At 41.7% G+C, this 288,358-nt stretch overlaps 2 protein-coding genes and 2 pseudogenes across 4 annotated transcripts; 2 read left to right on the top strand and 2 right to left on the bottom strand.

Moving 5' to 3' along the window:
* Positions 1-97,376: 97,376 nt before the first annotated feature.
* On the bottom strand, positions 97,377-117,108 carry LOC124719037 (guanine nucleotide-binding protein G(q) subunit alpha-like). The gene is made up of 3 exons (XM_047244705.1): positions 117,060-117,108; positions 111,263-111,447; positions 97,377-97,532 (listed from the first exon to the last, which is right to left on the bottom strand). Exons 1-3 carry the CDS (start codon positions 117,106-117,108, stop codon positions 97,377-97,379), a joined length of 390 nt encoding a protein of 129 aa, XP_047100661.1.
* A 38,903-nt stretch (positions 117,109-156,011) lies between these two features.
* LOC124719094 (guanine nucleotide-binding protein subunit alpha-11-like) lies at positions 156,012-266,676 on the bottom strand. Of its 3 annotated transcripts, XM_047244785.1 has the most exons (8): positions 266,544-266,676; positions 213,652-213,836; positions 203,799-203,953; positions 195,285-195,419; positions 188,686-188,809; positions 175,841-175,994; positions 165,419-165,538; positions 156,012-156,230 (listed from the first exon to the last, which is right to left on the bottom strand). In XM_047244785.1, the coding sequence occupies exons 1-8, from the start codon at positions 266,671-266,673 to the stop codon at positions 156,148-156,150; spliced, it is 1,086 nt and encodes a 361-aa protein (XP_047100741.1). In that variant the 5' UTR covers positions 266,674-266,676; the 3' UTR covers positions 156,012-156,147. The 3 variants fall into 3 exon arrangements, with proteins under 3 accessions (XP_047100741.1, XP_047100742.1, XP_047100743.1); XM_047244786.1 differs by lacking the exon at positions 195,285-195,419; XM_047244787.1 differs by lacking the exon at positions 175,841-175,994 and having other exon boundaries at positions 156,092-156,230.
* LOC124719214 lies at positions 157,874-157,991 on the top strand (annotated as a pseudogene).
* On the top strand, positions 225,960-226,077 carry LOC124719306 (annotated as a pseudogene).
* Positions 266,677-288,358: the final 21,682 nt, after the last annotated feature.

Genomic DNA, 288,358 nt, shown 5'->3' with positions numbered 1-288,358 from the left:
ACAGCAAGTACTTAGGTGTAGATCTTCTGGAAGCAATGATATCAAAGAATGTATTAGTCATACCCAGTGTTATAATGGAATGTAGGGAGAGATGCCATAGCCTCTTAATCTGTGGATGTAAAAGAATTCAGGGGCAGTTAAAATTTAATGGCCCTCTGCTAGAACATTTATCTATATTATCTCAAATAAGATCTTTCACTAGTACAGAGACAGGAGTTATACCGAGTTTAGCAACACTGGCAAATCTTGTATCATGAGTTAAATCATTTGAAATGCAAAAATTGGATGATGAATGGCACTCTTTACTCATGGATGTGCGCCTGTTAGATTTTTCTTCAGAATCTAAACCTGATACATTGAGATGTAAGGTATGTTTAGTTTTCCATTATTGCCAAAAACTTGTAAGCTATTTGGTTTTTACTGTTTGCATCCTTATTGGCAACTAGTAAGATTATTTAATGTACTAAAAAAAGTGAGAGATGAGATATCCCAGTTTCAAAAATTGCAGTATTATTTTTTTAAATTAATTTCTTTTTGAATTTTTGGTTTCAGTAAGATATTCAGGATGAAAACAAAGTCAATAAATCAGTTATCTAGGTCAACAATGAATGGAAGTCTCCTGCCATCACACAGCATCAAATGGTCCAGCTACTGCTGCATTACATTCCAGCCGACCAAGTCTATAATTGAAAGAATGACCACTGCTCATCTTTGCCACTGAAGGATATAGATGAAGTTGATGAGTTTCCATCTGTATCAGCCAATTATATTAAGGTCGGTGACAGTGAACAGATTCGCCCAGGCAACAAACAGTTCTAGCAGTGACATTGTTTATTTCTATTTTATTTTTAAATAGTTTTTATATATTTTTTATAATCATGGGCCTATTAATACTATCAGCCTAGGCTGAGATGGTAGTAGGTGGGCAGAGATTAAAAAATAAAATGTATATTTTCATTTGTAATATGATGTTTTTATAGTGAGTTGCTTACACTTTTTGTTTGCGTCTAATAATATTTTTCTACCATGAATCATTTAACACACTCACAGCTAAAATGCACCCTTAAATTGTGGTGTGAGAGACATTTGCCCAGGGAGAAATTCCCCTACAGCAGGCACCGTTAGCAGAGCCTCCTAATTCCATGAAATCTCATCGCTCCGGGCTGCTAATTACTGAAGGACATCTAGTGTTGCCAGGAAGTGTCATTCGAAGTTCTGCCTCTAACAAAAGTCGATCCCCATGATGAAATCTATCACCCCAAGGCATCTGATACAAAAACTTTGAAACACTCTGCATATAAAGGACCTACCACACCACATTAATTGTAACCTCAGACTTTGTTTTGGCTGATGCAGTTATATTATAGTAAAGTACTCTCTGAAAAAAGCTGCAGTCAGGTGTGAATAAGATGTCAAAGTGGTGCAAAGATTTGCTTTAAATGTTCAGAAATATAAAACAGTGTATTGCACAAAATGTATCCTGTGAGAAAAATATCTGTGAGTCACAATTTTAATCAGTCAACTCATGCACATACCTATGTGTACCAGTTTGCAGAGATATGAAAGAGAATATGGGATCCATTGTAAGAAAATCAGATGGCAGGCTTCAGTCCATTTGTGGAATATTAGGGAAATAATGCAATCGCCCTATAATGGCGACTGTTTATGGATCACTCACTGGAGATGCTGAAAAAGCTCTAGAGGCAAGTGGCTGAAGACAGATGCAAACCATCCTGAGATGGCCTACTTACCTCATTTCTAGTGCGAACTTTATATGAAGAATCTAGGGATATACTATGAACCCATGCATACAGTTGCTGTATGGATCACAAAGACATTGTCAAACTAATTACAGTATGCACAGGGTCACTTAAGCAAACATTCTACCTGCACACTGTGCACGATGGAATGGGATAAAGGCCTAATAACTCTTACAATGGGAAGTACTCTCTGCCATGCACTTCACAGCACTTCTTGCAGAGTATGGACTCCTGGCTAGCACATCACCACCATCATTATCATCATCTTAAAAAATTTTATATATTACAACATTCTCTTCAACACTCAACTTTATTTTAAGAGGATAAAAACGATATAATGTCCTTTCATAATTTTAATTACACCTGCATTTTGGCTGTGCTTCTCAAATATTTATTACAGACATCCCCAAAAATTGGATCCTACTCATGTTAAACATAAGCTTAAGACTAATATTCAAAGATGAGACACAGACTTTCATCACATCATGTTGAACAATAGAGAGAAAAAGAAAAAAACTTTAAGTCTCTAGTTTATATAGTAAAAACAAGAGATAATATTTACTACTTGTTCTATCTAGTGGATGACTATCTGCATGCACAGGGAACATTTCACAGGTCATACAAAATTTCATTATGTGCAAATTTTCTCCAGCTTGCACTTATTGGCAACAAATATAAATTGAATGGGACTTGTACGTGTCACAGATAAATCGCTGTTAACAGAGTCTGCAATTCAGCACATCTGCTACTTGCCAGTTGGCAGTTCCTTTACTATCATTCATTGTTTGATAGATTGCTTCTTGTCCAGTTCCACTTTGAAAACCCATATTGTAGGCTAAACGAGAAAACTTCTCAGTATTCACATTACAGAAAAAATGAAAGAAACCAAATATCCAGTCAAAGTTTCTGTTTCTATCAGATCTGCCCAAACTATGATGTAAAACTGCTTCTCCTCTAATAGCTTGGGCAACTGGAGGCAGCGCAAGACTTGAATACAATCTGCGAATTCACAAACTAAAAGGACCAGCTATATTTTGATAACATTTTTGGAAATGTGGACTCAGTTTCTATATTTCAATATTATTTTTTGTTTATTCTTCTTTGTCATTAGTGGTAAAACAAAGTTCTGTTACATGTCTTGTAGTTCCATATTCAGTTTCCATTTTAATATTAGGCGCACCTGCATACTACATGCACTGCATAAATGTGCGCTTTGTTAGCATGTACTATCCTATTACCTATGTTGTTTTTCCAGCTGTATACCATAATGTGTTGAGAAATTTAGAAAAAAAAACAGTGACAATATTGACCATGAGTAAAGAATTTGACTACAAATAACACACACCTTCAGGGGTGCACAATCGAGTGCTTCTTCATGTCGAGGGTAGTTCGATTACATTAAAACATGAAACAAAAATAGCACATAATGGTAACAAGATGTATAAGCACAGAGTGACACATGTGTGTCAGTTGAACTAAGGCTGATTCTTTGTCATAATCTTTTTTGGCAGAGAATTAACTGCAGTAGAAAAGACATAATGAGACTTGCTGGAAAATTGTGATAAAAGGAGTTATGATGGTGGGACGTATCAAGTTGGAACTAATCCATATCTTATGATTTTAAATCATGATAATAATTTTTTTTCTTCTTTGCTCATTTTTCAGCTTTCATAAAGTAGTGTACATGTGGTAGGTATCCAAATACACTGGTGTCGAAAATTAAAGAAACAAACTGCTATTTCCCAACCTGTGTCTAATTCACGATACAATCAGGCAAACTGTCCATAGATGTCCATAAGGCCATGTTCTGCACGGAAGATGGCACTGCAGTCAACGGAAAACCACGCCAACAATGATGTCAGAGCACCTATTGAATGGACTTGTGTTTGCTGGGTCGCCCCACTCCACAATTGCTGTTTACACAGTTATAGATGGTACAGTATGGCCCAGAGAAGACACCTACCAGAGTCTCTGCAGTGAAGAACCATAGTAAGAATGGAAACAGGACAGCCGCAAACTCGTATAGCCTGATGACTTAACAGGAATCGTTGTTTCTCGAATGTGGCAACAGTTTAGAGAGACCAAAATCATATCCTGAAGAGCACGGCACGGCTAATCACATGTAACATCAGAAAGAGAGGACTGTTATTTGGCTGTAAGGACACGACGGAACCACCTTAGTACTATGCAACAACTGGTACCTGACACTGCAGCATCCACCGGATATGTTGTATCAAGGGAAACAGTATGGAGAAGGTTTCAACAGAGTGGCCTTTATTGTCAGACACCCCCTGCATGTGTGCCTCTGATGCGTCTTGATGGAAGGGACTGTGTAGAGTGGAGTCATCAACATGCCATCACGACAGTTGAAGAGATGAGTCCTCATTTGGTCTAGAAAGTGGTTATTGATGGGTTCGCATCTGAAGGGAATGCAGAACACGATTTCGAGACTCTAATATTGTGGAAAGAGACCAATATCAGGGAGGATTGCTAACGGTGTGGACAGGGATTATGTTGGCAGTTGAACACCTCTTTGTGAACTTTTACAGATGAATCAGAAAGGTTTAACTGCTGTCAGGCATTGTGATACGATCTTGGGACCTAGAGTGCAGTTGTTGTGGGATGCTGTGGGCTCAGACTTCATACTGCTTCACCTCATACAGCACAAGTGGTTGACATTTTCTTGGAAGATACTGCATGCATGGCGTCGCCTACTTGTTCTATGTATGCTAATCCCACACAGCATGTCTACGATGCACTAGGGATACACTTTCCATCTCTTCAATATCCATCAACCACTCTCCAAAACTTGTGAGCAACTTTGCAGAAAGAATGGGCGTCATTGCCTCAGTATGACATTGATGACGCTATTTACAGTGTGCTCTGTCGTCATCAAGCCTGTCCTACTACCAGAGGTGGTCACATCCCATAGTGAGCACATAGGTCAGTTGTCAGAATTTGTGTGCAAATCTGTTAAGTTGGAAAAAACAAAGAACATTTTCATCTACTGTTATGCATGTTTCAGTTGTTTGAATTCTGTATTTTTTACATTGTTTCTACTCTGCTATCATTTGTTTGTACTGTTTTTCAGCAAAATAAATGCAACCTTGCAAAATTTCTGTTTGTTGCTTTAATTTTGGACACCAGTGTATCTCCAAACACGAATTAAGCTTTTCCCACTTACATTCATTACATAGGGTGATATTTTCAATCTGCCAATTCTAATGCTGTATACAGTTTTACTGGAAAGTCCATTAGTTAGAAGATTAGACTAAATGGAAACAATACTACAGTTCATCATGAGAAAATTCTAGTGAGGTAATCCACATATCATATTTAGATAAAATAACATATACCATTAGAAACAATGACATTCCAGCTTTTCAGTAATGCATTCCAATTTTCGTAAAATGAATTAACTTATGAGATAGCTAATGACAAAATTCCAAACCATGATAATTTTTCATTGCACATTTTGCATCTGTGCTTGTTAAATTCGACCGTCGTCCCCATCTATGTACATACTCTGGAAGCCACCACACAGCGCATGATGGTTGATTCCCTGTACCACTACTAGTCATTTGCTTTCCTGTTCCACTCACAAATAGAGCAAATAGAGAATGACTGTCTATGTGCCTCCATACCAGCCCTAATTTCTGTTCCTGTATTTTTGTGGTCCTTACATAAATTATACGATAGCAACAGCAGAATCATTCAGCTTTCAGCTTCAAATGACAGTTCTCTAAATTTTCTCAATAGTTAACAGTTTTTGATGTTGCTGAGCAACAGTCATACAATATTTTTTAATTCCTCAATGGTCTTTGAAAAGAATGTCACATTCCAATGAGGAATTCCCATTTGAACTTACCAGCAGCAAATCTAGCAGCCTTGTTTCTGAATTGCTTTGATTTCTTCCTTTAATCTGACCTATTGCGGATCCCAAACACCCAAGTAGTACTTAAGAATGGGTTGCACTCGTGTCCTATATGTCATCTCCTTTACAGATGCACTGCACTGTCCTACAAGCATCTCAATAAACCAAAGTTGACCATTTGATTTCCCTACTACCAACCTGGTGCGCTCATTCCATTTCATATCAGTTTGTAGCATTACGCATAGATATCTAATCAATGAGACTGTGTCAAGCAGCAAACTACTAATGATATTTGAACATAAAGGTTTGCTTTTCCTATGCATCTGAAATAACTTTCATTTTTCTGCATTTAGCACTAGCTGCCATTCATCATACTGACTAGAAATTTTGTCTAAGTCAGCTTGTATCCTCCTACAGTCACTCAATGATGACACCTTCCCGCATACATCAGTATCAGCAGCATTATACTTTTGTTACTCTAATTTTTATGAACCAGATGACACTATTAGTAATTGATTACACTATTAATTAACATTGCTGCATAATTTACCCTGATTTTCCGTGAGACACTGTCCTCAATGCAGATGCACAAAATGGTTTCATAAACATTTTTAAACCCACATGCTATTGCTTTAACATACAGTCCATTTCAATCAGAAAAATCTAGCCTAGACATTTTTCAAATGACTTTTTAGTTTCCAAAATAGTTTGCTCACATACCAATCTTTAAATAAGCTGATGCCACCCAAAATCGACAGTCTGCACCTCGATATCACGAGTGACAACTATGTCAGTCTGCATGCATCAAGTCTTGAACACATTAGCAACATCTGTGTTACAAGTATGCATAACATCCATTTGCCAACGCCACTTATTCACAAACGTATGTGTCCAGTTAGCTACTATTTAACATCTGGATTTGTGCAGTGATTGATTTAACAGTTGATTCTTTCACTGATGTGACATTATGGAAAACATTATTGTGTGCACTGTTCTTTTCATGTTGCTACCACTGTGTCAAGCCATTATTGTTTTCATCGATTATTGTACGACATTGTTCACTGAGATGGTGTTATTAAGGTTATGTCTGGAGATAAAAGCGTGGAGGTCTCTCCCTATATAAAGCACATGAATGTGAAACTGGGCTAGGTCATTGCATTGTTTACAGAGCTAATAAATGTGGAAAGAACCACTTAACTGTCACAATTATGTAGAGTATATATTGTACCACATAAAAATACACTTGTTGGTACACCATTGGGTTCTTCAGTTTGCTTTTGGGGGAGACTGAGTGAATACTACAACACGTACATTATTAGTTCACTTTATTACTAAATAGATAAGAAGAATTACTTTACTTTGTACAATCCATTTCCACAGGAATGTCTCGAGTGTTAAAAACTGTCTCTGAAAATTAAAAATTGCTTGATACAGACAAAAACAGACGCTAAATAACGAAAAGTGTGAGGTGATCCACATGAGTTCCAAAAGAAATCCGTTGGAATTCGATTACTCGATAAATAGTACAATTCTCAAGGCTGTCAATTCAACTAAGTACCTGGGTGTTAAAATTACGAACAACTTCAGTTGGAAAGACCACATAGATAATATTGTGGGGAAGGCGAGCCAAAGGTTGCGTTTCATTGGCAGGACACTTAGAAGATGCAGCAAGTTTACTAAAGAGACAGCTTACACTACACTCATTCGTAGGGCAGCTCATTTTGTATTATCACATAATAGGGGAGAGATTGTGGCAGATATGATACGTGAATTGGGATGGAAGTCATTAAAGCAAAGGCGTTATTCGTCGCGGCGAGATCTATTTATGAAATTTCAGTCACCAACTTTGTCTTCTGAATGCGAAAATATTTTGTTGAGCCCAACCTACATAGGTAGGAATGATCATCAAAATAAAATAAGAGAAATCAGAGCTTGAACAGAAAGGTTTAGGTGTTCGTTTTTCCCGCACGCTGTTCGGGATTGGAATGGTAGAGAGACAGTATGATTGTGGTTCGATGAACCCTCTGCCAAGCACTTAAATGTGAATTGCAGAGTAGTCATGTAGATGTAGATGTAGAAACACAGGTGTCTCACACTCTGTACATCTAAAAACGACCTCAACAATACCTTGTGCACACAGCTGCCTACTAGAAGACGATGCTGTCATCTTTCTTGACGATTGCAGCCTGGGGCTGAGCAGTATTGTACTCAGCTGTGAGTGAAAGAGCTGATGCAGCAGTGTAGTGAAACCTTTCTGGATGTGGCTACAATGGTGTCACTCATTTATCAATGGGGCTTGCAGTGGCTATCTTTTATTGGGATTGTGCTGTGAAGTACCATCCAACTTAAGCACTTCAGTCAACAAGCGATACCACCGTATGTCATTTATGAGGTTCAGCTATTTCACTGAGACATCAAGCTATGATACTGGACTGGTATTGCAGGTTGGGTACCACTCCAATTGGAGGCTATATGTAAATAGTAGTAGGTGCAGGAACTGGATGCATCACCAGGAACATTGTAATACATGTTTGTAGTTGGTAAATTACAATAATGTTATTCTAAAAGATATTTAAAAGATGAAATGGATTTTGATTCTAGCTAAGAATGTGATCAGGTTTATTAGGTGGATGGAAATTAGTTTAATAAAGGTCATTAAAGGATTAGTGCAAATACTGGTAGACGGTTAATTATTTTGTACTGAATGTATTTAGCACAGAAGAAAATAAGAATCCATAGACTAGTTAACTTACTTACCTGGTTGAAGCTCCAGCAATCAAACTGCAGCACTTCTGTAGCATGAAGTCGTTTATTTTGGATGATTTGAGTAAATGATTTTCTTATCTGTGAGATCATTTATAGGAAATAGTCTCTTAATGAAAAGACTGCTCACTCTGGAAGAGTGATGTGTAATCCTACTTTTGCCTTTCTGATGAATGATACTCGTGATTGATGAAATGGTGTAACGAATTATTATATAAGGAATCACAACTGCTGTGTGAACATTTTATTTATTTTAATGTGGTGAGCCACGTGGAGGAATGATGCACACCTTAAAGATGGGGAGGCAGTCACAGTAGCTTTGTGAGAGGAAGTACCTGTGCAGGCACAATATTGACGTTTAGTATAGTGGTTGGCCTACGTCAGAGGAACAGGTTTTCCTAATAGTAAATGCCAAAACTGAACAGTGGCTGTATAGATGTTAGAAGACAGAGGAATATTGTAATGTAGGTATTGTAGTAGTATTCCGAGCTGTCAGTCAGATTTGTCAAGTAGCGATTCACATTCACATATTGAATTACAAAGTTATGGGTAATGTTATTGAAAAAACAAGTACAAGATGTAATAAGATTATTGTACCAAATATAAAGAATATGTGGCACATGTATCTTAGAAACATGATCATATTTATTTTGAGAAAATAGATATTGTCTTCCTGCACACACTGTATGATTCAGTGAAGAAATGTGCAATTGAAACCTCCATGGGCAACAAGATGCAACTAGAATAGTATTCAACATTCACTGCTTGACACAGATCTAAACTTTGAGAATAATCAATGAGAACTGTACAGTATATCATAGTATGGGAAAATCTCCTCTGTTGAAACCCAAATAACAAATTGGTGGCACTGTTTGATGATTATATAAGTGGAGTTATAGTTAATGTTTTAAATGTTTTACAATATTTTTGGGGGCAGGGAGATGTTAAGGTACAAACTCTTGTCTTGTGGTTTGTAGGCTAAATGAAAAAAATTGTACTTTCTGTAATAATTACAAACTGCTGATGGATTTTTAATGTCTAACTAAGGTGCCTCTAGCAACATGCACCACAGCAGCACCTTCAGGAAGTCTTTTAAATGTCATCCGATCACTTTCCCTGCTCTGGAGCCACAACGAATGGCAACAGAGAAAACTGTAAGGGCAAAGAATGTTTATTAGTAAAACAATGGAAGTTTGAGTGTGCTGGTTGTAAACCTCATGTGGATTTGATACAAACTGCTGTTTGTCCCTCTTATCTCAAGGTGAAATAATACACTGTTACATAAACTGTACAGTTATTCTGGTTATGTTGGAACAACTTAAATGAGTATGTGCTTTTTTTCTTTTTTTTTTCTTTTAATGTGAGAAGCAGTGTGTGATCCACTGGAGATGCTCAGTGCTATGACAATAAAAAGGAAACACTGGCCAAAGCAAGCAGTGTGCTGTCCAGTCATATTGGTGTGAAGTTACTGCACACTCAGATATACACACAGCAAAAAAAGTTTTGCATCACCTTAGTTCCAAGAATTCTGTACAGAAAATTGAAGAGAGATCAACATAAACATCATTGCTGCCCTTTTATTGCTTATGAAAACCACACATTGCATGTTGTACCACCATACAGCGAGACATTCAGAGGTGGTGATCCAGATTTCTGTACACACCGGTACCTCTAATACCCAGTACCTCATCCTCTTGTGCTGATGCATGCCTTATTCGTTGTGGCATACTATATACAAGTTCATCAAGGCACTGTTATTGTCCCACTCCTCAACGGCAATTTGGCGTAGACCCCTCAGAGTGGTTGGTGGGTCATGTCGTCTATAAATAGCCCTTTTCAATCTATCCCAGGCATGTTCGAGAGGGTTCATGTCTGGAGAACATGCTGGCCACTCTAGTCGGGCAATGTCGTTATCCTGAAGGAAGTCATTCACAAGATGTGCATGATGGGGGTGCAAATTGTCGTCCATGGAGACAAATGCTTGCCAATATGGTTACACTATCAGTCGGAGGGTGGCAGCCAAGTATTGTACAGCCATTATGGCACTTTCCATGACCACCAGCGGCGTACGTTAGCCCCACATAATGCCACCTCAAAACAGCAGGAAACCTCCACCTTACTGCACTCACTGGACAGTGTGTCTAAGGCATTCAGCCTGCCCGGGTTGCCCCCAAACACGTCTCCGATGATTGTCTGGTTGAAGGCACATGCGACAGTCGTCAGTGAAGAGAATGTGATGCCAATCCTGAGTGGTCCATTCGCCATATTGTTGGGCCCATCTGTACCGCGCTGCATGGTGTCGTGGTTGCAAAGATGGACCTCGCCATGGATGAGAGAAGTGAAGTTGCATATCGTGCAGCCTATTGCGCACAGTTTGAGTTGTAACACGACATCCTGTGGTGGCACAAAAAGCATTACTCAACATGTTGACATTGCTGTCAGAGTTCCTCCACGTCATAATCTGTAGGTAGCGGTCATCTACTGCAGTAGCAGCCCTCGGGTGGCCTAAGCAAGGCATGTCATCGACAGTTCCTGTCTCTCTGTATCTCTTCCATATCCAAACAACATCACTTTGGTTCACTCCAAGGTGCCCGGACACTTCCTTTATTGAGAGCCCTTCCTGGCACAGGGTAACAATGCGGATGTGATCGAACCGCGATATTGACCATCTAGGCACGGTTGAACTACAGACAACATGAGCCATATACTTCCTTCCAGGTGGAATGACTGGAACTGATCGGCTGTCGGACCCCCTATGTTTAGTAGGTGCTCCACATGCATGGTTGTTTACATCTTAGTGACAAGTCTAAAGAGTCAAAGGGACTGTGTCTGTGATATAATATCCACAGTCAATGTCTATCTTCAAGAGTTCTGGGAACCGGGGTGATGCAAAACTTTTTTTGATTTTTGTACTAGCAATTAGTATTCCAGTGCAGCCACATAACTGGTTCAGGTTAGCTTCACATACATTCTATAGGGTGTCCCATGAGAAATAGTCAATATTCAGGTATATGACAGGAATGATCAATGGAAGCAAGAAAGTCTAGTAGACTCAAGCTCTCTTAAGAGCTGTGATCACTCTCCCTCTTTGACACTGTGAGACACCTCTTCTACTGCAAGTCCTTTGTTCTTCATATTTTGGGAGGAGGTAGTATGGACCAGAAAAAGAAAAAGTAGTCTAACATGGGCTCTGAAATGCGTACCTTAAGAGATACAAGTGCTTGTTCTGCAGAAGAGATGAGCTTCACAGTAGTGAATAGGAACAGTTCTTCCTGGAACACCTCATATGTATTTGAGGAAAGAATGCACCATGGGTTTCTCATTCAGAAATCACATGTAAATGTCGCTTGCTTGTAATGTCACGCCTTCTGTAAGGAGAAATGAGCAATGTCTACCAGCACACGTGTTCACATCTGTCAGCAGATAAGGAATCGACAGGTTCAGCAGGACAGTATTCGTCGCCACGTAGGATATCGTCGCTACAACGTGACTAGCACCTGATGCGACAGCTATTGTATGGCGTGTCACGTACCTTGAGTCGGGAAATGGGCCTGTTAGCAGCAAGACGAGTGTCTACACAGAAGTGTGACAATACCCACACCACCACCAACTGTCAGCATGGCAGCTGTTGTTGTGGCTTTCCCTAATTGACAGCAGAGAGGGCCACACTGACAAGTTGTTTGTTCAGTGACCACACTGGACACAGGAGTGGCACCATCTTTTTAAAATAAGTCCCTCTTTGATATGTGACAAAAAAAGGAACAAAAATGTTTGTTTTTCTTAAAGAACCTTTATTTTTCATTAACATCAACTTTGTCCCCCTTCAAAGTAATCCAGCTTCAGATATAATACACTTGTGCCAGCACTTTTTCCAGTCCTTGAAGCACTTCTGGAACTCACATTTCATTATGGTGTTCAGCTCCTTTAGCAATTATATTTTTATCTCATCAGTGGAGCCAAAACGACATCCTTTCACAGTTCTCAGCTGCCTCGGGAATAGAGAGAAGTAGCAGGGAGCCACATCTGGCAAAATACGGTGGCTGAGAGAACATAATGGTTTTGGTTTTTGCCAAACACTCATGAACAAGCTTTTGAGGTGTGAGTGGGAGCACTATTGTGATGCAATTTTCACAAGTGGTTTTGCCACAATTCTGGTCATTTTCTTTGGCTTGCTTCACGTAAACGACACATAACTTCCCGATTGTATTCCTTATTGACTGTACAATAATAAGACAGGAACTCAAGATGCATATCTCAATAAAATCTAGGAGAACAGTGAGAAGAATCTTCACATGTGATCGAACTTTTTGAATTGTTTTTTGTCTTGGCTGTTCACACAGTTTCCTTTGGGATGATTGGATCTTTGTTTCAGTGTCATACCCGTATACCAATGTTTCATCACCTATTATAATCTTCTTTAGAAGTTGTGGATCACTGTCAACTTCATTCAGCAATTCTTGAGCAATGTCTGTGTGATGCCACTTTTGGTCAAAATTCACATTTCTTGCCTGAAATGTCAGAAAACAATTGCTTAACATGAACCAAAGGATATGCCAACATCACCAGCAATCTCCCTGATGGTAATCTGGCAATTTTCCAGAACCATTTTCCTTACTTCTTCCACATTGTCGTCAATAATGATGTGCTAGAGCATACAAGGCAGTAGTCATCTTCAACGCCTTCTCGACCCTCTTTGAAATGTTTATGCCACTTGTAAATCCTTGTCTCACTCATTGTAGCTTTGTCAAAAGCCATAGTAAACCATTTGAATGTCATGCTCCACTTTATTTCACTTTTCAAAGATTTAATACAAATTCTTTGAACCAATTTCCCCCCCCCCCCCCCCCCTTGACTGTCGACAAACTAGATATTCAAAATTGCTGAAAATGCTAACATACATGAGGAAAATGTGTACAAAAAATAAATAAATTATATATATATGAAAATTTTATCTATAAAGCCAATGAAATTAAAAAGTTCCCATTATTTTTTTGATCACTCCTTATATCGGGAAATGGTTATACGTCCTATCCCCCTCTCCTACCCTCTCTGTATCCATTCGCCCCCCTCTCCTCCCTCCATGTCCCCCACGCCGCCCCCCCCCCCCCCCATTCAACCCATCATCATCATGTTCTTCCTCTTCTTCTTTCTCCTCCTCCTCCTCCTCCTATCTATTTCTATCTATTTCCCTGTCTCTATATCCCACCTATGTTTCCATATCCTCTTCCCCTCTCTCTCTGACCTTGAGCCTTGTTTATTGTTATTACCAATTCAGATTCCGTAACAGTATTCTAATCATCAGCCAAGAATATGTAAGTGCAATTTCCCTGTTTTCTGTGAAGACTGACTGTGAGGAAGAAAACAAAACAGCACATTGTTGTGCATACAGTTTTCGTTTAAAAATGTATCTCATGAGAAAGAATATATAAGGGAGAAACATTTGTCTAATGGTTTAAATGCCCTTATATTATAGTTAAAATTGACTGCAAGAAAGAAACAGACACAATATTTTTCCTCACAGAACAACACAGCATTTTTTCCTTACAGCCAATTTTATCAGAAAACCTGTACATTCTTGTTTATTAAAATATATAGCCTCTACAAGCCTGAATGTTTATTAGAGTATCATGTAAAATTATGAAGTAAATCAGCCAAGCACAATGAAATTTTTCAGGGGCTTGAAAATTATTTATTTGCATGTGATGTAGCATTTTTTCCTTACAGCCAATTTTATCAGAAAACCTGTACATTCCTGTTTATTAAAATGTATAACCTCTACAAGCCTGAATGTTTATTAGAGTATCATGTAAAATTATGAAGTAAATCAGCCAAGCACAATGAAATTTTTCAGGGGCTTGAAAATTATTTATTTGCATGTGATGTACATGCTGCCATGCAAAGCAGATCAATAAAGCAGGTCGTTACTACTACTACTGCTACTACTACAGGCCTGTCATGCAGGGCAGCCTACTTCATGGGGGCCGGCAAATTGTTTCTTGCCTCTGACATATAGGATATCCTGTAGAGCAGGGTGATTTGGCCGGCTGATGCTATTCCCACACAACATGCCTGATGTGCAGGCAGCCTATACACTGGGGGCAGAAAAAACACTTTCTTTCCCATGTCTCTGCTCCTATTGAAGCTATGGGACGATAAACATCACATTGCTGATACTTGTGTAGCAAATTGGGTTGAAATCGATCATGTGGTTTGGGAGCAGATCCCGACACACACATAATACACTGTGCTTTATATATACATTGTGAGTCACGTAAGACGTCACACCCCCTTTATTCCGGGAGCGATTGCATGTATCGACAAGCGGTGTTCGGCAAATCAAAGCCGACTATGGGGCACATACTTTGGTACATGCACAATAATCACAACGTTTACATTGACTGAGAAAATGAGGCAAGTTCATGTTTTTTAAATGGCACGCTATACTTTTCTTACCATCATTCGAACACTCTTGAAAAGATGCGTATAGTGATGTAACACATGTTGCTATTGTGATTCCAACTTTGCTTAAAAGGCACTGGGAAATGAGGATTTACCTACATAGCACAGGCCATGCAAGATGCATAGAGTGCGGCAACTCGGGCTGCGTGTCGTGCGAAGCGTGTTTACAGTCTGCAGCCTCTTCCGACTGCCTCAACCTTCAATCATACAATATTTCCCAGTGTCTTTTAATCAAAGTTTGAATCACAATAGCAACATGCGTTACATCACTATATGCGTCTTTTCCAGAGCGTTTGAATGATGGTAAAGAAAAGTATAGCATTCCATTTAAAAAAACATGAACTTGCTTCATTATCTCAGTCAATATAAACGTTGTGATTATTTTGCATGTACCAATGTATGTGCCCCATAGTCCGCTATGATTCACCAAAAACCGCTTGCCAATACGTGCAATTGCCCCCGGAATAAAGGGGGGTGTTACGACATACGCGACTCACCCTGTATATATAAAACGGGTGGCACACAGATTAAAAACTCTTACGCCCGTCCCAATGTTTATTACAGTGTCACGTAAGAATCTGAAACAAATTTGTCACGTAATTTTGAAGATTTTTGGTAACAATGTTAAACAATGACTTGTCTTTGTACTCTTATAGCAGTATAGATAACTATGGATGTATTAGTGTGTGAAAGTTCACATTATCCTTTTTTATGCTGACAGGAGTGTTTTTCTGGTGGTTTAAATTCCTAGGTGACGAGGATGTACAGGGTGGGGAATTTAGCACAAAGAGCAACAATGGCTCTAACCCAGATTGGCACATAGCTAAACTGAACTTAAGACAACAGATGTGGGTACATAATTACCTGCTACTACAACCCCACGCCAGATATTATCAGTTGTTGTGTCTGAACCTCTCTCTTGGTAACCCATGATCAGATGTTTGCAGTGGGCAAGAAGTGTGGAGAAAGTGGTGGCCAGGGCAATAGTCCAACACTCTCTGTATGAAGGTATGTCTGGATGATGTGGGTAGTGTGTGGTCTTGTGTTATCTTGTCAAAAGATAACATCACGATGACTACAAAGAAAGGACACAGGGCTCTAGCGCATCAGAAATGTAACAGCTGCTGTCCATATTAACTGAAATGCAAACAAAGAATTTTGTTGCGTATCCAGTAGTAGCCCATAAGGCAATGACAAATTTGCAGTTGGCATTGTTCATTCTCCCCGGAACTTCCAATTAGAGACAGTGCATCAAAGTTTTATTGGTGGAAAAATTCTGACTAAAAATATAATTTGGTGTCTCAGAATCCTATAACCCTTGTCCTGCACCCACTATGCTAGTTAGAACTACAATTATGGCTGGGACCAGATGTTATGTGCACATTTTATGTGCTTAAGTATGGTAAATTTGAACCTCTGCTTCTTGGTGATGAATAATGATAATGAAAAAAGGTTCAAAGTTCCCTGAGAATACCATTTTAAGAATGTATGGTGAAGATTCTGACAGTCAGCCATGAACAGAAATTATAGAAGTGCCCATCCTCACTTTTCGTGCCCTAAAATCATGCATTTTTCAGCGTTTTCTCAGAAAATGTTGATGAACCAATGGTGCTTTTATAAGCTGCCCAAGGTCTACACCTAATGTAGAACAAACTAACAGATTTGCTCATTTTGCCTGGGCTGGAAGAAGTGTGTAATGTTTATATTTTGATCCTGGTCCACTAGAGCACGCCCTTTCTTCTGGTAGGTATAAAATGGTTGCTAGACCAAAGGCTATCAGAAACACTTGCCCCCCTTATCTCTGTGATCAGTATAATCTGAGATACAATATTCAGTATAATCTGAGATACAATACCCTGAGAAATTGCACTTTCACATGTCTTTTTTTTTTTTTTAACATATTGGTACTGTGAATTGTTGTGCATGGACTGATTCTGTATCCTCACCAATGTACTGCGTAATGGCGATAAGTAAAATTTTGGTATTTGTTATCCCGCTGCTTGTTTAGTTTTAATGGTCAGCAACATTTGTTCTATTAGTAGAAATTTATGAACAATGCCTTTTCAATAAATAATTTTGTGTTGTTGTTGTTGTGGTCTTCAGTCCTGAGACTGGTTTGATGCAGCTCTCCATGCTACTCTATCCTGTGCAAGCTTCTTCATCTCCCAGTACTTACTGCAACCTATATCCTTCTGAATCTGCTTAGTGTATTCATCTCTACGATTTTTACCCTCCATGCTGCCCTCCAATGCTAAATTGGTGATCCCTTGATGCCTCAAAACATGTCCTACCAACCGATCCCTTCTTCTAGTCAAGTTGCGACACAAACTTCTCTTCTCCCCAATCCTATTCAATACCTCCTCATTAGTTACGTGATCTACCCACCTTATCTTCAGCATTCTTCTGTAGCACCACATTTCAAAAGCTTCTATTCTCTTCTTGTCCAAACTATTTATCGTCCATGTTTCACTTCCATACATGGCTACACTCCATACAAATACTTTCAGAAACGACTTCCTGACACTTAAATCTATACTTGATGTTAACGAATTTCTCTTCTTCAGAAACGCTTTCCTTGCCATTGCCAGTCCACATTTTACATCCTCTCTACTTCGACCATCATCAGTTATTTTACTCCCTAAATAGCAAAACGCCTTTACTACTTTAAGTGTCTCATTTCCTAATCTAATTCCCTCAGCATCACCCGATTTAATTTGACTACATTCCATAATCCTCATTTTGCTTTTGTTGATGTTCATCTTATATCCTCCTTTCAAGACACTGTCCATTCCGTTCAACTGCTCTTCCAAGTCCTTTGCTGTCTCTGACAGAATTACAATGTCATCGGCAAACCTCAAAGTTTTTACTTCTTCTACATGAATTTTAATACCTACTCCGAATTTTTCTTTTGTTTCCTTTACTGCTTCCTCAATATACAGATTGAATAACATCGAGGAGAGGCTACAACACTGTCTCACTCCTTTCCCAACCACTGCTTCCCTTTCAAGCCCCTCGACTCTTATAATTGCCATCTGGTTTCTGTACAAATTGTAAATAGCCTTTCGCTCCCTGTATTTTACCCCTGCCACCTTCAGAATTTGAAAGAGAGTATTCCAGTCAACATTGTCAAAAGCTTTCTCTAAGTCTACAAATGCTAGAAATGTAGGTTTGCCGTTTCTTAATCTTTCTTCTAAGATAAGTCGTAAGGTTAGTATTGCCTCACGTGTTCCAATATTTCTACAGAATCCAAACTGATCTTCCCTGAGGTCCGCTTCTACCAGTTTTTCCATTCGTCTGTAAAGAATTCACGTTAGTATTTTGCAGCTGTGACTTATTAAACTGATAGTTCAGTAATTTTCACATCTGTCAACACCTGCTTTCTTTGGGATTGGAATTATTATATTCTTCTTGAAGTCTGAGGCTATTTCGCCTGTCTCATACATCTTGCTCACCAGATGGTAGAGTTTGTCATGACTGGCTCTCCCAAGGCCACCAGTAGTTCTAATGGAATGTTGTCTACTCCCGGGGCCTTGTTTCGACTCAGGTCTTTCAGTGCCCTGTCAAACTCTTCACGCAGTATCTTATCTCCCATTTCATCTTCATCTACATCCTCTTCCATTTCTATAATTTTGTCCTCAAGTACATCGCCCTTGTATAAACCCTCTATATACTCCTTCCACCTTTCTGCCTTCCCTTCTTTGTTTAGAACTGGGTTGCCATCTGAGCTCTTGATATTCATTCAAGTGGTTCTCTTCTCTCCAAAGGTCCTCTAGCCATCCCTGCTTAGCCATTTTGCACTTCCTGTCGATCTAATTTTTGAGACGTTTGTATTCCTTTTTGCCTGCTTCATTCACTGCATTTTTATATTTTCTCCTTTCATCAATTAAATTCAATATTTCTTCTGTTACCCAAGGATTTCTATTAGCCCTCGTCTTTTTACCTACTTGATCGTCTGCTGCCTTCACTACTTCATCCCTCAGAGCTACCCATTCTTCTTCTACTGTATTTCTTTCCCCCATTCCTGTCAATTGTTTCCTTATGCTCTCCCTGAAACTCTGTACAACCTCTGGTTCTTTCAGTTTATCCAGGTCCCATCTCCTTAAATTCCCACCTTTTTTCAGTTTCTTCAGTTTCAATCTGCAGTTCATAACCAATAGATTGTGGTCAGAATCCACATCTGCCCCTGGAAATAATTTTGTATCAATTCATATTAATTCTGTCCAAGTCATATATTACAGATCCTTCCCAGGAGGAGGTCGTAGTGACAAGCACATGGCAGAGTGTGCAACTCGTTGCACTGATGCCACATTCACAATACGTCCTACTGGCTGAGGATGAAGCTGATTAATAACAGTGTGTTTTAAATGAAACATTTACAATTTTTTCCTTTTAGGCACTATTGGAAAGTGACACTGCAGTTGCTTCAAGAAATATCTGTCATTCGCTATTGTCAAAACAATGGCAGCTCAGAATTAACTTTAGCAGTTTGTCTACAGTGTGTGTTTGAAGAAGCAATGTTATAAAACTGGAAATTTAATATGAACATTTTCGTAGTATGACTTTTTACAATTTTCATAAAGTTCTCACTCCATGAAAATGCCTTTGATTGACATGTTCAACATGCAATAATCAATAACCTTTGGAAAAGTCTGTTTAGAATCCTTTCGTAGAAAATTACAATCTCTCTTCTGTCAGTGATGATTTTCATGTAGGCGGATGATGAACCATTTTTGCACATTGAAGGCTGCTGTCTATACAATTTTCCATGAACATTTAATTGTAAAAAAGATCTCAAAAACAGGTTCTCTTCAATTGGTGTAAGGAAATGCTAAAATAATTTGACTCAGGAGATAAAGAATCTCTATACAACATTGGAACACAAGACAAAACTTGGATATATTTGTGCATGATGGAAACTGTGCAGCAGTCAACTCTCTGGGCATTCCAAGAAACTGGAAATTTAAGTTGTTTGTTCCTGAGACACTTCTAAGAAAACTACGGCTTGTTACTTTTGTTACACTGGAGATGATGTGACCTTTGTTTCTGGTGATATAAAGACAGTCACTGCCAAATGGTGTAAAACAATTTGACTGCCACAAGTCAATGATGAAAATAGAAAAAGCAACCAGGACCATCACAAAATTCTTAATCATGATGTCACCACATCCAAAAGTTGATATATTTGATTGGTTTTCCTCTAAATACTGTCTTATCACCTGTAGTCACTTGAGTTACCACAATTTGACTTCTTTTTGTCCCTTTAAGTAAAAAAAGAACAGCTTCGTAAGTATTTACATCACCTCAAGATGCTGAGTCCTTCCAAAGTCATGTTTTTGTGGTTCCAACTTTATAAGAGAAAAAAAAGTTTCCAGAACATGTTCTAGTGATGACCAAAGTGTATAAATTTCAAAGACAAATATTTTGAGAAACAATGAAATAGTTTGCACAAAAAAAGTTGACATTATTTTTGTAAAAAACCTAAAAGGCTGCCCTCAAATTTTGCTGACAGCTTGTATTGCTGTCTCCCATGATCATTACTGTGGAGTAATGTAAACATTAATTTAAATGTAAAAGGCGCTACCATAATCAGTCTATATATGGTTTCAAAAGGAAGGAGTTAAAAGTACTATTACTCTAGAAAGTATAATGTCCAAAGTAACAGATGTAATGGGTTATGGAAACAGAGAGAACATATTTAAATACACAGAGTACCACTTGTTTCTGAACTGTTCTTTAATCTCCTTCATTGCAACCATACTGAATACAACAACAGCATTTAATTTGTGTTCTTTATGCAATGTTCCACAGAAAGCCCTGTCATCCAAAAAGCAAACAAACATTGACACACATTCCTCCACATAGACAGTGCAATTAAACTTAGGACGACTACATGAGAGTGGATGCTATAAATTAAGTACTACAGATTTCTAGTATGCTGTAAAAAGGCTCAGTATCAAAAAGTGTAAAGAACATTTAAAAAATAAAGATATATTCTAGTCTTTTTTTCCGGGTGACTTGTGCAAACATTGTTTTAAAAAGCTAAGCACTCTCAAAAATATGACTACACACATACTCTCAGTAACAAAACAAACATTACCAAAATATTAAACTTTGGTGTGTGAAGAAACTACCCGATTCAGACACTTTGGTTAAACATTGTAAGCATCTGGATCACAAAAGGCAGCAATGAATGAATAAATTTGTAGATAGAAGAAACAAATTGACACTCTTGTGCCCCATTGTTCCCTGGTATGTTGTAATGCAACCAAATAGTCCAGCACAATATGATTTAACATTTCTGATATCAGTCAACAACTAACAATGAACAGTAAATAGTTCCTCTTAAGTAACAATGTCAAACAATCACTTCCATTAGTATTTCATTCCCCTAGTCAGCATATTTCAATCTGCAACAACCATGCACAAAAACTGCAACCAACATTCACACACTCCACATGTCATACCAGCCCTTTTCCAAAAAATAAAATAAACACATTGCACATTGTTGCATAAACATTTGCCAAAAGGCAGCTAAACACTACCAGAGCCAAAATAAGTGACCTCATTAACACATTTCAGACATTTCCTAAAAAGCTGGAATACTTTTCAGAGAAAATTTAAGCATAATTGCTTTGTTAAGTTTGCATTTGTACTATTAATATAAAGCAAAAGGAACAGTGGCCGAGACACGGCAATTCTTGCTCGTATTCCCTCGTAACGTGAGCAGCGACAAGACGACGTTGCAGCCTTTAGCCCACCCGAGATTATTTTCACTTCTTTATCATTTCCATCATTTTATTAAACAGCCACTAAAAATAGAAATACTGAATGACTAATTACAATACAGTAAGTCTAATACAGTTACAATATTTATTAATACATGAAACAAAGTCTTAAGGAATTAAAGTTGTTCAGTCTCTGAAAATTTTAGAAACCAATCTTCTACAGAAATCTAAAAAACTGACTGATACAATTACAGTGATGCAACAGTTTAAGAGACAACAAATAAACAAAAACATGGCTACAAACTATATGCAAGAAGAGAAAGTACCAATAAGAATTCTAAAATGTTGAAGATGACAAAGTTTTAGGTGCCTACATTGTGGAGTTTCTTTGTCAGCCACCGCTGTACACTGGCAAGAACCAGGAACCCTGATATTGGGCAGGTTAAAAGCATATTTACACCAGGATGCAGGTTAAAATGTGTGTTTTTTAAGCAAGTACTGTTTCTAAACATGGCCACTGCAAAGCTTCAGACAACGATGCAAACTGAGTGCTTGCAAGTGTTAGCTATCCTCCTACACCATTCGGCAGATATTTCTCCGAGTATGGTGAAATGTGTGGAGAAAATGATACATGTAATCAAATGCGGTGGTGTGTCATTTCCTCCAAAAGCCCAGTTGATGGGCAAATAAAAATTGCAGTATCGTAATGCGATCACCCTGCTGTGAGAAAACAAAGATTTACTGCACATTGGAAATAAAATGGTACGTTCTTATGTGAACTTGAATGAACACTCTTTAAAATACTATAAAGCCTGAGTACATACCAATAGAATAACAACTTGTCCTCTTCCCCTTCTTCTTCCCCCCCCCCCCCCTCCCCCCGTGGACATCATGCTGCTGGTGTTGTGTCATATCCACCAAAAGCCCAATTGAGGGGCAAATTAAAATTGCAGCCTTGTAATGCGAACGCCCTGCCGTGAGAAAACAAGGAAATGGCTTAAGGTGTTCAAATGTTTACGATGAAGTGCAACATGGGCTACAATCTGTCATCACTGATGGTTCGGTGCAGAAAGTTCATGAAAAAGTTTGAGAAAACAGACTCTTTATGATTCTGTCCTTATCTAAAGAATTTCCTCAAACTCGAGAATTTTTCTTTACAAAATTCTTACAGAACACTTGAACTACCAGAAGTTGTATACATACTGTTTCAAAAATGCTGGGTGAGGAACACAAAAGTGATCAAGTAGCCAATACTCTGAATTTCCTTGAGCAGTATAGTAATAAAGGTGTTGAATGTTTAAATCCAGTTTTAGCTACAGATGAAATATGGATGGCTCATATTAAACCAGAATCCAGACAATAACTCATGGAATGAAGGATTTCAAGATCACCAATAAAAGTGGCTTTCAATTTAACAACTGGAGTGCAAAAAAATTATGTATGCACACACTGCTTTGTGATGGGATATTGTTGCTTATGGGTATTTTTCGCCACAGGGTAACATAATTAATTCAATATTGTATGACATTATGTAATTTGTATGGAGCATTCAAAACACTTGATGTGGAAAGCTCAATAGGGAGATTTATTTTGCTTCACGACACTGCCATACAGCTGAACAGACACAAGACCTCATTACTTATACTGCTTGGAACAACTTGATAAACCTACAACCTCATCTGGTGCCTAGTGGTTACCACTAGTTCATGCAAAAAATAAATAAATAAATAAATCCAGGACCAGTTTCCATGACAATGACATTTAGCAATACTTGCCAAACCAGATGCTGGATTTTTATGATAATGGAATTCAGGAGTTAGTTATTCAGTATGATAAACACACTGAACAAACAAAAGTAGTCACCCCCACATGTATCACATTATCATTGTGTAACACCATCTACAGACCCCATAATGTCCGCAGTTGGAAGTAAGAGCATTTGCAAGTTGCTTTAAGGCATGCCAAATACAGGGTTTCCACAAATACTTTTACTAACTTTTAAAAAAAGAAAGAAAGAAAAAAGTAAGTAAGTAAGTAAGTTCATACAAATATGTAGGATGTATGACGATTAACAGTATAAACGGATAAAGTTGAAAGTACACAATCCTAGAAGCACTGAAGCCTCAGTAAACATAGGTCTGCAAAACTGAAGCATTTGCAATATAATTGCGACTTTGTTATTACCAGTCACTAGTGTCATCATTCTGTGTAAACATCACATGCTGGTCTGTGGTGTGGTCTTTGTTTATATACTTGAGATGTGGAACTGTAAACAGAATGGATTGACAGTACAGTACACAGTCAGAGTGGCACTCACAACAGCTGTCTACCGAGCGACAGTTGCATCCTACGTGTTGCTGGTAACGTGGAAAATTATACTAATGAGGAATATATAGACATGCATTTCCCATATGGTAGGGCTAACAGCAGAGCACAGGAGGCTGCATGCTTGCACCGAGACACATATTCTGCTCTAAAGCACTCCAAGAGTCAAACGTTTACGTGGGTGCATCAACATCTCCGAGAAACTGTTAGCTTCGCACATGCAGTGGGAGTGGGTAGGTCCGCACACATTACATCTGTGCTTGTAAACAGCTGGAAACAGCACCACATTCTACGGGAGTCCCGACAAGAAGGCTTTACCGTCCTGTCAGTGGATGCAACAACATTCTGTATGCAATCCTACATTTGACAAAAACATTTTATTTACAGCTGAAGTAGGATGTGCTCATGATAGTGTGTTCCATTATCACAACTTCAAGTTTGGAGTCATCTGGTCTCCAACCCCGTGCACGACTCTCGGGCCATGAATGTTACCAAACAATCTCAATGCATAGAATTACTTTCAATTTCTGTGGTGTCATCTTGCAGAAGTATTTGAGGATGTTTCCTTAGAGCGACGTAAGATGATGTGGTACATGTATAATGGCGCACCAGCACGTTTTGCTGCTACGGTGACATGACTAATGCACTGATATGGCCAAAGATGTGACTGGGTGAGGAGAACCTGTACTGTGGTCTCTAAGATCACCTTCTGTGAACCCCTCAAATTTCTGTGTTTGGAGCCACCTTAAGGGTACAGCCACTCGGTTAACACAGTTGAAGTATTGGAGTAGATAGTTGTTAATGCTTGTCAAGAATTTCAAAGTGATCCAGATGCGTTTGAAAGGACTTTAAATTCTTTGTGGGGATGGGTACCGGCCTGCATCCGGGCAGAAGGACAACACTGAACACCACCTTTAACTACGAGTAGTCGTGTTCATTCAACACACTTATACTTCAACTAAACTGTCTCTAATAACTTTTCTTCATGTTGTACAGTATTCTTACCTTTTCATAACCTGGATGATGATTACACAGAATCAAGTTAGTGGTACCTAGTGGCCACAAAGTCACAATTATCTTGCAAATGGGTTGTTTGCAGACCTATATGCTTAAGATTCTTTGCTAATAGTATCACATACCTTCAACTGCATGTGTTTACACCATTAATTATGATACATCCTTTACGTCTGAAAATCCTTCATTTTTGAGTTATTAATCAATGTACACAATTCAGGTGACTGGAGCTCGTCAACATATCAGCTAATAATAAATGCTCGATATGTCCACCTTTTGCTTTTAAAAATACATGCACTCATTGCATTGGCTGTTAGACCTTATCAAACAATCGCTGACCGTTTTAAATGCTTTCACAGGTTTCTACAAGATGCCAATGAAGAGTTTCTGCATCTAGATGCTCTACTGCACAGACCAATTCTTTAAGGTGCTGCCAGAGATAATAATCCACTGGATTGAGGTCAGGGGAATATACAGGCCACAGAACTGGTACTCCTCTACCTATTAATCTGTTGTCATCGACAGAACCTTTACAGCAGAGCAGTACGTCGACAATATTCTATGCCCAGTTTTGTTGCCCTTAGTGATGAGCCATCCCGGGCTCACATTTCTTCAAAATAATGCCAACCCACACACAGCGAGAGTTTCTACTGTTTGTTTTTGTGCTTGTTATATCCTACCCTAGCCAGCAAGGTCATCGGATTCTCCCTCCCAACTGAGAACGTTTGGAGCATTATGGGCAGGGACCTTCAACCAGCTAAGGATTTTGATGACCTAATGCATCAGTTGGACAGATTTTGGTATGATATCCCGCAGGAGGGTATCTAACAACACTACCAATCAAATGTTCAAATGTGTGTAAAAAAAAAATAAAAAATAAAAAAAAATCCAGATTCGAGAACTGATAAAGTACTTAGTAAAGAAAGGAATGAAAGCAAAGGACATTCATGCTGATTTCCACAATACACTGGGGGTCTCTGCTCCTTCATATTCAACTGTTGTCAAGGGGACACATGAATTTACATTTCGTCGGGATAGCTACTCCAGAAATCACTGCAAAAGTGCACAAAATGGTCACGGATGTTCGCCAATTCAAAGTGCATAAAATTGCTCGTGCTTGCCAGATGTAATCCAGAATGGTTTATCACATTTTAACTGTGGTGTACGTACTGTAAGACATTCACTACACACACCATCAGATCATTTGACTCGTCGCTATAACGAAGTAGGCAAGTGTCAGCAATATGTCTTCTGGACTTATCGTGGCATTTTTATCTTCTGCCATTAGGTCAGACGATAGAAATGCCACTTGCACGCTTAGAGTAGCAGACTGATGGTGACCAACTTTAAACAAAACTTGATTAATTTTCACACACATTTATTAAAATAATAACAAGCGTAAAAATACTTAACTTGGTTCTGGATGCTATTTACAATTGACAATCTGAAGTTCCTTTGGTATTGGTATGTTAACCTCATACTCACATATATCTCTGACACTTGACAAAAGTGTCTATACATTTATCTTCAGGGCTAAGTACAGGAATATGGTAATCTTATTACTTGCGGACTGAAACCTGACTATAGACTGGTACAGACAAATGTAGAATTCATACAGACTGGTACAGACTAATGCAGACTGGTACAGACTGGTGCCGACAAATGCAGACGGAATAATCGGAGCTCTGTACACTCATTATAATACCTCGCCCGTTCGTGTATCATCGCATGAGTGTGATCCGCAAGGAGAACAGATTCAATGGAAGTAAAACACTACATTCTTATACGAACTTGAAGAAACAATCATTAAAACATTATAAAGCCTGAGTACATATCAATAGAAAGAAAACTTGTCCGATTCCCCCCCCCCCCCCCCCCCCTCATGGACAACAAACTGCTGGTGGTGTGTGATTTCCAACAAAAGCCCAGTTGATGGGCAAATGAAAATTGCAGCCTTGTAATGCGAACACCCTGCTGAGAGCAAAAAAAGGAAATATAATGCTACGTTATTATAGGAATTTGAACAAACACTCTTTAAAACACTATAAAGCCTGAGTACATACCAATTGAATAACAACTTGTCCTCTTCCGCTCCCCCCACCCCTCCCATGGACTTCATGCTGGTGGTGGTCTGTCATTTCCAACAAAAGCCCAGTTGATGGGCAAATAAAAACTGCAGCCTTGTAATGCGATCACCCTGCTGTGAGAAAACGAAGATTTACTACACCTTGGAAATAAAATGCTACGTTCTAATATGAACTTGAACGAACAATCTTTATAACACTATAAAGCCTGAGTACATAGCAATAGAATAACAACTTGTCCTCTTCCGCTCCCCCCACCCCTCTCATGGACATCATGCTGGTGGTGGTGTGTCATTTCGACCAAAAGCCCACTTGATGGGCAGATGAAAATTGCAGCCTTGTAACGTGATCACCCTGCTGTTGGAAAACATAGATTTACCACACATTGGAAATAAAATGCTACCTACATTCTTATATGAACTTGAACGAACAATCTTTAAAACACTATAGAGCCTGAGTACATACCAATAGAATACAAACTTGTCCTCTTCCACTCCCCCCCACGCTCTCCTGGGCATCATGCTGGTGGTGGTGTGTCATTTCCACCAAAAGCCCAGTTGATGGGCAAATCAAAATTGATGACCTGTATTGCGATCACCTTTCTGTGAGAAAACAAAGATTTACTACACCATGGTAATAATAATTCTACGTTCTAGTATGAACTTGAATGAACAATCTTTAAAATACTGTAAAGCCTGAGTACATACCAATAGAATAACAACTTGTCCTCTTCCGCTCCCCCCTCCCCGCACTCGTGGACATCATGCTGATGGTGGTGTGTCATTTCCACCAAAAGCCCAGTTGATGGGCAAATAAAAATTGCAGCCTTGTAATGCGATCACCCTGCTGTGAGAAAGCAAAGATTTACTACACCTTGGAAGTAAAATGCTACGTTCTCATATGAACTTGACTGAACAATCTTTAAAACACTATAAAGCCTGAGTACATACCAATTGAATAACAACTTGTCCTCTTCCGCTCCCCCCACCCCTCCCATGGACTTCATGCTGGTGGTGGTCTGTCATTTCCAACAAAAGCCCAGTTGATGGGCAAATAAAAATTGCAGCATTGTAATGCGATCACCCTGCTTGTGAGGAAACTAAGATTTACTACACATCGGAAATAAAATGCTACGTTCTTATATGAAATTGAACAAACAATTTTTAAAATAATATAAAGCCTGAGTACATACCACTAGAATAACAACTTGTCCTCTTACACTTTGCCCTCACGCCACTCCGATGGACATCATCCTAGTGGTGGTGTGTCATTCCCACCAAAATCCCTGTTAATGGGCAAATAAAAATTGCAGCCTTGTAATGCGATCACCCTGCTGTGAGAAAGCTAAGATTTACTTCCCCTTGGAAATAAAATGCTACATTCATTTATGAACTCAGATGAACAATCTTTAAAATACTATAATCCTGAGTAAATCCAATAGAATAACAGCTTGTCCTCTTCCCCTTCCCCTTATCGCCCCCCCTCTCATGGACATCATGCTGGTGGTCATGCGTCATTTCCACCAAAAGCCCAGTCGATGGGCAAATAAAAATTGCAGCCTTGTAATGCGATCACCCTGCTTTGAGGGAACAAAGATTTACTACACCTTGGAAATAAAATGCTACGTTCTTATATGAACTTGAACGAACAATCTTGAAAACACAATAAAACGTGAGTACATACCAATAGAATACAAACTTGTCCTCTTCCACTCCCCCCCACGCTATCATGGGCATCATGCTGGTGGTGGTGTGACATTTCCACCAGAAGCCCAGTTGATGGGCAAATAAAAATTGCAGCCTTGTAATGCGATCACCCTGCTGTGAGAAAGCAAAGATTTACTACACCTCGGAAATAAAATGCTACGTTGTTATATGAACTTGAACGAACAATCTTTAAAACACTATAAAGCCTGAGTACATACCAATAGAATAACAACTTGACCTCTTCCGCTCCCCCCACCACTCTCGTGGGCATCATGCTGGTGGTGGTGTGTCATTTCCACCAAAAGCCCAGTTGATGGGCAAATAAAAATTGCAGCCTTGTAATGCGATCACCCTGCTGTGAGAAAACAAAGATTTTCTACACCTTGGAAGTAAAATGCTACGTTCTCATATGAACTCGAACGAACTATCCTTAAAATATTATAAAGCCTGAGGACATACCACAGTTGATGGGCAGATAAAAATTGCAGCCTTGTAATGCGATCACCCTGCTGTGAGAAAACAAAGATTTACTACATGTTGGAATTAAAATGCTATGTTCTTATATGAACTTGAACGAACAATCTTTAAATCACTATAAAGCCTGAGTACATACCACAGTTGATGGGCAAATAAAAATTGCAGCCTTGTATTGCGATCACCCTGCTGTGATAAAACAAAGATTTACTACACCTTGGAAATAAAATGCTACGTTCTTATATGAACTTGAACGAGCAATCTTTAAAACACTATAAAGGCTGAGTACATACCAATAGAACAGATACTCGTCCGCTTCCGCTCACCCCACCCCTCTCATAAACATCATGCTGATGGTGGTGTGTCATTTCCACCAAAAGACCAGTTGTTGGGCAAGTAAAAATTGCAGCCCTGTATTGCGATCACCCTGCTGTGAGAAAACAAAGATTTAACACACCTTGGAAATAAAATGCTACGTTCTTATAAGAACTTGAACAAACAATCTTTAAAACACTATAAAGCCTGAGTACATACCAATTGAATAACAACTTGTCCTCTTCCACTCCTTCCTGCCCCCTCTCGTGGACATCATGGTGGTGGTGGTGTGTCATTTCCACGAAAAGCCCAGTAGATAGGCAAATAAAAATTGCAGCCTTGTAATGCGATCACCCTGCTGTGAGAAAACTAAGATTTTCTACACGTTGGAAGTAAAATGCTACGTTGTTATATGAACTTGAACGAACAATCTTTAAAACACTACAAAGCCTGAGTACATACCAAGGTTGATGGACAAATAAAAATTGCAGCCATGTGATACTATCACCCTGTTGTGAGAAAACAAAGATTTACTACATGTTGGAAATAAAATGCTACATTCTTATATGCACTTGAAGAAACAACCTTTAAAACACTTTAAAGCCTGAGTACATACCAATAGAATAACAACTTGTCCTCTTCTGCTCCCCCCCAACCCTCTCCTGGACATCATGATGGTGGTGGTGTGTCATTTGCACCAAAAGCACAGTTGATGGCAAATAAAAATTGCAGCCTTGTAATGCGATCACCCTGCTGTTGGAAAACAAAGATTTACCACACCTTGGAAATAAAATTCTATATTCTTATATGAACTTGAACGAACAATCTTTAAAACACTATAAAGCCTGAGTACATACGTATAGAATAACAACTTGTCCTCTTCCACTCCCACCCACCCTCTCCTGGACAACTTGCTGGTGGTGTTGTGTCATTTCCACCAAAAGAACAGTTGATGGGTAAATAGAAATTGCAGCCTTGTAATGCGATCACCCTGCTGTGAGAAAACGAAGATATACTACAACTTGGAAATAAAATGCTGCGTTCTTATATGAACTTGAACGAGCAATCTTTAAAACACTATAAAGCCTGAGTACATACAATTAGAATAACAACTTGTCCAATTCCCACCCCCTCCCCCCCCCCTCTCGTGGACATCGTGCTCTTGGTGGTGTGTCAATTCAACCAAAACCCCAGGTGATGGGCAAATAAAAATTGCAGCCTTGTAATGCTATCACCCTGCTGTGAGAAAACAAAGATTTACTACACCTTGGAAATAAAATGCTACTTTCTTATACGAAATTGAACGAACAATCTTTAAAACACTATAAAGCCTGAGTACGTACCAATAGAATAACAACTGGTCCTCTTCCGCTCCACCCCACCCCTCTCGTTGGCATCATACTGGTGGTGGTGAGTCATTTCTACCAAAAGCCCAGTTGATGGGCACATAAATATTGCAGCCTTGTAATGCGATCACCCTGCTGTGAGAAAATAAGATTTACTACACCTTGGAACTAAAATGCTACGTTCTTATATGAACTTGAACGAACAATCTTTAAAACACTTTAAAGCCTGAGTACTTACCAATAGAATAACAACTTCTCCTCTTTCCCCCACCCCCCGCCCCCCCCCCCTCCAACACCACTCCTGGACATCATGCTGGTGGTGGTGTGACATCTCCACCAAAAGCCCAGTTGATAGGTAAATAAAAATTGCAACCTTGTAATGCGATCCCACTGCTGTGAGAAATCAAAGATTTACTACACTTCGGAAATAAAATGCTACATAATTACATGTACTTGCACGAACAATATATAAAACACTATAAACCCTGAGTACATACCAGTAGATAAACAACTTGTATTTTTCCACATCCCCCCTGCCCCTCTAAAGGACATCATGCTGCTAGATGTGTGTAATTTCCACCAAAAGCCCAGTTGATGGGCAACTAAAAATTGCAGCCTTGTAATGCGATCACCCTGCAGTGAGGAAACAAACATTTAACACATTGCAAATAAAATGCTACGTTCTTATAAGAACTTGAACGAACAATCCTTAAAACACTATAAAGCCTGAGTACATACCGGTAGAATGACAACTTGTCCTCGTCCACTCCCCCCCCCCCCCCCACTCGTAATATCATGCTGCTTGTTGTGTGTGATTTCCACCAAAAGCCCACTTGATGGGAAAATAAAACTTGCAGCCTTGTAATGCGATCAACCTGCCGTGAGAAAACAAAGATTTCCGACACATTGGAAATAAAATGCCTCATTCTTATGTGAACTTGAAAGAACAATCTTTAAAACACTATAAAGCCTGAATACATTCCAGCAGAATAACAACTTGTCCTCTTCCACTTCACCCCCCCCCCCCCTCCCAACCCACACATCGACATCATGCTGATGGTGGTGTGTAATTTCCACCAAAAGCCCACTTGATGGGCAAATAAAAATTGCAGCCTTGTAATGCGATCACCCTGCCGTGAGAAAACAATAATTTAATACACCTTGGAAATAAAATGCCTCATTCTTATATGAACTTGAACAAACAATCTTTAAAACACTATAAAGCCTGGGTACATACCAATAGAATAACAACTTGTCCTCTTCCACTCCCCCTCACGCTCTCCTGGACAACATGCTGCTGGTTGTGTGCCATTTCCACCAAAAGCCCACTTGAGGAGCAATTAAAAATTGCAGCCTGGTAAAGCGATCACCCTGCTGTGAGGAAACAAAGATTTAACACATCGGAAATAAAATGCTATGTTCTTATATGAACTTGAATGAACGATCTTTAAAACACTATAAAGCCTGAATACATACGGGTAGAATAACAAGTTGTCCTCTTCCACTTCACCCCCCCCCCCCCCCTCCGCGACCACACATGGACATCATGCTGATGGTGGTGTGTGATTTCCACCAAAAGCCCACTTGATGGGCAAATAAAAATTGCAGCCTTGTAATGCGATCACCCTGCCGTGAGAAAACAAAGATTTACTACACCTTGGAAATAAAATGCTACATTCTTATATGAACTTGAACGAACTGTCTTTAAAACACTATAAAGCCTGAGTACATACCACTCGAATAACAACTCGTGCTCTTCCACTCCCCCCCTCTCCCCCGCCCCCCCCTCGTGGACATCATTCTGCTGGTGGTGTGTCATTTCCACCAAAAGCCCACTTGATGGGCAATTAGAATTTGCAGCCTTATAAAGTGATCACCCTGCCGTGAGAATCAAAGATTTGCTTCACCTTGGAAATAAAACACTACGTTCTTATACGAACTTGAACGAACAATCTTTAAAACACTATAAAGCCTGAGTACATACGGGTAGAATAACAACTTATCCTCTTCCACTCCCCCCCCCCCCCCCCCCCTCAAGGACTTCATGCTGCTGGTGGTGTATAATTTCCACCAAAAGCCCACTTGATGGGCAAATAAAAATTGCAGCATTGTAATGCGATTGCCCTGCTGTGAGAAATCAAAGATATAACACATTGGAAAATTAATGCTACGTTCTTATATGACCTTGAATGAACAATCTTTAAAACACTATAAAGCCTGAGTACATACCAGTAGAATAACAACTTGTCCTCATCCACCTTCCATCCCCCCCTCTTATGGACACCATGCTGCTGGTGGTGTGTCACTTCCACCAAAAGCCCTCTTGATGGACAAATAAAAATTGCAGCCTTGTAGTGCGATCACCCTGCCGTGAGAAAACAAAGATTTACTACACCTTGGAAATTAAATGCTACGTTCTTATATGAACTTGAACGAACAATCTTTAAAACACTATAAAGCCTGAGTACATACCAATAGAATAACAACTTGTCCTCTTCCACTTCCTTCCCCCCCTCCCCCTCCCCCCCCTCCCCCCTCTGAAGGACATCATTCTGCTGGTGGTGTGTCATTTCCACCAAAAGCCCACTTGATGGGCAAATAGAAATTGCAGCCTTATAAAGTGATCACCCTGCCGTGAGAAACAAAGATTTGCTACACCTTGGAAACTAAACGCTATGTTCTTATATGAACTTGAACGAACAATCTTTAGAACACTATTAAGCCGGAGTACATACCAGTAGAATAACAACTTGTCCTCTTCCACATCCCATCCCCCCCTCTTATGGACACCATGCTGCTGGTTGTGTGTCACTTCCACCAAAAGCCCTCTTGATGGACAAATAAAAATTGCAGCCTTGTAATGCGATCACCCTGCCGTGAGAAAACAAAGATTTACTACACCTTGGAAATAAAACGCTATGTTCTTATATGAACTTGAGCGAACAATCTTTAGAACACTACTAAGCCTGAGTACATACCAGTAGAATAACAACTAGTCCTCTTCCACTCCACCCCCCCCCCCCCCCTCTCCTCTTATGGACATCATTCTGCTGGTGGTGTATCATTTCCACCAAAAACCCACTTGATGGGCAAATAGAAATTGCAGCCTTATAAAGTGATCACCCTGCCATGGGAAACAAAGATTTGCTACACCTAGGAATGAAAATGATACGTTCTTCTATGAACTTGAACGAACAACCTCTAAAACACTATAAAGATTGAGTACATACCAGTAGAATAACTACTTGTCCCCTTCCACTCCCTCCCCCTACCTCTGATGGACATCATGCTGCTGGTGGAGTGTCATTTCCACCAAAAGCCCACTTGGTGGGCAAATAAAAATTGCAGCCTTGTAATGCTTGTAATGCGATCACCCTGCCATGAGAAAACAAAGATTTACTACACCTTGGAAATAAAGTGATACGTTCTTATATGAACTTGAACAAACAGTCTTTATAACACTATAAAGCCTGAGTACATACCAGTAGATTAACAACTTGTCCTCTTCCACTGCCCCCCCCCCCCCCCTCTCTCATGGACATCATGCTGCTGGTGGTGTGTGATTTCCATTAAACACCCACTTTTTAACAGAACGTAAGATCGTGTTTGTCAGTAATTTTCATGTATGTCAGTAATTTCTTTACGTGTAATGTTTTATGTAAATATAGCCTTTGACTGCGAGTTTAACAACTAAGAGACAGTTATCTTTGGACATGCGGAAAGGAGGTCGATCTTTGGGAGAGGTGGTGAAAGGGGCTTTGGAGAGAAAGCCTAGGGCTAGAGGAGGTGAGAATACAGATGTGGTGTAAAACAATGTCTTATTGCATATCATTGTAGAAGTGTTAAATGTGAATAAATGAATTAAATAGTGATTTGTAAAACTAATGTAACGTTTGCTCTCTAAAAATCAAAATACCACATCGCCCTACAAACCAGTTAGTCTCATCCAAACACAAAGAAAACCGCGGGAACATCACAGTGGAATCACCTCTAGACTTCATGAAGACAACAACGCAGCCATCGATATAAGTACCAAACTGTTCGTACTTGTTAACGACCTCAGACTATAAATTTGAATCTCCTGTAGTGCCTGAAGTCACCATGTGGACAAAGGAGTAGGACAACTCAAAGAACTGTGGAAATCTTAGGAAGAGGTCTGTTAAACTTGGGGGCTCAGCCGGGATATTACAGTTAAATGCGATGGGACTAATTGCGCTTCGTTTGCGGAACATTACAAACTTTATAATTTGTAAAACGTGAATAGCATTGTACACGTTTCCTGGACCAGAAAAAGTAGTGTGAGAACCAACAAAGTGCTGGCTTATCGGAGAGGTGGACCTGTGATCGTCATAGTGGTGTGAAAAGTTAAGTACAATTCTGCTTTGTTTTAAACTTTTCGTCAAAACTGTATCCAAACATGCGGTGTCATCATGACGCTATCAGAAGAAGTTAAAAAGGAAGTTGGAGAAATGTTAGACTCGAACGTGTGTGGTGTAAGTGACCATCCAGATGACTCACAAACCGAAAGAAAACCAGATCAACAGGACTGGGTAAGTTTACTCTTTGCCAGAATGGGACAAATGCAGTCCAAATTAACAAGGGCAATGAACTCAAATAGTGAATTCCTAGAATCGAAAATAAATGCATCCAGTGAATCGCTGGAAGCAAAAATGAAAAGCAACGGGGATGTACTGAAAGAAGAGATCTCAAATTTAAAACTTCAATTAGGAGAAAGTTTGAAGGGCGTGAACTCCAAAATTGAAGCTATAGAGAATAAGTTTGTGACCTTAGAAAATAAGTTAGCCACAGTTAGCTCAAGTCAAGGGAAAGAGATTGAAAGGTTAACTGCAGCTCAAAGAAGTGTGGAGGAGAGGGTAGACAAATTAAGTCTAGATACAGAATCAAAAGTTAACTCCTTAGATGCTAAATTAAATAAGATACAAGAGTCTGTAACATGTAATTTAAGTGTAATAGACAAGAGATTCACTGAAATGCAAGATAATTTTGTGTCTAGAAATTTATGTATGAATGGTGGAAGTGTGTGGAGTAATTCACCTGTAAAAAGTTTTCCTTGTGATAATTTACACCCTGTAGATTTTTTGCAACACTGCTCTGACAACCTTGTTACTGGCATGTCTGATAATCTAAAGATTAAATTTGTTAAAAAAATTTCTTGAGGGAGAAGCTTTGTCTTGGGCAAACCAACATTTTGATGAGTGGAAAACGTTTGATGATTTGAAGAAGAGTTTCTTAAATAAGTTTTGGTCTGGGACTGAACAGGGTAGAATGAAAAGTGAATTTTTAAATGGGCCTATCTTCAGGGGCAGGAACCACTCAATGAAAGACTTTTGCAGGGATCAACTTAGGAAATTGGTGCATCTAGATAAACCCTTCGACGAAATGACGCAAATTGATGCCCTTAAAAGGAGGTTACCTGAAAGAATACAGTGGGAATTAGTGCATGGACCTGACGACTGTTTAGACCAGTTTCTAAAATATATAGACAAATTAGACAGGGCAATGGAGAGAAATGTGCAACAGTTTAGTAACGGAAACCATTACAGTGGGAGGTGGAATTCTGATTACCGTGGAGAGAACCCTAGAAGGGACGATAGAGATTTTCGGAATGAACACCAATATGATAGAACAAGAGAGTACAATGCTAATTGGAGAGGGAGTAACTGGGAAAGCAATGGTGTAACTAGGAACAACAGATGGGAAGGTAACAACAGAATGAATACAAATTGGAGGAGTGACAATACAGGTAGACATCCGGAAAACTCCGGACCGCCTCAATGAGGGTCCACAGCTTTGGGGCGAACAGATTTAAACATAATAGGACCACTAACTTTCAAACAAAACCCAATACTGTAAATAACTGTACCATTAACAAACAGGTTAAAAACCAGGAATACCAAGTGAATTATATAAATTTTGATAAAAAATTTTGGGATGCTATGTGGCACAGTAGACCACCACAAAATAAACATAGGAGAGACCAAAGTTCTGACTCAATTCTGGATGAGGGGATGTTAAATGATTTTTACAGGTGGGCAAAAAGGGGAGAGCAAGCTAATAATGAAGAGAGTAACAAATGTTTTAGTTCAGAATTGGGGGGGTTGTTCACACAAGAAGGTAATAGTGAATCAGCTGATGATAAACCTAAGCAACAGGAAAAAGAATCAACTATAGAAAGTGAAAAACAGAGAGAAATAGATGAAACTGGCAGTAAAGTATACCATAGTAGTGATGATGTTAGTATTTTTGATGTGAAAAGTATGGTAAGCAAACCAGTAAGTGAGTACAATGTTTTTATTGAAATAAATAATGAAGTGTTGGAACTTGATGATAGTTGTGGTGATGAAGCACAGGAATATGATAGGAATAATGAAGTGACAGCTGAAGATCAGTTGCTACATGTCTTTCCTGATGAGCTCATGGTTAATCAAAGTGGTGATAACAAAAGTGAAAATATTGTGAAAGAATTAGATTTGCGTGATGATATTGAAAGTAAAGGAAGGCAATTCTTAGAAATCCTGTGGAACCAGTATAATGAGAGTTGTAGTAGCAAAGTGTTTTGGTATTGTCTAAGTATAATTAGTAGAGTTTTATGCCCACGCTGGTGGGAGAGTAAAAGAAAGAGTCTGAGTGAAAGGTACATAAACAGTAGGGAGATATTTTGTGTGCAGCCAAAGTGTAAACTTGACACTAGTAACTTAGAATCTGAAAATCAGGTAAACCTGATGAAGACTGAAAGGGAGGAAGTAGATGGAAATTATAAAGAAATTGAAAAAGATTTATTATATGAAGTCCCTGAGGGGAAGGCAGATGAAAAGGAATTAGGCTGTCCATACATTAAAATAAGAGTAAATCAGTGGGAAGGCCACTGTCTTATTGATACAGGAAGCCCCATATGCGCAATTTCAGAAAAATTTAGAGATAAAATTAGAGATGGTAAGAACTTTGTAGAAATGCCGGTTGTAGGGGTAAAAATCAGAGGTGCCACTGGTAGGCAAAGTAAGGTAGTTAAGAGTCAAGTATTGTTAACGTTTCAAATTGAAAATGTGGAGTTTGAGCAGGGTTGCCTTGTGGTCCCAAGGTTAGAAGAAAATATCCTTTTTGGCATGGATTGGGTCTTAAAAGTGGGTGTAAGCTTCTCTTGGGAAGATAAGACTGTTATAATTACTGAACCTGAGAAAAATAGTATTCTGAAAACAGAAATGTACATCCTTAACTGTAGTAATTCTTGCAACCATATCAAAGCTGTTGTAAGCAAGGTAGATAATCAAGCCATAAGTGATAACACATCCTTTGATCTTATAAATGAACAAAATTTCGAAGAATTAGTCGAAGTAAAATTGAAGGAAGCTGTAAATCTAAGTGAAAGTCAGAAAAATCAGTTAAGAGAAGTGTTATGCGAATTTCAGGATACATTCAGTGAGAGACCAGGGAAGGTAAAAGACTATCAGTGCAGACTTCAACTCAGAGATCATCATCCTTTCTTCCTAAAACCATATGGCATTCCATTCTCCAGGAAAAAAGATGTAGAAAGGGAAATCCAAAAAATGGAAACTTGGGGGATTATAGAAAGGAGTAGAAGTGCTTACAACAACCCATTAGTAGTTGTGTCTAAGAGAAATGGTGGGGTTGGACTTGTACTTGACTCTAGGCACCTTAATAAGTTTTTGATTAGAGAAAATGACCATCCTGACAATATGGATGAACTCCTGCACAAATTTGATAATGTAAAATTTATGAGTAGCCTAGACTTGACATCTGGTTTTCACCAAATACCACTTGAACTTCATTCTAGGAAGTATACTGCCTTTTTATATGGTGGCAAAAGTTACCAATATTGTGTTGTCCCTTTTGGATTGAATGTATTGGTGGCTGAATTTATCAGAGCACTGGATTTTGTATTAGGTGATGAATTGTCTTCAAAATTAATAGTATATGTAGATGACATTCTTGTAACTGGAAAAACCTGGGAAGATCATCTAAACCTTATGAGACAAGTCTGTTCAAAATTGAGGGAAGGGAGAATGACCGTAAAATTGGAAAAATGTTGTTTTGGAGTTAATGAACTGAAATTTTTGGGGCATAATATTTCAGAAAAGGGAATCTTACCTGATAAGGATAAACTTGAGGCCATTGTAAACTTCCCTACTCCCAAGAACAGAAAACAACTCAAGTCCTTTTTTGGTCTCACTGGATTCTATAGAAAATTTCTTAGTACCCAAGCTTTAAATGCAAACTGCTTATGTAACTTACTAAAAAAGAATACTGTTTGGGATTGGACACAAGAATGTCAGGATGTGTTCGTGGAAATAAAACAACAACTGTCCCAAAGTCAAATGTTGTATAGACCTGTTATGTCGATACCATTCTGTATAATGACAGATAGTAGTGAGACAGGTTTAGGGGCACACTTGTTTCAAAACATAGAAGTAGAAGGAAAATTAGAACACCATTCTATTGCTTTTACTAGCCGGGTTTTACAAAAGTATGAAAAATCATATACAGTCACAGAGAAGGAACTACTTGCCATCCACTGGGCATTTAATAAGTTTAAAAGTTATCTTTTAGGGCACAAGGTAATTGTTTTCTCTGACCATATAGCTCTATCGTACATTCAGGAGTGCAGACTCTATCATGACCGTATAACAAGGTGGGTTTTATTCCTTCAACAGTTTGACTATGAGATCAAATTTATACAGGGTAAACATAATGTCATTGCAGATGCCCTTTCCAGACTACCAGTAGGTGCAGATGTTGAAAATACTTATGGAAAAGAGGAGAAAGAGTTCAAACTTATGTACTTAAAGGGTGTAGAAGATGAAGCTGAAATACTGAAAATCTGTAATGATATTCGTAGAAACCAAAACCATGATGAAAATTGGAAGTTGGTTAAAAGTTATATAGGGAAAAAGGGAGGAGAAAAGGTAGATCAGTATTATAAAGTACAAAAAGGGATTTTGTTTAGGAGACCTAGACCTGACTTAGACAATTGGAAACTATGTTGGCCTGAGCAATCTATTGACACGTTAATCAGTTACATACACGAAAGCTTCGGACACTGCGGGGCAACAAAATGTATACAGAAGATACAGGAAAATGTATACTTCTATAATATCAGTAGGAGAGTGAAGAAAAAACTTGAAACCTGTGATCGTTGTCAGAGAGTAAAAGTGAGCAACCAAACATCTAAAGGATTGATGCAAAACATTTTACCAAATAAAAACCTTGAATTAACAGCTATTGATCTATATGGACCACTACCAAGGTCAAGGGGAGGGTATAGTTACATCTTCGTTATAGTTGACGTTTTCTCTAAATTTATAAAATTGTATACATTAAAGAGAGCAACCAGTAAACAAATTATCATCAAGCTGACGAATCATTATTTCAAAAATGTTGGTATTCCCCAGGCCATCATGTCTGATAATGGGTCACAGTTTACATCTAAATTATGGAAAAATTTTATTGAAGATACAGGAATAAAACATATCTTGATTTCGGTTTGTCACCCATCAAGTAACCCAGCAGTAAGGTACATGAGGGAAATTGGAAGGCTCTGCAGAACATACTGTAGTAAAAATCATGTTAATTGGATTGAAAATGTTACTGACTTTGAGGATATAATGAACAGCCTACAGCATTCATCCACTGGTTTTTCACCTTACGAAGTAATGTTTAATAGACGACCTGCAAATCTGATTTCTGAGAATGTTGATTTCCCACCTTGTCAAACTATGACACCCCAGGAAAGAGAGACAGCTGTTAGGAACACTATGAAAAGACAAGGAGAGGTAAGAAAGCGGAGACATGATGCAAGAAGTAAAGGAGTACAGTTCAGGACAGGAGATCTGGTTTTAGTAAAAACACAGGAAAAATCTAGATTGATGAGTTCTGAAATAAAGAAATTTTTTGACATCTACACTCCTGGAAATGAAAAAAAGAACACATTGACACCGGTGTGTCAGACCCACCATACTTGCTCCAGACACTGCGAGAGGGCTGTACAAGCAACGATCACACGCACGGCACAGCGGACACACCAGGAACCGCGGTGTTGGCCGTCGAATGGCGCTAGCTGCGCAGCATTTGTGCACCGCCGCCGTCAGTGTCAGCCAGTTTGCTGTGGCATACGGAGCTCCATCGCAGTCTTTAACACTGGTAGCATGCCGCGACAGCATGGACGTGAACCGTATGTGCAGTTGACGGACTTTGAGCGAGGGCGTATAGTGGGCATGCGGGAGGCCGGGTGGACGTACCGCCGAATTGCTCAACACGTGGGGCATGAGGTCTCCACAGTACATCGATGTTGTCGCCAGTGGTCGGCGGAAGGTGCACGTGCCCGTCGACCTGGGACCGGACTGCAGCGACGCACGGATGCACGCCAAGACCGTAGGATCCTACGCAGTGCCGTAGGGGACCGCACCGCCACTTCCCAGCAAATTAGGGACACTGTTGCTCCTGGGGTATCGGCGAGGACCATTCGCAACCGTCTCCATGAAGCTGGGCTACGGTCCCGCACACCATTAGGCCGTCTTCCGCTCACGCCCCAACATCGTGCAGCCCGCCTCCAGTGGTGTTGCGACAGGCGTGAATGGAGGGACGAATGGAGACGTGTCATCATCAGCGATGAGAGTCGCTTCTGCCTTGGTGCCAATGATGGTCGTATGCGTGTTTGGCGCCGTGCAGGTGAGCGCAACAATCAGGACTGCATACGACCGAGGCACACAGGGCCAACACCCGGCATCATGGTGTGGGGAGCGATCTCCTACACTGGCCGTACACCACTGGTGATCGTCGAGGGGACACTGAATAGTGCACGGTACATCCAAACCATCATTGAACCCATCGTTCTACCATTCCTAGACCAGCAAGGGAACTTGCTGTTCCAACAGGACAATGCACGTCCGTATGTATCCCGTGCCACCCAACGTGCTCTAGAAGGTGTAAGTCAACTACCCTGGCCAGCAAGATCTCCGGATCTGTCCCCCATTGAGCATGTTTGGGACTGGATGAAGCGTCGTCTCACGTGGTCTGCACGTCCAGCACGAACGCTGGTCCAACTGAGGCGCCAGGTGGAAATGGCATGGCAAGCCGTTCCACAGGACCACATCCAGCATCTCTACGATCGTCTCCATGGGAGAATAGCAGCCTGCATTGCTGCGAAAGGTGGATATACACTGTACTAGTGCCGACATTGTGCATGCTCTGTTGCCTGTGTCTATGTGCCTGTGGTTCTGTCAGTGTGATCATGTGATGTATCTGACCCCAGGAATGTGTCAATAAAGTTTCCCCTTCCTGGGACAATGAATTCACAGTGTTCTTATTTCAATTTCCAGGAGTGTATATAGGCCCCTTTGAAATCAAGGAAAACCCACACCCTAATGCCTATAGGCTAATCTACCCAAAATCCAAGAAGTTATTTGGACTGCGCAATGTTACAGAGTTAAAACTCTACAAACATGACCCATAAAATAGTCTTTAATAAGTAAAATGCTGCTCGGAAAGAACTAGTTGACTGGCCCAACTACATCACTTTATTGTTTTATCATTCAAGGAAAACTTCATGTCAAAGTGTGGGACTATGTCAGCTAAAAGTATGAAGTAGATTTTGTGTTAATGTGAATTATGTCTGTACTAATTTCTCTTTGTTCTCTAGTATACCCATTCATTAAATTTGGTACGAGATCAGTGTGTCTGGCTATGAACCATTCTACAGTGTCATAGTAATGTCTCTTAACAGAAACCAAAGTTAATGATGTGGACACTTTTAAAGTAATAAGATATGAATAGTGATTGTGTGTAAGAAGACAAAACCTTGTCATTTGTAAGCTATGTCAGATGGAACGTTATTTAATGGATAAAGCAAACTGGAGGTACTTGTCAGATTATGAGAGTGTACTTTGAAAGACCAGGTATGTTATAGTGTGTTAAAAATATAGTGGGTAGTCATGAAATTTAATCATGCAAATTAAGAATGTATTGAGGTTTAGAGCATTATGGAAACAGATGTTGGTGTATTACTTTTGAAACACTTGTGATGGATTGAAGGTTATGTGACACTAATTTTGAAGTTTATGTTGTGGGAGAATATTTTGTAATAGTTTAGATAATTTAATGTTAAAGTGAATGAAGAGCTGTTAGGAATTTATCCCATACCCTGTTACACAATTTGGAATAATTTCTGTTCATGGCAATATGCTATTTGAGCACAGGAGAGTAAATAAAAATGAAACACTGCTTAATAATGATGTAAAGTTAAGGTAAAATACTAACAATCTTACACAATTTAAGTGTAGAGTTTGTCATAATAATGACCTATAAAGCTGAAATAGATGTACAGTGTGAGGATACTGCAATTATAGTCGCAATCATATGGAACGTCTCAGCTATCTCATTATAAAGGAAACATTAAATCATAAATATGTAAACCAATCTGACTCTGAAAATACAGTGCTGATCACACATAATTGAATTTGCACTGGATTCACCATGTGATTCCATTCATCACGTATACATGAATTTTCCCTAAGAGACAACCATTTAACATTGTGTATAAGTATTACAATATTTTGAACTATGTCTATTTTATGTATGTGGTTAAAAGAACCTGTTTATTTTAGAATAATGATTTCTTTAGATTTAATGGTTGTTTTGAGCACAAGCCATGCCCTAAGGTATTTTATTGAAACACTTATATTAAAAGATTGTGAGAGATGCCTGCATTACACAGTTCACTTAATATATTCTAAAGAAACCACTGTCAATCAGAAGAATGAGGTTAACTAAGATGCATTAAGTCAGTATTGAAGTAAACTTGAGTTTATGCATATACTATATAATTATGTACCCATCTTAACACGGCTCTGCAGCTACCATGATCAATTAAATATAAGGTGCCATATTTTATTGTTAGTTATAAGCTCATTACACTTATTGCTCAATACAGCCAATGTAACTTTCAAATTGTATATCATGGAAAGTGTATATATATAACTAAGATCACTTGGGAAACCAATTTTATTACTAACTTTCGGAACTGGAAATTTTATTATGATGTGTGCATTAGACATATTTTATTCCATAGTGACACACAATCCCATGCATGCCATGCACGGACTTGTGTGTGTGGGGGGGGGGTATTGTAACAGAACGTAAAATCGTGTATGTCAGTAATTTTCGTGTATGTCAGTAATTTCTTTACGTGTAATGTTTTATGTAAATATAGCCTTTGACTGCGAGTTTTACAACTAAGAGACAGTTATCTTTGGACATGCGGAAAGGAGGTCGATCTTTGGGAGAGGTGGTTAAAGGGGCTTTGGAGAGAAAGCCTAGGGCTAGAGGAGGTGGGAATACAGATGTGGTGTAAAACAATGTCTTATTGCATATCATTGTAGAAGTGTTAAATATGATAAATGAATTAAATAGTGATTTGCAAAACTAATGTAACGTTTGCTCTCTAAAAATCAAAATACCACATCGCCCTACAAACCAGTTAGTCTCATTCAAACACAAAGAAAACCGCGGGAACATCACAGTGGAATCACCTCTAGACTTCACGAAGACAACAACACAGCCATCGATATAAGTACCAAACTGTTCGTACTTGTTAACGACCTCAGACTATAAATTTGAATCTCCTGTAGTGCCTGAAGTCACCATGTGGACAAAGGAGTAGGACAACTCAAAGAACTATGGAAATCTTAGGAAGAGGTCTGTTAAAACTTGATGGGCAAATAAATATTCCAGCCTTGTAAAGCGATCACCATGCCGTGAGAAAACAGATATACTACACCTTGCAAATAAAATGCTACGTTCTTATACGAACTTGAACGAACAATCTTTAGAACACTATAAAGCCTGAGTACATGCCACTCGAATAACATATTGTCCTCTTCCATTTCCCCCACTCTTATGAACATCATGCAGGTGGTGGTGTGTCATTTCCACCAAAAGCCCACTTGATTAGCAATTAGAAACTGCAGCCTTGTAATGCGATCACCCTGATGTGAGAAAACAAAGATTTAACACATTGGGAATAAAATGCTACGTTCTTATACGAACTTGAACGAACAATCTTTGAAACACTATAAAGCCTGAGTACATGCCACTCGAATAACAACTTGTCCTCTTCCACTTCCACCCCCATCCCCTCGTGGACATTATGCTGCTGATGGTGTGTCATTTCCACCAAATGCCCACTTCATGGGCAAATAGTGATTGCAGCCTTATAAAGTGATCACCCTGCCGTGAGAAACAAAGATTTGCTACACGTAGGAAAGAAAATGCTATGTTCTTATATGAACTTGAACGAACAATCTTTAAAACACTATAAAGCCTGGGTACATACCACTCGAATAACAAATTGTCCTCTACCACTTCCCCCCCTCTTATGAACATCATGCTGCTGGTGGTGTGTCATTTCCATCAAAAGCCCACTTGATTAGCAATTAGAAATTGCAGCCTTGTAAAGCGATGACCCTGATGTGAGGAAACAAAGATTTAACACATTGGGAATAAAATGCTACGTTCTTATACGAACTTGAACGAACAATCTTTAAAACACTATAAAGCCTGAGTACATACCACTCGAATAACAACTTGTCCTCTTCCACTTCCCCCCCCCCCCCCCCCCCCCTCTTATGGACGTCATTCTGCTGGTGGTGTGTCATTTCCAACAAAAGCCCACTTGATGGGCAAATAAAAATTGCAGCCTTGTAATGCGATCACTCTGCTGTGAGAAAACAAAGATTTAACAGATTGGAAATAAAATGCTACCTTCTTATATGAACTTGAACGAACAATCTTTAAGACACAATATAGCCTGAGTACATACCAGTAGAATAACAACTTGTCATCTTCCATTCCCGTCCCCCCCCCTCTTATGGACGTCATGCTGCTGGTGGTTTGTCATTTCCACCAAAAGCCCACTTGATGGGCAAATAAAAATTGCAACGTTGTAATGTGATCACCCTGCCGTGAGGAAACAAAGATTTACTACATCTTGGAAATAAAAAGCTACATCCTTATATGAACTTGATCGAACAATCATTAAAAAACTATAAAGCCGGAGTACATACCAGTAGAATAACTACTTGCCCCCTTCCACTCCCTGCCCCCTCCTCTCGTAGACCTCATGCTGCTGGTGGTGTGTGTTTTCCAACAAAAGCCCACTTGATGGGCAAATAAAAATTGCAGCCTTGTAAAGCGATCACCATGCCGTGAGAAAACAATGATTTAACACATTGGAAATAAAGCGCTACTTTCTTATATGAACTTGAACGAACAGTCTTTAACCCACTATAGAGCCTGAGTACATACCAGTAGAATAACAACTTGTCCTCTCCCACTCCCCCCCCCCCCCTCTTTCGGACATCATGCTGGTGCTGGTGTGTCATTTCCACCAAAAGCCCACTTGATGGGCAAATAAAATTTGCAGCCTTGTAATGAGAACGCCCTGCCGTGAGAAAACTAAGATTTAGTACCCCTTGGAAATAAAATGCTACATTTTTATGTGAACTTGAAAGAACTATCTTTAAAACACTAAAAAGCCTGAGTACATACCAGTAGAATAACTACTTGTCCCCTTCCACTCCCTCCCCACACCTCTCGTAAACATCGTGCCGCTGGCACTGTGTCATTTCCACCTAAAGCCCACTTGATGGGCAAATAAAAATTGCAGCCTTGTAATGCGATCGCCCTGCCGTGAGAAAACAAAAATTTACTACACCTTGGAAATAAAATGCTACATTCTTACATGAACTTGAACGAACAATCTTTAAAACACTATAAAGCCAGAGTACATACCAGTAGAATAACAACTTGTCCTCTTCCACTCCCCCCCACCCTTTCGTGGACATCATGCTGCTGGTGGAGTCTCATTTCCACCAAAAGCCCACTTGATGGGCAAATAGAAATTGGAGCCTTGCAATGTGATCACCCTGCCGTAAGAAAGCAAAGATTTACTACAGCTTGGAAATAAAATGCTACGTTCTTATATGAACTTGAACGAACAATCTTTAAAACACTATAAAGCCTGAGTACATACCAGTAGAATAACTAGTTGTCCTCTTCCACTTCCCGCCCCCCCTCTTATTGACATCATGCTGCTGGGAGTGTGTCTTTGCCACCAAAAGCCCACATGATGGGCAAATAAAAATTGCAGCCTTGTAATGCGATCGCCCTGCCGTGAGAAAACAAAGATTTACTACACCTTGGAAATAAAATGCTACGTTCTTATATGAACTTGAACGAACAATCTTTAAAACATTATAAAGCCTGGGTGCATAGCAGTAGGATAACATCTTGTCCTCTTCCACTCCCCCCCCCCCCCCACCCCTCCCCCCCCAAACTCTAGTGGACATCATGCTGATAGTGGTGTATCATTTGCACCAAAAGCCAACTTGATGAGCAAATAAAAAATTGCAGCCTTGTTATGAAATAAAAATGCAGTGAGAAAACAAAGATTTACTACACCTTGGAAATAGAATGATACATTCTTATATGAACTTGAACGAACAATCTTTAAATCACTATTAAGACTGATTGCTTACCAGTAGGAAAACAACATGTCCTCTTCCACTTCCCCCCCCCCCCCCTCTTATGGGCATCATGCTGCTTGTGGTGTGCCATTTCCAACAAATTCCCACTTGATGGGCAAATACAAATTGCAGCCTTGTAATGCGTTCACTCTGCCGTGAGAAAACAAAGATTTACTACACTTTGAAAATAAAATGCTATGTTCTTATTTGAACTTGAACGAACAATCTTTAAAACACTATTAAGCCTGAGTACATACCAGTAGAACAACAAATTGTCCTCTTCCACTTCCCCCCCACCCCTTTTCGTGGACATCATGCTGCTGGTGGTGTTTCATTTCGAACAAAAGCCCACTTGAAGGGCCAATAAAAATTGCAGCCTTGTAATGCGATCACCCTGCCGTGAGAATACAAAAATTTCCTACACCTTGGAAATCAAATGCTACGTTCCTATATAAACTTGAACGAACAATCTTTAAAACACTATTAAGCCTGAGTACATACCAGTAGAATAACAACTTGTTCTCTTCCGCACCCCCCCACCCCTCTCGTGGGCATCATGCTGGTGGTGGTGTGTCATTTCCACCAAACGCCCTGATGATGGGCAAATAAAAATTGCGGCCTTGTAATGCGATCACCATGCTGTGAGAAAAGAAAGATATACTACACCTTGGAAATAAAATCCTATGTTCTTATATGAACTTCAACGAGCAATCTTTAAAACACTATAAATTCTGAGCACATACCAATAGAACAGCTACTTGTCCTCTTCTGCTCACCTCACCCCTCTCATGGACATCATGCTGGGGGTGGTGTGTCATTTCCACCAAAAGACCAGTTGTTGAGCAAGTAAAAATTGCAGCCTTGTATTGCAATCACCCTGCAGTGAGGAAACAAAGATTTAACACATTGGAAATAAAATGCTACGTTCTTATATGAACTTGAACAAACAATCTTTAAAATACTATAAAGCCTGAGTACATACCAGTAGAATAAGAATTTGTCCTCTTCCACTTCACCCTTCCCCTCCCCACCCTCACATGGACATCATGCTGATGGTGGTGTGTGATTTCCACCAAAAGCGCACTTGATGGGCAAATAAAAATTGCAGCCCAGTAATGCGATTACCCTGCTATGAGAAAACAATGATTTACTACACCTTGGAAATAAAATGCTACATTCTCATATGAACTTAAACAAACTGTCGTTTAAACACTATAAAGCCTGAGTACATACCATTCGAATAACAACTTGTCTTCTTCCACCCACCCCCCCACCCCACCCCCCCCCCTTCACCCTTATGGACATCATGCTGCTGGTAGTGTGTCATATCCACCAAAAGCCCTCTAGATGGACAAATAAAAATTGCAGCTTTGTAATGCGATCACCTTGCCCTGAGAAAACAAAGAATTACTACACGTTGGAAATGAAATGCCACGTTCTTATATGAACTTGAACGAACAATCTTTAAAACACTATAAAACCTGAATACATTCAAGCAGAATAACAACTTGTCCTCTTCCACTTCCCATCCCCCCCTCTTATGGACATCATGCTGCTGGTGGTGTGTGATTTCCACCAAACGCCCACTTGATGGGCAAATAAAAATTCCATCCTTGTAATGTGATCACCCTGCCGTGAGGAAACAAAGATTTACTACATCTTGGAAATAAAATGCTGTGTTCTTATATGAACTTGAACGAACAGTCTTTAAATCACCATAAAGCCTGAGTACATACCACTCAAATAATAACTTGTCCCTTTCCACATCCCCACCCACCCCCCTTGTGGACATCATGCTGCTGATGGTGTGTCATTTCCACAAAAAGCCCACTTGATGAGCAATTAACAATTGCAGCCTTGTAATGCGATCATCCTGCTGTGAGAAAACATATATTTAACACACTGGAAATAAAATGCTACATTCTTATATGAACTTGAACGAACAATCTTTAAAACACTATTAAGCCTGAGTACATACCAGTAGAACAACAACTTGTCCTCTTCCACTTCCCCACAGCCTTTTCGTGGACATCATGCTGCTGGTGGTGTGTCATTTCCACCAAAAGCCCACTTGAAGGGCCAATAAAAATTGCAGCCTTGTAATGCGATCACCCTACCGTGAGATAACAAAGATTTACTACACCTTGAAAATAAAATGCTACGTTCTTATATAAACTTGAACGAACAATCCTTAAACCACTATTAAGCCTGAGTACATACCATTAGAATAACAACCTGTCCACTTCCACTGCCCCCCCCCCCCCCCCTCTCGTGGACGTCATGCTACTGGTTGTGTGTCATTTCCATCAAAAGCCAACTTGATGGGCAAATAACAATTGCAGCCTTGTAATGCGATCACCCTGCCGTGAGAAATCATAGATTCACTACACCTTGGAAATAAAATGCTATATTATTATATGGACTTGAACGAACAATCTTTAAAACACTATAAAGCCTGAGTACATACCAGTAGAATAACAACTTTTCCTCTTCCACTTCCTCCCCCCCCCCCCCCACCTCATATGGACATCATGCTGCTGGTGGTGTGTCATTGCCACAGAGAGCGCACTTGTTAGGCAAATAAAAATTGCAGCCTCGTAATGCGATCACCCTGCCATGAGCAAACAAAGAATTACTACACCTTGGAAATAAAATGCTACGTTCTTATGTCACATTGAATGAACAATCTTTAAAACACTATAAAGCCAGAGTGCATACCAGTGGAATAACAAGTTGTCCTCTACCACTCACCCCCCCCCCCCCCCCCCTCTTATGGACATCATACTGGTGGTGGTGTGCCATTTCCACCAAAAGTCCACTTGATGGGCAATTAAAAATTGCAGACTTGTAATGCGATCACCCTGCCGTGAGAAAACAAAGATTTACTACAGCTTGGAAATTAAATGCTACGTTCTTGTATGAACTTGAACGAACAATCTTTAACACGTTATAAAACCTGAGGACATACCAGTAGAATAACAACTTGTCCTCTTCCACTCCAACCCCCCCCCCCCCCCTCTTATGGACACCATGCTGCTGGTGGTGTGTCATTTCCACCAAAAGCCCACTTGATGGGCAAATAAAAATTGCAGCCTTCTAATGCGATCACCCCACCGTGAAATAACAAAGATTTACTACACCTTGGAAATAAAATGCTACATTCTTATATGAGCTTGAACGAACAATCTTTAAAACAGTATAAAGCCTGAGTACACAACCAATAGAATAACAACTTGTCCCCTTCCATTCCACCCCCCCCCCCCCCCCCCCAAACACTGTCGTGGACATCATGCTGCTGATGGTGCGTCATTTCCACCAAAAGCCCACCTGATGGGCTAATAAAAATTGCAGCCTTGTAATGTGAGGAAACAAAGATTTACTACACTTAAGAAAACAAATGCTACGTTCTTATATGAACTTGAATGAACAATCTTCTAAACACTATAAAGCCTGAGTAGATACCAGTAGAATAACAACTTGCCCCCTTCCCCTCCCCCCACCCAACACTCTCGTGGATATCATGCTGCTGGTGGTGTGTCATTTCCACCAAAAGCCCACTTGATGGGCAAATAAAAATTGCAGCCTTGTAATGCGATCACCCTGCCGTGAGAAAAGAAAGATTAACTACACCTTGGAAATATAATGCTAAGTTCTTATATGAACTTGAATGAACAATCTTTAAAACACTATAAAGCCTGAGTACATACCAGTAGAATAACAGCTTGTCCTCTTCCACTTACCCCCCCCCCCCCCCTCTCATCGACATCATGCTGCTGGTGGTGTGTCATTCCCACCAAATGCCCTGTTGATGGGCAAATAAAACTTGCAGCCTTACAACAAGAATCCCTGTTGTGACGTAACCAAGATTTACTACATTTTGGAAATAAAATACCACATTCTTATATGAACTTGATGAAACAATCTTTAACACACTATAAAGCCTGAGTACATACCAATAGAACATCTACTTGTCCTCTTTCCCGCCCCCCATTGTAGACATCATGCTGCTGGTGGTGTGTCATTTCCACCAAATTCCGAGTTGATGGGCAAATAAAAATTGCAGCCTTTCAACGCATACACCGTGCTGTGAGGAAGCAAAAATTTTCGACATTCTGGAAATAAAGTACTATGTTCTTATATGAACTTGAATGAACACACTTTTTAATACTCTAAAGCCTTAGTAGATAACAATAGAAAAAAGTCATGTCCGATTTCACTCTGTTGTGAACATCAAGCTGCTGGTGGTGTGTCATTTCCTCCAAAATCGCAGTCGATGGGCTAAGAAACATTGCAGCCTTGTATCCATGACACTCTGCTGTGAGGAAATAAAATTTTACTAGATTTTGATATCAAATACTTATTACTTATATGAAGTTGATGTAGCTAACTTTTAAAAATTATGATTGTTGAGTACTTACCATACATTCATTAGTTACTCATGTGACACCTAATGATTAGTCAACAATGTTAGTCATGAATTTTTTTTGAGACTCAATGTAGTTACTGATTCCTTACTGACAACATAATGCTCTCAGGCTTCTTTCAAATTGGTTGCTCCACTTCTTGTAACATCTTTTGTTTAATGTGTGATGACAGTTTGGTTACCAGATGCTCCAGACAAGGTCATCGATACAGGTGTACTCTATATTATACACTGAAGATGCTCAGAATGTTGGACACCTGCCGAACATTGTGTAGAGCACGCGCGAGCATGCAGATGTGTCGCAATGTGACGTGGCGTGGATTTGTCTAATTTCTTTTATGTTGAGCATGCAGTAAAGGAAACAAAAGAAAAATTTGGAGTAGGTATTAAAATCCATGGAGAAGAAATAAAAAGTTTGAGGTTCGCCGATGACATTGTAATTCTGTCAGAGACAGCAAAGGACTTGGAAGAGCAGTTGAACGGAACGGACAGTGTCTCAAAAGGAGGATATAAGATGAACATCAACAAAAGCAAAACGAAGATAATGGAATGTAGTCGAATTAAGTCCGGTGATGCTGAGGGAATTAGATTAGGAAATAAGACGCTTAAAGTAGTAAAGGAGTATTGCTATTTGGGGAGCAAACTAGCTGATGATGGTCGAAGTAGAGAGGATATAAAATGTAGACTGGCAATGGCAAAGAAAGCGTTTCTAAAGAAGATAAATTCGTTAACATTGAGTATAGATTTAAATGTCAGCAAGTCGTTTCTGAAAGTATTTGTATGGAGTGTAGCCATGTATGGAAGTGAAACGTGGACGATAAATAGTTTGGACAAGAAGAGAATAGAAGCTTTCGAAATGTGGTGCTACAGAAGAATGCTGAAGATTAAATGGATAGATCACATAACTAATGAGGAGGTATTGAATAGAATTGGGGAGAAGAAGAGTTTGTGGCACAACTTGACAAGAAGAAGGGACCGGTTGGTAGGACACGTTCTGAGGCATCAATGGATTACAAATTTAGCATTGGAGGGCAGTGTGGAGGGTAAAAATCGTAGAGGGAGACCAAGAGATGAATACTCTAAGCAGATTCAGAAGAAAGTAGGTTGCAGTAAGTACTGGGAGATGAAGAAGCTTGCACAGGATAGAGTAGCATGGAGAGCTGCATCAAACCAGTCTCATGACTGAAGACCACAACAACAACAACGGGAAACGTAAAAATGACGAACACAAATAATCTGATCACAACGCGCGCCTCAGGTATCCCATGATCGATTTACAATCGCACGTTCGATATGTATTGTTTCGACCCAGTGACTTCGATAGGCAATCATTCTTGGAAATTACCCTATTGGCAGATAATGCCGTTGTCCATACCAAAGCAGCAACGCCAGATAGTAATTAGAATTTGCAGGACGACCTGCAGAGAATTGATGAATGATGCAGGTCCTGGCAGTTGACCCTGAGCGTAAATAAATGTCACATATTGCGCATCCATAGGAAAAGAAATCCACTACAGTACAGTTGCACTATTGAGACAAACAGCTGGAGACCGCGTCTGCCATGAAATACCTAGGCGTAACTATCCAGTGAATACCTAGGCGTAACTATCCAGAGCGACCTTAAGTGGAATGATCATATAAAACAGATAGTGGGGAAAGTAGACAGCAGACTCAGATTCATCGGAAGAATCTTAAGGAAATGTAACTCATCTGCGAAGGAAGTGGTTCATAAGGCGTTTGTTCACCCGATTCTTGAGTATTGTTCATCCATTTATCCATCTGGGATCCCTGTCAGGTAGGACCGACAGAGGAGATAGAGAAGATCCAATGAAGAGCGGCGCGTTTCGTCACGGCATCGTTTAGTTGGGGAGAGAGTGTTACGGAGATACAAAACAAACTCATATTGAAATTTAGGGACAGCACTATTCAGGAGGAGTCTGACAACTTATTACTTCCTCCCACATAAGACCACGAGGGAATTCGCGAAATTAGAGTCAATACAGAGGCTTACCGACAATCATTCTTCCCACGCACTATCCGCGATTGGATCGGGATTGGAGGGACCAGATGGTGGTGCCGAAAGTAGCCTCCGCCACACACCATTAGGTGGGTTGCGGAGTATGATGTAGATGTTGATGTAGATGAACTGTTAGGAACCTGCGTCATATTTGTGAATTGAAAGTTGTAACACAGGAATCCGATTTTTTTATTTAAACACCGTTGGATTCGAAGCTAATCTTAGACCGTGAAGATGGGGGATTTAGATCCCGAGAAAAAAAAACACACACACGCAGTATACACTGTCAAAAATGAACACATGAAACTTTTACGCAACCTGCTAACAAATAGTTTACATTTATTGCACATAGTGACAGCATTGACTAACGCATTCCAGAAAACTATTGCACCAGTTGTGTGGTACTAAACGTAGAAGGCAGTCAGTGCCATCAACAGAATGTTTACAAGTTACGATCATTATCTAGTGAAGCAATAGATTATGAACGTAAAATCAACCAGAAACATACTGTGGCGCGGCTACATTAAAGACGCACTCTGCTAGTTTGTTGTCTGTTCCAAGCCACTGACAACCAAAAGAAAAACCATTTCGTGTACCGTAGGTATTTTGACTACGGGTGATTGTGAAGGAAATGACTGATGCAGAAACTGCAAAACACGAGAAACTGGGAGCAGTTCATATATGCTGACTTGTCTAATAAAAACGGAAGAACCTTAACATCCTCGAAGAACGCAAACATCACTACCTATGAGCACAATCGCTACTGATCACGAATCAGTCCCATTCTGCGTTACAGAAGTTGAGTATCTCTTACCTTTTCGCCGAGAAAATTTTTCGCTGGACGCTCGAAACCCAAAATAAAAGCTTCTCTTGTAGAACTCTTCTATATAATACTGGAAGCTTCAAATTCGCCTCGTATGTAACTGTCGAAGACAGAGCAAACACCAAAAGTTTCGCGAAAGCACAGCTGCTCGTATACATACGCCGTTCAAAGAACAATTATTCGTCGCGGGCAAACTCTCAGAGAGTAAATAATACGTGGCGGGAAAAACAATCTCGTAGCGAACGCGACTGAAAGTTGCGCATCAGGCGTACAGAATTTTGACATAAACTAAAAACAAAATTTATTAACTGGAGTAATGTATTGTTTCGTAAATCGCAACGTCGAGTGCCCTAACCCTCTGTCAACCTGTATCTTTACAGAAATAATTCCCGCAAATTTTTCAAACCAATGATTTGATACTATTTATAAAGGTCAAAGATTCGAGATTCGAACTTGCGGGACTCAGCGCTGCAGCCTGAAGTTTTTCGCAGACAGTTTGTCATACAGATAGCCAAACATGCTGGCTAAAGAATAGTGAATATTACCTCTTCTTTCTACGTTACAGATCTGCGTATAAAAGAAATAAACTTCTGCTTTTTTATTCGCATAAAAAACAATATTTACACGTGGTTCGTGTGGATCTGGAATATTCATGATTTATTCCTATTGGGTTGTTGTTGTGGTCTTCATCCTGAGACTGGTTTGATGCAGCTCTCAATGCTACTCTATCCTGTGCAAGCTTCTCCACCTCCCAGTACTTACTGCAACCTACATAATTCAGAACCTGCTTAGTGTATTCATCTCCCTCTACGAATTTTACGCTCCACGCTGCCCTCCATTACTAAATTGGTGATCCCTTGATGCCTCAGAACATGTCTTACCAATCGGTCCCTTCTTCTTGTCAAGTTGTGCCCGGAACTCCTCTTCTCCCCAATTCTATTCAATACCTCCTCATTAGTTATGTGATCTATCCATCTAATCTTCAGCATTCTTCTGTAGCACCACATTTCGAAAGCTTCTATTCTCTTCTTGTCTAAACTATTTATCGTCCACTTCCATACATGGCTACACTCCATACAAATACTTTCAGAAATGACTTCCTGACACTTAAATCTATACTCGATGTTAACAAATTCCTCTTCTTCAGAAACTCTTTCCTTGCCATTGCCAGTCTACATTTTATATCCTCTCTACTTCGACCACCATGAGTTATTTTACTCCCCAAATAGTAAAACTCCTTTACTACTTTAAGTAACTCATTTCCTAATCTAATTCCCTCAGCATCACCCGACTTAATTCGACTACATTCCATCATGCTCGTTTTACTTTTGTTGATGTTCATCTTATATCCTCCTTTCCAGACACTGTCCATTCCGTTCAACTGCTCTTCCAAGTCCTTTGCTGTCTCTGACAGAATTGCAATGTCATCCTATTGGGTATGTGGTTCTTAAAAGTAGTCTCACGACTAGAGTTTTTATCAGGAATTAGAAAAATGTGTCAAAGACAAAAGAGAACACTCAGCAGTCCACATCATTCATAATCGACATTTGTTTACCCAGTGGGACCTCAATAAGTTTAAATAACGCAGTGAACGTCTTACTAAGGGGGCTCACATTAATTTCTCGGTTCAAATGGTTCAAATGGCTCTGTGCACTATGGGACTTAACTTCAGAGGTCATCAGTCCCCTAGAACTTAGAACTAATTAAACATATCCAACCTAAGGACATCACCCACATCCATGCCTGAGGCAGGATTCGAACTTGCGACCGTAGCGGTCGCGCGGTTCCAGCCTGTAGCGCCTAGAACCACTCGGCCACTCTGGCCTGCAAAATTTCTTGTTTACAGTGTTCAGAGTATGTGCTGTATTGTAGTTAGCCAACATCAACGAGAACGAGAAATATCCCGTCTCTACGGAAAATTGTGTTTATACAAGGTCAGACCAAAAAATTTACGTTTGAAGGCGTTACTGCAGCGCATATGCAACGTAGCGCAACTCCGATGCGGGTATATAAGCACCGACGTGTAGGCGAGGGACTGCTGTGATATTCGTGTCTTTTCGACGTGCGTGTAGTAAATGCTGAAACGTGAACTATGACGACATTATCACCAAATGCGTCCAAATAGGAACAATGTGCTGTTATTCTTTTCTTCGTTACCGAAGGACAATCAACGGCACACATCTATCGGGGAATGAAAAATATCTATGGGGAAGCATGTCTATAGAAAACTAATGTCGTGGAATGGTACAAGTTCCATGCGGGTCGCGATTCAACAAAAGATACCGGTCGATCTGCGAGGCCGGACTCATTTCAAGGAACGGGGCGTCTACTTCACGGGGAACCGGTAACTGCGCATCACATTATGTAGGATTTGTCTCCGATGGCTGTTCTGCAATGGCACGCAGAGAGAGAGAGCAGTGTACAGGCCATTTTCAGAAAGAAATATTTTCGATCCTCACAGTTTCTTTGCTCAAGCCACAAACTCAACCTTGTGGGAAAAGATGCAAACGCAGTGCCAGAAATACGAACACAGTTGTCATTGTAAACAACACTACAAACTCTTTTTTAGAAAATCGAATACACGCTGAAAATGTGCTTCCAATTTACCACGAATGTGTGAGACGAGCTGGTCTGAAAAATATAAAACCAGCAGACTATTTTCTCAACATTTCCCAGATGCTGCGAGAGCTCTAGAGAAATTGTCTACAGACAGAAATTATGCAACGAGAATATCTACGTATCAGTTGAATTCAGCCGTTACAGTGCTCATCTTACATTTACATACAATTACCAAGTACTCAGCAGTTTTGAAACTACATTACTGGCCATTAAAATTGCTACACCAAGAAGAAATGCAGGTGATAAACGGGTATTCATTGGACACATATATTATACTACAACTGACATGTGATTACATTTTCACGCAATTTGGGTGCATAGATCCTGAGAAATCAGTACCCAGAACAACCACCTCTGGCCGTAATAACGGCCTTGATACGCCATGGCATTGAGTCAAACACAGCTGGGATGTCGTGTTCAGGTACAGCTGCCCATGCAGCTTCAACATGATACCACAGTTCATCAAAAGTAGTGACTGGCGTATTGTGACGAGCCAGTTGCTCGGCCACCATTCACCAGACGTTTTCAATTGGTGAGAGATCTGCAGAATGTGTTGGCCAGGGCAGCAGTCGAACATTTTTTATATCCAGATGGGCCCGTACAGGACCTGCAACATGCGGTCGTGCATTATCCTGCTGAAATGTAGGGTTTCGCAGGGACCGAATGAAGGGTAGAGCAACGGGTCGTAATACATCTGAAATGTAACATCCACTATTCAAAGTGCCGTCAATGCGAACAAGAGGTGACCGAGACGTGTAACCAATGGCACCCCAAACCATCGCGCCAGGTGATACGCCAGTATGGCGATGACGAATACACGCTTCCAATGTGCGTTCACCGCGATGTCGCCAAACACGGATGCGACCATCGTGATGCTGTAAACAGAACCTGGATTCATCCGAAAAAATGACGTTTTACCATTCGTGCACCCAGGTTCGTCGTTGAGTACACCATCGCAGGCGCTCCTGTCTGTGATGCAGCGTCTAGGGTAACCGCAGCCACGGTGTCCGAGCTGATAGTCCATGCTGCTGCAAACGTCGTCGAACTGTTTGTGCAGATGGTTGTCTTGCAAACGTTCCCATCTGTTGACTCAGGGATGGAGACGTGGCTGCACGATCTGTTACAGCCAAGCGGATAAGATGCCTGTCATCTCGACTGCTAGTGATACGAGGCCGTTGGGATCCAGCACGGCGTTCCGTATTACCCTCCTGAATCCACCGATTCCATATTCTGCTAACAGTCATTGGATCTCGACCAACACGAGCAGCAACGTCGCGATACGATAAACCGCAATCGTGATAGGCTACAATCCGACCTTTATCAAAGTCGAAACGTGATGGTACGCATTTCTCCTCCTGACACGAGGCACCACAACAACGTTTCACCAGGCAACGCCGGTCAGCTGCTGTTTGCGTATGACAAATCGGTTGGAAACTTTTCTCATGTCAGCACGTTGTAGGTGTCGCCACCGGCGCCAACCTTGTGTGAATACTCTGAAAAGCTAATCATTTACATATCACAGTATCTTCTTCCTGTCGGTTAAATTTCGCGTCTGTAACACGTCATCTTCATGGTGTAGCAATTTTAATGGCCAGCAGTGTAGTAGTTCATTCGAGATTGCAGTTCCTGTGTTATTCTGAATTACGATTCAGTGTCCCTTCGGACACGCACTGCAGCGACTACAGCCGTTATGAAATACATAAAATGTATTCGCATTTGTGAATATGGGTAACCATCAGCTGTATAATGGAATGGTGACCATGAAAACGTGTGCCGTACCGGGACTTGAACCCAGATTTCCCGCTTAATGCGAGCGGTCGCCTTACTTTTTTTTTTATCGTTGTGTTTGGTCGTTGCGGACGTCACATGACATCCGGTCAATTTCGTTTGGTGATCCTTCCACTCTTTTATTACAGAGGCCAACCAGCTCTCTGACTGAACACGATCAGCTACCGTGCCGGCCGTACCATTTGGCTATCTGCGCACGACTCACAGCCAGACCCAAACTTCCATATGTCATCAACCATGTGTCTACAACTTGTACATCCATTATGTATAGTTCCGTACAGGGAAGACATTTTACCTGAAAGGTGCTTGCCCAGAATCAGCGGACAACGACAGTGCAGCGCCTGTGTTATTCAGAATAGGTGGAGAGCCATCGTGAGATGTAGACGTATTTTCGGGTGTGCCCTAGGAAAGTGTGTTGGGACTCTTGTTGCTCATGTTGTATATTAACGACCTTGCATATAATATTAATGGTAACACGCGGCTTTTTGCAGATGATGCAGTTTTGTATAACGTACTGTCTGAAAGAAGCTGCGTGAATATTCAGACAGATCTTGATAATATTTGAACTTGGTGCAGAGATTGGAAACTTGCTTTAAATGTTCAGGAATGTAAAACTGTGCACCTCACAAAACAAAACAAAAAAATAGTATTCTATGACTGTAATATCAGTGATTCACTGTTGGAATCGGCCAACTCATACAAATACCTGGATGTAACACTTTGTAGGGACACGGACAGGAATAATCACATAGATTCAGTCGTAGGTAAAGCAGATGGTAGACTTCTCTTTATTTGCAGAATAATAGGGAAGTGCAATCAGTCTATAAAGGAGATTGCTTACACATCACTCGTGCGACCGGCCTGCGAATATTGCCCATGCGCGTCGGACTCCTTCCAAAGGGGACGAAGAGGGGATATTGAACGTATACAGAGAAAGGCAGCACGACAGACCACAGGTTTTTTTAACCATGTGAGAGTGTCACAGAGATACTGTAGGATCTGAATTGGAAGACTCTCGAAGATAGGCGTAAACAACCCTGAGAATGGTTCAAATGGCTCTAAGCAGTATGGGCCTTAACATCCGAGGTCATCAGTCCCCTAGACTTAGAAATACTTAAACCTAAGTAACCTAAGGACATCACACACATCCATGCCCGAGGCAGGATTCGAACCTGCGACCGCAACGGTCACGCGGTTCCGGATTGCAGTGCCTAGAACCGCTCCGTCACATCCCCCTCGGATTTAGTGGTAAGAGGGTCAAGTGGACAGCCCGTCAAAAACTGAACACAGATGAAGCATGGAAACAGGAAGAAAATGTACTGTACTGTGAAAAAAAAGAAGCAATATAGAAACAGTGGAAGGGGTTCCAGTGTGACGACAAGTTACGGAGGAGCAGAGAGGGCTGTGAGAGGACGTCAGCCAATAGCGTGCTGATGAACACATCTCTAGCAAGACACTGAGACAGCAGCGGCAACTACACACGGAGAATGTGAGTGCCGCGCCGCCTAGCTGCGGTGGAGTGGAAGACGAGTCGCGATAACAAACGCTACAGCAGTGACTTATGAACTGTATTGTTTTTGCTTGCACTGAAATTGTATATACCAAAGGACACTGATTATTTGCGTGTCCCCATTTGCTTGCGACACACCTACGTGAATACGCAAAGTTAAGGATTGTCAATTCAGCTTATTGTAATAAACTCTATTAATACGATTTGCTTCAATTGTTGTCTAGCAATCCGAGAAAACAGCATCCTGGGCATCCCGTATTAGATGAGTGGCCAGACACAATAAATGGTCCAAGCTTAATAAGTGCAGTAGAAAGGAGCCTGGACGCGCAATTGCCTAGTGGTTAAAGTCGGCATGGTGGCTCAGCGTGTTTTGTTAGTGTGTTAGCTGCCCTGGGTAATAAAAATAACTGAGTGAATGGATCAACAAGGGTGTCATGGGACATATGCCCCGAACAATTGCAACAAATAATAACGAACAAAATGAGATAGAAAGAAGGTGGACATGATGTTAGACAATCAAGCAGTGAACCGTGTTCAAACCCCCCCACCGGCCACAAACTTGTTTTTTTTAAGCTGTTCGCGTTATTCAAATTCGCGTCTGTATCATGGTGCAACGTCCATTTGCAACAATGAGGTGTAAGGAAGGGTCCTAGAATGACAGTTGATTCTGTGTAACTACTTTATTAGCAGCCGAAAGGAAGTGGCTTTCAAATGGGAACCGCAAGCATTTGATGACAAGGAGATAAGTCAACCGAATCCCCAGTGGAAAACACGTCTGGTGTGTTAGATACAGCATTCGTGACGGTACGTGTGTCATGTGATATGAATCTCTTACCGACACACCTAGTTCGTACGCTTGGTAAGTGATTGAGATATCCCTACTTGCCCAATTTAGGTGTTGTTATGAATGTGAACGTGACCACTCCTAAGGAAATGATGAAAACATAATAGTTTGTCACATAAGCTGCAACAAATGAATGCAACATCCCGCTTCTTACACAGTTTCTCTGTACCCTGTCAAAAGATATGTTTTTGAAGTTGTGTTCCGTTTGGAACAAATCCTTCGTTGTAACATAGTTCACACCCGTTTATTTGTTGTTTTCATTTCTGTGACATGTCTCGCCCGTTCTCACTTTTCATCACGTTTACTTGAAATGTTAACGTATTCTTACCACGTGACTCATATTCTATAACCAATGTGTAGTACGACAACTGCCAAGTCTATAGAAAGAGAACGAACATTTCAATGACTGAACGGACAGTTAATAATGTTGCGAAGAAAATAAAAATAAATACTATGAGAGAGTTTCGAACCCGACTCGTCCGCTTTGTGGTCCAACACTGTAACCATTTTATTTCAACACCCCAGCTGTTCGTACGTGCTCAGTATCACACTTGTTAAACTTGAACAGGTCACTGTTATCATTTTGCCTTTTTTCACATTTCAGTACACCTTTTTCCTGTTTTCAAGCTTGATCTGTGTTCAGTTTTTGACGGGCTATGCATGGGGCCATCTTACCACTAGATCTGAGAGGTTGCGACGGGGAGTTTCCCTTGGTAGGGGCAATACCAGAAGTCAACGAGGCTTGTTCGTAAACAAACGGATCTTTCACAGAGAAAAAGACAATCATATACACGTGATAGAATCCCACCACAGTTCACCGAATTAATTACATTGGCACGAGCTATATTGTGAAGGAACTGAGATAACGGAAAAGAAGGTAACAACAGAAAAATGAAACATACATGTGTGAAACAAACTGAAGCGCTGAGTACCATAACCGCCGTTCATTTTGAGACTGAGGCATGTATGCATGCTCCTGACATCTGTCAATCTTACAATGAACCAGCTTTGTCCATGCTGTACATCTGCACTACACTGGTATTGTTGTATCCTAGCCAGTAATGCCACCCGAGCCCGCTGCCAAAAGGTTGGCAGCATCAACGTCCGGACGCCGTCCGCATAAGCAGCGCCAGCGAGACAGGAAATCGCCGCAAGTCTGCGCGCGCCACCGCTGGCTTCTGGTTTCTTAAGAGCTGGAGTCGCGAGCGCTAGGACAGTTCTGTATTCGCCGCTCAGTTGTATACTCGCCACCGAATTGTGTACTTGCTAGTCAGTTGTGTGTTCATCGCAGCAGAGTTGTTGTTTGTCGTCAGCCGACGCTGACCTAGCCGCTCCGACTCGAACTAGACAGATTTCTGTAGACACGGAGTTCACTACTGTATTTCTGTATCTTCGTTAATAAAGATAAGTACCGACTTTTATTTAATCAGAGTGTTTGGGTTTTCATCTTTCTGTTCACTGATCCAGCGGACCGGTCGGCCCGCTATTAAAAGTGTGGCGGTGACTTCGTAAGCCGTTTCTACAGCGAATTGTTTGTCGCTACGAACGCCGCCACAAAACTGGCGACGAGGACTTCCGAACTCGTGTGCAGGGCTGGTTCAACTTCTTTCTGGTTATACTAATTATAGCGATAAAATTTTGGGGGCTGGTTTAATTTGTGTTCACTATGTCTGCCGAATTACAACAGTTGATCTTTTTACAGAGTCAGCAAATACAAAGTCTGGTGGAAGCAATCGCCAAACAAGCGGCTAATCCTCCAACACAAAAGGAACAAGCACAGGCAGCACCACCTTTCCGTGCTTTTGATGCATCAAAAGAAGAATGGCGAGAATATTTCGCGCAGTTGCAGGCGCACATGACAGTCTACAAAATCACAGGTAATGAGCGGCAGCTTTATTTAATTTCCACTGCAGGCGTGGAAGTCTATCGACTACTTTGTCAGTTGCTCCCGGAATCCCAGCCAGAAGCTTTAGACTATAACGTTGTTGTTAACAAGCTTGCTGAGTATTTCGAGTCGCGAGTTCATGTGGCAGCAGCCAGATTCAAGTTCTTCAGATTAAAGAAACTGCCACATCAATCTAATAAACAGTGGTTAACAGATTTACGGGGCCTAACCCGTCAGTGCCGATTTAATTGTGTGTGTGGAGCTCCCTACAGTGATGTCATGTTACGAGACGCTATTACTCAAAACATTGCAGATTCTCGTATTCGTTGCCTGACCCGTCATTAGAGACTGTGATGAACATCATTGAAGCCCAAGATACTTTTGACTATGCTGAGTGTGAGTTAGATCAGCCATGTATTTCTCAAATTGCCTGTGCTAAGCAAGTTATGTCACGCCCGCGGCCCCACCGGCAGAGTCAGACTATAAACACTAGCCGGCCGCGTCATGTTAAACACATTCGTCAGCCGCGTGTGCAAAATGATAGAGTCAAGTCTTGCCCTAAGTGTGTTCTTGCTCATCCTCGTGAACGTTGCCCGTTAAGAAACGCGGTTTGTCACTTTTGTCAAAGGAAAGGACACATCCAGACTGTTTGTTTGCGTAAACGCAAGAACAATTCTAGTGCTTCCCAGCCCATGGCTATTCATGTTCTTCAAAGCCAGCCCGCCCGGAAGGTCGCGTTTAAAGACTCTTCCACGGTTCGTGTGGGTAATAAACTTGTTCGCAATAAGCCACCCACCCAGCCCTCTGCTATGCGACCCAAGCGTAATTCAAACGCTGTAAAAAGTAATGTACAGACTGCAAGTGAAGCGGGAGTTGTTGTTCCACCCGCCCAACCCACGAGTTGTCGTAAGCAGCGAACACGCGCTAAACGCGCTGATTTTGTGTCTTCCGCCTCCACTGCACCGATCCAGAGACAGTGTAATAAACTATTTGTGAAGCTACGCATCCAGAATAAGACCTTCAATTTTCAATTAGACACTGGTGCGTCTGTGACTCTCATAAATAGTGCTACGTATGCGGCTATCGGCCGCCCTAAACTTTCAGCGGCAAAACATTCTTTGGCTACTTATAGTGGAGAACAAATTCCTGTGTTAGGTGTATGTAGCGTGCCAGCCACATTCCGTGGCAATACAAAAACAGTTTCATTCACAGTGCTCCGCGCTACAGACAGTGTAAACATTTTCGGATTAGACTGTTTTGACTTGTTTGGCCTGTCTATCCAAGACAATGTGTTGCAAATTAATTCTGTTGTTGTTCCTCAAGACAGCATAACCGATTTGTGTAAACAATACAGTGACATATTTAAAGACGAACTAGGTTGTGCTGCGAACTTTGCCGCTCATATTACGTTAAAAGATAATGCTCAGCCTCGATTTTTTCGTGCTCGTCCAGTGCCTCACGCCCTCCGGGCACCTGTAGAAGAAGAACTTCGTCGTTGGCAAAACAACGGTGTTATTCAACCCGTTTCAGCGAGCCAGTGGGCTTCTCCCTTAGTTATTATAAAGAAACCGTCTGGCAAGTTACGTTTGTGTGCTGATTTTAAGTCGACAGTTAATCCTCAGACTGTCATTGATTCTTTTCCTTTGCCTAGACCGGACGAGCTGATGGACAAGTTAGGGGAAGCTCGTTTCTTTTCCAAAATTGATCTCCGTTAAGCATATTTGCAATTGCCCCTCGACGAGCAATCACAACAGTATTTTGTCATAAACACGTCGTTGGGGTTGTTCCGTTTTCTGTGCTTGCCTTTTGGTTGTGCGTCAGCTCCAGCTGTTTTTCAGCGTTTTTTGTCACAACTTCTGGCTAATGTGCCATCGTGTTGCAACTATTTAGACCATATTGTTGTGTCCGGTCGGACGACTGCTGAACATTTCCGTAATTTGGAGTGTTTGTTTAAAGTGTTGTCCCAGGCAGGCCTACGTTGCAACATCGATAAATGTTCATTTTTCCTTACGGAGCTGGAGCATCTGGGACATGTTATTAATGCTCAAGGCATTCATCCCTCCCAGTCACATTTAGCAGCTATTCGTGATTTGCCCGCCCCTCGCAATCTGAATGAATTGCAAGCAGTTCTTGGCAAATTGACGTAGTATATTAGGTTTATACCTAATGCATCACAGATTGCTGCACCGTTGCATCGTCTCCGCCGTAAGAATGTTCCGTTTGTGTGGTCAGCTGATTGCGAATCAGCCTTTCAGCGGCTTAAAGAGGCTTTATTGAATGATCGTTGTCTGGTCCATTACGACCCTAACAAGCCTCTGGTGTTAGCTTGTGATGCCTCTTCTTTCGGCCTCGGTGCTGTGTTGTCTCACCGAGTCGGTAACACCGAACGTCCTATTGCGTTCGCATCTAAATTGCTAAACAAAGCTCAGTGTAATTATAGCCAACTGGACAAGGAAGCGTTGGATATTGTGTTCGGTGTCACAAAGTTCCATCACTACCTCTATGGTAGACCATTCTATTTAGTAACGGATCACAAGCCACTGACGTCACTGTTTCATCCGTCTAAACCAGTTCCTCAGCGGACAGCTCAGAGACTACACCGTTGGGCTCTTTTGTTATCACAATACCAGTCTGAGATACTGTATCGCCCTACAGCTCAGCATGCAAACGCTGACGCGCTTTCTAGATTGCCGATTGCTGCGGATGATGTCTTCGATTCCTCTGAAGACTCTTGCCATCAGATTGACGCCGATGAGCATCAATCCCTCCGGGATTTTCCGATTGATTATCGTCAGGTGGCACGTGAGACAGCTACGGATCCTCATCTGAGTTTACTATTACGTTTTGTTCAACGTGGTTGGCCGTCCAAGGCAAAGGACATATCGGATCCTGTGGTTCGTCGCTATTATCCGCAACGTCATCTGTTGTCTGTTTCGCACGGAGTTTTGCTGTTACGCACCGAGAATGACCAGCTTCGTGTAGTGGTTCCCCAAGTGCTCCAATCCAAGGTCCTCGACTTGTTGCATCAAGGTCATTGGGGAGTGGTCCGCACCAAGCAGCTTGCCCGCCGTCATTGTACATGGATCGGCATTGATAAGCAGATTACGCAGATGTCTACAGATTGTTCGACGTGTGCCGAACACCAAGCTGCTCCGCCTCAACGCTATTTTGGGTGGGCACGCCCTGCCGGTCCCTGGCAGCGAGTACATATTGATTTCGCTGGTCCGTATTGGAATTCTCGTTGGCTCATCGTGATAGATGCATTTAGTAATTTTCCGTTTGTTATGCCCATGCAGTCTACAACGTCTGCACAAACTATACAGGCGTTGACTTCAATTTTTTGTATTGAGGGTCTTCCAGAAGTTTTAGTGTCTGACAATGGTCCACAATTTACCTCTGCTGAATTTGAAAGTTTTTGTTCTGCCAATGGCATTCGCCATGTTCTTACTCCGCCGTTCCACCCTCAATGAAATGGTGCAGCGGAACGTTTTGTACGCACATTCAAGGATCATATGGACCGCCTTCGTGCTACGCACTCTCGTCAGCAGGCCCTCATCACGTTCCTGTCGTCGTACCGGACCACGCCACGCGACGGCCCTTCGCCTGCGGAGCTTCTCCACGGCCGTCGTCATCGCACCCTACTACGGTTGTTGAATCCCCCGGATCGACCCGCCGCTTCTGAGCATCGCACGCGTTTTCAGCGCAACGACGCCGTTTTTTTCAGAGTTTATCACGGTCGCCGTCGTTGGGAACGTGGTGCCGTGATAAGTGTCCAGGGTCGAGGTTTTTATACTGTTCAAGGTGCTACTGGGGTGCACAGGAGGCATCAGAACCAGTTGCGCCGCGCTGGCCGCCCGGATTCTGCCGCTCGTTCTTTGTCCACAGATTTGGTCCGCGGCGGGTTCCAGCCGTGCCTTCCGACTTCGCTGCCGCCCCCGGGGCAGCATCAGCGGCCGTCGCCGCTACCACGCCGACAGCCCGTCCCGTTGATGCCTCCCGCGCAGCTTCCTCCGGGAGCGCCCCAGGTGGTCGCTCCGGCGCCTGCGGTCCCTTTTCAGTCGCCACCGCCTTCGGAGCTGATGGACGTCGACCCCTCCGCCGGGCCGCCTTCCCAAGCGGTGGCTGTGCAGCCTGTCCTGCAGCCGCTTTCCTTGGGCACCCCCAAGGAGTCTGACACCACAGCGCCTTGTCCGGCGCCCACTCAGCAGCCGTCGACGCAGCGTCAGGAGCCGCTGCCTCTCTTCGTGGGTCCCGATGCCCCGTCGCGTCCAGTACCAGAAGCTGCGCCCGTGATCACAGGCGTGCACCCTGACCTCGGTTTTCAGTCGGTGTTTCCCGGGGCCCCGCGCAGCCAATGCTGGGGTGCGGACCGGGGACTGCCACCGACAACAGTCTCCGCCCCGGTCTCTTCTGCTATGCCTGCGGCCAGACCCCTCCCCCGCCGTCGACGCTTGCCACGTCACTATTCCACGACGGTGCGGCGATTTGGGGGGGAGGAGTGTTATATCCTAGGCAGTAATGCCAACCGAACCCGCTGCCAAAAGGTTGGCAGCATCAAAGTCCGGACGCCGTCCGCATAAGCAGCGCCAGCGATACAGGAAATCGCCGCAAGTCTGCGCGCGCCACCGCTGGCTTCTGGCTTCTTAAGCGCTGGAGTCGCGAGCGCTAGGACAGTTCTGTATTCGCCGCTCAGTTGTATACTCGCCACCGAATTGTGTACTTGCTAGTCAGTTGTGTGTTCATCGCAGCAGAGTTGTTGTTTGTCGTCAGCCGACGCTGACCTAGCCGCTCCGACTCGAACTAGACAGATCTCTGTAGACACGGAGTTCACTACTGTGTTTCTGTATCTTCGTTAATAAAGATAAGTACCGACTTTTATTTAATCAGAGTGTTTGGGTTTTCATCTTTCTGTTCACTGTTCCAGCAGACCGGTCGGCCCGCTATTAAAAGTGTGGCGGTGACTTCGTAAGCCGTTTCTACAGCGAATTGTTTGTCGCTACGAACGCCACCACAAAAAAAAAAAAACTGAGTGCCAGAGAAGGAGTGTTTGTCTCAGGGCAAATGCAGCAGCACTTTTGCAATGTTTGGAAGGTATGGGGGAGGCACCGGCAGCAGTAAAGCTATGCAATTACATGTATGGTGTCTGAACTTCCAGACATGTCTGAATGAAAATATACCACACATATAATTGCACAGATACGCCTCAACGGACATACGACTATTTCAATGTAGACGTACACCATCATTTGTCCCCTTGCAGGACTACAGTGAAGCTGTGAGTAAAGGGAAAACTAATGGTGTTCCATCAGTAGTGATCAGCACTTGGGAATTTGAGTTGGACGAGAAGCGTGTCTGGATGGCCCGAGGCAGTCAAGGAAAGCATTCGTGAGAAGCCAAGAATCTGGGTTCGAGTCCCGGTCTTGTCACAAATTTTCAAGTGCAGCTGTTGAATTATTTCACCACCCAAAGCAGCTATGTCATACAACTTTCTTAGAAGGGAAACTAAGGGGGTTGGTTACGAGTCATGTTCTGATAGATAAATTGGGTGAGCACTTGCCCATAGAGGGCGAAGGTCACAGGTTTGAATCCTCATCTGGCATGCAGTTTTAATCTGCCCAGAAATTTTCAGAAAGTAAGGATGTTTACCACTAACAACCAAAGAAAAGCAGCAAACAATTGAGGTTCAACCACAACAAAATGTCAAATTCTAGCGATTTAACCTTGGTACAGGGCAGGACGGACAAAATACAAATTCCCTTAAGTGCAATAATGGTTTGTTTTGTTTTGTTTTACTAATTTGCATGGATTCTGAAATAATTTTCTGGCTAAAGCACAGTCATATCTGGAGAAGTATCTGTTGCTTTTAAAAATTTAAAACAAATACGTAAACAGTTGGTGTAAGGGTAAGGATATATTGGTTAATATTTCAGAGGTTTTGTGAAACATATGTAACCTCAGCAGTTATCGGTACTATGACTGACTAATCATTCATAATTGGCATTTGGCTAAGTTTAAGTGGCAGTATTATTGTCAATTAAGGTATTGATATGGTCTGGGTTTGCTGGGGTTGAATTCTTATGTTTGAGGTGCTCCTGGAGTGTCCTGCATTGGTAAAAAGACACCCCTTCAACGAGCTTACATTACCGCAAGTAGTCGTTCAGAAACTGTGGCGCTGTGCGTTGTGCCAAGGAGCTCCTCCCTGGTGAAGTTACATGGTTTTTGTCAATGCAGATCTGAGAATGTAGACCAAAGAAAAGTGAAGAATCTGTTAACAGAAATCAAGACCTTCTTCTGAGTTATAAGCTGACTACGAGTTGTAGCCGGGCCAATAAACCAGATTGTGTCCAGAGTACGCAGCCTGGTCTTGTTCGTAGTAAAAGTAACTTTACAGAAAGAACAGCTGGAAGATGTGGATATTCCATCTGGCATAAAATAAAAGCATACCTCAAGACAGCAAAAACCCTGACTTTAGTGGAATGAGATTGGATGAAAGAACAACTGCACAAATTTGTGTATCTGCTATTATGATAGCAGATTATCAACAGGGTTAACAAAACATGAAACTATTAAACTATTACCATAACAAAGAAAGGAAATGCCAGGTATTGTTCAAATTACTCTCCATGCTTCAGAAAGTCTACCCCAGTCTGTTAAAAGCTTGGACTGACTAACGTTTAGGACATGACCAACTCGGACTTAGGAAAGGAAAAGCAACCAAAGAAGCTATAGCAGCAGTGCAAATGATTTTAGAAAGAAGAAATAAGTAACAAATATGTCTTATTCATTGATGCACTGTCTGGAGAACTGATTAAAATCTGAAAACACTGGAGTGATAAAAGAATGATTCTCAGTCCAAACAGAAATTAAGAGTACAGAAATAGATATGACTGGGATTAAGATAGACAGGAGAATAAGAAGAGATGTCTGACAGGACTGTCATCATTCTCCATATTTAACTAATTTATTCATAATAAGTGCAATAAAAACCACACAAGGTGGCAACAAAGGAATGAGAATTAATGGTAGACAAAAACTTTGTATTTCATTTGCTGCTGATATAATACACTACTTGCCATTAAAATTTCTACACCATGAAGATGACTTGCCACAGACGCGAAATTTAACTCACAGGAAGAAGATGCTGTGACATGCAAATGATTAGCTTTTCAGAGAATTCACACAAGGTTGGCACTGGTGGCGACGCCTACAACGTGCTGACATGAGGAAAGTTTCCAACCAATTTCTCATACACAAACAGCAGTTGAGTGGCGTTGCCTGGTGAAACGTCGTCATGATGCCTCGTGCAAGGAGGTGAAATGCGTACCATCACGTTTCCGACTTTGATAAAGGTCGGATTGTAGCCTATCGCGATTGCGGTTTATCATGTCGCGACATTGCTGCTCGCGTTGGTCGACATCCAATGACTGTAAGCAGAATATGGAATCGGTGGGTTCAGGAGGGTAATACGGAACACCGTGCTGGATCCCAACGGCCTCTTATCATTAGCAGTCGAGATGACAGGCGTCTTATCCATATGGCTGTAACAGATCGTGCAGCCACGTCTCGATCCCCGAGTCAACAGATGGGGACGTTTGCAAGACAACAACCACCTGCACGAATAGTTCAACGACGTTTGCAGCAGCATGGACTATCAGCTCAGAGACCATGACTATGGTTTCCCTTGACGCTGCATCATGGACAGGAGTGCCTCCGATGGTGTACTCAATGACGAAGCTGGGTGCACGAACGGCAAAACATCATTTTTTCAGATGAACCCAGGTTCTGTTTACAGGGACGGAGGAGCGAGAAGAAGAGAGGGCATGTTGGAGTTCCCGCATGGAGAAAACAGTATTGTAGCTTTCGCGATTTTGAGAGGAGAAAGCAAGATGTCGCACTTCCGCTGCACGTTTCTTCGGGAGAAACGCTGGCGGGTAATTTGAAGAGCTCGAAATCTCAGCAAAGTGCTTACCCAATGAGTTAGAAATTGCGACGGGGTCCACTAATGTATCATGCGCGACAGTGAGCCCAGAGACCGGGGAGAACCTAGGCGCGCCTGAGAACCGTCGAAGCCGACTCCAAACTTCCAAGGAGGGAGTGAAGGTGTTAAATGAGCTAATAAAGAATTTCCAGCTTGCCTTCTTGCTATCGCGGATGACGCGACGGCATCGCGGACGGAACTGCTTATAGCGGATACAGTTGGCCAAAGTAGGATGGTGGCGGAAAATGCGAAGAGCACGTCGCCGCTCACGTATTGCGTCACGGCATGCCTCGTTCCACCAAGGAACTGGGGGGCGCCGGGGCGATTCGGAGGTGCGTGGTATTGAACGTTCCGCAGCTGTAAGAATAACGTCGGTAATATGTGTGACCTCATCGTCGACGCTGGGAAAGCGACGGTCATCGAATGTCGCTAGAGACGAAAAAAGTGTCCAATCGGCTTGGGCAAACTTCCAGCGTCGCGGCCACATATATGGCAGTTGAGGCTGCAGCCTAAGGACACATGGAAAGTGGTCACTCGAGTGTGTATCATCAAGGGCGAACCATTCAAAGCGCCGAGCTAGCGGAACAGTATCGACCGCAAGGTCCAAATGAGATAAATTTGTCGTGGAGGCAGACAAAAACGTGGGGACCCCAGTGTTGAGGCAAACTAGATCCGCTTGGTGGAAGACGTCTATCAATAGTGAGCCACGTGCACAAGGATGTGGAGATCCCCAAAGTGGGTGGTGGGCATTGAAGTCCACAACCAGCAAACAGGGGGGTGGAAGCTGACCAAGAAGATGAAGGAGATCAGCTCGTGCCACTGGTGTGGACGATGGAATGTATACAGTACAAAGAGAGAACGTGTATCCAGAAAGGGAAAGATGGACGGCGACAGCTTGGAAGGAAGTGTTTAAGTGGATGGGGTGATAATGGAGAGTATCATGGAGAAGAATCATGAGTTCTCCATGGGCTGGAGTGCCTTTAACAGAGGGGAGATCATATCAGACGGACTGAAATTGAGAGAGAACAAGGTAGTCATGGGGACGCAGCTTTGTTTCCTGAAGACAGAAGATGACCGGCGAGTAGGATCGTAAGAGGATCGACAATTCATCCCGATTGGCTAGAATGCCGCGGATATTCCAGTGGATAATGGACATAGGGTGAACAGAAAATGGAGGAATGTGGCCAAAGTTGCTGTCAACTCAACGACTGCTCAGAGCTTGCGATCGACAGCATGGAGTGGCATTCAGACGAAGGCAGAAGATTCTGATCCATAGGTTGGTCAGGAGCAGTTCCTGCTACCAGCGATCGGCCGGTTGATCGGCCACCAGCAGTGCGCCCCGGCGACACAGAAGACGGCCGAGGGCTGTTTCCGCCAGGTGGTGCTGTAGATGGAACACGCCTTGGCGGAGAAGGAGACGAACTGGGTTTCTTTGTAGCCTTCTTGGAATTATGATGTTTAGAAGAAGGAGGAACCGATGGTTGTGAAGTTGGGGTACGTGAAAAATCTTCACGAGTGTGCTCTATTTTCGAAGTCTTGGTGTCTGACTTTTGGGCTCGAGATTTAGTAGAACCCGATGAAGGGTGAGCCATAAAGTGAGCAGGCGAAAGTGGTGAGGTTGAACGGGCGATCTTTGCGCTGGCCGATCTGACGACCGTGGTACTAAAGGTGAGGTCGCAAGTCTGCGTGGCCGCCTCCTTTGTTGGCTGAGGAGAAGCAAGGACAGTGCTGTATTTTCCTGTCTGAGGCACGGTGGGCTGTCGACTGGCGAATAATTTTCGAGCAGCAAAGGTGACACCTTTTCCTTCACTCTGATTTCCTGGATGAGCTTTTCGTCCTCAAAAACGGGGCAATCTCGGGAGGAAGCAGCGTGGTCACCCATACAGTTGATGCAGCGAGGGGATGGAGGTGGACAAGCACCCTCATGGGCATCCTTGCTACACGTAACACATTTGGCCGGATTGGAACAGGACTGGCTGGTGTGATTGAACCGCTGACACCGATAGCAACGCATAGAGTTCGGGACGTAAGGGCGAACGGAAATTATCTCATAGCCTGCTTTGATTTTCTATGGGAGTTGAACTTTGTCAAATGTCAAGAAGACAGTGCAGGTTGGAATGAGGTTCGTGTCAACCCTTTTCATAGCTCTATGAACAGCTGTTACGCCCTGGTCAGACAGGTAGTGCTGAATTTCTTCGTCACACAATCCATCGAGGGAGCGTGTATAAACGACTCCATGCGAGGAATTTAAAGTGCGGTGCGCTTCAGCCCGGACAGGGAAAGTGTGGAGCAGTGAAGTACGCAGCAATTTTTGTGCCTGGAGGGCACTGACTGTTTCTAACAACAGGGTGCCAGTCCGTAATCTGGAACAAGACTTTACAGGACCTGCAACTGCGTCGACACCTTTCTGAATAATGAAAGGGTTGACCGTGGAGAAGTCGTGACCTTCGTCAGACCGAGAAACAACAAGGAACTGTGGCAACGATGGAAGAACTGTCTGTGGCTGAGACTCAGTTTACTTACGTTTGTGAGCAGACATAGTGGAAGGTGAGGAAACCATTGCGGAAGAATCCCCCATGATTACCGGCGTCTCCGATGGCGCGCTCCTCCCTTGTGGGGGCCCTCTCTGAGGGCACTCCCGCCTTAGGTGATTGTTCACACCTCAGGTCACACCTCCCGACAAACGGACGGAGGGACCAATCGGCGCTTTCGGAAGGTGTCAGCTCGGGTAATCACCCCTCCCTGGGCCTGGCCGTTACCAGGGGGTACGTACGTGTCCTACCTGTCTACCCGGGGTGGGGAATTACGCGTTACACCGTCACCAGCTATGCATGGAAGTGCGTGGGTCGGCCTTCAGACACGCACAGGGAGGAAGAAAGAGAAAGGGAAAGGAAAAGGAAAGAAGAGAGGTCTCAAACGCCGCAGTGGAGAAAAGGGTAAAGAGAAGAGGTAAGGAAAAGAGAAGGACAAAGGAAGGATGAAGACATACAAGCAAGGAAGGCGAAGAATGCAGTACATTGACGAGCGTCCGTCTCCGGACGGAGGCACAAACCATACTCCCAGAGGGGGAGAAAGGGAAGGAAAGAGCCAGAGGTGAGGGGACGGGGGACGAGGATGGGGGATAGCGAAGGATGTGGAAAGGGAAGGTATGAGGCCTGGAAAGTAAGGACAGCCACATTAGCTCGGGGTCCCATGCTCGCTACACACGTATCCACAAAGGAGTTGTGGACCCCCTGGGGGCGGAAAGAAGGATTGTCTGTATGCCTCTGTGTGGGCTCTAATCTCTCTGGTTTTATCCTCATGGTCTCTTTGCGAGATATACATAGGAGGAGCATTATACTGCTTGACTCCTCGGTAAAGGTATGTTCTCGAAACTTCAACAAAAGCCCGTACCGAGCTACTGAGTGTCTCTCCTGCAGAGTCTTCCACTGGAGTTTATCTATCATCTCCGTAACGCTTTCGCGATTACTAAATGATCCTATAATGAAGCGTGCTGCTCTCCGTTGGATCTTCTCTATCTCTTCTATCAACCCTATCTGGTACGGATCCCACACCACTGAGCATTATTCAAGCAGTGGGCAAACAAGCATACTGTAACCTACTTCCTTTGTTTTCGGATTGCATTTCCTTAGGATTCTTCCAATGAATCTGTCTGGCATCTGCTTTACCGACGATCAACTTTACATGATCATTCCATTTTAAATCACTCCTAATGCGTACTCCCAGATAATTTATGGAATTAACTGCTTCCAGTTGCTGACCTGCTATATTGTAGCTAAATGATAAGGGATCTTTCTTTCTATGTGTTCGCAGCACATTACACTTGTATACATTGAGATTCAATTGCCATTCCCTGCACCATGCGTCAATTCGCTGCAGATCCTCCTGTATTTCAGTACACTTTTCCATTGTTACAACCTCTCGATACACCACAGCATCATATGCAAAAAGCCTCAGTGAACTTCCGATGTCATCCACCAGGTAATTTATGTACATTGTGAACAGCAACGGTCCCATGACACTCCCCTGTGGCACACCTGAAATCACTCTTACTTCGGCAGACTTCTCTCCATTGAGAATGACATGCTGCGTTCTGGTACCTAGGAACTCCTCAATCCAATGACACAATTGGTCCGATAGTCCATATGCTCTTACTTTGTTCATTAAACGACTATGGGGAACTGTATCGAATGCCTTGCGGAAGTCAAGAAACACGGCATCTACCTGGGTACCCGTGTCTATGGCCCTCTGAGTCTCGTGGACGAATAGCACGAGCTGGGTTTCACACGATCGTCTTTTTCTAAACCCATGTTTATTCCTACAGAGTAGATTTCTAGTCTCCAGGAAAGTCATTATACTCGAACATAATACGTGTTCTAAAATTCTACAACTGATCGACGTTAGAGATATAGGTCTATAGTTCTGCACATCTGTTCGACATCCCTTCTTGAAAATGGGGATGAACTGTGCCCTTTTCCAATCCTTTGGAATGCTACGCTCTTCTAGAGACCTACGGTACACTGCTGTAAGAAGGGGGACAAGTTCTTCGCGTACTCTATGTAAAATAGAAATGGTATCCCATCAGGTCCAGTGGCCTTTGCTCTTTTGATCGATTTTAATTGCTTCTCTATCCCCAGCTGACATACCTGCAATGCACAGCCTTTTACATCGGTATGACGACAACAAAACTGGCTGAGCACACGAACGGGCACAGACGAACTGTCCGCCTAGGAGATGTCCGATACCCAGTAGCAGAGCATGCCCTCCAGCATAATTCTAGGGACCTAGGAACCTGCTACAACGTGCGTGCCATTTGGCTTCTCCCACCCAACACCAGTCCCTCTGAACTGCGGAGATGGGAACTTGCACTCCAACACATCCTTTCATCCCGCCATCCCCCTGGACTGAACCTATGTTAACCGACCTCACTCCCATTTACTCTTCAGTCTTCTCCTCTTTCCCTTTCCTCTTTAGCCATTCACACATCTTTCCATCCTACATAGTTGTGTTTATCTTTATACTATATACCTCTTTACTTCTGTATGCATCCTCTTTGGTTTGAAGATGTCACAGTACTTAACAGTAGAATATCTTTGGCTTCCCTCTCACAACCATGCCTCCGTCCTTGCTACCCTCCCTGTTTACCTTTCCCTGTTGCTTCATAACCTGGGTTGTGAGTAACCGAATCCACTTTCCCTTCTTCCCTTCCTTCCCCTCTCTCCTCCCTGATGAAGTAACATTTGTTCCGAAAGCTAAGAATGAAAATCTTCTGTTCTGTTTTGTGTTATCTATCGGCTGTACTGAGCTGAGGTAAGTACTGGCCAGCCCCTCTATCTCTTTGTTAGTATTTGATTATAACGAGATACACAGAAGAAAAACTAAATTAATTGGATCCATTATTTGACGTAACAGCTTCATAAAAAGATCCAGGGACAATAACCAACAGGCAAGTCCTAGGGACCTGTATTGTAAAGTGACATCAGTGGAATAAACCAGACAAATCACAATCAAATTGTAAGAACGGTGAGACAGAACGAGGGTTACATCGACAACACTTCGGCTTTAGCACCTGAAGATGAGGCAACGAATCAATCGCATCCACAGTAATAGACGAAAGTCGCAATGTCACAAGTCAGCCACTGACCCTGATGATGATGACAGAGCTGCCCGGCTCGGCAGTAGCCACCTGCACACGGTGGCCCGGCTTGAGCCGTGTCTCCTTGGCAGTGCCCGCGAGGCAGCAGACGATGTCCACAGGGAGCAGGTTCTTAAGGATGACGGCCGGCCGCAGATAGATGTTGTAGCAGGAGCTCGCCACTGTGTGCCGGCTCGTCTGCTCGAAGTACACCTGCTCCAGTTCTTCCACAATCTGTAAATTAGCACCAGTTCAAATTGTGGTGCGCTTTAGTATGAGAGACATCCCACATACATGACCCAGGGAAGAAAGAAATTTAAAGACAGCAGTTCCCCTGAAAATGACAAAGCTTAGCAGATACTTATTCTCAAGGAGTCATTTGGCTTATTCCTATGAGAAAATTGAGAAACCCTTGAAATTACAGAAATTATTATTGCATGTCATGTTGCACTGGTTGTATTCTGTGGATGCTGCAGAGAGGAGTATCTACAGCTTTTACCCTCCATTACTCAATTGACTACTCCATGATGCCTTAGGATGTTTCCTACTAACCAGAACTATTTTTTCATCAAGTTGTTCCAAATTCTCTTTCTTCCCAATTCGATACTGGTCCAATTCAATGGTGTTCTGATCAATTTCTTTCAAGGAGACGGCATGACAATCAGATTTTTGTATTTTTCATAGTAGTGGTACATGAAGTTCAGAACTCAAATATCAGTAAAAGCATTTTGGTGACACACTCAAAAATTCTAGAAAAATCGACTACAAACTATTCTGAGCACCTTCAATTCGGTGACTCACAGCAGATTTTGTTGGCACACGGTTCCTTAGGTGGCTCAGGATTCCATTCCTGGCCAATACAAATTTTTAAACAACAGTGAATGTTCTGCAAACATTTCTGTGAAGCATAAAATATGTAAAAATCCGGGGGGGGGGGGGGGGGGGGGGGAAGACAAAAAATTAAAAAATGAGAGGGGGGAAAAAAAGGTCTTTGGTGCTTGAGATTGGTAATTCTGGTTCGTGTCTCGTTTCAGTAAGTAATTTTTTGTGTTTGCCATTCAGATGTAATATCCATGTCATTTAAGTACAAATTCATCAAGTATATACTAATTAACACAAATCTGATTGTCATTTTTTATGAAAAATGCCTTTCTTCTTATCTCTAATTACATATCCCACATAAAATATAAATTCTTAATTACTGATCTTTTACGAAAAGACTGATAATAAATGTTCTTTCAATAAAAAAGGCATTACAAATTAATTTTTTTCATTTTTATGTATTTTGTACTTCACAAAAATGCTCATAGAACATGCTCCATTGTTTAAAAATTTGCATCAGCCACAAATCAACCCAGATCATCCATGTTGCAGACGAGCATTTTACCACAGTCACATGGCCAGTCAACAAACTGACCATGCATTACTGAATACAGCTACTTGGAAAATTTCGAAGTTGATTTTCTCAACAATTTTTAGAGCTACATCAAATTTTTTTGGAAAATTAATATTCGAGTTCTGAACTTCACGTACTATACACCACGCATAAAAAAAATTACTAAAATATTATTGCCATTCAATCTCTTTGTTATACAATAAGTGATGACTTGGATAAATAATTAACTATAAATGAATATTTTATGTGGTGTTTATTATAACAGCAATTAACAGGGTGTTTTTTCTTGGAAACTTTATTTCAATTCAATTGCATCTTGTCAGAGACAGAAGATAAAGTATGTTCCACTTACTGGAGGAAAAAAAAGAGAAAGAGAGAGAGAGAGAGAGAGAAAAGAAATTAATTTAAGGAATGAAAATAAGAACCCACTGAACAGCAGAAGAGCTGAGTAATTGAAAGTTATTTAAAACCGGAAACTTTACTAGCATATTCCCCTACATACAAACATGCACACCTTCCCAACCGAATTAGCATATTCTGCACATATGCAGACTGAAGCAAAAAATGAAAATTTGTACCGAGGCCTGGATTCTGCCGAGGTGCTATTCCAAAACAGTTGGAGAGCCCTTGCGTGCTGTTTGAGCTTAGGAGCAATACCAAGTGAGCTGAGGTGTGAATGGGAATTTGTCAGAGGAGGGAGGTGCACTAGGACAGTCGGTGCAGTTGTGCAAAGCTACTGTGTCAGAGTGGCATACCGGTTAGTGCATCTGCCAAATTTTCATTCGTTGCTTCAGTCTGCATACGTACATCACACATGTCTGAGACCTGAAAATGTCTCTGGAGCCATATAGTGTCATTTGAATCAGCATAGTTTATGTGCCATTTGATGACCCAGCATTTGCAGCATTTGTATTGCAGGGTGTATACGAGGACAAGGAAAAAAAATTCCCAGATTTCCCGTTTAAAAATACACTTTCTCCCGCGTGAAAATACACTTTTTCCGTGTTAAGTGACAGTATACTTTTCCTCGGAACTGTAAAACTTATCAATTTATAGAGATTGCAACGCGCTTTTGTAAGCCAGTCATAGTTCATGTCACGTGATCTCGCCAGCCGATACAGTGGATATTCAAAGCAAAGGACACTTCATGTCATCAGCCAACAGCATTATCACTGTTAAGTAGCGCGTACACACAAACAGGAAAATTGATGGTTTAAATTAATATACATAGTGTTGACACAAGAAAAGCAAAACTTTCACATACAATATTGGTATCAACAATTAATAAGCTGCAGGAGAAGCTTAACTTTCACGTACAACGTTGATCTTCTTTGCACTTGTTACATTTTAAGATACATCACACAAATGAGCCAGTAAAATTATTAATAGCGACATAAATATATGATCTTCTGGGCTCAAAATTTTTCTAAATGGTCATCCTCAAAGAGTTGATTTTTAAATGATAGTCAAATGCTCTGTGATTAAAGAAATTCATCGCACATAGTTCATCTTGGGTAAAAGGAAATTTACTTTGAAAGTAACACTTTTCAGTCAATCATTCGCAATATTTTCCCGTGACCTGTTAGAAAAAGGTTCGTTTCAGCAGTTGCCAGAGACGCCAATTGCAGGCGTCACACCGCTTGTGCAGCTACGATGACGCAAGAAGCCCGTATGTTCATACGTGTAAAACATTAAAAGATCTTACGTTACGTCATAAAAGAAACAAGAAATCAGAGGATATTCCAAGAGCATCAGAATTTCGTGAACCATGGTAACGTGCATAATTCGGTTTAAAGTGTGCATTCGTACGTCCAGATTCGGTTGTAAATTTTCTTGGAATACCAGTACTGTATTATTTCATTTTTTGTTCTTTATTATGGCATAATGCCATACTTGCAAGAAGACAAAAACATGCTCTTTCAAAATGCAGAGAACAGTTGAAACTAGCTATTAGTGTGGAATTAAGCATTTCATTACAAATAAATTGACTGCCTCAGCGGAAAAGATTAATAAAAACCACTTTTCTTTAGCAAACAGACAAAAATAACTTCATTGTTCTGCAAGGCGATTAATGCTTGACTGAAATTGCTGCCCAGGGCAGATACCCTGATTCGCTCCTAGTGAATATGGCAGCTTGCGCGCGACAGTAAAATTTTTCCGAACAGCATCTTGCTGCTACTGCTTATATAGCTAACACACACACACTTCAGTAGCCAGAAGCAGGAGAAGGTAATACACACATGCGACGCAACTGCGCATGCGCATGGGCCCACACGCAACTGCTCACATGAATCTAATGTAAACAGTTGCGACGTCACGCTCATCGGAGGCAATTTGTTGTTATGAAGCATTGCATAGTCTTCCCAAAGCCTCCGACACATTTTGCTGCTGGCAGGAGCACTATTTTGTTGTTATCCATGGCACATTTCCTTTGCAACTTACATTTTATTTTAGTTTTTTTCTCTCATTCATGTTTTATTGCTGCAGTATTATTCTGCAGTAGTGGGATACAGTAATATCTTTTGTTTGAATATTATTTCTTACCAGTCAAAATGACAAATTTAACTGAAAACTAAAACAAACAAAAAAATCCCGGAATTCTAAAACATTCCCGGGTTTTTACTGGTTTTCTCCCGGATGAAAAAATTCCCGGGTTTTTCCTGGATCTCCATTCTGCAGTTCCTTCCACACAAATGGTATTACTGAGACAGTGTACCTGTAATGATAATAATTATTATTATTACATTAAATTGCAATGAAGCTTCCTTGCTGCTGTGGCAATATACAGACTACAGTTATACATAAAATCACTGAATTTCCTCTAATCCTACAATACATCCAGTTTCACACTGATGTGTCCCAGGCTGGGTGTTTACGACTTCTCTTAGGGCTCTTCCACTCAGCTTTTGGAGTTCCACGCCAGCTTATTTAAGGTGGCCCTGACACTACTGTACTGCTCAAAATTCTCCTGCACAGACATTACTGCCCTCCAGCCCTGTAATCACATTATGACTGGTTTGGGTCCAACACTACAGATTAGGCCTTACCAAGATACAGCCTGCCTCTTGCTTCACCTTGCTGAAAATTGTTCAAAATTCTCCTTACTCAGAAGAGGACCTCGTTTGCCTTGCAAACTATCCCTCTCACATGTAGACCCCAATCCAATCTGTGTGCAGATGTCACTCCTCCAGAAACCTATCTCCCCCTCCCCACCCACTTCCTTACATATACTCTAATGTTGCTAGGATTTACTGGAGCAGAAACTGACCGACTATTGCTAACGCTCGTACTCATTTCGTTCATGTTTAATCACTTCTCTATTGTTGCGAGGTCATTGTAGGGAGCCTCACAGTCTCTGAAGTGCCCCATTTTGTAATATACTCATAAAATCAGTGGGTGTCAAATTTTCATCACACACGGCCTGCCCCGGACACAATGAGAATAAGCAGTAAAGCACCACATGAACACAGGCTGATGTCCTTTTCAATCAAATTCAGTCGAGTGTGTGACTGAGTTGACATGAAAATAAAACCGGAAATGTTTCATCTACTGTTACAGGTAGACTCCAGTAGGATAGTTATATGTCTTGCTCAGCTGTTACACACTGCAAGCATCTCAAAATCCCAATAGGACGGTATGGGCAAAGAGGAAGATTGAACGCTTGCTGTTTGGAGTGTGTAATTTTACTTTTCATTTCTTATCACCAACTGTTCTTGTAAAAACTTCAGCCACGGTGTAGTGCTGCTCACACATTCAAGCAACACTCGAAATTTCAGCTAAAATTAACAAATTGCCTTCCACATCCTGCAATTGTTGCAGTATAAGGAAAATGTTGTCAATGCATCTCCGTGTCTAGTTGAAGGCAGCCAACAGGAGGATAGTGTATGATAGCCAACGAACAGCTGTTAACTAGACACATTTTCATGCCGTTAACCTGTGCACCTTTTATGTTAAAATGTTGTTAATGATTTAGTCTGACATACAATCCTGACTGTAATGACTATGATACAAATTAATTACTCACACTGTGTGACTTCCCCACTCTTTTTACTACTTACATGAATTTATTTCATTAATATGCACAGTATTTCTGCACTGTCCCAGTTTAATTATTATTATTAATGATTTTGTCTTGAACACATAACTTACATTGTGGTGACAGACTGATTTGTAGTGTAACTTTATGTCTAGAGTAGGTTGGAAAGTGTCAGTTTAGTTGAGAGTTGGTGAAGTCACCAAATACAAAAGGAAATTTTGGTTGATGATACAGGGTGATGTGCAGAAATTTTCTGTTTACCCAAGTCTGGAATCTTGCAGTATGTTCATACATCAGCAACAGAAATGCTAAGTATGTCAAAAACAAATAATGAAAACTTGGTGCCGAATTAGACAAGCCTGCATGTTTAAATTTTTTTAGATGATTTCTCAAAAACAGATGTTCTAGAATTAATTAGCAATGCTGGTTCTGAGAATTGCTTTAATTTTGTTCTATCATGTCAGGAGTCATCAGAAAATAAGCTCTCATATTTTAAAGATTTAAGTAATTGAGTCACAGGTATTAACTTAATATTTCAGTCAGGATTTCTGTTTTCTAATTAATGTTTTATCTTTTGGCATATACTAAGAACACTACAAGTAGTTCTATTAGTAACATTTCATTTTTGAAGATTCCTTTCTTTTGTTTCCTCGCAGAACCTTTATCTTTACTGTCCTTGTCAGTTGCTCATCAAACTTTTATTCCTTCTTCCCTGGTACCTCTTCCTCATCTCCTCACTGTTTTGCTGGACACTTCCTCCTCGGGCTTCACTACCGTGTCACAGACATTCAAGGAAGAATTCAATACGAGAGTGTACACCTCAATCACAACAACAGAGTGATTGACAGTTGAACATGTGAGGGGGCGATGTTGTGGATTCAGTTTGTCTGTGCACACAATAGGCTTGCTGCACTAAAAGCTCGGCTCTTCTATTCCAGATACATTCAGTTGCTGCCCATTAAATCACAGGAAAGTGCTCAGCAGATTAGTAACAGTCTCAGCTCTTTCCTGTGCACTTTTTTTAACTAATATAAAACATTCTGTCATGTAAAAGAAACACACCACACACAGAAACAATAAAAACAAATCACTACTGTCAGGTACCACAAGATTTGTCTGCAACTGTAACCTGAAGTAACAGAGTGATTTGACAACAGTGAACAGAACAGAAGGCATGAGCGAGATCATTCTCTGATTCATCATTGCTGTGGTAACTGTCCTGTAAAGAAATAGCTGTCAACCACTCCATTTTTCTGATGCAGCTATAGGCTGTGGAATTTTACACTCTTATTACAACTAAGCATCCAGAAATTTTTAAACATGGTTCTGACAATGTTCTTGTAACTTGTATGTTTTTTTATTCCATAGGATGTTTCAGTAAGAGATATGAAGGCAGTCCATGTATCTTTTTCACTAAAATTAATGGTATTCTCAAATTTGTGATCTTTCAACAATTTGTGAATTAGAGGACAAACAAAAATTCCAGCATTCAATGTTTCTTGAAAGATTAAAGGAAATCTCAAAGGAAAGGTACTAAAAACATAATCCATCTTGTGGAAGAGCCCTTAAAAACTGTTACATGAAGTTGTGTTTGCAGCAACAGAAATAATATTTCTGTGTGTTCCTATAAGTAGTTTATGCAAGATGGTTTTAGTTACAGATACAAAAGTCTTCAATCTGACTGCTTCTTTACAGTAAAAAGTTTTGCCTTTGGCCAGGTACCACACTCATATAAAAAGCAGAGCATTTTTGTGTACACAGCTTGCTGTCCTAATATATTATGAAAAAAAACTATATGTAATAGAAAGAGACTGAGAACAGTTTTGAAATCAGCATGAATAAGTCCATCAAGCACATATATTTATTTTCAGTCATCTGATAGCATGCAGACTGGTGTTATTTATTGTGTGTTTCTGTGCTCCTGCAGACAAAGTGCTTTCTTTTTTCCAAAGATTCTATTTGACAGTGCATTGTCATATAAGGGATCCATGATCCATTATTCAGCACTGTGTTTATTCACACAGGTCTGAAGTGCATATAGGTATCCATTATCAAGGTACAAAGTGCCAAGAATTCTGTGCCAGTGATACTTGTTTTCAAGTAATTGAGGGATAGACATCTGATAATGGCTGGATGTGATGTCCTTGTGACAAAATCTGTAATTCCATTGACTATAGACAATGTTTACTTTTAACAAAGAGATAGAAGGGCTGGCCAGTACTTACCTCAGCTCAGTACAGCCGATAGATACACAAAAAACAGAACCAAAAATTTACGTTCCTAGCTTTCGGAACAAATGTTCCTTCATCAGGGAGGAGAGAGGGGAAAGAAAGGGAAGAAGGGAAAGTAGATTCAGTTACTCACAACCCAGGGAAAGGAAAACAGGGAGGGTAGCAAGGATGGAGGCATGGTTGTCAGAGGGAAGCCAAAGATATTCTACTGTAAGTACTGTGCCAGCTTCAAACCAAAGAGGATGCATTCAGAAGTAAAGAGGTATATAGTATAAAGATAAACACAACTACTTAGGATGAAAAGATGTGTGAATGGCTAAAGAGGAAAGGGAAAGAGGAGAAGACTGAAGAGTAAATGGAAGTGAAGTTGTTTAACGTAGGTTCAGTCCAGGGGGATGGCGGGATGAAAGGATGTGTTGGAGTGCAAGTTCCCATCTCCGCAGTTCAGAGGGACTGGTGTTGGGTGGGAGAAGCCAAATGGCACATACAGTGTAGCAGGTTCCTAGGTCCCTAGAATTATGCTGGAGGGCATGCTCTGCTACTGGATATTGGGCATCTCCTAGGTGGACAGTTCGTCTGTGTCCGTTCATGTGCTCAGCCAGTTTAGTTGTTGTCATACCGATGTAAAAGGCTGTGTAGTGCAGGCATGTCAGTTGATAAATGACGTGTAGTTTCACACGTGGCCCTGCCTTGAATTGTGTATGTTTTACCAGTAGCAGGGCTGGAGTAGGTGGTTGTGGGGGGATGCATGGGGCAGGTTTTGCAGCGGGGTCGGTTACAGGGGTAGGAACCGCTGGGTAGAGAAGGTTGTCTGGGAATATTGTAGGGTTTAACAAGGATGTCATAGAGATTAGGGGGGTGACAAAAGGCAACTCTGGGTGGTGTGGGGAGAATTTTGTCAAGGGATGATCTCATTTCAGGGGTTGACTTGAGAAAGTCATATCCGTGGCGGAGTAATTTGTTGATGTTTTCGAGGCCAGGATAGTATTGGGTGACAATGGGGATGCTTCTGTGTGGTCTGGGGATAGGAACATTGTTGTTGGACAGGGAGGAATGTACTGCTCGGGGGATCTGTTTGTGGACAAGGTCTGCAGGATAGTTGTGGGAGAGGAAAGCACTGGCTAGGTTATTGGTGTAATTGTTTAGGGATTCGTCACTGGAGCAGATACGTTTGCCACGAATACCTAGGCTGTGGGGAAGGGAGCGTTTGATGTGGAATGGATGGCAGCTATCAAAGTGAAGGTACTGTTGCTTGTTTGTGGGTTTGATATGGACAGAGGTGTGGATGTGAGCTTCAACAAGATGAAGGTCAACATCCAGGAAGGTGGCTTGGGTTTTGGAGAAGGACCAAGTGAAATTCAGATTCGAAAAGGAGTTGAGGTTATGGAGGAAATTAAGGAGTGTTTCTTCACCATGAGTCCAGACCACAAAGATGTCATCTATAAACCTATACCAGGCCAGGGGAAGCAACTGTTGGGTCTTCAGGAAAGCCTCCTCCGTGTGGCCCATGGAGAGGTTGGCATAGGACGGAGCCATCCTGGTTCCCATGGCTGTTCCCCTGATTTGTTTGTAGGTCTGGCCTTCAAAAGTGAAGTAATTATGGGTGAGGATGAAGTTGGTAAGTGTGATAAGGAATGAGGTTTTTGGAAGATCTTCGGGTGGGTGTCACATCTTTATCTGAGATTTTCCATTAATCATATAAAGTTTACTTTTATTAAGAATGGATACTCCAGAGAATTATGAGAATATTATACAAGTAAAGATTACAGCAATGTTCATGTCTGCTGCGCCCATATTAGAATGCATACACAAAATGGGTACTGCATATGCTGACAGAAGACTACAAACAGCAATGAGTTGATTCTTTCCATGAATTTCTTTGATGTAATGCAGACTAAAAGAACATCTTCTTGGACTTGATTCTCACAGGTGATGAAACCTGAGCATTTCTTTCTACAGTGAAACAAAACAACAGTCACGAGTGTGCTGGCAACCCTCTTCACATAAGCCTCCAAAATTCAAACATCCGGTCTGCCAGTAAAGTCACGGTAACCGTGTTTTGGGACCAGAAGGGAGTACTGTTGGTCGACTGACAGCTGGGACAACAATAAATGCTTACGGGCACTTTGAAACAATGAAAGAGTTCAGAAGGGCAGTTTGGAACCAGAGAAGAGGAATGCTGATCAAGGCTGTAAGCATTCTCCGTGACCCGTGTGTCACCTGTTATGACGTAAAGCACTTTACACAAGTATGTGTGGTATGCAATAGTCACAATGGATCTGTCACCCTTTCAATGAGTGTTACCTTTAACAGATCATGTGAATATATGGTCACCTTTCTTGAGTATCCTTGTGGTCTGGCTACTCTACCCCACAGATATGCATGAACTACTTTTTTCTGTGCACTTTGTTTCCTTGAGGGTGGTACGGAAAGAAAGTATTAACTATTCAGAGCTACTCAATAAATTTTACTCATTCATTAACACTATTCCGTGGTTTTTAACAATGTTATGAAAAAGAAACTTGCTACTCACCATATAGCGGAGATGCTGAATCACAGATTAGGCACAGCAAAAAAGACTGTCACATTATAAGCTTTCGGCCCTCAAGGGCTTTGTTGAAAACAGATCACTCAAAAACTCACACACACACACACACACACACACACACACACAGATGTGTGTGTGAATTGCATTTGCACAAACTACAGACTGAAACATGGACAGCGAATGGTTCCCAATTGTGTACTTCTTAGTAAGTTATTAAATGTCACGATAATCTTTAGTTGTCCTGAAGGCACTTATGGAACAGATTATTCCCAAGAATGCTACATTACACTACATGATCAAGTGTCAATCTCTTGAAAAACTTTGGTTGAAACCACATCATCCCTAAGATGGAAGAACACTTGTCTGGATGGCAGTTCTGCTCTGACAAAGAGGTTATGGAGATTATGTGGAAAAGTAAAGGATTCTTCAGCCTTTAAAATCAAGAACTATGATAAAAAATAAACAGTTGTCATACATTTAAAATGTGGGAGACCTTAGTTTTTATATTCTACAAATATACTGAAACAAAGTTGTATCCAAATATAGGCATGTTTCCATGCTCACCATTTTATCTCCTAATCGTGAAGATGTTCTCGGAGGCAACAAAGATTCAGTTACTATTTTCACACTTCAATTATGTGAGCTTAAGTACACACAGATGCCACACTCACCCCTTGATGCTGAAGAAGAGCTCGTTGGTGGGTGTGTAGATGGCGTAGAGTGGCAGGTTGAGGTGCCGCCCCGCCTGCACGGTGCCCACCCGCTCCATCTCATTGCCCCGCCGCGTCATGAAGTACACGTCCACTGGCTCACTGAAGTGGTTGTACACCTGCAAAAATTTTGCAGTGCAGTCTCCATATTTTCATGTTCCCTTTCACCCAATTTCTGAAGGCCTCACAGAGAGAGAGAGAGAGAGAGAGAGAGAGAGAGAGAGAGACAAGGCTGGAGTGTAATCTTAGAATGAGTGCCGTCAGATCAATACTGTAGCTGCTTCTGCTCATCAGCTTGCTCAGCATCCTTGTCTGTCATGACTGTAGAATGCTGTCATTGGTTGTTTACCAATAACACTGTAATGATGTCAGAGATGGCTAATGCCTTTAAAAACCATTGTAGGGAACAGATAATGTCTAGAAAGCAGGTTAGAGAACAGACATTTACAAATTTAAAATAAAAAATGTGAAGGAGGTTTCTGTAATAGTGTTGCCAGATTACGTCTCATGACGGTAAGGGATCAGGTATGTAATGAAGCACTAAAAGTAGTAGTTGAATTCTACTAGTTTGGCAACAAAACAACTGACAATTGCTGAAAGAGAGATGAAATAGAAGTAGACGGCCAGTAGCAATGAAATGTTTTCTAAAAAACAGATTTATGTTAACATCAACTATAAATTTAAGTTGTTAGGAAGTCTTCACTGAAACTCTCTCCAGTGTGGTCTTGTATGGAAATAAAAACTGGATTATAAATATTAAAGACAAGAAATAAAACCAAGCTTTTTAAGGGTTGTACCACAAAAGTAGTCTGAAGATGAGGCAAGTTGATAGTGACTAATGCAGCAGTATGCAAACTGGAAAGAAAAGAGCTTTATGGTAGAACTTGGCTAAACGAGAGAGGTTGACAGGATACATCTCGAGATACCAAGGAATACACACTTTGTAAATGTAAGAAGCTGGAGGTGGAGGTGGGGTGTAAAAATAGTATAAGGAGACCAATTGATTAATACAATAAAGCAGGTTCAGTTCAATGTAGACTGCAGAAATTATTTGCACAGGACAGACAACAGTTGGTAGCTGCATCAAACTAATCCAGTGACTGGATAGTGCAGCAACAACAACGACAAACACCACGTCCATGTATTTCTAGGATAAAAAGGGTGGATGTTGTTATATGTATCCATATACCACATGTTAATCCACTACAAGTATGATTCAATAAGTACTCTTGTTAAAATCAATGATGCCTTTCTCCAATAACATAAATTAGTGATAACTCCAATAAAAGTGTGCTACTGTGTGGCAGAACAGTAACCATACTGGAAGCTCGATACCCAACTCAATACAGTGATGCGTACGATCATAGTGTGTCTAAAAAGCTACACAGATTTACTGGCTCCAAACTCTTAACCATATGTCTGCACTTGAACTCAGAAGGCAGGAATTCCCAAAGACACATAACAAGATACTGGTCGACCCTGAGCTCCCCATTCGTGGCAGTATCCAAAGTGCTACAACTAACATGGTAAAATCGAGCCACCCAGCAATAAAGACAGTGCAGAACACTTTGATGAAGGATTTGAAACAAACCATAAATGGTGGCAAAACACATCCAGTAAGCACCGTATAAAGGCACTCCTCTAGCATTACTTTTCCTTAACAGAAGTAGTTGATACCAGAAATATATTCAAATTTTGAACAGGTTATCATCATCTCAGCTGTCTTTCTGAAAAAAATTCATATGATTTTGTACATGATGTGTTATATTTCAAGCTAAAATCTATAAAAAGAAATTACTTTATTTTCTTTGCTACAATCAATATGTACTAGCACTGTATGCACAGTTAAAATTATTTTTTTAGAAACATTTGAAATTAAAAAATATTTGACACACTTAAAATTTTTATTATTAATTACACAATTTGGCACTGTTTACTATTTTTATTTCTGGATTCATTTATAAATAATAATACATACTACTAGAAATTCATTTGCCAAGAAAGATTGTAAGCCCTTTGGAATACCGTTATTACTGCAGAGTGAAGTAGTGGTGGGTAAGCCTCTGATGCGGCCGGATGTGTTTTTGTATTGTGGAAGAACACTGTAATTTCAGCTTTGTTAATGTGAATATTTGAACGACAGTGTGATATAGAAAATTGTAATGGAATAAATTATCATGAAAATAATAAAATTCTATAGGCATTCTTCAAAGTTAACTACTCCAGTTGGAACCAGGAGAACCTAAAATACAAAAAATTTCAGCTTCAAGAGTCAGGCCCTAGGCATGAAGAACTGGAGCCAACAACAAGAAAAGAAGATAAGGAAAAAGTTTACTGTAAATCTTACTCCTCTTTTATTTTTGAAAAAAAAGAGACTTTACCATCGACAATAGTAGCGGCATCACCAAACTGTGGGAGGGGGAGACTACAAACACCAAGAGCAAAAACCTAACTTCAATATGCACTTTCAACTAACAAGCTTCAATTTGCTTTGGCGTAAGTGGAAGGCATGACACAAACTGTGTAGTATGCGAGAACTCTACTACTACTACTACTACTACTACTACTACTTCTCTTCCTCCTCCTCTCCCCCCCCCCCCCCCAATAGTGTAAAAACTGCACAACCCCTGCTCTTGCAGAAAACTACCCCAAAGCATCCAACATACTATGCAGGAGTGTCCTTTAACATCATACTGAGGCAATGAAAATCATTTCCCGACACTGATCCTGGATGTTGTTGACTGGATTGACAAATTACATTTAACATTATAAACTATTGTACCGTACATCTAAGATACTTTTACTTCACTTTTTATCTAATTTTCATTATTACCATTGTTTTACACCCATAAATAATACCATGTGTTGTGCTGCTGCAGCAGATGATTATGTGATAAGCAGTTAGAATAATTACTTCTTGTAGCATCAAACTATATAAGAGAGCTCTAAAGTGGAGCTAAAAGCCGTTACATTCTAGAGCAGTGGCTTACTGACCTGTATGATGCTCCTCAGTGTGACTATGGTGCTGCTGTCATCTACAGTCACCTCCGACACAATTCCCCACGGATCGTTGCTCTCCCCTCGATGATTTAATGGGAAGTATCTTTTGTCCGCACGCACGACAGGAAGTCTTAGAATGCAATCCCGGTCCAGGACCTGTGACCACAAACGTTAACTTACGTTCAAACTGGCCAACATTTCTTACCTCAGCTAAAACAAATATCTATTAGAATACTGTTGACAAAAACCCTTTATAATAGCATTAGTAAGTGTGGTTTTGTCCAGAAGATGAGAAATATGCCACTGTAGTACCAGTCATACCCAGAGTTTTATAAATGCAGCTATAGAATGGCATTAGCTTCTTGCTATTGTGGCTGTTGGGCTAGATTAACAGAAACACTTAAGTTGCAAGACACAAAATTGTCATTCGGATTGAAGTTATGCGACTGCAATCTGTGAGTGCTGTGGCACTTTACTTACAAACGTCGTGTTGTTACTGTTTTTTATTCACACTATGATTATTCACAACTATAGCAAAATAAAGATTAACTTTGAAAATTTTAATAATACTCACTACGTAAATGATGCTTTCATATTACACTGATCATAAATTTTTGCATACACTTTTTTCAAGAGTAAAATCATTTTCTGCAAATTCAGAGGCAATTTCTTTAATATTTTGCATTTAAAAATGTGCTCTTCATAAGAAATCCATCACACTTTTAAAAACATTATACTTCAACAAAATAATGTGAAATGACTTAATTATTGGTATTACGCATTTTGAAAATTGATGCAACTAATCATCATCGGTCAAACAATATGCTACTGGCCTGAGGATTTCTCATGTCACAGAATCCAGTATGTTGTTTCCGATGGCCAGTGTTCATCATCAGAGGCGAGGGTATTGTCAGAAGCACTCCAGGGAACTGTGATAGGACCACTTTTACTCTCTCTATACAGGGGGAGAAAAATTGTGTCACGAAATCTTAACCCTGGATAGCTGATGCCAGTAGGAACCAAAATTACTAATGTTGTGTAGGTTGACAATGCACAATTTTTAAACTACAACTTGGTGCCTCGGGTTCCGATTGGCTGCAGGATTGCCCTGTTGCCAGATGCTCTGGACAACGCATGACCGCGAATGCTTTGCCTGCCAGAGATTGCGATGTTTCCAAGGCAGCCTGCAATCTCAGTGGTAGTGCACCAGACTTCCACTCTGGGTGCCTGGGGGAGAATCTGCCGGCTCCTGACACATCCACTGTAGTTTCACGATAAGATGTACCGGGAACAAACACATCAACAGCTGTTAGTTCACGTACACAAAGTCTTTTACATGTTGTTTCAGCACCAAAGAAGGCCTTTCTTTGTAGCTAGTACATTGTTTACTTAAAGCAGGAGCTCGAACGGGTGACCCTCTGAGGCGACAAGCTTTGTAACATTGAACGGTGTTTTGTCAAACTCTTTCAAAGATTCCTGTCATTGCCCTGAAGTGACTGGCGGCATTTTGAATGCGATCCATTAATTTCTCTTCGTTTCTAGGTGGTTCACATCCGGGTGGGTGAACTAGAACCTTGAAGAATTCCGACAGGAAAAAGTCCGGCGGGGTGAGGTCTGGTGATCGCGGGGACCACGTCCTACGATCACCTCTACCAATTACCCGGAGATTGAAGAGATCATTTAAATATCTGCACACAGCACGACTGTTACATGTGGGTGCCCCATCACGCTGCAACAACATGTGAAGCCGTACGTCCAGGGGAACATCTGCCAGCAGGCCAGGTAGAGTTTCTTGCAAAAAGTGAAGGTAATTTGTACCAGTAAGATGAGGTGGTAGAAGGATTGGGCGAATCAGATGGTCGCCCACAGTGCCTGCGCAAATGTTGAGCGAAAATTGTTCCTGGTGTCTGTGAACATGTGTGACATGAGAATTTTCACTTGCGCATCAACCAACATTTCAAGTTTTGTAAAGGCCATCCCGATGGAAGGTGCACTTGTCGGTAAACGACACAATGGCAGGGGAAGTCGGGATCTTGTGCAGCACGTTGTAGAAACCACCAGCAAAATCCTAGCCTGTATCATAGTCTGCCACAGGATTTAGGTCTTGGAAACTAAATGAATGCTGGCTGCCATTCCTCAAAACCTCTCAGACTAACAGATGTGTGACCAATGATGCATGTCCAACCACAGGAGTACATGTCATAGGTACTTTCTCAAAGCACTTGAACAGTCTCCTCAAATGCAGCATTCAGTCACGTTTGAGGTCTTATAGCATCACCACAGTATCCCGCTAATGAGCCTGGTTCGCCAAGTAGCCAGTGAATTGCTGTAAACATTTGTCAGTGTGGGTGGCGTCTTGCTGGGTGCCGTTCCTCATACAACCGTCGAGCTTTGTGCGCCTTACTGTCTGCCAGTCCATAAACTAAAGCCATATCTCACTTTTCTTCAAACAAATACTGTGCCGCCATGCTTACTGTATGACTAAATCACGTGCGTTCTCCAAACCAAAGCTTACATCTAACTGCCTCTGACATGAGGTGGAGACAAACAGCAAGACCTATTTGAAACATATGCTTATCATGCTGGGGCAGTGAGAGGGCAACGGACATTTGCATGTGTGAACCAACAACCATAGCACTGCCCGTCAACCGACAAACAGCAACAGGGCAACCCCAAGGCCGATCAGAGTGTGTGGCGCCAAGTTTTCGTAGTTTAAAAATTGTTGACTGTCAACCTACACAACATTAGTAATTATGGTTCCTGCTGGCATCAGCAATCCAGGGTAAAAATTTCATGACAATTTTTCTCCATCCTGTATATATAAATGAATATAATAGTGGGAAACATTCCACACAGGAAAAATATATCTAAAAACAAAGATGATGTGACTTACCATACGAAAGTGCTGGCAGGTCAATAGACACAGAAACAAACACAATCATACGCACAAAATTCTAGCTTTCGCAACCAATGGTTGCTTCATCAGGAAAGTGGGAAGGAGAGGGAAAGACGAAAGGATGTGGGTTTGAAGGGAATGGGTAAGGAGTAATTCCAATCCCAGGAGCAGAAAGACTTACCTTAGGGGGGGAAAAGGACAGGTATACACTCGCGCACACACACACATATCCATCCGCACATACACAGACACAAGCAGACATTTGAAAAGGCAAAGAGATTCGGCAGATATGTCAGTCGAGGCAGAAGTACAGAGGCAAAGATGTTGTTGAAAGACAGGTGAGGTATGAGCAGCGGCAACTTGAAATTAGCGGAGGTTGAGGCCTGGCGGATAACGAGGAGAGAGGATATACTGAAGGGCAAGTTCCCATCTCTGGAGTTCTGACAGGTTGGTGTTAGTGGGAAGTATCCAGATAACCCGGACGGTGTAACACTGTGCCAAGATGTGCTGGCCGTGCACCGAGGCATGTTTAGCCACAGGGTGATCCTCATTACCAACAAACACTGTCTGCCTGTGTCCATTAATGCGAATGGACAGTTTGTTGCTGGTCATTCATACATAGAAAGCTTCACGGTGTAGGCAGGTCAGTTGGTAAATCATGTGGGTGCTTTCACACGTGGCTCTGCCTTTGATCGTGTACACCTTCCAGATTACAGGACTGGAGTAGCTGGTGGTGGGAGGGTGCATGGGACAGGTTTTACACCGGGGGCGGTTACAAAGGTAGGAGCCAGAGGGTAGGGAAGGTGGTTTGGGGATTTTGTAGGGATGAACTAAGAGGTTATGAAGGTTAAGTGGACGGCGGAAAGACGCTCTTGGTGGAGTGGGGAGGATTTCATGAAGGATGGATCTCATTTCAGGGCAGGATTTGAGGAAGTCGTATCCCTGATGGAGAGCCAAATTCAGAGTATGATCCAGTCCGGAAAGTATCCTGTCACAAGCGGGCACTTTTGTGGTTCTTCTGTGGGAGGTTCTGGGTTTGAGGGGATGAGGAAGTGGCTCTGGTTATTTGCTTCTGTACCAGGTCGGGAGGGTAGTTGCGGGATGTGAAAGCTGTTTTCAGGTTGTTGGTGTAATGGTTCAGGGATCCCGGACTGGAGCAGATTCGTTTGCCACGAAGACCTAAGCTGTAGGGAAGGGACCGTTTGATGTGGAATGGGTGGCAGCTGTCATAATACTCCCAACATCACCACTGCTGAAGGCCAAGCTATCCGTGATCTGAAGGCTGACCGATCCATCGTCATTCTTCCGGCAGACAATGGTTCCACGGCCATGGTACTTGATCGTCGGGAGTATGTGGCTGAGGGACTGCGTCAGCTTTCAGACAACACCACATACAAAGTTTTCCAAGGTAATCCCATTCCTGATGTCCAGGCGGAGATTCAAGGAATCCTCAGAACCTTAGGCCCCCTACAAAAACTTTCACCGGACTCCATCAACCTCCTGACCCCACCAACACCCCGCACCCCTACCTTCTACCTTCTTCCTAAAATTCACAAACCCAATCATCCTGGCCGTCCCATTGTAGCTGGCTACCAAGCCCCCACAGAACGTATCTCTGCCTACGTAGATCAACACCTTCAACCCATTACATGCAGTCTCCCATCCTTCATCAAAGACACCAACCACTTTCTCAAACGCCTGGAATCCCTACCCAGTCTGTTACCCCTGGAAACCATCCTTGTAACCATTGATGCCACTTCCTTATACACAAATATTCCGCACGTCCAGGGCCTTGCTGCAATGGAGCACTTCCTTTCACGCCTATCACCTGCCACCCTACCAAAAACCTCTTTCCTCATTTCCTTAGCCAGCTTCATCCTGACCCACAACTTCTTCACTTTCGAAGGCCAGACATACCAACAATTAAAGGGAACAGCCATGGGCACCAGGATGGCCCCCTCGTACGCCAACCTATTCATGGGATGCTTAGAGGAAGCCTTCTTGGTTACCCTGGCCTGCCAACCCAAAGTTTGGTACAGATTTATTGATTACATCTCCATGATCTGGACTCACAGTGAAGAAGAACTCCAGAATTTCCTCTCCAACCTCAACTCCTTTGGTTCCATCAGATTCACCTGGTCCTACTCCAAATCCTATGCCACTTTCCTTGACGTTGACCTCCACTTGTCCAATGGCCAGCTTCACATGTCCGTTCACATCAAACCCACCAACAAGCAACAGTACCTCCATTATGACAGCTGCCACCCATTCCACATCAAACGGTCCCTTCCCTACAGCCTAGGTCTTCGTGGCAAACGAATCTGCTCCAGTCTGGAATCCCTGAACCATTACACCAACAACCTGAAAACAGCTTTCGCATCCCGCAACTACCCTCCCGACCTGGTACAGAAGCAACTAACCAGAGCCACTTCCTCATCCCCTCAAACCCAGAACCTCCCACAGAAGAACCACAAAAGTGCCCCACTTGTGACAGGATACTTTCCGGACTGGATCAGACTCTGAATTTGGCACTCCATCAGGGATACGACTTCCTCAAATCCTGCCCTGAAATGAGATCCATCCTTCATGAAATCATCCCCACTCCACCAAGAGTGTCTTTCCGCCATCCACCTAACCTTCATAACCTCTTAGTTCATCCCTACGAAATCCCCGAAATCCCCAAACCACCTTCCCTACCTTCTGGCTCCTACCCTTGTAACCGCCCCCGGTGTAAAACCTGTCCCATGCACCCTCCCACCACCACCTACTCCAGTCCTGTAACCCGGAAGGTATATATATATATATATATATATATATATATATAATGTGAGTTTCTGGTCTTTGTCAGTCTGTGTCACAGTGTATCGAAGTCAAGTTAGCAAGTTAGCCTCCACTGTAAGTATTGTGTATATTCTCTCTGATGTCAAGCCAGAGTTGCTTTTAACATAGGACAATTAACTGTCACAAGTCACAGCTTTTGTGGGACTGTACTGGGAAAATCCCTTGGATCCTGAGATCCAAGTGACCATTAGTTCATTCATCAGGGCAGAAAAAATGATAATTTGCAGACAGTAAAAAGGATGGCATTCTTTTTTTAACTTTCCCCACCAATCATGCTCTCCTTCCCATTAACAGAACTAATAGTTCCAAAACTATGATAATATCATTTACTTTTATATGAGTATACAAGCCGTATGCCTCCTGAAGGTAAATTTTGGCCAACAATTCCATTTCATAATTTCAAGTCTTTATATAATATTTTCTGTAATTTACAATGTTTAATTTTAAAAAATAAGAAGAAGAGTTCTGTGTTATATGGATTTTTGCACCAGCAATATACAGTGACAATATTTTATGCAACAACACAGAAGGTGATAATTTATTACTATTACAGGGCAGAGCATGTTGAAATTCAACTGTTATTGTTATTCCCTCCAAACAGTCACACTATTCCACATCATCCTTTCCCCTGCCCCCACCCCCCTTTTTTGAGTGGGTGTTTTAATAATCTGCACTTCAATCATTATCTCAGAAGAAATCATTACCACAAAATAAAAACATCCCATTATAAAAGGAATTGTTTTATCTTTTCTGTTTTTAACATCTTTTTTTCAACTCCAACAAAGCCCATACTTACTATTTGGCGGAGTCTGTGAGCTGGTACTCGCGACGCCTGTCGTAACATTCCTGAATTCCTACATCTGCCCACAGATCCTTGATGGCCTCAACATATGGACTTTCAAATGTTGTTACTGTTTCGAAGCCCACACTTCGAATGAGTTCTGCTTTTTCCTACAGAAAAAGAAAAAGATCACTTTATAAATACAGAAAGAAGTTGTAGTTATTATTTATTTATTTACACGTCTAGTTTCGTAGGACCAAATTGAGGAGCAAATCTCCAAGGTCACGGAATGCTATTACTATCTTAATCACCTTGACCTTTATCTTGAAAGAATACACCACCGTTTGACTGTATATTTCTGTATTTTTCTTGTGTACAATCTAGATTTTGGCTTTCATGCCATTATCGAATACAATTATCTGACACAATCGACATCATTTAGCTATGTACTGTGCAGGATGGCAAATACACAGTTCAACACATTTACTTAACACTGATATAAATTAATAGTGAAACAGTTACATCTTAAAAGCATAAGCTAGTCTTGTGTTTACCTACTTTGGGCTGACTTCAACAGATATGATGTGCTTGAGCAACAATGTGCTGCTTTCCTACAACACCTTAACTTTGTACCACTTACATGTATGTTAAGCACTAGTTGAATTTGTCGAAATGTATATTTGTCATCCTGCACAGTGCACAGCAAAATAATGTTAATGGTCTAATAACATTGTACTTGATCATGGTGTGAAAGCCAAAATCCAGATTGTACAAAAGAAAAATACAGTAATATACAGTTTAATGCCTTGTACTCTTTCAACAAAATTACTATATGACTGTGGTTCAGCACTGTTGAAAACGTTTTTGAAAGAAATTATAAACTAAGAGTCACTTGTTAAAAGAATCTTGTTTGTTGCTAAGGTGTAACTACAAATGCTCTGAGTTTGTACTCTGTGTAATGTCTTATGCAAGAGTTCATTGTTAGAGTTTTATCTTGTTAAACTGTGACCAACAAATGTGTTTATTCCAATCAGGTAACATCTGTAAAGAGCTATGCTAAAAGGTTATGGACCCAGACTGCATACTTCAGCATATATATATATATATATATATATATATATATATATATATATATATATATATATATAGAGAGAGAGAGAGAGAGAGAGAGAGAGAGAGAGAGAGAGGGAAACATTCCACGTGGGAAAAATTATATATAAAAACAAAGATGAGGTGACTTACCGAATGAGGGCGCTGGCAGGTCGATAGACACACAAACAAACACAAACATACACACAAAATTCAAACTTTTGCAACAAACTGTTGCCTCATCAGGAAAGAGGGAAGGAGAGGGAAAGACGAAAGGAAGTGAGTTTTAAGGGAGAGGGTAAGGAGTCATTCCAATCCCAGGAGCGGAAAGACTTACCTTAGGGGGAAAAAGGACAGGTATACACTCGCACACACACACATATCCATCCACACATACAGACACAAGCACACATATTTAAATACACATACAGACACAAGCAGATGTCTGCTTGTGTCTGTATGCGTGGATGGATATGTGTGTGTGTGTGCGAGTGTATACCTGTCCTTTTTTCCCCCTAAGGTAAGTCCCCCCCCCCATGAACCATGGACCTTGCCGTTGGTGGGGAGGCTTGCGTGCCTCAGCGATACAGATAGCCGTACCGTAGGTGCAACCACAACGGAGGGGTATCTGTTGAGAGGCCAGACAAACGTGTGGTTCCTGAAGAGGGGCAGCAGCCTTTTCAGTAGTTGCAAGGGCAACAGTCTGGATGATTGACTGATGTGGCCTTGTAACAATAACCAAAACGGCCTTGCTGTGCTGGTACTGCGAACGGCTGAAAGCAAGGGAAAACTACAGCCATAATTTTTCCCGAGGGCATGCAGCTTTACTGTATGATTACATGATGATGGCGTCCTCTTGGGTAAAATATTCCGGAGGTAAAATAGTCCCCCATTCGGATCTCCGGGCGGGGACTACTCAAGAGGATGTCGTTATCAGGAGAAAGAAAACTGACGTTCTACGGATCGGAGCATGGAATGTCAGATCCCTTAATCGGGCAGGTAGGTTAGAACATTTAAAAAGGGAAATGGATAGGTTGAAGTTAGATATAGTGGGAATTAGTGAAGTTCAGTGGCAGGAGGAACAAGACTTCTGGTCAGGTGACTACAGGGTTATAAACACAAAATCAAATAGGGGTAATGCAGGAGTAGGTTTAATAATGAATAGGAAAATAGGAATGTGGGTAAGCTACTACAAACAGCATAGTGAACGCATTATTGTGGCCAAGATAGATACGAAGCCCACACCTACTACAGTAGTACAAGTTTATATGCCAACTGGCTCTGCAGATGACGAAGAAATTGAAGAAATGTATGATGAAATAAAAGAAATTATTCAGATTGTGAAGGGAGACGAAAATTTAATAGTCATGGGTGACTGGAATTCGAGTGTAGGAAAAGGGAGAGAAGGAAACATAGTAGGTGAATATGGATTGGGGGACAGAAATGAAAGAGGAAGCCACCTTGTAGAATTTTGCACAGAGCACAACATAATCAGAACTAACACTTGGTTTAAGAATCATGAAAGAAGGTTGTGTACATGGAAGAACCCTGGAGATACTAAAAGGTATCAGATAGATTATATAATGGTAAGACAGAGATTTAGGAACCAGGTTTTAAATTGTGAGACATTTCCAGGGGCAGATGTGGACTCTGACCACAATCTATTGGTTATGACCTGTAGATTAAAACTGAAGAAACTGCAAAAAGGTGGGAATTTAAGGAGATGGGACCTGGATAAACTAAAAGAACCAGAGGTTGTACAGAGATTCAGGGAGAGCATAAGGGAGCAATTGACAGGAATGGGGGAAATAAATACAGTAGAAGAAGAATGGGTAGCTTTGAGGGATGAAGTAGTGAAGGCAGCAGAGGATCAAGTAGGTAAAAAGACGAGGGCTAGTAGAAATCCTTGGGTAGCAGAAGAAATACTGAATTTAATTGATGAAAGGAGAAAATATAAAAATGCAGTAAGTGAAACAGGCAAAAAGGAATACAAACGTCTCAAAAATGAGATCGACAGGAAGTGCAAAATGGCTAAGCAGGGATGGCTAGAGGACAAATGTAAGGATGTAGAGGCATATCTCACTAGGGGTAAGATAGATACCGCCTACAGGAAAATTAAAGAGACCTTTGGAGATAAGAGAACGACTTGTATGAATATCAAGAGCTCAGATGGAAACCCAGTTCTAAGCAAAGAAGGGAAAGCAGAAAGCTGAAAGGAGTATATAGAGGGTCTATACAAGGGTGATGTACTTGAGGACAATATTATGGAAATGGAAGAGGATGTAGATGAAGATGAAATGGGAGATATGATACTGCATGAAGAGTTTGACAGAGCACTGAAAGACCTGAGTCGAAACAAGGCCCCCGGAGTAGACAATATTCCATTGGAACTACTGACGGGCGTGGGAGAGCCAGTCCTGACAAAGCTCTACCATCTGGTGAGCAAGATGTATGAAACAGGTGAAATACCCTCAGACTTCAAGAAGAATATAATAATTCCAATCCCAAAGAAAGCAGGTGTTGACAGATGTGAAAATTACCGAACTATCAGCTTAATAAGTCACAGCTGCAAAATACTAACACGAATTCTTTACAGACGAATGGAAAAACTAGTAGAAGCCAACCTCGGGGAAGATCAGTTTGGATTCCGTAGAAACACTGGAACATGTGAGGCAATACTGACCTTACGACTTATCTTAGAAGAAAGATTAAGGAAAGGCAAACCTACGTTTCTAGCATTTGTAGACTTAGAGAAAGCTTTTGACAATGTTGACTGGACTACTCTCTTTCAAATTCTAAAGGTGGCAGGGGTAAAATACAGGGAGCGAAAGGCTATTTACAATTTGTACAGAAACCAGATGACAGTTATAAGAGTCGAGGGACATGAAAGGGAAGCAGTGGTTGGGAAGGGAGTAAGACAGGGTTGAAGCCTCTCCCCGATGTTGTTCAATCTGTATATTGAGCAAGCAGTAAAGGAAACAAAAGAAAAATTAGGAGTAGGTATTAAAATTCATGGAGAAGAAATAGAAACTTTGAGGTTCACCGATGACATTGTAATTCTGTCAGAGACAGCAAAGGACTTGGAAGAGCAGTTGAATGGAATGGACAGTGTCTTGAAAGGAGGATATAAGATGAACATCAACAAAAGCAAAACAAGGATAATGGAATGTAGTCTAATTAAGTTGGGTGATGCTGAGGGAATTAGATTAGGAAATGAGACACTTAAAGTAGTAAAGGAGTTTTGCTATTTGGGGAGCAAAATAACTGATGACGGTCGAAGTAGAGAGGATATAAAATGTAGGCTGGCAATGGCAAGGAAATCGTTTCTGAAGAAGATAAATTTGTTAACATCCAGTATTGATTTAAGTGTCAGGAAGTCGTTTCTGAAAGTATTCGTATGGAGTGTAGCCATGTATGGAAGTGAAACATGAACAATAAATAGTTTGGACAAGAAGAGAATAGAAGCTTTCGAAATGTGGTGCTACAGAAGAATGCTGAAAATTAGATGGGTAAATCACATAACTAATGAGGAAGTATTGAATAGGATTGGGGAGAAGAGAAGTTTGTGGCACAACTTGACCAGAAGAAGGGATCGGTTGGTAGGACATGTTCTGAGGCATCAAGGGGTCACCAATTTAGTATTGGAGGGCAGCATGGAGGGTAAAAATCGTAGAGGGAGACCAAGAGATGAATACACTAAGCAGATTCAGAAGGATGTAAGTTGCAGTAGGTACTGGGAGATGAAAAAGCTTGCACAGGATAGAGTAGCATGGAGAGCTGCATCAAACCAGTCTCAGGACTGAAGACCACAACAACAACAAAGGTAAGTCTTTCCGCTCCCAGGATTTGTATGACTCCTTACCCTCTCCCTTAAAACCCACTTCCTTTTGTCTTTCCCTCTCCTTCCCTCTTTCCTGATGAGGCAACAGTTTGTTGCGAAAGCTTGAATTTTGTGTGTATGTTTGTGTTTGTTTGTGTGTCTATCGACCTGCCAGTGCCCTCGTTCAGTAAGTCACCTCATCTTTGTTTTTATATATAATTTTTCCCACGTGGAATGTTTCCCTCTCTCTCTCTCTCTCTCTCTCTCTCTCTCTCTCTCTCTCTCTATATATATATATATATATATATATATATATATATATATATATATATAATGGAAGGAAACATTCCACGTGGGAAAAATTATACATAAAAACAAAGATGAGGTGACTTACCGAACAAAAGCGCTGGCAGGTCTATCGACCTGCCAGCGCTTTTGTTCGGTAAGTCACCTCATCTTTGTTTTTATATATATATATATATATATATATATATATATATATATATATATATATATATATATATATATAAAAACTGGGTAACTACTGGCACATGCACAGCCCTTTCCTGGTTTGAGGAGCGGCATCAGAATAGCCTCTCTCCACGAGTTGGGAAACTGGCTTGTCTGCCGTATCAATTTAAAACAGTCAAGAAGGATTTCATGTGACTCTGATGGAAAATGTCAAAGCATGCAGTACTGGTCTTGGCTGTGACCAGGTGCAGTATACTTGCCCTTCACAAGAGTCGCACAGTAGTGCTGAAATACCAGATCCTAGCTGGCTTTGGCAGTAGTGTTCCAAAATGCTCTGCCATCATCTGAGCGATGCCACAGAGCATTTTTTGGAGACAACCTGGCTTCAGTACTGGTGCTATTTGGAAACAATTGTGTTCACTGGAAATCCTCCCAATGGCTTCCCATACTTCCGTAGAACAAGTTGAACAGTTGATGGGACTCCAGGAATGCTTGATATTTTTCTCATCAGTCTTCTGAGTGGTTTGATGCGGCCCGTCACAAATTCCTCTCCTGTTATAACAACCTCCATCTCAGAGTAGCACTTGCAACCTACGTCCTCAATTATTTGCTGGATGTACTCCAATCTCTGTCTTCCTCTACAGTTTTTGCCCTCTACACTTCCCTCTAGTACCATGGAAGCCATTCCCTGATGTCTTAACAGATGTCCTATCACCCTGTCCCTTCTCCTTATCCATGTTTTCCACATATTCCTTTCTGATTCTGTGTAGAACCTCCTCATTCCTTACCTTATCAGTCCACGTAATTTTCAACAATCGATCATAGCACCACATCTGAAATGCTTCGATTCTCTTCTGTTCCGGTTTTCCCACAGTCCATGTTTCACTACCATACAATGCTGTACTCCAGAAATACACTCTCAGAAATTTCTTCCTCAAATTAAGGCCAATATTTGATATTAGTAGACTTCTCTTGGCCAGGAATGCCTTTTTTGCAATAGCTAGTCTGATTTTGATGTCCTCCTTGCTCTGTCCATCATTGGTTATTTTACTGCCTAGGTAGCAAAAGTCCGTAACTTCACCGACTTCATGACCATCAATCCTGATGTTCAGTTTCTCACTGTTCTCATTTCTATTCCCTCTCATTACCTTCGTCTTTCTTCAATTTACTCTCAATCCATACTCTGTACTCATTAGGCTGTTCATTCCGTTCAGTAGATCATGTAATTATTCTTCACTTTCACTCAAGATAGCAATGTTATCGGTGAATCTTATCATTAATATCCTTGCACCTTGAATTTTAATTCCACTTCTCAACCTTTCTTTTATTTCCATCATTGTTTCCTCGACACATAGATTGAACAGTAGGAGTGAAAGGCTACATCCTTGTCTTCACCCTTTTTAATATGAGCACTTCATTCTTGCTCATCCACTCTTATTATTCCCTCTTTGTTGTTGTACATATTGTATATGACCCATCTCTCCCTACAGTGTACACCTACTTTTTTCAGAATTTCGAACATCTTGCACCATTTTGTATTGTCGAACACTTTTTCCATGTCGACAAATCCTATGAAAGTGTCTTGATTTTTTTAAAAGTCTTGCTTCCATTATTAACCACAATGTCAGAATTGTCTCTTTGGTGCCTTTACTTTTCCTAAACCCAAACTGTTCATCATCTAGTGCATCCTCAATTTTCTTTTCCATTCTTCTGTATATTGTTCTTGTAAGCAACTTGGATGCACAAGCCGTTTAGCTGATTGTGTGGTAATTCTCACACTTGTAAGCTCTTGCTCTCTTCGGAATTGTGTGGATGATGCTTTTCCAAAAGTCAGATGCTATGTTACTACACTCATATATTCTACACACCGACACGAATAGTAATTTTGTTGCCACTCCCCTAAATGATTTTAGAAATTCTGATGGAATGTTATCTATCCCTTCTGCTTTATTTGACCTTAAGTCCTCCAAAGCTATTTAAATTCTGATTATAATACTCGATCCCCATCTCTTCTAAATTGACTCCTTTTTCTTCTTCTATCAGATCAGAAACATCTTTCCCCTCAGAGGCTTTCAATGTATTCTTTCCACCTATCTGCTCTCTCTTTTGCATTTAACAGTGGAATTCCCATCCCATTCTTAATGTTACCACCCTTGCTTTTAATGTCACCGAAGGTTGTTTTGACTTTCCAGTATGCCGAGTCTGTCCTTCCGACAATTATTTCTTTTTCGATGTCTTCACATTTTTCCTGCAGCCATTTCGTCTTAGCTTCCCTGCACTTCCTATTTATTTCATTCTGCAGTGATTTGTATTTCTGTATTCCTGAGTTTCCCGGAACATGTTTGTATTTCCTCCTTTCATCAATCAACTGAATTATTTCCTCTTTTACCCATGGTTTCTTCGGAGTTACCTTCTTTGTACCTTCGTTTTCCTTGCCAACTTCTGTGATGAACCTTTTTAGACATGTCCATTGCTCTTCAAGTGTACTGCCAACTGAACTATTCCTTTCTGCTGCATCTATAGCCTTAGAGAACTTAAATGTATCTCATCATTTCTCAGTACTTGTGTATCCCGCTTCTTTGCGTATTGATTCTTCCTGACTAATGTCTTGAACTTCAGCCTACTCTTCATCACTAGGCTACTATATTGTGATCTGAATATGTCTGCTCCTGGATATGCCTTACAATCCAGTATCTGATTTTGGAATCTCTGTCTGACCATAATGTAATCTAACTGAAATTTTCCTGTATCTCCCGCCCTTTTTCCAAGTATACCACCTCCTCTTGTGATTCTTGAACAAGGTATTCGCTATTACTAGCTGAAACTTGTTACAGAACTCAACCTTTTCTTACTACCCATAACTATGTGTCTAGCCTTGGTTCTCAACTCTAAAAGGGTGCAAGGTTGACTGCTATTGGGCAGTATTTAAATTGCCGAAAAGCCACACACTTTACCCACATTGCTGAGCAGCACTCGTTGCCTCATAAGGTGACCTGAGGACATTGGAACGGATACGTAAATGGCACGACGGATCACTCTTGTGATATGATCCAGACACTCCTAGACACTGTCGCGGTGTTCAAACACAGCGAGCTGGCTAAGCAGCATCCAGTTAGCCCTGCTGTCTACTGATATTGGTGGCTTCTGTTCAGTAATGCTTCATCTATTAAGTCGATCCAGAGTGGGAAGTGTTCACCGGAATGAAGGTCATCAGTTGCTTCACAGCCTGTGTTTGCAAGGGCTGGAGAGCAGAATACGGCTGAGGATGACCCAGTGACACCCGGGAAATGAGTAAGTCTAGAAGCATTAAGGATCCACAACACCTGAGCTATCACGATGTTCTAAACGACTTGACCCCTGGGGCAAGTATAGTTCAAGCTCCGTAGTACATTACGGGCACCAAAATTATCAAGTTGGAGAACTGGGTGGGTGAGTTGTTCAATAAGGACTGTCAAAGCCTCAATGTCTATTGCAGGTAAGTACAGTGAGCAGACAGTGATCCTCTGAGCCACACAAACTGCAACAGCTAACTCAGCAATCCCTCCCTTGGCCCTTTCCCCAGTAAATCCGTCACTGTGGTGCGGGGGATAGCCCCACAATACAGGGGCATCAGGTGCTTTAAAACGCGCTTCCTGCACAGAGGGTGTTTCTGTGCTAGGAGTTTCAGTTCCTCCACACGTGTCCTGAACCTATTAATGTGTGCCATTGCAGTACGGGGGCCATTTATAGCAGGGGTTGCCCTTTCACCCTCTCTCTCTGTCAGGGACGGGAGCCCATAGTGGGTGGAGGCTCAGACTTGGCACGAGAGGAGTGCCCTAGGCCAACATCAAGGTCCATCAGCCCTGAGGGTGAATCACAAGAGGCACCAGGGAGAACAATGTCGACATCATCGACGACTTACTTCCTGCGTCTATTCTTTGCCTTTGTCTTTGATTTTTTTTGCCCTGGGTAGGCTTCAGAGGCACAACCGTGAATGTGGTAGTAGCACTGTTGGATGGTGGACCACAATGAACCTCTGGAGGAGCAGTGAGATCCACAGTGTCAACAACCACGGCCTTTTCTGTTGTTCTGGGAGGAAGTAACTGCAGCAGGACCACAAATACACTGACAAATGCATATTCTAATGCCAACACTAGCAACCTCTATTTCTGTAGCAGCATTGGCCTTCTGAACAGTCTGTTTAAGAACAGGTAGTGAACTTTGAGGCTGGCAGGCCCTTGTACATCTTTTTGGCCTCATCACACAGGGTGCGCTTCTTTGTTTTAACCACCTGTATCTTTCTTTCTTCAAGGAAGACACTTCAGTCCCTACTCGAGACAATATGATCCCCAGAGCAATTTACACACTTCAGAGGAAATGGACAACCAACTCCTTTGTGGGCAGCCCGACTACATTTGCCAAAACTGACTTCTTCCTTCCAACTTAGAGGAACCTGCCCAAATTGCCGCCATTTAAAACAGCGCATTGGGTTAGGGGACACAACACCACACTCTCAGGTGAAGGAAATCTGCTTGATGTGCTTTTCAAGTTCTTTGGGGAGTTCTTTGAAAAAGACCTGACACTGAGTTCTATACAAATACCTGATGAACTTCTGTCTATTAGGCGTTTTTGAGTACATCCGTGAACATGCAAGTACAACAAAAAACACCACAGTAACTTAAGTGCACTGTTGTAAATTGAAAGTACATATTGCACTGTTTATTAACATTTGTACATGAGTGCGACTGATGAAAGAAGACTTGTTGCCAGTAGTGATGAGTTAACTGTAATCAGTGGAAATTGAAATTAACTCATTTTTATGAATTTGTGCAGAAGAACATTGAAGCAACCATCAAATTTAACATTTCAATTGTTGCTGGAGGACATCAACTGTTTCAAACACTTATAGCTTATGACTGAAATTTTGTTTGTTGGCAGCGCAGATAACATAAAAACCTTTAAATATCTTCTGGAAGTGACAGCAGTCTACACTTGCTTTTAAGAGACATGTACTTTTGGCAAATCTGTGAAGCAAATCACTTTAAAACACATGTCTCTCTTTAAACATATTTTCAAAAAAATTGCTCCAAAATAAGGAACAACCCTGTAAGCAACAGTACATAGTACTAAGTTATATTTTTAAAATAAACACAAGAGCTATGTGTAGTGATGTGTCTTTTCCTTTCTAGTTTTCCTTACTGAATGTTTATTTTTCTGTATATTGTGATCCAATCACATTAATGTGACCACTGCATATGTTCGACATCAGCGTGTAATAACCATTCACAGACAACAGGTGGCAGCACTAGCAGTAGAGGAGGGTATATAATGTGACAGGATGTGAACAACAGCACAGTCATTGTCGTAATGCTGAAATGGAGTGATTTAGCTGACGTCCAAAAGATTGTGACCACTGGCTTTTGGGCCGAGACTGGAAGGATTTCTGAAACGGTTAAATTTGTGAATTATTAGTGTGCCACCATTGTCAATGTGTACTGTACGTGGTAAAATGGCGCTACCCAAAATCAGTGCTGACGCAACTGTAGTGCACCACGGTCCACAGATGACAGGGTTGAACGACAAGTATCCAGATGAAACAAGGGGCTACCAACAGTGTCTCCTTAACAACCATTCAGCAAACGCTGCTGCGTAAGAGTCTCTGCAGCACACGTCTGTTTCACGCAGCCACACCGACAGCTGTTCACCGACGATGAAGGCCGGAATTTGAGGCCAATACTGCAGCTGGATGTCCTTCGAGTGGCGACAGGTGGCATTTTCACGTGAATCACATTTTACGCTCCATCGGACAGACGGTCATTGGCACGGAAGGGTCTGTGCTGGAGGAGGAAGTATTACGGTCTGGGAAATGTTTTCGTGGCATTCCCTATGTGATGTTGTCATTCTGGAAAAGACAATTGATCAACCCAAGTACACATCTAGCCTCGAGGACTTTGACCACAACTATGTGTTTGTTTCTTCTCGGCACAACGGCATCTACCAGCAGGACAATGCAACGTGTCGCACAGGTCACAGTGTATGTTTCAGGTTCGAGGAGCACCGGGATGAGTTTACCATAATTCTCTGCCAATCAGAGGCAGGGCCACGTGTGAAAGCAGACGTGTAATACCAACTCGGCCGCAATTTCTGCCCAACAATTTACACGAGTATGACTACCAATCAGGCCACTGCAAAAAAGATTGACAATTGCCAAACTGTGGTCGAAAGCAGAGCTGACCACCCAGTGGCAGAGCACGCTGCTGAGCACAACAGGCTTTAAATGGCTGCTTCACAAAATGTGCTATCCGGATTGACTCGCAACAAGTTGTTCGTTCCCATAATATTCCCGGACTCTAGTCTCCACTAGCTCACTGCCCCACAACCACCTCCATCCCATCCCAGGAGCCTGCCTTGATTCATCCTGCACCTGCACCCCCTCCCACTCAATCTGTCTTCTGTCATCCTCTCCCAATAGATTCCTCCACGTTATCAGTGTTCACGTCACATTCTTATCCTGTACACCTGCTGCCTTCCTCAACACACACACACACACACATACACACACACACACACACACACCCCCTTGCCGTACTGCAGAACTCCTTACGAAGCCCAAACAAATGGAAATCACAGAATGATAGGTCTTTGCTTTAAAGAGAGAATCAAGTTGAGTCCCGCCAGCTGATAGTCGGGTCTTGACTTTCAATGGGGCTCTCTCCCCTTTCCTCTGCCACTACTTCTTGGACGATACGGATTTGGGAGTGTAGTGGAACCAACATTTCATTTCATCACAGTTGACAATCCTACTCAAAAATCGATATCATTCTTTTGCAAACTTTGCTGTAAGTCTCTGACGTACCTCCAAACATCTCAACTTCTGAGTTTTGGTCAAAAGGTGAGAGACGCATCTGCAACATACTTTTACACAACTGAAGGGGATTTGTGATGATCGTGCGACACCTCCCAAACTTATTCAAACCTGTTTTGCAATCAGAATGAGATTTTCACTCTGCAGCAGAGTGTGTGCTGATATTAAACTTCCTGGCAAATTAAAACTGTGTGCCTGACCGAGACTCGAACTCGGGACCTTTGTCTTTCACAGGCAAGTGCTCTACCGACTGAGCTACCCAAGCACGACTTGTGCCTCTTCCTCACAGCTTTACTTCTGCCAGTACCTCGCCTACTACCTTCCAAACTTTTCAGAAGCTCTTCTGCAAAACTTGCCCGCAAAAGGCAATGGTCCCGAGTTAGAGTCTGGTCCAGTACACAGTTTTAATCTGCCAGGAAGTTTCATATCAGCACACACTCCACTGCAGAGTGAAAATCTCATTCTGGAAACATCCCACAGGCTGTGGCTAAGCCATGTCTCTGAAATATCCTTTCTTTCAGGAGTGCTAGTTCTGCAAGTTTCGCAGGAGAGCTTCTGTGAAGTTTGGAAGGTAGGAGACGAGGTACTGGCAGAAGTAAAGCTGTGAGGATGGGGCGTGAGTTGTGCTTGGGTAGCTCAGTTGGTAGAGCACCTGCCTGCGAAAGGCAAAGGTCCTGAGTTCGAGTCTCGGTCCAGCACACAGTTTTAAAGTGCCAGGAAGTTTCTGTTTTGCAATATCTGATAATCTTGCCTGTCAAGTGTCTTCAAGAATGTTTCAAACTACGCAGAGATTTCCCATCTGTAATGCCACTCTGAGGATGGAAGTCATGTTTCTGATTTTCCACACACATTATTGTCCTTCCTTGAATTATTTATGCCAGGCAAATGCATGCATACTTGACAATGTTTGATCACTGAACTGTACTGTCAATCCCTGGAAAATTTCTGTCAATGCCTGGAAAATTTCTGTCAATCCCTGGAAAATTTCTGTCACTCCTTCACAAGCATTAAATTTTATTTTTGTGTGTTGTGAAGTGAAGACGTGCACCTATTGCTTAAACATCGTGAGCATTGCCGACGAAGCTGTTAGAAGTATGTAACAGCAGGCTATCCCCATTGCTAATGGGCCCCACCCGACAATACTAGAAATGCAAGTCTAATCAAAACAATGGTTGATGCTCAGTAACAAAAATCCTGTTTATAGTTGATTCATACTGATAAGTAACACTCAATATGAACTTCAGACAATTGAAAATGGCTTCACAAGCAAAACTGTTCCATGATGAAAGCAAGATAAAAGCATATTTAAATCTTTACAATGGCAAGTAGTAATGCATAATGTTATTCAGCTTCCAAGTGACATTCTCATATGTACAGAACACACTGGGACATTCTGTTTACTTTTATTTCCACATGTCAGTTTTAGAGGTTCATCTTTATAATGAGGTCTTTAATGATTTAATCATACTGGTGAAATATGCAAACACGCAAAGAAATTCCAACTGCAGTTACTGAAGTGGAACAAGTATCAGTAGCACAGTATACACCTACTGGCTTGTTCATAGTATACTTACTGTATGTCTACCATAACCAATAATAATTATAATAAAAATTACGAGTAATTTTATATTACTAATCTTACACTAAGTCTTTAATACAGAGCAATGGCTACTTACTATATTTGCTGACTGCGCATACTGTATCTTTAGTAACTCCATAGCCCTAATCATACTTTGCATGGCCATGAATATGTTCTGGTAAACCAATTTGATGAAACCTCGTTTATCTTCATCAGAGTACCCCGAGCCGTGGATGATACACATCTGTTTGATGGAGGTCGACTTCCCTGACTCACCAGTACCTGTGGCATGCGAGTCAACGTTTTATTCACTGCACAAACAAAATTCAAGCAATATAAAAACGCATACTCATGATTCAGAATTACTGCTAACGAAAAGTTTAATTTAGCTTGGTTATGTATGATCCTTCGATCATAACTGCAATCTGTTCCTATGGTTTTGAGTAGGCCTAAGTCAATTATTTTACAATGATGGTACATTAGCATAAAATCTGGCAACCTGTTGTTGATTACACACACACACACACACACACACACACACACACACACACACACATATCTCACTCACCTCACTCAGTGTGTGTAAAATTCTTCTATGGTGAAATGACACAAGTCAGGTGCTTTAGCCTACAGCAGAGATAAATAACCAATAGTGAACAACCGCAATGATAAAAGAGAATCTGAGGATAGGAAGGAAAAAACTTATGATATGCAGCTCAGTGAGCAGATTACATAGAAGTTTACAGTTTGCCTGGCACCACTTTTAACTTCTCCGCACACTGTATTATTGACTTTGGCTGCTAAGTAAGATACATCTACAACCGATGTCACTTGGGGGCTATTACTGCACATAATTCTGAACTCAAGATGAGATGCAATAACATAATTTGTGCTTAACTTTAAAGCATAATCTAGGTCCTCCCTCTTTCATGTTTATGACATACCTGCTGATCTATATGTTGTACAATGATATAATTTTGCAGGCACATTCAATGGTATATGGAGAATGTGTGCAGAATGTGTTGCAAATAGAGTTAGTAATAAAGAAGGAATAAAAGTCATGCCTGATGTTGAAGTTTTACTGGATATACAGTGAAAATTTAGTAAGCAATAAACTTGTTTCCTTTCATCATTTTGCTACGGGTTTCAGCATGAAAGTTTCACAATGGTTCAAAATTGTGTGTACAGTTTTTTGGAAGTCACTAAGTGCCCTCATTTTCATATACTGGATTAGTATTGTCTTAGTAATTTGTGTGTCTTAAGTTATGGTACTTCATGACATATATACTGTTTCTAAGTATAATATGTGTCTTACTGTTTTAATCATTTAACATAAGATTATTGATGGTAGGCAATGGAAACCTCATAATTCTGTTTAGTTGAATTTTACAGAAGGAGCAAAAACGGTTGCTTAAAGATAATATGAAGTGATACAGGTGAAGTTGCTATGTGTGTAACGTGCTTACTGTCAGATCAGTATATGGTGAGACACACAATGTAAAATCAGGAGGGTTGAACCTAACAAAAGTGGATGTCAGCTTTTAATTCTTAAGATGATGATGATGAGGCGTGTAAAGACAGACAGAACAGAGCCTTGACGATATTTACTTTATTTCTGAATTATTTTTACAAATATAGGTTGTGTTTTGTAGACAGATCTGTAGCACAGCCTGAGAACGTGGCTGGCTTGTAGTTTAGTTACAAGTTGGTGAAGCCAACCAATAAGATGTCACAATAGTAACTATAAAGCTCGTTATGGAGAATATAATTTTTTGTGTCAGATGTTGATGATAGTTCTATGTCTACCTCTCCCGTCACCCACCACTTCCCGAAGTCCCCCTGTACGACCACAGAGTAGCATTCCACTCCTGACTCAGTACCAGCCAGGACTTGAGCAACTGAATCACATTCTCCACCAGCATTTTCACTACCTCTCGTCGTGCCCTAAAATGGGGAATGTCCTACCCACTATCCTTCCTACCCTTCCCACAGTAGTATTCTGCCGCCCACCAAACCTACACAATATCCTCTTCCATACCTACACAATCCCTGCTCCCAACTCCTTGCCCCACAGCTCACATCCCTGTCACAGACCAAGTTGCAAGACCTGTCCCATACATCTTCCTACCACCACCACCACCACCACCACCACCTACTCCAGTCCAGTCACTTTCTGGCAGTCTTCTTGGTGTGCCTATCTGTGACTCAGCATCTTCTCTCTATGGTGAGTAGCAACAATTTTTTTCATGATATTAAGTTCCATCCAGGATTTTCCATTGTTTTGCAGTTAGGTTTATCATCATCACACCATCATAAATCAATGTAGTGGTATCCATAGGTTCAATATTTTTGTCAAACCATTTTGTGTAGCTAATACTCTTTTCTTTATTCTCAATATATCTCAACTTTCATGTAAAGTATATTTATTTACCAGTCCATTCATCATCAAATATGGTAACAGGTTTTGTATGGTGATGATAATCAAAGCTAGAATTTTATGTTTCACAGACATTTTCAGAAACTGGTGTAGTTACCTTGAAACAGAAAATGTGCATCTGAAACATAACTCTGGAATACCACATTTTCTGCTACTTCCAGTCTATCTCAGAATTAGCCAATGGAAATAAATTAAAGGTGTTAAGCTGTTATGCATAATAAGTATACTGAGCCAATGTATTTCCAAGAAATCAAACTTGTTGGTCAGTGCTTACCTTCAGGCAGTAGCCTATAATTCTTACTACTACCAGTGAGAAGCCCTTGAAAGTAAAATAATACTATTTGCAGATTATGTAATTTCCAAATTTCTTCCTCAGGGAGTAAAGGGTTTTAATTGGGGAAAGTGAGATAGGTGGAAAATATAACTGATCTTGGACAAAATTGCCCCACAGATGTCTGGAATCCCTCTCAGCATGGGTGGGGATAGGGTGAGAGAGAGGGTTGGGGGATAGGGGGGGAGAGAGAGAGGGGGTTGGGGATGGGGGGAGGGAGAGAGAGAGGAGGGAAGATGGGGTAAGATGGGGTAGTGTGAGGTGGAGTATTTGGAAGATAGGTGAGGTGGGCGTGTTGGGGGGGGGGGGGGGAGGGGGAAGACAGGGAGGAAGAGAGCAGGTGGTAGGGAGGGAGGGAAGGAGATAGTAGGTGGGAGGGAGTAGATATGGGAGAGGGAGCATTGGAGAGTGGGTGTAGATGGGAGGAAGATAGGGAGACTTAGGTGGGAGGGAGGGAAGGAGGGAGGGAGGGAGGGAAGGAAGGAAGGAAGAGGGCCATGAGGGAGGGAGAGAGTAGCTGCGAGGGAGGGGGGAGGGGGAGAGTAGGTGCGAGGGAGGGGGGAGGGGGAGAGCAGGTGTGAAGGAGGGGGGGAGGGGGAGAGTAGATGTGAGGGAGGGGGGAGTGAGAGAGTAGGTGTGAGGGAGGGGGAGAGTAGGTGTGAGGGAGGGGGAGAGTAGGTGTGAGGGAGGGGGAGAGTAGGTGTGAGGGAGGGAGGAGGGTTAGTGAGTGAATGAGTGTAGGTGGGAGGGAGGGAATGTGAGGGGTGTAGGTGGGAGGGAGGGAGGGAGAGAGAGAGAATGAATAAGCATGAGAGAGAGAGAGAGAGAGAGAGAGAGAGAGAGAGAGAGAGAGAGAGAGATGTCTAAACAGGACAAAAGGGACTGGAAAAATACAGGAAAAGAAAGAATGGGAGAAATGGAGTAAGGAAAGGAATAACTGAGGATTTGGGCTAGCACAGGTCGTAGGGGTAGGCTTTTTATACTGGCAGAAGTTTTCATAGAGCCACCAGTGAGGTGGAAATCAGAATTCAGGAAGGTAGCCTGTTGGGTTGAGATGGACCAGTTAAAACTGACTTCAGGCTATACATGTTTAACTACCAAGGTAAATCCTTGTTCACTTAACACATTAAATCCATTTTGTGGTTCAAGAAGGCCGATGTTGCGTACACAGACACAAAACATTGCAATGATAATGGAATTATGATGGAACTATGAAACTGCACTGTCTCAAACACACTCTCACGTGCAAAAAAATATTGTTTTACACAAGTACTTGTGTATTTGTGGTACAAATTCTGTTTAGATGATTGTCCAGGATATTAACAAATACACTGCAAGAAATAAGCACTAAACTGTTTTTTCTGTCACTCCTCCATAATGCAAACATATCCACATGGAAAACACATTGGTATTAGGTCTCTAAACACAACAAAGCTTAGTAAAACCCAAAAATTACAAAGCAAGGCAAGCAGAAGAATACAAATTATTATTTTAAACAAATTCTTCAGGTGGTATGTCTCTTAATAAAGTTCACAAATTAAATTGTGTGGAGACAACTTCTTAGTCAAGAAACAAATATCTATGGTTTAACTTTTTATCAATTTTGAGGTAATTAAAGGCAAGAAGTGAGTGTATACTAAAAATACATAACAGCATCAACATAGAGCTGAGCTTGAAAAATTAAAATATTTACAGTTTCGTACAAAGAGTTAAAATTTGTTATTTGTATCATAACTGATGAAATTAATTTTAAATAACCTTTTTTTTTTTTTTTTTAAATGACAGATGGATTCAGATCTGATCGCTCTTGTACTGATGGAGTATTTACCCTAAAAAACTTAGTGGAGAAAATGACAGAAATGACAGCAAGGGGCCTTACTACCCACCTTATCTTTGAAGACCTCCAGAAAGCTTATGACACAGCTCCACAGAACACGCTATGGACAAGTCTAATTGATAATGGCATGTGACAAAGCTGTGTGAAAGCTGTCAGACTCCTCTACCAAGTTTGTACGGCAATGGTAAAAGTGAGAAATCAACTATCTCAAGAGTTTGAGGTGACAAAAGGATTACGCCAGGGATGAACACATCTTCCTAGAGGAGGCACTGAAATCCTGGAAAAGGAAATGAGGAGGAATGGGTATCTCCGTAGACGAGATCTTGTCCACTTTTTTTTGCTGATGACCAAGTGTTAGTAGCTGGAGATGAGGAAGATGCAAATTACATGCTCCACAAATTAAGAGAAGAATATGAAAAATGAGGTCTTGTCATAAACGTATCTAAAACAGAATATCTGAAAGTGGTAGAAAATGCTGTTGAGGACTTACAGCACAGTGCTGATACTGTTAAAGGGTGTCATAATTTTAAGTATCTGGGAGTGACACTCTCGTCCAATGGTAGAAGTATGGATGATATAAACAATAAAATTGGCCAGGGCAAGCGAGCCATAAAACAACAAAATGGTATTCTTTCGAACAAAATTATGACGCACAAAACGAAACATAGAGTCTACCACACAATTATTGAATATGATCACAACATATGGTGTGGAGTTGTGGAACCTAACTCAGAGACCGAAAGATCGCCAGCTGGATGTCGAGATGAATTTGTGGAGACAGAGTTGTGGATATTCCAGGCTTGATCATATTAGAAATCATAGGACCAGAGAGGTTATGAATGTCGAAATCGCAATACTAGACTACATAGAAAGGAAGCGCCTAATCTGGTATGGTTAATTACAGTGTATGCCAGTCATAAAATGGCCAAAACGTGTATGGCATTGGACTCCACATCAAAGAAGAAAGTGCAGTAGACCTGCGAGATGCTAGAAAGATGAAGTCAACAAATGAATGGCGGCAAGAGGTCTTAATGAAGGAGGCTGGAATGACTGTGAATGACGGAGATTGGGATGCGAGAGGTGGTGGCAGCCGTAGAAACCTCGCTCAGATATATATATTGTTTATCATACCCGTGTACCATAGCAGTGTCATTGAATAAAGTTAAAACAGTACTGTAGCAACAAACCAGTCCATTTCATCACCAGATAGACCCAACCCACCTCACACATTGCTCCCATCAGAATGTTATATTTTCCCCTTTTCTTTCCTGCACATTCTAATATCTCACCAGTGAATATCCTCATATCAAAGAACAACTCTGCTGCCCTCAGCACCATTTCTTATGGCCTGTTCACTCCCTGAACCCACACCTCATTATTCACAATTTCCATTACAATCACGTAAAGCATCCATTTGTCCATTTCCCATGTCATTTCTTGTTTTCTTAGCAACATCCCACCTCAAATGGACCTGTACTCCATGAGTCTGCGTCAGTTCAGGAAAGTATCGCTATCCCTAGGTAAAAACAGTTTCACATATAATTCCTTTAATGCTGCTTATGCCTTGTAAAACCCTCAACAGCCTAACCATAAAAATTCCCTTCTCTGAATTCTACCCCTTCTTTCATAATGATCTTCATGTTTCCAGATTACTCCAGCCCCAATCCTTACAAAACTGGTACTGCAGAAACAACACATTTTCATGGTACAGGCATCCCAGAAGCAACTCTGCTCCTCCTGTAAGAGCTGATCAACATAGACTGAGATTGACTTTTTCCTGTAATTTCCATGATAGTTTCCTGTCTGTACCTCAAATATTTCAAAAGAGTTGGTTTTTATGTGTAATGACCATAGGCAGCAGCACTTTTGTATTGGTAGGTTGGTAGTAATGCTATATTTTGTAGACACTCTGTGCATTTCACATATCAAACAGTCAGTGTGACATGAGAGAGGCAGTACAGCACAATAAATTGGGTATTTGCTAAGTCATACAGCAACTGAAATTTACAAAAAGCTGCAGCAAGCTTACGGTGAAGATGCATACCTTGTACAACAAAGTTTAGGTGGTTCAAGGACTTCAAAGAAGGCATACTTGTATTGGCGGACCTGGTGTTTCAGCTTCTGCTGTGACTGAAGTCAACATCAACACAACTGCTGTGATTGTCCATTAGGTTTGGCGGATAATATTATGTAGTGTAATGTTGAAAATTTCTTTACAGTTATGAATGATCTCCATATGACTGGTGTTCGTGCCCAGGTGTGCCACATGTGTTGACTCCTGAACAAGAGACTGTGTGAATGGAGACAAGCCGTGAGATGCTATGTCTGTTTACTGATTGAAGGGACGTGTTCTTGGAATTGGTTTTCATCTGTTATGAGTCATGGCTGCATTGTTATGATTCTGAAGGAAAATGAGCTAGCACAGTGTGGAAATCGACAGGTTCTCCGACACCAAAAAAGGCAAAGGTTGTTACATCAACAGGGAAAGTGATGGTGATCACTGTTTTTTACTGTGATGCAATGATTAATGGCATTCAGTTCCTCCTCACAATCCTGTAACAGCAGCATACTGGATGTCAGTATCAGCTACACTGAGGAGGCACATTACAAGGAAACGACTAGAGCTTTCTTGGACTGGGTGACAGCTTCATCATGACAATGAGCGGCCTCATGTCGCAAGTCAAGTTGTGCAGTTTCTGGCGCAATTCAACATTACTGCTCCCACGTCATAATCCCGATCTCTGATTTGTTTTTTTTTTTTTTTTTTTTTTTTTTTTTATTCACACCGCTAAAGGCAATGCTTTGGGGCAAAAGTAAAGCTTTGGGGTAAAGACAAAGCTTTGGCAGAATTTTTAAGCAGTGCTTAAGAAAATGAGACAGTTCTCAAGGGTTTGACAAAGAATTGCCTGGATCAAGTGTTTGAGGACTGGCAGAGATGGTATAAAAAGTGCACTCTGATAGAGGGGGAGTGCTTTGAGAAAGATCATATAAACATTGAAATGGAGTGGCAAATACCTGTGAAAAAAATCAATCTCAGTCTTCGTTGCTCAGCCTTTGTTTGTATACCACATTTCCAAAATTTAAGCTCTTGCCCTCCAATACCTGGAAGAACGCTCCAGGCACAATTTCCATAAATTATCAAACTTACTGACTTCCTACTGCTGCTTTGGAGCACAAGTTGCCATCAACCCCAATTCCACCCACAGTGAGCCCTCTCATCAACTCTCATAGCACCCATATCCTGACTTGCTGATCTTTTCAGTTTGTCACATCCTTCAAAACTCCCTCCCACCACTACATGAAATGCAGAACGCAAACAAACCCAAAACATTGCCATTAATCTTTTCCCCAGAAATCTCAATCTTACAGAAGCTTCACTCCTACCCAAAGGTCTTACTTTCAGCCCCCATACCCGATTTTAGCCATGCTGAACTCATCAAAAACTTATTCTCCCTCTCCTGTTCCTTAAAGGAAAACACTTCTTTGCTACAAACGGCTTCAACCAAAGCCAATCTAACTCCAACATTGTACCTTGCCTCTCCCAGTTCATACCAGCACCTAACTGACCCTTCCAACTAACCACTCTCTGGTCACCTTCCAGGAATTCCTTACATCCAACTTAGCTACGCCATACTTTCCCAGACCCTTCCCAAGAACACAAACATCTCAACAGAAGAAAGGACAGCCATTCACAAACACAAAACAAACCCCGATTTAAACATCCTCGCTGTACACAAAGGCTCCACCACTGACACGATAAGTCGCAGTGACCACCTGTCAAAAGGCCTTTTCCAACTGTCTGACTTCTCCACCAACGTGCTCTGGCACAGTGATCCAATCCCAGAAGTCCAATATTACCCCCAGTCCATATTGAAATCCTTAGAACCAGCCCCGATTGCCTCCCCCGAGAACATTTCTCTCCTCATCCCCCACAAACTACCCTTTTAGGTGCTTCCTAAAATTTACAAACCCAACAATCATGTATAGTTCATTGTAGCTGATTATTGTGCTCCCACTGAAAGAATTTCTGCTCTTGTCAATCAACGCCTCCGATCAGTTGCCTGAACCCTAGCTTCTCGTGTCAAGGATACCAACCACCTTCTTCACTGACTCTCAACAATCCCCACCTCATAACCCCCTAGATCCCTACTGGTCACTGTTGATCCTACCTCCCTGAACAACAACATCACTGAGCTGATGGCCTTGCTGCTTTTGAACACTAGCTGTCTCACTAGCCTTCCAGCTCCAAACCCACTAGGAAATAAGTCATAAACTTTACCAACTATGTTCTCACACACAACTGCTTCTCTCTTGAGGGGAAGATATGTAAACAAATCTGTGGCACAGGTGTGACCAACTGCGTTGCACTCACCTATGCCAAATTGTTTGTAGGACACCTGGAGGAAACCTTTGTGACCTCTCAAAACCCAAACTCCCGTGCTTGGTTCAGGTTCATTGGTGATATCTCCAGGCCCAAGACACTTCATCCTCATTCGTGCACAACCTCAACATTTTCTCTCCCATCAGCTTTATCTAGTCCTCAGCCCAACATGCCAACATGCTTGACTTTGACCTCCACCTCCTTGATGACTCTGCCCACTCTGAGTATACGAGGTGCATTCGAGTTCTAAGGCCTCTGATTTTTTTTCTAATTATACTACTCACCCGAAATCGATGAAACTGGCGTTACTTCTCGACGTAATTGCCCTGCGGACGTACACATTTTTCACGATACTGAGGCTATGATTCCATGGCAGCGGTGAAAGGCTTCTTTAGGAGTCTGTTTTGGCCACTGGAAAATCACTGAGGCAATAGCAGCACGGCTGGTGAATGTGCGGCCATGGAGAGTGTCTTTCATTTTTGGAAAAAGCCAAATGTCACTAGGAGCCAGGTCAGGTGAGTAGGGAGCATGAGGAATCACTTCAAAGTTGTTATCACGAAGAAACTGTTGCGTAACGTTAGCTCGATGTGTGGGTGCATTGTCTTGGTGAAACAGCACACGCGCAGCCCTTCCTGGACGTTTTTGTTGCAGTGCAGAAAGGAATTTGTTCTTCAAAACATTTTAGTAGGATGCACCTGTTACCGTAGTGCCCTTTGGAATGCAATGGGTAAGGATTACGCCCTCGCTGTCCCAGAACATGGACACCATCATTTTTTCAGCACTGGTGGTTACCCGAAATATTTTTTTGGTGGCAGTGAATCTGTGTGCTTCCATTGAGCTGACTGGCGCTTTGTTTTTGTATTGAAAAATGGCATCCACGTCTCATCCATTGTCACAACCGATGAAAAGAAAGTCCCATTCATGCTGTTGTTGCGCGTCAACATTGCATGGCAACATGCCACACGGGCAGCCATGTTGTCATCCGTCAGCATTCGTGGCACCCACCTAGATGACACTTTTCGCATTTTTAGGTCGTCATGCAGGATTGTATGCACAGAACACACAGAAATGCCAACTCTGGAGGCGATCTGTTCAACAGTCATTCGGCGATCCCCCAAAACAATTCTCTCCACTTTCTCGATCATGTCGTCAGACCGGCTTGTGTGAGCCTGAGGTTGTTTCGGTTTGTTGTCACACGATGTTCTGCCTTCATTAAACTGTCGCACCCACAAACGGACTTTCGACACATCCATAACTCCATCACCACCTGTCTCCTTCAACAGTCGATGAATTTCAATTGGTTTCATACCACGCAAATTCAGAAAACGAATGATTGCACGCTGTTCAAGTAAGGAAAACATTGCCATTTTAAGTATGTAAAACAGTTCTCATTCTCACCGCTGGCGGTAGAATTCCATCTGCTGTACGGTGCTGCTATCTCTGGGATGTATTGACAATGAACGTGGCCTCATTTTAAAACAATGCGCATGTTTCTATCTCTTTCCAGTCCGGAGAAAAAAAATTGGAGGCCTTAGAACTTGAATGCACCTCATATTAAACCCTCTAACCTCCAACAGTACCTGCATTTTGACAGCTGTCACTCTTTCCACACCAAAAAATCTCTTCAATACAGACTGGCCACCAGTAAACGATGTATCTGCAGTGACGAGAATTTCCTTGTCCGGTATGTTGGCCTCACAAAGTCCTTCACAGGCAACCACTATCCCGCAAAACGTAGTCCAGAAACAGATTTATCATTCCTTATCCTCACACGTCTGTAACTTTTCTGCGCCATGTGCGTGTGATAGCTTTGTTGATATCGATTGTACTAGTGCTGTGGCTTGTTGGTGGGCACTGAAAGGATCTACATCTACATACATACTCCGCAATCCACCATTCGATGTGTAGCGGAGGGTACCTTGTACCGCAACTAGCATCTTCTCTCCCTGTTCCACTCCCAAACAGGACGAGGGAAAAATGACTGCTTATATGACTCTGTATGAGCCCTAATCTCTCTTATCTTATCTTTGTGGTCTTTCCGCGAAATGTAAGTTGGCGGCAATAAAATTGTACTGCAGTCAGCCTCAAATGCTGTTCTCTACATTTCCTCAATAGCGAGTCACGAAAAGAACGCCTCCTTTCCTCTAGATACTCCCACCCAAGTTCCTAAAGCATTTCCGTAACACCCGCGTGATGATCAAACATACCAGTAAGAAATCTAGCAGCCCGCCTCTGAATTGCTTCTATGTCCTCCCTCAATCTGACCTGATAGGGATCCCAAATGCTTGAGCAGTACTCGAGAATAGGTCCTATTTAGTGTTTTATAAGCGGTCTCCTTTACAGATGAACCACATCTTCCCAAAATTCTACCAATGAACCGAAGACGACTATCCGCCTTCCACCCAACTGCCATTACTATGCTTGTCCCACTTCATATTGCTCTGCAATGTTATGCCCAAATATTTAATCGATGTGACTGTGTCAAGCGCTACACTGCTAGTGGAGTATTCAAACATTACAGGATTACTTTCCTATTCATCTGCATTAATTTACATTTATCTATATTTGGAGTTAGCTGCCATTCTTTACACTAATCACAAATCCTGTCCAAGTCAGCTCGTATCCTCCTACAGTCACTCAAAGACGACACCTTACCATACACCACAGCATCATCAGCAAACAGCTGCACATTGCTATCCACCCTATCCAAAAGATCATTTATGTAGATAGAAAACAACAGCGGACCTACCACACTTCCCTGGGGCACTCCAGATGATACCCTCACCTCCGATGAACACTCACCATCGAGAACAACGTACTGGGTTCTAGTACCTAAAAAGTCTTCGAGCCAATCCCATATGCTCGTACCTTAGTTAGGAGTCTACAGTGGGGCGCCGAGTCAAACGCTTTCTGGAAGTCAAGGAATATGGCAGCCGTCTGATACCCTTCATCCACGGTCCACAAGATATCATGTGAAAAAGGGGCGAGTTACGTTTCACAGGAGTGATGATTTCTAAAGCCGTGCTGATGTGTGGACAGCAACTTCTCTGTCTCAAGGAAATTCATTATATTCAAACTGAGAATATGTCCTGGGCTTCGAGAGTGTGTGCATGAATGGCTGCATTCAGGGTATGTGCCTGTGCATGACTTGCTGTGGGGGAGTCACTGGCTTGCAGCAGTGGCAGTTGGAGATCTGTGTTGACTGAGGAAATGTGAGCACTCAGTGTTGGCCAAACATACCTGTAAGGCGGTGGCCTCAATGTGGAGAATTGTTGGTGCTATCACACTGGTTGGGAACTTGACTACCTTCTTCTTGATAGTTGAAGGGAGTGAGCCTGCCTGGTGAGCTTTGCATGCCCATATTGTGGACTATGGTCAGATCCTTTGGTAACTGCATTAATTTTGTGCATCCTGATTCTTCCTGTGTCTTCTTAATATTTGTGTCATTGCTTCGGTCTGAAGTTGTTGGTCAAAGCCATTCCTTTGTGTTTGATAACTAAGCATGTCCTTGTGGCTTGTGGAAAACATGTTAAATGCAGTGTGGCTGCCTTGTGGTGTGTGTAAGAGGGACCTTCTGTTGCATAATTTTGTAGATTACACGCCCTGCTCTCTGTCTCATGTTTGCCACTTCTTTTAATGTGGTATGTTTTTTGAGGATGAGGTTATGCAGGAACAACACAACATAGCTCAAATTCTTACAAGTGAAACAAGTATGTTCCTAAGTATAATTTTGGTTCTTACAAATATTTGGTTGTTTTTTACAAATGTGACAATGTGACACGGGTGTGTAGCATGTTTTGTGTTTGGGGGGGGGGGGGGAGGGGGGGTTGTTGGCTGTCATTGATCATTGTCTTCAATGTCTTTGGGCTGTATAACTGAAATGAAGTATTCAATCCCTTTTTTTTCCTGGAGGAATTTTTGTATGTTTGTGGTCCTAATTGTCTGTCTTGCAGGTGCATCTTGAGGAATAAGTGGCCTGTTTGTAACTGCTTATAACAGAACAACTATAATAACAAATTTTTCAAAATCATTTTCATTGAAACTGTATGTCTATTAATCTTGATACATATATCTTATAAACGTAAATATCTTTATAACTTATGAAATGAATTATCTTATTTATCTTATATATGTATTACTTTGAAAGACAAAAAGTGTATCAGTTGTTTTTATGATTGTAATTGACTGCACTATTCAAAGAGCTTAAATAATGAGTCACTTTAAATTAAATGCATTGCTGCCAAAATCAAGAATTTTGATTGGATGATTCGCTTTGTGCATTTTATGGTGATGTGTGCGACAGTAGCAGGAAGCAGAGTATGGTAAGGCTTTGAAGTGAGCATATGCATAGTCATTGGCTGCAGATGTAAAACTAATATTGTGGTAAATTGGAGGTTGAAAATTCTTAAATTGGTATGGCATTTATTTGCACATTATTAAGACGTTTCTAAAATTTGGAAGTCACAGATGCAAGAATTTCTGCACTTATGACACCGTGGGGTTTTGTGGGCTATTGTGCCACTGGAATAATGGCATGTTATTCGGTGTTAAATATTTGTCGGAGATGTGAAGAAGCTCTTTGAGATTACTGATCACCACTTCTTCGCAACACAACTATGATAAGGGGGACTTTTAATTTGTTTAGCAGACCTATACAGGGGTGATGGCCATAACAGTGCAAGTGTGAACCTGAAAATAGCTTGTATATTGTAGTTCATTATTAACACTGAATTGCTTTTAATTTATCATATAGTCAACTCACAGTCCTGATTCCTGTGCCATATACTGATCAGCCAGAACATTACAACCGCCTACCTAATAGCCGGTTTGTCCATCTTTGGCAGGGATAACAGCTGCAACACGGAAGAGTGTGGCCTCGGTAGGTCGCAAGAAGGAATTGGTAGCACATCTGCACGCACAAGTCACCTAATTCCTGTAAATTCTGAGGAGGGGGTCGACGAGCTCTGACAGCACGTTCAATCACATCCCAGATGTGTTCGATTGGATTCAGATCTGGTGAATTGGGGGGCCAGCACATCAACTGGAACTTGCTACTGTCTTCCTTGAACCACTCCATCAGTCTCTTGGCCTTGTGACATAGCACATTATCTTTTTTAAAAATGCCAGTGCCATTTGGAAACATGACGACAACCAGTGTATGATACTCCCCGGCTGTCATGTGCCCTGCACAATGTCCACTGGACCCACGGATGACCACGTGAATGTTCCCCAGAGCATAATGGAGCTGCTGTCAGCTTGTCTCCATTCCACAGTACAGGCGTCAAGGAGCTGTTCCCCTGTAAGATAATGGATTCGTGCCCTCCCATTGGCATATTGAAGAAGACATCAGGATACGTAAGACCGTGCAACACACTGTTGCTGCATCAATGTGCAGTGCTGATGGCCACTTACCCATTTCAGTCATTGTTGCCATTGTTTTGGTGTTAGCATTGGTATGTGAATGGGTTGTCGGCTGCAGAGGCCCATTGTTTGGAGTGTTTGTGGGCTCTGTGTTCAGGCACACTTGTACTCTACCTAGCATTAAAGTCTGACGATAGTTCTGCCACAGTTTACTGCATTTCCTGTTTTACCCGTTTAACCAGTCTGCTCACCCTATGACATCTGACATCTGTAATGAGGGGTGGCCACCAAATCCCATGTCGTCCGGACACGGTTTCACATTTGTTTCGCCACATGTCGAAGACCTCACCTCGGCACTCTTCGAACACCTGACAAGTCGTGCAGTTTTTGAAATGCTCGTTCTGAGTCTCTGGACCATCAAAATCTGCCCTCTGTCAGACTCAGATAGACTGCGTGCCTTCCCCATTCTACAGGCAGACAGCACACTCACTGATACTACATGTACAGAGCATGTGTCTGACCAGCAGTCATTCCTCACCAGGTAATGCTGCTATCACACGGACAGGTTTATATCGATTGTATGTTGGTGGTCATAATGTTCTGACTGATCAGCACATATTGCAAATAATAACTGGTATTAAAATTATGATCTCAAAAATTGTATTATCATCATTACCAACTTCACTAATTCAAAGTATGAAGTTCATTTACAGTTCGTTTAAATTGAACTATACTGAAGCTTTATCCAATAGTCACGTTTGTGTGTCCATTTGCTTATGTAAATTTATTGAAAGAAAGTTAACAGTACAAATAAATAAATTTCAATAATTAATGAAATAAAAGTTTTAAAGATGGCTGCCTCACATTGTGTTAAAAATAACACTGATTGCTTCCATTTTGAATTTTTCAGTACAGATCATATTAAAAGTACGGATTATTAATTCACAGTAAATATCAGAATTGATAAATTTAATCAGTTCCTTCAGAGCTCGGTGACTGTAGAACGTAGTTGTAATATTTATTTCAGAGGGTTTAGAAAGGTGAGTCACAAACATCTCTTTTCCTGTACCAGCAGCAGAGAATGACTGTCCTACAAGCAGATCTAATCGCAGAATCAAAATGACAATGGCGAAATTTGGCACGGACTTCAATGTGAGATGCCTTTAATAGGTTCCACAACGAAACATTGTCTCGAAATTTGGTAGAAAATCTGAAGAAATTCTGGTCGTATGTAAAGTACACAAGCGGCAAGACACAGTCAATACCTTCACTGCGCAGTGCCGATGCTACTGTTACCGACAACTGAGTCGCTATAGCGGAGTTATTGAACGCAGTTTTCCAAAATTCCTTCACCAGAGAAGATGAATGGAATATTCCAGAATTTGAAACACGAACAGCTGCTAGCATGAGTTTCTTAGAAGTAGATACCTTAGGGGCTGCGAAGCAACTCAAATCGCTTGATACGGGCAAGTCTTCGGGTCCAGATTGTATACCGATTAGGTTCCTTTCAGATTACGCTGATACAATAGCTCCCTACTTAGCAATCATACACAACCACTCGCTCACCGATAGATCTGTACCTACAGATTGGAAAATTGTGCAGGTCGCACCAGTGTTTAAGAAGGGTAGTAGGAGTAATCCATCTAACTACAGACCTATATCATTGACGTCGATTTGCTGTAGGGTTTTGGAGCATATACTGTATTCAAACATTATGAATCACCTCGAAGGGTGATCTATTGATATGTGATCTATTGATCTATTGATACGTAATCAGCATGGTTTTAGAAAACATCATTCTTGTGCAACGCAGCTAGCTCTTTATTCGTACAAAGTAATGGCCTCTATCGACAGGGGATCTCAAGTTGATTCCGTATTTCTGGATTTCCAGAAAGCTTTTGACACCGTTCCTCACAAGCGACTTCTAATCAAGCTGCGTGCCTATGGGGTATCATCTCAGTTGTGCGACTGGATTCGTGATTTTCTGTCAGGAAGGTCGCAGTTCATAGTAATAGATGGCAAATCATCGAATAAAACTGAAGTGATATCAGGTGTTCCCCAGGGAAGCGTCCTGGGACCTCTGCTGTTCCTGATCTATATAAATGACCTGGGTGACAATCTGAGCAGTTCTCTTAGGTTGTTCGCAGATGATGCTGTAATTTTCCATCTAGTAAGGTCATCCGAAGAGCAGTATCAGTTGCAAAGCAATTTAGAAAAGATTGCTGTATGGTGTGGCAGGTGGCAGTTGACGCTAAATAACGAAAAGTGTGAGGTGATCCACATGAGTTCCAAAAGAAATCCGTTGGAATTCGATTACTCAATAAATAGTACAATTCTCAAGGCTGTCAATCCAACTAAGTACCTGGGTGTTAAAATTACGAACAACTTCAGTTGAAAAGACCACATAGATAATATTGTGGGGAAGGTAAGCCAAAGGTTGCGTTTCATTGGCAGGACACTTAGAAGATGCAACAAGTCCACTAAAGAGACAGCTTACACTACACTTGTTTGTCCTGTGTTAGAATATTGCTGTTCGGTGTGGGATCCTTACCAGGTGGGATTGACGGAGGACATCGAAAGGGTGCAAAAAGGGGCAGCTCATTTTGTATTATCACGTAGTAGGGGAGAGAGTGTGGCAGATATGATACGCGAATTGGGATGGAAGTCATTACAGCAAAGACGTTTTTCAGTGTGGCGAGATCTATTTACGAAATTTCAGTCACCAACTTTCTCTTCCGAATGCGAAAATATTTTGTTGAGCCCAACCTACCTACATAGGTAGGAATGATCATCAAAATAAAATAAGAGAAATCAGAGCTCGAACAGAAAGGTTTAGGTGTTCGTTTTTTCCGCGTTTTTCCCGCGCGCTGTTCGGGAGTGGAATGGTAGAGAGATAGTACGATTGTGGTTCGATGAACCCTCTGCCAAGCACTTAAATGTGAATTGCAGAGTAGTGATGTAGATGTAGATGTAGGTAGTGTTCAGTTTGAGGCAGTACTTTTGAAATAGTATATGAAATGTGTTTGAGCCCTTATATCCTCCAATTGCTGTGGTATCAGTAGCCTTGTCACCTTTCTTTCATATACCTTTTTTTGTGTAACAACAATCCTGTTAGGGTTGACACAGTTCAAGTTAGGTAAAGAGTGATTATTATCATTATTTGTCCAAATAATAACGGTGCAAATATTCCATTGAGTGAGAGGCTAGAGCTTTTATGTTTATTGCAGGCTGTTGCAAAGGCTAAACTTACAATCTGCTTCACAGCCACAAGTGCACAGACAACCAGTGTAGCATCTGAATTCAGCATATAGTGGTCAAAAATGCAGAATGGTGTCTTTTGTACCTCATAAAGGTTTTGGCTGATATTAATAAATCAGTAAACAAAATTAAGACTAATTGGTCACAAAGTATCAGTAATTCAGTAAATGATACATTGAAACATGATACGGTTGTGCACAATTTGCCATCACGTAAAATTACAAATCAAAATAATCGTAAAATTGTGACGGGTCAGTTACATGCAGTTAAACCCACATATGACGTCATGGGTCAAAGTGGACTGGTGGAACTGGACCGTGCGCTAATACTGTAGCATTGCGTCACCTAGCCCACCTGCACAATATACTACTCCCACTTCCAGCCTTTCGTCACAGAGGTCATATCCCTGGTGTATGCTATTCACTCACCCACCACAACCTACTCCAGTCCCATCACAGGCTTATTCTATCCTATCCTATCAGAGACAATGTAACCTGTGAAAATAACTGTACAGCATTTTATGCAGGCACGACCACCATCCAGCTGTCCATCAGAATGAACGGCTATTGCCAAACTGTTCCGAGAACAGAGGTGACCACGCTGTGGCGCAACACACTGCTAAGCACAGTGGCTTCTTCACAGCCTGTGTCATCTGGTTCCATCTTTCCAGGATCAGCGTTTCTGAACTACGAGGGCCTCTGAATTTTTTATGTGAAAAGCCTTAAAGATTTTCAAATAAAACAAACTTTAATAATGGTCTGTATCTTTATTCTTCGTATCTAGATACTTATTGCTTAACATAGTCACCCTCGTGACAAATGCATTTCTCCCAACAAGAGACCACTGTAGAATATTGTGAGAAGTAAAGTTGCTACTCACCATATAGTAGAGATGCTGAGTCGCAGATAGGCACAACAAAAAGATTTTCACACTTAAAGTTTTCGGCCAATGGCCTTTGTCAACAATAGACTCACATAAGTGCACACACACACACACGCAAATGCAACTCACACACACATGACTGCAGTCTCAGGCAACTGAAACCACACTGCAGGCAGCAGCACCAGTGCATTATGGGAGTGGTGATGGGGTGGGGGAAAGGAGCAGGCTGGTGTGGGGAGGGGGGGGGGATGATAGTATAGTGGGGTGCCGGACAGTGAAGTGCTGCATGTTAGACGGAGGGCAGGGTGAGGTGGGCAGGGGGGAAGTAGCAGAAAAGGAGAAAAACAGAGAGAAATAAAAACAAAAACAAATCTCCTGTGCCTTATCTTTCCAATCTCCATCTAACTCCCAAAGGTCCACTGTGTGGCCACAGAGGAGCATTCCCCTCGTAACTCAGTACCAGACAGCACTGGAGCAACTGAATTACATTCTCCGCCGAGGTTTCGATTACCTCTCGTTGTGCCCTGAAATGAGAAATGTCGTGCCCACTATCCTTCCCACTCATCCCACAATGGTACTCCACTGTCCACCGAACCTACACAATATACTCATCCATCCTTACACAACCCCTGCTCCCAATCCCTTACCTCATGGCTCATACCCCTGTAATAGACCTAGATGCAAGACCTGTCCCATACATCATCCCACCAGCACCTACTCCAGTCCGGTCACTAACATCACCTATCCTATCGGAGGCAGGCTACCTGTGAAACCAGGTCACGGTCTACAAGCTAAGCTGCAACCACTGTGCTGCATTCTATGTAGGCACGATAACCGACAAGCTGTCTGTCCGCACGAATGGCCACCGACAAACTGTGGCCGAGAAACGAGTGGACCACGCAGTTGCTAAACGTGCTGCCAAACATGATATCCTTCACTTCAGTGACTGCTTCACAACCTGTGCCATATGGAGCCTCCTTCCCACCAACACAAGCCTTTCTGAATTGCACAGGTGGGAAATTTCCCTGCAATACATCCTACATTCCTGTAACCCTCCTGGCCTCAACCTCCATTAGATGTTGTCATCACCCATCCAGCCCCTTCCATGCTCCCATTCCAACACTGCACAGCCATGATTCCACCACCACACCCAGTCTTTTTTTATTTTAATTTATTTCTCTCTTTTTTCTCCTTTTGCACTACTCCCCCGCCCCCTCTACCCAACCTGCAGCACTTCACTCTGTCATCCCCACCATACTATCCCTCCGCTCCCTGCCCGAGCCTCCTCCTTTCCCCCACCCAGTCGCCACTCCCATCGTGCACTGGTGCTGCTGCTTGCAGTGTGGTTTCAGTTGCCTGAGACTGCAGTCGTGTGTGTGAGTTGTGTTTGCACGAGTGTGTATGTGTGTCTATTAACAAAGGCCATTGACCAAAAGCTTTAAGTGTGAAAATCTTTCTGTCGTGCCTATCTGCGACTCAGCACCTCCGCTATATGGTAAATAGCAACTTTCCTTCTCATAATATTGTTACATTCTGACACTGTAGTGTGCCTGACTTTGTCGGTGGAGCCACAACCTCGCCCCTGCTTGCACCACTTCATCACTATGAAAGTGAAGTCCTCGAAGGTGTTCTTTAAGTTTTGGAAACAGATGAAAATCGGATGGGGCCAAACTGGGACTGTTTGGAGGATGATTAGTGACAGTGATCCTAGGGCTTCGGGTTATTGCAGATGTCACTGCAGTCGTGTGTGGTCTGGCATTGTTGTGTTGAAGGAGTTGACAAACTCTTCGGATTTGTGCTTTCAGTTTTCTGACGGATTACGGCACACTGTTTCTCACACACTGAGGTAGTTCCATGTCACACTGCTATGTTACACCCTACAATTCAGAGCCTTCTACCGGCAGAGGATTGCAACTTGTGTCAGTGAAGTGGGAAAGTTGACTGAGTAATATGCTTGACATGTAATTCTCATCCACTATTGAGAACATAATAAAAAAATTTTAGGACATTACTTTTCAGGATGCCCTCGTACATTGATGGGAATTACCCTGGCATAACATCCTTTACTTTTGTAAGCCTCCTGGTCTCAATATCCTCTAAGCCATTGTCCCCACACCCTCTACCCGACAATTCCCCCTTCCTCTGTCCTGTCACCCTATCCGAATTTTCACTTCCACCTTCGTGAACTGCACCTCACTGGCCCAGGTACCCATGTGTCATATACCTAGTCTGTGCAGCTGCCACAGCTCCATCCTGCATTCCTAGCCAGCTCGGCTACCTCCCTCTTGGTAGCACCACTTCAATCCGTCCACCGAACAAATATCCTGGCACTGTCTGTCCAGCCGGCACAGTGTAGTTGCGGTGTATGTGTGTGAGTGTGTGTGTGTATGGGGGGGAGGGGGGGGAGAAGTAGGAGGGAGGAGGTAAGATGCGCACTCGCTTGCGTACACATGTGTGCATGTATTCTGACTCGTGAAAGAATTTCTTCCAAAATCTAGAAAACACCTTTTTGTGCCTGTCGATGACTAACACTATTCAGTGTGTGGTCTCCTTTCCTCCACACCTAAATTATTTACAATCTGCTGGAACTTTTCTTACTGTACTTAACAATTGCAACTTTATAATATGGGCAGCAAAAGTGATTGACATTCATAATAAACTGAACTTGAATAAACTGCAAACAGATGATGAATTAATAATGACTGGTTTCACTACATTAGAGCAACATCTTCAGGCTGTTTTATATAGGAAAGAAAGAATCCTTGTAATCTATTTATTAATGAGCTAAGGAAAGCTAATAAAAATATACCTAAATAAAACTACTTACAGTCATGTCACACAAATAGGGACTCAGGACGCCCCCAGTGTTCGTTGTCACATAATCCACACCTACGAAGAGGGGAAGTGATCAACAAACAATAAGTGACAGAGTATAGGGGTGGCCACTGTAGCGGATCAGGCACTGTGGCAAAAAGAATGGTAGTCAACATAACAAATATGATTAAAATGTTCTACAAGAAACATAAATAAGATGCATCAGTGGAGAGTCTGTCTAAGAACCATAACCCATTAACCAGCCTTGTTAGTACAAAGGTAAAAATAAAACACCCCAGAAAGATAAAATTATGCAAGATTAAAAATTAGTAAGCAAGATGTTGATTAAGTTGTTGGGACTACATGTGCATCAGTATGCAAATTGAATGTAGATGTAGGACTAAGCTTACATTGTTATAAGCTTTATTTAAGACGTTTACCCAAAACTAGTTAGAACTGAGAATAAACATCAGATAATGAGGGACCCCATTTATAAAGGCAAACTTAGGAACCACAAGAACAGATTAATGAACCACCTTGAATGTCCAAATTACCAGTACATGAAACTTACTTACCCAGTAATTGGTAATCATAAGGGTAAAGCACTGGAGGTGGTCAGCTGTATACTAATCTGGCGGCAATCACTGTATGACCGGAGACACTGGTGTGCAGTGGAAGCTGACAGCACGTGATAGGCACAGCAGGATTTTGGACTTTGAAGCCCAGGAAGCACCTTAACAGTAGAACACTATGTCCAGGAACCAAAGAACAAGACATGGCTATCACAGGACAGCTCATTGAATAGGTGGGAATGTTTGAAATATACAGAGTGAGAGAATAAGGTACCAAATTGGATACAACTTGTGTAAATAGTTTTATTTAGGTTTTTTTTTTTTACTATCCTTAATCAATTTTTTAATATGTAGAGTACAAGAATGCCTTCTTTCTATGTAGAACAACCTGACGATGCTGCTTTAACACAATGAAACTGGCTATTAAAAAAATCATCACTTAACAGATATTTGCCGTTTATTCGAGTTCAATACACTTGACAAAGTTAAGTAGTTTACAGGGATACACCACCCAGCACTGCAGTGTCATAAGTACTACCACACTGACTGTCCCCAGATACTGTAAGGTGAATGGCAGCATGATTCCATTGCAAATAGCACTGCTGATTTCCTTACCCATCAGTAATTTGAGCTTTTGCTTAATCTGCAGTGACGCCTTCCTTGAGAGAATGTGGCACCTAATCTTATGCTTTATGCAGTCAGTAATTGGAATCACAATGTCTTTTAGAGCATGAGTTTTCTTTCGGCAGGAGTGAGTAATTGTTGAAGACGTTAGATCTGTTTGCTGTTACTGCCACAATTAACCTTTATTTTCATTTTTTTGTGTCTCTGTGCTTTTCATTTTTGAAGCTTTATCTTATTTGTATTTTCATAGGAGGCACATGTGTTACATGTAACAAAAAATATCAAATCCGTTTGTGCAATAAAGTTATATAAAATAAGAACTGCATATTGCAATTTAAACTGTCACTTTTTTCTTGTTAAGGAATATTAATAGTTGTTGATTCGTATTGTGTTCAACCATTTACACTTTATGGTAGTTGTAAAGTATTACATTGCTACAGAAAATTACAGTACACACACACACACACACACACACACACACACACACACACACACGCACACATACACACACACACACACACACACACACACACACACACACACACACACACACACACACACACACACACATATATATATATATATATATATATATATATATATAGAGGGAAACATTCCACGTGGGGAAAATATATCTAAAAACAAAGAGGATGTGACTTACCGAACAAAAGTGCTGGCAGGTCGATAGACACACAAACAAACACAAACACACACACACAATTCAAGCTTTCGCAACAAACTATTGCCTCATCACGAAAGAGGGAAGGAGAGGGAAAGACGAGAGGATGTGGGTTTTAAGGGAGAGGGTAAGGAGTCATTCCAATCCCAGGAGCGGAAAGACTTACTTTAGGGGGAAAAAGGACAGGTATACACTCGCACACACACACATATCCATCCACACATACACAGACACAAGCAGACATATTTAAAGGCAAAGAGTTTGGGCAGAGATGTCAGTCAAGGTGGAAGTGAAGAGGCGAAGATGATGATGAATGACAGGTGAGGTATGAGTGCCGGCAACTTGAAATTAGTGGAGATTAAGGCCTGGTGGGTAACGAGAAGAGAGGATATATTGAAGAGTAAGTTCCCATCTCCAGAGTTTGGATGGTTGGTGTTGGTGGGAAGTATCCAGATAACCCGGACGGTGTAACACTGTGCCAAGATGTGCTGGCCGTGCACCAAGGCATGTTTAGCCACAGGGTGATCCTCATTACCAACAAACACTGTATGCCTGTGTCCATTCATGTGAATGGACAGTTTGTTGCTGGTCATTCCCACATACAATGCATCACAGTGTAGGCAGGTCAGTTGGTAAATTATGTGGGTGCTTTCACATGTGGCTCTGCCTTTGATCATGTACACCTTCCGGGTTACAGGACTGGAGTAGGTGGTGGTGGGAGGGTGCATGGGACAGGTTTTACATCGGCATATCACTTTGCCACGAAGAAAAATGATCCTAATCCTACTCCTAATGATCCGACTCCTCAAGACACCATCCAAATTGAACCCTGCCTGGAACAGTTCCGTCCTCCGTCGCAGCGGGACCCACCTCCTCTTCCTCAAAATCACCCTCTCCAAACCTTTCAGGAATTTCTGACTTCCAGCCTTGCATCTCAATCCTTCTTAAAAAACCTTAATCCTACACCCAACATCACCACTGTTGAAGCCCAGGCTATCCGTGATCTGAAGGCTGACCGATCCATCGTCATTCTTCCGGCGGACAAGGGTTCCACGACCGTGGTACTTGATCATCGGGAGTATGTGGCTGAGGGACTGCGTCAGCTTTCAGACAACACCACATACAAAGTTTGCCAAGGTAACCCCATTCCCGATGTCCAGGCGGAGCTTCAAGGAATCCTCAGAACCTTAGGCCCCCTGCAAAACCTTTCACCTGACTCCATCAACCTCCTGACCCCACCGACACCCCGCATCCCTACCTTCTACCTTCTTCCTAAAATCCACAAACCCAATCATCCCGGCCGCCCCATTGTAGCTGGTTACCAATCCCCCACAGAACGTATCTCTGCCTACGTAGATCAACACCTTCAACCCATTACGTGCAGTCTCCCATCCTTCATCAAAGACACCAACCACTTCCTTGAACGCCTGGAATCCTTACCCAATCTGTTACCCCCGGAAACCATCCTTGTAACCATTGATGCCACGTCCTTATACACAAATATTCTGCATGTCCAGGGCCTTGCTGCGATGGAGCATTTCCTTTCACGCCGATCACCTGCCACCCTACCTAAAACCTCTTTCCTCATTACCTTAGCCAGCTTCATCCTGACCCACAACTTCTTCACTTTTGAAGGCCAGACATACCAACAATTAAAGGGAACAGCCATGGGTACCAGGATGGCCCCCTTGTACGCCAACCTACTCATGGGTCGCTTAGAGGAAGCCTTCTTGGTTACCCAAGTCTGCCAACCCAAAGTTTGGTACAGATTTATTGATGACATCTTCATGATCTGGACTCACAGTGAAGAAGAACTCCAGAATTTCCTCTCCAACCTCAACTCCTTTGGTTCTATCAGATTCACCTGGTCCTACTCCAAATCCCATGCCACTTTCCTTGACGTTGACCTCCACCTGTCCAATGGCCAACTTCACACGTCCGTCCACATCAAACCCACCAACAAGCAACAGTACCTCCATTATGACAGCTGCCACCCATTCCACATCAAACGGTCCCTTCCCTACAGCCTAGGTCTTCGTGGCAAACGAATCTGCTCCAGTCCGGAATCCCTGAATCATTACACCAACAACCTGAAAACAGCTTTCGCATCCCGTAACTACCCTCCCAACCTGGTACAGAAGCAAATAACCAGAGCCACTTCCTCGTCCCCTCAAACCCAGAATCCCCCACAGAAGAACCACAAAAGTGCCCCACTTGTGACAGGACACTTTCCGGGACTGGACCAGACTCTGAATGTGGCTCTCCAGCAGGGATACGATTTCCTCAAATCCTGCCCTGAAATGAGATCCATCCTTCATGAAATCCTCCCCACTCCGCCAAGAGTGTCTTTCCGCCGTCCACCTAACCTTCGTAACCTGTTAGTTCATCCCTATGAAATCCCCAAACCACCTTCCCTGCCCTCTGGCTCCTAGCCTTGTAACCGCCCCCGATGCAAAACCTGTCCCATGCACCCTCCCACCACCACCTACTCCAGTCCTGTAACCCGGAAGGTGTACACGATCAAAGGTAGAGCCACGTGTGAAAGCACCCACGTAATTTACCAACTGACCTGCCTACACTGTGATGCATTCTATGTGGGAATGACCAGCAACAAACTGTCCATTCGCATTAATGGACACAGGCAGACAGTGTTTGTTGGTAATGAGGATCACCCTGTGGCTAAACATGCCTTGGTGCACAGCCAGCACATCTTGGCACAGTGTTACACCGTCCGGGTTATCTGGATACTTCCCACCAACACCAACCTATCCGAACTCCGGAGATGGGAACTTGCCCTTCAGTATATCCTCTCTTCTCGTCATCCGCCAGGCCTCAATCTCCGCTAATTTCAAGTTGCCGGCACTCATACCTCACCTGTCTTTCAACAACTTCTTTGCCTCTACACTTCTGCCTCGACTGACATCTCTGCCCAAACTCTTTGTCTTTTAATATGTCTGCTTCTGTCTGTATGTGTGGATGGATATGTGCGTGTGTGCGAGTGTATACCTGTCCTTTTTTCCCCCTAAGGTAAGTCTTTCCGCTCCCGGGATTGGAATGACTCCTTACCCTCTCCCTTAAAACCCACTTCCTTTCGTCTTCCCCCCTCCTTCCCTCTTTCCTGATGAGGCAACAGTTTGTTGTGAAAGCTTGAATTTTGTGTGTAGGTTTGTGTTTGTTTGTGTGTCTATCGACCTACCAGCGCTTTCGTTCGGTAAGTCACCTCATCTTTGTTTTTATATATAATTTTTCCCACGTGGAATGTTTCCTTCTATTATATTAATATCTTATTAATGTTTTCAGCTACAGTATTGGTTCTACTGTTGACTGACTGTCCGATATTCGTGCTTGACATTGTTTTATTTTACACTGGACTTCTTGTTGTAGCTGTTTTATGGTGAATAGTAGCAGTGAGTAATAATCTGTCAGCATAACTGGTCACTTATCTAGTTTTTCCTTTCTAATGCAAAAGATGTATCAAGGCTATGCACCAGTCACCTTGTAGTTCTGTCTTGTCTCATATGTTTTTTGAGGTTATGTAACATTTGTAACATATATTGTTTCTTCATTTGCAGGCTTCCATAATTCTGCCATTATCTAGTCTTTCCCAGCAGCTTTGCTGTCTGTGGATATTGTATTTGATCTCAGTGGCATTTGGGGGAGGGGATGGAGAGCTGATGAGGTAGCTCATTCTGATTCTTAGTTTACTTATTCTAATTGGATTAGTAGTTTTCATAATTTAGAAATATCATTAAGTATTGGGGGGAAGAGAAGTCTGTGGCACAACTTGACTAGAAGAAGGGATCGGTTGGTAGGACATGTTTTGAGGCATCAAGGGATCACAAATTTAGCATTGGAGGGCAGCGTGGAGGGTAAAAATCGTAGAGGGAGACCAAGAGATGAATACACTAAGCAGATTCAGAAGGATGTAGGTTGCAGTAGGTACTGGGAGATGAAGAAGCTTGCACAGGATAGAGTAGCATGGAGAGCTGCATCAAACCAGTCTCAGGACTGAAGACCACAACAACAACAACATTAAGTATTCTGTAAGGATTTCACAATTATCTTTATTTGTCATTTATAATATTCTGCAGTTCAAACATGAGAAAGTGGGTTTATTCACTTTTTAAATTTTTTTAATTATTCATATCACTCATTTCTTTGATAGTTTTGTCCTATGTTCTTCAATGGTTCCTTTTCATACTTGCACTACAGATGACATATTTGCTTTGCCATTTGTGCCCATTATGTGTGATGTATGTGCCAGTCTTCACCTTTTTTGGACATGTGCTACTTTCTCCAACATGATCCTTTGATGCCTGTGCACTGGCATCATTTCACTATGCGTGTTTGTTTCTCTTCCTGATCACAATTTCAGTCTATAGCAACGATAGTTTTGTACAGTCATAGTCTTTCTTGATCAGTTGACCTAGATACCTCAATAAAAGAAAAGCACCAGTCTGCTTTTGTTCCACTGTATTACTTTTGTTGTGTTAACCAGTTTTCGGCTCACAAGGCCATCTTCAGACCTTTAATGGTATCGTAAGCTGAAAACCAGTTAACACAGTAAAAGTAATATCAAAAGCAAACTAAATTTTTAATTTACTATAATGTTGTTCTACCAAGAACCAATGGAAGATTTAGTTAACTAGGATTTCAATTTATTTTCTTTTCCTTGCAGTTTCTCGTTGTTGTATTCTGACACTTTTATTGTGTTGCTCTCACCATTAATGGAAATATTATTGTTGTTGTTGTTGTTGTTGTTGTTGTCATTTATCATCACCACCACCACCACCATCATCATCATCATTATCAAGATTCAGAATTCACGTCATTACTTAGCATTTGGAATCCTAATTAAAATGATACTGTACAGGTGCTATTATGAAAAAGTGTGTTATTGAAGACGCAGGATATTATGATGATGTTTCATTTGAGTGTGTAACTGACATATTAGAAAAAATTCTCTTTCTTGATGTTTCTTGTTGCTACGCAGGTGTTGCAGATTGTACAGAAACATGCAGGTTCCTCACTGACCATCGGAAGAGCTGCGGCAGTGGCTATTCTTAGGTGTGAAGGTCACACTAATGGGATAACTGAAGCCCGTCCAGTGGTCATGCAGACAATCCCCTTAATGGCATGACACACGTGACTGCCCTGGAATTTCACACACATACCAGCTCCCTATATTCAAGTCTTGTGTAGTATATGATAACAAACTTTTTTTTTGTTACTCCTTTGTCTAACTAATTCCTATGGCCCTATAAATGAAGAAAAATCAATGGCTTAATGCTCCCAATCTTCTTTTGTGTTTGGGCCATTGAGTGATTTTTCATCGTTTCCAACTTTCTACCAAAATTTGCTTTGTACAACTTCGTACAACAATGTCTTCCAACCTACAGTCCTTGATAGAATGCCCCTACTACTCAAATACATACACTGTATAATTGCTGTGATTGGAAAACTAATTTTATCTAAATTAGTTAAAGGAAATATGCTATGGAAAGTTCTGATAGAATGTAAATAATTTATGAGTAAAGCAACAAATCAAAGTTCTGGTAGAAATGTTGAGTCATTGATATGTATACAAAAAGGAATGATAAGTATTTTGTGATAATGAGAGGATAAAATTCTTTTGGACTGATTATTAGTAACTGGGGATATGGACAGTCAAAATCTTCATCTTTATTACAGTAATAAATTATTTTGTAACTCATTTTATGAGAATTTGAAGCAACAGTTTTAATGGACGTTTGGCATATAATGATTTAAAAGTACTTGCGATTACATAAAATAAAGTCAGGTAGAAAAAAATCATTTGAGAGATAATAAGTGGCACTATGACTTCAAAATCTAACAGTTTTTTGTGGATTTGAGGAATACCAAACCTACTTACATCTGAGTAATATCACTAAGACTATAAAAATGTTCACGCGAGCCTAAAAGCTCTGAGACATTCCTATTGAAGTTGTTATCTATATTCACTGCATCCCTAATATTATATTAGACCAAATTTATGGTACTTTGCAATTGGAAATATATTTGTTCTTTAAGGTGGCGAAACAATCTTTATTTTACAGAACAAATTAACAGCAGAACCTTAGTTAAAAAACATCTTATTTGCAATCTGGTCTTTATACACGCTTTTCTAGTGTGTAACTATCACCAAGCGGTATAGGTTGAACAGAACCTTCACTGGTCACCTATAGCAAAGTCTATGCTATTAATCTGTAAAGGACATATTAAATGTGAAAGATTGTTACACCATTAACTACACCTTATTTTAAGGCAGGGGGGATTCATTGAGGACTGAGAGAACTGAGTCATAAATGAAATGTAAAATTTTGGTGCACAGTATTATCAGACACTGCATGATATATCCACATGCAGAGCTAATACACTACCCAGATAGTCAGTACAGCTGCAAAAATTGAGTGGACAGGTGGAAGGGTAATGATATTGAACAGAAAGAAATAAAATTTAATCAAAAAGTATATATTATATCAAAGTGAACTTGTCATAGATCACAGATGATCCAAAAAAATTGATTCGGTTTGTAGAACTTAAAGTGGTACCACTTTACATGTTCATAATTTAGAATTGGTACTGTTTTTAGATATGTTTGTTTTGGAAATTTTCTTCATCCTGTACTGTAGCTACATCATTTACTTGTGTCAGAACCTGTACAGAACTCTGTTCTACTCTTGAAAGAGAATTAACATTACATACACCATTCCAAAAGTAGTTAAAATTGAAAGAAGTATCACCCTTCAAGTTCATTTCCCATGCATAGCCCCTCTATACATTCCTTTCACCTTTCAGCAGTGCTTAGTAATGGTTTTCCATCTGAGCCCTTAATTTTCATACAGCATAAGTACTGAACCCTGTGTCCATTTGAAGCTGCTTAAGTTTTGATCTCCCTCTGCAGTTTTTACCCCAAAAACTTCCCTCCATTACCAAATTCAAGATTTATTGATGCCTCAAGACGTGTCCCTTGCAGTCAGTCCCATCTTTTAGTCAATTTGACCCATAATGGCCTGTCTTGCCAATTCAGTTCTGTATCTTTTCATTACTTACCCAGTTTACCAATGTAAGCTTCACAATTCTTCTGTAGCATCACATTTCAGAATTTTCTATTTTCTTCTTGTCTCACTGCAAATACTGAAAAGCTGTATGTGTCAACTTTCATTTATTTCCACCATGTAGCCAAATGTCAACACAACCAAGATTAAAAAATGATCCACGAGAAAATGTAAATGTGACAACACTTTTCGGTTTGTGGGTTCAATAGGACTTGAAAAATGGGACATGCACATAAATAACTTGTCAAAGAAACTCTAATCCATTTGCTGTGGACTAAAAATATTAAAGTTTACAACAAGCAGTGCTGGAGGCACACTGTAAACAGTTCCTCAGCCACTGGAGTAGATGACATTCCCTTATAACTGCTGGTACCCTTTGAAGAACCAATCATGAGAAAACTGTTCCATCTGGTGTGCAAGATATGTGAAACAGGGTAAATGTCATAAGACTTCAAGAAGAATGTAATAATTCCATTTCCAAAAAAAAGTAAGTGTTAATAAGTGTGAATATAATGAACTATCAGTTTAATAAGTCACGGTCGCAAAATACTGACAGGAATTATTTGCAAAAGAATGGAAAAAATTGGTAGATGCAGACCTCAGTAGATATGTTAAAGAATGGCAGGTCTGCATTTATAACTTTTGTAGATTTAGAGAGAGCTATTGAAAGCGTTGCTTGGATTACACTCCTTGAAATTCTGAAGGTAGTAGTAGTAGTAGTGTGGTATTCTGCCTTATGGCAGGCCTTGTCATGGGTTAAGCCTCTTCCACTTTTGTCTGTCCATAGGTAGCAGTGGTAAAATACAGGGAGCAAAAGAATCCACAGAAATTGGGCAGCAGTCATTAGAGTCAAAGGGCATGAAAGGAAAACAGTCGTTGAGAACAGAATGAGACAGGGTTGTACCCTATCACCAATATTTTTCAATATGTAAATTGATTCAGCAGTAGATTAATGTTCAGGGAGAAGAAATAAAAACTTTGAGGTTTGGAAATGACTTTTTAATTTTGTCAGCGACAGCAAAGGACTTGGACGAGTAGACGAATGGAATAGATAGTCTTGAAAGCAGTATGTAAGATGAGCATTGACAAAAGCAACACAAGGGTAATGGAATGTAGTTAAATTAGATGATGTTGGAATTAGATTAGGAAATGAGTCTAAATGTAGTAGTTGAGTTTTGCTACTTTGACAGTAAAATAACTGATGATAGCTGAAGTAGAGAAGATATAAAATATTGATGCAATGGCAAGAAAAGTGTTCTTGAAGAATAGAAATTTAACAGCGAATATAAACTTGAGTCTTTAGGAAGTCTTTCCTGAAGGCATTTGTCTGGAATGTAGCCTTGAGTGGAAGTTAAACATGCAGTTCAGACAAGAAGGTAACAGAAGTGTTTGAAATGTGGTGCTACAGAAGAATACTGAAGATTAGATGGGTCGATTGCTTGACTAATGATGAGGTACTGGATAAAATTGGGGAGAGAAGAAATTTGTGATGTAACTTGACTAACAGAAGGGATCTGTTGATAGGACACATTCTGAGACATCAAGGAATGATCAATATAGCAGCAGAGGGAAGTACAGAGGGTAAAAAGTTGTAAAGGGAGACCAAGAGATGAGAAGTAAGCAGGTTCTGAAGGATGTAGGTTGTAGTAGTTATTTGGAGATGAAGAAGAGGTTTACACAAGTTGGAGCCCTCAGGGGCTCAGCGTTTGTTTGCTGACTATGGGTTTGGTGACCCTGGGAGACCTGAGCTGGGGACTAGTAAGCACCTAAAGTCCCATCACCGTAAGCTCTGGGCACACTTCAGTGACCACAGTATGACACTGCAGTGGAATGTTGTGTGTCACAGGGATTGGGGATCTTCACCTGACCACATGGATTGTGAGGATGGTAAAAACCTTTATAATATATATATAATAAAAAATAAAAACTAACTCAATTTCAACGTGTGCTGCATACTAATGAGATACATGGCTGTTGATGTGGAACAGTCATTAGCGGGCAACCTCCTCACCTCAATTGTAGAAGGCTTACATAGGCGCATCGGGATATGTCTAGATGGACACGTATTTTGATGGACATGTATTTCCCCTGCTGCATATGGAACCAAAATGGACCTTTTGAAACTCTCCCATCCTCCTCCCAGTGGAAAGGTGGCCTACTGATAGGTGCCAACACCCAGTCTAACAAGAGGGCCCGGGTAGCCAATCTTCCTGACTCAGTCAATAGTAACAGAATGTGTACTGTTTCTCAGAAAGTGTTTGTTATAATTAAAAGAAAAAAAGGTTAATTTCAATAAAGTATCTCCATTTTACATACAGAAAGGTTTAGAGGGCATTGCTGGAGCCTTAAAATCTGTTAAGAGGCTTTCACAATGGGACACGTTTGTGGAAACTTCCAGAGCGTGTCAGAGGAGATTTCCTACATCTAATTGTATGAATTTATTTCCCAAACCCAATGCGGTGTTTTAAATGCCAGCACTTTGGACACAGTAATATTGGTTGTGAAGGAGAAACTACTTGTGGCAAATGTGGCGAAGCTGTCCATAACAGAGTTGGTTTTTCCTCTCCTCCAAAGTGTGTCAACTGCTCTGGGGGTCACCATGTGTGGAGTAGGGATTGCAGTGTTTTCCTTGCAGAATGGAAGATCCAGAAAATAAAAGCAACAAAGCACATCCTGTATGGTGAAGCAAAAAAAGTTATATAAGGCCATGCAGCCACCCACATTCGCTGCCTCCTTTACTTCTGTTCTCAAACAGCCAGTTCAGAGAATCGATGCTGCTACACAAATGCAGGTTGCTAGTGTCAATACTAATATCTGTGTTTGTCAATGCACTTGTGTTGCTGCAGTTCCTTTGAAGCCTGCCTGTCCTCCTCCAGAACTTTGTAAAATGCAATGGTTGCCAACATTGTGGAACTTACTGCCTCTCTGTAGATCAACTCTTGTTCACCACCCAGCACAGCCACTATTGCTTCTGACGTTGTGGCTCCAAAGTCACCTCAGAGAAAAAAATTAAGTCAAAGGCAAAATCACCAACTGACAGCTGCAGGAAGTACACATTCGGATGATTTTGATGTCATCCTATTTTACGTCTCTCTCAAATCTTCTTGAGAAGTAATTGACCTCAATATCGGATTGGGGTAATCATCTCATTCCAAGACTAAGCCTCCACCCATTGTGGGCTCCTCCCCCTGGCAGAAAGTCGGATTAAAGTGCTACTCCTGTGATAGATAGCTGCCATCCTCCAGTGGAATGCTAATTGATTCACGACACATGTGGAGGAAAATAAACTCCTAGCACAGGAATGCACATTGTACTTGCGTTTGCAGGAAACCCATTTTAAAGTGGCTGGTGCCCCTGTACTACGGGGCTATAAGCTCTACCACAAGGATGACCTGACTGGGGAAGGAGCCAAGTCAGGTGTCGCTATGTTTATCGTAGTGCACACCACTTCCCTGCTCTTCCCCTGGCTACTGACCTGCAACCGTTTGCTGCTGAAATTCATGTGTGTCAGAGGGTCACTGTCTGCTCATTGTATCTAACTCCATAAGATGCAATAGACTCTGAGGCTCTCAAAAGATCTTACGGAACAACTCCCTCAACGATTTCTCTTACTGGGAGATTTCAGCACCCATCATGTCTTGTGGGCTCAACATCTACTTGTCATTGAGTCAGGTTTCGGAGAACCTCATGACATCTCACAAGCTGTGCATCCTCAACACAGGTACTCACATTTATTTCTGTGCTGATACTGGTTCATTCTCAGCCAAAAACCTCTCTTTCTGCTCTCCAGGCATCGCAGAATCTGTTCGATGGGAAGTCACTGATGAATTTCATTCCAGTGATCACTTCCCACTCTGCATTCACCTCCTGGATAAAGGAATGCTTGAACAGAAGCCACCAAAATGGATGGTCTGCAGGGCTAGCTGGATGCTGTTGAGCCAGCTGGCTGTGTTCAAACACTGTAACAGTGTCCAGGAATGGGTGGACCACACCATGCAAGTCATCTGTTGAACTGTTGTGCTGCTGACTTCTCTGTCACAAAGTGTTAGGTCAACTTAGGAGGTGACCTGTACCTTGGTGGACTGATTGGTGCATTCAGCAATCCAGGACAAGCATGTGGCTCTTTGACAGTTTAACTGCCATCCAACAGCAGACAACCTTTCAGCCTTTCATATCGCAAGAGCCAAGACTCGAAGCATAATTAAAGATAGCACGGAAAGGTCATGGCAAGCATTCCCTGACTGTATCAACTGTTCCACTTGTTCTACCAAAGTATTGGAAGCCATCCAGAAGTTTTCCAGTAAACAAAGGTGTTTACCAATGGCAGCAGTGCTGAAACAGGCATGTCTCTAGACAACACCTGGAGACGTCGCTCAGATGACGGCAGAGCGTTTTGCAGCAATTATTTACAATGCTAGCCAGGATCAGGCGTTTCGCCCCTACTGTGAGACTGCACAGATGGGCATGTTGGACTTCAGATCAATTTTGAGCCTTACAATTACCCTTTGTCCATCTGGGAGGTGGAACTAGCACTGTATGAGACTCGTGATACAGCACCTAGTCACTATGAAATCCAATGCTGCATGCTTCGACATTTACTAGCAGCTGTAAAGAAAAGCCTCCTCAAATGTTTTAATCTTATATTGCAGATGGATAACTGTCCCAACTTGCGGAGAGAGGCAGTTCTGATACCTCTTCTCGAGCCAGGAAAGGGCTGCACATGTCCCAGTAGTTATAAGAGTGTTACATTAATGAGCTGTGTAGGAAAAACCCTGGAGCGAATAGTTAACTGTCATCTGGTCCGGTTGTTAGGGACCAGGCAACTCTTTAGCCGCTCTCAGTGTGGATTCTGGAGATTTTGGTCCACTGTTGATAACGTGACATACTAGAGGCATTTATTCAGCAAGCTTTCCTACGTAAACATCACTGTCTCGATATATTCTTTGATATCAGTAAGGCTACTTGGAGACACAGTATTCCCATGCAACACCGTCAATGTGGCTTTTGTGGCCACCTCCCCATCCTCCTACAGTCCTTCCTGACTAAGCACATTTATAAGTTCCAATTTGGTGACGTGCTGTTGATTCGTTTTGAGCAGAAGAATAGTGTTCCTAAGGGCAGTATTTTAAGTGTTACACTCTTTGCCATAGCCATAAAGAGTATCACATGTAAGATAAGGAGTCCTGTACAATGCTCCTTATTTGTGGACAATTTTGCTGTTCTCTGTTCCTCCTCCAGTGTTGCAACAGTGACCTGTCAGTTGCAACTAACAGTGCAGTGGTTAGAGGAGTGGGCTGCAAAAATGGGTTTTTAGTTTTCTACAGATAAGTGTGCGTGTGTTCAATTTGATCATTCTCATCATATTTTTAATTTACCTGACTTGCATATGAGTGACACTATTCTACATTTCAGAGACTCAGTGAGGTTTCTGGGACTCATTTTTTACTCCAAACTGTTGTGGTTACTGCATCTGAGAGATCTGAAAGCTAGAATGCAGAAGGCACTGAATATCATAAAGTCCCTTAACTACAGGTCTTAGAGAGCTGATAGGATGAGTCTGCTCCAGTTTTGTAGGGGTTTTGTACATTCACGGCTAGACTATGGCTGCACAGTGTACTGGTCAGCGAGGCCATCTCACCTGGAGATTATTGACGCTATCCACCATGAGGGGACTCGTCTAGCCATAGATGTTTACAGTCTCTGCCCTGAGGTGGGGAACTGTCACTCACCATCTGGTGGCAGCCCCTCACAGTGAATCAGGAATGGAAGTTCCTCGCTGCTCCGACTTCACTTGCATGTAGTGCTGTTGCTCGTCCACGTCTGGAACGCGTTTTCTGTAAGTGTCCACAAGCAACAATGCAGTCTGAGATCCATGTGCAGTGTGTGCTGGAGACACTTGGTGTGGAGCATATACAGCCCCAAATCAAGGATTTTAAGTGCCTGCCACTATGGTTACTGCAGAGGCCCAGGGTTACTTTTGATTTAGTGCAATACAGGAGAGATTCCATTCACGCATACATTTTTAACACTGTATTTTCTGCCATTTTAACTACACGTCACAGTTCTATAGCTGTCTTTATGGATGGGACAAAACAGGTGGTGGTGGTGGTGGTGGTTAGTGTTTAACGTCCCGTCGACAACGAGGTCATTAGAGACGGAGCGCAAGCTCGGGTTAGGGAAGGATTGGGAAGGAAATCGGCCGTGCCTTTTCAAAGGAACCATCCTGGCATTTGCCTGAAATGATTTAGGGAAATCACGGAAAACCTAAATCAGGATGGCTGGAGAAGGAATTGAACCGTCGTTCTCCCGAATGCGAGTCCAGTGTGCTAACCACTGTGCCACCTCGCTCGGTGACAAAACAGGCAGACCCTGTTGGTCGCTCTGTTATCTTCCCCGATCGTATCCTCGAGGTCTGACTGACTCAAGAATTTGCTATATGCGATGTGGAACTCTAAACGATCTTGCAGGCACTGTAGCAGATGAGATGTTCTTTGAGGGCTAAACTCCTTGTCTGTTTCAATTCTGTGAGAGTCCTTCACCCTGTGTTACTTTTGTACCCATCAAATAAAGCACCCTCCTCCAATTACGGCAACTAGGGAAGGAGGTGTCTTTCTGCTGCATACCAGGGCACGTGGGTATCATAGTTCTGCTGTGTACCAGGGCACACACAATCTTTATTGTGGGAAATTAAAGGGTGGATGAAGCAGGCAAGGAGGCTTGTAACCATCCTCAGTTACTTCAACGTGCTATCCCTCTGCATGCTATCATTTCTCTGTTGAGGTACAGAGACGTGCCGATGGGAGATGAGTGGCTGGAAGTGACTGATAGTAAGCTGCATATAGTAAAGCCCACTACATGGCTGTGGCATACTTCCTTTCAGCCACGAAGGCAGGATGAGGTTTTGCTTACTAGTCTTTGCATAGTCCACAGCTGTATGACACATAGCATGAGAGAGGAGCGTGCTTGTGGCATGCAGATTATTGCGCACCACATTTTATTGGACTGTGTTTTATTTTCAGATGAGAGGGCCAGTGGCAGAGGGACTCATGTGTGACGTGGATGGTAGTAGACAAAGACTTAGAAGGATAAAAAAAGATGTTTAACTGTTGTATATTTTAATCTTATGTAGACTTTTCTGTTACTTCTTGGTAGAACAATGTCATATTTAGGGCTGAGTAACCAGTACAGTGCTTTTGTTCTACTGGTACACATTTTAAGGTCTGGAAAAACCGTGTGTGCTGGTGATGAATTGCACAGGGCATGACTTATTTAATTAGAAGAATGCTTTACAATCCTGTTGAAACTCTATCAGCATCTTATGAACTTATGTTTCTAAGAACTTTTATAGTTGTATTAATTTCATTTGCTAGAACTGTTCAGAATGTTCTTCAAAGCAATTGCAAACAGTTGTGGCATCATCATATGGTGCATCGTTGTTTGGGAACGTGAAGTCTGTTAATGGCTGAAAATGGTCTCCATGTATTCGAATTCAAGCATCTCCAGTCGGTGATCAGTCCATTTGGACCAGAGGCCTCATTCCATTCCACGTAAACACAGCCCACCCTTAATGGAGCCACCACCAGCTTGCACAGTGCCCTGTTGGCAACCTAGGTCTCGGGCTTCGTAGGGTCTGCACCACACTTGAATCCTGCCATCAGCCCTTACCAACTGAAATTGGGACTCACCTGACCAGGTCACAGTCTTCCTGTCACCTATGGTCAACTAACATGGTCGTGAGCCCAAGAGAGGCACTGCAGGCAATGTTGTAATGTTAGCAATGGCACTCGGCATCGATCATTTACTGCCGTAGCCCATTATTTCCAGATTTCGCTTAACTTTCCTAACAGATATATACATCATATGAGGGTCGTCCACAAGGTAAGTTCTGTTTCTATTTCTATCTGTGGCAGCTGTGAACTGGATCACACAATTGAAGAGAAGATTAAGCACCACTGTAAGTTTACTCTTAGTGCCCTTGCTATGGAATTTCCGCAAGCATGTGCGGCAGTTACTCCGACTCGAGGAGAAGACATGTACGCCATTTTCAGATCGCTGTTGCCGACATGTGCTTTGTAGTGCTTCTTTATAATGTCAGCCATAATTGAAAATGCTGCCGTGTGTGAAATCAGATCTGTGATTCGTTTTCTAAATGCAAAGAAAGTTAAACCAAAGGCAATTCATCGGCAAATCTGCAAGGTTTACGGACAAAATGCTACGAGTGATTAAATGATTAGAAGATGGGTCAGACTGTTCAATGAAGGACATGATCAAGCGCACGAAGAACAAAGTGCATGAAGAACGAAGTGGATGCCTGTCTGTAGTTACTGATGAACTGGTTCACACAATTGAAGGGAAGATTAAGCACAACTGTAAGTTTACACTTAGTGCCCTTGCTATGGAAGTTCCGCAAATCTCACGATCACTAATTCATGAAATTGTTACTGAAAAACTGAAATTTTGAAAACTTTGCTCACGTTGGGTACCCAAAATTCTTACTGAACAACACAAAAAACTATGGACGGGCAGTGCACTTCAGTTTCTGCCACACTACAATGAAGAAGCTGATGGTTTTCTTTCTCGGTTAGTGACAGGGAATGAAACTTGGCTATCATACGACACCCCTGAAACAAAACGGCAATCGATAGAGTGGAGGAACACTTCATCCCCAACGAAGGTTAAGCCTAAGCAAATCTTGACACCTCAAAAAGTCATGTGCAACGTTTTTTGGGACAGAAAAGGCATTTTGCTGATTGATTTCTTGCCACGATGCCAAACAATCAGTGCTCACGGTTACTGCGAGACCATTAAGAAATTGCACTTGTGCAGTAGAGAACAAGTGCCGAGAATTGCTGTCAAAAAGTGTTCTTTTTTTCCACGATAATGCCCGACCTCACAAAGCGAATGTGACCAAACAACTCTTACGGGAATTTCACTGGGACACGTTTGATCATCCTCCGTAAAGCCCAGACCTCACTCCTAGCGACTTTGTCTCTTCTTACACCTAAAATCTGTCCTCAGTGGTCAACACTTCGATGATGATGATGAGTTGAATGAACATGTCACCACATGGTTGAGTACACAGGTGGCAACCTTCTATGAAGAAGGCATACAAAAACTTGTACCACGCTATGACAAGTGCTTACAAAATTTCATAAGCTAAGTAGAAAAGTAGTTTAACAGTTGTAGATTTTTGTACAATAAATATTTTTTATGTATCTGCACGTGTGTTTTATATAACCAAATGGAACTTACTCTGTGGACATACCTCGTACATCCCACATTCATTTCTGCAATAATTCTGTGCAGTGTTGCTCGTCTGTTTCCATTAACAACCACTCTCGGTTGTTAAGTACAGGCCCTTAGCCACTGCATTGTTCACAGTGAGAGGTATTGCTCGAAGTCTGATATTCTTGGCACACTCACGACACTGTGGCTCTCAGAATATTGAATTCCCTAACAATTTCCAAAATGGAATGTTCATGCATCTAGCTGCAAGTGCCATTCCACATTCAAAGTCTGTTAATTCCTGTCGTGCAGTTGTAATCATGTCGGAAACCTTTTCATGTGAATCACCGGAGTACAAGTGACAGCTCCGCCAATGCGCTCCCCTTTTATACCTCGCGTACATGGTACCACCACCACCTGTATATGTGTAAATCGCTGTCCCGTGACTTCTGTCACTTCAGTATTAAGCAGTAGAGACACAATTGTGGCCTCTCTCAGATGTTATTAAATCTGTACCTTGAGCAAACACTAAGGGAGACCCAGGAGAAATTTGGAAGCAGGGTTAATGTTCAGAGGTAGAAATAAAATTTTGAGTGATGTCAATGATAGTGCAACTCTATATCTGACTCACTGAAAGACCTGTGTTGAAACAAGGCCCCGGGAGTAGACAACATTCCATTAGAACTACTGATAGCCTTGGGAGAGCCAGTCATGACAAAACTCTACCATCTGGTGAGCAAGATGTATGAGACAGGCGAAATACCCTCAGACTTCAAGAGGAATATAATAATTCCAATCCCAAAGAAAGCAGGTGTTGACAGATGTGAAAATTACCGAACTATCAGTTTAATAAGTCACAGCTGCAAAATACTAACGCGAATTCTTTACAGACGAATGGAAAAACTGGTAGAAGCTGACCTCTGGGAAGATCAGTTTGGATTCTGTAGAAATGTTGGAACACGTGTGGCAATACTGACCTTACGACTTATCTTAGACGAAAGATTAAGAAAAGGCAAACCTACGTTTCTAGCATTTGTAGACTTAGAGAAAGCTTTTGACAATGTTAACTGGAATACTCTCTTTCAAATTCTGAAGGTGGCAGGGGTAAACTACAGGGAGTGAAAGGCTATTTACAATTTGTACAGAAACCAGATGGCAGTTATAAGAGTCGAGGGGAATGAAAGGGAAGCAGTGGTTGGGAAAGGAGCGAGACAGGGTTGTAGCCTCTCCCCGATGTTATTCAATCTGTATATTGAGCAAGCAGTAAAGGAAACAAAAGAAAAATTCAGAGTAGGTATTAAAATTCATGGAGAAGAAGTAAAAACTTTGAGGTTCGCCGATGACATTGTAATTCTGTCAGAGACAGCAAAGGACTTGGAAGAGCAGTTGAACAGAATGGACAGTGTCTTGAAAGGAGGATATAAGATGAACATCAACAAAAGAAAAACGAGGATAATGGAATGTAGTCGAATTAAGTCGGGTGATGCTGAGGGAATTAGATTAGGAAATGAGACACTTAAAGTAGTAAAGGAGTTTTGCTATTTAGGGAGTAAAATAACTGATGATGGTCGAAGTAGAGAAGGTATAAAATGTAGACTGGCAATGGCAAGGAAATCGTTTCTGAAGAAGAGAAATTTGTTAACATCGAGTATAGATGTAAGTGTCAGGAAGTCGTTTCTGAAAGTATTTGTATGGAGTGTAGCCATGTATGGAAGTGAAACATGGACGATAACTAGTTTGGACAAGAAGAGAATAGAAGCTTTCAAAATGTGGTGCTACAGAAGAATGCTGAAGATAAGGTGGGTAGATCACATAACTAATGAGGAGGAATTGAATAGGATTGGGGAGAAGAGAAGTTTGTGGCACAACTTGACTAGAAGAAGGGATCGGTTGGTAGGACATGTTTTGAGGCATCAAGGGATCACAAATTTAAAATTGGAGGGCAGCGTGGAGGGTAAAAATCGTAGAGGGAGACCAAGAGATGAATACACTAAGCAGATTCAGAATGATGTAGGTTGCAGTAGGTACTGGGAGATGAAGAAGCTTGCACAGGATAGAGTAGCATGGAGAGCTGCATCAAACCAGTCTCTGGACTGAAGACCACAACAACATCAACATATCTGACTCCCTGCACACTCCATCTGTCGCCACAGAACAGAGCCCTGTCCCATGGAAAACACGTTTTCAATGGATTCACATACCACCTCAAATATATCAAGACCCATAGGTGTAACATCTAATAGTTCCTTGTAAACCTGTAGTTCAGAGTCAACAACCTGCACGAATATTACAAACTGTGCACAGTCTGTTACATCGGCGGTTTCATCAGGTGCTAATGAATAAGCAACCAAAGTCGGATCCTTCCCCTTCAATTGGTTTTTCAGATTTGCATCCAAGTCTCGGATTCTACCAGAAACTGTTTCCTTGGAGAGGCACACTCCTTCAGATTTCATTACATCTCATGGTGTCAAGCACTATTCGACTGCCAGCAAACAGGATTTGAACAGGCCCCCATTGAAAATGGCACACCTCCTCTTGTACTGATGTGTTCAACTTTGTAGCTTGCTCGTAATGCCCCATCAGTTGAGTGCTCCTCCTCATCAACTGTCTAAAATTATTTACATAAAATGTGTGTAAAAATTAAAATTGGTGTATATGAAGAACACAGAAAGTCTACATTACAACTTTCTTCTGCCTCAGAATTATCTGTTGCTGTACTTGGCTCTTCAGTGTGGCAACAGGTCGCTTTCTCCCATTGCTCTCAATGTCATCAAACTGCACAGCACGAAGGGACACACCGTGACACTGGATGTACTTCTTCATTGTAGTAAGCATTCCATGGCAGACTGACTGTGGAGGCAATTCATCTTTGTCAACAAATGAAAATTGTTCTTCCTAAGGAAGGGGAAAGGGCAACAGGTTATTTCAAAATGTCATTGTTACAGCGCTACGTTCACTGAAAAGTGTGAAGCATTAATAAATTCTATGATGCCAATTGTCAAGTGTGCACCCAACAGAGTGCACTGAGTAGTCACGTAATACAGTAGGAGCGCCTGACGGGTCGCGTACCAAATCTGCACCTGCCCGTGGGGCAGCATGAGCTTGGTGAGACAGTTCTACAGCCTGGTAGAGAGGATATGAATTGCAGACTGGCAATAACAAGAAAAGCATTTCTCAACCAGGGAAATTTGTTAGCACTGTATAAACTGAAGTGCTAGGAAGTCTTTTCTGAAGGTATTAGTTTGGGGTGTAGCCTTGTAGAGAAGTGACACATGGGAAGTAGATAGTTTACAATATTGTGCAGCACCTATTTTGTTCACAAGTACAATGAAACATTACCTGAACAACACGAGCATTGCAATTTCGTATTTATCTGCCAAAACTGAGCGAGCAGCTTTCAATTAAAATGTCTCCTCGTACGGGAATATGTGTAATGGGTGTACGAGTGCAGGGTGTAGAAAGGTGGTTGATGACATATGGAAATTTGGGTCTGGCTGTAGGGTGTGCTCGGATAGCCTAATGGAAGGCGATATGTGGGAAATCTGGGTGTGAGTCCCAGAACGGCAAAAATTTTCATTGTCGTCATTCTGTTATACAGCTGACAGTTGTCCATATTTGCAGGTGTGAATACATATTGTGTAATAAACAGTTTGGACAAGAAGAGAATAAAAGCTTCTAAAATATACATTTATAGAAGAATGCTGAAGATTAGATGGGTAGACTGAATAACTAATGAGCAGGTGATGAAATGAGTTGGGGGGAAAAAAATTGTGGCGCAACAAAACTAAAAGAAGCAACTGGTCAACAGGACACATCCTGAGACGTTGAGAAATCATCAGTTTGCTAATGGAAGAAAGTTTCTGAGGTAGAAATTGTACAGTAAGCAGGTTCTAATGGATGTGAGGTTTGCTGTAGTTGTACAGAGTTGAAAAGGTGTGCACAGACTAGACTGTTGTGGAGAGCTACAGTAGACCAGTTATAGAACTGAAGACCACAATAACAACAATGTGATCTCTCAAATTTTTGCAGCATGACTAATTTTCAGGTGTTCCCTGTAATGTTTCTTCAACATATGAAAGACCACATAATTTAAAATCTAAAGCCCTCAGCCTCAGGCAGTAAGGTGAAAGTAATGGCAAACTGCATCTGAGTTATACACTGTGAAATACAGAAACCAGTGGAAAACCACGTGCTATCCTTAGAACAACTGTATTAATATTGTGTTGTTTATGCTCATTACAGTTTGAAATGTTTTGAACCATTCTGCATTCAATAATCGTTACATTCAGCATGATAGGTTTGATTCCCAAATAAAAATAAATTATTTCTTGAATTAAGTGATGCAGTTGGCTTAGTTACAAATGATGGGTCAGTGAAAGTGTGTCAATTATAAATTTGAGCATATCCAAAATAAATATTTTAATTTGTGGGGCCCACTGAAAATTCCCTCAAAGAAAGTGACGTACTTAGATTCTGCAAAAGCAACTACTTCGTATTTCACTAAATAATTTTCAAGAATGTTGTTAACAGATCCATCAATTATCCCTTCAAAAAATGTCCAAATTTGTAGCTTTTTACTGCTGTCAGTGTCTTATTTATAATTAGTTCGAGGTTTAATGTGCTGTTGGGATCCTCGAATGACAGCCAATAGCAAGGTCTTCTGACATTCTACATCAATATTTGAGGGCATTGATCAAGTACTTGGTGAAAATATTGCAACTTTAAGTGATTCTTTCTGAAAGGATACCTGAGAGCTTCACTAATGTCACTTTAACATTTAAAACAAGCCAGAAATTAATTAGCTGCAGGAAGAAGTGAAGCAGTTGCTTCAAGTATTGCCATGCATGCGGAATCAGTGAATGTGTCAAGCAGCTGACACTTTAAGTGTCAGAGAACACAGTACATGGAATAGGGACAGAGAAAACACTGATCAGACACAGAGAAGCATGAAAGAGGAGGCAGCATTCAGCTGCAAAGAAGCAATGGAAACTTGAACAGAAAAATGAATCACAGCAGAGAAGTCAAAGCTGGTGGTATATCCTTGAGATTGGGGGAGGAAAGACAGAAATAATTAGAAAAACTATAACATCTGAGGTCCAGGGTGCAAGTAAGCAGTGTGGTCAGGAAGGTAGGCTAGAATATGTTGAGTGTTCAACTTACCTGCTTTTGTAGAATGATTGTTCTTTTTGATCTCATAATCATTACATGAGCACACAGTATATGAATAATTAAAATAAAAAGTTTGTAATTCTGAAAGCATTTTATTTAACAGTCAGCATATATTTTTTCTTTATCACAGTAATTCGTAAAACTGATTATCTTCCTTAAAATTTACAGTTCTTACATGGACACACAATAAATTTGCTCCTAGATTTTCCTAATTAATAAAAATACCATATAATACGGATTTATAATTTCAGAAACGTTTTGAAAACAAATTGTTGCCATCTATAGCTCTTGCCAGGAAGCCAACAGAACAATACATTGCAATTGTCAATATTGTTAGCAGACATGGTATGCTTCCAACATCTTCTTTATGATGAAATCTACGACAGTCAAGAATACTGCCTCAATATTTTTTGTATCTGAAAAATGGAGAAAAGTGAAAATAACACAAACTGATAACATAAATTCAGTTACTTATGTACAGGTTGACTGGTCAACGCCTAGAGAAAGTGCAGATAATCTGGAGTTGAACATTACTATTTAATTTTTTTGAATGGCTGATGGTTTAGTTAATAATTAATCTCGAATTGTTTTCATAGGAATGACCTGCAGAAACTGCATGTGGTCTCAACAGACGACTGCAGGCAAATTCAGAATGTGAAGCCGTGGAGGTGGACATGGCGCTAGCAGACACAGCTCACGTAACAACTGAACAGGCCAACAGTTAGTTCATAGCTCACCACTTGACTCTTAATCTCACAAAGATTCATATTGTGCAACTTCAAACAAGCAACAGTGACCTTTCTAGATGTTAATAACAAAAATCAGTTTCAACTGAACTGTGGTATACAGAGTCACAAAACAAAGCACAAAAATAATTTTCACACAGGCTTTGATTCCTTGCTTATGGTCCAGAGTGGAGTTACGTGCTGTAGTGGAAAGACATTCAACAAACTCCTGTCTAACATACAGCAAGAAATTGGTAATTCATACCAATCCAAAGAAAAATTAAACACATACCTCATTATCTACTCTTTCTACAAATTATCCCAATATTTTGATTGAGGGACTGGAAAGTTCTGTTAGCTACATCGCAATGTTTGTTAAGAAGCTGTAAGACCACAAATAATCCATATCTATACTGACATGCACTGCTTGACAATTGCTAAGGAACAGAGACATTGTTTGATAGGAAGAAGCACTAGTAATGATGGGCAGTGTGAATACATACAGTGCATATGAAATAGAGATGGAGTGCTATACTTATAATGGAAAATTGTCATGTGCAAGTAAGTCTCATGGTCTGACGGTTCCATACAAACTTAATTATGAATACAGACAATTCATCCATCCTGGAAACCAAGAATCTCAATCATTTTTGCCTTTTATTGACGCTGATACCAGAAAAGTATCAGGAATTCCAAGACCTTTGAGAATGTTATAATTTTAAGTTTGAAGTCAGGTAGCAAGTGACAAAATAAATATTTTTTCATGTATTATAATCACAAATTCACAATTTTTTGTTTTTTCCTTCACTTGTACTGTGAAAACCTGCTTCTTGACAAATTTCATGATTATAGATCAATGGGAAGTACCCTACAGGTTTTAATGAGTTAGTTTACAAGTATAAAAATGTGACATAAATAGCTGTATATTTTGATTGCATTCACTTAGAAACCTAACAGTTTTACGCCACCAAGGGACCAGAAATTGTAGTGTGTGATATAATTTTCAACTTGATACATGTATCCATTCCTGAGAAGAAAGTGGCATAGCTGACATACGGACAACATGCAGTCTGGCAACAAATGCAAAAGAAGTTTTTTCATGTGATATAATTACTAATTAAATTAAATAATGGAAAATCCAGGATGAAATGTAACAATAATATGAAAAGGAAAGAGGGAGAGAAAGACAGTGGGGGGAGCATGGGGGAGAAAGAAGCAAAAGTACAGGGTGTGTCAAAACTAAAACTTCACAGGTTTGAAAATTCATACAAACTTATTTTTACAACATCTTGCCATCATTCTGTAAGAAAATAGTTCAAGTTTTGACTCACATGGGCAACGGCCTTGCCACAGTAGCTACACCGGTTCCCGTGAGATCACCGAAGTTAAGCGCTGTTGGGCATGGTCGGCACTTGGATGGGTGACCCTCCAGGCCACCATGCACTGTTGCCATTTTTTGGGGTGCACCTAGCCTCGTGATGCCAATTCAGGAGCTACTCGACTGAATAGTAGCGGCTCCGGTCAAGAATACCATCATAACGACCGGGAGAGCGGTGTGCTGACCCCATGCCCCTCCTATCCGCATCCTCCCTGAGGATGACACGGTGGTCGGAAGGTCCCAGTAGGCCACTCGTGGCCTGAAGACGCAGTGCTTTTTTTTACTCTTGTGGTACACTAGTGCAAAATTATGCCACCACAAGTGTTAGCTCCAGATGCAGCAAAGATGGCTGCCTTTACCAGTCCCAGGCAGGCTCTCTACCTTTATGCGTGGCATAAGTGTTTTATTGAAACTGGAATTTCTGTAAGACACATCAGATCCTTAGGTCATACATGAGTGTCTGAAGATGTAGAGCAAGTGAGATGAAGTTTTGTGAATAGCCCTACAAAACCAGCCTACATCTGAAGAGCTAGATGTCCCACAGGTGACTGTTTTGTATGTGTTAAGAACACTTTTGCATCTCAAACAGTACAGGTTTACAATGGTACAAGAACTAAAAGGCACTGACTTTTGTGTGGAAATGTTACATTGGTCAGATGAAGATGAAGATTTCCTTGGAACTGTTACCTTTAGTGATCTGCTGACTTTTCACTTAAGTGGCAATGTTAATGAACACAACCGTAGGATTTGAGGCAGTGAAAATCCATAAAGCTCTCTGGAACATGAATGTGATTGCCCAAAAGTGAATGTGTTTTGTAACTGAGGAAGAGCAAGGTTTATGAACCTTTCTTTTTCCAGGTGAAAAGTATCAACCAAATGGTGTGCTTAGATGTGCTGGTAAACTTTTTAATCCCTCATATTGACAATGATGACCAAGATCACAGCATGCAGTATATACGAGATGGTGCACTGCCATACTACCTCTCAAAAATCAGGGATTTCCTAAATGTCTATTTGTTGTTTATTTTGGTCAGGGATGTTCAACAAGAAGGTTATCATGTGAGTGGTTGGACTGAGGTGAGCCAATTTCATGGCCCTCTAAATTCACCAGAACTGACACGTGTTTTCTTCTGGGGAGGCATCAAGGATACCAAGTTTGTTCACCCCTTACCAGGTTCTCTAACAGAGCTCAGAGCCAGAATCCGTCTCGTAACTGAACTAGTCACACCTGACATGCTGCATCAAGTTTGGCAATAAATCGAATTAAGATGGAAGTCAATGGAAGTCACATTGAACCTGTTCAGGTGTGAGGTAAAAAAGGTATTTTGCTATTGAAATGACACAAAAACCATGTCTGTAGGTTAAATGAATAAATCAATGTAATTTTTCAGAGTTGTAAAGTCCTTTTTGATACACTCAATACTGGTGGACGTGAGGTGAGATAACAGAGGGGTTGGCACGTTATCAAATATTTTGGTTTATGAGACATTCAAAATAATACTATAAGCAGTATCCTCAAGAGGGAGAAGAAAAATAGTTTGTGTGAGAAAAAAACAGAGCATATGATTTTGATAATAATAAAAATAAAATATATTAAATGTTTCAATGTAATAGTAATTAATTTACATCAGAGCTTAGTACATGGTTTTAGCATAAGGTTCAAGAAATTCTACAAGGTGTACAACTTTCCTTCCGCTGTTTTTCCCCCAACATTTGAGGTTTTAATGAAACACCTTGGTTACACATGTATCATTCAAAATATTTTCTATCACTGGCCACTACTTTCTCCAATCTTTTGGGCAGTGTACGAATCCCATTGTAACATTACATGAGTATGTCCTATATAGTCGGATCTACTTTGCATCACATGAGTCAGTGAGTGTAGGGGAGTAGAAACCAATAGTGACCCATGACGTCATATCAACTTGAGATTTTTTTTATACATGTCACTCATTTCTAAATTTTATTGATTATTTACAAAGTAAAGAATTTAATTATGTACAACATTTAATAGGTAATGAGTTTTAATGAGACAGATATAAACATGTTATGACATACCGGAGGCCGGCCGCGGTGGTCTAGCGGTTCTAGGCGCTCAGTCCGGAACCGCGCGACTGCTACGGTCACAGGTTCGAATCCTGCCTCGGGCATGGATGTGTGTGATGTCCTTAGGTTAGTTAGGTTTAAGTAGTTCTAAGTTCTATGGGACTGATGACCACAGATGTTAAGTCCCATAGTGCTCAGAGCCTTTGACATACCGGTAACAAATAACAACTTTCATGAATGGGCATAGAATTGTTAATTTACAACCCAGAGTTGATTTAAAAATTATTCTAGGGAACCACAGCCCGACTTTGGTGCAAACAAAATGCGCGCGAATTCTCAAATATTGGCGCGGAGTTCAAGATACACAGCTGGATATCGGGCATTATTGTCGCGTGTACAATGCAGTAACATTAACCAAAATTTACGGACATCAGCTTCATAATAACTATCAAAGACTTATGTTAGTGGCATAGTAATCGTCTTGATGCTTAAAAGAAGCGAGAAGCGATTCACTGTCGGGATACAACAAGTATTAATCATTGCATAGTCAGCTTGCTGATACATCGCTTAGCAACTCATAAACGGACTGTGATACAATTACTGAAATGAACTTTTAAATATCAATGGCCACTACACACACATCAGAAACTAATTACTCTAACTGTGAGTGACTTCTGGATTGGATGAGTTTTTTTAATTTCGGCTAATTGGTATTAATAAACTTCCTTTGAGGTTGAAACTTCATCAATGGTGTCACGCTCATTCAGTTCAGCAGAATGACAGATGGTACTAGCTCCACTACTATTTATAGTTTCAAAAGAAAAGAGAGCACATACTTGTTCTTCTTTTCAGAAATATTCGTACTTTAGTCATCAGTATTCTCAAACCAGAGGCACGAGTGACGCTCCCTCACAGCACTACGATATCGTGAACCACCCCACACACATGTGCCCCCTTCTCACAACATTTCTGCATTGAAAACCCTGAGATATAGCCATGGTATGAAGAAGGAAGAAAGAAGAGGAAAGATCAGTGAAAGAAACGGAGCAAAGAGAGAAAGGAAGGTCACACCGTGTCAAAACAATTGTTCATCTCTTGAAGCGATCCACGAATCGATCCAATTTGTGACTTCTTCATGAGATTGGAAGTGTTGGTCAGCCAGGCCAAGCGCCATTGATCTAAACAGGTGATAAGAGGGAGCAATGTCTGGAGAATACAGCAGGAAGGGTAGGACTTTCCATTTTAACGTTTTCAAGTATGTTATGACCTTTTTTGCAACGTGGGGTCTAGCGTTGCCGTGCTGCAAAATCACTTTATCATGTCTCTCACCGTATTACGGCCGTTTATCTTTTAATGCTCTGCTCAAACGCATTAATTGCATGTGATAACGAGCACCTGTGATGGTTTCACTTGGTTTTGACACCTCATAGTATACGACGTTGAGCTGGTCCCACCAAATGCAGAGCATAATCTTGGAGTCGTGAATATTCGGTTTGGATGTCAACGTGGAAGCATGGCCAGAATATCCACATGGTTTTTTGTGTTTAGGGTTGTAATGAACCCATTTTTCGTGCCCGGTCACATTGCGAGACAGAAATCCCTTCCGTTTTTGCCTCTGTAGCAACTGTTCACAAACACACAAATGCCGTCCAATGTCCCTTGGTTTCAGCTCACACAAGACCCAAGTTCTTCTTCCTGAATCATGACCATAGCCTTGACACGTTTTGAAATGGCTTGCTGTGTCACTTTCACTAATCGTGCCAATTCTTCTGGAGTTTGACACGAGTCTTCACTCAGGAATGTCTCCAATTCTGCATCTTCAAAAACATTCTCTCTTCCACCAATATGCCAGTCTACGATGTTAAAATCACCATTCTTGAAGCATTGAAACTGCTCACAACACATTCTTTCACTTATATCGTCCTTATAATACGTACTTGAGAGCATTCGATGAACTCAGCCACTGTTTTCTTCATATTGAAACAAAACAGTAACACCTCCCACAAATGACGAGCATTAGGCTCATAAATTGACATTTTCAAACAAGAACAGCTTAATGATGCAGACACAAATTGACTAATGTTCGAATGAGGTTATGTTGACCAAGGTCCAAGCTAACTTCCTGATGTCTGTGATCCGTTTCTTTCAACCGCTACTTACCATTGTTGCCACCTATCGGCAAATGGTGGAAGCAAAGTTGTACACCTTGTAATTAAATTAAAAAAAATAGCATTTGAAAGGGATTCTTCAAAAAATTTGTAAAGTACATACACCATGCAGTAGATTTAAGATCTTAATAGCTACATACTCTCACAACTTTGACAGTGTTACAACTTACTACTACTAAGCCCGCCCGGTTGGCCGTGCGTTAGACTGCACAGCTTTCTGGGCGGGAAGAAGTGCCTGGTCCCCGGCACGAATCCGCTCGGTGGACTTGTGTCGAGGTCCGGTGAACTGGCCAGTCTGTGGATGGTCTTTAGGCGGTTTTCCATTTGCCTAGGCGAATGCGGTCTGGTTCCCCTTATTCTGCCTCAGTTACATTATGTCGGCGATTGCTGCACAAACAAGTTCTCCACGTACTCGTACACCACCATTACTCTACCACGCAACAAAGCAGAAACTCCCCGTATGAAAACCTGCGCACATCCATGAAAGATGCATCTAGTGGAACAATAACAGTGTGGTATGCTATGAATTGCTTCCCTGAGTTATGACTGTCACTGCTGACATTTACTGTCAACAATTCACACATCTTGTAGATGCAATCCAAGAACAGTGATTGGGAAGACTGCATGAGGTAATGCTACTGCACGATAATGCCCATTTGCCATCTGCTAGACTGACAAAAACACTGTATGGGAGTTGGGTTGGGAAATCATTCCACACCCACCTTACTCACCTGATATTGAGGTCTGAGATTTTTACTCTACATAAAACACTCTTCTGGATGGATATGTGCTGCGAACAGCACTCTACAAGTTGTTCACCTTCAAACCGTGTGATTTCTATAGTCGCGGAATTCATAAGTTACCCCAGCATTGATGGACAGTTGTAAATAGTGAAGGAGAATGTATTATTGATGACTAAATTCTGTGTTATGTATGTATGTTGTGTTTATTTAACTTATGGAAAACTGCTATGAACTTAAGTGCCAACAAAAGCTGGGCTGGCACAAGCGGAAATCTAGGCAGCACTCTTCCAACTAGCATAAATTTTCTCCATCATTGGTAATACCAATAAAATGGGTCAGCTTATTGTGATCAAACTGCACATGTGGACTGACGAATCGTGTCAAATTTATTGTTAACAGCAGATACCATCTGTCTCTGTGTGTGTACATTTACCCTTTCGAAATATTAGTTGACAGACTGGAATCCCATCCACCCGGGCTGGCCCTCACTTGAGCAGCTGAAAAGTGTTGTGTGTTAAACATACACTATGTGATCAAATGTATCAGGACACTCCCAAACACATACATTTTTCATATTAGGTGCATTTTGCTGCCACCTACTGCATATCAGCGACCTCTGTAGTTATTAGCCATCGTGAGAGAGCAGAATGGGGCGCTCCACGGAACTCGTGGACTTCAAACGTAGTCGGGTGATTGGGTGTCACTTGTGTCATACGTCCGTATGCGAAATTCCCACACTGCTAAACATCTGTAGGTCCACTGTTTCCAGTGTGACACTGAAGCAGAGACGTGAAGGGACACTTACAGCACAAAAGCTTACAGGCCGACCTCGTCTGTTGACTGACAGAGACCACTGACAGTTGAAGAAGGTCATAATGTGTAATAGGCAGACATCTATCCAGACCATCACACAGGAATTCTAAACTGCATCAGGATCCACTGCAAGTACTATGACAGTTAGGTGGGAGGTGAGAAAACTTGGATTTCATGGTTGAGCGGCTGCTCATAAGCCACACATCATGCCGGTAAATGCCAAACGATGCCTTGCTTGGTGTAAGAAGTGTAAAGTTGGACGATTGAACAGTGGAAAAACATTGTGTGGTGTGACAAATCATGGTACACAATGTGGCAGTCTGATGGCGCGGGTGCATGGCGAATGTCCGGTCAACATCATCTGCCAGCATGTGTAGCGCCAACAGTAAATCCTGATGCTGTGGTGATTGGTGTGGTCGTAATTTCATGGAGGGGGCTTGCACTCCTTATTGTTTTGCATGGCACTATCACAGCACAGGCCTACATTGATGTTTTAAGCACGTTCTTGCTTGCCACTGATGAAGAGGAATTCTGGGATGTTGATTGCATCTTTCAACACAGCTGAGCACCTGTTCATAATGCATGGACTGTGGTGGATTCATTACATAAATCCTTGTAATGAACTGGCCTGCATAGAGTCCTGACCTAAATCCTGTAGAACCCCTTTGGGATATATTGGAATGCCGAGTTCGTGCCAGGGCTCACCGACCGACATTGATACCTCTCCTCTGGGCAGCACACTGTGAAGAATGGGCTGCTATTCCCCAAGAAACCTTCCAGCAACATATGCCTGCAAGAGTGAAAGCTGTCATCAAGGCTAAGGGTGGGCCAACACCATACTGAATTCCAGAATTACTGATGGAGGGTGCCACAAACTTGTAAGTCATTTTCAGCCAGGTGTCCAGATGCTTTTGATCACATTATCTAGAATTCCTTACCATTTGTAGACACTTTAGTTTTCATGCTACATTATTTTCTGAAGATTAGGAAGTTAACTGTGAAATCTGGAAACTGATGTCTAGGAGCATTTAAACACTTACTCACCTAGAGGAAATCCGTGTGGGTAACACAGTACCACATAACAGAAATCTCAGCATTCACAGTAGCTTTGAAACACTAGCTCACTTCTCCAGCAATACTACACACCTTCACTCACACACACACACACACACACACACACACACACACAAATGTGCTTTTGGGTGTCTGTGGCTTTGTGTGTGAATGTGTGTATTACTGATGGAAAAAAGAACTAGTGCTCAAAAGCTAATGTGAATGCTGTTTTCTGTTATGTGTCACTGTGCTCCATGCATCTATCTGTTATAGGTGAGTGGTTGCCATTCCCTTAATTTATGTGTTGCTCCAACCAGGAATTTCCACTATTGTTAAACTCTTCCACTAAAATGTTAATTGAGGAGGTGGTATCACGAGCTCACCTCCCCCCTCCCCCACTCTCATCCCCTTCCTCAGAATTGCACCTGGTGAGAAGTGAGCAGGTGACCTGGGCAATACATCCTCCCATTTATCCTCGTTACACCTCCATCACAAATTCTACTGCTGTTCTCTAGCACTTGAAGAAAAGCATGTGTTAACATTGTGATGTCCTTTTCTACACACATTTCATAACTACATCATTGTTTTCTCTCTGCCCTCTTATAACATACCATTACTCCATTGTGCACCTCATATATTCCAGTTAGTGTCATATTGAAGGATAGAGATTTTTCTCACCTGTCGCACAGGTGTAGCGTATGTAAACACCCTTGTTGTCATCGTTCCTTTCCCTTTCACAGCACTCCTGGAACTTATCTGCAATAAAGTTCTTTGCTGCTTCTGCATCCTGCTTGGGTCCTGCAACATATTTACCATAAATTATCTGCAGGTTTACCAGAAAGACAGAGTTTTGTTGTGGAAGATGACGTGATGTATTCTTATAAATGTGTGGAAAAAAGCTGGGTAAGTCATGGGTGTTTATTTATTTAACAGAGATAAACTGTTCTGACTAAATTAGGACTTTTGACATGACCTGATGTTGAAACAGAGCAAGCTGCTATTGTTGCTCTCCTATTAATAACTATATTTATATTTTTTCTCTACTTTTCCTTTTCAAGTCTAGTTATCTGTTTCAGTATATGTAGTGTACACCCAAATCCGTCAAGATATTGTTAGACAACATTTCATGCTAATGCATTATTTGGATGGTATTTTTCAATGTGCTGATTACAGTAATGTGTTTAGTTTTACTGAAAACCATATTGATTAAAAGTAAGGAATATTTTCAGTTACCATTACCCCATGGAATAGTAGTTTTGGACATACTGATACAACTATTAGAAAGTTATGACTCCAGACTTAACAGCACATACTTTAATTTTCCAAAAACTAATTAATTTAACAGATACTATTGAACTCCAGACACACCCATAATTACTATCGTCTTTTATGCTATTGCACCTGTCCAATTCCCAAGTTCACCATCATTGTCTGGTTGCCATAATTTATTTGGAGGACCAAATGACACCTATCATTAACCAGTTAAAATGGTTTAAATGGCTCTGAGCACTATGGGACTTAACTGCTGTGCTCATCAGTCCCCTAGAACTTAGAACTACTTAAACCTAACTAACCTAAGGACATCACACACATCCATGTCCAAGGCAGGATTCGATCCTGCGACCATAGCGGTTGCGCAATTCCAGACTGTAGCGCCTAGAACCGCTCGGCCACTCCGGCCGGCAACCAGTTAAACACTAACTAGAAATTTGCATAATTTATTATTACTTCAGGTATGCAAACTATACTTGTAATTAGGTAATTCCGAGTGTAGACATACAAAATAGTTCCTTATGTGGACCAAGTCATTCTTGGAAAACATAACTCATCTACTATAGTTGATCTCAATCTTACAGGTTTAGAACTCAATACGTGTTTTCCAAAATTCTAAAACCTCCCTTACACCGCTTTATAAATATCCCTTCCAAACCAAAAATCCTCACTCCACGTAGAACAATCTCACAAGTGCTGTCTGTGCACAAGAAGAGCCCAAACAAGCTCACAGAGCAGCAACAACTATGAAATGAGTATGCATATCACAATCATTGTTTTAATATCTCCATGTCAGTATCCACAATTTGTAAAGTTAGATCCTGGAAAATACTTAGTTAATGTTTCAATGCAAGTTTGTGTTTATTTAGATCAAGTTTTGCAGTATGAGATACAAAAGTCTGTCCAACATCTGCTGTGGAACAAGTAACAGTCTCCTGGAATTTTTATTTTAACAATTAGTGTTAGTGAAATATTTTGATTGATACAAGTGTAAACGTTTACACTTGCATGAATGTCTGTCATGACCTACACAGAGTACCATGTTTATCTTACTATTTTGTTTACACTGTCATTTGTGGAATGAAGTTTATGACAAGTACTGCCACTAAAATTTCCTGATTGTGGAGTCTAGCCTGGGATTCTTGTTATATGAATAGAAGTTTTAGGAAACTGGCCTTATCCAACAAGTCAATTCAAAATAAATAAATGTGTAACCAAGTGAAATCAAAAACAATGGTGTTGTGCCCATTATTGAATATCCAAAAAGTTTTCAATTAGGAGGCAGTGAAGTAATGCACTACCAAGAACCACAACATGAGGCTTGAACCAGTTTAGAACCTTCACAGTGTGTGTCATGCAAATAAGCTGATGCCATTGGTAGCAACTTTACTCCTGTGTTTTAGTTTTAGATCTGAATATGGCCCAGTTTGGCCAAAACTATCAAGGTTAAATTAAAAATGTGATCTAGACTGTTTTCTTCGGACAGTGTAATCTTATCAGTTTATATCTAAATAGATTGCTACTCACCACAAAACTGACATGTTGAGTTGCTGATAGGCATGACAAAAAGACTGGTGGACACTTAGATTTGTTGATATTTCAACCTGCAGTTTCCAATCTTAGATCTAAACAGAAGCATATGTAACTGCCACACTGCTCTTAGAAGTTAACGAAGTGCGCAGAAGATGATAAACACGCCTTATTTTAAGACACTTGCTCTTCGTATGAACACCCTGACCTTCCAATAAATTTGAGGCACTGATTTAAAGCATTCATGTGCAATGGCTATTCAGAAAGTAACTTCCATTTTCATGTTTTTTGTTGACCTTGCAAACAATATTAATAGTAACTTTGGACTTTTTACAGATGATGCAGTTATCTGCATGAAGTACCATCTGAGAAAACTGCAATAATATTTCAGAGTGGTGAAAAGCTTGGCAACTTGCATTAATTGTTCAGAAATGTGAAATTTGGCATTATATAAAACAAAATGATGTAGTATCCTGTGACTACAATATCAATGAGTCACAATTGGAATCCATCAACTCATGTAAATGCTTGAGTATAACAGTATATGTTGTTGTTGTGGTCTTCAGTCCTGAGACTGGTTTGATGCAGCTCTCCATGCTACTCTATCCTGTGCAAGCTTTTTCATCTCCCAGTACCTACTGCAACCTACATCCTTCTGAATCTGCTTAGTGTATTCATCTCTTGGTCTCCCTCTACGATTTTTACCCTCCACACTGCCCTCCAATACTAAATTGGTGATCCCTTGATGCCTCAGAACATGTCCTACCAACCGAAACCTTCTTCTGGTCAAGTTGTGCCACAAACTTCTCTTGTCCCCAATCCTATTCAATACTTCCTCATTAGTTACGTGATCTACCCATCTAATCTTCAGCATTCTTCTGTAGCACCACATTTCGAAAGCTTCTATTCTCTTCTTGTCCAAACTATTTATCGTCCATGTTTCACTTCCATACATGGCTACACTCCATATGAATACTTTCAGAAATGACTTCCTGACACTTAAATCAATACTGGATGTTAACAAATTTCTCTTCTTCAGAAACGCTTTCCTTGCCATTGCCAGCCTACATTTTATATCCTCTCTACTTCGACCATCATCAGTTATTTTGCTCCCCAAATAGCAAAACTCCTTTACTACTTTAAGCGCCTCATTTCCTAATCTAATTCCCTCAGCATCACCCGACTTAATTAGACTACATTCCATTATCCTTGTTTTGCTTTTGTTGATGTTCATCTTATATCCTCCTTTCAAGACACTGTCCATTCCATTCAACTGCTCTTCCAAGTCCTTTGCTGTCTCTGACAGAATTACAATGTCATCGGCGAACCTCAAAGTTTTTATTTCTTCTCCATGAATTTTAATGCCTACTCCGAATTTTTCTTTTGTTTCCTTTACTGCTTGCTCAATATACAGATTGAACAACATCGGGGAGAGGCTAAAACCCTGTCTTACTCCCTTCCCAACCACTGCTTCCCTTTCATGTCCCTCGACTCTTATAACTGCCATCTGGCTTCTGTACAAATTGTAAATAGCATTTCGCTCCCTGTATTTTACCCCTGCCACCTTTAGAATTTGAAAGAGAGTATTCCAGTCAACATTGTCAAAAGCTTTCTCTAAGTCTACAAATGCTAGAAACGCAGGTTTGCCTTTCCTTAATCTTTCTTCTAAGATAAGTCGTAAGGTCAGTATTGCCTCACGTGTTCCAGTGTTTCTACGGAATCCAAACTGATCTTCCCCGAGGTTGGCTTCTACTAGTTTTTCCATTCGTCTGTAAAGAATTCATGTTAGTATTTTGCAGCTGTGACTTATTAAGCTGATAGTTCGGTAATTTTCACATCTGTCAACACCTGCTTTCTTTGGGATTGGAATTATTATATTCTTCTTGAAGTCTGAGGGTATTTCGCCTGTTTCATACATCTTGCTCACCAGACGGTAGAGTTTTGTCAGGACTGGCTCTCCCACGGCCGTCAGTAGTTCCAATGGAATATTGTCTACTCCTGTGGCCTTGTTTCGACTCAGGTCTTTCAGTGCTCTGTCAAACTCTTCACGCAGTATCGTGTCTCCCATTTCATCTTCATCTACATCCTCTTCCATTTCCATAATATTGTCCTCAAGTACATTGCCCTTGTATAGACCCTCTATATACTCCTTCCACCTTTCTGCTTTCCCTTCTTTGCTTAGAACTGGGTTTCCATCTGAGCTCTTGATATTCATACAAGTCATTCTCTTATCTCCAAAGGTCTCTTTAATTTTCCTGTAGGCGGTATCTATCTTACCCCTAGTGAGATAGGCCTCTACATCCTTACATTTGTCCTCCAGCCATCTCTGCTTAGCCATTTTGCACTTCCTGTCGATCTCATTTTTGAGACGTTTGTATTCCTTTTTGCCTGTTTCACTTACTGCATTTTTATATTTTCTCCTTTCATCAATTAAATTCAATATTTCTTCTATTACCCAAGGATTTCTGCTAGCCCTCGTCTTTTTACCTACTTGATCCTCTGCTGCCTTCACTACTTCATCCCTCAAAGCTACCCATTCTTCTTCTACTGTATTTATTTCCCCCATTCCTGTCAATTGCTCCCTTATGCTCTCCCTGAATCTCTGTACAACCTCTGGTTCTTTTAGTTTATCCAGGTCCCATCTCCTTAAATTCCCACCTTTTTGCAGTTTCTTCAGTTTTAATCTACAGGTCATAACCAATAGAGTGTGGTCAGAGTTCACATCTGCCCCTGGAAATGTCTTACAATTTAAAACCTGGTTCCTAAATCTCTGTCTTACCATTATATAATCTATCTGATACCTTTTAGTATCTCCAGGGTTCTTCCATGTATACAACCTTCTTTCATGATTCTTAAACCAAGTGTTAGTTATGATTATGTTGTGCTCTGTGCAAAATTCTACCAGGCGGCTTCCTCTTTCATTTCTGTCCCCCAATCCATATTCACCTACAGTGTTTCCTTCTCTCCCTTTTCCTACACTCGAATTCCAGTCACCCATGACTATTAAATTTTCGTCTCCCTTCACAATCTGAATAATTTCTTTTATTTCATCATACATTTCTTCAATTTCTTCATCATCTGCAGAGCTAGTTGGCATATAAACTTGTACTACTGTAGTAGGTGTGGGCTTCGTATCTATCTTGGCCACAATAATGCATTCACTGTGCTGTTTGTAGTAGCTTACCCGCATTCCTATTTTCCTATTCATTATTAAACCTACTCCTGCATTCCCCCTATTTGATTTTGTGTTTATAACCCTGTAGTCACCTGACCAGAAGTCTTGTTCCTCCTGCCACCGAACTTCACTAATTCCCACTATATCTAACTTCAACCTATCCATTTCCCTTTTTAAATGTTCTAACCTACCTGCCCGATTAAGGGATCTGACATTCCACGCTCCGATCCGTAGAACGCCAGTTTTCTTTCTCCTGATAACGACATCCTCTTGAGTAGTCCCCGCCCGGAGATCCGAATGGGGGACTATTTTACCTCCGGAATATTTTACCCAAGAGGACGCCATCATCATGTAATCATACAGTAAAGCTGCATGCCCTCGGTAAAAATTACAGCTGTAGTTTCCCCTTGCTTTCAGCCGTTCGCAGTACCAGCACAGCAAGGCCGTTTTGGTTATTGTTACAAGGCCAGATCAGTCAATCATCCAGACTGTTGCCCTTGCAACTACTGAAAAGGCTGCTGCCCCTCTTCAGGAACCACACGTTTGTCTGGCCTCTCAACAGATACCCCTCCGTTGTGGTTGCACCTACGGTACGGCTATCTGTATCGCTGAGGCACGCAAGCCTCCCCACCAACGGCAAGGTCCATGGTTCATGGGGGGGAGGATAACAGTATATGGGTATATGAAATGGGAAGATTAACAGTATAGGACAAGATAGACTGCTACTTACCATAATGAAGACACATCAAGTTGCAGATAGGCATGATTAAAAGCTTTTGGCCATAGCCTTCATCAGTAAACACACACACACACACACACACACACACACACACACACACACACAATGGGGATGAGATGATTGGACATAGGGGGTGGAAAATGGTGGGTGGAGGGTGTGGAGACAGTATGTTACTGTAGGTTGAGACTAGGATAATTACTGGAGCAGAGAATGTGTTGTAAGGACAACTTCCATCTGTGCAGTTCAGAAAAGCTGGTGGTGGAGGGAAGGATCCAGATGGCTCCGGTAGTGAAGCAGTCATTGAAATCAAGTGTGTTACGTTCAGCTGCATATTGAGCCACAGGCTGATCTACAGAGTTCGCCAGAAAAATGTATACACATTTTTAAGGAACAAAAAGTATTACTTATGTGTTTATTTTACATTTAATAATTGATTACACATGTTGTACAACCTTCAGTTTAGGACATGGTTAGCTTAAATGTTCAAAATTTTCACTGTTGGTGGCTATACATGTAACAGAACAATGAGCGGTTGCTACAACTACATCAGTCAATGTTACAGCAGAGATCGCTGCACATGTTGCTGTAATCTGCTGGAAAATTTCCTCCAGCATGCATGGCTTACATCGATAGACATTATCTTTCACAGTTCCCCACAATTAAAAGTCCATAGGTGTTAGTTCTGATGACTGTGGAGAGAACTCAATGGGCCCTCTTTGTCCAATCCAACGCCCGGGGAAATTGTCATCCAGGGAAGATCGTACAGCTAGGTGGTAGTGTGGTGGTGCCCCTCCAGTTGGTAGAAGACCTCTTCATCAGTTCCATAAAGTGCATGTATACATTGCAAAATTGATGTGCGTAACATTTCCAGGTACATTTATCCAGTAACAGTAGCATGAAAGAAAAAGGGTCCTACTAAGCCCCTAGATGATAGTCCTAATCACATATCCACCTCTAATACATTGACAGCTTTATCCACATAAACATGCAGATTTTCCAGAGCCCAGTACACACTGTTATACTGATTCACGGTTCCATTAAGTTTAAATTGTGCCTCGCCACTCGCCACTACCTTCAACACAAATTGCTCGTCACCAGTTACCATTTGCTGATACCATTCACAAAACTGCATTTGGTGACCAGGATTGTCATCATTAATAGCGTGCAGTAAATGTGGAATGTAAACTTTCCTTTTTGCAGCTTTCAGAATTCTTCGTACTCTTGTACTGCTAACCCCCACTTCAAATGCACATTGCCTAGCAGACTTCTGTTAAGAATTAACAAACATTTCCGCCACAAGTGCCAACGAAGCTGGACTTGTAGCTGTACACTGTCTTCCTGATCTTCCTTTGTGAATATCATAAATCATTCCATGCAATTCAAACTCGTCAGTGACGTATTTAATTATTAGGCGGGTTGGCAGTTCTGTTTCAAACTCCCTCCTCCATTGATGTTGCACATCAACGGCATTATCAGACTTGAAAAACCACTTCACAATACATTTTTGTTGCTTCAGTGTCAAGTGTGCTCCAGCCATCTTGTTTCTCAATAACGAGATGAAAGTACTAACATCTGTAGAGCCAAAGACCATGTTACAATACACTCACAACTCAAATCAAATGACAATATCGATATCTCGATAGAGCCCGACAAAGAGTGAATACATTTTCCTGGCGGACTCTGTGTTTTGCTCTTGGGCACAGTTTGGTGCCAGTTCATCCTGGTGGGCAGCTGTTTCGTAGTCATACCAATATAAAAAGCTGTAAAGTGATTGCAGCAAAGCTGGTAAATAACATGTTTGCTTTCACAGGTGGGTAGAATAAACCTGTGACAGGACTAGAATAGAAAGTGCTGGGTGGGTGGATTGGACAGGCTTTCTACTTGGGTCTTCCACGGGGGTACGATCCTTGTGGCAGGGGGTCACGATTGGGAGTGGCACAGGGATACTGTTGAGGTTGGGTGGGTGACGGAATATGACTTTAGGAGGGGTTAGAAGTATCTCGGGTAGGATGTCCCTCGTTTCAGGCATGTCGAAGGTAATCAAAGCCCTGGTGAAGGATGTGGTTCAGTTGTTCCAGTCTGGGGTTGTACTGGGTCATGAAGGGGACACTCCTTAGTGGCTGGTTTTTGAGAGTGGTGGGAGGATTGGGGTTGTGAGGAGAAAAGGCACAGGATATCTGCTTGCAGGCTAGGTCTGTGGGATAGTGCCTGTTTGTGAAGCCCTTGATAAGATCCTCAGCATACTGAGCAAGAGAGTTTTTGTCACTGCACATATGCCGTTCCTGGGTATCCAGGCTATATGGGAAGGATTTTTTGGTCTGAAAGGGATGAAAGCTGTCAAAATGCAGGTACTGGGCAGATACTGTTGGCGACTGGCGGGTTTAATGAGGACCGAGGTCCGGATGGAGCTGTCAGAGAGGAGGAGAGCAACATCTGAGATGGTAGCACACTGGGTTGAGGAGGACCACATCAAGTAGATGGGAGAGAAGGTGTTGAGGTTGTGAAGGAACAAAGATAAGGTATCTCGGTCCAGGGTCCGGATCGTGAAGATATCACAGTGAACCTGGATCATATTGCGAAAGTCTCCTCTATATGGCCCAGGAAAAGGTTGACATAGGAAGGTACCAAATCTATGGAACACCCACAGGCACTCGCATGGCACTACCTGGGCCATCTGGATCCTTCCCTCCACCACCAGCTTTTCCGAACTGTGCACATGAGAGTTATCCTTACGACACATTTTCTGCTATCGTAATTATCCTGGCCTCAACCTACAGTAACATACTGTCCCCACACCCTCCACCCAACAGTTTCCACCCCTATGTCCTATCACTCCTCCCCATTCTCAGCTCCCATCCTGTACATTTGCAGCCCTGTGTCAATGCATCCACCTATCTTTTCCTGCTCTTCAAATTTTTAGTACCTCTTTTCCCCACCAACCTGCCCCACAACCTCCGGACACTGCACCTGTTGGAGTCTAGTCCCTGCACACTCCACTAGACAGTGTTCATCTCTCTCCCCACCCGTACACTTCTACCCCTTCCCCATGCCCTTCCCTTTCCTCTTCCTCACCATATCCAGATTGCTGCTTGCATCCCATGTCATGTTGCATTCCAGTCCGATGTCTACATCTACATTTATACTCCGAAAGCCACCCAATGGTGTGCGGTGGAGAGCACTTTACATGCCACTGTCATTACCTCCCTTTCCTGTTCCAGTCGTGAATGGTTCGCGGGAAGAACGTCTACTGGAAAGCCTCTGTACGTGCTCGAATCTCTCTAATTTTACATTCGTGATCTCCTCTGGAGGTATAAGTAGGGGGAAGCAATATATTTGATACCTCATCCAGAAACACACCCTCTCGAAACCTGGACAGCCAGCTACACCGCGATGCAGAGCGCCTCTCTTGCAGAGTCTGCCACTCGAGTTTGCTAAACATCTCCGTAACGCTATCACACTTACCAAATAACCCTGGGATGAACACGCTACTCTTCTTCGGATCTTCTCTATTTCCTCTGTCAACCTGACCTGGTATGGATCCCACACTGATGAGCAATACTCAAGTATAGGTCAAACAAGTGTTTTGTAAGCCACCTCCTTTGTTGATGGACTACATTTTCTAAGGACTCTCCCAATGAATCTCAACCTGGCACCCATCTTACCAACAATTAATTTTATATGATCATTCCACTTCAAATCATTCTGTACGCATACTCCCAGATACTTTACAGAAGTAACTGCTACCAGTGCTCGTTCCGCTATCATATAATCGTACAATAAACGATCCTGGAGTTGGCGGTCATTTGTGTGCTGAAAGCTACATGTAAGTGTCTTTTAATCGTGCCTGTCTGCAACTTGACGTGCCTTCCTTATGGTAAGTAGAAATCTATCTTTTCCTACATTGTTGATACTCCTACCTGTTGTTTCCATTGTTTGAAATGGAAAGATTACATAGATACTGTTGTAGGTAAAGGAGGTCACAGACTTTGGTTCATTGGTAGAATACTAAGGAAATGCAACCAGAGATCGCTTTCAAAATGCTTATACAACCCATCATAGAGTATTGTTCAAATGTGTGAGAGACTCTTACGAAATAGGACAGGGTGTGGTGTGGCAGAATGGTACAAGACAGCAAAGTGATAAAACTAATACATACAATGGGAAACAAAGACAAATGAGAAAACTTTTGATGTAGAACCCTTTTATCAGTTATATCAAAAATATTTGAATGAGTTTGTTCACAGAAGATCATTCCATTTCTGATTCCAGAAACTTACAGACATGAAATTTTTAAAAAAGTGTGGTATATGGATGTTAGCTACTTATTTATCCACATACCTGTGTACAATAAAAGTGATACATTGTCTTCTAGTCAGGTACTTACCAGTGAACTCTGGGAAGTAATTGCACAGATCATATTTCATTATCTTCTCATCAAAAATGTCTATTTTGTTCAGAAAGACAATGACAGAAGCGTATCTGAATGCCGAGCAGGTGAGCAGCACACTGAATAGCGCCAGGCTCACACTGAGACGATTCTATTTTGGAGAAACATTGCAGTTAGTATGATTATATGATTTAATTGGGTAGATAAAAAAAATCTGCTCCCCCAACAGCCAGAAGGAGAACACACGTATAAAAGGTATCACAGTTTGAGAGCTTCCGAAGCCACCAATTTCCCCTTCTAGCAGAAAGGTTGAAGAGGAAGGAAGAGGGGTGAAGGAAAAAGAACTGGTGGGGTTTAGGAAAAGACTAAAGTTTGGGAAAGTTACCCAGAACCCTGAGTCAGGGGAGACTTACTGGACAGGATGAGAAGGAAAGACTGATAAAAATGATTATTGTATGTTTTTCAGTATCAGCAGCTAGCTTCTCAAATACCTGTTACAGTTGTCTGATGAGCCAAAACATTATGAACACTTGCGTGCTAGTGCACTGGTCTACCTTTGGAATACAATGCGCCAACAATGCTATGTGGCCTGGATTTGACACATCCTCAGTAGTTTTCCTGAGTGTTGTAGTACATCTACATACATACCTGCAAGCCACTGTATAGTGCATGGCAGACTCTGTACCACTACTAGTCATTTCCTTTCCAGTTCTACTCACAGACAGATCAAAGGAAAAACAACTGTCTGTATGCCTCAGTACGAGTGCCGGTTTATTGTATCTTACCTCCGTGGTCCTTACGCGAAATGTATATTTACTTCCTTTAATCTGACCTGAGGAAGACCCTAGACCCTTGGGCGATATTCGAGAATAGGTTGCACCAGTGTCCTACAAGTGGTCTCCTTTAAAGATGAACCACACTTTCCTAAAATTCTCCCAATAAACTAAAGTCAACCATTTACCTTCCCTATCATAATGCTTGTTCCATTTCATATCACTTTGTAATGTTATTCCCAGAAATGTAAACTATGTGACTCTGTCCTATCAGAGCACTACTAACACTGGACCTGAGCATTATGGATTTGTCTTTCCTACTCGTCCACATTAACTTACATTTTTCAACATTTAGAGCCAGCTGCCATTCAACACACCAATTAGAAATTTTGTCTAAGTCATCTTGCATCATCCTGCAGTCACTCATCTTCAGCATCTACCTGTACACCACAGTATCATCAGCAAACAACTGCAGATTGCTTCTCACCCTGTTCACCAGATCATTTATGTATAAAGAAAATAATAGTAGTCCTATCATGGTGAACTCCTGATGATACCCTTGTCTCTGATGAGCAAGTGCCATTGAGAGCAATGTATTGGGTCCTGTTACTTCATATGTCTCCTAGCCACTCACATATCTGGGGACCTATTCTGTATGCTCATATCTTCATTAACCACCTGCAATGGGGCACTATATCAAATGCTTTCCGGATATCTAGGAATATGGAAACTGCCTGTTGCCCTTCATCTATAGTTCACAGCGTATCATGTGAGAAAAGGGCAAGCTGAGTGTCACACAAGCAATGCTTTCTAAAATTGTGCTGATTCGTGGACATAAACTTTTGGCCTCTAGGTAATTTATTATATGTGAACTCAGAATATGTTCAAGAATTCTGCAACAAATTGATGTTAAGGATATTGATCTTATATACAGGAGTCTCCTAACAACTGTTTATCTGCTCTTTCTAGCAGAAACACTGTCGTAGCCTCCTCAACTGATTTATTAACTTCAGTAATTGTAGTCACTATGATGTCTACGTATAGGTCATGTAGCTCTTATAAATTAATTATAGGCTGGTGTTTTGTGGAAGTGGTGTTGGCACCTGTAGTGACTCAAACACCAGCAGCCAGGACCACAGCTCAGCAACCAAAATCAGGCCATTTACCGACCAATATGCTACCAGCTCATCGGCATTAGAAGACGTGACTTCCACAACCGGCACTTCTGCACGAGGGATGTCACGTAGACCCCCGTTGCGTGAGTGACTGACCTACCTATTACACTACACAGTACTGTCAGCCCCACTCCAGACATTTTGATGCAGCCTCAATACAGGGGAGGGGGCTTTCACGACAGTCAGCAGATGGAAGTGGGATTCAAACTGGGCACGACCAGCCTGTCAGCAAGTCGTGACAGCTGGGCTGCCTGACGATGCAGAGTTCGTGTCGGTCATAGATGTATCTGTAACTCTGCCTCTGCCGTGCCACGAATCTGCAACCACTGCCCGAGTGTCCAATCTGGGCCCAGGGATATGGCCTACTGCCACAACGCTACCCCACAGCCATCAGCTACCATCCACCTGCACACTGTTGTAGTGAGACCACTGCTACCATCCACAGGAATCGCCTGTGTCAGCACACCTGAACCAGTGTTCTGGGGTCCAAATCACCTCCAATTACCTACAGTCTGCCAGTTACAGATATGATGAACTGTGCCTGTTTGTGACCATCAATAAAGTGAAACTTCCTGGCAGATTAAAACTGCGTGCCGGACCGAGACTCGAACTCGGGACCTTTGCCTTTAGTGGGCAAGTGCTCTACCAACTGAGCTACCCAAGCACGACTCACGCCCATTCTCACAGCTTTACTTCTGCCTGTACCTCATCTCCTACCTTCCTTCTCAGTCCAGCACACAGTTTTAATCTGCCAGGAAGTTTCATATCAGCGCACACCACTGTAGAGTGAAAATCTCATTCTGGAAACATCCCCCAGTCTGTGGCTAAGCCATGTCTACGCAATATCCTTTCTTTCAGGAGTGACAGTTCTGCAAGATTCACATGAGAGCTTCCATTAAGTTTGGAAGGTAGGAGGTGAGGTACTAGCAGAAGTAAAGCTGTGAGGATGGGGCTTGAGTCGTGTTTGGGTAGATCAGTTGGTAGAGCACTTGCCCGTGAAAGGCAAAGGTCCCGAGTTCGAGTCTCGGTCCGACACACAGTTTTAATCTGCCAGGAAGTTTCATATCAGCGCACACTATACTGCAGAGTGAAAATCTCATCAATAAAGTGTTCTGTCAACTGATTGGCTGCCTTCTTCACCCACTCAGTCACCAACCTCCAGCAGAGAACCCTCGATCACTCCTATGCTCCAGTAAAAGCTGGTTTGATGAACCCTCTGCCAGATACTCAATTGTGAATTGCAGACATGGGCTACGGATGCTGACCGAACACCACCTTATCCAGGAACAGACGTGTCTGGATTTTAGTTTCTAACTTTTATGTTAATCCTAAGAGCAGTTTTGCCTCTTCTGCCAGTTCTGTCATACCAATGATATTAATCTCCACCTTCACTGTTATTGAGGACTTCACTCTAACCATGACAAGGGATAGTTACATGGTACTGTTACCCAGGCCAGGGATCCATGCCTTTTTTGTGATGTTGTTGTTAATCTCCCTTCTTCTTCCACACCATTTGTGAAATCGTACCCTGAGCTTGAGACCAGCTCACTTAGTTGTTAAATAAATTGCCACAAATGCCATGATCTTACAGCAGAAAGATTCTTTACAATGTTCATTACTTCTGAACTGGGGAGAAACAGAAACACCTCACAAGAAAGCTGATGAGATAAACAGAACAAATTACATTAAGTAATTGCAAGTAAGATTTATTGAAAATCTTCTACATAAACACAACAGTGTACTGGATGGTGGTCCATATTATGCAGTTCAAGGAAATAAAGCTCCTAACCTTATTTCCAGCAAAGAATATTTACTATTGTAGTTGAGAATAGAAAATTAGTATGAATGTGGTTCAATGAATCAATTGCTAGGGACTTAAGTATGATTTGCAGAGTAGCCAGCAGCTGTAGATGTAAATGTAGATGAGAGTAACAGTATCTCAATCACAGATCTCACAACCAAGTGAGAACTGCTAGAAGTTGTCATGGCAAACAAATATAGGCTTCTTCACACTGTGGAAATGATTTTAAAAGAAAAGGGATTTTCTTTTGTACCTTACTTCCCCACCACTGAGAACTAAATTTAGTTGAACTGCTAAGGATTGTAATTAAACAAAAAAGGGTGAGCAAAAAAGTCAGCAAACTCACATTAAAATCTTGAAGAGAGTTGCACAAAACAGAATAACTGCTAAGGATGTGCAAAAGAGAGTGTACATGTTAAAGATGCTGAAAGACGCACACTGTGATATTTAAACAGAGCAGTAACTTGAAAAAGCTGTAATTCAAGTTCAATTCTTGAAAGCAGTAATGATGAATGTGACCAACAACTGATGCTGTCCCTCTTTTCATACACAACACAATCTATTAATACACACGTTCACTGGCATATTGCTTTCCATAAATCCAGTGATTAAAGAGTATCTTCAGAGATGAGGAACAACAAAGCAAGTTATACATTAATAGACAGAGGCAGCCACTGAAATATTCTTCAGTAAAGTTTATTAACAACAAATTATGACTAGTGCTCATCTACCTGCATTGGCACAAATGAGAATTACTTCTACTTTACATTGTGTATATACACTACCTTAACAACTGCTGCTTCACTGGCATTTGCATAGTAATTGCAAGAAAAATAATTTTATATACATATATTAGGCCTACAGGAAAATTAATATATTAAAAAGCCATTTCTTTTTCTATGCAATTCTGACAAAGACAGTCAATCATGGTGACTGATAAATAGCTTTCTTTGATTTAGTCCACAAATTATAACACCTTCTAAACCTTTCATGCTAATTAATGCCATGGAAGCATGGTCTTTTCCAAATGTATTTCTCACCAAAAAGTGATTCTGGTAGCTGCAGTCAGAGATTTTTGTTAATCTTGTTAATCCCGCCTTCTGCATTCATCAATTGATATTTCCATTGAAACTTTCATCCCCTACTACATACTTCTTTATTTCCAACCAAGAAGTCAAATTCCAATTTTCATAGCTGTAGCTTTCAAAATACTTTAGTAGCTCTTTAATAATCATTTACTTAAAAAAAGAAGACAAAAAAGCACTTTCATTCACTGTTTTACCCACTTAGGAGCCGAATTTCCAAAAACCCTGAAACACATGGTTTTTGTTTTTGTCTGAGAAACAAATACCAATCTTTGTAGATATAGTTTCAAAATTGCCTTATTAGTGACATATTTTCAAACAAACCTTTCATCCCCTATTTATTAGTAGTGGCATTTCAAAAAGTCCTTTCTTAAACAATGGCTACAGTATAAGATCAACACCAAATTTCAAGTTTCTATCCTTAGCAGTTTGGGCTGGCTCATGATGTGTCAGCGGATCAATCAGGACAGTTCCTTTTATACACTGATGGAAAAAAACTGCAGCAACAAAAAGAATGTAGTGTAATGAAATTTCAGATACACATTTGTTAAGGCAACATATTTAAGTGATTAACATCACAAGATCACAGGTTAACGTAAGTGTGAGATAAACCACAAAATGCTAATACATTAAAAACTTGTGTAACTGGCAAAATGTTGAATGAAGCATGGAAACATGGACACATTGTGTTGTACAGGTGCCGGTTGTCAGTTTGTGAGGTGGAGTCCCATGCCTGTTGCATTTGGTCAGTCAATACAGGGACAGTTAATGCTGTTTGTGGATGATGCTAGAGTTGTTGTCCAATGATGTACCGTATGTGCTCGACTGGAGACAGATCTGGTGATCGACCAGGCCGAGGCAATATGTTGACACTCTGAAGAGCATATTGGGTTTCAGCAGCAGTATATGGGCAAGAGTTATCCTGAAACTTCCTGGCAGATTAAAACTGTGTGCCGGACCGAGACTCGAACTCGGGACCTTTGCCTTTCGCGGGCAAGTGCTGTACCGACTGAACTACCTGAGCTGCTCGGGTAGCTCAGGTGGTAGAGCACTTGCCCGCTAAAGGCAAAGGTCCCAAGTTTGAGTCTCGGTCGGGCACACAGTTTTAATCTGCCAGGAAGTTTCATATCAGCGCACACTCCGCTGCAGAGTGAAAATCTCATTCTGGAAGAGTTATCCTGTTGGAAAACACTCCCTGGACTGTTGTTGACAAATGGCAGCACACCAGGTCGAATCGCCAAACTGATGCACAAAGCCGGCCGCGGTGGCCGTGCGGTTCTGGCGCTGCAGTCCGGAACCGCGGGACTGCTACGGTCGCAGGTTCGAATCCTGCCTCGGGCATGGGTGTGTGTGATGTCCTTAGGTTAGTTAGGTTTAAGTAGTTCTAAGTTCTAGGGGACTTATGACCTAAGATGTTGAGTCCCATAGTGCTAAGAGCCATTTGAACGATTTTTTTTTTATGCACAAATCTGCACTCAGGGTGCATCGGATAACCGTGAGAGGGCTCTCGTCATACAAAATTGCGCTGCAGACTGTAACTCCAGGTGTAGATCCAGTGTGTTTAGCATGCAGTCAGGCTGGTTGCAGACCCTCAACTGGCCTTCTTCTAACTGACATATAGCCATCACTGGCAGCGAGGCAGAGTCAGCTTTTTAACAGGCTTGCAACCTGCCCTCCAATCAGCTCTTGCTTGACACCACTGAAGTCACAAATAGTAGTGGTTTGGGGTCAGTGGAATACTTGCTACCGGGTATCTGCCTCAGAGCTGTCCATGAAGTAACTGATTTGTAATAGTTCATTGTGTCACTGTGAAGCCAGCTGCTGCTTAAATTGCCATTGCAGATTCAGTTTGATATTCCAGAGCCATGTGCTGAACACAATCGTCTTCCTTCTCATTAGCGCCACATGGCTATGTGGAGTGTGGTGTTCTTGCAACCGTGCATTACCGTGACCACCAATGCCACCAATTGTATACGGTCGCTACATTCCTGCGAAGGCTTTCTGCAATATCACAGAAGGAACATCCAGCTTCTTGTAGTCCTACTGCAGATGTTGACAGTGGCATCTTTGTTACCTTAGAGGCATTCTTGACAAACATCAATTCATCATGTCCAATCTAATAGGCAATTAACACTCATGACCATTACAGCATGTATTTAAAGCACACCTGATCTACATCCTACTACTAGTGCTAATCTTATGCGACTGGTTTGAAATTAGAATAGGTATCATCTTTTGGATGTAGAAACATTTTCTTTATTTCTCACAACCCCTTGTTAGTGTTGCAGTTTTTTTTCCATTGGTGGATATTGGGCCTACTGAAAAATAACATATTACAGAGCAGTTTCTCTTTCTATGCAATTCTAACAAAGCCAATGTGTCATGGTGACTGTTAAATAGCTGTATTTGATTTAGTTCACAAATTGCAACACCTTCTAAACCTTCTGGTGATTTTGTAGCTGCAGTTGGAGCTTTTTGTTAATCCTGCCTTCTTGTGGTGATGTGTCTATAAGAAAACTATCATTCCCCAACACTTGTTTCTTTATTTCTAATGAAGAGTCAAATACCAAATTTCATACACATAACTTTAAAAATGCTTTAGTAGTTCTTTAATAATCATTTCCTTAACAGTGTGTCTAACACGCAGTCAGGCTGGTTGCAGGTCCTCAACTTGCCTCCTTCACTGTTTCACCCACTTAGGGGTTGAATTTCCAAAAATGCCGAAATACGTACTTCTTTTTTTTAATTTCTGTCAGAGAAACCAAACACCGGTCTTTGTAGTTCTGGCTTCAAAATTGCCTTCACAACAACATATTCTCAAAAAACCTTTCATTCCTTGTTTAGGAGAAGAATTTTGGACAATCCCTTCTTACATGATGCCTACAGTATACAGTTAATACCCTCTCCAGATTTCAAATGTCTATCCGTAGCAGCTTGGGCTGGGCAATAATGAATGGGTAGACCACTCAGAACAGTTCCTTATATAGAGAGAGATATTAGCTGAGTGCTTGCTGCTTCGCTCGTGTAGATTTTATGATCTGAACAGACGTTTTTGTTTTCTTTAACTGATTTGTATGTTTTTATGCCAATTGCTCACGTGTCACAGTTCATCTCTGTGTAATCACACGTTACTCCACTGAGCTCCACATCTGTACCGGCCACCACGACAGAATTCTGTGGAGACTGCCGTAGCCGAGTGTGCCCCCCACCCAGAGCCAGACACTGTGTTTCTTCACCTGGCAGAGTGCTGACAGTGTGGCTCCATTCTGCTACCGTCTGCTCGGTGAGGTGACGCCGAGGGAGTTGGCTGCGTCTTTGAAGGCCACGTGCTGAGGTCAGCACCCTCTCCCTACTCCAATCCCTGACTGGTGATCGCAGCAAGGTGATATTTACACTACTGGCTGCATCTTACACACTGAATAAACGACATACTATAAACCAATTATATGATTTATCCACCCTGCTCCCTGAACCCACTGCCTTGCTGGTCAACTCCCCATGCCACTGTAACTGTAGCAGGGTACCTACAAGGTGCATTCAATAAGTAATGCAAGACATTTTTTTCATTGGCCAATTTTGCTTGAAAAATTGCAGAATTTGTTGTGGGACATCGTGAAATATTCCTGCATCAGCCTCTACAGTTGTACGAAATTCCGATACGTGATGGCACTATGCTTAGCCGTCAAAATAGTGCTGTAACAGAGGTGTGTTCCGAGCAAGATTTTGTTCACAAAACATCCACAACTCAGTTGCATGGTGATATGGAAAATACCCACTTCACTTGTGACTTTGTTTTATTACAAACTTGACTGATTTCAAAAATATTATATTCACATCTTCAGGTGAACAAATTTACTAATACACACTACGGAACAGTGCAGTCTGGTGTCCATGGTTTGTGACTACATTGCAGCTGACTACTAAATTTGTAAACCTGAAGATGGGAATATAATTTTCCTGAAATCAGTCGTGTTTTTAAAAAAACAAAATCACAACTGAAGCACGTATTTTCAACCTCACCAACAGAGAGCTTTCATTGAGTGTCTTTTAGCAGAAAACCAAATCATCACAGATGTTCATAAACACCTGCAGAATGTCTACAGAGACCAGGTAGAGAATTGAGCTCGATAAGTCACTGAGGAAGCATCTGTCAACATCACAATGAGGTTGCACAAAAGTGTCTGATATCTTGTGTGCCATCCAGCTGCATACAGCTGTGAGTCCTGCAGTGTTGAAACATACGGGCAGTCTCATTCGAGGTGATTGACAGGTCCCTCAAACACCTCACTCTGCTTAACTAGATGTCTCTGTTGGTAGTGCTGACACACTCATCCACCAGTTGGAGTACTCAAGTGTGTGTTCCCGCTGGGTTCCTTACCACCTAACACAATGTCATAAAGAGCAATGGAGGACCATCTGTGCAGAATTTCTTGTGCATTATGAGGCTGAGTGTGCTAATTTTTTGTCAAAAAAATGTGGGTTCATCATTTTGAACCAGAAATGAAACCGCGATCTGTGGAGAGGCACCGTACCATTTTTCCTCCAAAGAAAAAGTTCAAAGCCATATCCACAGCCAGTAAAGTCAAGGCAGTTGTCTTCTGGGTCTCTGAAGGTGTTATTCTGTTTCATATTCTCCCTTATAGTGCAACAATCAACTCTGAAGTCTATTGTGCTACGCTCAGAAACTCTAAGAAATGACTTTCACCCCCAAAATGTAAACAAACTCATCCTTCTCCACGACAGCATAAGGCATGACACATGTCTGCGCACATGAGAGTAGCTCACAAAACTTCGTTCATCCTCATCCACCCTATAGGCTGGATCCTACACCTTCTGACTCCCTTCTTCCTGGCCCAATGAATGATGCACTCTGTGGGAAGCAGTTCATAGATAATGGATAGATTATTGATGCAGCATGATGTTGGCTCTGATGTCGACCAATAGAGTGGTACCACAGGGGCGTGCAAACACTTCCAGTAGGGTGGTGTAAACTCTGCATTGAATGGAGATTATGTTGAAAAATAAGATTGTGTAGTCGCTGGAGTGGGGAAGAATATGGTGTATAGGAATCCTTAATAAAACTAAAATGCTTTCAGAAAAAAATGCATTGTGTCACTTATTGAACACCCCCCAAAGTTACATTTTCTATACTAATCCACCAGCCTACAGTGGAAAAAGAACATCACTCTGTAAGCGTGCGACGTGATATGATAGGCAATCAGCTGATTGTGTTTATTGTATCACATCATCTCATGGATCCCATTATGTACACTTTCTTGAAAACAAGCTTTCATCATTACTGGAAGAGGTTCCTGTCACTACAAGCATGGGTATGTTCTTCCAGCATGACGGGGTCACTGAAAATTCTAGTGATCAGGTGACACATCATCTAAACATAACATTTCCTGGAAGATGAATTTGCAGAAATAGTCACATTTCTCGGCCATCAAAATCCCTAGATCTTTCCTCTTTGGATTTTTGTCTGTGGGGCTGGTTAAAAGGCAAAGTCCACACAGAGAAAGTAACATGAGAGACAAATTGATAGGATTATGTGCTGCCTTTATAAAAGTATACCATAATGACCTGAGAAGAATAATATGTGATGTTGTTAAGAGAATTTAAAAGCCAGAGATGGAATTTGTTAAACCCAACTTTAAATTTAACCGTTCACCTTTGCTTATCACCTTTGAGTGTTTGTTTGGGTTCCATTCTAACAGCTGTATCTTTCATAACAATAGAAACTGGAATGCTTTATCTGGATTGGTCTATACTATAAATATTTGCAATTCTTTCAGAAACAACCTTGGTATTAGTTTGGTACTGAGAGGAATGACTTGGTTCTTGTGTAATTGAAATATTCATTGCTTTAAAAGGTGTTTTGTTTTAAATAAAGATGCAATATAAATGCAGGCCACATTTAGTTGTTTGTTGTAACAGAGCATTGCAAGAAATGATGTCCAAGGCTGTGGTATACGTAAATCATTTCTGACTTTTTTCATGTTTTAAGAAAAGAGGCTAATCAAAATGGAAATAACAGTGGAAAGTGATACAGCAGGGAAAGGAGTTTAGTTTTGATTCAGTATTCTAATAAAATGGTGGTACAGCTAGAAGAATCTTCAAAGGAGGCATGTAACATCAGGTAATCAAAGGAGGTTGGTTTATAGGGCTGAAGTGACAGGCTCTCCGACATCTAGTGGTCCAGAAGTTGATTCAGATCTCAGTCACATCTGATAAGGATGTTCTAAATATGCTCCAGATTAAAATAAACCATGGGAAAACCTCAATTAAATGCGTAATACATTGCCAAAAATTGTGAAACACTAACCAGTCAGACCAATCTCAAAATTAGCAGTTTAATAGCATGTTACCTGCAAGATGTAGATATGAATTTCTGATGCATCAAAAGTGACATTTTAATATCACATATGAATAAAACACACTTTAAGGAAAAAAATAGAAAACAATGCATCACAAAGAAATTTTTCAAATGCGACAGAAATCAGTAGGCGTGATGTACATGTGCAGACAAACAAATGATTACAATTTCAGAAAAAATGAATGATTTACTGAAGAGAAAGAGCTTCACAAATTGAGCAAGTCAGTAATTTGTTGGTCAGCCTCCAGCCCTTATGCAAGCAGTTATTCAGCTTGGAACTGATTCATAGAGTTGCTGGATGTCCTCCTGCAGAACATTGTGCCAAATTAAGCCCAACTGGTGGATTGGATCCCAAGTTGCTCAGAGTGTCCTGCCCATAATGCTCCAAACATTCTCAACTGGGGAGAGATCCAACAACTTTGCTGGCCAAGGTAGGGTTTGGCAAGCATGAAGACAAGCAATTGAAAATTTCACCACATGTGGGCGGGTATTGTCTTCCTGAATGAAAGCTCGAAGTGGCTTGCCATGAAGGGCAACAAAATGACACGCAGAAAATTGTTGATATACTGCTGTGATGTGAAGGTGTCATGGATAACAACTAAAAAAGTCCTGCTATGAAAAGAAATGGCACCCCAGACCACCGCTCCCAGTTACTGGGCCGTATGACAGTGACAGTCAGGTTGGTATCCCATCACTGTCTGGAGCATCTCCAGATATATCTTTGCTCGTCATCAGGGCTCCATTTTAAGCTGGACTCATCCCTGAAGACAATGAGATCCCAGAGTGAAGACATGTCTGGGTATGCCCTGGATAGTGGTGAACGAGGAGGGATGGTCTGGGTGTCATTTATTTTCGTAGCAGGATGTGTTCAGTTGTCATCCTCGACACCCTTAGAGCACAGCAGGCAGTGATATTCTACATCCCATTTTGTTGCCCTTTGTGGCAAGCCATCCTGGGCTTACATTTCACCAAGATTATGCCCATCCACACACGGCGAGAGCTTCTACTGCTTGGCTTCGTGCTCGCCAAACCCTACCTCGATCAGCAAAGTTGCTGGATCTCTCCCCAACTGAAAATATTTGGAGCATTATGGACAGCGGCCTCCAACCATATCAGGATTTTGACAATCTAATGTGCCAGTTGGACATTATTTGGCAAATATCCCTCAGAAGGATATCCAATAATTCTGTCAGTCAGTTAAAGCCATAACTGTTTGCATAAGGGCCAGAGATCAACCAACACATTATTGAAGCTCTTTCTCTTGAGTAAATCATTAATATTTTCTGAAATTGTAATAACTGCTCTTTTTTCTAGGAATGTAGTTGCATACTTAATATTTAAGTCTCTCCACTAACCTAAATAAGCAATTATAATGGCTGTAACATTTCTAACAAAAGACCAATAAAATTACAAATTTAAAAAAAAAATCTTTGTGTGAAATTACATTTCAAGTGGGTGAACACCTATGATTACATACAGAGAAAAAGTAACACTGCACATTACAGCCAAGTGGAGCAGATAAAACTGTACATGGCTTGAAATTGTGTTAGTTTACAGTTGATTTGCTTATAAAACTCATATGTGATGTTTCTGACATGATTAATAATATGGATATCCTCCTCCCTTACTCACCTGTCCACGTTCATCCAGTTGGTTGTATTCACTTATGGCCGATATAAATATAAATGCGGCACAGTTTTCAAAACAGTGAAGCCATTTGGGTCGTTCTGTTCTCTGTCCTCCCACATCGACAATGCTGAAATGTAAAAGTGGGCTGATTAATCGTGTTACTGATTATAGGAATGGAAAGCCTGTACAAATAACCATGTTATAAATTTCAATGCCAGAAAAGAATGCAACACTCTCAGGAACAAAAACATTTAACTGACAAGTGATGTGAAAGGTAGTTCGTCACTGTAGGTGTATAAGGTAAAACAAATTCAGACCTAATGAAATACTTGCCACAATAAAGAATGCCCAAACAGTTACATCAATACACATTGTAGACCCCTACCAACAATGATGGTGCATATTCTCACATGAAAACAACGACAGAGGTGTCAAATAGTATCCTGGGATATACATTATCCCAAGCATCTTGCGACTTCCAGTGTAATTTGGCAATGGTTCTTTCAGCACCCAGAAAATGCATAAGTTCCTATTTCAGCATGTCCCATACATGTTCAGTTGACTGGAGAAGTGGCGATCTTGCTGGCTAGGGCACTTTTTGCACACCATGAAGGGCACTTTGCACTGCAGCAGTTGTGTGTGGATGCATTGTCGAAGAAATGGAAGTAGCATGGGAATAACAGTGTGGGCAATGTAGCGGGCACTAGTTACTTCATCGTACAGAAATATCAAATGTGGCTGTGATTTATAATTGGTGGCACCCCACACTATGAAGCCTGGAATGGGACCTGTATGTCACGGATAAATATGCTCTGGAATACACCGCTCACCAGGTCTACACCCCAAATGTGTACAGCCACCACTCACATGCAGACAGAACCTACATCTACATTTGCATCAATACTCTGAAAATCACATTTAAGTGCCTGGAAAAGGGTTCATTGAACTACCTTTACAATTCTCTATTGTTCCAATCTCGTATAGCATGTGGAAAGAACGAACACCCGTATCTTTCTGTATGAGCTCTGATTTCACTTATTTTATCATGTTGATCATTTCTCCCTATGTAGGTCAGTGTCAACAAAATATTTTTGCATCCAGAGGAGAAATTTGGTAATTGGAATTTCATGAGAAGATTTTGTTGCAGCAAAACACCTTAGTTTCAATGATGTCCACCCCAAATCCTGTGTCATTTCAGTGACAATACAAAATGTGCTGCCCTTCTTTGAACTTTTTTGATATACTCCATCAATCCTATCTGGTAAGGAACCTACAACACGCAGCAGTATATCAAAAGAGGATGGACAAGCGTAGTGTAGGCAGTCTCCTTAGTAGATCTATTACATTTTCTAAGTGTCCTGCCAATAAAATTGAGTCTTTGGTTAGCCTTCCCCACAGCATTTTCTATGTGTTCCTTCCAATTTATGTTGCTCAGAACTGTAATTCCTAGGTATTTAGTTGAATGTACAGCCTTTATTGGACTGATTTATCAAGTAAGTGAAGTTTAACAGATTCCTTTTAGCACTTATGTGGATCACCTCACACTTTTTATTATTTAGGGTCAATGGCCAATTTTTGCACCATGCAGATATAGTTTCTAAATCATATTGCAATTTGTTTTGATCTTCTGATGACTTTGTTTAAATGACAGCATCATCTGCAAACAACCTAAGAGGGCTGCTCAAATTGTCTCGCAAATCCTTTACATAGATAAGGAACAGCAAAGGGCCTTAACGCTACCACGGGGAATGCCAGAAATCAATTCTCTCTTACTCGGTCACTTTTGTCAATTACCATGAACGGTGACCTCTCTGACAGGAAATCGCGAATCCAGTCACGTAACTGAGACGATATTCAATAAGCACGCAATTTCACTGCTAGCCGCTTGTGGGGTACAGTGTCAAAAGCCTTCCGAAAATCCAGAAATATGGAACCAATCTGAAATCCCATGTCAGTAGCACTCGACATTTCATGCCAGTAAAGAGCTAGTTGTGTTTCACAAGAATGATGTTTTCTAAATCTGTGTTGACTGTGTGTCAATAGACTGTTTTCTTCGAGGTAATTCACAATGTTTGACCACAATATATGTTCCAAAATCGTGCTGCATATCAACATTAATGATATGAGCCTGTAATTTAGTGGATTGCTCCTACTACCTTTATTGAATACTGGTGTGACCTGTGCAACTTTCAAGTCTTTGCGTACAGATTTTTCAGTGAACGTTTGTATACGATTGTTAAGTACGGAGCTGTTGCATCAGCATACTCTGATAGGAACCTAATTGGTATACAGCCTGGACCAGAAGACTTGCTTTTATTAAGTGATTTAAGTTGCTTCACTACTCCGAGGATATTTACTTCTATGTTACTCATGTTGGCAGCTGTTCTTGATTCAAATTCTGGAATATTTACTTCATCTTATTTTGTGAAGGCATTTTGGAAGGCTGTGTTTAGTAACTATGCTTTGGCTGAAAATGACAGGTCGCCATTCCACTCTCCAGTCAAGTCTTTCACCAGGCCAGAGTAGCTGTGCGTGTTGGTGTTGTGGTGTCAGTGTTAGCCTGGCCAGAGCCACACGATTGTACTTCTTCTGCAAGCACACAGTTCCTAATGGTTCCTGTTGACAAAGCAGGTGCAAGATGTGTCCATATTCATCCCTGGACAATGTTCATTCAGCCTCTGCTGCTCTCACATTGTGTCAATCTCGCCGTGCATATGTACCGTGTGGATATGTAGAACCTGCTCTGTGGAATGTTCAGAGGCCACTGTCTAATGCAGTGACACACCACCGATACACTGAGCCTGAAGTATGGATCAATCTGTCGGTACATCCGTCCAGTTTCCCGCAGACACACAATGTGATCCATTTGAAATGGATTAAAGCTGTTCGACAGGTGTACGTACACTTGGTTGCCAGGGTTGTACCCCAGAGGGAATGTTGCAAACACTGTTCATCTCTAAAATCAGCACAGTTACCACCTGCAGAGTCAAAACAGAGGGCACACTCATTACTTACCAAACAAACCCCGTAAAAATCACATCGAGGCTGGCTGGTACACCAGTTCTCACCTGTAATCCGTGAGGCATATTCAGTCCAGACCTGGTTCACCTCCCTCAGTCTGAGTGACACATGCACTTGGCTATTAGAGTGGCTCATTACCTGACTAAGTAAGTTTTTTTGGATCTACTTTTGATTAACAATTTTTTTGTCTCTATGAGGATGTGATTTGGTTATTTGCCAGGTAAATCACCTGCTGATCTAATTTTTGAATAAACCATTAAATCTTGTTATAATATTAAATAGGAAAACACTTGCTAATGTTTCGAAAAATCATGTTTATTTGATCATGATCTGTCTTTCAGATTCTTATGCCATCATCAGGTGACAACTGAAAATGTGCTAAGAAACCAAAAGCCACTTCATTACCAGATAAACATAATTTTGCTGAACAACATTAGGACATGTTTTCCTAATTAACATTATTATTGTGTACTGCCAAGCACTAACAGAAAGTTCAGTTAATGTTAAACATTGTTATATTTCGATGCAATGGCTGCATTAGAAAAGACACAATGGCTGAACTTGCACTGACAACACTACACAAACACTGCTGCCCTCAGTCATTAAATGAAGGCTGTCATCCACTGCATTGTCCGTGATGAGAGATAGTGCCTGAAATGTAATATTATCAGCACATTCTTGACACTGTGGGTCTCAGAACACTGAATTTCCTGACGATTTCCAAAATGTTATGTTCCATGCATCTAGCTCCAACTAGAATTCCCCATTCAGAGGCTGTTAAATACCACCATGTGACTATAATAACACCACAAACCTTTTCAAATGGATCACTGAGTACAAATGACAACTCCACCAATGCACTGCCCTTTTGTACCTTGTGCACACAATGGTACTGCCATCTGTATATGTGCACATTACTATCCCCTGACTTTTGTAGAGGACAGACATTTGATTTTGGCAGCTGTGTGAATACGCACCTTGTTACAGTTTCCTGAGATTTGCTTACACGTGTGGCCTTCATATCCATTTAATTCTGAGAAAAGTTAAATGTTCTTGGTCTCAGTTATCTTCAGACTTATTTGCGAGAGAAACCAGGGCGGATGTGTCAGGATTCCTCCACTGTTATTGTGACGAGCACAGTCATTTCTAGTTATACTGTTATTTGAGAAGTCCTGTTTCATCACACAGTCTACAGTTATCACTGCCGACAGTACTGGTAGTTGCACCATAGCAGCAAGCTGATATTTATGAGTGATTGTCAGATAGCTAAATGCCCAGTGTCTATAGAAATTCAGATTCAATACTCAACTTAAAAAGTGTGAAAGACAGCAGTCCAGACAGAACTCCATAGATAACAAGGGTCACTCCAAAAGAAATGCACACTATTTTTGTAAAAATACAGTTTTCATTCTGCACGAGTGAAAGTTTTACAGTGTGTAGATATATCCTTCCCACTTGTTTTCAAACTTAGTTCAACCTGTTCCTGTGAGTGGCGCCGTCACAGCATGTCTTCCAGATGGCTGCTACACTTGATATTCGTTCATAGAATTCCTGTGCTGTGAAAATGAGACACTGGAAACATCCACAAGAGGTTGAAAAAGGTGTATGGAGATGCTGTCGATCGCAGTACAATTAGTCAGTGGGCAAGTTGGTTACGTGATGAAAGTGGGCAAGGCCTTATTGAGGATTGTCCTCACAGCGGCAGGCCTCATACTGCACACACTCCAGACAACGTGCAGAGAGTTAACGAATTCGTGACTGCTGACAGACACATCACAGTGAATGAATTGTCACCAAATTGTCACACTACGTTGGGATAGGGGAAGGAAGTGGTCACCGAATACTGAAAGTGTTGGTGTTGAAAAAGGTTTGTGCCAGGTGGGTTCCCAGGATATTGACCGTGGGTCACAAAGAAACAAAAGAAAAATGGTATGCAGCAAACTTTTGGAACAGTACGAGAATGGTGGAGATGAATTTCTTGGAAGAATTGTGACAGGTGATGAAACATGGCTCCATCATTTTTCACCAGAGATGAAGAGGCAATCAATGGAGTGGTATCATGAAAACTCACGCAAGAAAAAAACAATTCAAAACCACACCTTCTGCTGGAAAGGTTATGGCTATGGTGTTTTTCGATTCTGAAGGACTCTTGCTTGTGGACATAATGCCAAGTGGAACCACTATAAATTCTGATACATATGTGATGGCACTGAAGAAACTTCAAGCTCAACTGAGCCGTGTTTGACCATATTGGCAAAAGCAGGATGTTTTGCTGTTGCACGACAATGCACGGCCACATGTCAGTTAAAAAACCGTGGAAGCGATCACAAAACTCGGATGGACAACACTGAAACACCCACCTTACAGTCCTGACCTGGCTCCATGTGACTATCATCCCTTTGGCAAAGTGAAAGACTCTCTTCATGGAACAAGTCTGAAGAAGATGACTCCCTTGTGCAAGCTGCCAAACAGTGGCTCCAACAGGTTGGTCCAGAATTTTACCATGTGCCGGTATACAGGCGCTGGTTCCAAGATGGTGTAAGGCAGTTGAGAGGGATGGAAATTATGTAGAGAAATTAAAATATTCCAGAATGAGATTTTCACTCTGCAGCGAGTGTGCGCTGATATGAAACTTCCTGGCAGATTAAAACTGTGTGCCCAACCGAAACTCGAACTCGGGACCTTTGCCTTTCGCGGGCAAGTTTCATATCAGCGCACACTCCTCTGCAAAGTGAAAATCTCATTCTGGAAACATCCCCCAGGCTGTGGCTAAGCCACGTCTCCACAGTACCCTTTCTTTCAGGAGTGCTAGTTCTGCAAGGTTCGCAGGAGAGCTTCTGTAAAGTTTGGAATGTAGGAGACGAGGTACTGGCAGAAGTAAAGCTGTGATTACCGGGCATGAGTTGTGCTTCGGTAGCTCAGTTGGTAGAGCACTTGCCCACCAAAGGCAAAAGTCCCGAGTTCGAGTCTTGGTCGGGTACACAGTTTTAATCTGCCAGGAAGTTTCAATGACAATATTATTTCCAAATGATGTATCTGCCCACTGTAAAACTTTTAAACATGTAGAATAAAAGATGGATTTAAAAAAAAAATAGTGTGCATTTCTTTTGGAGTGACCCTCGTAGATAGTTCATTTCACTGTGTTAGATTAGATAAGTCTGTAGGACTTTAACAACCTCTCTTAAAGTTAAGCAGATGAGTGTATTTTATATTAATCAATGTTTATTATTTTTTATCCTTGAGTTGTACGTCTTATCTGCATCGTAGTCAAACTCCCAGTAGGACAAATGTTGCAAGCGTGCAACCTGTGCTACATCATACAGTGATGATATTTCTGTGGTAGGAGGTCCACTTCCTTCAACCTCAGATGTCAGACACTAGACTTCCTTTACCAACCGAAACACTTTATCTCCCTTTATCCTCACAATATGTGGGTCTCTCTCATCCTGTCCTTGCTAACCACTTACACTGCCAGGTGTCGTCAGAATTCTCCAGTAGTGTGTACTAGTGTGAATGAATAAAATATGCTACTGAAAATGCAACATCCACAGCAAAAATCAGGGCTCGACATATCTGCTTACCAGAGCTTCCTATCATAGTTTTTGACAGGCACCCTGTACTCGACGATGCTGGTTGTGGGGCTCCGGGATCTCACAACGTCCTGCACTGTAGGGATGTAACCGGCAGCCCCTATAATGTCGAGCCTCTCCATGTAGCTGAAAAAAGGCAGAGCTCCAAGTTGTTAAACTGTCATAAACTCTGGTCTTCAAATTACCTGTTATGTAATACACTAAAAAAAAGGTGTGTGTGTGTGTGTGTGTGTGTGTGTGTGTGTGTGTGTGTGTGTGTATGGGTCGGGGGAGGGAGGGAGGGAGGGGAGGGTGTAGACATACACCATGAAGGAGTTATATAAATGAGCAATTGAATAACGTGTTGGTCCACCTCTGGTCCTTATACAGTTTGGCACTGATTGATAGAGATGTTGGATGTTCTCATGAGGGATACTGTTCTAAATTAAGTCCAGCTGGTGGGTTAGAGCATAAAAATCTCAAGCTATTTGGAGGACCCTGCCCACAATGCTTCAAACATTCTCAATTGGGGAGAGATCCAGTGACCCTATCGGCCAAGGAAGGGTTTGGCAAACACAAAGACAAGCAGTAAAATGTCTCACCATGTGCAGGTGGCCATTGTGTTGTTGAATGAAAGCCCATGATAGCTTTCCATGAGGGGAAACAAAATTGGGTATAGAATATTGTTGACATAGCGCTGTGCTGTAAGGGTGCCATGGATGACAACCAAAGAAAAAAAATGGTTCAAATGGCTCCGAGCACTATGGGACTTAACTTCTGAGGTCATCAGCCCCTAGAACTTAGAACTACTTAGATCTAACTAACCTAAGGACGTCACACACATCCATGCCCGAGGCAGGATTTGCACCTGCGACTGTATCAGTCGCGCGGTTCCAGGCTGTAGCGTCTATAGCTGCTCGGCCACCCCGGCCGGCGACAACCAAAGAAGTCGTGCTATGAAAAGAAATGGCACCCCAGACCATGACTTCTGGTTGCTGAGCCATGTGGTGGGTGACAGTCAGGTTGGTACCTCACTGTTGTCTGAGGTATCTCCAGACACCTCTCCAATAGTCACTGGGGCTCAATTCAAAGCAGGGCTTATCACTGAAGACAATTCTACTACAAGCAATGAGATTCCAGCCTGAAGACAAGTCGTGAGACAGCAGTGGGATGCCGACCAGACTGTTGCTTGCCATACAGACTGACAACCGTGAGTGATGGTCTGAGCTGCCACTTCTTTTCATAACAGGACTCCTTTGGTTGTCGTTCACAGCAACCTTACAGTACATTGGTATATTGATGATATTCTATGCCCTGTTTTGTTGCCCTTCATGGCAAGCTATCCTGGGCTTACATTTCAGAAAAATAATGGTCAACTGCATATAGCAAGAGTTTCTACTGCTTGGCCTCATGCTTTCCAAATCCTACCGTGGCCAGCAGTGTCACCGTATCTCTCCCCAACTGAGCATGTTTGGAGCATCAGGGGCAGCGCCCTCCTGACAGCTCAGGATTCTGGTGATGTAATATGCCGATTGGACTGAATTTGACATAATATCCCTCAGGAGAACACCTAACAATGCTGTCATGCAATGCCAAGCCAAACAACTGCTTAACTGAGAGCCAAAGGTGGATCAACACATTACTGACTTGCCCAATTTGTAAAGCTTTTTCTTCTGAATAAGCCACCCAATTTTTCTGAAATCATATTCATTTGTTCATATGGTCCTGTACATCATATTTACTGATTTCCATCCCATTCAGATAGTTTCTTTGGGGTGCATTCTACTACAGCTAGGAGTAAAAATCAGACAAGACAGTAAACAAGGCAAGGAAATTAATTCAAAAATAAATGCTGGTAAGTTCACAACTGGAGCACTAAATGGTATTTTATGGGAGCAAGGGATTGGACAGGAAACAAAAGAAAAAACAATGTCAACTTGCTGAAAATGTTAAAGGCTTTTATCCGGTAACTCACTGACCAATCTGCAGTGGCCATTGAAGGTAGCAAAAGAAGCAGAATTTTTAAATTTCACATTTAAGAACTTGTTCACTCAGGAGGATCATACAAACATATCGTTACTTAACCCTCGCACAGACTCTTGTGTGGAGGACATAGTATTAAGCATCCCTGGCACAGAGAAGCAACTGAAAGAGTTGAAAGCAAATAAGTTGCCAAGTCTGGATGGAATCCCAGTTTGTTTCTACAAAGAGTACTCTATGGTATTGGACCTTTACCTAGCTTGCATTTAAATTAGATCTCTCAGCCAGCACAAAGCCCGAAGTGACAGGAAAAAAGTGCAGGTGATACTTGTGTGTAAGACGGGTAAAAGAACAGACTGATATAATTACAAACTGATACACTTAACATCAGTTTGCTGCTGAATTCTTGAACATATTCTCAGTCTAAGTTCCTTGGGATGGAAATGTACCTGTCCACAAATCAGTATGTTTTTAGAAAGCATTACTTAGATGAAAATCAGCCTGCCTACTTTTCACATGATATTCTGCAAACTATAGATGAAGGGCAATGGGCAGGTCCCATATTACTAGATTTTCGAAAAGTGTTTGATGTGGTGGCCCACTGCAGAATGTTAAGGAAGGTATGACCATACAGAATAGGTTCCCAGATATATGAGTGTTTCAAAAACTTCTTTAAGTAATAGGATCCTGTACATTGTTCTCGATGGTGAGTGTTCGTCAGAGTGCCATGGGAAAGTGTAATAGGATTGCCATTAATGAAATAAACATAAGATCTCGTAGGCATGGTGGGCAGAAATCTGCAGTTATTTGCTGCTGATACTGTGGTGTATGGGAAGGTGTCATCGTTGAGTGACTGTAGGTGAGTATAAGTTGATGTAAGACAAAATTTCACACCTGTGAAATGAAACGTGTCACATACCAGCTGTCATGTAAACACTGTTTGGCATTTTACATCGGCATGACTAACACCAAATTATCAATTAGGATGAATGGGCATAGGCAGAGGGTGTATACTGGAACACACAATATCCTGTTGCAGAGCATGCTCTACAACATGAGAATTGTGACCTCCATACCTGTTTCACCACACACACCATCTGGATTCTTCCCCCAGACACCAGTTTCTCAGAACTCTGCTGGTGGGAACTAATGCTACAACATGCCCTTGGTTCTTGCCACCCACCTTGCCTTAATTTACATTAATTTCTTCCATCTCAGCTTTTCTTCACAGTAACTACTATTTTCTTCATTCCATTTTAATTTTCATCTTTTGTCTTACCCATCTAGTTTTCATACCTCCTCCCCTCCCTCCCACCTATATGTGCAATGCACTTAGCTTTTCACTCTTGCCGCACGGGGTAGCTGTGCGGTCTGCGGCTCCCCTCGTGGGTGGTTTGAGTCCTCCCTTGGGCATGGGTGTATGTGTTCTCTTTAGCGTAAGTTTGTTTGAGTTAGATAAAGTAGTGTGTAAGCCTAGGGACCAATGACCTCAGCAGTTTGGTCCCATAGTCCTTACCACAAATTTCCAAATTTTTTCACTCTTATTAATTCATGCATGATGTTTAAGCAGTAATCTCTGTCTTGCATTTTACCTTGTATTCCATCTTTAATCTCTCAGGTATTCAAATCTTGTCCAATGCAGTCCCCAACAATCAGTCTTTCCTTCTCATCCCGTGTGGTCTCCGCTGACCCATGGTTCTGAGTGACTTTCCTGAAATCTATCCTTTTTCTTAGACCTCTCCAGTTCTTTTCCTCCATTCCTCTTCCTGCCCCTTCAACCCTTCTGCCTGAAGAAGGAGCCACTGGCTCCAAACACTTGCCTAGTCGCAACCCTCTTTTATGTGTGTTTTCTGCCACTGCTTGGTGAGTAGATCTTTTACTATCCAATTAAATTATTTTGTCACAAATTTCTAGTTGGTGTGATGAATGGCAACTAGCTGTAAATGTAGAAAAGTGTAAGTTAATGCAGATGAGTTGAAAAAACAACCTCACAGTGTCTGAACACAGCATCAGTAGTGTACTGCTTGACACAGTTGGGTCAATTAAATATTTAGGCATAACACTGCAAAATGATATGAAATGGAATGAACAACTAAGAATTTTAGTGGGGTAGGTGAATGGTTTATTGGTAGATTTCTAGGAAAGTGTGGGTCATCTGTTAAGGAGACTGTGTAGAGAACACTGGTGTGACCCATTTATGAGTACTGCTGAAGTGTTTGGGATCCTCACTATGTTAGATTAAAGGAAGACATCACTGCAATTCAGAGGCTGAATTTGTTACCAGTAGGTCTGATCAACAAAAAAGTGTTATGGAGATGCTTTGGGAACTCAAATGGGAATCCCTGGAGATATGACATTGTTTATTTTCAAGGAACACTATTAAAAAAATCTAGGCACTTGATTGCAGAATGATCCTACTGCCACCAATGTACATTTGCTTAAGGACCACAAGAGGAGTATAGACAGTCATTTTTCCCTCACTCTGTTTGTGAGTGGAACAGGAATGGAAATGACTAAGTAGTTGTATGCTGTACCTTCCACCATGTACTGTACAGTGGCTTATGGGGTAAGTAGATGTATATGTAGATGTAGATCTTATAGCAGCTCTGCTGTAATTTCTGTACAGCATTTGTGTTGGCACAACCACCAGGAGGCTGTCCACCCAAATGAATCGAACCACCAGACTGGCTGAGAGCAGACCTGACCACAGGTCAGTGGAAACACTGCTAAACGAAACTGTGCCAGGTTTTGGGCCGGAGAAGATTGAAAGACAGATTGAGAATTAAAGATCGGTTAAGAGGAAGACAAATGGTGAGTGGAATGAATGGTGCAATTAAAAACTAGGTCGGGTTGGTTTGTTTCAGGGAAGAGACCAAACTGCGAGATCATCGGTCTCATCGGATTAGGGAAGGATGGGGAAGAAAGCCGGCCGTGCCCTTTCAAAGGAACTATCCCGGCATTTGAATGGAGCGATTTAGGGAAATCACGGAAAACCTAAATCAGGATGGCCGGATGCGGGATTGAACCGTCGTCCTCCCGAATGCAAGTCCAGTGTGCTAACCATTGCACCACCTCGCTCGGTAAAAAAACTAGGAAGAAAGTGGAGCAGAGGTGGGGAGAGGGGGGGAGAACCAAAGAAGGGAGAGAGACAGAGGCAAATATTGAGAGGAAAAAGATAATAAAGAAATGGAGTAAATAATTTAATTCTACCAACAGAGGGGAAAATAGGGGTTGGGGACACTAGGATATCTCTGAGCTCAAGTCTCCAGAGACACTAGTATCAGGAGGTAGGCTCTACGTCACTTGTTAGCTGTCAGACTGCTCTTCTCCACTCATTCAGTTTGACTGTAGACATTACTATACGAAATGCCATTTGGTGAAAACATATGAGTTGGTTTGTATGTTCTTTCAAAAGTATCTGACAGCAGTACATGGAATTTTACCTCCTCAAAATAATTATTGGTAAATAGTAGCATTACTCTAATAAATAGCTGATGTTCGATGGGAGGGACTTGAATATGTTATCCTTGATCTCCAAACATCTATTTGTACAAGAAATGTACTTTTAATGTTTTTCTTTTTCAGTCACACATTATCATTCATTTCTCAGTTGAATTCTGTAGATCCCATCACTATGGAGAAGCTGCTAGAATGTGATGGCCAGTAACATAGAAGGCTTGACATTATATATTTCTTGAACCCTACATTTCGGTTCAAAAACGGTTCAAATGGCTCTGAGCACTATGGGACTTAACATTTGAGGTCATCAGTCCTCTAGTACTCAGAACTACTTAAACCTAACTAACCTAAGGACATCACACAACACCCATGCCCGAGGCAGGATTTGAACCTGCGACCATAGCAGTTGCGTGGTTCTGGACTGAAGCGCCTAGAACCGCTTGGCCACCATGGCCGGTTTACATTTCAGTAATTAATCCTTTTGTCTCCTCTAAGGAGTACGGAATTGTATGTAGATATACGAAGTGCATTCAAGTTCTGAGGCGTCCGATTTTTTTTCTCCGGACTGGAAAGAGATAGAAACATGCGCATTGTTTTAAAATGAGGCCGCGTTAATTGTCAATATTTCCCAGAGATGGCAGCACCATATGGCAGATGGAATTTTACTGCCAGCGGCGAGAATGAGAACTGTTTTAAATACTTAAAATGATGACGTTTTCCTTACTTGAACAGCGTGCAATCATTAGTTTTCTGAATTTGCGTGGTGTGAAACCAATTGAAATTCATCGACAGTTGAAGGAGACATGTGGTGATGGAGTTATGGATGTGTTGAAAGTGCGTTCGTTGGTGTGACAGTTTAATGAAGGCAGAACATCATGTGACAACAAACCGAAACAACCTCGGGCTCGGACAAGCCGGTCTGAAGACACGATCGAGAAAGCGGAGAGAATTGTTTTGGGGGATCGCCGAATGACTGTTGAACAGATCGCCTCCAGAGTTGGCATTTCTGTGGGTTCTGTGCACACAATCCTGCATGACGACCTGAAAATGCGAAAAGTGTCATCCAGGTGGGTGCCACGAATGCTGACGGACGACCACACGGCTGCCCACACTGCATGTTGCCGAGCAATGTTGACGCGCAACGACAGCGCGAATGGGACTTTCTTTTCATCGGTTGTGACAATGGATGAGACGTGGATGCCATTTTTCAATCCAGAAACAAAGCGCCAGGCAGCTCAATGGAAGCACACAGATTCACCGCCACCAAAAAAATTTCGGGTAACCGCCAGTGCTGAAAAAATGATGGTGCCCATGTTCTGGGACAGCGAGGGCGTAATCCTTACCCATTGCGTTCCAAAGGGCACTACGGTAACAGGTGCATACTGCGAAAATGTTTTGAAGAACAAATTCCTTCCTACACTGCAACAAAAACGTCCAGGAAGGGCTGCGCGTGTACTGTTTCACCAAGACAATGCACCCGCACATCGAGCTAACGTTACGCAACAGTTTCTTCGTGATAACAACTTTGAAGTGATTCCTCATGCTCCCTACTCACCTGACCTGGCTCCTAGTGACTTTTGGCTTTTTCCAACAATGAAAGACACTCTCCGTGGCCGCACATTCACCAGCCGTGCTGCTATTGCCTCAGCGATTTTCCAGTGGTCAAAACAGACTCCTAAAGAAGCCTTCGCTGCTGCCATGGAATCATGGCGTCAGCGTTGTGAAAAATGTGTACGTCTGCAGGGCGATTACGTCAAGAAGTAACCCCAGTTTCATCGATTTCGGGTGAGTAGTTAATTAGAAAAGAAATCGGAGGCCTTAGAACTTGAATGCACCTCGTAATGTAATTGGATGGATAAAAACCTACTCACGAGGCCTCAGCAGGTGAACACACATATAAAGGTATTTAAATTTGCAAGGCTTCAGAGCCAGTGGCTCCTTATTCTGGCAGAAGGGTTGAAGGGGAAGGAAGATGGATGAAGGAAAAGAACTGGTGAGGTTCAGGAAAAGATGGAGAGTTCAGAAAGTCACCCAGAACCCCAGGTAAAAGTGACTTACTGGACGTGATGAGAAGGAAAGGATGATTACTGGAGACTGCACCAAATGAGATTTGAAAGCCTGAGAGCTTAAAGATGGAAGAGAAGGCAATACACAAGATAGAGATTACTACCAAAACATCATGCTTGAGTTAATAAGAGCAGAAAGCTAAGTGCATTGTATGTGACAGAGGTGGGCGGGAACAGCGAAAACTAGACAGGTCAGAAAATGAAAGATATAGACAACTAAAAGGGGTTGAAGAAAAGAATAGACGCTGTGAAGAAATGCTGATGGTGGAGATATTAACATAAATTAAGGCAAGGTGGGTGGCGAGAACTGAGGATTTGTTGTAGTGCCAATTCTCACCTGTGGAGATCTGAGAAACGTGTCGGGGGAAGAATCCAGATGGCATGTGTGGTGAAACAGGTACCGAGGTCACAATTGTCACGCTCTGCAACAGGATATTTTGTGTTGCCAGTGTACACCATCTGCCTATGCCCGTTCATCCTCATTGAGAACTTGCCAATGGTCATGCCGATGCAAAGGGTTGAACAGTGTTTACATAGCAGCTGATACACAATATGTGTTGTTGTTTCACAGGTGGCTCTCCCTTTGGTAGTATATGTTTTGACACTTACAGGGCTGGTATAGTTGATGGAAGAAGGGTGCATAGGGCAAGTCACAGGAGTAGGAGCCATTGGGTAGGGGGATGGGAGAAGAAGGAGCACACAGTCAGACAAGGATACTGTGGAGATTGAGATGTCGACAGAAAGCTATTCTAGGTGTGGTGGGCAAAATATGTGACAGAATGGGCCTCATTTTGGGGCACGATTTTTAGGAAGTCATAGCCTTGTCCAAGTAGCTGATTAATACATTAAAGACCAGGATAATACAGAGTGAGTTTTTTATCCATACAATTACATTATAATTTCAAAAACTGAGAATTTCATGAAGAGAGATTTTTAATTTCTGTAGTCAAGTCTGTTAGAGCTACATTAATTTAGAAGGTTCAAAATATCATTATTAATAAGTAAACTTAGTTCTTCTTACTATTTTGTGGAATCCAGGAGGTATAGCTCATCTCGACGATCGTAGCAAATTTGTACATTCGCATCATTCCACACCTCTCTGATAGCTGCCAAAAGTTCATCGTCCATTTCACTCACATTTCCTACATTAATGTCCATGATTCTTCTTGCACATTCCTGTAAATATTTTACTTAAAATTAGAGACATTACTCCATCAGAATACTAAATAAATAAATTGATTGCGATGTTATCTGCACAAAACTGTTATTACTCTTTTTTTTACTTTTTAACATTAACTGTATATTATCGGATACATCACTTTTGTTATTAACATTTTTCAGAGAATGATTTCCAACAACAACAATGAAGTAAAGAGTTCAGTTTTATGAGCACATAAGAAGAATGAATGATTCAAAGTGAACTAAATGCACCTTTAACTCAAAACTGAAAACAAAGAATGCTGTGATAGATGAATGTCAAAAAAAGATCTAGACAAAATTGGTGAATCAGAAGATTTGCACCATCACAACATCTTCAGAAGAGAAATGAACAAGTGGCACCAAATTGTCAGATGAGTGGCGTGCTTGATGAAAAACATCAGGGTAACAAAAACAATAAAATCTGAGAACATCAGTCATAAAGGTTAGAAGCTTATCATGGTCTGTAGACATCAGAGTAATGAAGTAAATAATAATGATAATGATGATAATAACAAAGTTTTATTTAATACAAAATTATTTTGAATATGCTGCACAAGCTGATACAATGAGAGAAAAAAATCGCAACACAAAGAAGGAGTTGTGCAACATAAATGAAAGTTGCTAGGGATATTTATATATCTGAAAGGTGATGACTATTCGAATTTTGCACCAGTTGCCTGAGGATGCAAATCACGTTTGCCTTAAATACATGTTGTAACAGTCCATAAGTTTTAGTTACCTCTGAAGTTGGACACAGTGAGTTTGTGTTAGTCAGGATTGGCATTAAGGTGACAAAGGCACCATTACCGACACCGCTTCAAACGAGGTTGTGAAATAAAACTATGAGAAGTTGGATGTTCTTCTTCTGTGGTACTGCAGAGAGACTTACAGAATGTAGCCACTGTACACAATTGCTGGCAGCGGTGGTCAGAAGAATGTACAGTCGCAAGAAGACTGGGCTCTGAATGGCCATGTGGCACTACCGAGATGGAAAACCCTCACGTTCAGCATACGGCTCTGGTGCATCGTACTGTATCTGCAACAGCAATCTGCGCAGCAGTTGGCATGACAGTGACACAATGAACTGTTACAAATTGGTTACTTTGAGGAAAATTCTGAGCCAGGTGCCCTGTAATGTGCAACCCACTGACCCCAAACCACCACCATTCGCGACTTCAGTGGTGCCAAACGAGAGCTCATTGGAGGACGAGGTGGAGGTCTGTCGTGTTTTCCGATGAAAGTTGGTTCTGCATCGGTGCCACTGATAGCTGTGTGTTGGTTAAAAGGAGGTCAGTTGAGGGCTTGCAGCCAACCTGTCTGTGTGCTAGACACACTGGAGCTACAGCTGGAGTTACGGTCGGAGGTGCGATTGCGTACCACAGCAGGTGCACTTTCTTGATTATCCCGTGCACCCAGACTACAAATTTGTTCCAACAGGATAACACTCCCCACGTACCACTGTTGTAACCCAATATGCTCTACAGAATATCGATATGTTGCCTCGGAATGCCCAATCACCAGATCTGTCTCCAATTGAGCACATACGGTACATCATCGGTTGACACCCAGCATTATCCATCCCTGCCTTCCTGACCAAGTGGAACAGGCCTGGAACTCCAGCCCACAAACTGACACCCAGCACCTGTACAGCACAATGCATGCATGGCTGCATGCTTGCATTCAACATTCTGGTGGTTACACTAGTTATTAATGTACCAGCAGTTCACAGTTTCAATGGCTTACCTCACACTTACATTAACCTGTCGTCTTGCAATATTAAACACTTAAATATGTTACATAGACAAATTTATTCCTATAATTTAGTTACTTTACATTAATTAATTTTTTGGTGTTGCAGTTTTCGTCTGTCAGTGTATTAGAATCAACAGATATATTGTAATGTTTTGAATATGACATACAATTCTTTAAATTATATGTAATTTATATAATTATTCTATCTCTCCAGAATGAGATTTTCACTCTGCAGCAGAGTGTACGCTCATATGAAACTTCCTGGCAGATTAAAATTGTGACGACGGGGCGGGAGCCGTGCTTGGGTAGCTCAGATGGTTGAGCACTTGCCCGTGAAAGGCAAAGGACCCGAGTTCAAGTCTCGGTCTGGCACACAGTTTTAATCTGCCAGGAAGTTTCATATCAGTGCACACTCTGCTGTAGAGTAAATCTCATTCTGGAAACATCCCCTAGGCTCTGGTTAAACCATGTCTCTGCAATATCCTTTCTTTCAGGAGTGCTAGTTCTGCAAGGTTCACAGGAGAGCTTCTGTAAAGTTTGGAAGGTAGGAGATGAGGTACTGGCAGAAGTAAAGCCGTGAGGACGGGGTGTGAGTCGTGCTTGGGTAGCTTAGATGGTAGAGCACTTGCTCACGAAAGGCAAAAGTCCCGAGTTCGAGTCTCGGTCCAGCACACAGTTTTAATCTGCCAGGAAGTTTCTTATTCTATCTCTGTTCATTTCTTCTATTGAAGTTGATTTTATTGTTGTTGTTTCTTTCTTTTTTTCTTTCTTAGAAAGAGAAAATTACAAAAACTTAATATCCAACAGGACTTTGTAACTAGCACAGTTCTTCTATACATTAAACAACAGTACTGGTCATCTGGGATCTCACCCATTCTATTCATTCCATGTCAGATGATGTTATTGCCAACAATGCACTTCTCACCAGGAGAATCTGCTGCAATCTTGACATTCAGATGCTGAGGTAGAAAAACAATTTAAGCAATAACAGTGCCAACTGAAACATCAAGTAGGCTGAGTATATAGAATGTGGGTTTTAGGTTAGTGGTGCCATTATCAGAGATAACCAGCCATCCAGCAAACTAAGACTTTTAACTACCTCAGCCCATTTATAATTTTGGGCAGAGATACATTCCCAGACACTAGAGCACAGATGAAATGGCACAAAGTCAGTAGAGAGCTGAGTGACAAGAAAAAATATCCCAACCATAAGAAGATGGTATCTGTTCTTTAGGACATGTCCGAAAGAACGGATACCATCGGTGACCATGCAACTCTCTTAGAATGAAATGATAATTAAATAAAGACCCTAAGCTGTTGACAGGCACTGATATACGTCAACCATTTTAAGGGAAAGCTTTATAGGCATGCCACCAACATGGAACATGCATAAGGCTATGTTGGGCAACAGTTGCAGAAAATAAAGAAATGTTACATTGAATGGAAAATGATACTATTGCACTGGTCTGCAGGTGTTACAAGTCTGGGCTGTACTAAACAAATGTGAGAAAATGGATGGGAGTGACTGCAATCACCTGCAACTTAAGATAAACATATTTTAGGTGGAACTGACATGTCACCATAAGTGATAATAACCCCATGGCAAAAACTGCCCTCCCTTAGGAACCATTCTAGTAAAAAATGAAAATTCCTTTGACACGAGTGACTTTGACAAGGGGCAGACTTTCATGGCCCGGCTCCTGGGAATGAGCATCTTGGGACAAATGATACCAGTTAGCTGTTTGCCTGCTACTGCAAAAGCAATGGTATCTTCGAGCGAGATAACTATCTGTGTCATGACAGCATAATGACATAATCATTATTCAGTGGTGTGAGAAGCATGATAATTAACTCATGTTGATGCCAGCCATCAAATTTGCACGTTATGGACCCAGTGGAACACATCTGACATGCTTTTGTGCACCAGCTCCGCGCCCAAAGCCACCGGCCTCTAATTTATGCGAATTTTTTGACTAGTCTGTCTGGTGCCACAAACATCTAGAAAATTACCAAGGACTTGACTCCATGCTACACAGCACCTCTGTCAATGAATCCCATCTCATGTTTTTATGAATCAGTTTTCCAAGAAATGTTACATTCAATTCTGTTTTCACCCCGGTAACTATGCATACGTCCACACCATTAATTGTCATTTTGCCTCTTCATGTCTACAACTGATATTTGGTGGGTGTCTACACTGAGATGGAACTCATTACAAAATTTTAATTCATTGTATGCTTCATGTACACAAACAATAGACATATGATCTGTGTATAGAACTATTTAGAACTAAAAAACAGTATTTCATAAAGTATATTAAATGATGTCTCTCCTAAGAGTCATCAGGCACATTTTTTCTGCTGCTTCTGCAGTTATTTGCAATTTTGTTTTTGTATTTTTTAGCTGGAGTCAGCTGAAACAAATACTGGTCATTAGGTCTTTAATGATGGAAAACATCCATTTGTTTCCTGTTACAAACAAAATGTTTTTTGAAGAGTATTTCATGTGCCCTTTTGATAGAGCAGTCTCAGATTTGTCTGGTGCAATATTCATTTTATCACTATGTACTAACAGACAGTAAGACATGAAGAATAACCAGCAGCAGTATTCCAGCACCATCCTGGCCCACACTGACTGCTACCACAAAGCATGCAGTGCCACTGAGTCGCTGCTGGATTGATGTTTATTCTTCGTGTTTTACTGTTCCTATTAATACGTATTGCTAAACCAGATATAGCAGTAGACTAAATTGTGAGCACTCTATTGAATGGGCATGTAAAATATGATTTTGTTTGTAATGAGAAACAAACCTACTCTGTATGCTTTCTGTTGACAATGGAAGTTATGTGAAAGACGTGATGAGCTGTAATTGTTTGGGCTGAGCCCAGCTACACAATACAAAAACAAAATTGCAAATAACTGCAGAAAAAGCAGAGAAATGTGCCTGACAACACCTGATACAAAAAAGCAGAGATATTTTATCAGTTCACAGGTAGTACTTCTAATTCCAGGATTCCACAATTAATGTGGCAGTATTGTAATACTAACCGATTTAAAAGCTTTTTCAAGGCTGAGATAGGATAATATGTCCTTTTCTTCCATGCCACAGATCAGTTCAACAAGGAATTGAGCAGCTGGTACACTCATGAATTTGTTTGTTAAAAACCATTATGTTATTCAAAAATTAAATTTTGATTTGCTCAGTAAATTTATGGCCTTATTGATGATAACCTTTCCTATTGTCTTTAAGAACACAGGTAGAAAAGAGATCAGACTGAAATTTTCTTTTATGTTTGTCGTATTTCTTAAAGAAACTGTGGTTACCTCAGATATTTTCAGTTTTTCTGGTATTGTACCAAAAGAAAATGGCACATGATATTAATAATGTGGAGCATTGCATGGTAATTCACTTTCGGTAGCAGTCAAGGGCACCCATGCTCGGGAGAGGGGAGGCCGTGACCTCCCCCTGGCTCTCAGGGAAAGAAAAAATATAGTGTAGTCGGGTGTTTTTCTTTCCAGAAAATGATTTAAAAGTCAGTATTATGAAGAGTTTTTCACAGGACCAGAACAACACTTTTTTTGTGGCTACTAACAAGTTACCATTCAGCTTTCAAAATATTAAAAATACTCCATACCCCCAGGTTCAGCTCCCCACCCCCTGCACCCACCCTCACAATACAAACTATCGTATAGAACTTGATAGCAGTGAAAATGTTGCAGCTGCGTATGCCAATACAGAAGACTCCTTTAGCTAACTGGTTCAAACAGAAATAGCTTGGTACATTTCCACTGCTGCTGATAACGAATTAATGTATCATGCTTCACTTTATTAACGTGCTGTGTCACTTTGTTTTGCCACTCAATCAGTGCCTGATAGTACTGTGGTGTGGATAATTTAGACACATCTCTAGAAAAAAACTAAACATTAATTATGAATTTTTTTTTTTTCGATGTGATAATTACAACTTTATAACTACAGCATTGTAGGCTACCTCCTTTGAAGTAAATTTTGCTGTACCACCATGTGGTTTGACTTTGCCTTAAAAACACCATAGATGGCAATGTAGTGATACTCACAAATACTAATTGTGTCTTTGATGACTCAGTGAATTACACATATAAAAAAAAAAAAATTGCACCACCCCGGTTCCCAGAACTCTTGAAGACAGACATTGGCTGTGGATATTGTATCACAGACACAGTCCCTTTTACTGTTCAGAGATGTAACTAAACCCACCCAAAGAAGTAAACAACTGTGCATTAGCAGCACTTATGAGACAGAGAGGGTCCAATGGCCGATCAGTTTCAGTCATTCCACCAGGAGGACGGTACAATGCTCGTGTTGTCTGTAGTTCAACCATGCCTAGACCATCAATACCTCGGTTCGATCATGTCCACATTGTTACTTTGTGCCAGGAAGGGCCCTCAACAAGGGAAGTCTCCAGGAGTCTTAGAGTGAACCAAAGCAATGTTGTTCGGACATGGATGAGATACAGAGAGACAGGAACTGTCGATGACATGCCTCGCTCTAGCCGCCCGAGGGCTACTACTGCAGTGGATAGCTGCTACCTATGGATTATGGCTTGGAGGAACCCTGACAGCAACGCCACCGTGTTGAATAACGCTTTTCATGTAGCAACAGGACATCATGTTAAGACTCTAACTGTGTGCAATACGCTACTTCACTCCCGACATCCATGGCAAGGCCCATCTCTGCAACCACTGCACCATGCAGTGTGCTACAGATGTGCCCAACAACATGCCGAATGGACCTCTCAGGATTGGCATCACGTTCTCTTCACCAATGAGTGTCACATATGCCTTCAACCAGACTATCGTCGGAGACGTGTTTGGTGGCAACCCAGTCAGGATGAACACCTTAGACACACTGTCCAGCGAGTGTAGCAAGGTGGAGGCTCTCTGCTGTTTTGGGGTGGCATTATGTGGGGCCGACGTGCGTCGCTGGTGGTCATGGAGGGCGCCGCTACAATACATCTATGCCATCCTGCAACCGTATTGGCAGCATATTAGCTAGGCATTCGTCTCCATGGATGACAATTCACATCCCCATCGTCCACATCTTGTGAATGACTTCCTTCGGGATAATGACATCACTCAACTAGAGTGGCCAGCATGTTCCCCAGGCATGAACCATATCGAACATGCCCGGGATAAAATGAAAAGGGCTGTTTATGTATGATGTGACCCAACCACTCTGAAGGATCTATGCCAAATCGCTGTTGAGGAGTGGGTCAATCTGGACCTATGATGAACTTGTAGATAGTATGTCACAATGAATACAGGCATGCACCAATGCAAGAGGACATGCTACTGGCTGTTAGAGGTACCTGTCTGTACAGCAATCTGGACCACCACCTCTGAAGGTCTCACTGTGTGGTGGTGCAACATGCAATGTGTGGTTTTCATGAGCAATAGAAAGGGCGGAAATATATGTTTATGTTGATATCTATTCCAATTTTCTGTACAGGTTCCAGAACTCTCAGAATCGAGATGATGCAAAACTTTTTTTGATGGGTGTATTGTAGTTGTGACAGGTAGAACAGACAACAGAGTGCTTCCGTGTTGTTCATGACCAATGTGTTTTCCACACCTGGTAGGGTGCATATGGGCTGTGAACAGTGTCACATATCGAACAGTCACTGTGAAGGACATAGAGATGCCACAAATGTGATATAGCATTATCGGCACTTGACAGAGCCTGAACTGGATCTCATTGTGGATTCCTATTTGGCCAGTTGGTAAAATCATTTAATATCCAGATTTCTGGGGTATTCGGATGAGACAATGCCTTGATGTTGGAGTGTGTGGGAATGTCAGGACAGGCATACTCATCCTCAAGATTCCAATGCATGATATATGACCACAACAAGGGGAGGGGGGAGGGGGGGGGGGAGGACTGGTGTATTGTGCACGAGCACATCGTAACCCTTTCACATCTGTATGATGTAACATTCAATAACAAATAACAGACTCCCTGCAATATTCTGTGTCATCTCACACTGTCAGAGATTAGCATCAGCCAGACTAGGGAATTAGTGTCCCACATGTTGGCTGTGATTAACACCATGTCACAAATGGCTGCATTTGAAGTGGTGCAGTCACTGGGAAGTACAAACTGTTGATGAATGGTGTCACATTGAGTTCACTGATGAACTGCAGTTGTATACTACATTGTATGAGCGTTGCCAGCAAGTATGGTGGTGCCCTGGAAGTCCCATGCTTCCCATATATTGGAGAGGCACAGTAACATTGCTCCTTGCATCATCAGGTGTAACTTCAGGTCACAGCTGGTAGTGATTGATGAAAATCTGAATGTGCAACGGTATGGTCATGGATGTCTTATGTATAACCTCTCATGTGACAATACTGCGGTGCCATTTTTCAATAGGACATAGCTCATCCTCATGGGGCAAGTGTCTCTATAAACTGTCTGTAACAACGAAAATAACCAATTTTTGACAGTGTAATGTAAATGGATAGCTAAAATATCATACTGACCACATGCAGCAGGAGAACACTCATATTAAAAAAAGTTTTACTTATGGAACCTTTTATAGCCAGTGGCTCCTTTTCCCAACAGAAGGGTTGAAGTGAAAGGAAGAGGGGTGGAGGGAAAGGAACTGGAGAGCTTTAGGAAAAGGGGTAGAGTTTGGAAAAGACAGCCAGAATCCTGGGTCAGGGGAGACTTACCGCACAGGATGAGAAGGAAAGCCTGATTGTTGGGGACCGCACTGGTCAAAACTTCAAAATCTGAGAGCTTAAAGGTGGAAGACGGGGTAATGTACAAGATGGAGATTAATGCTAAAACACTGTGCATTAGTGAATAAGAATGAAAAGCTAAGTGCATTGTATTATTTAATTGGATAGATAAAACAATCTACCCACCAAGCGATGGTAGAAAACATGCATAAAAGACTGTTGTGATTGGCAAGCTTTCGGAGCCAGTGGCTCCTTCTTCAAACAGAAAGGTTCAAGAGGAAGGAAGAAGGGTGAAGGAAAAGCACTGGAGAGTCTAGGAATAGGGGTAGATTTTGGGAAAGTTCTGGTTCTGTGTGACTTTCCCGCCAAGCGGCGGTTGATCATTCCAAAGATATTTGATAGACATAATGTCGACATCTATGGTCAAAGGTCGATATAGGATCAGTTGACTCTGCTGTCTACGAACGAATACTGACAGTGCGTGCAAAATTTAAATGATTGAAAAATATTTTTACATACTGGTACGTGATAAGGAAAATAAACTTAAAAACGGGAGGTAAATGGCCACTGAGCCTGAAAATACGGGAGCCAGGAGATTATGAAAAAATGTCTCTAAATACGGGAGATCCCAGGAAATATGGGAGAGTTGGTCACCCTATGATTGGTGGGTAAATTGGAAATATACTTAACTTTTTTTATCTGTCATTCTACAGAAAAATGCCATTGTTTAATGACTCTTCCTGTTAAATCATATGCCCACAATTTATGACAGATAATTCTTACTTCTTGACACTTGCCTGTGTTCAACATCTTATTCATTGTTGGAGTGAGCAGACATGTGATGTAAATGAGTAGTGTAAAGATAAACTGTAAATATGTTTGCTAAAACACTGTACACAAGATATCAAAATTAAGAACACAACATGTTAATGTGGACCTACAGAAGATAATATTACTGTATGCATGAATTCGTATTTTTTAAAATTGTTTCCTTTTTCAATTAACTTTATGTCTTTGATAACTTTTGCAAACTATCCATGGGTAAATAAAAGCCTAACTCAATAAGTAACTAAATAAGTTATGTACCATACAATTATTCAGGTTATTCGGACATTATCTGGAGATAAATTTCTCTTCTCTCTCTCTCTCTCTCTCTCTCTCTCTCTCTCTCTCTCTCTCTCTCTATCTCCTTAGGTAGTTACCTCTGTTGTCTCTAATTCATAAGGAAATCCATACAGCTCCATTGCCATTATCAGTTTCTGAGCTTCTGAGATAATGTTTTGGCAAATTATTGGTTTGTATGTCATTCGTTCAGCCTCTTGAAAAGCACCTTCTTCAATGATTCTGACCTGCTTCATAAATGTCGATTTTCCCGAGGATCCACAACCTGTAATTAATACAAAAATTGCGGTTACCAAAATCTGGGTGCCATTTGAGTAGGGTTCGAAACATATGGAGATTACCGCTTTTTAAAGCAATAAAAGACGGGGCAAATACAATCAAAATGAGGAAATCAATGGAAGGATAGAAACTAAAGATTGTGCTATGGAATATTACATGAATGCTCATGAAAATGGGGAGTTATTTTAAATGTTTGAGTAGCCTTGTTGCAGTAGTGGCGATTAAGTCAAATTAGGTCAGCTGATGACTTATTATGATATAAAAACATTTACCAAGTTTCCAGAATGAAATCTTTACTCTGCAGCAGATTGTGTGCTGAGGTGAAACTTGGTGGCAGATTAAAACTGTGTGCTGGACCAAGACATATGGTGTCACAGAAAACAATATTTAATGTTAATAAGCTCAACTTCATTGTGTTCAATCTGGAAACTAGTATGACACAGCTCTCCAAACTATCCTAACCTGTTCAAGTCTCATTATCTCCACATAAACTACTACAACCTGTAGCCATTGGAACATTGGTCTCCACCCATAAATTTTACTCCTCACACTTCTCTCTGTTGCCATATTAATGGCCCCTTAATGCCTTAGGATGTGCCCCATTAACTGATCTATTCTTTTGGTCAGGTTGTGTCATAAATTTCGTTTTCCCACAATTCATTTCAGCATTTCATTATTAGTAATTCAATCTACTGATCTGATCTTCAACACTCTTGTAGCAATGTATTTAAGAACCTTCTACCTGTGTTCTCTACTTGCCAGCATTGCTAACCATCCACATTTCATTTCTGCCTGTGGTTACACCGTGACAGGTGCCTTCGGAAGAGACTGCTTAGCTCCTACATTTATATTCTATGCTAACAGATTTCTTTTTATCAGAAATGCTGTACTTGCTATTGTCAGTCTGCATTTTATGAGAGCATGCCTCTGAATTTTTATGTGAAAACTCTTAAAGCTTTTTAAATAAAACAAACTTTGTTAACATTCTACACATTTATTCTTCGTGTCTGCATATTTATTTCTCAACATTGTCACCATGGTAACAGACACATTTCTCCCAACGAGAGTCCAGTTTGCTCAAACAGTCACTGTAGAATGTTGGACTTTGTTGTTGGAGCCACAACATCACCTCTGCTTGCACTGCTTCATCACATCAAAGTGTAGTCCTCAAAGGTGTTCATTAAGTCCTGGGAACAGACAAAAATCGGATGGGGTCAAGTTAGGACTGTATGAAGGATAATGAATGACAGTGGACCAGAGGTGTTAGATCGTTGCAGGTGTCACAGTGCTGATTAAATGATCTGTCAGAGTCATGCTGAAGGAGACTGTGCTCAATGTGAGGACAAGCTCTTCAAACTGACGCTTTTGATTACAGCACGCTGTTTCTCATGGACCGACATAGTTACGTTACACAGCATCGTGTTACCCACTACAATTTGGAGCCCTCTAGCAGCAGAGAGTTGCAACCTGGGTCAGCTAAGTGGCAAAGTCAACCAAGTAATATGCATGTCTATAATACCTCAACTGATATTTAGATCATAATAAAAAATTTGGAGGAATTACTTTCTGGCATGCCCTCGTATATCTTCTCTATTTTGGCTGTTGTTAGTTATTTTGCTGCCCAAGTAATATAATTCATCTACTAACTTTTTCATCTGATTTCCGACTCTAATTCTTACAACATCACCTCACTGAATTCAACTACTTTCCATTACCCTTGTTTTACTTCTGTCAGAGTCATCTTATTTCTTTTTTTCAAATTATTTTCCTTTCTGTTCAGCTGCTCTTCAAAGTCCTCTGCCATATTTAACAGAATTACAATACCATCAGCAAATCTGAAAGATCCCATTTCTTCTTCCTGAACTTAGATTCACTTTCCAGATTTTGCCGCGGTTCTCTTTACTGCTTGCTGTAAATGTGGACTTTATAACCTGGGATCACAACGGCGCCTCACTCTCTCCTTAGCTATGGCGTCCCTTTCATTTTCCTGGGCAGTTACAGCTAGTCTGCTTTCTATACACGTTGTAGATAACTCTTCACTATCTGTACTTTATCTCTGATAACATCATAATTTCACAACTATTTTGTTCATCACAATTATTGTTACTCTGAACTACAGAACAACAACACAAAATTACACTATGTGATAAAAAGTGTCAAAACACCTGGCTGAAAATGACTTGTGGCAACCTCCATCGGTAATGATGGAATTCAATATAGTGTTGGCCCACCCTTAGCCTTGATGACAGCTTCCACTCTTGCAGGCATAAGTTCAATCAGATGCTGGAAGGTTTCTTGCGGAATGGCAGCCCATTCTTCATGGAGCGCTGCACTGAGGAAAGGTATTGATGTCAGTCGGTGAGGTCTGGCATGAAGTTAGCATTCCAAAATGTCCCAAAGGTGTTCTATAGGGTTCAGGTCGGGACCCTGTGCAGGCCAGTCCATTACAGGGATGATATTGTCATGTAGCCACTCCGCCACATGCCATGCATTATGAACAGGTGCTCGATCGTGTTGAAAGATGCAGTCGCCATCCCTGAATTGCTCTTCAACGGTGAAAGCAAGAAGATGCTTAAAACATCAATGAAGGCCTCTACTGTGATAGTCCCAGGCAAAACAACAAGGGGTGCAAGCCCCCTCTTTGAAAAACACTACCACACCATAACACCACCTCCTCCGAATTTTGCTCTTGGCATTGCACATGCTGGCAGATATTCACCGGGCATTTGCCGTACCCGCACCCTGCCATCGGCTTGCTACATTGTGTACCGTGATTTGTCACTCCGCACAACATTTTTCCACTGTTCAATCGTCCAATGTTTATGCTCCTTACACCAAGCAAGGCATCATTTGGCATTTACCGGCGTCATGTGTGGCTTATGAGCAGCTGCTCGACCATGAAATCCAAGTTTTCTCACCTCCTGCCTAACTGTCATAGTACTTGCAATGGATCCTGATGCAGTTTGGAATTCCTGTGTGATGATCTGGATGGATGTCTGCCTATTACACATTACGGCCCTCTTCAACTGTTAACGGTCTCTTGTCAGTCAACAAACGAGGTCGGTCTGTACGCTTTTGTGCTGTGTGTGTCCCTTCACGTTTCCACTTCACTGTCACTTGAGAAACAGTAGAACTAGGGATGTTTAGGAGTGAGAAAATCTCACATACACATATGACACCAGTGTCACCCAGTCACCTTACCACATTCAATGTCTGTGAGTTCTGCAGAGTGCCCCATTCTGCTCTCTCACGATGTCTAATGACTACTGAGATCGCTGATGTGGAGTACCGGGCAGTATGTGGCAGCACAATGCACCTAATATGAAAAAAGTATGTTTTGAGAGGTGTCCGGATGCTTTTGATCACATAGTGTATAATTAATGCACATGTATTTTAACAACAGTGCTGCAGAGGACATATTAACGGGAAACAAAAGACTAGCTAGTCCAATGTGTATTAGTATTCGAAATTTTGACTTTGCTGTGGAATGTGTGCTGACACGAAACTTCTTGTCAGATTACAACAGTGTGCTGGACTGAGACACGAACTCGGGATCTTTGCCTTTCATGGGCAAATTCTCTACAAACTGAGCTACCCAACCACAGCTTGTGGCCCATCAGTCAATAGAGCACTTGCCCGCAAAAGGCAAAGGTCCTTGATTCGAGTCTCAGTTCAGCACACAGTTTCAATCAGCTAGGAAGTTTCATATCAGCTCACATTGCACTGGAGAATGAAAATTTCACTCTGGAAACATCCACCAGGCTGTGGCTATGCCATTTCTCCACAATATCCTTTCTTCCAGGGGGGCTAGTTCCGCAAGTTTCACAGAAGAGCTTCTGTGAAAGTTGGAATGTAGGAGATTAGGTACTGGCGGAAGTAATGGTGTGTCATGCTCGAGTAGCTCAGTCACTAGAGGTCCCGAGTTCGAGTTTCGATCCAGCACACAGGTTTCATCTGCCAGGAAGTTTTGTATTAGTATTTCTAACAGCATTTACACTTCACTGAATCAGTTACAGCCACTACTCTCGTCTCACTGATAATGTTAATGTACTTCTGTGAGGCCAGAATGTGTAGGTCATTGAAATGGTTCATCACACAGCGGAAGTTTGAAGATTGGAGCCACTTGTTGCTTGAAGCTGATGTGGACGATCCAGGCAAGATGGCGGCGAGTGTAAAAGTAATTCGTGTAAACCCGCGAAAAAAAGTAAATTTCGGTAGTACAAGGAATACGTGTGTAAATCCATTAAGTGAACTGAAAAACCTTACAAAATTACGTGAAGTAAATAGTTTGTGTAAGGATGACTCTGTTGTATTGCTGGGAGGATCAAATGACGTATATAGAAATGACTCGTTCAAGGCTAGCACAGAATTGAGAAAATGCCTCAGTAATTTATCTCCAACGAATGTACTCGTTGTAAATATCCCGCATCGTCACGATTTACCGAGGTGGTCGTGTGTAAACAGTGAAATTCATGCCGCAAACAAGAGTTTCAGTGAAATACACTCCTGGAAATTGAAATAAGAACACCGTGAATTCATTGTCCCAGGAAGGGGAAACTTTATTGACACATTCCTGGGGTCAGATATATCACATGATCACACTGACAGAACCACAGGCACATAGACACAGGCAACAGAGCATGCACAATGTCGGCACTAGTACAGTGTATATCCACCTTTCGCAGCAATGCAGGCTGCTATTCTCCCATGGAGACGATCGTAGAGATGCTGGATGTAGTCCTGTGGAACGGCTTGCCATGCCATTTCCACCTGGCGCCTCAGTTGGACCAGCGTTCGTGCTGGACGTGCAGACCGCGTGAGACGACGCTTCATCCAGTCCCAAACATGCTCAATGGGGGACAGATCCGGAGATCTTGCTGGCCAGGGTAGTTGACTTACACCTTCTAGAGCACGTTGGGTGGCACGGGATACATGCGGACGTGCATTGTCCTGTTGGAACAGCAAGTTCCCTTGCCGGTCTAGGAATGGTAGAACGATGGGTTCGATGACGGTTTGGATGTACCGTGCACTATTCAGTGTCCCCTCGACGATCACCAGTGGTGTACGGCCAGTGTAGGAGATCGCTCCCCACACCATGATGCAGGGTGTTGGCGCTGTGTGCCTCGATCGTATGCAGTCCTGATTGTGGCGCTCACCTGCACGGCGCCAAACACGCATACGACCATCATTGGCACCAAGGCAGAAGCGACTCTCATCGCTGAAGACGACACGTCTCCATTCGTCCCTCCATTCACGCCTGTCGCGACACCACTGGAGGCGGGCTGCACGATGTTGGGGCGTGAGCGGAAGACGGCCTAACGGTGTGCGGGACCGTAGCCCAGCTTCATGGAGACGGTTGCGAACGGTCCTCGCCGATACCCCAGGAGCAACCGTGTCCCTAATTTGCTGGGAAGTGGCGGTGCGGTCCCCTACGGCACTGCGTAGGATCCTACGGTCTTGGCGTGCATCCGTGCATCGCTGCGGTCCGGTGCCAGGTCGACGGGCACGTGCACCTTCCGCCGACCACTGGCGACAACATCGATGTACTGTGGAGACCTCACGCCCCACGTGTTGAGCAATTCGGCGGTACGTCCACCCGGCCTCCCGCATGCCCACTATACGCCCTCGCTCAAAGTCCGTCAACTGCACATACGGTTCACGTCCACGCTGTCGCGGCATGCTACCGGTGTTAAAGACTGCGATGGAACTCCGTATGCCACGGCAAACTGGCTGACACTGACGGCGGCGGTGCACAAATGCTGCGCAGCTAGCGCCATTCGACGGCCAACACCGCGGTTCCTGGTGTGTCCGCTGTGCCGTGCGTGTGATCATTGCTTGTACAGCCCTCTCCCAGTGTCCGGAGCAAGTATGGTGGGTCTGACACACCGGTGTCAATGTGTTCTTTTTTCCATTTCCAGGAGTGTATGTACTCACTTCGTAAATGCAGACGTTATTGACATAAACAGTTTGGAGCGAAGGCTCCATACAGTTCACGGTCTTCATTTGAATGCATTAGGAAAGGAGGTACTTACGGAAAAAAGTTTTACTCGTATTTCGCGGTGCAATGAAGTACCCAGGACAAGTGGAAATCGATCGCAAGTAACAAAGCGTTCTTTTCATGCAGCGAACAATATAGCCACCAATCAGAGTCAAATCACTAAATGGTTTAAAACCAATAGGCCAGAAAGTAACATTCAACACTCAAATTACGAAATGGTTCAAACCAAAAAGAAATGAAGCACAAATATTGCAAGCTCGAAAAATACTGGAAGACAAACAAGCTGCTGTACGCGTGTCTTCCAGAACAAGGAAAGCTCCAGAGAGGAGCAGTGATTTTTTATGGCTGGCACCATGGAAATCACTTCAGCACCATCCAGATCCAATGCCATCAAGAATATAACTATGGATGTAAGTACACAATATCAAAGTGACGAAGAAATGTACAAGCCAAGTGAGCAAGCTGATGGCCTGCTACAGAAGTATCCACACCTACGCTTTTGTGAGGATGGCTCATTATTAAATATTAAGTCTTTCAAAAATAAAATTGATAATTTTACTAGTAACTATATAATGCATTATAATATAAATTAGTTAAGTGCTGAATACTCATGTGACAGAAGCTCTAAGTTAGATGAGCTACAAGCTTCTTATCTGAATTTCTAAATGTTAAAGTAATTTGTTTAAATGAACACTGGCTTAGTAGTGATACCACAAAAATCTTAAATAAAATTGAAAACTTCAAGGAAGCTACCAGCTTTTGTAGGATAAATAAGTAACGAGGGGTTTCATGCATACTCATTCATTCTGATTTAGATTACCATGGAAGATGTGACTTTAATTGTTTTCATGAAGAGTGTATTTTTGAGGGTTGCTGTGTTGAGTTAAAGGACTTAAATGTTGTTATAATATCAATTTATGGAATCCCAGGGAAGGTGACAACTGAGCATTTCCTACGTAAATGTCAGAGTTTGTTAGAATACGTCAGTAAAGAAAAGAGGAACAAAATTGTAGTTGCTGCTGATTTCAACATCAACGTGTTGAATGAAACATGTGAGGTATCAAAATTTACATACTTAATAAAAAATATGGCTTCAAATTAAATTATTCTGAATCTATAAGAGAAAATGCTCAGTCAGCTACATACATTGACAATATTTTAACAAATTATGTAATTGAAGATGGATATAAATTCTGTCTAGATCTAGGAATTTCTGATCATTCAGCATTATTCATTGAGCTACCCAGAGCAGGTAGAGAAGTCCATGTAAAAAAGCTTATGTAAGAAGGATCTTCAACCAAGAAACGTTGACTCTATTCCATGATAAGCTGAAGGAGACAGAATGACGCTTTGATAAAAATATTTCATGCACAGCAAATTTTGAAGCATTTCTAAGCGATTTTCTAAGTGTTTTCAATGATATGTTTCCACAAAATACTTATTTTAATAAAATTACAAAATTAAAGTGGATCACTAAAGGTATAAAAATCTCCAGTGCTAAGAAAAGGCAGCTACATAAGGAACTAAGACATAATAAAAAAATTGAATTTATTGAATACGTTAAACAATACAAAGGTACATTTAAGAAAGTTGTCAAAGCAGCAAAGCAAATGACAAATAATAAATTAATCTTAAAACATGACAATAAATCAAAGGCAGTGTGGTCAGTTGTAAAACACGAATTGGGTATCAAAGCCTCTAGACATGGAATTAGTACAATTAAGCGTGAAGATGAGATGATTGTAAATCTGGTTCAAATTTCAGAATGCTTCAATGAGCTCTTCATTAATGTAGTAAAACCAGAGGTTAATGTTGCAGATTATGAGAACAATGTATGTCCCTTTGGACTAAATCATAATTCTGAATGCTTCACAAAATTCAAAACAGTTTCAACAATAGATGTAGGAAACATTATATTAAAACTAAAAAACAAAAATTCTGCAGGTTGGGATGGAATACCAGCAAACGTCCTTAAATTTGTGTGTAAATTAATAGGATACCCACTACCTAAAATTATAAACCAATCCTTTCAACAAGGAAGCTTCCCAGTGGTGCTGAAGTATGCAGAAGTAAAACCGTTGCTCCAAAAAGTGTCAAGAGAGGATATGGGGAATTATTGTCCCATCTCCCTCCTTCCAGTCCTATCAAAAATCTTTGAAAATGCTGCTGCTATGCAGAATCTAAATTTTATGGAGAAATGTGATACTATTACGAAAAACCAATTTGGTTTCCAGCGTGGCAAAAGTACTATTGATGCAATTAACAAGTTTATTGACAAGGTCGGCACATCATTAGACAACCATAATAAAGTTGCAGGAATCTTTTGTGATCTCACAAAAACCTTTGACTCTGTAAATCATGCACTGTTTATCTATAAGCTTGACAAGTTTGGGATCAAGGGTAATGTTCTAAATTGGCTTCATACTTATCAAATAGGAAACAAGGAGCGATTGTCTTATCAAATGCATCAAATTACTATTTAAAATGGAAAACAGTAGCCCAAGGTGTCCCTCAAGGCTCGATTCTAGGACCTATTTTGTTTTTGTTCTATGTTAATGATTTACTGAACAATGTAAATGCTCCATCAATTTTATTTACAGATGACACATCTGTATTAATTGAAAACCAGGAGCCAGAAAACATCCCTCTCTACATAATAAACACAATGAACAAACTAGAAACATGGTTCCAATCGAATGGATTAAGATTGAACATCCCCAAAACCCACATGGTCCAATTCAGAACAAAACAGTCAAAGTCCCAAGAAATTAAAATAACTCATAAAAATCAGGACATAGAAGAAGTGGATTCTGTGAAGTTTTTAGGATTAAACCTAGATAAAAATTTAAATTGGAATAAACATGTGGACTACCTGTTAAACAAATTACGTAGCTTTGCATTTGCTATGCAAATATTTGCTGGCGCAACAGACATGAATACAAGGAAAATTGCATACCACAGCTACTTTCAATCAGTTGTAAGGTATGGTATTATTTTTTAAGGAAATTCAAGCAATATATTGTGCATACTAAAGTTACAGAATAGAATAATAAGGAACATGTGTATTGCCCATCCAAGGACATCATTTCGCCCACTATTTGAAAAACAACAGTTAACAGCTCTCTCCTTATCATATTTCTACACAGCAATGAAGAGTTATTCGAGAAAAACTGTTTCAATCACACGTATAACACGAGAACAAAGACAATTTTAAGCTTCCCACTCATAGCTTAAACATATATGCGCAGTCTCCTCAATATATGGCAATGAAAATTCATAACAAGCTAAAATGTTCTGAGTATGAACCTAGAGACACTGAAAACAAAGCTATATGATATACTTGTCAAACGCTGCTACTACACTGTTGATGAGTTCATCAAGGATGAACTGAACATTTGAGCAGGATAAATTTACATAGTCTTGTGTGTAAATGTAGTTGTCCTTCACAAAAGGGAGGAAAGAAAAATAAAAGTTTATATTAATGTTAATATTCTTTGTACCAATTAGGCCTAAGTTGTGTTATGCATTTTTTGATGTGTCTCCTGTACACTAATCATATGATTAGAAATTGTATGTTATGAGTTGAATAAAATATTATTCACTAGAATCCATAATCTTCAGCAGGAGGGTTGGTTTGAGCTTGTCATTGGAGACAGTATTCTGACCATAAGGTGTTTCAACTTTTCAGGGCATCAGTGTGTCACATGTGGTACACTGCAGGTAGTTTAGAGCTTTGTATCTTATGAATATGTCTGAAGAGGTCATAAGTTCTGGACAGATCAAACAGATGCTGTACCATAACGATGAACATTTTTTTGTTTAATTGCCCATGTACTGCTTTGAGTTGAAAATACAGTTGAAATATCACAATCCACTTGCGTAGGGTCAAAGAAAATGAACTTGAAGTCTAATTCTCATGTAGTAAGTGATTTATACATAACTGGCAGACCTCACATCCAACAATTTCTACAGTGGTGGTGTTGTATTCTAGTATCACATGAGTAGATGGACCCATAAAGCTATTGGTAAATTGTCAGTCCAGTCATCTGAAAGTTGGGTTCTTAACTTTGCCTCAATATTGCGATGCCATAACGAAACTGACATTCTCTGTTGGTATCAATGATTTCTGGGACTCCAAAACATGGAATCCATGATGATAAGACAGTACAGTACTGATAACGTATCTGTAGAAACGTCCTTCAGTGGAAATGTATGTGTTCGTTATTCTTAAGAGATATGTGGATCCTTGAGAGGAAGGTAATGGCCCCACTAGATCATGACATATGTGGAATAAGTGAGTGTCAACTTCACTGAAAGTTTGTGTGTTTCGAAGTGTTTGCTTGTTCAGAGCGAATTCATGCTGTTATTCAAAGATTTACGTCTTGTCTCAATGAATGCATTATCATCAAAGCTATAAACAGTGACTAAAGTATAATGGAGTTCATAATTGTTCGCCCGCAAAACTGTATGAAACTCTTAACCTAATCTGTTCCCACGTCCTAATTTTGCTTTTTAGGAGAAAGATGGCAGAAGTGAGTTCTGAAATAAAAAAATATTGCAGTGAAACTGCTGTTTGGTTTGATTAAATATCGTGCTAAATGGTAAGTATTTTATTTTCGTTGTATTACGTATTCAAATTAGTTTATGTCCACTTTATTTCAGTTTTACGTCATTTCACTTACCCTTTAATTTACCTTAGCTTTATTTTATTACCAAACTACTTTATTTTTGCAGTATCATACATTCACGTTAATTTGCTGTCGCATTATTTACACTCCTGTTATTTTTTCCACTTTTTCTATTACTTTATTTTCGTGGTATTATATTTTCGCCTTATTTTACTTTCGCAATACGTTATTTTTAGGTTTTTTTGTATCTTAATTTCTTGTTTTTAACTTTAGCGCCATTTTACTTTTCCATTCCTTATTTTAGCGGTGTTATATTTTCGCGGTATTATATTTTCGCGTTAGTTTACTACCACAGTATTTCATTTTCGCATCATTATATTCTCCCACTAATATATTTATGTTTTGCCAAGTTTCACATTCATATTATTTTCGCCTTTTTTTCTTTTCGTGTTATTTTATTGCCACATTAATTTATTTCCCAATTATTGCATTTCCGTCTTTTTTTACCATATCATTATATTGTTTTCCAGCTATTACTGATTAGTGTTATTTTACTTTCGCTTTATTTTATTGTGCGTGGGATTTTATTTTCACGGTATTTTATTTTTGGGTTTTTAATTTCAGCTATATTTTCGCTTCAGTTTGTTTATGGAATTTTATTTTCGCTTCTTTTGATTACTGGGGTCATGTTTTTTATAATTGTGGCATTAATTTTCGCTCTATTTTATTTCTGTGGTACTTCACTTTTGTGTCATTATATTCTCCCATTACTTTAATTTCGCATTATTTGATTTTGGCCCAGTTTCACTTTTATATTATTCTCTTTTCGCGTATTTTACTGTCGCATTATTTTAATTCCCTGAAATTTTATTTTCCCGTTTCAGTACTTATATGTTAGTTTTTCGTGATATTGTATTTTCTCGTTATTTTACCTGGGCAATTATTTTTCATGGTATTTTATTTTTGCCATACCGGTTTCTTATTTTCTCGTTTATAACTTTCACATTATATTACTTTCGTCATATTTATTTTTGTGTTGTTTTTGCAATATTCTGATATTGCCGTATTTTGTTTTCGTGTCATTACATGTTCTCATTACCATATTTTCGTGTTATTTATTTTTCACCTTGTTTCACCTTCATTTTATTTTAGTGCTTATTTCCTTTTCGTTTTATTTACTTCCCAGTTACTGCATTTTCTTCTCTCTTTACTATTGCATTACACTATTTTGCAGCTATTCCACATTTTTTTGCTTTATTTTATTTTTGAACAGATTTTATTTTCGTGGTATTTTATTTTTGCATTTTTAACTTTTGCGCATTTTTTGATCTCTTTCAGTGATATTTACATTTCCATTACTTTACTTTTCATTGTTTGTTATTTTGCATCATTTTATTGCTGAAGTACCATATTTTCATGGTGTCAATTGTTGCATTATTTTATAACTGTGTTATTTTATTTGTGTGATACCTTGTCTTTATATGGCAACGGCCTTGCCGCAGTGGATACACCAGTTCCCGTGGGATCACCCAAGTTAAGCGCTGTCGGGCGTGGTCGGCACTTGGATGGGTGACCATCCAGGTCGCCATGTGCTGTTGCCATTTTTCGGGGTGCGCTCAGCCTCGTGATGCCAATTGAGGAGCTACTCGACCGAATAGTAGCGGCTTTGGTCAAGATTACCATCATAATGAGCGGGAGAGCGGTGGCTGACCCCATGCCCCTCCTATCCGCATTGTCTACTGAGAATGACGGCGGTCGGATGGTCCCGGTAGGCCACTCGTGGCCTGAAGACGGAGTGCTAATTTGTCTTTATATATAATTATATGCTTTCATTGTATCCTTCTATTAATTTATTTTCGCCTTGTTTAACGTTCGCCTTGATTCACATTTATTATTTTCTTTTTGTGTTATTTTACATTCATGATATTTTACTACCCCATTATTGCACTTGTTTGTTGCTTTTTTTTGTGTATCTTTACTTCCGTTCGCCATACCGTTACCTTATTTTCGTGTTTTTAACTTTCACATTATATTACTTTTGCCCTCTTTGTTTTCGTTTTTATTTTCGCGATATTATATTTTTCCGGTATTTTATTTTCACGTCATTACATTCTCCCATTACCACATTTTCGTGTTATTTCTCTTTCACCCTTGTTTCACATTCATGTTATTTTCGCATTATTTTGCTTTTCGTGTTATTTTACTTTTGCGATATTTTACTGTGACGTTATTTTACTTCCTAGATGTTGCCTTTCCTCCTCTCTTTACTACTGCATTATTTTTCTTTCGCTTTATTTTACTTCTCAATGGATTTTATTTTCGGATTTTTAACTTTCGCCTTATTTTACTTTCCCTTTCAGTTATATTTACCCTGTGATTACTTTACTTGTCCTTTTGTTTGATTTTCGTGTGTATTGCTTTCGCATAATTTTATTGCCAAAGTATTTTATTTTTGCGGTATAAATTTTTGTATTACTTTACTACTGCAGTGTTTTATTTTCGTGATGTTTCGTCTTTGCGTCATTATATTCTCCCATTATTTTATTTTCACATTATTTAATGATTACCTTGATTCAAATTGTTTTTTTTTCATGTTGTTTTCATTTATTTCACATTAATGTTATTTTACTGTCCCATTATTGCACATGTCTGTTGTTTTATTTTCGTGTTTCTTTACTTCTGCATCACTTTGTTTTTACTTTGTTATTATTTCGCGATATGTTGCTTACAAGTTATTTTATTTTTTTAGGATTTTATTATCGAATATTCAACATGCGCGTTATTTTACTTTCTCTTTCACTTTACATTACCTCTACGACATTTCACTATCCCTTATTTATTTTCACGGCATTTTATTTACGTATTATTTTGTTATAGAGAAAATATATGGCAGCTGAAAAGTATAATAACGCGAAAAAAATTATACACAAAAACAATACAGCGAAAATAAATAAGACAAAAGCTAAAAAACATGACTTGAAAAAATAAAATGGCGAAAATAAAATAATACAAAAAGAAAATACTACGAAACAACACAGAGATAAAACAACTCGAAAATAAAATAACGCAACACTATACCACAGAAACAAAAATAATGCGAAAATAAAATACCACCAAATTAAACCACGGAAATAAAATGTTCGAAAAAAGGTGAAAGTAAAATAATGCGAAATTCCAGTAACGCAAATTAAAATAACGCGAAAATACACAGCCTAACAGAAAAAGTGAAGCACTCAGTACACATCGTCTGATCTCAATGTAATTTCGTGCAGGTACACGCCGTTGGCAGGTATATAAATGATCAGAGTTGAAACTCTCTCGGGTAGAACAGCCACCAGAGTGCGTTAGTTTTGCTCGTGTTTAATGTTAGCACGACCAGTTTGGTATGCAAGGGGTGTGAACAACATCACATGTTGTGTGTTCACTGTTAGGAACACCTACTGTTGAATACGTGGGTGAGACAGCGTTATCAGCACCTGACAAGAGTTTGAAAGGGGTCTTATTGCGGGTTTTCATTTTGTCGGCTAGTCTAGAGCATTTGGATGTGACAGTGGGCAATTGTTGGACAGCATGGCAACGTGGGGGGAGGCATACAGGGTGATTCCCACTGCACGTGCACCTTCTGGAACTCGTTTTCTGTGATCCTCTTCAGACGCCGTCACGGTGTTTTGCGTGTCTTCTATAAAGCCGAATCGGTATTTCTCGAGGGCACTCGGGGGACGTGTTTGCGGCAATCTTTCAAGCACTTCCACATAAACATCCTACCTAACGGATTGAGTGCATGCGACCAGGTCAGAGGGGGTGCAACATCGTGCTGATAAGTGAGTTCCTACTACCAAATTCTTTGCAAAAGTGACTCTAGTTTGCAATCACTGAAACAACATAACTGAAGACGTTGAAAACTCAACCAACCATTTGCAAATGAAGGTTTATATCTTCTTTAGAAGTAGTGGTCCTAAAAATGTATACTCCAGTTAGAAAATTACTTTTACAAACATAATGAAATATTTGTGAGGCAAACGTACTCACTTATTACATCACATGATAGCACAATAGATTACATGAAGCCGAGTGGCTCTTGTCATAAACAAAGTTGATAAAACAATGCCAGAGCACTGTGTTCGCAAAGTTATAACGTATTGTACCAGATGTGAAATACGACATTTGTATGAAGAAGAAAAAAAAAAGGATCAGATGAATAAGTGAATAAGGGATTGCATTTAGCCCTGTTAGCATTTTCCAGGTTAGTAAGCCGGCAGCAATATGACTTGGCCCGTGAACACTTTGAGGATGTAGTGAGACGATTTAGAGATGTATTAGTGCTATACTTTAAGATAAACTAAGTAGGTTATGTAATAAGGGCCGCCAGACTGTTGATCAGCAGGTCACTGAACCTCGTTTTGATTTTTACCCTAGGGTGCGTAATCTTTCTGTTATTAATTTTAATGAGAAAGAAACTTAATTTTTAGAGAAAGTATTATCATACATCAGTCATGCGACCAATCAACAGCAGATTAGTTCGATGATCTCCCACACCGTCTCCGCGCTAGATGGTGCCAACCTACCCACAATTTAACGCAATGAAGTAGCTTTGGCGCCAGTAAGAGGCCGTACAGACTGCAGTGGCTCCAGTTTATTCAAGAAACGACTTTAGAGTGATAAGGCTATTTTGGACTTCACTAACAAAAAACTCGTTGGACATAAAGCACTAACTGTCCAGCCGGACAAGGGAAAAACAGCTGTTATCTTAAGTGAAGATCAGTATGTGAATAAAGTGCAATCCTCCTTTGTAGATAGTGACATCGTTAAGTCTAATGTAGATCTTACGAATAGATATTTGCCTAGTTTAAAAAAGACCCTTAATACAACCACAACCTTTCCAAATCCGTTCAGAAAGAAGAATATTGTTCCTATGAACCCAGTAGCACCAAGACTCCGAGCTTTGATTAAGCCACGTAAAGACGACTTGCCAGATCGCCAGAGTGTTAACGCACGTAGTGAGGTTGGTTACAATACTGAGAAGATGATTGCAAAGTACCTCGATCAACATTACCGTCACCCACTTTCCTTCTACATCCACAATAGAGGACAATTAATTAAAAACTTTACAGGTTAACCATCCCACCAGGAACTCATCTGGTCTCCCTGGACGTCAAGAACATATACTAGCATTCCAGCAGATCAGATGCAGGGTATTGTGGTTCAGAATTTAAGAGTGCATAGCGGACGACCCAGCAACGAAATCAATGACGTACTCAAGTTATTGGAAGTGATTTGGGGAGGACAGCGTTTTTCAAAAACAAGGTCTTGGAATGGGGTCCCCCTTGTCATACTGTCTCGCCAATATATTCATGAGAGCTTTCGAGTCGGATGCTATGACTAAGTTTCCAATATGTGCTAGCAAGATCGTAGCTTGGTATAGGTATATAGATGACATTCTACTTCTTTTCAATGGGACACGCGAGAAAAGTTGTCAGTTCGTGCCCGAGTTAAATGGCTTACACTAGAACATTCACTTCACTGCTCAGCACAATGAGGGGGCGATGTAACTATATCTGGACCTTAAAATTACCTTTGTGGTACTAAAGTCGAATTCCATATTTACAGAAAGGATACTACCACCGATATAGTGATCCACAGCTCTCCCAAATACCCTATTAAGTACAAAATGTCGGCTTTCAGGTCGTTTTTGCGTAGGCACCTTAGTGTCCCGTTGTCAAAGAAAGCCTTTGACAGAGAGTTCCGGATTTAAAAAAAAAAACGGCTATGACAGTGAGTTTGTCAATGGTATTAATCTGGGTATCCTCAGAAAGATATAATCGGGGTATCCTCAGAAAGATAAGAAAAACCAACGCAACGAATAGCATCCTTAGCATTGCCGATAGTCGGAAGGCCGCCAGTATCACGTATCATAAAATTCCGTATTTCGGCAGTATTTCCGAAAGGATCGACAGATGGTTGAGGTCAAAAAATATTGAACCGACTTTCTTCATTCCCAGTAATGTTGCCACAAAGTATAGGCACAAAGAACACGTCACTTGTTCCAAATATAGTGCAACCGGGTTGTATTGCATTACTTGCAATCATTGCCCCATGCGGTACATCTGTCAAACCGACAGAAGCCTTAGCACCAGGTTTGAAGAACATCTCAGGGTTTCTAGCTTGAAATCTGCCTTGAGTACCCACCTTCGTGAGCAGAGGCATTCCGTCACCGATCTCACTAGTAACTTAAGAATTTTACATCGTGAAAACAAGGGCCACACTTGAAGCATCATGGAGGAGGTGGAAATTATGAGAGCCATTAGTCGTTTTGCACACCATACCCTGAATAGACAAACGAGACATCGTAGCATTTTGGCAGATATCGACTGCCTAAGTAGCTGGACGTAATACTATCGTCATCCAGTCCCTCTTCGGCCTTTCTACTTTCCTCACCTCACCACCCCACCCTCTATGCTTCCGCCTCATTGTCTTAGGTTTCCCACGTCTTCCTTACAAGCATGTATTTAAGGTTTTTTAAATTTCCTTATCGACTATTACTAAGTACCAAAATTCACTACAGTCTTGGAGAATTTTTAAAGCATTTTTACGAAACGTAATTTTTACAATTTTAATGCATTCTAAATTTTTGTAAAAGTTTTAAGGTGTTCGTTCAGTGGACTCGGCCGGGACATCTGTATCGCTGCCCTAGCATATATGCACGTGATGTTCCTCTTTTACACTCTAGTTTTAACATAACTTAGGGGCGTTATTAACGAAAATGTCACTGCCACTATTACACTACTGGCCATTAAAATTCCTACACCAAGAAGAAGTGCAGATGATAAACGGGTATTCATTGGACTAATTTATCATACCAGAACTGACATGTGATTGCATTTTCAAGCAATTTGGGTGCATAGATCCTGAGAAATAAGTGCCCAGAACAACCACCTGTGGCAGTAATAACGCCTGGGCATTGAGTCAAACAGAGCTTGGATGCCGTGTACAGGTACATCTGCCTGTGCAGCTTCAACACCATACCACAGTTTGTCAAGAGTACTGACTGGCGTATTGTGACGAGCCAGTTGCTCGGCCACCATTGACCAGACGTTTTCAGTTGGTGACAGATCTGGAGAATGTGCTGGCCAGGCCAGCAGTCGAACATTTTCTGTATCCAGAAAGGCCCGTACAGGACCTGCAACATACGGTCGTGCATTATCCTGCTGAAATGTAGGGTTTCGCAGGGATCGAAAGAACGGTGGAGCCACGGGTCGTAACACATCTGAAATGTAACGTCCACTGTTCAAAGTGCCGTCAATGCGAACAAGAGGTGACCGAGACGTGTAACCAATGGCACCCCATACCATCAGGCTGGGTGATACGCCAGTATGGCGATGACGAATACACGCTTCCAATGTGCGTTCTCCGCGATGTCGCCAAACACGGATGCGACCATCACGATGCTGTAAACAGAACCTGGATTCATCCGAAAAAATGACGTTTTGCCATTCGTGCACCCACGTTCGTTGTCGAGTACACCATCGCAGGCGCTCCTATCTGTGATGCAGTGTCAAGGGTAACCGCAGCCACGGTCTCCGAGCTGATAGTCCATGCTGCTGCAAACGTCGTCGAACTGTTCGTGCAGATGGTTGTTGTCTTGCAAACTTCCCCCATCTGTTGACTCAGGGATCGAGACGTGGCCGCACGAGCCGTTACAGCCATACGGATAAGATGCCTGTCATCTCGACTGCTAGTGATACGAGGCCGTTGGAATCGAGCACGGCGTTCCATATTACCCTTCTGAACCCACTGATTCCATATTCTGCTAACAGTCATTGGATCTCGACCAACGCGAGCAGCAATGTCGCGATGCGATAAACCGCAATCGCGATAGGCTACAATCCGACCTTTATCAAAGTCGGAAACGTGATGGTACGCATTTCTCCTCCTTACACGAGGCATCGCAACAACGTTTCACCAGGCAACGCCGGTCAACTGCTGTTTGTGTATGAGAAATCGGTTGGAAACTTTCCTCATGTCAGCACGTTATAGGTGTCGCCACCGGCGCCAATATTGTGTGAATGCTCTCAAAAGCTAAGCATTTTCTTCCTGTCGGTTAAATTTCACGTCTGTAGCACGTCATATTCGTGGTGTAGCAATTTTAATCGCCAGTAGTGTATATCGATATTCTAAAGATGCTTAAAAAAGTTTCTGTACTTTGTATCCCAATATTCCTTGTTTTCATTCACCATTCGTGTAATCCCCAAAAGGCCACCAATCATTCGGTCGAGCCCGCGCTTCATCAGCGCATGCGCGAGGCGTCCGCAGGCAAGCTGTTTACTTTCTTGCCGTCAGTATGACCGAGCACGCGGCCGCGACCCCTGTACGCGGTTCCATATAGACTGGAGAAGCGGTAAGTGCATTTCTCAGGTTCTGCTTTACCGCCAGTAGCTATCTACTTGACGATTTTGTCTAGGTAGAGCATTCCTCCACAGTGTGGCAACCACTTCTTGGTTTTTCATTCTGGCCCACATTGGTTCAAATGGCTCTAAGCACATGGGACTTAACATCTGAGGTCATCAGTCCCCTAGACTTAGAACTACCTAAACCTAACTGACCTAAGGACATCACACACACCCATGCCCGAGGCAGGATTCGAACCTGCGACCGCAGCTGCAGCGCGGTTCCAGGCTGAAGCGCCTAGAACCGCTCGGTCGCAACGGCCGGCATTCTCGCCCAAAATCAGGTTTTAATTGTATTCATTTGTTTTCTTCTTACCAATAGATCACTATGATACGATTTGTTTGGGACCCATGCAATATACTGGAATTCGGAAGTGTTTAATGCATGATATACTGTCTTTCAGCGGTGTCTTGTATTTGACAGACAACGAATGTTGGGGAAAAAAGATTCCGAGTTTTTCCGCTCTAATGTGAGTAACAACATTTTCATATTCTCATGTAAAAGTTTTTAATATTTTTAAAATCTTAAAACTATTTACCATACCAGTGTACGTGTCTGGGTTGTTATTCCTTCTAGATTTATTGTTGTACAGATGTCACCTAAATATGAGGCTTTAACACCACGAAAACGGTAATAAAGGACTAAATACAGATGAAGCGATTATTAATACCTAGGATGAATACTCTTAGCTGTGGTTGCTCCACCTACAAGGTTGTCTGCAAATAAAACAAGAATTATTGCAAGCCATACCTTAAGATAGTGCAGACTACATATATCGTACTTCAGAATAAATACTCGTTAGTAAATGTCCACAGATAGAGGCTCTTGTCAACATGAAATTGTAAGAGGTGTCGCAGGATAAAAGATTTGCATGAGTTACATGTATAGTCTAAGACCAACTGCTACAAATATACAGGCTCAAGCGCCCAGGAAAAATTGACTGCAGAGGGCGCTAAATACCTGCGCGTAAGAAGTGCGTCTTGGTTGTGTTGAACAGCAGCATTCTACAATAAACTAAGTATGAAATTTCCTCTACAAAGCTATTAAAAATGCAATATATTTAGAGCTATAAATTATGGGATAAAATTATTAATACGTATGCTGCAGAGTAATATTGTACATAAATACAGCGTGCAGAAGGTAGAGTTCTGTTTACAAAAGATCATCGGTACAAATGCATGGGGGAAAGAAGAGAAAATATAAGCTACAACATCCCTAACAAGAAAAAACTTCCGCTTAACACTACGGAAGCTTAAGCGATAGGAAAAATGGAAAAGTAGTGGGCGCATATGCGTGGGCGCAAGCACTGCGTCTTGACGATCTTAAGTAGCATAATTTCACATTAAATCTACATGACAATTTCTTATAGAAAGTCACTAACAAACGCAACAATTTTAGAGGTATACATTAAATATAACATTTGTAATACATTTAGCCGGCCAGAGTGGCCGAGCGGTTCTAGGCGCTACAATCTGGAACCGCGCGACCGCTCCGGTCGCAGGTTCGAATCCTGCCTCGGCCATGGGTGTGTGTGATGTCCTTAGGTTAGTTAGGTTTAAGTAGTTCTAAGTCTAGGGGACTGATGACCTCAGAAGTTAAATCCCATAGTGCCCAGAGCCATTTTTTTTTAGTACATTTATGTAGCACAGTGATACTGCGCGTAGCTTTACTGTGCACAAGATAAGAGATACAAAGCTTTCTTTCTGTTACCAAAAAGGTGGAGGACATAATAAATGCATAAAGTTACATCACAACATAAAAAAGAGAATATTCTGTTCAACCATTTCTGGAATATCAACTGTGATAACATGTATTGATAGGCCACGAGGAATGAAACCCAGTGATATGAAATCTCAGGAGCTCACCGGTCAAAACAAAAAAAACAAAAAAAGTTTTGAAGAAAATGCCATGTGTTCAGACATTGGCGGAGATCGTATATACGTATATATGCCCGTGAGCAGCGGATTAAATCCATCAAGGGAGTGCTAACTCGCGATTGTAAATGATCGTCCAAAATGTTACCATCTCCCTTAGCATGATAATTATAAATTTCAAGTTCTTCTAATAAATCCAATTTCCAGACTTTTATTTCCTTACGTAAAACTACGGTCTCTTCTAATTCCCTCGAAGAACTGTCTGAAATCTGTAAATGTTCAGCAAATGAAGAATTCCGCACATTTCCCCCTTTCTTACGCAACAGGTTATAACGATATGTTCACGTAATCTCTATACATAAACATACAGTTATAAATGTCCCCGTTCGTAGTCGCTAATTATAACAATATGTTTACTTTTGTGCTGTAATATATAGCTATAATCAGCGGTGGAGTGCGGCTGTTTCTTGTTCGATCGTCTGATCAGTCGGAAGTTGCATTGCAGAGGAGAGTAAATGCGTATTCAAAATATAATTATTTTTGGATAGCTCAACATGAATTTCCTAAGGGACCGTAGTTTATCATGCATTTACCAGTAGAATATGGCGCGGAGAAAATATTTCGCCGCTTGCAGCTTCCGTCCGATTTCGACGAAAGAATTCGTGACTGTGAACTATTTGGCAGAAACATAAAGAAAATTACATAACTTCGTGAAGGAGTGAGACATAGATTCTATACTAAATAAATAGTCCATACACCAGTTCCATTTAACTCTAAATTTATGGCAATTAATAGATGAACTTACACTGCAATGAAGGATTTAACATGGATGCCGTTTTGATTGGCACTTCCCTTCTCGTAATGAAAATAATTCCTTTGATGTTTTCACATACACGTCGCACAATAAATCTACTCCTATGCAGTATTGCACTTTTAGTATTGCACTTTTACTTTACACTAAAATAATATTATTTTTAGCCCGCATCTCGTGGTCGTGCGGTAGCGTTCTCGCTTCCCACGCCCGGGTTCCCGGGTTCGATTCCCGGCGGGGTCAGGGATTTTCTCTGCCTCGTGATGGCTGGGTGTTGTGTGCTGTCCTTAGGTTAGTTAGGTTTAAGTAGTTCTAAGTTCTAGGGGACTGATGACCACAGATGTTAAGTCCCATAGTGCTCAGAGCCAAGCCAATATTATTTTTAACAATAATAATACGGCGGCGAGACAAGTGCGTCCGACACAAGTTACAAGAAACAAGAGAAAAATGAGTAACTGAGTAACTGTTCATCGAGAATATCTCGTACATCAAAAGAATGTGTAAAAGTGTTTTTCTTCTGTCCGTTTTTCGCGCCGCGGTTTTCAAAGTCAGTAACTCACTGCATGTCTTGACGGCGCTTCGACAATAAACGCGTTACGTCACAGGTCGTTCACCTTTTACATTCTCGCAACATTATTTGCTAACTGTAGCTGTTGCCGAGCGACTGCTCGATTAGTGAGTGATTTAAAATGATAAGGCAATCACAAGGTGCTCCTTATATCTGGCATTAATAGCTCTACTCGTCTGCCCTGGTTGGCTGATTTTTCAACCTCTACAGATTTACACAGTTGCTGTTTAGCAGCCATGTTTAAGATTTTGAATAACGCGACTCCTCCTCTTTATGAGTGCTTCGCCTGTGATGTCAGATAGTGCAGTAAAGGAAGAGTCACCTTCGACCGACATACTCTCTCTTACAATCCGGTAATTATAACAGAATCAGGAGATGATTTACGAAAGTCGTTCTCTAATACCTGCACAGCCCAATGACCTCAGCCACAATGACTATATGACTGTATCTCTAACACTTCGGAAATAAGGCAATTACTTCTGATACAAATCTGAAATGGGGTATCTCACATTCAATTTTAAATAAAATTACGCGGTAATTTTCATAACTGAGATGCAAATTACTACGAATCTGAAACAATGTCACTGCCTAAATAATTAGTTATGCCAGCATTCGTTTTCGCAATTTGAGCAGACACACACATTCACTGTTATGCAAAAAGGCATTGCGAGTACAAAGTGGAAGCTTCTCTATCTGATTCTAAATTAATTTATTTTGCGACTCAGATTACAAGTAAACGAGAATGCAAAAGCGAAGCGAACTTACCGTTATAGGACAGCAGTTTGGTCAAAACTATTGAAGTAACTTTTCTGAATAACGCCTAAAACAGCACTGATTCGAAGCCAGAATACTGCCTCAAAAGCCACGACAAGATCGATTCAGTACAATTACAGACGCAGGAAAGAGAAAATATGAAAAGATTAGCACCACGATGATTATTAGTAAGTAAATTTATTTAAATTGCTTTAATGGCACTGATTATTTTCTGACTTCTAGAATGAAGGTCATTAGTTGATAGTTGAGCCTATTTAATGAGCAAGAAAGCTGCTTTTAAAATAGAATTGCAAATTTAGTGGTTCATTCATATAATAAATAACATGTACCATAATGAACGGCGAAAACTGATACTGGTGAAAATATGGATACTATGGTCCACTCATAGCTTACATACCGCCAACAGTGTCTAATGATCGGAATGGAGAGCTCACAACGGAGGAATTGAGCATCAGCGGCCCACAAGGATCAGTACTGTAAGCATTACTTTTCTCGTTATAAGTTAATGATTTGTCGACTGCTATCTCCCATTGAAAATATAATTTCAACACCGATGACCTTCAGTTATATCTAATTGCGAGCCTAAGAAATGTACGCTCATCTATCCAGTGCGTAAATGCTGACTTACTTGCTTTATCATAATGGACACAGAACGTGGGTTGAAACTTACCTAAAACGTAAGCAATCTTAGTCGCTCACAAAAGACTTATCATCCCTCAGTTCAGAGCATCACTTCAATCCTGAACAGCACAGAAATAATCTTTTCTTCTTGTTCAAAGAACTTGGGGATAATTCTGGACCATCACCTAAGTGATGGAAGGAAAACAGAACTGCAGTTTGTAAGAAGGTGTCCGCATCAGTTCAGTCATCACAGAAATATATATATATATATACATAAAAATTCGTGTAGACATAACTACGTAAGAGTTCCGCGGCTGGTGTCATGATGACCAAATTCTTTCGGGTGTTGTACAGCGTCATAGTATAAAATACGTTAATTGTAAAACCTAAAACCAACGTTTCGATCGTATTACAACGCCCTTCCCGTGGTTTTAAGTTTATAATCAAAGTACTTTTTTGCTCTGTGACTTACAAAGAAAGTCGTAGGCTCACCAATACTCTCCGTCCTTAATTATGATCAGTCTATTCTCCAAGGGCTTTCGTATGACAGATCAAGCCTGCTGGAACTCGCGAAGAATGCTTGCGTGCGATACGTCTGTGAAACACGCTATTTCGACCAAATCATTATTCTAATTATAATAATTATTATCATCACTATTATCGAATTCCCCCAATAAATTAAGACGTTAAGCGAATGACTCAATCAGCTTTTCCTTAGGTTCTTCTTGTTCTTCCAGTATGCTTTCAGGCTTTCCCAGAAGCCTTGCTTACGTTCTTCCGATGACATTGGTCTCTACTGCTTTGTTTTGGTTGCTCTGATGTAACTTCCCACTTTGCGTCTGAAGGTGTCTCTTTCCAAAATGTCGGTTGGTCTTATGTTTGGATTGCTGAGATCCTTTCGAACTTCGTTCAGGCGAGATTTTGAGTTCTTATGTGATGTTACATAATTTATTATCCTTTTTGTCAATCGCTTTTATGCTAGTCTGTTGAGACGACCAGATAGTTTCATTCGCCTTTTCGTAATGTCAGTTTCCATGTTTGAAAACTTTTCTGTTGTTACTGTGGGGACTGTGCAAATCACATTTAAGTGCCTGGCAGAGGGTTCATCGAACCACCTTCACAATTCTCTATTATTCCAATCTCGTATAGCGCCAAAAGAAAGAACACCTATATCTTTCCGTACGAGCTCTGACTTTCCTTATTTTATGGTGGTGATCGTTCCTCCCTATGTAGGTCGGCGTCAACAAAACTCGGAGGAGAAAGTTGGTAATTGGAATTTCGTGAGAAGATTCCGACGCAACTAAAAACGCCTTTCTTTTAATGATGTCCAGCCCAAATCCTGTACTATTTCAGTGACACAATCTCCCATATTTCGCGATAACACAAAACGTGTTGCCCTTCTTCGAATTTTTCGATGTACTCCGTCAGTCTTATCTGGTAAGGATCCCACACCGCGCAGCACTATTCTAAAAGAGGAAGGACAAGCGTAGTGTAGGCAGTCTCCTTCGTAGATCTGTTACATTTTCTAAGTGTCCTGCCAACAAAACGCAGTCTTTGGTTAGCCTTCCCCACAACATTTTCTGTGTGTTCCTTCCAATTTAAGTTGTTCGTAATTGTAATACCTAGATATTTAGTTGAATTTACGGCTTTTAGATTAGAGCTCTAATTTCCCTTATCTTTGAATGGTGATAATTGCGCGATTTGAAAGTTGGTGGTAATAATACATGCTCTTCTTCTTCGGCCTAGATCGGGTTCTGGAGCAGCCCCTTCCGTTTGGTGCGTCGTCTATCTGCAAGTGTGCCCCACTTCAAACTTTCTATGAGATTTGTAACGCTCTCGGGATGGCTAAATGTACCAGTCACGAATCTTGCTTGCCGCTCTTCTTTGGACCTTATCAATCTCTTGAATCAGACCCAACTGGTAAGGGTCCCATACAGACGAACAATATGACTGGACGAACTAACGTATTGTAAGCTATTTCCTTTGTTGAAGGACTGGATCGCTTCAGGATTCTACCAATTAACCGCAATCTAGAGTTCGCCTTCCCCTTTACTTGTGTAATCTGATCGTACATTTGAGATCATTTCGAATAGTCACATCGAGATACTTGACTGATGTTACCGCTTCCAAAGACTGATCATTTATTTTGTACCCGTACTTTAATGGGGATTTTCGCCTTGTTATACGCAGTAGGTTACACTTGCTAATATTGAGAGATAACTGCCAGTCATTACACCACGCATTTGTTTTCTGCAAATTCTCATTGATTTGTTCACAACTTTCGTGTGATACTACTTTCCTGTAGACTACAGCATCATCGGCAAACAGTGTCATGCCGCTGTCAATACCATCAACCAGATCTTTTTTATGTAAATCGTAAAAAGCAGCGGACCCATTACGCTGCCCTGGGGCACACCTGATGTTACGCTTGTTTCTGTTGAAGTCTCCCCATTCAGGACAACATACTGCTCTCTGTCTGTTAAGCCTAGTTTACACGACAACATTAGGTTGTGCCACTCGTTGCGTGGAATGAGTTGCAAGCAAACGGTTTCATATTTGACTGTAGACACTTCAGTTTCGCCGTTTTGTGGGTTCCTGAGTCGTGTCTGGAATGAAAGTTGTGGCAGCCACACGTCGCGCTAGTTGTGATGGAGTTAAAGCTTGTTGCGTGCAATCGCTGCATAAGAAAAAAAAAAGTGTTTCGATTCGTGACTGGATGAAGAAAAGACGTCATCTCGGTTGCTCAGTATCCTTGTATAATTTGTAATGGAAGCCCCAAGAATTTCTTTTAATTATGTTAGAATGTCACCAGAACTGTTCATGTTTCTTCTAAATAGCTTTAATTATGCGATAAGGAATAAAGGTACAGTAATGCCTGAAGCACTGTCTACAGAACTGAAATTACATATCAAAATTTGTGCTGCTTTTTCTCGAAACTACTGATTTGTCCCTTATCATTTTTTACTGCCGAGCCCGTCAATTCTCTCCCTTATTTTCGTTACATAGTATTTCTCGAAATTTGTCAAAGCTGATTTTTCCCTGTAGTCTTGTGAAAAACATTAATAATAACGTGTTCCGCGCTTGTGTTTCACTACGAAACAGGAAGCAGTGTCAACCCGTTTTCGCGGTAAGTATGAACAGCGAGACAATCAGAGCACAAGTAGCGTTGATAGAGACTGCGACAATATACGATTTTTGAAATCAAAATTACGTAGCTAAAGTGTGATTAAGAAAACGTTGAGGGTTGTTAATACATCAGAATGTCTCAAAGTTTCATTTTCACGACATAGTAATAACATATCTAATACATAAGTTGGACCTACTTCCAAGAGCGGAACAACAGCAGTGTAGGAGCGCTACGGCTGCTGATCGGTCATCACGTTTGTTTGTTTACTTCAGGTTTATTCTTATGATGAACGAAGTATAGACCTGTATACGAAAGAAGCGGCGACGGTTCCGCTTCCTTGTTTACGGGGTACCAGGACAGAAACACATCCAGTCTGGCTTCGTTCTGGCAGCTGTAACTTTATGTGAGACGCACTAACAAATATGAAGATGATATCTGTACTTTCGGACATATCCGAAAGAGCAGATACCATCTTCAGGCTAACCGGCCATTGACATTTTTCTTCTGTGCTGGATGCACACGCATTGCCCGAACTCTTACAGGACTCGGTAAGATTGTCTGCTACGAGTAATGAGTGTAATGGTACAGTGTTGTTGTTGTTGTCGTCTCCAGTCCTGAGACTGGTTTGATGCAGCTCTCCATGCTACTCTATCCTGTGCAAGCTTCTTCATCTCCCAGTACCTACTGCAACCTACATCCTTCTGAATCTGCTTAGTGTATTCATCTCTTGGTCTCCCTCTACGATTTTTACCCTCCACGATGTCCTCCAATGCTAAATTTGTGATCCCTTGATGCCTCAAAACATGTCCTACCAACCGAACCCTTCTTCTGGTCAAGTTGTGCCACAAACTTCTCTTCTCCCCAATCCTATTCAATACTTCCTCATTAGTTACGTGATCTACCCACCTTATCTTCAGCATTCTTCTGTAGCACCACATTTCGAAAGCTTCTATTCTCTTCTTGTCCAAACTAGATCGTCCATGTTTCACTTCCATACATGGCTACACTCCATACAAATACTTTCAGAAATGACTTCCTGACACTTAAATCTATACTCGATGTTAACAAATTTCTCTTCTTCAGAAACGCTTTCCTTGCCATTGCCAGTCTACATTTTATATCCTCTCTACTTCGACCATCATCAGTTATTTTGCTCCCCAAATAGCAAAACTCCTTTACTACTTCAAGTGTCTCATTTCCTAATCTAATTCCCTCAGCATCACCCGATTTAATTTGACTACATTCCATTATCCTCGTTTTGCTTTTGTTGATGTTCATCTTATATCCTCCTTTCAAGACACTGTCCATTCCGTTCAACTGCTCTTCCAAGTCCTTTGCTGTCTCTGACAGAATTACAGTGTCATCGGCGAACCTCAAAGTTTTTACTTCTTCTACATGAATTTTAATACCTACTCCGAATTTTTCTTTTGTTTCCTTTACTGCTTGCTCAATATACAGATTGAATATTATCGGGGAGAGGCTACAACCCTGTCTCACTCCTTTCCCAACCACTGCTTCCCTTTCATGCCCCTCGACTCTTATAACTGCCATCTGGTTTCTGTACAAATTGTAAATAGCCTTTCGCTCCCTGTATTTTACCCCTGCCTCCTTCAGAATTTGAAAGAGAGTATTCCAGTTAACATTGTCAAAAGCTTTCTCTAAGTCTACAAATGCTAGAAACGTAGGTTTGCCTTTTCTTAATCTTTCTTCTACGATAAGTCGTAAGGTTAGTATTGCCACACGTGTTCCAACATTTCTACGGAATCCAAACTGATCTTCCCCGAGATCCGCTTCTACCAGTTTTTCCATTCGTCTGTAAAGAATTCGCGTTAGTATTTTGCAGCTGTGACTTATTAAACTGACTGTTCGGTAATTTTCACATCTGTCAACACCTGCTTTCTTTGGGATTGGAATTATTATATTCTTCTTGAAGTCTGAGGGTATTTCGCCTGTCTCATACATCTTGCTCACCAGATGGTAGAGTTTTGTCAGGACTGGCTCTCCCAAGGCCATCAGTAGTTCTAATGGAATGTTGTCTACTCTCGGGGCCTTGTTTCGACTCAGGTCTTTCAGTGCTCTGTCAAACTCTTCACGCAGTATCTTATCTCCCATTTCATCTTCATCTACATCCTCTTCCATTTCCATAATATTGTCCTGAAGCACATCGCCCTTGTATAAACCCTCTATATACTCCTTCCACCATTCTGCCTTCCCTTCTTTGCTTAGAACTGGGTTGCCATCTGAGTTCTTGATATTCATACAAGTGGTTCTCTTCTCTCCAAAGGTCTCTTTAATTTTCCTGTAGGCGGTATCTATCTTACCCCTAGTGAGACAAGCCTCTACATCCTTACATTTGTCCTCTAGCCATCCCTGCTTAGCCATTTTGCACTTCCTGTCGATCTCATTTTTGAGACGTTTGTATTCCTTTGTGCCTGCTTCATTTACTGCACTTTTATATTTTCTCCTTTCATCAATTAAATTCAATATTTCTTCTGTTACCCGAGGATTTCTATTAGCCCTCCTCTTTTTACCTACTTGATCGTCTGCTGCCTTCACTACTTCATCCCCCAGAGCTGCCCATTCTTCTTCTACTGTATTTCTTTCCCCCATTCCTGTCAATTGTTCCCTTATGCTCTCCCTGGAACTCTCTACAACCTCTGGTTCTTTCAGTTTATCCAGGTCCCATCTCCTTAAATTCCCACCTTTTTGCAGTTCGTTCAGTTTCAATCTGCAGTTCATAACCAATAGATTGTGGTCAGAATCCACATCTGCCCCTGGAAATGTCTTACAATTTAAAACCTGGTTCCTAAATCTCTGTCTTACCATTATATAATCTATCTGATACCTTTTAGTATCTCCAGGATTCTTCCAGGTATACAACCTTCTTTTATGATTCTTGAACCAAGTGTTAGCTATGATTAAGTCATGCTCTGTGTAAAATTCTACAAGGCGGTTCCTCTTTCATTTCTTCCCCCCAATCCATATTCACCTACTATGTTTCCTTCTCTCCCTTTTCCTACTGACGAATTCCAGTCACCCATGACTATTAAATTTTCGTCTCCCTTCACTACATGAATAATTTCTTTTATCTCGTCATACATTTCATCTATTTCTTCATCATCTGCAGAGCTAGTTGGCATATAAACTTGTACTACTGTAGTAGGTGTGGGCTTTGTATCTATCTTGGCCACAATAACGCGTTCACTATGCTGTTTGTAGTAGCTAACCCGCACTCCTATTTTTTTATTCATTATTAAACCTACTCCTGCATTACCCCTATTTGATTTTGTATTTATAACCCTGTAATCACCTGACCAAAAGTCTTGTTCCTCCTGCCACCGAACTTCACTAATTCCCACTATATCTAACTTTAACCTATCGATTTCCTTTTTTAAATTTTCTAACCTACCTGCGCGATTAATGGATCTGACATTCCACGCTCCGATCCGCAGAACGCCAGTTTTCTTTCTCCTGATAACGACGTCCTCTTGAGTAGTCCCCGCCCGGAGATCCGAATGGGGGACTATTTTACCTCCGGAATATTTTACCCAAGAGGACGCCATCATCATTTAATCATACAGAAAAGCTGCACTTCCTCGGGAATAATTACGGCTGTAGTTTCCCCTTGCTTTCAGCCGTTCGCAGTACCAGCACAGCAAGGCCGTTTTGGTTAATGTTACAAGGCCAGATCAGTCAATCATCCAGACTGTTGCCCCTGCAACTACTGAAAAGGCTGGAAAGGCTGCTGCCCCTCTTCAGGAACCACATGGTTGTCTGGCCTCTCAACAGATACCCCTCCGTTGTGGTTGCACCTACGGTACGGCCATCTGTATCGCTGAGGCACGCAAGCCTCCCCACCAACGGCAAGGTCCATGGTTCATGGGCAGGGGCACTACGAATGTAGTGTGTGGACATTAAGTTGGGAATGTGGGATAAATCCCTGCAGTAGCATTATCCTCTGTGCCTTCGGTGTCTCAGATGGACAGAGCGCTTGCCATGTAAGCAGGAGATCCCGGGTTGGAGCCCTGGTCGGAGCACACATTTTCATCTGCCCCCGTTGATGTATATCAACGCCTGTCGACAGCGTAGTGTCTTGATTTAATTATCATTTCGCACTAAGAAATGGCGAGTAAGACAAAAATTCGAAGAACGACAAATCTGTTTCTCAGTCATTTAAACACGAGTGGGAACGGCAATTCTTCTTTACAGCAGTAGGTGAAAACTCAATGTTTACTGTGCCGCTGAAGGACATGCGGACAGCGCAAGTTCACGATTGAACGACACCACAAATCATTCAATAAAGATGAGTGTAGTGTACTGAACAGTGAAGAACAGCAAGCCAAATTAAATATGCTTAAGAAAATGAATCAGCACACCAACAAATTTTTAAGGTAAGTCATAATAACTGATAGCTCTAGAACTCTTTGTATCTTGTGTAACATTTGTATCTGTTTTACTTTTTAAAGTACTGTCTTCAGTTTTCGAGACTGACAGTCACAGTACATTTGCACCGCGAGTAAGTTTCAAACTGTGTTACGAATAGCAAGATCAGGGAAACGATTTTGCGAAGAGGAGTTTGTAAAAGACTGCCTCAAAGATGCTGCAGAACTTACGTGTCTCACGACCTTTCCAAACAAACAGTGTGCATAGGCAGTTAATACGCTGAAGAGCCAAAGAAACTGGTAATACTGCCTAACATCGTGCAGGACCCAGCGAGTCATGGGCTGTGCGGCTGGTCCTGGCGGAGGTTCGAGTCCTCCCTCGGGCATATGTGTGTGTGTTTGTCCTTAGGATAATTTAGGTTGATTAGTGTGCAAGCTTAGAAACTGATGACCTTAGCAGTTAAGTCCCATAAGATTTTACACACATTTGAACTTTTTTTTTGACCCAGCGAGCACGCAGACGAGCCGCAACACGACCACGACGTGGCATGGACTCGACTTATGTCTGAAATAGTATTGGAGGGAACTGCCACCATGAAGTCTGCTGGGTTGTCCATGAATCAGTAAGAGTACGAGGAGGTGGCGGTCTCTTCTGAACAGCACGTTGCAAGGCGTCCGAGATATGCTCAATAATGTTCATGTCTGGGGAGTTTGGTGGCCAGCGGAAGTGTTTAAAGTCAGAAGAGTGTTGCTGGAGCTATTCTGTAGCAATTATGAACGTATGGGGTGTCGCATTGTCCTACTGGAATTGCCGAAGTCCGTTGGAATGCACAATGGACACGAATGGATGTAGGTGATCAGACAACATGCTTACGTACGTGTCACCTTTCAGAGTGGTATCTAGTCGTATCAGGGATCCCATATCACTCCCACTGCACACACCCCACACCATTACAGAGCCTCCACCAGCTTGAACAGTCCCCTGCTAACATGCAGGGGTCATGGATTTATCAGGTTGTCTCCATACAAGTCCATCCGCTCGATACAATTTGAAACGAGACTCGTCCACCCAGGCAACATGTTTCCAGCATTCAACAGTCCATTGTCGGTGTTGACGGACCCAGTCGAGACGTAAAGCTTTGTGTCGTGCAATCAGCATCTACGTCTACATCTACATCTACATTGATACTCCGCAAGCCACCCAACGGTGTGTGGCGGAGGGCACTTTACGTGCCACTGTCATTACCTCCCTTTCCTGTTCCAGTCGCGTATGGTTCGCGGGAAGAACGACTGTCTGAAAGCCTCCGTGCGCGCTCTAATCTCTCTAATTTTACATTCGTGATCTCCTCGGGAGGTATAAGTAGGGGGAAGCAATATATTCGATACCTCATCCAGAAACGCACCCTCTCGAAACCTGGCGAGCAAGCTACACCGCGATGCAGAGCGCCTCTCTTGCAGAGTCTGCCACTTGAGTTTATTAAACATCTCCGTAACGCTATCACGGTTACCAAATAACCCTGTGACGAAACGCGCCGCTCTTCTTTGGATCTTCTCTATCTCCTCCGTCAGACCGATCTGGTACGGATCCCACACTGATGAGCAATACTCAAGTATAGGTCGAACGAGTGTTTTGTAAGCTACCTCCTTTGTTGATGGACTACATTTTCTAAGCACTCTCCCAATGAATCTCAACCTGGTACCCGCCTTACCAACAATTAATTTTATATGATCATTCCACTTCAAATCGTTCCGCACGCATACCCCCAGATATTTTACAGAAGTAACTGCTACCAGTGTTTGTTCCGCTATCATATAATCATACAGTAAAGGATCCTTCTTTCTATGTATTCGCAATACATTACATTTGTCTATGTTAAGGGTCAGTTGCCACTCCCTGCACCGAGTGCCTATCAGCTGCAGACCTTCCTGCATTTCGCTACAATTTTCTAATGCTGCAACTTCTCTGTATACTACAGCATCATCCGCGAAAAGCCGCATGGAACTTCCGACACTATCTACTAGGTCATTTATATATATTGTGAAAAGCAATGGTCCCATAACACTCCCCTGTGGCACGCCAGAGGTTACTTTAACGTCTGTAGACGTCTCTCCATTGATAACAACATGCTGTGTTCTGTTTGCTAAAAACTCTTCAATCCAGCCACACAGCTGGTCTGATATTCCGTAGGCTCTTACTTTGTTTATCAGGCGACAGTGCGGAACTGTATCGAATGCCTTCCGGAAGTCAAGAAAAATAGCATCTACCTGGGAGCCTGTATCTAATATTTTCTGGGTCTCATGAACAGATAAGGCGAGTTGGGTCTCACACGATCTCTGTTTCCGGAATCCATGTTGATTCCTACATAGTAGATTCTGGGTTTCCAGAAATGACATGATACGCGAGCAAAAAACATGTTCTAAAATTCTACAAGAGATCGACGTAAGAGATATAGGTGTATAGTTTTGCGCATCTGCTCGACGACCCTTCTTGAAGACTGGGACTATCTGCGCTCTTTTCCATTCATTTGGAACCTTCCGTTCCTCTAGAGACTTGCAGTACACGGCTGTTCGAAGGGGGGCAAGTTCTTTCGCGTACTCTGTGTAGAATCGAATTGGTATCCCGTCAGGTCCAGTGGACTTTCCTCTATTGAGTGATTCCAGTTGCTTTTCTATTCCTTGGACACTTATTTCGATGTCAGCCATTTTTTCGTTTGTGCGAGGATTTAGGTACAAGAGTGGACCTTCGGCTCCGAAAGCCCATATCGATGACGTTTCGTTGAATCGTTCGCACGCTGACGCTAGCTGATGGCCCAGCATTGAAATCTGCAGCAATTTGCGGAAGGGTTGCACTTCTGTCACATTGAACGATTCTCTTCAGTCGTCATCGGTCCCGTTCTTGCAGGATCTTTTTCCTGCCGCAGCGACGTCGGAGATTTGATGTTTTACCGGATTGCTGATACGAACGGTTCACTCGCGAGATGGTCGAACGGGAAAATCCGCACTTCGTCGCTACTTCGGAGATGCTTTGTCCCATCGCTCGTGCGCCGACTATAACACCACGTTCAAACTCACTTAAATAACCAGCAGTAGTCGATCTGACAACTGCGTCAGACACTTCTTGTCTTTTATAGGCGTTGTCGACCACAGCGCCGTATTCCGCCTGTTTACATATCTCTGTATTTGAATATGCATGCCTATACCAGTTTCTTTGGCGCTTCAGTGTAAAAAAGGCTGAGGATTTCGTTGCTCGATGAAGCAACAGATCCTACAGATACAGCTCAGGTGGTGATATACTTACGAGCTGTCGATAACGATCTGCGTGTAACAGAGGGCGTTTTGGACTCAGTGCGTTTAAAAATGTTCGCGACATGTGCAGACTTACTCCAAGCTCTCGAGCAAGCGATTGATGGCGTCGCTATAGATTGGAATCGGTTAATCAGTGACCAGCGGCTATGCGGGGCCATCGTCACTTCTGTCGCTTACGTAGGACGCGACCTAATGCTGCTGTTATGCGCGTTTAACATAGAGTTGGAGAAGATACTGATGGCGGAGGGCATGGCTCATATCACAGGGATACCAGTCGAGTCTATCGACAGATCGCGTTTCACTAGGCAAGGCCTGCACCTCGATAGGTACGGGAAGGAGAGGCTGGCAAAGCTTATAGGTGACAGTGTAGTCGGTGGTGGTGGGATCGCTCATGGAAAAATTCCTGTAGTACTTGGTGTTAGAGCTGCACGCACTTTAGATTCAACTCAGCTGATAGGTATACATGCGTAAAGGAAGTCCCTCTAAGTAAGGAATCGCCTTCAGAGGCCGTCATGATTCCAAGTAGAGGAGGAATTAGCATATTTCATCAAAATATTAGAGGTATTAGAGATAAAGTTAGTGAACTGCTTATAGATGTTAACTCTGAAATTATTGGTATATTGGAGCCCCACTTAAATAATTTGATAATTCAGAGGCTTCCTTTACCGGGGTTCAGATTAGCTGGCTGTTTTTCAAGGAGTTCTTTGCGGAGTGGGGGATTGCCCATGTGCGTAAAACACAGTATTCCGTCCTGAGTCCGCAGGTGTATCACGGCAGTGCGCTGAATAGGTATTTGAATGTTGTGCAGGGGCAGTTGAATTTAGTGAAACTAAACTTTCAGTTGTTTTTATCAGAGCATTTCTGCTCAGTTCTTGGTTAAAAAAAAAAACACTGAATAGCCTATTAGACCATGATGCACAAATTTTAAGACTAAGAGGCTTTTGTACTCAAAAAAAATGTTATATATAATTACGATCTTCACACATCAAAAAAAGTTTTGCATCACCCCGGTTTCGAGATTTCCGGAGCCTGTACAGAAAATTGGAATAGAGGTTAACATAAACATCATTTCCACCCTTTTTATTTCTAAAGAAAACCACACATTGCATGTTGTACCACCATACAGCGAGACCTTCAGAGGTGGTGGTCCAGATTGCTGTACGCACCATTACCTCTAATACCCAATAGCACGTCCTCTTGCATTGATGCATGCCCGTAATCGTCGTGGCATACTGTCCAAAAGTTCATCAAGGCACTGTTGGTCCAGATTGTCCCACTGCTCAACGGCGACTCGGCATAGATCCCTCAGAGTGGTTGGTGGGTCACGTCGTCCATAAACAGTCCTTTTCAATCTATTCCAGGCATCTTCTATAGGGTTCATGTCGGGAGAACATGGTGACCAGTCTAGTCGTGCAATGTAGTTATCCTGAAGGAAGTCATTCACAAGATGAGCACGATGGGGTGGGGGGGTGGGGCGCAAACTGTCGTTCATGAAGACGAATGCCTCGCCAATATGCTGCCAATATGGTTGCACTGTCGGCTGGAGGATGGCATTCACATATCGTACAGCCGTTACGACGCCTTCCATGACTACCAGCAGTGTACGTTGGCCCCACATAATGCCACCCCAGAGCAGCACGGAACCTCCACCTTGGTGCACTCGTTGGACTGTGTGTCTAAGGCGTTCAGCCTGACCGGGTTGCCTACAATCACGTCTCCGACGATTATCTGGTTGAAGGCAGATGCGACACTCATCGGTGAAGAGAACGTAATGCCAATCCTGTGTGGTCCATTCGGCACATTGTTGGGCCCATCTGTACCGCGCTGCACGGTGTCGTGGTTGCAAAGATGAACCTCGTCATAGTTGCGCATTATGCAGCCCATTGCGAACAGTTTGAGCCGTAACACGACGTCCTGTGGCTGCACGAAAAGCGTTATTCAACATGGTGGCGTTGCTGTCAGGGTTCCTCCGAGCCACAATCCTTAGGTAGCGGTCATCCACTGCGGTAGTAGCCCTTGGGCGGCCTGAGCGAGGCGTGTCATTGACAGTTCCTGTCTCTCTGTATCTCTTCCATGTCTGAACAACATCACTGTGGTTCACTCCGAGACGCCTGGACACTTCCTTTGTAGAAGCCCTCCCTGGCACAAAGTAACAATGTGGACGCGACCGAACCACGGTATTGACTACCTAGGCATGGTTGAACTACAGACAACACCAGCCATGTACCTCCTTCCTGGTGGAATGACTGGAACTGATCGGCTGTCGGACCCCCTCCGTCTAACAGGCGCTGCTCATGCATGTTTGTTTAATCTGTAGGCGGGTTTAGTGACAACTCTGAATAATCAAAAGGATTATGTCCGTGATACAATATCCATAGTCAACGTCTATCTTCCAGAGTTTTGGGAACCGGGGTGATGCAAAACTTTTTTTGATGTGTTATGTAGAAAAGCTAATCCAACGGCAATAGAAAGTCTTTTAAACATCGTTAAGCAACAAGAGTGACAGCATGTTTACAGTGCCGATGACATGTCAAATATAACGCTTTCCTTAACACATTTCTCATACTCCTTGAAAGTTGCTTTCCATTACAAAGTTCTAGCAGTAGAAGGCAACTTGAGTGGCTGACTAGTGGGATAAGGATATCATGTAGAACAAAGTGGGAATTATATCAAAATATTAGAAGTAATCACGTTCGAGCTACAGTAGCTCATTACAGACATTGCAAGCTGCTTAAAAATGTTATTAGGAAGACAAAGAGCAAAAAAAATGGTTCAAATGGCTCTGAGCACTATGGGACTCAACATCTGTGGTCATAAGTCCCCTAGAACTTAGAACTACTGAAACCTAACTAACCTAAGGACATCACACACATCCATGCCCGAGGCAGGATTCGAACCTGCGACCGTAGCGGTCATGCGGTTCCAGACTGAAGCGCCTTTAACCGCACGGCCACACCGGCCGGCGACAAAGAGCATGCGGTACGCAAATAGAATAGCTAATTCACAGGATAAAATGAAAAGCATATGGTCAGTCAAGAAGCGAGTGTCTGGTGAGCACTACAAGGTCGACGATATAAAGTCAGTTCGTAGTAAAAGTGTTTCTGTTACTGATCAGTCAGGTATGATATATGTACAGTATTTAACAATCACTTTCTGGGCATTGCTGGTGAATTAAATAAAAAATTAGTTTCTACGGGGAATCGTATCTCTTTCCAAATGCCTTTACGAGATTGATGTCTGAAATACTCCTCTGTGATACAGACAAGGGGGAGATTGAGTCAATAATTAAATCGGTGAAGACTAAGGACTCTCATGGTTATGATGGAGTGTCTGGAAGAATATTAAAGTACTGTGCTGCACATGTTAGCCCTGTATTTAGCCATACTTGTAATTTTTCCTTTAAGAATGGTCAGTTTCCTGAACGATTAAAGTACTCAGTAGTAAAGCAGCTTTATAAAAATGGAGAAAGGGATAATGTAGACAATTTTTGACTTATTTCTATGCCATCAGTGTTTGCTAAAGTTTTTGAAAAGGCTGTGTATGTAAGGATAATTGATCATTTTATTTCACATAATTTGATATCAAATGAACAGTTCGGTTTTAGAAGTGGTTTAACAAACGGAAATGCTACAGTCTCTTTCCTCTGTGAGGTACTGGTGGATTGAACAAAGGGTTTCGAACGCTGGGCATCTTTTTTATTTAAGTAAGGCGTTTGATTGGGTTGATCACAAAATATTGCTCCATAAATTGCACTATCATAGAATACGGGGAGTAACTTACAACTGGCTCACCTCTTACTTTAATAACAGACAGCAAAAGGCCATTCTCCACAGTGCTGACAGTGAGAATGGCTGTGACGTGTGGTCTGAGTAGGGCACAGTTAAATGGGGAGTGCTCCAGGGACCTGTGATGGGGCCACTCCTGTTCCTTATTTTTATGAATGATATGCTATCTAGTATTATGGGTAACTCTATAATATTTCTGTTCTCTGATGACACTAGTTTGGTAGTAAAGGATGTTGTGTGCATCACTGCACTGTTTCAAATAGTGCAGTTCAAGACGTAAGTTCACGGCTTGTAGAAAATAAACTAATGCTAAATGACAGTAAGACTCACTTTTTACAGTTTCTAACACAATTAAAAAAACCCAACGTTTTCATTTCACAGTATGGGAATATGATTAGTGAAAATGAACAGTTAAGATTTCTAGGTGTTCAGGTAGATAGTAAACTGTCGTGGAAAGCCCACGTTCTGGACCTTGTTGAAAAGCTTACTGCTGCCATTTTTACTGTTCGAGCGGTATCCGAAGTAAGTGATAGTTCGGCAAGAAAGGCAGTCTGCTTTGCTTATTTTCATTCGCTTACTACGTACGGTATCACACTACTGGCCACATAAATTGCTGCACCACGAAGATGACGTGCTACGGACGCGAAATTTAACCGACAGGAAGAACATGCTGTGATATGCAAATGATTAGCTTTTCAGAGCATTCACACAAGGTTGGCGCCGGTGGCGACGCCTATAACGTGCTGACATGACGAAAGTTCCCTACCGATTTCTCATACACAAACAGCAGTTGACCGGCGTTGCCTGATGAAACGTTGTTGTGATGCCTCGTGTAAGGAGGAGAAATGCGTACCATCACGTTTACGACTTTGATAAAGGTCGGATTGTAGCCTATCCTGATTCCGGTTTATCATATCGCGACGTTGCTGCTCGCGTTGGTCAAGATCCGATGACTCTTAGCAGAATATGGAATCGGTGGCTTCAGGAGGGTAATACGGAACGCCGTGCTGGATCCCAACGGCCTCGTATCACTAGCAGTCGGAATGACAGGCATCATATCCGCATGGCTGTAACGGATCGTGCAGCCACATCTCGATCCCTTAGTCAACAGATGGGGACGTTTGCAAGACAAAAACCATCTGCACGAACAGTTCGACGACGTTTCCAGCAGCATGGACTATCAGCTCGGAGACCCCGGCTGCGGTTACCCTTGACGCTGCATCACAAACAGGAGCGTCTGCGGTGGTGTACTCGACGACGACGAACCTGGGTGCACGGATGGCAAAACGTCATTTTTTCGGATGCATCCAGGTTCTGTTTACAGCATCATGATGGTCGCATCCGTGTCTGGCGACATCGCGGAGAACGCACATTGGAAGCGTGTATTCGTCATCGCCATACTGGCGTATCACCCGGCGTGATGGTATGGGGTGCCATTGGTTACACGTCTCGGTCGCCTCTTGTTCACATTGACGGCACTTTGAACAGTGGACGTTACATTTCAGATGTGTTCCGACCCGTGGCTCTACCCTTCATTCGATCCCTGCGAAACCCTACATTTCAGCAGGATAATGTACGGGCCTTTCTGGATACAGAAAATGCTCGACTGCTGCTCTGGCCAGCACATTCTCCAGATCTCTCACCAATTGAATACGTCTGGTCAATGGTGGCCGAGGAACTGGCTCGTCACAATACGCCAGTCACTACTCTTGATGAACTGTGGTATCGTGTTGAAGCTGCATGGGCAGCTGTACCTGTACACGCCATCCAAGCTCTGTCTGAATGCCCAGGCGTATCAAGGCCGTTATTACGGCCAGAGGTGGTTGTTCTGGGTACTGATTCCTCAGGATCTATGCACCCAAACTGCGTGAAAATGTAATCACATGTCAGTTCTAGTATAATATATTTGTCCAATGAATACCCGTTTATCGTCTGCATTTCTTCTTTTGTAGCAATTTTAATGGCCAGTAGTGTATATTCTGGGGTAGCTCATTAGGTTCTCGATGGAAATTTTTGGCTCAGAAGTGGGCGTTTCGGGCAACAGGTGGTGTAAGTTCGCGAACCTTTTTTTGATCCCTGTTCGTTACTCTGGGTATTCTGACGTTTGCCTCTGATTCTCAACATATATATATATATATATATATATATATATATATATATATATATATATATATATTCTTTACTGTCGTTTCATGTTAACAATAACAGCTTATTCCCAAGAATTAACAATTTTCACTCAGTTAATACAAGGCAGAAATCCAATATGTAGCCGGCCGCGGTGGTCTAGCGGTTCTAGGCGCGCAGTCCGGAACCGCGCGACTGCTACGGTCGCAGGTTCGAATCCTGCCTCGGGCATGGATGTGTGTGATGTCCTTAGGTTAGTTAGGTTAACTAGTTCTAAGTTCTAGGGGACTGATGACCACAGATGTTAAGTCCTACAGTGGTCAGAGCCATATGAATCATCCAATCTGCATTTGGATCGTACTTCCTTGACTTGTGCAGAAAGGCATGCAGCATATTGCTGCATCCATTTTCAGTAAGCTACAACACGAATCCAAAAATCTTAACAGTAATCCGCTCAAGTTCAAATTTAAAATGAAAAGTTTCCTCATGGGCCACTCCTTCCATTCTGTTGAGGAGTTCCTTGAAAATTTAATCTGATTCCTGTGTTATATCGTTGATTGCATCTGCAGAAGCTTAAGGCTTGTCAGTATTGGTTGAAAACAGTCTTGGTTGCAATTTTAGTTTTTTATTTTTCAACTACGCGTTTCACCTTATTTAGGTATCTTCAGATTGATCTTAATTTGGTATTTCTAAGAACGATCCTTTAGACAGTGTAACCAAAGGGCATCGTCGAATACATCAGGCCAACATCGCCTTCGTTAAATTCAGTAAAAACTTTCTAGATGGACGTGAGTGACTTCAAGACCTGCAATGCTTACTACCTGAGCCCCATCTTATTCTATTACTCGCTCCTGTGAACGGGGACGCGTTATGCAGGTCTTGGAGTCACTCACGACCATCTAGAAAATTTTTACTGAGTTTAACGAAGGCGATGTTGGCCTGATGTATTCGAAGATGCCCTTTGGCTCCACTGTCTAAAGGATCGTTCTTAGAAATACCAAATTAAAATCAACCTGAGGATGCCTAAATAAGGTGAAACGCGTAGTTGAAAAATAAAAAAACTAAAATTGCAACCAAGACTGTTTTCAACCAATATTGTTAAGCACTGGATTGCTGTATGCCACAGTTGAATTGGAAAAACTTATGGCTTGTCTTTTTTGGGTTCATAAACATTTTATTTTATGTTATTACTTTTATGTTGTAATTTGATGTACTGACACGTTCCATGACCTTGAGGATTTGCTCCTCAATTTGGTCCTACGGAACTGGACTTGTAAAATGATACTGGATGAAGCAGGGAACTGTTCAAGCTGGTGGAGGTTCTGTAATGGTGTGGGGCATGTGCAGTTGGAGTGATATGGGACTCCTGATACGTCTAGATATTACTCTGACAGGTGACTCGTACGTAGGCATCCTGTCTGATCACCTGCATCCATTGATGTCCGTTGTGCATTCCGACGGACGTGGGCAATTCCAGCAGGACAGCGCTACACCCCATAGATCCAGAATTCCACGAACACTCTTCTGAGTTTAAACACTTCCACTGCCCACCAAACTCCCCAGACGTGATCATTATTGAGCATATCTGGGATGCTTTGCAACGTGCTGTTCAGAAGAGATCTCCACCTCCTCGTACTCTTACAGATTTATGGGCAGTCCTGCAGGATTCATGGTGTCAGTTCCCTCCAGCACTACTTCAGACATAAATCGAGTCGATACCACGTGATATTGCGGCACTTCTGTGTGTCTGCGGGGGTGCTACACGATATTAGGCAGGTGTACCAGTTTCTTTGGCGCTTCAGTGTAGAAGCGCCTGTGTTTATGCGTTGTGAGTCGCTGGTGCCTAATACTGACCTGTTGCAGGTACGACCTGGGATGATGATGTTTGTTTCTCTGGATTGAACGAACAGGTACGATCCGTATTCGAGGACTGGCTGAAAGGGGGGCGCCGTCAGGAATCCAAACCTACAGGAAAGGGAAAGAACCGATATATACTGTTTGGGGTATGTTAATTTAACGTGCCTGGAAGGTATTTGTCCCTTACATATTGTGTTGCTTCAGTTTAAAGTCAAAATATGACGATTATAGCTTCGAGATATCATTTCTTGTCTGTTTTGATAAATCCATGTCCTGGACAGGAGGAAGCGTAGTGGCTAATAATTTAGTTTTGTATGTTCTGTTTATTCCGATGCACGTGGTCTGATATTCTTATTTTGTGTATTTTCTGTGGGGTAATTGTTGATAAAACGGTCGATGGAGCTCCAGTCAGTTTTTTGCGGAAACTGAAGTAAATGTTACTAAGATCATCAAGGGAATCCCTCTTCCTGATTAATGGAATCCCTCCTCCTGATTACATATATGAGAAGAGACATATGTTGCCTTTGGTGTCTTGTGCACATGGTAGCTTACTTGCGTAATAAAGTTGACTTTGACACACGTTACTGAACTCGGTGGAATGTTCCTAACTCGCATTCCTGTCTGGTGTTTCCATTAACGCGGTTCAACTGGTCGATATTAACTAACCAACTGACGAAACTAGTCTTCTTTTCCAATGTTCACTGGGATTTGTTTATACACTGAGAACATTAGTCATAGTGGCTTTTCGAAAAGTCAAAAGATGTCTGATGACATCTTGCAAGATAATCTGGGGCTCATTCGCGAAGAGAACCTTAATGTACTCCTCAAAATAAAAAAAATAAGAAAGGTACTGGCACTTATTTATGTAGTATTTAAAAGATATTACACTGTAACCCGTTCATGGAAAAATGGACCACTGAAGGAAGCCACTCCATTTTATTGAGGCAATGACATGTTTTTATTTTTCAAATATTTCATTAACGGAGAATATTTAGGACTTCTGTGTCCAGTGTGTGAAATACAAAAGATGATGTTCAAGTTACACTGAAAACATTTATTACAATTTGCGAGAATTTTATTGGACATTTTCTGTAGGTGGCCCATCGGTAGTAATGTTCCCCTAAACGTGTACACGCCTGCAGTATAACATGGTGTATTCTTCGGAGCGTACTACAAAAGCTCTGGCGTTTAATTTTAATTTAGGATCAGCAAGAGGCAGGGATTTTTTTTTTTTTTTTTGCATAAATGGAGGTTGGGGGGGGGGGTGTTTTTCTGGAAAATAGAGACAGACGAGGGGCATGACATATTTATGTTGTGCGCCTAAGCAAATCTCTATTTGCAACGCGAATGTTGTTAGTTACAGGCGACCTCATTGCGTTATGTCATATGGGATTATGTTGTGGGTAGCTCATCAAGCCAAGCTAAGGTTTTCCTGGACCAAAAACGTGTAATAAAGAGTATTAAGGATTAAACACACTTGTTTCATAATTTGCAGTATGCCATTTCAATGTAAGGGGCATTGAAAATTTGTCACAAATACATCGTCATTATCATTAAATGTCACTTAATAACGCAACAACGATACAAGACTTCAAGGTTGTTAAGAGGTCCATGAGTAAGTAATTTATTGCTAGCTCACTCGAGCAGATGTAACTTCGATGGACTGCTCACGCGCTCCCTGCAATCATCCCAGGTCGTATCTGCAAAAGGCAAGTTTTAAATACCAGCGACTCACAACGCATAAACACAGGCGCTTCTACATAGAAGAGCCAAAGAAACTGGTACACGTGTCTGATATCGTGTAGCACTCCCGCAGCACGCAGAAGTGCCGCAATATGACGTGGTATGGACTAGAATACTGCTGGAGGCAGGTGACACCATGAATCCTGCAGAACTGTCCATAAATCTGTAAGAATGCGACGAGATGGAGATCTCTTCTGAACAGGACGTTGCAAGGCATCCCAGATATGCTCAATAATGTTCATGTCTGGCGAGTTTGGTGGCCAGGGGAAGTGTTTAAACTCAGAAGAGTGTTCTGGAGCCACTCTGTAGCAATTATGGACGTGTGGGCTGTCGCATTCTCCTGCTGGAATTGCCCAAATTCCTCGGAATGCACACTAGACATGAATGGATGCAGGTGATCGGACAGGATGCTTACGTACGTGTCACCTGTCAGACTCGTATCTAGACCGTATCATGGGTTCCATATTACTCCAACTGCACACGTCCCACACCATTGTAGGGCCTTCACCGGCTTGAACAGTCTCCTGCAGACATGCAGGGTCCATGGATTCATGAGGTCGTCTTCATGCCGGTACAAATGGTTCAAATGGCTCTGAGCACTATGGGACTTAACATCTATGATCATCAGTCCCCTAGAACTTAGAACTACTTAAACCTAGCTAACCTAAGGACATCACACAACACCCAGTCATCACGAGGCATAGAAAATCCCTGACCCCGCCGGGAAGCGAACCCGGGACCCCGTGCTCGGGAAGCGAGAACGCTACCGCGAGACCACGAGCTGCGGACATGCCGGTATACGTCCATACGCTCGATACAATTTGAAACGAGACTCGTCCGACCAGGCAGCATGTTGCCAGTCATCAACAGTCCAATGTCGGTGTTGATTGGTCCAGGTGAGGCATAAAGCTTTGTGCCGTGCAGCCATCAAGGGGCTTCGGCTCCGAAAGCCCATATCGATGATGTTTTGTTGGATGATTCGCACGCTGACACTTGTTGCTGGCCCACTATTGAAATGTACAGCAATTTGGGGAAGGGTTGCACTTCTGTCACGTTGAGCGATTCTCCTCAGTCGTCGTTGGTCCCGTCCTTGCAGGATCTTTTTCCGGGCGCACCAATATCGGAGTTTTGATGTTTTACCGGATAACTGATATTTACGATACACTCGTGAAACGGTCGTACACGAAAATCCCCACCTCGTCAGTACTTGGGAGATGTTGTGTCCCATCGCTTGCGTGCCGACTGTAACCACAGGCTCAAAATCACTCACATTTTGATAACCTACCCCTGTACCAGCAGTAACCGATCTAACAACTGTGCCAGACACTTGTCGTATATAGGTGTGGCCGTCTGCAGCGCCGTATTCTGCCGTCTACATATCTGTGTATTTGAATCTTTCTTTCTTTTCTTTCTTTTGCTTGTGCCTTTTTCCCGCAATGACGCAGGGTCGGCATGGGTAATCGGATTTGGCAAAGTTAATTGAAGGGGTGTCCAGATGCCCTTCCTGCCTCCACCCCGTACCCACCGGGACGGAATTAGTGTACCCCAACTGTCTGTGTCTAGTGTAATTCATGGAAAAGTGCGAATGTGTTCAGATGTCTGCGAGCCATGTAACTGAGCCTGGTATTCACCTAGTGGCATGTGGAAAACCGCCTAAAAACCACATCCAGGCTGGCCGGCACACTGGCCTCCGTCGTTAAGCCGCCGGGCGGATTCGATCCAGGGCCGGCGCGCTTACCCGAGTACAGGAAACAGCGCATTAGCGCCCTCGGCTAACCTGGCGGGTATATCTCTGCATTTGACTACACATGCCTACACAAGTTTCTTTGGCGCTTCAGTGACAATTGCTCCATTTCCACATTACGGCAACGACAGCACTGTTTTCCCCGTCCCCCTTACACGTTTTACCCACATTGCTAGTGCTGATACCTACCGCCTGTGAGTGGTTATTTCACGTTGACGTCACACATAGGTGGTGGTAACATTAATGCGACCGGAGTGTGTGTAAAAAATACAAGATCCGATTGCTGTGTGTCAGTTAGCGCGCGCTCTAACATGTTTAAGCGAGTAACTATTGTATTGTTGCTGTTCATTTTTGTATTCTATTGAGTTTATTCGTTCTGTTTGCATTAGTAATGCCGAATTGTGCTGTGTCTGTGTGTGAAATTAGAAGGCTAAAGGTACTAATGTTATCTGTAGTAAGTTTCCGAAAGATCCTGAAACGTGTGCTAGTGGATTTAACTTTGTAGATGAAGAGATAAATTGACATTAAAAATGCTACCATACTTTTCTTTTTTTAAAAAAAAGACGATTATTTACGGGATCTCCTAGCCGAGTTAATCAAACTTCAACCAAATAAGACGTTAAAGGCAACTGCAGTTTCTAAAATTGCACCTTAATAGTGATGGACGAACCGAAAATTGAGAACTGCAAATTTCGCTTTTTCAAATTTTCTCCTTATATGTACATATTATGCACTGTTAATTTGTTAAATTGTTAATGTTGCCATAACTTTCTCTTTTATTGGTTCATAGAAATGACAGACCAATAATAAGCACCACATAAAATTTGTGGCGTTCTTTTTCTTAAATTATTTCGAATGGAATATCCGTTTTTATTCAAATATATCTTTGCTTTTTAATGGAAATTTGAAAATAATTGATTTTGCACTGACAAAACCAAGAACATTCTTTCAAAAAATTCATATGATAAATTTAGATAGTATGCAAAATATAATATTTACCAAGAAAATTTACATAACAATAGTTACAATTTCAATAATGAATTAATCTATTGGTCGTTATTTATTGTCTGATCTGTTCACAAATATCGTACTGCGATGTATTGATATGTAAGCTGTCTCCTTTCATCAGAAACATTATCATTCAAAGATGATACCAAACATGTTTTTAAAAAGTAAAGTTTATTTAAAAACCAAAAATTATAGCGCTACTGACTGATACATGGGTTTTACCCAGTTACTAGTGAAAAACTCGCGAGATGCGAGGAGCACTCGCGCATTGAAGCGCAAACTTAATTCTGTATGTAGACAATTAGTACATTCCAGGAATCAAGTATCTCGATGATTTTTGCCTGTTATCGACATTGATATAGGCAAGATATCCATTCTAGGGAATCCTAGACGCCGGCCGCTGTGGCCGAGCGGTTCTAGGCGATTCAGTCCGGAACCGCGCAGGTTCGAATTCTGCCTCGGGCATGGATGTGTGTGATGTCCTTAGGTTAGTTAAGTTTAAATAGTTCTAAGTCTAGGGAACTGATGACCGCAGATGTTAAGTCCCATAGTGCTTAGAGCCATTTGAACCATTTGAATCCTAGACTTTCAGGAATGTTTTAATTTAAAGGCTGAAGTCAGATAACAAATGACAAAAGAATGTATTTTTCGTGGGATATAATTACAAATGAACCATTTTCGATTATTTTCCTTTACTGGTACTGTGGAACCTTCCTTCTTGCCAAATTTCATGATTCGGCGTCAAGGGGAAGTACGCTGTAGGTTTTAATGAGTCAATTTGTATCAAAATATGTGACTTAAATTACAGTACCTTTTGATTTCAGCGACTTAGAAGCTTCACTTTTTTACATTGCCACAGACCTTAAGAAGGGATCTTAAGAGATGGACAGACAGGGATATAGTCTGCTAACAAATGACAAAACAATTTTCTTTCGTGCGTTTAGTTACAAATTAACCATTTTCGGATTTATACTTCAGTTTTACCGTGAGGCCTTGCTTCCTGCCAAATATCATGATTCTAGGTACGTAGGTTTGGATGACTGATTTTGCGGCAATCAAAATATGTGACATAAAAGGTCGTATCTTTTGATTGCATTGACTTAGAATCTAATGTTTATTATACCCACCGAAGGATCATTGACCTTTAGTATGTGCCACAAATTTCAACACGATACGTCAGCGCGTTCCTGAGAAAAAGGGATTTGAAAAGTCGGACCGATACACAGATGGACAACAAAGTGATCCGTATTTAAAATAAAAATATTTGTTATGATAGAGACCAAACAAATACCGAAAAATACCGATTCTTCAGAACTAAAATACCGGAGTCTTATTCCATTCCATGGTGGGCTGAATGGTACAGCAACCGGTTCCCATAATTCTGTTAAGAGACAGTCTCGGTTTCTGAGTTATTTTTAATACAGTTAACGCGTTTCTCCATGTTTAGGATTACTGAAATTTTGTGAAAGAAAAGGAAAACCAAGGATGTAACTATATAAAATTACATGTTAACGTATATTATTGTAAACTGGCGATAAAACTTTAAAAACTATTTTCAAAAATTTTTAAAAAACAAATTAGCACTCACGAAAGGATATCCGTGCATTGCTTATCACCGACTGGTGGGGATGTTAGTGAAAACGATGGTAACAAACCATCTAAAGGAAGAAGCGTCGAACAAGACACACAGGGACAGAACCAAGTGTGTAAACTAGGAAGGATAATAACGGGGATAAATGTATGAGTTGTCTTCCTTTTGATGGTTCTTTACCATCGTTTTCACAAACCGCCCTAGCAGCCAGTGTTATGTAAAACTTTGACAGCTTTCGTAGTGTTAATTCACTTTTTAAAGTTTTTTAAATAATTTTTAAAAGTTTAGGGCAGCTAAGAACCATGCCCCTTTTCTTGCAATTCTGTGTAATTACATCCTTGTTTCTCTCTTACATAGCACGAGGAAGCATTAACGAGACGAAACGCGTTATTTGTATTAAAAATAACTTTGCAACCGATACTGTCTTTTTGTACAATACCGGTATCGGATTTCACCGGGAGGTTTCTCCCATTCTTACAAGGAGAGGTCCCCAGCGGTGCGGTCAACGTTTTCAAGCCATCTATAGAGTGATGTAGATTAAGATCCCAGGTATAACACACCGCAGCCATTCACCCTTGTGGGCCCTCGCTTGCGAGTAATTGACGAAAACTAACATGTATCGCAATTTTGTGTGACACTCAATAGCGTTAAAAATTACGTTATGCAGTATGGTTCTGTGGTGTAATGGATAGGAAATCAGTTTGGCATGTAGGATGTGGTGGATTCGAATCGCGTCAAGTGTAGTATTTTTTTTTAAATTTTAAATCTTTATCAAAATGAGTTTGATCATCATTTTTTTATCAACTAATTGCTTCAAATGTAATTTTTAATTCAGTTCCTTTGTCACGTAATTTTAATCACAGCGTCAACTTCTTCATTTGGTCTCGTTTTTCTTCCTATGATTTTTTTTAAATCTTTATCAAAATGAGTTTGATCATCATTTTTTTATCAACTAATTGCTTCAAATGTAATTTTTAATTCAGTTCCTTTGTCACGTAATTTTAATCACAGCGTCAACTTCTTCATTTGGTCTCGTTTTTCTTCCTATGATTTTTTTTCTCTACTTGAAATCTATGTTCATGTTTTTAATTAATTTCATGTAATGAGTATAGATTTAAGTGTCAGGAAGTCGTTTCTGAAAGTATTTGTATGGAGTGTAGCCATGTATGGAAGTGAAACATGGACGATAACCAGTTTGGACAAGAAGAGAATAGAAGCTTTCGAAATGTGGTGCTACAGAAGAATGCTGAAGATAAGGTGGGTATATCACGTAACTAATGAGCAGGTATTGAACAGGATTGGGGAGAAGAGAAGTTTGTGGCACAACTTGACTAGAAGAAGGGATCGGTTGGTAGGACATGTTCTGAGGCATCAAGGGATCACAAATTTAGCATTGGAGGGCAGTGTGGAGGGTAAAAATCGTAGAGGGAGACCAAGAGATCAGTACACTAAGCAGATTCAGAAGGATGTAGGTTGCAGTAGGTACTGGGAGATGAAGAAGCTTGCACAGGATAGAGTAGCATGGAGAGCTGCATCAAACCAGTCTCAGGACTGAAGACCACAACAACAACAACAACAATGATTCCGATTTAATTTCTTTTGTTTTGCACCATGTTTTTTCGTCCACATTATTGCGTTAATTATAAAAACATGGTGCAAAACAAAAGAAATTAAATCGGAATATATATATATATATATATATATATATATATATATATATATAATCCTCATTTTGCTTGCATTACGCTTTACTTATAAACCTTTCACTTACATTTATATGACGACTACCATGCAAGAAAAAGGCACATCTGGTAACAAAAATACGTTTTTCACGCCACTGCACAGATATAAATACATTATTTCGTCTTTCGTTTTTTAACTGATAGATTGGAATTTTCAAACAATTGAATATTATAATATATGATGCTGAGGGAATTAGATTAGGAAATGAGACACTTAAAGTAGTAAAGGAGTTCTGCTATTTGGGGAGCAAAATAACTGATGTGGTTGAAGTAGAGAGGATATAAAATGTAAACTGGCAATGGCAAGGAAAGCGTTTCTGAAGAAGAGAAATTAGTTAACATCGAGTATAGATTTAAGTGTCAGGAAGTCGTTTCTGAAAGTATTTGTATGGAGTGTAGCCATGTATGGAAGTTAAACATGGACGATAAATAGTTTGGATAAGAAGAGAATAGAAGCTTTCGAAATGTGGTGCTGCAGAAGAATGCTGAAGATTAGATGGGTAGATCACATAACTAATGAGGAAGTATTGAATAGGATTGGGGAGAAGAGAAGTTTGTGGCACAACTTGACCAGAAGAAGGGATCGGTTGGTAGGACATGTTTTGAGGCATCAAGGGATCACAAATTTAGCATTGGAGGGCAGCGTGGAGGGTAAAAATCGTAGAGGGAGACCAAGAAATGAATACACTAAGCAGTTTCAGAAGGATGTAGGTTGCAGTAGGTACTGGGAGATGAAGAAGCTTGCACAGGATAGAGTAGCATGGAGAGCTGCATCAAGCCAGTCTCTGGACTGAAGACAACAATAACTCGTGCTTGTGACTTCAGTGTTTTTTGCATGCTAAAAATCGCCAACTGTGTTTTAAATTTATGTGGACTTTTTTAAAGTGTTCCACAATGAACGCCTCCATGTACATGTATGTTTTAAGCCCCACTGTGTCCCCTCATTATGTTTTTATGTCCCCTCTTATCGCGCCGGCTGTTATGGCCGAGCGGTTCTAGGCGCTTCAGTCTGGAACCGTGCGACCGCTACGGTCGCAGGTTGGAATCCTGCCTCGGGCATGGGTGTGTGTGATGTCCTTAGGTTAGTTAGGTTTAAGTAGTTCTAAGTTCTAGGTGACTGATGGCCTTAGATGTTAAGTTCCATAGTGCTCAGAGCCATTTCCACCATTTTTTGAATCACAACAACAACAACGACAATATATAAATATAATTTCGTTTATAGTCAAAAAAATTCCGATTTTGATATAAATGGAAAAGTTCGTACAGTGATTAAAATAATGTGGCAAATGAATAGAAACAAAAAAATACATTTAAAACCAATTAACTGAATAAAAATGATGATTAAAGTAACTTCGATAAAGATTTAAAAATAACAAAAAATGTGCACCTCACGAGATTCACACCCACAATCTTCCGCACGTGAAGCTGTTAAGCTATTATCATGCCTATTATACCACGCAACCAGACTATATACTGCAACTTTTAACGCTGTCAAGTATATAAAAAAAATTCTGAGTTTTTTCCACAAGTTGGCACCCTAGGGCGAATGGCTGCAGTATGTGATACCTGAGATCTTAACCTAGATTACCGTACAGATAATTTTAAAAGTCGATCTCGCCTCTGGGGACTTGTCCTCGTTAGTTTGCGGTGCGCCAGGCTACGGTCACGTGAAACGGGGTGTACCGCGTGTAATGGTACTTGAATTACGTAACCATTGCGGCACCTCACCTCAACCTCTCGATACCAGCAATATTCTACTGTGTTTCTGTAAAATAGTTAACGTATTTCTGGACAACATACAGATCTGATTTCATTAATGTACAGGTACTTCGATACATCGATATGTATATATTGCAATGATATTATTCTTATGTGCATTCTTTCTTTTGTCACTATGATCATTGACGTACTTGTAACTGATTTTTGGGCGCGTAAGCGGTTATTAGAGGGTCAAGCTTTCGTCGTCATGTTAAAAAGACGCAAATTGTAGTCAGTTTATGAAATGTGAACTTTAACAGTGAGGAAGATATTTTCAAGTATGTTTCATATAGTAAAGTGATGTTTTGGAAAGAGTTACGTGATATTGCAACAAAAGTAATAAAAAAGTAGTGTAACTTAAATTCGGAGTGCTGATTACTATTTTACATCACCATTGTCTTAACTTGCAAAAGTTTAATCTTCAGGACTGGTTTATGAAACACATTTCTAAAACTTTTGAATATCGCAGAATAACACGTAGGCCTCTTTGCATCCGAGGTTGGAATCATCACCGCCTAGATTTTTGACGATTGAGCCATGAGTTCACAACGAGACCAGCGTGGGAAACACGAAAAGATGAGTGCCTAGTTTATCCATTATTACATGAAATGACTTTATTAACTGTGCTCTAATGACACCTGCCACATAATAACTTTGTTGTTGCCCCAAAAAGGCAGTATTTAGCAGCGTGAGCAGCACTACAACCATAATTAATATTGGACCTTTGTTGTGGTAGGGTTGTTAGACACGGCAGCTTCCAGTTGGACCCGAGCCATTCGCAACTGTGGATGAAAGCAGAGGCCCTACCTAGCAGGATGGTCTTGACGTCCTGCGACTTGAGCCGCAGGTAGGCTCGCCGGCTCTTCTCGAGCATGCGCTCCACCTCCCGGCGCTCCAGGTAGATCCGCAGCGGGCTGCAGCAGGCGGGATCTTCCATGTCGGCGCCTCCGGCGAGCACTGCTGGCCCGTCTCCTCTATCCTGGCGCCTCCTGCCCTGTCCTGGTCGAGCGACAAACCGCTTCCTGCAGCAGCCTACACTCCCCACTACATCCTCCACATTAACGTCAAGCTTCCTAAAGCGATTTTCGCTCTCGCGCTTACACGTCGAGCCAATATCGGAGCAGTGGTGTAGAAGTACTAAACTTTTCGACGTACGCAGGGTAATTCGCGATGATATGCAAATACACCACTGGCCATTAAAAAATGGTTCAAATGGCTCTGAGTACTATGGGACTCAACATCTGTGGTCATAAGTCCCCTAGAACTTAGAACTACTTAAACCTAACTCATCTAAGGACATCACACACGTCCATGCCCGAGGCAGGATTCGAACCTGCGACCGTAGCAGTCGCGCGGATCCTGACTGAGCGCCTAGAACCGCTAGACCACCGCGGCCGGCTGGCCATTAAAATTGCTACACCAAGAAGAAATGCAGATGATAAACGGGTATTCATTGGACAAATATATTATACTAGAACTGACATGTCATTACATTTTCACGCAATTTGGGTGCATAGATCCTGAGAAATCAGTACCCAGAACACCTCTGGCCCTAATAACAGCCTCGGTACGCCTGGACATTGAATCAAACAGAGCTTGGATGGCGTGTACAGGTACAGCTGCCCATGCAGCTTCAACACGATACCACAGTTCATCAAGAGCAGTGACTGGCGTATTGTGACGAGCCAGTTGCTCGGCCACCATTGACCAGACGTTTTCAGTTGGTGAGAGATCTGGAGAATGTCCTGGCCAGGGCAGCAGTCGAACATTTTCTGCATCCAGAAAGCCACGTACAGGACCTGCAACATGCTGTCGTGCATTATCCTGCTGAAATGTAGGGTTTCGCAGGGATCGAATGAAGCGTAGAGCCACGGGTCGTAACACATCTCAAATGTTACGTCCACTGTTCAAAGTGCCGTCAATGCGAACGAGAGGTGACCGAGACGTGTAACCAAAGGCACCCCATACCATCACGCGAGGTGATACGACAGTATGGCGATGACGAATACACACTTCAAATGTGCGTTCACCGCGATGTCGTCAAACACGGATGCGACCATCGTGATGCTGTAAACAGAAACTGGATTCATCCGAAAAAATGACGTTTTGCCATTCTTGCACCCAGGTTCGTCGTTGCGTACACCATCGGAGGCGCTCCTGTCTGTGATACAGCGTCAAGGGTAACCGCAGCCATGGTCCCCGAGCTGATAGTCCGTGCTGCTGCAAACGGCGTCGAACTGTTCGTGCAGACGGTTGTTGTCTTGCAAACGTCCCCATCTGTTGACTCGGGGATTGAGATGTGGCTGCAGGATCCGTTACAGCCGTGCGGATAAGACGCCTGTTATCTCGACTGCTAGTGATACAAGGCCGTTGGGATTCAACACGGCGTTCCGTATTACCCTCCTGAACCCACCGATTCCATATTATGCTAACAGTCATTGGACCTCGACCGACGCGAGTAGCAATGTCGCGATACGATAAACCGCAATCGCGATAGGCTATAATCCGACCTTTATCAAAGTTGCAAACGTGATGGTACGCATTTCTCCTCCTTACACGAGGCATCACAACAACGTTTCACCAGGCAACGCCGGTCAACTGCTGTTTGTGTATGAGAAATCAGTTGGAAACTTTCCTCATCTGAGCACGTTGTAGGTTTCGCCATCGGCGCCAACCTTGTGTGAATGCTCTGAAAAGCTAATCATTTGCATATCACAGGATCTTCTTTCTGTCGGTTAAATTTCGCGTCTGTAGCACGTCATCTTCGTGGTGTAGCAATTTTAATCGCCAGTAGTGTATTTTAATACGTTATTCTACAAGTAAAACTAAAGGAAAAAAGTTGATATAAACATAGGCCCGCAAACGTTTAGTTACGGAGTTACGCCTGATAAAACATTTTGCGCGCAATTTAGCAACTTCGCTAATATGAAGCCATCGCAAAACTGCACAAAGTTAAACTAACGCACTATTTCCGTTTATTTTGTTGTTATTCGTCTGGTTAATCGAATAAAACATATCCCAGACATGTATCTGCTATAGTTTACCAGTACATCCAGAGAAGCAAACGTTATTATCCGAGTAAATTTGTTTACTTTCCATTAAGAATGCAGAAAGGTTTATGTGATTGTTGGCAACCGTTAGTGAGTTGTTTCAGTCATTTCCTAAAATACATTGAACTCGGTGGAGACATTTTTTAGCATTTATTGTGAATGTATTGTGAAATAGTGTGTACACTGTACAACTTCCTTAACACTGAGTTTCTACATCTACGTCTACATGGTTACTGTGCAATTCACACTTAAGTGTCTGGCAGAGGGTTCATCGAACCATTTTCGCCTGCCGGAGTGGCCGAACGGTTCTAGGCGCTACAGTCTGGAACTGCGCGACCGCTACGGTTGCAGGTTCGAATTCTGCCTCGGGCATGGGTGTGTGTGATGTCCTTAGGTTAGTTAGGTTTAAGTAGTTCTAAGTTCTAGGGGACTGATGACCTCAGTAGTTAAGTCCCATAGCGCTCACAGCCATTTGAACCATTTTTTAACCATTTTCATACAACTTCTTTACCATTCCACACTCGAATGGCGCGTGGGAAAAAGGAACACCTACATCCTTCCGTTCGAACTTTGATTTGTCTTATTTTACTTTGATGATCGTCTCTCCTTACGTAGGTGGGTGTCAACAAAATATTTTCGCATTCGGATTGAAATTTCGTAAATAGGTTCCGCCGCAAAGAAAACCGCCTTTGTTTCAATGACCGCCACCCCAACTCGCGAAAAATATCAGTCACACTCTCACCCGTATTACGCGATAACACGAAACGAGCTGCCCTTCTTTGCCCTTTTTGATGTCCTCCGTCGATGCTACCTGCTAAGGATCCCACACCGCGCAGCAATGTTACAGCAGAGGACGGACAAGTGTAACGTAGGCTGTCTCTTTAGTGGGTTTGTCGCATCTTCCTTGTGTTCTGCCATCAAACCGCAGTCTTTGTTCCGCCTTGCCCACAATATTATCTGTGTAGTGTTCCCAATTTAAGTTGCTCGTAATTGTAATTCCTAGGTATTTAGTCGAATTGACAGCCCTGCGATTTATCGTTTACCCAAAATGTATCGGATTTCTTTTAGTACCCATGTGGACGACCTCAAACGTTTCTTTGTTTAGTGCCAATTCTCATTTCTCGCAGTATACAGTAATTCTCTCTAGTTTTGTTTTTTACAGTTTAACATGAATTCACGTGAGCTATGGTATTAATAAAAGCAGATTATCTGACACATTCATACAGTTTCAGCTAACATTATTACCATCATATTTCCAAAATTAAATTCCCTACTTCTTCTGCTGAAAACTTCGTGCAATTTAAGAAACAAATTGGGCCTTGTAGTTTATAAAATTTTACGAAATTACGTCTTTGCTTCTCTGGATGTTCTGGAAAACTACTGCAGATACACGCCTGGGACACGTTTTATTAGATTCGCCAGGTCAGTAGCAACAAAATGAATGGTAATCGTGCTTTACGTTAACCTCGTACAGTTTTTGCTCTTCCTCTTGAAGTAGCTCCACAAGAAAAAAATCAGGGACGGATAAATCTGGCGATTTAGGGAGCCAGGGAATGTTCTCGCACGTATGCCATTGATTGCCGTGCAACATGTGATGTCGTTCCGTCCTGTTGAAACGAGACTTCTTGAAAGTTTGGAAAGTTGTTCAGTGCAGGTGTAACGAAACTTCGTAACATCTCCACGTAACGATCGGCATTGACAGTTATTGTGTTCCCCTGTTCATTTGCGGTCCTATTATCAAATTGTTCAAATGGCTCTGAGCACTATGGAACTTAACATCGCAGGTCATCAGTCCCCTAGAACTGCTTAAAGCCCGGTCCACACGCAACGATCTGTCTGCGCAGACATCGGCGCAGATGTCTGTACATGCAAAAGATCGCTGCAAATGTGATGTGTTCACACGACACAAACCCCAGTCTACTACTCGCCCGCCATCTGTCGGTGTAGAAAAGAAATATCAGTGGCAAGCGACTACGCTCCCCGTAAACGTCAAACACTTAATTCAGTTATTTTCAAATATAGAAATGGAGGAAGTTCTGTTGTGGTCTGTGTTCGCAACTTGTGTTGCAAAAAACATTCAGACCAACCGCAGGAAACAGAGAAAGCGGGCAAAATGGTGTAGACAGTGGCTGCTAAAGCGAAAGCAATTTCCTCACGTAAATTTACTGAGAGAGTTGCAGGACGAACCTAACGTCTGGCGAAATTATTTGCGGATGGATGTCGAAACTTATAATTATCTCTTAAAGCTTGTAACCCTTCATATTATGAGAAAAAATACTTGTATGAGAAGGGCAATTTCTCCTCATTAACGGCTGGCGGTAACATTGACACTCCAATTTCATCTTCAGTTGTACTCCTGCTTGGTCTTGGCGTTTCTTGATCACTAACAAGGGAACCTCCCCATCGCACCCCCCTCAGATTTAGTTATAAGTTGGCAAAGTGGATAGGCCTTGAAAAACTGAACACAGATCAATCGAGAAAATAGGAAGAAGTTATGTGGAACTATGAAAAAATAAGCAAAATATACACTCCTGGAAATGGAAAAAAGAACACATTGACACCGGTATGTCAGACCCACCATACTTGCTCCGGACACTGCGAGAGGGCTGTACAAGCAATGATCACACGCACGGCACAGCGGACACACCAGGAACCGCGGTGTTGGCCTTCGAATGGCGCTGGCTGCGCAGCATTTGTGCACCGCCGCTGTCAGTGTCAGCCAGTTTGCCGTGGCATACGGAGCTCCATCGCAGTCTTTAACACTGGTAGCATGCCGCTACAGCGTGAACGTAAACCGTATGTGCAGTTGACGGACTTTGAGCGAGGGCGTATAGTGGGCATGCGGGAGGCCGGGTGGACGTACCGCCGAATTGCTCAACACGTGGGGCGTGAGGTCTCCACAGTACATCGATGTTGTCGCCAGTGGTCGGCGGAAGGTGCACGTGCCCGTCGACCTGGGACCGGACCGCAGCGACGCACGGATGCACGCCAAGACCGTAGGATCCTACGCAGTGCCGTAGGGGACCGCACCGCCACTTCCCAGCAAATTAGGGACACTGTTGCTCCTGGGGTATCGGCGAGGACCATTCGCAACCGTCTCCATGAAGCTGGGCTACGGTCCCGCACACCGTTAGGCCGTCTTCCGCTCACGCCCCAACATCGTGCAGCCCGCCTCCAGTGGTGTCGCGACAGGCGTGAATGGAGGGACGAATGGAGACGTGTCGTCTTCAGCGATGAGAGTCGCTTCTGCCTTGGTGCCAATGATGGTCGTATGCGTGTTTGGCGCCGTGCAGGTGAGCGCCACTATCAGGACTGCATACGACCGAGGCACACAGGGCCAACACCCGGCATCATGGTGTGGGGAGCGATCTCCTACACTGGCCGTACACCACTGGTGATCGTCGAGGGGACACTGAATAGTGCACGGTACATCCAAACCGTCATCGAACCCATCGTTCTACCATTCCTAGACCGGCAAGGGAACTTGCTGTTCCAACAGGACAATGCACGTCCGCATGTATCCCGTGCGACCCATCGTGCTCTAGAAGGTGTAAGTCAACTACCCTGGCCAGCAAGATCTCCAGATCTGTCCCCCATTGAGCATGTTTGGGACTGGATGAAGCGTCGTCTCACGCGGTCTGCACGTCCAGCACGAACGCTGGTCCCACTGAGGCGCCAGGTGGAAATGGCATGGCAAGCCGTTCCACAGGACTACATCCAGCATCTCTACGATCGTCTCCATGGGAGAATAGCAGCCTGCATTGCTGCGAAAGGTGGATATACACTGTACTAGTGCCGACATTGTGCATGCTCTGTTGCCGGTGCATATGTGCCTGTGGTTCTGTCAGTGTGATCATGTGATGTATCTGACCCCAGGAATGGTCAATAAAGTTTCCCCTTCCTGGGACAATGAATTCACGGTGTTCTTATTTCAATTTCCAGGAGTGTACAAACTGAGTAGCCCATGTGCAGCATAGGCAACATCAAGGATAACATGAGCTCATTAGCGCCGTGGTCCCGTGGTTAGCGTGAGCAGCTACGGAGCTAGAGGTCAGTGGTTCAAGTCTTCCCTCGGATGAAGAGTTTAATTTTTTATTTTCAAACGATTATTATCTGTCCGTCCGTCCGCTATATTTGCTGGATTCATATTGCCCACGGAATACATCTCAAGCGAACAGTCAACTGCCAGCCACGGAGCTTCGTTAGGAGGAATACTCTCTCTTCCGTGCGTTGTAGTCGACTGACTTCGTGTGTTTCGAAGTTTGTTTAGGTGTAGCGTCCCCATACTACGGCGCAGTTACTTCGCATCGGACGGACAGATAATAATTATCTGAAAATAAAAATTTTCACTCGAGGGAGACTTGAACCAAAGACCTCTCACTCCGCAGCTGCTCACGCTAACCACGTGACCACGGCACTCGTGATATCACGTTCTCCTTGATGTTGCCTATGTTGTGCATGAACTACTCAGTTCGTATATTTTGCTTATTTTTTTCATAGTTGCACACAACTTCTTCCTGTGTTCAATTTTTCAAGGCCTATCAACTGTGCCAACTTATAAGTACATGTGAGGGGGGGTGCGATGGGGAGGTTCCCCTGTAAGAAAGCCAAGCAGATCAAAATGCCATAACGTTGGCTGGTATACTTGATCTACTCCTACACCAGATCTAGATTTCTGAACTTCGGATAACTCAATTATAGCATTGTATGCTGCAGTCTTTTTGTCTCGGTCACTATATTCCTTACTTTTAATCTTCCACAAACGTGGGTGGTTTCTACATATTTCAATGAATTCACTTACAAACTCTCGAGAACACTGAGGAGTATCGACCAGTTTAATGCCCTGTGCACACAAACACTAGACTGAGCAAACAGCTGTTTCGCGCCAGATTTGCGGCGATCTCCTGTCCACACGCTCCAACTTGTCTGCGCAGATGTGGTTTGAACCCACAGATTTGAGAGGTTTCGCTCAAACCTCCAACTCCAACTTCCAGGTTTGCACACACCTCAGGTTGGTGCAAATCTTCTGTCCACACGCAACGATCTGTCTGCGCAGATGTGATGTGCGCAGACATTTGAGCAGACAGATCGTAATGTGTGGACGGGCCTTAAACCTAACTAACCTAAGGACATCAGACACATCCGTGCCCGTGGCAGGATCCAAATCTGCGGCCGTAGCGGTCGCGCGGTTTCAGATTGAAGTGCCTAGAACCGCTCGGCCACACAGGCCGGCGGTCCCATAATCCCATGTGATGAAACAACACACCACACTGTTACTGTAGCAGCGTGTAAAGGGGACTCATGAACGTCATTAGGATTTGTGTTTGTCCAGTAACGGTAGTTCTGTTTATTCACATAGCCTGTGAGATGAAAATGTGCATCTGAGATCCACAACTTGTTTAGAAATTCATCGTCATTTGTTGACAGAATCCTAATCGAAACCGGTAATCGTTGTCCTTCAATTGTTGCACAATCTGTAGTTTGTACGGTTGAAATTTTAAATCGAGATGAAGAATTCTGCGAATATTCTCTCAGGACATTCCAACCAATGCTGCTTGCTTACGAAATGAACGCCGTGGTCTCCGTAAGACAGACTCGCGTACATCAATGTTCGCTGGAGGACGCACACTTCTCGGTCGTCCTGTTGGTTTCTTCTTGAGGGCAGATACACTCTTTTCAAAGTTATTAATGCAACATGTTATCGCGTGTTTCGACGGAACGGGTTCATGACGTCCTAAATAATAAAGGCGCCGAAACTCCCTCTACGCCGCTACCAAACTATCATCGTTCTTATAAAACATTTTTATGACTAACACACGCTGTTGTCCGTTCCAGTGATATGTATTACTGAAATGGCGGACTGTTTACTCGCTGTCTGTCACGAACCCGCAGTGCTGCCACCTGCCCGAGGCTGCCACTGTTCATTACAAGCATTCCAGTTAGTCTGTGTCACCCTGTTGTTAACAATCCGAACGTTGTTGTTGTTAACAATCCGAACGAATTTAAAAGTAATAGCAGTGTACATGGCTATAGCACTAGGAGAAAGGATGATCTTCACTACTCAAGGTTAAATCTAACTTTGGCTCAGAAGGGGGTAAATAATGCTGCCACAAAAGTATGACAGATACCCATATAGCATTTAAAAGGAAATTAAAATAATTTCTTAATGGCAACTCCTACTCATTAGATGAATTTTTGGATATAGTAAGTGGGTAATTTCCCAACCCCCGCAAAAAAATTAAAAATATTTAGTGTCATGTAATATTTTGTGTAATGTAATATCTTATATAGACACCTTTTATTAACCTGGCACGTTCCACATCATTACGAAGTGTCGTATTCATGATCTATGGAACTTTTTTTTTTCTTTATTGATTTTCAATTCCCCCCGAAGGGGGCGGGCTGGCAGCAGCTTACTACGCTGCTCTACAGCCTACAGACTTTTTTTTAAAAAAAGGAAGAAGAAAGAAACAAGGAAAAACAGGCGATAAAATGGTGATTTAAAGTGTAAAATGGCATAAAAATGCGGAAAGTGATAACAGAAAGCAAAAGGGGGTTGGCAGTGTTGTTAAAATACACAGGAATCAGACAAGTAACATAGTAGACACACAATTAAAAAACATGGCGACAGTCTGGTTTCTGTTCGCAAGAGATAAAAGAAGCACACCCAGCGACAGTATGATGGCTGTTCGTTACACTTCCCAAAAGACACAACACGGAGCACTCACTGGAAAAACACACCGTAAAACACTGCACGAAAATGGCGGCACAAAGATGGCACTCCCGATCCAAGGCAGATGGGGGGGGGGGGACCTGGAGTAGGGGGAAAAACAAGGAGGGAGGAGAGGAAAAAACGAAAAGGGGGGGAACCAAGGAGGGAGAGGACTAATAAAGGGGGGAGAAGGGCAGACGCGAGAGGGAATGAGAGGAGGCAGAGGAGGGAAATGTAAAAGGACTCAGGGGAGAGTAGGGGGCAAAGACAGGGGAGGTGGGGAAGAAAGAGGATGGAAGTGGGGGGAGAGGGAGCCCGGGAAAAGGACAGAGGAAAGGAGGGGGAGTAAGGATCAGAGTTGATAGGAGGGATAAATGAAGGGAGAGAGGGCATCATCCGGGAGGGGGAGTTGATGGAAGCCACCTAGGGAAAGGAGATGTAGGGTGTAGAGATGGAGGGTAGGGTGGACACAAAGGTGAAGACGTGGCAGGGGGCGGGGATCGGAGAGGAGAGGAGCAACCAGGGGGTGAGGGGGTTCAAGACGGCCGGAGGTGTAGAGGATGTGGATATGTTCAAGGAATAGGAGCAGATGGGGGAAAGGAATGAGATCATAGAGGACCCGCGTGGGGAACGGGAGGCGTATACGGAAGGCGAGGCGGAGTGCATGACACTCAAGGATCTGGAGGGACTTATAGAATTTGGGGGGGGGGGCAGATATCCAGGCAGGACTGGCATAACAGAGGATGGGACAGATTAAGGATTTGTAGGTGTGGAGGATGGTAGAGGGGTGCAAACCCCCATGTCCAGCCGGAGAGGAGTTTGAGGAGTCGGAGGCGGTTGTGGGCTTTGGATTGAATGGAGCAGAGGTGAGGGATCCAGGTGAGGTGACGGTCAATGGTGAGGCCAAGGTAGGTGAGGGTGGGGGTGAGGCGGACAGGACGGGCGCAGAGAGTAAGGGAGAAATCCAGGAACCGGAAGGAGCGAGTGGTACGACCTATGATGATTGCCTGGGTCTTGGAAGGGTTGAGTTTCAGGACCCACTGGTTACACCATGCAGCAAAAAGGTCAAGGTGATTCTGGAGAAGGCGGGACCGTTGGAGGGTAGGAGCGAGGGCGAGGAATGCAGTGCCATCAGCATACTGCAAGAGGTGTACTGGAGGGGGGGTTGGGGCATATCTGCCGTGTACAGGGGGCAGAGGAGAGGGGAGAGGACAGAACCCTGGGACACACCTGCAGAGGGGTAGAAGATGTGGGAATTGGCATTATGGATGGTAACATAGGAGGGGCGATCTATGGAACAAGTACCAATCTAATTTAATCTAATCTCCTGAACATCTTCCTGCGAGAATACAACATGAATTTGGCCCTGTTTTATAATCTTTCTAAAAATTTGCAAATTGATTAAATCCTGAACTTTACTATTAATTAAAGAAAATTGTCCCTGTGCGTTAAGGGAAGTTGGAATGTCCTATTCCAACAATGTTAAATTTTGTGACTTGGCTTCCCTATATTTCAGGAAACACTGTAGCCATTGACTTGAAATTTTTACAGTACATTAAACTGTATGTTCTCCATCTGAATAGGTGTTGGAAGGCCCAAAGGTACCGACGGGCCACCGTATCATCCTTACGCGTCACTGGATGCGGATATGGAGGGGCATGTGATCAGCACACCGCTCTCCCGGCCGTATGTCAGTTTACGAGACCGGAGCCGCTACTTCTCAGTCAAGTAGCTCCTCAAATGGTTCAAACTGCTCTAAGCACTATTGGACTTAATATCTGACGTCAACAGTCCCCTAGATTTAGAACTATTTAAACGTAATTAACCTAAGGACATCACACACATCCATGTCCGAGGCAGGATTCGAACCTTCGACCGTAGCAGCAGCACTTTTCCGGACTGAAGCGCCTACAATCGCTCGGCCACAGCGGCCGGCAAATAGATCCTCAGTTTGCCTCACAAGGGCTGAGTGCACCCAGTTTGCCAACAGCGCTCGGCAGACCGGATGGTCACCCATCCAAGTGCTAACCCAGCCCGACGACGCTTAACTTCGGTGATCTGACGGGAACCGATGTTACCACTGCGGCAAGCCGTTGGCATGTTCTGAGTGTATTGAACTACAATAATTACGAAACTTCCTGGCAGATTAAAACTGTGTGCCAGACCGAGACTCGAACTCGGGACCTTTGCCTTTCGCGGGCAAGTACTCTACCAACTGAGCTACGCAAGCACGACTCACGCCCCGTCCTCACAGCTTTACTTCCGCCAGTACCTCGTCTCCCACCTTCCAAACTTCATATCAGCGCACACTTCGCTGCAGAGTGAAATCTCATTCTACAATAATTACGTTTGAACCACTGCTTTCGGAAATACAATTTTTTAATTACACGATTAGAATTTTCTGTGCTTTTTTCACGTTATCCTAAATAATTTTAATTATACAAAACACTGTGTTCTACTTTTAGTTCAGTAGACTGAGGATATGTATGTTATTACTCCCTGAAAATCTGAGTAGTCTACCCGAAGTAGTTTATGGAAAAATGCAACAGAAAATTTAAATATTCAGGAACGGCATCTAAAGTTTCAAAAGACTGTGACTCACTTAATATATGCTTAATTTTTTATTTTTAGTTCCTCAGAAGCACCCTGCACCATACTGAATATGGTTTTCTTGATCTTATTCCAAGTTTTTTCTTCTTTTCTTCTTTCTGGACTCCTTAGTGGCCAACTACGCTGCATACTCTGTCCATTCGTTCAAGTTCTCTGATGTAGTTTTCTCCAGGATTAATTCCCATACGCTGTAGCACTTCCACCTTATCAATGTTGCCATCATTAAAAGAAATAACAGTATCACTGACCCCCTACTTTAGTGTCTTCATTCCAAAAAAAGATTTTTGGTAAGCGAGTCCATACAAGATTATTGAACGACTCATTGGGATTTTGAGTCTGACCATTTCTTCAGCAATTCAGGGTCTCCCAGGTCTCTGTAAATAGGTTTTAAGATATCCATGACTGCAGCTGCGATGGAATGTTTATGGCTGTATGAACTGTTTGACTACTGTGCATTGCGGTAATTGCACCATGAATCAGGTCGAGGAGGGCAAATGTGGTGTACTGGTTCTTCATCAGTTGACAGTCTGTGGAAGAAGGTAGCCCATACTGCATGTTTCATTTTCAACAAACCTTCAGTATTATCTCTAATGGCCATTCCATAATACTGCTGTAGTTCATCAATCTTTTTGTCTGTCAGCCTGCTCTTATGGTTTACCATCAGAAAGTTTCTTGGCTCTCAAACTTTGTTTCAACTTCCTCAACCTCGTGCCCATCGTCTTCTGGGAATGACCTTTATAACACAGCAATCCACAGGCTTCTATATAAAAAATTACCGATTTTATTAGATGATCTTGAAGTAATGCACGAAAATATTTTAACATTTTCATCTGGTGCAGATTATATTTAAAAAAATAAAATACAATACTTCCCATGTGAGTTGGCCAACTGCGCTCTTATATATAAAATTGATGTTTTGCCCTTAAAGAGCGCAGCTGGACTAAACTACATGGCCAATTCCTTTTGCTGCCTTCCTTGCTCCCAAACTTCCCTCATTCGCTCGCTGTGTTTCTGTTTCCGGTCCTCTGTCCATGCTTCTAGTTGGCTTCGTGTCTTCGGCTTCATCTTGGTTGCCTTTTTGGATGCCCAAACTTCTTTCATCTTCCGGCTAATCTTGTTTGCGTTCTTCGGTCCATTTTACGCCTGTTCGTTTTTCACAGTGTATCTCATGTAGTTTATTTTTCTTAACGATGTTTCTGAATTTTATTCTGTCGTTTATTGTGTCTGGTGTTATGTTGAGCTGGTTCAGGTCGTTTTTTTACCTCTGACACCCATTTGTTGTTTCTATTGGTTACCCAGTCAAAGATCTGTTTGCGTCAAATATTTTCCTAAGTGTTTTCCGTTCTACTTTTTCTAGTTGCCTGATACGTGTATGTTCTAGGATTAGTGTGGTCTCTGCTGCTTCGGGGAGCACCACCGTGTCGTAGTGGCGTAATTTGGCTTTTTTGTGAGATAGACTTCTTGTTGTAATGATTCCACACTACTTTGTAATCCTTGTCCAGTTTAGTTTTTCTTTCTTCGTTTGAGTCTGTCATGTTCGCTCATTGGTAGTGTTTCACCGAGGTATTTGAAGTTCGCCGTTTTGTAAATCGTGCCGTACTTTGTGTTCAGGGACGAGAGTTTCTTTGTGCTCATAAACGGTGTCTTTTCGTAAGAAATCTGTAGTCCAGGTTTGGAAGCGATTTCGTGTAGTTTTTCAGTAGCTTCTTTTGTTTCGTTTATACCTTTCGTGACAATCGCCAAATTGTCGGCAAAAGCCAGGCATTTAATCTGTAGGTTTCCTAAGTTTATCCCCTGTTGTGACATTTCTCATTCTTTTATTACCTTATCTAACACTAGATTGAAAAGGAGAGGTGAGATGTTATCTACCGCCTGGTCGGACACCTGTACGAATTTCAAAGGGCTCTGATAGTTCCCCACAGAACTTTACTTTGGAGGTCGTGTTGGTCAAGGTTTGCTCTATGATAGTCCGTGTTTTGTTGTCTACTTTGATTTCCGCTAGGATTTTGAAGAGAGTTTCCCTGTCGATAGAGTCGTACGCCTTTTTGAAGTCAGGTTCTGTTTGTGTTGTAAAATCATTTTCAGGTTCAAAATTTGTTCCACACAAGACCGCCCTTTACGGAAGCCTGCTTGGTATTCCCCAATCAAGTGGTCAGTCTAACATTCTAGTCTGTTCAGTAAAGCTTTAGAGAGGATCTTGTATGTGACCGGTAGTTGGGATATTCCTCTGTAGTTGTTCGGGGTCCGTCTTGTCACCTTTTTGGTGTGTTGGGTGTATCAGGGCAGTTTTCCAATCGTCAGGAATTTTCATGGTCTCCCAGATATCTCCCAAGATCCTGTGGATGTCTTTGGTGAGTTCTGGGTCTTGTAGCTTCCAGATTTTCGCGATGATGCCGTCTTCTCCTGGTGCTCTACGTTTCTTGAGTGACTTGATTAGTTCTTTAACTTCTTCTAGAGTTGGAGGTTCACTATTTGGATTGTACGTGCTCGTTTCTGTCATCAGTTCTTCCATGGACGGATCCGTGTTGAGGAGTTTCTCAAAGTACTTTGTCAGAATGTCACAACTGTTTTTGGTGTTGATTTCTAGGGTTCCATCCGGTCTTCTGAAGCGCAAGTTGGGTGGTTGATATCCAGTCATATTTTCTCTGAACGTTCTGTAGAAGTTTCTTGTATTGTTCTTCGTGAAGTCCGATTCGATCTCCGTCAGTCGCCGTTTATCATACTATCGTTTTTCACTGCGAATGATTTTGCTTGATTGTTTCTGTGTTTTCAGGAAGTTGATCCAATTCTCTGGGGATTTTCGGCTACTAAATTTTTTCCATGCACTGATCCGTTGCTCCATAGCTTGGTCACATCAGTGGTTCCACCAACGGTGTTTCCTTGTGCGTGGTGCTTGTGCTGGTTTCATGGCCTCTCGTATTCTTCCTGAAAGTTGTGTCCAGTCTGTCGTTTTCTCCATTTTAATTTTGTCTAATAATTGTGTCTGGTTTAAAGTAAGGTATTCTGGATCTGGTCTAACAATTTTGTTCTTCTGGAGCTTTTTCTTGGGCAAAAGACGAATCCTGATCTGTGTAGTAGGTGGTGGTCTGAGTCAAAGTAGCCTTTACGTGTATCTATGTTCAATATTTCTTTTTGTGAGTCTTTCTGTACTATTACGTGGTCGATTTGTAGTTCTTACTTTCCGCCGGGGAATTTCCATGTGGTAAGTTTCCGTGTTGGTTTCTTAAAATTTGTTGACATAATGGTGATGTCGTGGATTTTACAAAAGTCTATCAGGTGTTTTCCATTTTTGTTTGTGTCCTTGTGTGGAGTATGTTTTCCTGTGGCATGTCTGTATTCCTTTTCTTTTCCGAGTTTAGCGTTGAGGTCTCCCAGTATTATTTTGATTATATGTGCAGGAATTTTCCTGATAGTTTCTTCCATTGTCGTCCAGAAGTCAATAATTTCGTCCGGGTTCTTCCGGTTGTAGTCATTAGTCGGTGCGTGCACGTTGATTGATGATGAGAGGAATCCAGACATACTACAGGAAAACATACTCCACACAAGGACGCAAACAAAAATAGTGTTGATTCTTTCGTTTGCTGACGAAAAGTCGATTACGCTGTCCGTGATGGACCTGTGTGCTTCAAATCTTGTGCCAAAAAGCCGCAGGTTTTTCAGTTGTCTCGATGGTTTTCCTTTGTATCTTCTAAAGTTCTCCGTGTTGCAATGGTCTTCGTCTGTGAATCGTGTTTCTTGCAGTGCACATATTTTGATTTGAAAGTTTTAGAGAGTGTCTGTGAGTTGTTTCATCTTTCCTGTCCTCATCAGTGAGTTCACGTTGAGTGTGCCGATGTAGTGTTTGCGTTTGGTCTCGAGGGAGTTTGAGAAGCTCCGATTCTTCTCACGATGTCCGTGAACTCATGGAATCCGATGCTCACGACGATCCCAGTCTATTGACTGGGCCCTGGGGCAATGAGATTTTTCTCGTTGTACCATAATGATGTTTAGTAGTTGGATATATGGCATGCTGCCGGGTACAACCTGACTTTTCAGATCGGGACGTTGGTCGAGGCCGCTATTGACATGTGGAGCAGACGTCTTTTGTAACCGCCCACTGTGGGAACAGACGCTAGTAGCAGTTTTGGTCCGCCCCGAGTATTTCATTTCCTCGGTACCACCTGTATCCAAGAGGCATTCCCCTATCCGCCACCTGGCCAAGGCGGGTCTACTAACCGCCCCGATATACAGGGTGAAAAGTATTTAAACCGACAAAATCTGGTAGGTTGTAGGGAACACCAAAACAAATAATTTCCCCTAATGTCATTTTTTCCTAGAGGAGGATTTAAACCGGTAGAGGAAGATTTCTCTGGCTGCAAATTATTTAAACCAACAAACACTTTTCCATTTTTTTATGACCAAGAGACAACACATTAACACAACGCAATTTCAATTACAGTAGATTTTCAGAAATACCTCCATTGACATGTAAACAAAGTGCAACCTCCACCTCACTTATCGCCCTTAATGACACTGAAAAATTAAACCGCGTGTACCTAATGGAAATTTGGGAAAAGCAATCGTCACCGAAGTTAATCTGTCGGTAAAGAGGGAGGAAAGGGTTACATTTAAATGAAAGGAAAAATGCAAATGAAACTGGTGGAAATTAATTTTGAAAAGGGGTAAAGTTAATAAAGAAAGTAAATGTGCAGCCGTTACGTTAACAATTAACTAGCGGTAATTAGATATTTGAGATTTGGGGGAAATTACGGTCGCCAGTCCTATGGACAATTACTATAGTATCTGAAAAAGAAAGGTTATTACACATATAATTAGCACTAGAAGCGTGGCAACTGAAGGTTGACACATGTAGTGTGAAAACTGAAAGTTTGTCAGAAGTAATAAATTTCGCTACACTCTGACTTAGTTTAGCAAAAGAATTAATAAAACCGAAAAATTGAAAGTTAATTTAGTGACTGAAATTAATAATGAGCTTTCTTTCTGAAGCACATCGAAATTCAGTAAAATACGCTTAGTCTTGGGCTACCTCAACAATCATTTCAAAACCTACTTGAATCTACGCAATTTAGAAATAAGAGATTTAACTTTGAACTTGAATTAAATGATTCTGAACAATTAACAACAGTAAAATTTAGTACGTACCAAGCTGAGCTGCAGTCACAGGTAAGCTAAAATACGGTAACAAAACTCGCACTCTTAATTCGTGCTTGTGTAATCTAAATATTGTAGCCAGCTATGAATACCTTAACTGAACTTCGAAATTAAAGCAATGAAATCGAATGATATTACTTTAATGCTGGCGTTTGAATTTCAACGACACTCGGGTTCATTCCGGAAAAGGAAGGGACCCTGCTTGGTAATGTAATTGGGACAATGAGCAACAAAGGTTCATGCTAAGTAGCTGTAATTTTGTGATGCAACAATTTTAAAAGTTTGAAAAGCTGAGGTCTGCCATACAGTTCTTAAACTTTACGTGCTTCCAGTCTTCCTTGTTGGTTGATTGAAGGTTTGAAGCCGTCGATCGAGGAGGTGGCGACAGTCATTCATTGTCGGCCGTCGCTGTTGCAGAAGCTGGATGTTGGCGCGCCTCCTTCTCGACACGGTCACCAGGCGAAACGGGCTCTTGATGTGCGCCATCTAATGCTTCCCGTCCGCGACACCATGTCAGAAACTATCATCGCAAGTCGAGCGCAATTACATGCTGCCAAACCCCGAAAGCGCGGCAACTCGCGGGAGCTTCACACAACACACCTGCTCCACTCGCTACTCCAGCCAGACTCTCCCATGCTCTCCCCCCGCTCCACGCGGCAGAGTTAACACTACCAAAGTTCCTAAACACTTTGGTTCTCCACACGACCTATCGATGTATTCGTTCGATAGCATAGTTTTCCCTAGGCAAGACCCAGCGTAAAAATACAAATAGTATTTACAAAACAAACCAATTATACATCGACATAAATGCAAGTATATACAAATAGTAAAACAATTACAATATACAATGACACAGAAACGTCATATCTTCAAGTAACAAAATAAGGAAATAAATTTGTAGTACAATAGATGGAAACAGGAGGATATGTATTTCCAGCGTTACAAAAGGTTACACCATCGTATCATGTTCTGTCTGACACGGGCAAAAACCCCAGGAGTATCATGAATTCTTCCTGCTGCTGCTACTGTCCGGGCAAGCAGATCCTCTTCTGATGCAACAGGAGTTGCGTAAACAAGGTTGCGCATCTCTCCCCACACAAAAGAGTCCAGAGGGGACATATCTGGGGATAGAGCAGGCCACGGTACAGGACCACCTCTGCCAGTCCACGTTTCTGGGAACCGTCGGTCCAGGAGTCGACGCACAGGACGGCTGAAATGTGCCGGCGCCCCGTCATATTGGAACCACATGCGTTGTGTTGTAGGGAGCGGGACGTCTTCCAGCAATTCTGGCGAGTGCCTGCCATTTAATGGCCTAGGTAGCAGATACGGCCCAGTTAAACAGTCCCCAACAACACCGACCCACACATTAACGAAGAAGGGCACTTGATGACAGCTAGTAACTGTGGCATGTGGGTTATCCTCACTCCAAACATGCGAATTGTGCCTGTTGAAGACTCCATCACGCCCGACGTTGCTTCATCGGTAAACAACACAGAGGATGGAAATGTAAGATGCATTTCACACTGTTCCAGGTACCACTGCGAAAACTGTGCTCTGGGTGGATAATCAACTGGTTCCAGGTTGTGAACACGTTGTAAGTGAAATGGACGTAACAATTGCTCTCGAAGGACTGTTGTTACGTTCATCTGATTCGAGTGCTGATTGAAGGATCCCGCTCCACATGCTGCAAGACAGCTTCCTCAACTTGCAGCGTTCTTACCGTGCGACGGCGTCCCTGTCCAGGTAATCTGCTAAATGACCCGGTCTCACGCAGACGTTGGTACACAGCAGCAAAGGTCGTATGATGCGGGATACGGCGATTAGGATATTGTTGTTGATAAACCCGCTGTGCAGCTCGTCCGTTGTGGTGCGCTACGTGGTACGTAATACGGCCTCCACCGGTTTAAATAATTCTCATAGGAAAAAATGACATTAGGGAAAAATATTTGTTTTGATGTGCCCTACTACGTCCCAGAGTTTGTCGGTTTAAATACTTCTCACCCTGTATATCGCGCACTCGGGCTTCCCAGCGTGACTCCTCACATGCTAGCGATAAAAAAATGTCTCACAAAATTTCTTCTGGCGAGTATATCCGACAGAAAAAGAACGTTAAGGAGTGGCAGTCTGGTAACACTGTAACAACACATGTGGTAACAACCTCTGACAACACATTTAAATCGGGCTGTATAGTTGGCGCAGTGGATAGAGTTTTCGGTTAGCATGCAGGAAGTCAATGCTGTGTTGGGGTGCATTTTTTTTATTAACTAATTTCATTCTGCCATTTCATACTGTAATATATACCGTTTCTTATGTCACATGTACCCTAAATTTACAACATCTTGTAACGCTGAACACAACAAATACATGGTTAGACAAATAAGAAATAGTCAGTTGAAATAATTTATGGGACCATGGTGATAACACATACAAATAGTAACGAGTTTGGAGATAATTCGCAAAGCACGTTGCTAGTCCTACTGGTAACGTAAGGCCCTAACGAAATGTAAAGCAAGAATAATATTTGGTACTAATGTGTGTGACCATTAGAGGACAGTACAAAGAAAACAGGTGTCGCTTCTTAAAAGGACTTACTTGCTATGGTACCCTTTGTACCTCGTCGCCATCGGCAGTTTTTTTACTTATTTGTTTAATGATACTGCAGACTGATGATTTTTGTTTGATATTATTTACACCTCTTAAGATACTTATATTTAGCTCTGCTGTGTCAACCATTATAGCATTTCTCTATTGGACTTAGCAAATTTACTATGAAGAAGGCAATGCGTAAGAAGCTTTTTGCTCTCAAGTTTTCTTTGTCTGGACCATTCAATGCAATTTTCTCTCACTTTGCAATATAGTTCATATTTCCTGGATGATGATAAATTTTAATACTACAGAAACGTGCGTCCTAATTTTGTATTTCGTGAAATATTTTTTTTTGTTATGTCTCAATACATTACATATGGTCCATAGCACGTTTAAAATGTTAAGTCTTCAGTTGGTTGTCTGTTTCTACACGAGCCGAAATGTGGCTTATCTTGTCCTTAATCGAGATGAACGTAGGTGGCAAACCGCTTCCTGGTGGAACCTCCAAAACGGAGACGCGGTTGCTGTCTTCCTCCGACGCAATAGACGGCCTCGTCAACAGTGTCTGCGCTGGTCCGCGCTCCACAAACCCAATAACCTCTAGAGTCTACAGACCCTTCACTGCGAAGCAGGAGTACATCTTCATACATCTACATCTACATGGATACTCAGCAAATCACATTTAAGTGCCTGGCAGAAGATTCATCGGACCACCTTCACAATTCCCTGTTATTCCTATCTCGTATAGCGAGCGGAAAGAGCGACATTTTTCCGTACGACGTCTGATTTCACTTATTTTACCGTGGTGATCGTTTCTCCCTATGTAGGAGTCAACAAAATATTTTCCCATTCGAAGGAGAATGTTGGTGATTGGAATTTCGTGAGAAGATTCCGTCGCAATGAAAAACGCCTCTCTTTTAATGATATACAGCCCAAATCCTGTATCATTTCTGTGACACTCTCTCCCATATTTCGCGGTAATACAAAACGTGCTGCCCTTCTTTGAACTTTTTCGATGTACTTCGTCAGTCCTATCTGATAAGGCTCCCACACAGAGCAGCAGTATTCTAAATTCATAGGACACATTCGAACCACTTCCACACCTAAATGACTACCCTGAAATTCAGGCTAGTGCGTCACACAAGATGCTGAACACCACTTCCGAAACTAAAGTTTTACTATTCCACTCTCAAGCAGCACGTGTGATTTTTTTATTGGTTATTAGCTTGAAATAATACAGCCATTAACATTTGCGGATTGTTATTCGCATTTTAACGTTACGTGACTATCAATAATTAAAAATGTCTAGGTTCATCTTAATTCTGTCACAAGCTTAAAACTATAGGCCTAAAAGATGTCACATACGTGTCATGTTTCAGAATGTAATGCGTGGTCGGCAGTAGTGCTTGTTAAAGTTAGTTGAGGCAGTTAAGGGGGCGGCAGAATGTCAAACGGGTCGACTGAGAGCACATTTTAATTTCCACTGTCTATACTTTTACTAATAAATTCATGAAACTTTCTCAGAATGACCAGGAAGGATTCAGAATTCACACTCATAACAGTGAAAGTTCAAAAATATAACAAAACTAATTTTTTTACATGTGAAATTTCATCATTTTTTCACTTACTATTGGCTGCATTTGTTGCTATAGGTACACTCTTTCTTCGTAAGTAAGAGAGATTATTAGATGAATTTTGCACAGCGTACAAGCCATACTTACAGGTGTATGAAACTCTAGAATTTATTTAATTTATGAAAAAAGAATGAGCTGTTACATTTTAAACTTCGTGTTCAGAAAAAAATCAAATTTTACAGTTAATTATCTCAACTTTTACTATAGTTTTTAATAGATTTGGAAAATTATAGAGTTTTGCATTAAGGAGCTTGTGTTTAACAAGCATACCAAATTTGAAAGTAATAGGATATTTATTTTGGATGTTACATGTGCCTAAGTACAGAAAATTTGTGTTTTGTGGAAAATGGCAGCACCGTAAGCCGGTTCTTTTTCATTTTCTAATTCAGTTTTCTTCCTTTTCACATTCCTATGACGCAGTCTTCTTGATTTTATCACCTCCGAAAATGATTTATCTGCTTTCACTACACGCTCTCTGTCTCTCACATACAAAGCTTTGATGCAGTTCACTCCGGGCGTTGTTCCCATTTTCTCTAAAATATATTTCCTGCTTTGCAAACCATCATAAACACCAATAGCAACTTCATTCTTTCCCACAAAAATGGTTTTTGGCAATATTTCCCATACGCGTTGGTTAAAACTTTCATTTGGGTTTTGAGTACCGCCATGAGGACATTTCTTAAATAAATTTTCATTTGCTAGGTCCCTGAATATAGGTTTGATGGCTTCCATTGCAGCAGTTGGTAAAGAATTCTTGCGATGGTGTTATTCACCACCCGCAATTGATCTTTGGTTGAAGTCTTGAGCCACTGGTGTATCAGTTGTTGTAGCACCCTTTACTGAGGATCTGTTGTCCTGGTGACGTTGTTTACGGTTGAA

The sequence above is a fragment of the Schistocerca piceifrons genome, chromosome 10 (assembly GCF_021461385.2).
Source record: "Schistocerca piceifrons isolate TAMUIC-IGC-003096 chromosome 10, iqSchPice1.1, whole genome shotgun sequence".
Lineage (NCBI taxonomy): Eukaryota > Metazoa > Arthropoda > Insecta > Orthoptera > Acrididae > Schistocerca > Schistocerca piceifrons.
This window is presented reverse-complemented; position numbering and strand designations above follow the sequence as displayed.

What these genes read in the sequence shown, in the direction of transcription:
- LOC124719037 (XM_047244705.1), bottom strand. Translation starts at nt 117,108, where the DNA reads ATGGTGCTGAGGGCAGCAGAGTTGTTCTTTGATATGAGGATATTCACT. An exon ending in TGATATGAGGATATTCACTG is followed by an intron (nt 111,448 to 117,059) that starts GTGAGATATTAG and finishes CGCATGCCACAG; the next exon opens with GTACTGGTGAGTCAGGGAAG. An exon ending in ATGCGCAGTCAGCAAATATA is followed by an intron (nt 97,533 to 111,262) that starts GTAAGTAGCCAT and finishes CTTTTTCTGTAG; the next exon opens with GAAAAAGCAGAACTCATTCG.
- LOC124719094 (XM_047244785.1), bottom strand. Translation starts at nt 266,673, where the DNA reads ATGGAAGATCCCGCCTGCTGCAGCCCGCTGCGGATCTACCTGGAGCGC. An exon ending in AACTATGATAGGAAGCTCTG is followed by an intron (nt 188,810 to 195,284) that starts GTAAGCAGATAT and finishes TTTACATTTCAG; the next exon opens with CATTGTCGATGTGGGAGGAC. An exon ending in AACTGGATGAACGTGGACAG is followed by an intron (nt 175,995 to 188,685) that starts GTGAGTAAGGGA and finishes TCTCCAAAATAG; the next exon opens with AATCGTCTCAGTGTGAGCCT.